This window comes from Odontesthes bonariensis, chromosome 6 (genome assembly GCF_027942865.1).
Source record: "Odontesthes bonariensis isolate fOdoBon6 chromosome 6, fOdoBon6.hap1, whole genome shotgun sequence".
NCBI classification, from domain to species: domain Eukaryota; kingdom Metazoa; phylum Chordata; class Actinopteri; order Atheriniformes; family Atherinopsidae; genus Odontesthes; species Odontesthes bonariensis.
This window is the reverse complement of record NC_134511.1, coordinates 20,268,876-20,524,179: the sequence shown is the minus strand read 5'-3', so window position 1 is coordinate 20,524,179 and position 255,304 is coordinate 20,268,876. Positions and strand designations below refer to the sequence as shown.

General features: G+C 39.4%; 9 protein-coding genes and 1 pseudogene across 23 annotated transcripts; 7 read left to right on the top strand and 3 right to left on the bottom strand.

Moving 5' to 3' along the window:
• Window positions 1–2,450: 2,450 nt before the first annotated feature.
• On the bottom strand, window positions 2,451–92,600 carry ntrk2a (neurotrophic tyrosine kinase, receptor, type 2a). 2 transcript variants are annotated; one of them, XM_075467831.1, is made up of 20 exons: window positions 91,860–92,600; window positions 89,261–89,335; window positions 87,988–88,059; window positions 87,359–87,427; window positions 86,157–86,302; window positions 77,862–77,995; window positions 76,904–77,036; window positions 76,598–76,669; window positions 76,179–76,423; window positions 75,450–75,465; window positions 75,040–75,051; window positions 72,975–73,012; window positions 72,626–72,725; window positions 31,852–32,040; window positions 23,494–23,624; window positions 15,536–15,708; window positions 15,248–15,403; window positions 14,629–14,719; window positions 6,148–6,306; window positions 2,451–3,835 (listed from the first exon to the last, which is right to left on the bottom strand). In XM_075467831.1, exons 1-20 carry the CDS (start codon window positions 92,108–92,110, stop codon window positions 3,650–3,652), a joined length of 2,448 nt encoding a protein of 815 aa, XP_075323946.1. In that variant the 5' UTR covers window positions 92,111–92,600; the 3' UTR covers window positions 2,451–3,649. The 2 variants fall into 2 exon arrangements, with proteins under 2 accessions (XP_075323946.1, XP_075323947.1); XM_075467832.1 differs by lacking the exons at window positions 75,040–75,051; window positions 75,450–75,465 and having other exon boundaries at window positions 14,635–14,719; window positions 72,975–73,037; window positions 76,188–76,423; window positions 91,860–92,599.
• Window positions 92,601–103,772: 11,172 nt separating this feature from the next.
• LOC142382740 (solute carrier family 28 member 3-like) lies at window positions 103,773–116,054 on the top strand (annotated as a pseudogene).
• A 19,791-nt stretch (window positions 116,055–135,845) lies between these two features.
• On the bottom strand, window positions 135,846–144,739 carry rmi1 (RMI1, RecQ mediated genome instability 1, homolog (S. cerevisiae)). 3 transcript variants are annotated; one of them, XM_075467828.1, is made up of 9 exons: window positions 144,446–144,739; window positions 143,825–144,323; window positions 141,938–142,048; window positions 140,838–140,987; window positions 139,809–139,879; window positions 139,406–139,529; window positions 139,184–139,268; window positions 138,816–138,996; window positions 135,846–137,899 (listed from the first exon to the last, which is right to left on the bottom strand). In XM_075467828.1, exons 2-9 carry the CDS (start codon window positions 143,984–143,986, stop codon window positions 136,684–136,686), a joined length of 2,100 nt encoding a protein of 699 aa, XP_075323943.1. In that variant the 5' UTR covers window positions 143,987–144,323; window positions 144,446–144,739; the 3' UTR covers window positions 135,846–136,683. The 3 variants fall into 3 exon arrangements, with proteins under 3 accessions (XP_075323943.1, XP_075323945.1, XP_075323944.1); XM_075467830.1 differs by having other exon boundaries at window positions 143,825–144,739; XM_075467829.1 differs by lacking the exons at window positions 141,938–142,048; window positions 143,825–144,323; window positions 144,446–144,739 and adding an exon at window positions 141,230–141,311.
• An 80-nt stretch (window positions 144,740–144,819) lies between these two features.
• hnrnpk (heterogeneous nuclear ribonucleoprotein K) lies at window positions 144,820–156,892 on the top strand. 7 transcript variants are annotated; one of them, XM_075467819.1, is made up of 17 exons: window positions 144,820–144,905; window positions 145,787–145,860; window positions 145,966–146,129; window positions 146,532–146,629; window positions 146,942–146,998; window positions 147,941–147,984; window positions 149,545–149,617; window positions 149,896–150,024; window positions 150,361–150,489; window positions 150,748–151,079; window positions 151,564–151,611; window positions 152,621–152,660; window positions 153,447–153,462; window positions 153,894–153,926; window positions 154,105–154,172; window positions 154,561–154,730; window positions 155,977–156,892. In XM_075467819.1, the coding sequence occupies exons 3-17, from the start codon at window positions 146,072–146,074 to the stop codon at window positions 156,005–156,007; spliced, it is 1,326 nt and encodes a 441-aa protein (XP_075323934.1). In that variant the 5' UTR covers window positions 144,820–144,905; window positions 145,787–145,860; window positions 145,966–146,071; the 3' UTR covers window positions 156,008–156,892. The 7 variants fall into 7 exon arrangements, with proteins under 7 accessions (XP_075323934.1, XP_075323937.1, XP_075323933.1 ...); XM_075467822.1 differs by having other exon boundaries at window positions 145,963–146,129; window positions 149,911–150,024; XM_075467818.1 differs by having other exon boundaries at window positions 145,963–146,129.
• Window positions 156,893–157,174: 282 nt separating this feature from the next.
• Window positions 157,175–162,919, top strand: qng1 (Q-nucleotide N-glycosylase 1). 2 transcript variants are annotated; one of them, XM_075467826.1, is made up of 7 exons: window positions 157,175–157,396; window positions 158,726–158,937; window positions 159,669–159,815; window positions 160,966–161,078; window positions 161,271–161,414; window positions 162,036–162,231; window positions 162,313–162,919. In XM_075467826.1, the coding sequence occupies exons 2-7, from the start codon at window positions 158,748–158,750 to the stop codon at window positions 162,540–162,542; spliced, it is 1,020 nt and encodes a 339-aa protein (XP_075323941.1). In that variant the 5' UTR covers window positions 157,175–157,396; window positions 158,726–158,747; the 3' UTR covers window positions 162,543–162,919. The 2 variants fall into 2 exon arrangements, with proteins under 2 accessions (XP_075323941.1, XP_075323942.1); XM_075467827.1 differs by lacking the exon at window positions 158,726–158,937 and having other exon boundaries at window positions 157,180–157,396; window positions 159,668–159,815.
• A 450-nt stretch (window positions 162,920–163,369) lies between these two features.
• On the top strand, window positions 163,370–172,217 carry LOC142382213 (kinesin-like protein KIF27). The gene is made up of 15 exons (XM_075467817.1): window positions 163,370–163,892; window positions 164,153–164,353; window positions 164,712–165,700; window positions 166,257–166,400; window positions 166,521–166,697; window positions 166,841–167,040; window positions 167,342–167,454; window positions 167,606–167,725; window positions 168,037–168,251; window positions 168,839–168,892; window positions 169,124–169,294; window positions 169,545–169,736; window positions 169,830–170,057; window positions 170,474–170,672; window positions 170,787–172,217. The coding sequence occupies exons 1-15, from the start codon at window positions 163,595–163,597 to the stop codon at window positions 171,395–171,397; spliced, it is 3,912 nt and encodes a 1,303-aa protein (XP_075323932.1). The 5' UTR covers window positions 163,370–163,594; the 3' UTR covers window positions 171,398–172,217.
• A 594-nt stretch (window positions 172,218–172,811) lies between these two features.
• On the top strand, window positions 172,812–179,515 carry gkap1 (G kinase anchoring protein 1). Of its 2 annotated transcripts, XM_075467815.1 has the most exons (12): window positions 172,812–172,878; window positions 173,285–173,550; window positions 174,546–174,704; window positions 174,934–175,011; window positions 175,398–175,533; window positions 175,720–175,748; window positions 176,235–176,396; window positions 176,685–176,771; window positions 178,313–178,376; window positions 178,459–178,529; window positions 178,617–178,694; window positions 179,063–179,515. In XM_075467815.1, exons 2-12 carry the CDS (start codon window positions 173,299–173,301, stop codon window positions 179,102–179,104), a joined length of 1,158 nt encoding a protein of 385 aa, XP_075323930.1. In that variant the 5' UTR covers window positions 172,812–172,878; window positions 173,285–173,298; the 3' UTR covers window positions 179,105–179,515. The 2 variants fall into 2 exon arrangements, with proteins under 2 accessions (XP_075323930.1, XP_075323931.1); XM_075467816.1 differs by lacking the exons at window positions 174,546–174,704; window positions 174,934–175,011.
• A 711-nt stretch (window positions 179,516–180,226) lies between these two features.
• On the top strand, window positions 180,227–185,855 carry LOC142382890 (ubiquilin-1-like). Of its 3 annotated transcripts, none has more exons than XM_075469021.1 (11): window positions 180,227–180,429; window positions 180,596–180,738; window positions 181,171–181,295; window positions 181,400–181,659; window positions 181,860–182,012; window positions 182,196–182,313; window positions 182,553–182,674; window positions 183,072–183,155; window positions 183,416–183,531; window positions 183,659–183,827; window positions 184,395–185,853. In XM_075469021.1, exons 1-11 carry the CDS (start codon window positions 180,298–180,300, stop codon window positions 184,536–184,538), a joined length of 1,566 nt encoding a protein of 521 aa, XP_075325136.1. In that variant the 5' UTR covers window positions 180,227–180,297; the 3' UTR covers window positions 184,539–185,853. The 3 variants fall into 3 exon arrangements, with proteins under 3 accessions (XP_075325136.1, XP_075325135.1, XP_075325134.1); XM_075469020.1 differs by having other exon boundaries at window positions 180,262–180,738; window positions 181,400–181,482; window positions 181,594–181,659; window positions 184,395–185,855; XM_075469019.1 differs by having other exon boundaries at window positions 180,262–180,738; window positions 184,395–185,855.
• A 1,186-nt stretch (window positions 185,856–187,041) lies between these two features.
• LOC142382211 (putative gluconokinase) lies at window positions 187,042–194,897 on the bottom strand. The gene is made up of 6 exons (XM_075467814.1): window positions 194,689–194,897; window positions 193,725–193,803; window positions 192,358–192,388; window positions 192,141–192,227; window positions 189,075–189,118; window positions 187,042–188,273 (listed from the first exon to the last, which is right to left on the bottom strand). The coding sequence occupies exons 2-6, from the start codon at window positions 193,760–193,762 to the stop codon at window positions 187,898–187,900; spliced, it is 576 nt and encodes a 191-aa protein (XP_075323929.1). The 5' UTR covers window positions 193,763–193,803; window positions 194,689–194,897; the 3' UTR covers window positions 187,042–187,897.
• Window positions 194,898–195,457: 560 nt separating this feature from the next.
• On the top strand, window positions 195,458–253,206 carry frmd3 (FERM domain containing 3). Of its 2 annotated transcripts, none has more exons than XM_075467813.1 (15): window positions 195,458–195,785; window positions 216,910–217,014; window positions 219,162–219,204; window positions 223,873–223,951; window positions 227,846–227,943; window positions 230,498–230,621; window positions 231,868–231,955; window positions 233,407–233,495; window positions 234,258–234,321; window positions 237,708–237,796; window positions 241,301–241,375; window positions 242,263–242,331; window positions 242,502–242,626; window positions 251,165–251,399; window positions 251,999–253,206. In XM_075467813.1, exons 1-15 carry the CDS (start codon window positions 195,681–195,683, stop codon window positions 252,477–252,479), a joined length of 1,869 nt encoding a protein of 622 aa, XP_075323928.1. In that variant the 5' UTR covers window positions 195,458–195,680; the 3' UTR covers window positions 252,480–253,206. The 2 variants fall into 2 exon arrangements, with proteins under 2 accessions (XP_075323928.1, XP_075323927.1); XM_075467812.1 differs by having other exon boundaries at window positions 223,870–223,951.
• Window positions 253,207–255,304: the final 2,098 nt, after the last annotated feature.

Here is a 255,304-nt window from a genome sequence, read left to right as displayed (position 1 = left end):
GCCTTTTTCACACACTCACACACAAAAACAGCCCCAACAGAGTGAGCAAACATTGCTCAGCATCCCGGAGGTTGGTCTATGTCATTTTGTGTATTCACTGAGTCCCACACAGCCTCCCATCTCCATGCCCTCCACTTCCAAGACAAAAGAAGAAAAAAGTACAGTCTAGATACTGACACAGTCTTGGACACAGCAGTTACCAATGCTTATTTCTTCCAGCAGCTTATTCACATTTTTACATGTATTTTTGTTCATTCCTCTTGCTGTTATAAAAGAAGGAAAAAGTAGCGCTTCTAAAGACCAGAGTTTAAGACTATCACATACAGTACAGGCAGCATAGAAGAGGAAAGTTGGTTGAGTAGTCTATAATACAGTAGGTCACTTGATTAAGAGAGAGAAAAGAGAGAAGTCTGTGATTGTCAGTCCCTCCTTGTCTGAGGTGTCATTCACACAGCAGATGTTGTTTTTCCTTTTTTCTTTCTTCCTTTTTTATGACCGGCATCTTTGATCAGAGGCACTGAAGCGCAGACAGCCGATCTGTGCTGACCAATCTTCATAAGGAACATCCCTCTTTCAGCTTCTCCCCACAACTGTCAAAACATCACCACCGTCCAACTTGACACAGTTCATCAGATAGAAAAAAGGAACACGCAGCAGGAACATACACAAACAGTGCCGCCAGCTGGGAAGCTGCTTCGACGTCGGCTACTCTTTTGACATCAGAGGTGTTCGTACGCACTGCGCATGTTTCTCACAGTTTTTTCCCGCTCACACACAGGCCCTCACACACCCTGCCCTCTGTTATTGCACAGAGATATTGTGTGGCAAGTTTTGTGAAACATGTTTGAGTGCAAGCTCTACGTAACTGTACAGCTGGGATGGATTTTGAGGAGCTTGTTAGAATGCACAGTCAATGCTGCTGCCTCATATTTATGGTCTGACGGGTGACATTAATTTTGCAATATGTCAGACTGAATCTACAGTCGTGACAGACTGGTGAGATATCCATCCTAGCTGTAGGGCACACTGTACATGAGGACAGGCTTGGTAGTTGTTAGGAGGGAGCATGACATAAAAACACATGTACGCTCAAGATTATCTTACATGTTTGCAAAAAAAAACATAATCAACAAAACCAGTGTTCAATTTCACTCAGGTTGTTGTTGCAAAAAGGCAACCTTAAATATAGAAAGAAATGTACAATATGCTTCTAAATTTATAAATAATAATTCAGTAAATAAATAAAAATCAACATTTTTCAAATTCACAAACATCAATACCATCAAGTGCTGTTGTTAGTTAACAAATAAGACCAATAATTCCAGATTGGAGTTTTACATTGAATTAAAATGGCCGTTAGTGAAACCAAAGTGACCGTGACTTTTAGATCATTCTGTAATTAGTAAAATATGCACCAGTAAAATGCAAAAACAAACTTTCAACTGTGTTTTCTTGCATGCATGTGATCTGTATATACAGTATGTCTGTAAGCAAGACATGTGCTGTAAGTGAGTGAAGTGGTTCTCAATAATGGGGATGTGTGGTACATTATTGAGTTTATTTTCAGTGTGAGCTGTTGCTGGGCTGCCAGTAAAATGGATGTTGTGTGTATGTGTGTGTACTGAATGTGGTTGAGGGTAGCCGAAGGAATGCGATGGGAACATGAAGTTGAAGTTGTGGCTTCCAAAACATCTGCTGGCCGCAGTAATGGTGTATGCTAACTCTTACTTTCTCCCACAGGACATTCCCACCTCTCTTCTTCCCTCACTCCGCTATCATCTCCCTCATCTTTCTCCTCAAGACCTAATCGTACCTTTACGCTCTCTTCCTTCCTACCTCAGTGCTTCCATTGGGAACTCTTCCTCCCCATTTCTTCTCAATATGCATTATTACTTCTGCTCGTATTCCTCCTCATCACCGCTACTCACTTTGTTTTCTTCTCCTTCACCTCTCCTATCTATCCCTCCATCCTTCCTTCTAAGCCATAAAACAATAAGTCTTGAATGTCTGTGAGGAGACTGTGCTAATGGAGCCCATTAGGCTGTAATGAAATATACATTACACCATTACAGAGGACGGGCCCTGGCTAAAGCACTGCACCGCTCAAATAATAAAACATGTACAATTCAATTTCCTTCTCGGCCTGTTTTGAGTGTCTTTCAGTGAGTGCGTGTGTGTGTTGTATGCGTGTGGAGATGGAGGGATGACGGGATAAGGTACACAGTGTGTGCGTGTGTGTCTTCTTGTGCGCATCCCCTCCAGCGCAGATGTGGTTTTCAAGGATGCCTGAGTGCTGAGAGCCTTGATGATTTAATATGGGTTGACCAAATGAACCACACCTTCTACAGCACCGATACCCACACATCTGACCATGATCTGACCACTCAAAACCCACCCTCCCTTAGCAACCTTTACAGCCCTCCCCCAAATCCTGCACACACACCCCCCCCCCCAACACCACAATCTTAGGTTTGTTGGACAGCTGTGGACAAATGAATCAATTGACCTCCGACACGAGCACTTGACATCAGAAGTGAAGCATCTGTCACTTTAGGGGGTGTGAGTCATTATATTACCCTGTGCTGTATGACAGGGCAGTTTAGGCCTGTGTGATGTAATAAGCAACAGAAAAGAGTGGTGAAATTCAGACATGGACGCACACATCCACAAGTTCACGTAGAAGATTAGCGTACTTTGCTGAATTATTTTGTCACCGTGGCATTTGAGCGTCAGTTGGTGCTGTATTGTCACTGATTATTTTTTGCATCAGCAAAATTTTCAAACAAGAAAATGATCTTTGCATCACTACTCCTAATTTTGTCTAACAGGCAGGGAAGCAGGTTGTGTTTGCTTCTGCGGCCTTTTCTGGCCATTATTGTTTCACTCAATTTAGCACGTGTGTATTAGTGTCTTAATCATCACCCGTGTTGTCTTGCTGTATGAAAGCTTACAGGAAAATTCATGTTGTTTTCTGCGAGACAGACAGAAAGACGGACAGCCAAACAGGGTGGGAAGGGAAACACAGTGTCTTCATGGCTCGACGTCTCACAGAGCCATTTCCTCCGAAATACCCCACCAGTCTCATATTTACACACAAAAGATCAGAGCTTCTGGACATCTAGCCTGCACCTCTTTAAGCTCTGCAGATGTTCAGGTGAGTACTGTAGTCCAACACGCAGCAAAGGGGAAGTTACTTAATTCAAATTCCTGTTAATCAGGTTTTTATCAATTTAGCTCCAAGGAGTTTAAAGCATTTGAAAAGAAGTAAGAAGCTTTTTTTTTCCACTCCAAAGTCAAATCTCTCCTCATAAATGTCCTTCGGTAAGGAAAAAGGGAGGGAGTTGGAACTCACAAAGGAGAGGAAATTGGCTGGGAGGAAAGAGATGATTGGAGATGAGTTGAAGAATTTTTTGATTGCCTTGAAGAGAGCTTCGCATCCTGTAGAGCGGCACCTTCAAGCACATACACCTGCATGAGAATCCCACACTTCGATCAGAGGTGTCAAAATACCCGGCTTAGTTTACGCACACATGCATGCAATTTTAAATGCACATTCACACTTAGATATATTCCCACCTTTATGCACATACACATCAAACACTCACACACACACACACGTCCAAAACTTTTCTTCGTCCTGCTCCTGTGTTCAGCCCAGTATATCTAGGTATACAGGCGAGGCTTTGGCCAGATTCAGGAGCAGACCGTGGATTTCTTTAATGTTGAGTCTCATGTGCGGCTCTCTCTGCCAGCATCCCAGCATCAGGTCATACACTTCTTTAGGGCAGGTCCTAGGGCGCTGCAGCACTCTACCTTGAGTTATACACTCTATGACCTACAGGAAAGGAAACAGAGAGTAGGAAATATAGGCATCACCTTCAATGTCAGTACTCTTTTGCCTCAGAGGCTGACATTCACCACTTTTCATGTGTGCCAAGTTCAGTGAAGATGATGGAGCATCTGCTCTGTAAAGCCGCGACACCTTGCTGCAGTGGCATAGAGTGAAAATGTCACGATGAATAAATTATTTACTTAACTCCTGAAGTAAAACAGAGTAGCACTCATCCATACCAATCTGATGCAATTGCACTGTGTCAGCGTAAGAGTATACACATTACATCTACCAGCATATTGTGTGCAATTTATTCATTGTTTCAGCACGCATAAAGTATATAATTTGTGAGATAAAGTTTTGAGTATTTAAGTAGGAGTTTATTGAGTCTATAGTAGGAGTGAGTGCATAAAACCAAAGGAGAACAAAGTGTTCCTCAGTGCAGGCAAAGCATGTCATTCTCTTTCAATAGGATGAATACCAATTATAATGGGTTTTATTAAACTTCCAGAGCCAGCTGTGTCTTACAAATTGCTACATATCAAGGATCCAATCTGTTAGAGAGATCTTATTTTGGCAAGCAATCAGCCACCTACTCTTCCTCATTCCCTGATTGCTATCAGTATGCGTAAGTAGATAAGTATTTGGTATCTAATGTTGGAACAGACCTCCTTGTCCTGTGTAAGAGATATTTGAGCATCAGATTTAGGTCAGGAGGTGAGTGACCTGTGAAGCAGCAGATAACTGATAAATGGTCACAGGAAAATAAGACTGTGGTCGGGACTAAAGGTTAATTCTTGGATGTAACCAGAGTTGAGGACATCATGAGGTTCAAGATTGTGAGGTTAGGGTTTAGGTTAAGGGTTGAAGGGCAATGGCACACAACAGCTTTCAAGAAAACAGGTCCAGATTGTTGTGCTTTGTGTTTACTTTCTTGATGCTGAAAAGTTTCTGATTATTTAATAGTCATTCTTGAAACAGTACATCAAACAGAGGTTAAGTTGACATCTTGTAGATGTAAGTAATTTGAGCTGATTGTTTAGTCGATTGTTGTTTTTTACCGTATTAGATACTGTGTATTCTCTTTTGCCCTGTTCCAGCTCACCACTGAATCAATGCGATGTTTACACTGAGAGAAAATCTTCAGAAACAAGAATCTATTGTTATTGCTTCAGCACAGATTGAATATATTCTTGATCTATTGTACATCTTTGACACCAATCATCATAATTGTTAGAATTTCCCGAAACATTCTGGGCAACTTTATAAGATTTATAAGCTAGTATGTGTGTTTAAAACTATTGTGTATAGTTGCTTTGCATCAGTCTGTATCAATGAATTGAACTAAAGGAAACTGTTACAACTTTCTCTTTACATCTGACGAACAAAACAGTTGAAAAAACAATTAAAAAAAAAAACAATCTTAATGGAAATAAATTAGGTATATGACGGTTGGTTGTATGTAGCTCTAGTAATGCATATTCATTCTAATATTAGGTCATTCATGATTAAAAAATTTAAAAACTGAATTTTTTTTTCAACAGTACCACTGGGTCAGTGTGGTCAGTCTGATCTACGACACCAACTCTGAGAAATTTGGTATGTCTGCTTGAAAAACACAGCTTTACATTCCTTGTAAAAAATAAGACAAATCTGCATCAACTCTGCATCTCTGATACCAGCACCTTACACTATGCTATTTGAATGCTTAGTGGAGTAGAACCAGCAAAACACAGTACATTTCATGCGGTTGTCCTCTTCTCACAGGTGTCATGTGAATGGCTTACTCCCCAGGACTGTGTCTCATAGACACTGATTTTATGAACAGCTTGCAGAGCTTCTAATGAGTGGATTTGGTTTTATATACAGTAAGAAGAAGACACAGGCTCGTAGATTCACTGGATGCATACCTATGAGAAACTTGCACACAAAACTGTTTAAATATTTAGATTTACTTCTACTGAGGGGTTGTTTTCTAATATCTTGTGGCTGCGACATCTTGTTTGCCATTACTTATTAAGCTGAAGGTGCCTCCAAGGTAGCATTTGCATATCTGTTGCTTTGTTCTTTATATTTCTTTTACAATTATACTAATATAATGGATCAGCTACCCTCACGCCCGTGATGCTTGGAGATTTAATGGCATGTCTAACGCAATGCAGTTTCTCAGCAGAATGTTTAATAGCTGTGCTGATTATCATTGTAAAACATAGCATTTTCATGATAAAGGTTAAGAAAATAGTAAAATTACTTCAAATTCAAGACTTCAAAATGATCACATGCCAAAGTTACATTTCTAAGATGTGACCTCATACCTCATTATTGGAGAGCTGGTACCAAGGCTGTTTTCCATAGGTGAATATCTCCCAGAGAACAACTCCTAGACTCCAAACATCACTTTCTGTTGTGAACTTCCTGTACATGATGCTTTCAGGGGGCATCCAGCGGATGGGCAACATGGTGTGACCGCCGACCTTTGAAAGCACACACACAGATAAACACATTAAAGTTATTATAGTGTACTTTGAATGAACATATGAATGATTTGTAAGGTTGTATTGCATTGTTTATTTTTTCAGTTCCACAATATCATCCATTTAATTTGTGCAGCTGAGCAACTTTTCATACTTCTCCCTCTCTGTGGAATTTTAATACATTTTAAAGCAGTGCTGCAAACATTTTGCTCTTTCATAAGTGCTGCCTGAGGCCTGAATGGGGTTTAATGGTTTGGTGCTGCAAACTGCATCATCTCTGTGGGTATAGCAGGCCTCACCCTGATAATTCTGTGTAGCTGAAGGGTATACTGTTAAGAAAGCGAAGCTTTATAGAAAACTTACTCAAACAAAGAGCATTCATACCCACTGAGGTCACACGAAATGCACAAACCAGCTGTTTCAGTATGGGCTATGCACACAGTTTATGTCTCATGTAGTAAATTTGAATTAATCAAGTAACTATACAATTTGACATTAAGTTTGCATCAAATATTGAGTCTCAGTGAGCATAAGTGATGAGCTGATCCCACACAGGACCCCACAGGCACTCTGAATGACAGTTGGTCATTTCATTAAGCTCTAATCGGAAGCAAGTGGAGCCTATAAAATGTTCTTTTCATTTGCTGTTTTTATTGTTCATAAATACTGACTGTTCATTTCACTTGAGACAGTCACAGACGATCTTGGATCACTAAGGCTTGAATCAGTTTAACATAACAACAGTGTGACCTTTTAATGCCCAGCCAAAGATAAAGGGTACGTGAACACCTTCGTCATATGGAGCACATCAACATGTTTGAATTGATCAGCTTCACTCTGCAACAAATAGAGCTAACAGCTCCTCTGTTAAAGATAATATAACACATCCAAACCATATCTTTCTATCCAATCATAAAATCTTTTGGATTCCAGAACTGGATACACATCTCTCATGTAAATCAGCACTGAGCACAAACAAGTAGCAAAAAACACTCAACCAAAAGATTAAGATGTAAGATGGGTGAGACCTGTCAACCAAAACATTGTTTTTTAAGTTGGCTGATAAGACAAAAGTGCACCGTTGTGATGCATAATGCTCCTTGACTTAGATACAATTTTTAATTTCTTTTGAAAATGATGATAATCAGCTGGCTAAAGCAGGTCCTAAGTGTGATTTTTACCACAGTTAACATTATGTGACTACAAGAAAAACCATTGAATCATGAGAACTCGGCAGTCAAATGGTCCAAAAGAAACTAAGCTTCGATTATGACACTAAAATATCCAGCCATACCAGTTATTACCCAGTAAAAGAAAAAGAAAAAAGAAAGAAGAAAACTTCAGATTGATATCAAATCAGATATTTCCTTTATTCTTACTCCTCTGAGAGAAAAAAAGTTTCAAAAACATTTGTCAACTACTCATTCAGGAAATATCTCATCTTTGTCTTTATATGTAAATGCATGTTAATGTTCTTGCTTAAAACTTAAAAGGTTTTCGCGACACTGGCTATTTTTAAGTTCATCCCTATCTTTGTTTTATGTATATACACATACTGCACCTTGTAAGGCCTTAACTACAGTGTAAATTGGTCATAAAATAATATGCATGGAAAAATTCTATCAGATAATATAATTATATATATAATTATTAGTGTACGCTAGTAAATTAATGTAAATTCTAGTATCTTTTTAGAGCTTATAAAGATCAGTCAGCTGAACATTTAATGAGCATCAATGTGCATATCCCTGTAAAGTTTAGGCTGGTGTTTCCCGTCACGTATGCGTCACTCATGACATTATGGTACTTGTCTTGCTACAAACTCACCCCATCTTAACCCTTAAATTGTTGTGATTCTTGTCATGTAAGAAATAGTTTGGATCCGGCTGTAAAGGCTAATCTACTGACTGAGGTATAAATAAACATATTAAGAATAGAAAAAAAAACAAAAAACATTGAAACCCCACTCATTCCCCAGACTTAATTGCACTAATGCTGAGTGTGCAGATGTTTTCCACCACACTGCGCCTCCCCTCTCCTCTTACTCCTCCTAAAATGAATCTACCAACTGATCTGCACTCCATTGGACTGCACAGATAGCACAATCCATTTTATGAGGTATATGCCTGTTATTAATGGCCTGGCACTCACACTTTGCCTGTTTCGATGCTAGTCAGTTGGTTATTTAATGGAGTCATAAAATGTGCATGGCCACATAGATAGCCATCAGTTTCACTTTTGCTCCCGTGGAAACATATCTGCCTCCATCTCTGCAGCTGTTACTTAACATAACCATCCCCTCGCATTTCTGCCTGTCATGCCATGTCTCCCACTTTGCTTGTCTGTTTCATCTAAATTTACATCACTATGTCAAATTTACATCAATATTTACATCACTATGTCAAATTCCTACACATTACTTTGTGGGTAAATTTGACAATATACAATGCATATGTAAAGACCTTGAAATAAGGCTGGGTAGCAAACTGTAAGAAGTTGCAAAACTTGCTAATTGTGTGCCTTGTGTTATCTGTAAAGTACTGTAAGTAAACTCTAAACTGGTGAAGAAGGTGTATCATCTCAATCGAGACAGATTTAAACTGAGAGAATTTTAAATAACATTTTCTGACAGAATAAAAATGCCTCAGACTGACCAACCAAATTGAGAACACAATCGTAGCTTTGTCAGTCAGTAAACATTAAGACGAACACTAGTGACAATGAAGCACAGATTTATTTTATTCACTATATTGCATGTTTTGTTTCGTGTAATATTCTATCCTACTCTACTGATAGATTTTGAACAGTTCACAGATGCATCTGAAGTAATGTCCATTAGTCTTTTTGTTTTATTCATCATGGCTGATCTCTTCCCCCTGTGGTCTGAAATATTAATATTGGGTCCTTGAATTGCTGGGCTACATCTTTTTGTGTGTGTGTGTGTGTTTTTGTGTGCTTTCGTGCAGTCTTTGCACAGACAATGAGAATGGAAGTGAGGGCAAGGCTTTTAACAAGGCCGAATCAAAGACAAAATAAATTAATGAAAAAAAACAAAAGAGCATGTAAATGAACCTTCAGATTAAATGTTTTGGTCATTGGTGAGGAATTTGTATCAGACATTAGGGGAGTTGTATTTACAATGAAGCAGTCTCAGGACCAAAAGCTTGCACTGATACCTGTTCTGGACACCCATCGCTATATGTCATCAGTTCATTCTCTGTTTTCTCTTTGCTGTCAGTAGCTTTGTTGTTGGTCTTTGCCTCTTTTGCTGCTCCCTTATCTCTTTTTCTCACTCGTTTTTGCCTTCTCATTGGTTCTCAGCCTGCCTGTCAGTCCCTCTACCTCACTTTCTCATAAATATGCATTATTTCGGGTAGACCACTGTGTAGTGTTCCAAGAAAGCCACAAAAAGAAAGGAGTAAAGATGTGAGCTCTTTGACCTTCTGGAGGCTATAGTATCCATAGCAACTGCACTGGTTAGAGCACTATGGGATGTACTGTAAGAGGGTCTTATGGGACTGACCCCACCTTCTCTTTGTTACATTGAAAATTGTACCTTAATAGACCTCTGTGTTGCTATGGAAACAAATGAAATTATTACCAAGAAGGCTGGCATCTGCAGTGTTGATGGAAAGTTTCCAGACGAAATGCCTTAAAGTTCAATACCGTATGCGCTCTACAAACCTGGCTTAAAAATGTATCAGCTTTTCCTGATTAATGATCACTAAAGTCGATGAGTTTTTCCCACAAATCATATAAGTACAATTTGTCAGAATTACTCCCTCTCATCGGTGTGGGGATGGTCCTCCTGTAAATAATTTCAGAACTGGATCAATTTTGAGCATCAAAAACACTTTTGTCTAAGTTAGGCTTCAAGCGTCCTTTTCCAGCCACATATACACGTCCAAATATGGTCATTTTTGACTACAAGAAAACCAACATGACAATCACCAAATGTTTAACTCCAGGCTACAAAACATTGTTGCAGCCACTTTTTATATTACCATTTTTTTAAATATATCAATAACAGATTAAATTAGTAAAAAAAAATTATTGGATCCATTACAAAACAAGTCTGACATAAATTGTGGAACACTGGAAAAATATTTGGAGACGTCATGTCACAAAATGACGTTAACATGTTTGCTAGAAGTGTGTAAATGTATCTGAGTGCTGTTGACACTAAATCTGCTCTTTCTCTGTGGAAAATGTGCACGTTCCAGTGAACCCTGTGAAAGGTCTAAAAAATTAGCCAGTCAATGACATGAACAGGCCTACACTACTGTTAATCTTTGCTAAGCATTGTGGGTAATTGTTGTGATTGGTAATTCAAATTTGATCTCCTCCCCCACGACCAGTTGGAGCTCTGCAAAGATTGTTTAGCATGCCAGTTTTTTTTCTACTGCATGTGTCGGCAGCATAAAACTGTTATTGCATATTTTGCACTTTATATTTTACATTAAATATATATATTATATTCCCTTTTTAAAATAAAAAAGAATGAAAAAGTGTGGTGTGTTGTAAGAGCATAGTTCTTTTGGTTGGGAAGTCGCAAAGTAAGATTTTCATTACCCGATAATAACCACTGTGTCTGTTATCGTGTATATGACAAATAAACATCTTGAATCTTGAATCTAAAAAAAAACAGTCTTTCACCCAACATGGGGCTTAAAATCACTTCAGGGAGAAAAGTAATGAAAGTATTGTAGTGCACTGAGTGCGTCTGTTGACCCTTCACGACTCCACCCACACACACTAAAACAGCTGCATGGTTTGATTCAAGTCATCCTGTCTGTCTTCTGAAGCGGATGCCAGGTTAAATGTGTAACAGGGGATTCAATGACGTCATTGCAGCCCCTTCAGTCCATCGCCTCTGCTTCTATTTCCATAGGCACACATATGAACACACATAAGAGGTGGGGGGTGAGCTCTGATTCCTCTATGACTCATCTTTACTCCCGTCTGACGCAAAAGCGTGACTGGGTCCCCACACTCTACACCTTCCCACGCACAAACACACACACCTCTGTCTATCCTGGATTCTGAAACATGGCCACCATCCCGTAGCTCCTTTTTGGTGTGCTGTATTTCTCCTGTCGAATTCTGTGTATTTATTTTGTCACCTCTTGCTGTTTCTGTCTGTCTCTGATATCCTGTGCTGTGGTTGTGTAAACCTGCATCTCCAGTACTGTTTCTTTCTTCCTGTAGGATGTCTTCTCCACAGGCAGCAATGCCTTCCCATTTTTTCCTCTCCCTCCTAAGCATTATGCTCTTTTATTGCTCTATTACTGCCTTTTCTCTTCTTTGGTATATCTATTTGTGTTTTCTTTTTTCCCTGCCTGGCATTCCACTTCTTTTGCTCCTCTTTTCTCTTCTCCTGCTGCTCCCCCATCTCTTTCTTCCTTTCATCTTTTCACCACCATCCTGCCTCCATCTCTTCCCTTCACCCTCTCTCTTTCTCCTCTACTGCCTCAGCATACTAAACAGAAGTTGTCTGATTACTTTTCTTCCTGAGAAACGTTGGATTCAACTCCAAGGCTCACCGCCACTGCCTTCACTCGTTGCTATGGCTACAGCCTCAGCACTTAGCTTTATTGAGGAGGGGTGAAAGGAAGGAGGAGGAGGACGAGTGGGGAGGTTGTTGTGTGTCGTCATACAGAGACTGTACAGAAGAAACCCACTGAGGGGGCACATTTATCTATTTTCTACATTTGCAAAATACAACCAGTTACTCCAAATTTAATATCAAAAGTGTGGTTGTGTGGATCATCTGCTTCTGTCTTCTTAAATACAGACAGCTTTACTCTGGGCCTATAAAGCATTTAGTGTTGGTAAACTAAGCATAATGTGATTTACACTAAAATAGCAGCAAAACATGTCTACAAGAAAAATACCTGTGGAGTTTTCTTATGTGCCAATCCACATGTATACAGGTAGTAATAGTTCTCTTACTGTTGAAACACATAGGTTTTTACAGTTTGTTCATGTAGTGACAAAATGTAATCTGATTACAAGCTATTATCAAGAAAACTACCTTTCCTAACAGACTAAGAATAGCTTTTGATATAACTACACTGAGCATATCTTTCCTAACGACCTAACGCATCCTAACGCTTTCAGCATGAGACCTGCTTTGACATCGTCGTAAAACTCATCGGTCAGTGTCATTACCAAATAATACATCCATCAAATGTCCTATAGATGATTATATTTCAGAGTGTCGTTGTTAAAGTCATTATTTATACCAAATAGAGTTTTTTCTTGTCACTGAGAGACAGCTTTTTCGCTCTTTCCCTCCCCCTCCTGCCTCTTCTGAGTTATTTGTCACTGTCAGTCATGTCAGTGTGTCACAGTGGACTGGAGAGAGGGCTTGAAAAATGGACAGCTATCGATCAGTCAAATACACTTTATTAGGATTTTGCTATTTGGTCTATTTTAGAAAGCTGGCAGATTACTGTACAGTAGTAAAAGATAAATAAAAAAAAATAAAAACCTCATTGACACATTTTAAGCTGACTCTAGCTCCCCCGAGTTATATTGACATTCATAGTAAAGCCGCTGAATCTCCCTCCAACTCATACACATATGTCCACTGATTTGGCTTTGTTTGCATGAATGCAGCCACACTCAATCGCTCTTTCCTGCAAATATGCCCAATGGGTACTGTTGTTATGTCCCTTTTGTGTTGCATTCAACTCAAATGTGGTTGCAGTGTAAAGAAGTATATCGTACCTTTTTTCAATTTTCTGGTAGATTCAATTGCTATTTTATTCATATAGTGCCAAATTACAACAAATTTCATCTCAAGGCACTTCAGAGATACAATCCAATTCAGTAGAGTCACAATCCTATCAAATCCAATGAATCAATTTCCAAATAAGCCCAATTCATAGACACAGAGCTGATTTAAAAAAAAAAGGAAACCAACAGAACCACCAAAACTTCTCTTCGATCCAATCTCACATCCTGAGGCTACTGTGGATGTTTACAATTTAGAGTTGATCACCACTTTTACTTTTGACCGTTTTGTAAATTTAGTTCTCATAGTGATTCCAGAACTGTGACCATCAAATAAAGCAAATTTTTCTTTCTCCTCATCTCTGATAAGTGTTGTACTTTGGCAAATAGTATTTTATGTGCAAATTGACTGGGGGCATTCATTTGTGGCTAAAGATGGAAGTGAAAATCAAGATAATTCACGTATTTGCAAGAGACTTTCATAATGTCTGAGATTTAGAAATTATACATAATTGTGCTTTTACCAAAATTGACCAAAAGAATGCAAATTTCTTCCTTAGCATACATCCCCAGTATTAGCTGCATACGTATATGCATCTGAGTCCTGTTGTATGCAGTATTGTATACCTCAAATGTTTGCTGCAACCTAGTAGATATACTGTACTGCCCATAAGTCTTGAGCCACACCTCTTTTCTTCGAATACAGTCAAAGAAGCATTTTTCTATACAAGGTTGTCTTTTAGATGTAGACTAAACACTGGTTCATGTCTTGAGTGGGGTGCCTTTTCCATGCTTGAAAGGTCAGATACAAGGACTGTCCAAATAAAACCCTTTTGAAAGACCTTGAGAAAGCCTGGAGAACTATCGCTCAAGACCACTTTAAAAGATTACTGGTGAGTTTGGCCCCTTTGAAGCAAAATATATGAGCGGTGGCTCAAGACTTTTGCACAGTACTGTATATATAACACAGCTTACAATGCTATAGTTTAGAGACTCAAACTGCACCAAAACAAGTTGTTGTGTTTAATTTTTAAATGACTGAATTAAATAGATTTTTCAGGAAAAAATCAACACGTGAGGCGCTTCTTTGTTGATAAAAGTTCAGCAAATTAAGAATTCTCTGACAAGATATTAAAGGTGGCCCTTTTTATTGCTTGCTGTGTTATTGTTAATATATTATTCAAAATGAATCTGATTGAACTATAGTTATATGATGTAAACATAATGTTTTTTTTAATATTGTCCTTTTGTAAAGGGTTGACTATCCAAAATTCATGACAAATTATGAAAGCCGCTTTTTGAGGGGAATTTTCCTTTTTATTTGTATAGATAACAATAACTACAGTAATGTAGCTGTTTGTCATACAGTTGTTTTTGTTCGCAAGTGTCTAGTGAATAAATAACAAATAATTACACTGTGCTGTACTCTGATTAGTGAACCTACCACAGTGATTGTCTTACTGTTGATGGACTCCGTCAGTCATGCCCATGCAGGGAGGGTAGCAGAGGGATCCATGCAGCAGGGAGGCGGGGGGGAGGGGGCTAGAAGCTAGAAATAGGGTGAGAAAAGATATCGACACATACACCTACCCTGTAGTAGTCAGTGCTGTAGACATCTCTGGACATGCCAAAGTCTCCAATCTTAACCAGCAGGTTCTCGCCCACCAGGCAGTTCCTTTTCAACAAAAAACAAAACCAAAGACAAAGTAAGCGCAGAACAATAGCAGCAGGGTGTTGTAAGATTAGACAAAAATATTTCCCATAATTTGGATGGCACAGTCAGGCGCTGAACCCCAACCTTGTGTCTTTGGTATTCTTTCAATCATTCTCTATTGTTGGACCATATGAGCCAATCAGTAACAAACCATGTGGGAGACATCTGCTCTGCTACACATTATTGATTCCTCCAATGGCTACTTTTCTGTATGACTTTTTTTGCAGGTATTATTCCCCCTTGATTGCTTGTCGTCAAACTGAACCTTCTAATGGGAGTTGATGGGATTACAGATTTTTCCATTCAGGAATTTGGTCCAATTTACTTGCATTTAAGTGCATATAGAAAAAGACAAAAAAATCATATACAGATATCTACATTTTATTTAATTATTTAATTCAGATTTATTTATCTATTATCAGAGGGGTCATACTAAATTCCCAAACACAATAGGGCTTCTTGCATGCTGTAATGGAGCGAGTAACATACCGGGTGGCCAAGTCACGATGCACAAAGTGCTGTGATGCAAGGTAGACCATGCCAGACGCTATCTGCTGGGCAATGTGCAGCATCTGAGACTGGGTCAGCTCCACAGGTCTGCTGGTTTGGCCTTCAGCCATCAGAACTGCATCTGGACCGTGAGCCCTGCGAGGGAACAGGTGGAAAGTTTTCATATTCTATCTTTGGTTTTAGCTTTGTATCAGCAACGTAAACTGCGACATCTGCTTTGATTTGATCATAATGTCTTTATGTTGTCATGACAAGGAGAAGACATGCCTGAGGAACTTGTTCAGGTCTCCGTGTTTCATGTACTCAAACACCATGATGAGAGGGTTGCTCTCCACACAGACTCCGTAGAAAGTGACGATGTGTTCGTGCTGCAGATTGGTCAGCAGCTCTGCTTCACGGTGGAAATCCTTCCTGGCATTTTCGCTGGCCTCTTTGAGTGTCTGCAAACCCACACACACAACATTTTGATAAAGTGACAAATGAAAAACTCACACATTATGCTGCGTACACTGTTGCCAATTAGTCATTTTCAAAGTGGATCCAGTCACATCCAATCTAATTGGTTGATGTAAACTGGAGAGAAATGTCTTGCCTTGTAAAAGTGACTTACAGCAGCACAGCTGTCACACACAGTGTGACATTAGTGGCACAGAAGAAAGACCGATTCAATGGGAGAGCAGACCAAAGAGGGGGATTGGGGGGGGGGGGGGTGTCTTATACTAATGTGAGCCATTACAAAGCACAGCACTGTTTACATTAATTATATTCCCCGACTCCCTTCTAAACTAATCTTTGTCTCCATTCCATGAATCAGGAAATCTGTCAGGGATGTTGCGTAACACCAACATTAGTGACAGAGAAGGAAAAAATAGTGTGTGTGAAAGAAAGATAGAGAGTTGCAGGAAATGAGAGTGATATGTGCTCAGTATTAATATCACATCTTAAGATTAAAAATATAGAACATTTCTTTTTGTCCTGCATGAATAATTGATTGTCTTCCTACAGAGAATGACATGGAGATACGTGGGCTTTCCACCTTATGTGTGTTTGTGTGTGAGTGTTTGTCTGTCTGTGTACTAACACACCAGATAAAGGCTCGTATTACAAATGCAGGTCTTCAGGACAAGGAGACGTCCCAAAGAACACTCGGGAAGAGGTAAGTGACCTGTGACCTTTAATTCGCTGAGATGCCAGAAAATGAGACTGAATGCAACTCCATCCACCCATATTCATCCAATCATGTCTCAGGAAACAGAGACTCGATCATTTACATTATAGACTGCAATATGATACTGCATGAAGAAGATAAAGAGGACTGTAACAGTACAGATATAGTATGAAAGCCTTTACTCCAACTTTGGTTTGAAATGTGATATCGAACATACAGTATATGGGAACTATGAGTTTGCTGACTGAATAAAGAGTTATTTCATTCTGGGATTGAATGTGTCTGTGAAAGACTTTTTTAGGTTCAGCTCATGAAGTTAGAGTGATTGTATTTAATGGCATTGTGAATGCTTACAAATGATCAATAATGCAGCACAGTTTAGTTAAAGACATTAAAACAGCTTTTGGGTTCACCAAGTGATTGAATGTTCCTTTTTTATGCTATTTTGTTAGTGACACTGGAGAACTTGATGAATAATGACAGTTTTTTTTACTCTCTAAGAAGCCAGCAAGAGGTTATCAGTGATGAAAAATGGGATGCTGGATGAGGTTAAGAACCAGGTACGAGGTGGTGACAAACTTTTTCACAATGGTGTAATTCTTATCTGTAGGGCATTAGTAATTGATTCCTAAACTATTAGTGAAGCATCTATGATGTATAAATCTTTACAAAGGAAGACTTTTCAAAAGCTGTACTAAATGCCACTACACAGAGCATGACTATTGTTTATTGTCATTCTTACTTGATTGAGGGTCTACTGGAGATTGCAATGAGGGTTGCACAGTGCGCCCCTGCTGGAATACAAAATTTGTTTTAAAAAAAATCTTTCTCTCCTTTTTGTCTTTGGGTTCAGTTGACAAATTACAGGAGGGAGGCATATTCATTCTGAATCCAAGACTATTACAGCAGAGACTTCTCTGTGAGCTAGAAACATTTTCAAGACAACTCCAGGCTTTGAGCTCTCAGGAACGCCGCATTAATTCCCGGGCCAAAAGCTACAATATTACATTGTTACTCATCCAGTCCGAGTGCATTCAGGTCCTTGGACAAATAAAAAGCAATCAACAGCTTCCAGCTCATAAAAGTAGTGACTCATTTCCATTCTTGGTGTTCTTGGTGTTGATGATTAAAGGGTTGCAGGAATGTGCTATGTTCATGTGGATATGTATCTTTTTCGTGGATGTGTACATGTTACAGTGTGTTTTGATTGATGGCACTTCAGAGTTTAATATACAGTAACAGCGTCTGTGTAATGGATGACTGGATGATTGATAGCTGACTCTCAAACCAAGATCATTAAGCCTTCTTATTGAGTTCTGGTTATTGTAATATGGTCTACAACCAAGAACGTGTTCCTACAATGTAGTATACATGAGAGATGTCGATGTAAATACAGTGTAATGTATCAGAATAGGGTGGCTGTAGCTCAGGCTGTAGAGCAGGTTGTCTGATAATAAACCGGCATCTTTTGTGACTGCTCTGCTGAGGCTGGTAGCTTATTGTATGAAATTGTGAATGAGAAACACTGTACAGTGCTTTGCACAACTGCCAAGGTAAAAAAGAAGCTATTTGAGTGGAGATCATTTACCATTTATATTAGAAATATATACCTGGAAATATGAATCACATGTTCTCTCAGACTGTAATGTCTTTTCATGTTAAACAATGGAGATAAAGGATTAATCTCAAAGCTTTGTTTTAATGTAAGTTATCAACGAAAGCTCTTCTAAAGGTTGTGGTGGTTTTCAGTAAAATTTCAAAAATTAGGTTATTTTTAGCAGCTTCCGTTTTATCAAGTGCAAAATACATATGGCAAAGGTGAGAAGAACACCACTGTAACAGTCATTTAAGATTTAGGTTTTTCTTCAAACTTTTGAGAAGTCTGCCAGTGAGATGTGAAAGGGAAATTTTGTGTGGGGTCTTACTCTACTTGTTTCAGAAGTAGTGTTGGAGATTCGTCTGGATTATCCAGACACCACATTGTGAACTACTTTCTATAAAAACTTTATTTTGGTAACTAGCTGTGATAGCGTCATTGTTTATTTAAAAGTTGTTTATTCCAGTCAACATACACAACATCTTCTTTTGGTTAATGCGATAAAATTTTTGAATTTCCCCCATTGGGGGATGAATAAAGTTTTTTTCTATTCTATTTCTATTCTAAAAAGAAGGCAGCCAGATATGCGTTTTATAACGCAAAGCAGGTCGTATCAACCTAAATCAAAGACAAAGTTGGGGCCATGCGAAAAGTGAAAAAATAAGGGAAACAAATCTTTAATTTAACTTTTGATTTCTTTTCACTGTAGACAGTATAAACCTGTATATTTCAAGTCTTTTTTTAATTATTTTTTTATCTCATTCCCATTTTCTTCTTCCTACGGGCTCACCACCCGTGGGAGGGGCCATGGGGGTCGGGTGCAATGTGAGCTGGGCGGCAGCCGAAGGCAGGGACCTTGGTGGTCTGATCCTCGGCTACTGAAGCTGGCTCTTGGGACGTGTAACGTCACCTCTCTGCTGGGTAAGGAGCCTGAGCTGGTGCGCGAGGCTGAGCGGTTCCGGCTAGATATAGTCGGACTCACCTCGACGCATGGCTTGGGCTCCGGAACCAGCCTCCTCGAGAGGGGTTGGACTCTCTTCCACTCTGGAGTTGCCCGCGGTGAGAGGCGTAGAGCAGGTGTGGGCATACTTATCGCCCCCCGGCTGTGCGCCTGTACATTGGGGTTCAACCCGGTAGACGAGAGGGTAGCCTCCCTCCGCCTTAGGGTGGGGGGACGGGTCCTGACTGTTGTTTGTGCTTATGCACCGAACGGCAGTTCAGAGTACCCACCCTTTTTGGAGTCCCTGGAGGAGGCACTAGAGAGTGCTCCTCCGGGAGACTCCCTCGTCCTGCTGGGGGACTTCAATGCTCACGTGGGCAATGACAGTGAGACCTGGAGGGGCGTGATTGGGAGGAACGGCCCCCCCGATCTGAATCAGAGTGGTGTTTTGTTGTTGGACTTCTGTGCTCGTCACGGATTGTCCATAACGAACACCATGTTCAGGCATAAGGGTGTCCATATATGCACTTGGCACCAGGACACCCTAGGCCGCAGCTCGATGATCGACTTTGTAGTCGTATCATCGGACTTGCGGCCGTATGTCCTGGACACTCGGGTGAAGAGAGGGGCGGAGCTGTCAACTGATTACCACCTGGTAGTGAGTTGGCTCCGCTGGTGGGGGAGGAAGCCGGTCAGACCTGGCAGGCCCAAACGTATTGTGAGGGTCTGCTGGGAACGGCTGGCGGAATCCCCTGTAAGGAGGAGTTTCAACTCCCACCTCCGGCAGAGCTTCAACCATGTCCCGGGGGAGGTGGGGGACATTGAGCCCGAATGGGCCATGTTCCGTGCCTCCATTGTTGAGGCGGCCGACCGGAGCTGTGGCCGCAAGGTGGTCGGTGCCTGTCGTGGCGGCAATCCCCGAACCCGCTGGTGGACCCCAGTGGTGAGGGAGGCCGTCAAGCTGAAGAAGGTGTCCTATCGGGCCTTTTTGGCCAATGGGACTCTGGAAGCAGCTGATGGGTACCGACAGGCCAAGCAGAACGCAGCCTCGGCGGTTGCTGAGGCAAAAACTCGGGCTTGGGAGGAGTTCGGGGAGGCCATGGAGAACGATTTCCGGACGGCCTCGAGGAGATTCTGGTCCACCATCCGGCGACTCAGGGGGGGGAAGCGGTGCACCGTCAACACCGTGTATGGTGAGGGCGGGGCTCTGCTGACTTCAACTAGGGACGTCGTGAGTCGGTGGGGGGAATACTTCGAGGGCCTCCTCAATCCTACCGACACGCCTTCCGATGAGGAAGCAGAATTGGGGAGCTCGGACGTGGGACCTCCCATTTCTGGGGCTGAGGTTGCCGAGGTGGTCAAAAACTCCTCGGTGGCAAGGCCCCGGGGATGGATGAGGTCCGTCCTGAGTTCCTCAAGGCTCTGGATGTTGTGGGGCTGTCTTGGTTGACACGCCTCTGCAGCATCGCGTGGACATCGGGGGCAGTGCCTCTGGACTGGCAGATCGGGGTGGTGGTCCCCCTCTTTAAAAAGGGGGACCGGAGGGTGTGTTCCAACTATAGGGGGATCACACTCCTCAGCCTCCCTGGTAAGGTCTTTTCGGGGGTACTGGAGAGGAGGATCCGCCGGATAGTCGAATCTCGGATTCAGGAGGTGCAGTGTGGTTTTCGTCCTGGCCGTGGAACAGTGGACCAGCTCTATACCCTCCGCAGGATCCTGGAGGGAGCATGGGAGTTCGCCCAACCGGTCTACATGTGTTTTGTGGACTTGGAGAAAGCGTTCGACCGTGTCCCTCGGGGACTCTTGTGGGGGGTGCTCCGGGAGTATGGAGTGCCGGACTCCTTGATATGGGCTGTTCGGTCCCTGTATGACCGGTGTCAGAGTTTGGTCCGCATTGCCGGCAGTAAGTCGGACATGTTTCCTGTGAGGGTTGGACTCCGTCAGGGCTGCCCTTTGTCACCGATTCTGTTCATAATTTTTATGGACAGAATTTCTAGGCGCAGCCAGGGCGTTGAGGGGGTCCGGTTTGGCGACCTCAGAATCGGGTCTCTGCTTTTTGCGGACGATATGGTTCTGTTGGCGTCGTCAGGCCGTGACCTTCAGCTCTCACTGGAGCGGTTCGCAGCCGAGTGTGAAGCGGCTGGGATGACCATCAGCACCTCCAACTCTGAGACCATGGTCTTCGGCCGGAAAAGGGTGGAATGCTCTCTTCGGGTCGGGAATGAGATCCTTCCCCAAGTGGAGGAGTTCAAGTATCTCGGGGTCTTGTTCACGAGTGAGGGACGAATGGAACAGGAGATTGACAGACGGATTGGTGCGGCGTCTGCAGTGATGCGGGCTCTGCACCGGCCCGTCGTGGTGAAGAAGGAGCTGAGCCAGAAGGCGAAGCTCTCGATTTACCGGTCAATCTATGTTCCTACCCTCACCTATGGTCACGAGCTGTGGGTAGTGACCGAAAGAACGAGATCGCGAATACAAGCGGCCGAAATGAGTTTCCTCCGCAGGGTGTCTGGGCTCTCCCTTAGAGATAGGGTGAGAAGCTCGGTCATCCGGGAGGGGCTCGGAGTAGAACCGCTGCTCCTCCGCATCGAGAGGAGTCAGATGAGGTGGCTCGGGCATCTGGTGAGAATGCCTCCTGGACGCCTCCCCGGTGAGGTGTTCCGGGCCCGTCCCACTGGGAGGAGGCCCCGGGGAAGACCCAGGACACGTTGGAGAGACTATATCTCTCGGCTGGCCTGGGAACGCCTCGGGGTCCCCCCAGAAGAGCTGGAGGAAGTGGCCGGGGACAGGGACGTCTGGGCCTCTTTGCTCAAGCTGCTGCCCCCGCGACCCGATCCCCGGACCAGCGGAAGATAATGGATGGATGGATGGATTCCCATTTTCTTTTATTTCACAACAGCAACACATTCCAAAAAGAGTTTGGACAATAAACCCACTTGAAAATACCACTTTATAATCTTGCCAAGATATTCTGGCACTAGAGACCAAGTGGTGAAGTGTTTCAAATGTTATTTTGTCCAATTCTTCCTGCAAAAAAAAACTCTTAATGTGTTGCAGCAGTACAGGGTCGTCATTGTTGCATTTTTCTTTTGAAAATTCTCCACATTTTCTCTGTTGGGGATAGGACTGCTGGCCAGAACATGTACCCCCTTCTTTCTCAGCCATGCCTTTGTAATGTATGGAGAATGTGTTTATGTGTTGTCTTGTTGAAAAGGCAGCATAATGAAACTGCACATGTTGCTGTAAAATCTGCATTAATGCAGTCATCACTTTGGCAGGAGCTATGGGATATAATCCCATACAGTCACAGAATCTGGTTTTTGGACAGAATGGAGCTGAAGGGACAAAATATGAAATATCTTGGGTTTGAAAAAAAAAAAAAGGATCAAAGAAAATGTAGTTTTAAATGAGCATTTTTCAAATCATCCCAATTTTTTCTGAGAGTGTACAGACTGAGCTGAATCTAAGCTGGCAGCGTGTATCAGCAGGAGGTTTAGAGCTAAACTAGAAGGAAACAGGAAGTCCAAGAACAGAAAAGAGGATGGAGGATTTGAGAGGAGGAACAGAGCCAGAAAGATGAGTCAGAGGAAAGAGAGAAAGGAGTGCAGGTGGGAACCGGAGGTATGGAGGACAGAGGAAGTGGGGTGCAAAGGAGAACGGGGGAAGAGAGGGGTTTTTGTCACGGGTCATCTATTGTTAATGAAGAGTTTTTAACCATTCAGATCCTGTTTCACTGCAGACTAGAAGAGAGAGAGAGCAGTCTCGATGAGCAGATAGATATGACAGGAGGATGTTCCCTGGGAAGCCTTTCAATTTGATCCCGGAAGTCAGCGGTTTTTGAATCCTCTTACAGAGAAACCCTATGATTAGAGATGACTTTCCAACCAAAAGGTTAGAAATGTTTCTAATCATAGCAGAGAAAATGGAGGTACATATAGATTGCTAATACTGTACTGACACCATGTGAATGATTATATTCCAAATGCCAAGTATCCATTTCAGCAACATAAGATTATCTGCTGTAAACTGTTCAATATTTTGAATGTATTGCAAATGTTGTGGAAAAGTCAATAATTTCACCTCCAATAACATCAATATGAGCTTTATTATAAAGCCAATAATTTAATTCTCAAGGATCATGGGTTTTTAAAAAATCATCTTTTCTATTAAACTCTTACTGACTTGACACAAATGTATTTCTATGACAGCACGATGTAGTCACAATGATGATCCATCCCTCTAAGTCTAGTCTTTTGTTTTAAAAGCTTCAAAAACAAAAGTGTGTGTGTTGTTGAGCTGTCCATTTTGCTGTCCTTACAATACCTGCAATCAATCACACAGTAATTGCCTATTTCAAGACAACAAGGGAGCAGAATAGAAAAACTTAATTAGAAAAACAACACAATGTCTGTCCCATTTTTTCAATCTAGTTGTTATCATTTCCCCCAAATTAGCAGAGATTTGGTGATTTCTCTGCCTCTGACATGTGTTTATTGGAAACTTTTAGACTTCCAAAATACCTTGACAGCCACCAGGATCTTCTCCTGGTCAGACGAGAGGTTGTAACACTCAGCCAAGAAGACTTTTCCAAAGGCTCCTTCTCCCAGCTCTCGCTTCAGCACAATGTTGTGTCTCTTGATATGCTGGACGACTGAACAAGAGAGACAGAGGAAAACACTTTAATTTTAGCCGTTTGGGTTTAGAAAACTGCAGATTACATGAGGTTACAAACATGAATATAAAAACCCAATGTTGTACATGGAGAATAAAATAAGCCCTGATGTTGTGGCATTATATCTAGCAGAATTTAGTAATCAAACATGTCTTTTCATGAACTCAGTCCAAGTGGTTTGTGCAGTTCAACATATGTTTAATGTCAAATCATGAAAACTGATTGTAGAAAAAACATCCTTATACCAAGACAACAGAACAAGTTTTTTGGAAATTATTCAAAAAACACCATGTTTTAGCCTTTGCAAATATGAAGTTTTACAAAGCTGTGATGCCCATATTGAAAAAAACGATAGCCGTTAAGAAGGTATACCTCAAACCCTCAAATATAATCCAGGAGATGAGAATTTGTTGTATTTGTGTTTTTAAACACTTTCTTTCTTCTAGCTTGTTACACATTCACTCTTGGTTGAAAGTCTCAGGATGTCAAACATGAACACAGTAGGTAAATCCTAAGTGACATTTTTTGGCACACAGGGTATTGATCCACATATACTGCACTTCTTCCCTTGTGAGGAATTTTAGTGATTGACAAAGCTTGCTTTTGTAGGTGAAGAAAAAAGTCAGGAATTCTAACCTGGAGACCTTAGTTTGAGACCTGATCTTAGGTCTCCTGAAATTTACTGTCTTGTAAATTTATTTTGTTAACATCTCTCATTTTTGGTTACTGTTTGGTTAGGTTTAGGCCCCAACACTACTTCATAAGGTTTAGAAAACATCATTCATTCGGTAAAATAGCTAGCTGAATTCAGCTACAGTTGGCCTACCTAGCTATTTATTTGGACTGCTGTCCTTGTCCCTGCAGTGTGGTTATAAATAACCTTGAAACAATGACATGGCCAATGCATGCCGTACTCAATGCTAAAGGGGCTCTAACAAAATGTCCAAGTGTGTGACTTTTTCAATCAGGCGGTGTATCTTTCATTGTTTGGACGTAAATTCAAGAAATGTGTCTCTTCTTGTTTCACGCACATAATCTCATCCTGATGTCTGCTCACCCACAGTGGGATCAGAGTTGATAACCCTGCTTACTGTTGCTAAGTAACTCGTGACTCCATGCCAGTGGGCTTTTAGGAAAATTTGGCATCTCACCATGTTTATGACAAAAGGTTTGATTCACCAGAATGATTAACACTTTAACACCCTTACATTAACCAAGTTAAGCCCTGGCTTTTGACTATGAGCCAGATGTCCAACTGCCTGCGTTTGAGGAAATACTACGGAATAAATGCACTTGGGAATATCTTAAAACACACACACACACACACACACACACACACAAAGAGGACACCAAGAGCTGAGATTTATGTGTGATGTGATTAAGAGGGGCATTTGAAGAAAAGCTGTCCACTCAGAATATCACATTAAACCCAGCTAGACTCTCAGAAGTAGCTGCATTGATCTACACTGTAAGCTGCTGAGGTCCACCATAACCTAATATTGCAGAGGCAGAGACAGAGAGGGAGAATTTGAAATAAACACAGCTGGTCTACATCAGATATTCAACTGCATCTAATGCTGGGTTCAGACAAAACAATATTTCTGTCTGATGAGATGTTTACTGTCAGATTAGGCGATTAAAGAGTCATGAGTTCTTGCTGCGACTTGACCAAGTCACACAATAGACCAAATGTTGTCATCAACCTGTGTAATGTCAGGAGGAGGGAGGTACCAGGGATAGTCAGCCAGTAACAAGCACGGTGTGAACGTTTACATGTCTTGTGTTCAAAAGCCTTACAGTTTTTGGTTGTTGTTGTTTCTTGATCTGATTAAAAGAGTTTTGCAAAGAGCCTCAAGTGAATTCAACCTTATTTGTATATTCAGTTCAGTAAACTGCGTAACTGCTGCTGTTTATAGCAAAGCCACAAAGTTTACCAGCCACTCCACTTTGTTCACTGAGATGGAGGTTGAAAATGATCTAATTTTGAGTTCTGACTTTTAAAGTACACTAAATGCAGTTTACCAAAGTTGAAGGAAAATACCTCTGTTTAAATATCAAATATGTTCTAAACTAATCATTCACTTTGTAATGTTTTGCTTAAATACAATAGATTTCTTGTGTGGTTTAAAACAAACCGAAATAAAGGGATTTACACGAGTTAACTTAAATGCGATCTTATTACAGAGGTTAGAAGACTGGGTGGGAATCTCTGGTCGTGCTTTAAACTGGTTCAAGTCCTATCTGGAGGACAGGAAATATTTTGTTGAAATTGGTAACTGTGTCTCAGACCAAATGGCTATGACCTGTGGGGTTCCCCAGGGGTCAATCCTGGGACCCGTATTGTTCAATCTGTACATGCTTCCACTAGGCCAGCTAATACGCAGCTATAATGTGTCCTACCACAATTATGCAGATGACACTCAGATCTACGTGTCACTGACGGCAGGAGAACACGGACCTGTAGATACACTGTGTCGCTGCATCGAACAGATCAGTGTGTGGATGCAAAACAATTTCCTCCAGCTAAACTCAGACAAAACTGAAATCATTGTCTGTGGCCCACAGAAACAAAGAGAAAGTGTTATTAGTCACCTTGAGACTCTCTCTCTAAAACCTAACTATCAAGTTAGAAATCTCGGGGTAATATTGGACTCAGACCTGAACTTTAACAGCCACATTAAATCTGTAACATCAGCAGCTTTTTACCATCTAAAAAACATTGCCAGAATCAAAGGAATAGTGTCTAAACCAGACTTAGAGAGACTGATCCATGCGTTTGTCTCCAGCAGGTTAGACTACTGTAACGGCCTGCTCACTGGGCTCTCTAAACGGGCTGTAAGACAGCTGCAGTACATCCAGAACACTGCTGCTCGAGTCCTGACTAGAACCAGGAAATACGACCATATTAGTCCAGTGCTCAGGTCTCTGCACTGGCTTCCTGTCGCTCAGAGAATAGACTTTAAAACAGCTCTGCTTGTGTACAAGTCTCTTCACGGTCAAGCGCCAAAGTACATCTCTGACATGTTAGAGCCATATTAACCAACTCGGGCTCTGAGAACCTCAGGGAGGGGTCTCCTGCTGGTGCCCAGAGTCAGGACTAAACAAGGTGAGGCTGTGTTTCAGTTTTATGCCCCTAAAATCTGGAACAGTCTTCCAGAAGATGTGAGACAGGCCTCAACTCTGACAATGTTTAAATCCAGGCTGAAAACAGTTCTATTTAGCTGTGCATATGACACCTGAAAGTATTTTATCTGCACTCTTCACTTTTTAATTACTTAATGATTATTTTAATGGGTTTTAAATATTCTTTCTTTTTTAATTTCTTTCTTTTCTTTTTTTTATTCCTTTTTAATGGTTTTATTGCCTTCTTGTGATTTTATGTAGCTGTAAAGCACTTTGAATTGCCCTGTGTATGAATTGTGCTCTATAAATAAAATTGCCTTGCCTTAAATGATCAAATAAATCAATAAAGTATAAGGCCTAAATTACAGGAGATTATTTTATTTTCAATTTACTCACAAAGCTATTCTAGGTTTGCTCCTATAATATCTACACGTCTACATAGTGAGAAAATACAGGAAATTCTTGAGTATTTTGGGTATTGAAGGTTAAAAAAAAGAAAACAGCATTCTTTTATTTCTCTTCCATTTAAAACTTGCACCACGCTGAAAGAAGTGTGTGTTGTATTCCCCTTGAGGAAAAACTAGATTAGTTTGCACCAAAAAACTGTGCACACAAGTTAAATATATGAACATTTGAAATCTTGGAAAATAAATTAATTAAAACATATCCTCACTATGCTGATTAAAAGATAATTGAAGCTCTTTGTGTTTATTTTTGCTGTTGGGCGACCACAAACAAGTCAACGCAATGTCTAAAGAGACAAATTGGATGACGAATGTAAAAGTGTCAGAGTGGCTAAACTGTGTATTGAACACTTTTTTTTTTGTTATTCCAGCATTCAGGCATCATCTCAAAAACAGCAGGAGCAAGTCACAAATCACCAACAATTCTCCAGGCAACAGCAGCACACAATAAACCAGCAGCCCCAAAAGACAGCTACCCGCCATTTAACCAGCTAATTACCTCACCGCACATTTCCTACTGTGGTTGTATAATAAGCATTCATCTGTGAAAACGCCTCGCACCACTTCTCCTAAATTAACCCCCTCAAATAGCAAATAAATGGATGTGTGCAGACCAATGCTTCCTCCATTGCCCCCCCCCCCCCCCCCCCCCCCTGGCAAGAAGAGTTATTGTCTCTCATTTCCTGCTTGCAACTATTTTGAATTTTTTTAAGTCAGAATACAGAATTCAACATAATTGCTGTGCGTGGCAATCTAGCTTTCGAAAGCTAATTATTTCACTCCAATGTATTATTTCGCTCGCCTTCATCGTGAAGATGCATCTCTACATGCAGTGCTACACATCATCTTACCTCCTCAGTCAGTATCCCTAATTAAGATTTTCCATTTAGCAAATTTCCCACATTTATTCTCTGATGATTTCCCTAATTAATACTTGTTTTTCCCATTTTTCAGCATCCCTCCATCCATTCTCATTACTGTACTCCCATGTTTCTTATTTATCTCTGCTCCATTACTTATTTATCCAATCTGTCACCCCCTCAGTTGATAAACCGATCAGCTTTTAATCAACATCCTCAAACGCAGGTTCTTCCACAATTCTGTTGTGTCATTATTTTTTTTGCCAACAATTGTTTATGACACCCTGACAGCAGCACAAAGGACATTTTCCATCAACCACCTCGTCCTATATCTTTTACCGTCCTTTTTACATCTCTCTACATTTCCCAGTAGAGCTACCCCCCCGCACACCTAGAGTAGCACTCCTAATCAGCATCTCATAAACAAGCAAAGAAATGTATGTCTGGGGACAGAATTGTTGCCGTTTGCCATCTGCCTCCTCTTCTGCCCCTCCCTCTTTCATCTAACTAAAATTTTTCCATTACCCTGACATAAAGCAGCCAGAGCAGCTTGGAAATGTTGCGTTTACACAATGGAAACCAAGCCAGTAGGTCAAAGACACAATCATGTTGGACAGATGTTTTGAGAAGAGGACAACCACAAACAACAGACTTCTCATGACTCTGATTTTCTCTTTTGTTTTCCACTAAAGAGCCACCACTGCCACATGTGCCCTCATGTCATAAGGTGTGACTAATTGTGACCTAAATTTCTACAAGTGTGCAAGCGTGTGTCTATGTTTGTCTAAATGGGTCTTTTTGAATACTTCATACACGTGTTGATTTATGAAGAATATTTTCCAGAACAATGTTATAAAATAAAAACCCGGGAGATCTGATTGGATACAGGTGGTGGAGGAATCGAGTGATACTGTATTACACACAAAGCAAAGAGGAAAGTCTAACAAAACAAAGTTGGGAAGAGTTAACATTTTTAAAAAGTTTTAAAAAAGGACATTAAAGTCTATATTTTTAGCATGACAAAAAACCTATACATTCTAGTATTTTGTGAGCTAATTTTATCATTTCAAGACTAAATTTATCTAGATCTGAGCCATTAAAAAGAGTTTTACGGGAACTTAAAGCCACTGTTAGAAAGATAGATCACTGGAGTCAGCAGCCAGGAAGCATAGCTTAGCACAAAGACCGGAAACAGAGAAAAAAATACCTTTGTGAAAGTTTTAATGCAAGGCCAAGAAAAACACCTGAGTCTTGTTGAATCTGGAGCATATATATATATATATATATATATATATATATATATATATATATATATATATATATATATATATATCCCACTTTAATATTACAGTATATTACTTGGTTTATGGTAGGCAGATTGTTTAATCTGGACCTAGCCGTGCTCTTTTTCTCCAGTTTTCCAAATTTATGCTGATGGAGTTGCAGATTTGTATTTACCATCAGTCTTCTCCTCATACTCTTAACAAGAATGTAAATTAGCTAGTAACTATAGAATAATATTCTAAACATTTTGTGGGTCAACAGTAGCAGCCTAAATTCTACTTTTAGATTGTTATATTGGTAAAAAAAAAAAAAAAAGAATTACAGGGTTGATTTTCTGTACCTGGTTTACCATCAAATGGAGGCACTTTCTATTGGATGGGGTCCATGCTGCCTTCAAATGGAACTTAAGCATTTATAAGCATTTTATAATGACATTGGAGGCTGTGTTAAAAACTCACGACATCTAAGGTTTCAGAGATAATGCAAAAAAAATAGTAAATTATTGGTTTTTGATTATTAACTTAGACAACTACTGGTTAAATAAATTGTTAAAGTTGAAATTTCTAGATTTTCCAGATAATTTATTGTGACATCTCCTAGCATGATTTATATTATAACGAAGAAGAATAGACACAACGCTCTGATTGAACCGAGTTTACAGTTAGATATATTTCAGATTTCCCACTTCCACAGAAGAATTGCTTAATTCAAATCCAACTTAATTGGCTTTTGCTGGAGAAAAACAAAAATCCAAATAATGACAAACATATTAAGGAGTCTTTCGTTTCATGGGCAGTTTTGGTGAAATACATAGCCTGAGTACTTTTAACATCCTGTACATGTGTTCACTAACAAATTTAGTGCATGCACATGAGGAAATGGGGAATCATAAACACAATAGTTACGACCTCTGCAAATATTTTACTATAACTGTTTAATAATGCATAGACCATGTTCTCCATTAACCTACCTCTTCTGATGTTATTACTGTTAATGAGATGTTTACTTCAGAGGAAAGTTGCATAACTGAACCTGTGCAACAGACCTAACATTTCCCGTGATTACACATGGATACATCATCTCTGCATAGTAATTGCACAGTCAGAGACCTGTGCAATCATTTAAGTCGCTACATATACCCACTACTGAAGAAACAAGCTGGTTAAAGCCATGACTTAATAGAGCAACCAAGTGCCACTTTGCCCAACTGTCTCTATCAAAGGCTATTGTGCTGGTCTGAAAAGGCAAGATTGTAAAATAAGTGGTCAGATACCTATTTATGTCGCTTGTCTGTGACTCAGAGATTCACATGAAGTAATCATTGTAATGACTGTAATATTTAAAAAAATACACATGAAGGCAAATGCACGTACACAACAGTATGTTATTGACTTTCATTGATCCTTGGCGCTTTCATTCTTGTCTTTGGGCCGTAAATCCTGGTCAGTCTTTCAGTTATATTGAAGGACTGAGGAGGTCAACCTCCAGTACCCCATTAGTATACCTCCTAAACCTAGCTATCAACTAAGAAAGACACACACACACACACACACACACATGTGGTTCCATAATTTACTGCTACACAAGGCCAAATCCTGGAGAGGCTTTTATTACTTGCCAATAATCATAATGTCATGTTGATGGAGCGGGTCAATATCCTGGTGTGTTCTCTGTCTGTTTGCCTGTCTATCTCTTGCTGTTCTCCCTGTTTTTTGTTCTTTTTAGTCCTGTCTTCTTTTTGTCCCCTTGCCCAAATTATTAATACGATTTGTGAGGTTACTTAAATTCAAAACTTAAATTCAACCTGCAGGAGCTTCGTGAAGTCTCGTATGCTTTGTCTCAGGGATTATGTAAATATGTGTATTGGTCTTATTTAGAAATCTTGAACACGCGGTTGTCAACTTGCAGCAGCACGGTGGTGTGGTGGTTAGCACCGTTGCCTCACAGCAAGAAGGTTCTAGGTTCAACACCCAGCTGGGGCCTTTCTGTGTGGAGTTTGCATGTTCTCCCCGTGTATGCGTGGGTTCTCTCCGGGTACTCCGGCTTCCTCCCACTGTCCAAAAAGTCATGCATGTTAGGTTGACCACCTGCTGGTGGTGGTCGGAGGGGCCGATGGCGCCGGTGCATGGCAGCCTCGCCTCCGTCAGTGTGCCCCAGGGCAGCTGTGGCTACAATCCAGTAGTCTGCCACCATCAGCATAGCACCGTATGAAATGAAAAGTGCTTTACAAATGTAATTGATTATTATTATTAATAAAATGGCTTTCTTTTACCCACTTTTACTTCAGAAATGACAGCTTATCATTTGAAGCTCCAAGGTCAATGACATTACAGCAAGGAAGGATGCATCTATGGTAACCTCTGTATGCCGCACATACAATTTAGTTGCTTAATCAAGACTATGGACTTCCAAATTTTATATTGTATTAAGTTTTCATGTATGTTCATGTTAAAGATAATTAAGTTTTGTACTTACATGTGTCAGTCTTGAGCAGGCTGTTGGTGCTCCTGAAATACTGAGGGTTTTCTATCACTGGGATTTTGTTCATGCCAATGAAGACTGCATCAGGGCCCATCTCTGAGGAGGAGGGAGTGTTGCTGCCATTGGAGACGTGGTGAAGAGGAGAAGCTGAGTCATCATCGTTGCTGATCACTGAAGATGGTCCTGAGTGAGAGGAAAGATTGGAATGAGCACTGTGGGATAGAAAAACATTTTTTGACATCAACGAAAGAATTATTGCTGGCAGATGGTGAAGGGATGAGGCACCTTTACAATGTCACTACTGGGTAGAGTTGGGTGTCCAACAGAGATCAACAATCCAGCTTTCACATCCAATTCACAACGGAACTGCACAGAGGCATTTAAGTGAGAAAGCAACCAGGACTTCAACTCTTCTTTCAAGATCTTTTGCTTTTTTTAATACAAAAACTCACTTCCATAATGCACAAACAGATTGACCAAAAGTGGGCCTTCAATAGATTTTCATTTCATCAGGTGTTACCTTTCTGCTGCCTTGAAAACATCAGATGTGAGTGGATTTTTCAAGCATGCCCCAATCCTTATCATTTGTTCTTCGAGCTTACTTTAGCATAAACTGACAATTAACTATTAAATCCTGATTTCTGCACCTGCCACCATGATGCAGACACAACTATGTCATAGTAGCATTGTCCTGCTATAATAAACTAACATCACCGGTTGGTAGGAGGTGGGGGGAGGTGCATTCCTTACTGTAATAAGGTAAAAGATGATTAAGATAATCTGATATGACTTGATAATGTTGTTGTGAGAAATATAAATGAGAAGCAACTGGAGATAACTTGGGTCATGTTACAAATACCTCGGTGTGGAAAATACTACCACTGTAGGTTCCTCATAAGCACTGGTTGCTTTCATGTTTTAATGCTGGTCTTTACACTCAGCTGCATTTAATTATGAAGCCAAGAAATAACAGTAATAAATGTTTATCTTTTCTAAGCCGAGGAGATTAATGTCTTTATCCGAAAAAAGACAAATAGAACTTATCGATTGGGAAAAAGAACTAAGAGGAAGAAAAAATAGATTTCGAATTCCATCACTGGATAATGAAATGAATGGATTCATATTTGTTTTGAAGGCAAAGATGTAGCACCAGCAACAACACAAAGTCACTGAGGACAGAAGAGAGGAATGATGGCATGAGTCTGACACTGAGCCCAACCCTGTTACAGAAAAATGGTTTGTTTGGCAACAGAATGGAGGTGTGATTAGCTTCTAATTAAAACAATGACAACAGTGCACAAAGTTAGTCAGCAACAGTAAATCTTCATGGTATTACTGCTAATTTCCTGCATACATAAACTGAGAACAAGAATAAATAATAGCACCCAGACTGTATCACTGATTAACAGTCATATTTGCACGTGCATGCAGACACACACATCTTAAATCCCTCACCTCCCCCTGCTCAATACTTACATCCTAAAAGAAATGGCTCATGTCTTTTTTTTCATTTTTTTGGTTGCTTGCTGTACCAGGCCTGTCATAATAATGTATTTACAGTGAAGTAGCACATCGTATTGTTACTCGAGCTTGGTTAACACAAAATAAGGACTGTGGGAACAAGGAACAAATACTTATTATCCAATAACCCATCAGGTTGAAGCCATGCAGGATTATCAATATGTTCCCAAGCCAAACTACCACAACTGTCTCATTTAGTTGCAGCGGCGAAGCAACTCTGCTAACACCCACCAGGTGCAGGGGTACAATAGGGAAACCCTCGCATTGTAAGAGCTGAAGCTGATCTGCACAAGGTTACAAAGTTTACCAAAGAGGTGAAATATTCTCTCGGATGTGTTCCAGACTTTATGTGGATTTTCGGTTACAACTCTTACGCTCTACTATCTATTCATTTATTCATTTATTTTCTTAAGCATCTACATCGAGATTTGTCCTCACTCTTTGCTGGTGAATAAACAATGCATTATAGACTCCAGCGGTAACAAAAAGTCCTAATGAAAACCAGAAATGTGTGTAAATTATCTTAATCACTCAGGTAAATAGAGGTTAGCAAATTACTGCCTTTCAGTGACTGTCGCTCAAGTACAGCAATAAAAGCTGCTGAGTGATTGTCTACTTCAGGCTTTTAACTCTATGAGGTCATCTTATTTATGCCTTTTCTCTGAATTAGGGCTGTGAGCAATAAGACATGTGTTTCCATATGCTCTTAGGGAGCATAATTGGAGGTTGCCATCCAGTCTTGGTCTTTCATCTGCACTTCAGCCTTGTGTCAGCTGAAGAAAAATAACACCGGAGACAAGTAATAGACAGGGTGAGACTGTTCACACAAAACACACACACACCTTTATGTGGAAAAAGAACACAATGCAGTAGACTCCCTCAAGATGTGAGAACAGACCCAAAAATGCTGTACTGTGAGCTATGAAATACAGTAGATGTTTTTCCTCTCATGTGATAGACTCTGCTTCATTATAATGCTGGTGGACATTGTCTCCACTGTCTCTGGCCTCATATAAAGCTGTAGTGCTGCTGACAGTGTTAGACTGAGAGGGAGAACTGAGAGATTTCGTTTGTGTATGTGAACCTAAACCAGCTGGTGTGTGTGTATGTGTGTGTCGGTGAACCATGTGAGGAGAAAAAAAGCCTTGAGAGGGAAAAAGAATGAGAGCAAGAACATAAGAGTGTGTTTGTGTGTGTGGAGACTTGCATGTTTATGTGTGCTGTGGATGTGTGTGTTGGCTGTGACGTCTGGCACCATCTCTTTGTGTCCAGAACAGAGACTGTATGAAAATGTGTCATTAAATGGACCCTGAAGAATGATGTGAGCGGAGTGAAAAGTGGATGCCGTTCATGCTTTGGGTGAATTTAAAAGTATTATTATTATTAGGTTAATGGCTTAGGATTCAAATGCCTTTTGCAGCTTTCTGACATAAATCAGAAAACATAGCTGCAGTGAAAACCATCTGAAACGTCCTCCATTGTTGTTATCTTTGCAACACTTTTAACAAAGTATTATTATTTGTAGCATTTTTTTGTAGCAGATTTTTTTAAAATCTTTTATAATTTTTGCCAGAATGTAAAAAAAAAAAAAGAAAAAGACAGGGCAACAGAATCTTTTTATGTTTTATTTGCAGTGAGTATTGGGTCAAATAATGAGAGCAAAGCTGTCCCTAAAAACATACGATGGCTGTGAAGTAGCTTTGAAAAAGTTGAACGAGATAAAAAAAAACTTGACTTAGATGGTTAGAGGATTTTTGTCCTTGTTTCATTCAAAACTCCAAGGTTACGGCAGAAAATCAAAAAGTTTGATTTCCAGCTGAGTCTCAAGGACAATGGTAACCAGTTGTGGAATAAAATATATTTAAATTCTTTATTGAGTGAAGACAAGTGGCTCTTCTTAGTATATTCCCCTTTAAATGTACCAGATTTATGAAATGTGAAGCAGACATTTTGTGTAAAGCGGCTGGCTGATCAGACATGAGACTGTTTCCGATATTCTTTTGTTCTAGAGAAACTGCATTCGGCAAAAAAAAAGAAGCTGTGAGTTTAAACCTGCTTACATTTCCAATTATCTTCAGATTTAGCGCCACATGAATCTCGACAAAACAAAGAGAAAAACAACATGATGCGCACAAAAGCGCAGGTAATTGTCTGTCAGCATGTGTGTGGGTGTGTGTGTTTGAGTTGGGAGGGGCTGCAGATCATTAACAGAGAGGTCCCAGGGTCAGATCGTTATAAATACCGTTAAGCCGAGAGCCGACAGGAGCCTGTATGCGTTTGTGTGTGGACACAGAGGTGACCGAGCCTCCGCTGGGAATGACTGCGTAAAAGGGGGATGAAAAGAAGTGGAGAACAGAGGTGGAGGGAGGCATAAAGAGATGGACAGCAGAGGTGAAGGTATAAGTGGGGTCAGGTCAAGACCCAGCAGCGTTAATAGACATGGAACTGGTGTTTAAACTGGTGGAGAGTGGTGCTCCTCACAACTGTCAATAAATTACGGTGTCTAGCTTTCAAAACGCAGGTCATGACTGAGAGGTGGGTGGTATGGAGATGAGCACTAAACCTGCCAGTAACTATATGTCATTGTTTTCAAGCCTATAATCTTATGTCGTAACAACAGATACAGTTAAATCTCTGTTGTGGGAAATAAATGTGGTGGATTCAAATGGAAGTGTGAGAGATTGTGGTCCTTATACTTTTATAGAAACAACATTTATGAGCTTTTTTACTTTTACAAAGAGCCACAAAGGCCTAATAAGGAGCCTGATGGGGCAGTAGATAGAGCAGGCTCTGGGAGGAGAAGAGGAGTCTACAGAGTTGTAACTAAATGTGGGTGTGAACTGAAGTTGTCGAAATCTTTCAGAACCACACGAGTAGTCAAAACAAAATGTTGCCAGTGAGATGTGGAGTCTGGTTGCAATGGTGGAAATGGCTGCCCCCCACCTCCTCCCTCTTTTCATCTGTTACAACTTCATTGTGTTACAAGACAACATAATCATTTTGGTATTGATTATTTTGAACCTGTAGAAGAAAGCAGGTCCTCATGAAGTTGTAATTTCATGTTTTTAATTTTTTATACAGAATTTCATAAATATGGACCAAGATAAAATGTATGTAAAGCCTCCAGGACATTGTAATGGGAGCAATTGTACACAGTGATGTAATATTAGAAGTCACCCATAATGTTGTAGTTTAGTATCACTTAATTTATGTTTTTCCCTTAATTTGGGTATTTCTCTAGTTACTTTCACAATAACTCATCTGTTTAACAGCTTAACCTGTTCAGTCACAGCTTGACAATCATTAAATCCCAGGACTAATTATCACTTAAGTCATATTTTTTCTATGGCTATTGATTACATTTGTATGCAAACGGTGAGAAGGTAAAAATCTAAGGTGGACACACCTCAATGTCTTGTGGGCGGCAGATTTCTCTCTTCGCTGAAACAGGAAACCTGTTTTGAAACCTTCTGTTTATTTTCGCCATCACTTGTTGTTTGGTTGGGATTCAGGGAAAAATCTAACTTGCCTGCCCTTTCTTAAGAAGGCTGCTTTATGTCACTTATTTTTGAAAAGCAGTGATAGCTTTTTTTTCAGCCCCTGTGGACAGAGATTTGTGTCAATTTGTTACAGGTCAAGTGAATTTGTATATGTTTGCATGGGCCTCAAATTACTTTCTTTACAGTATGAATGGATATTTAGTGTGGCTGAAATTATTAAAGCAATACTATGTAACATTTCTACCTTAAAATAACAGCTTGAAAAAAATTGTGCGGCTAGAATGAGTTTTAATATTACGATTGGCCTGTCTCCTATGCCCTTCGGGGGTCTGAGTTGGAATAACTGCGCTATGTAACTTAGCTGGACCGGCCCGGGAACTGAGCGGAAGTACTTCGACTTGCTTTCTGGCACACCCACCGCAAAAACAAATAGACCCCTCTCACGCTCCCAGGTACATTTGATTACTCTTACCTTCTCGGTCGACATAGCTTGCACCTTCTGACTCCTCGCCGGTTCGTCAACAAAAGTGAAACGTTAAAGCGAAAGGGTGTTGTATTTACGACAGTGTAACCGTACATTACCTCCAAGCCTGTAGGGGGAGCTCCTTAATGGACTTTTTGAGAAGTGACATTGTATTGCTTTAACCTAATTAGCACCAGTCTAAACCAGTCATTCATGTTTGTCACTTAGTCAGATGATTGGGTAACATACAAATAGTCCTGAATCTGGTTGAACAGCTGTTTCTATCAAGAGAAGAGCAGGCAGTGCTGTCATCCAATCAGAGTAGACCTCACGGAAAATAACACTGTTGAATTTAAGACATTGAGTGCAGACAGCCTAATTTGTGCTTGAGATCAGATGCTTGTTGAAATTGAACAGATGTAGTCCATCAACACAAAGTAGTTATACTTGTCACAGAAGTAGAAAAAAACAGCTATTTAACAAAAAGCTAAGTGCTGCTTTGTGTAAAAAGCTGGCACTGAAATTATTGGACTCACATCTCCTTGCATATGTTTTATAACATATGGAGGATAATGCTCGTTTTTCCATCCTTGTAGGAAGGATATAGCGTGGCAGGAAAAGGGTGCTGGAAATTGAATTAACTTTTCAGCCAAAAAGCAACCCCAAAGCACTCAGCAGAAATTCAGAGTTATTGCAGCCACTGCCTGGGCAATGGTGATGACAGAGCAGCAGGAGCTACTACACACAGTCACTGTGAGTTGGACATGATGTTACGACTATGTCCAGGTGGACTGTCCTTTCCTCAGCTCTTTACAGTGCATAACTGCTGTGACAGTCTTGTTGGGGGAGCCCGGGGGTTTGGGATCTTGAGTGGAGCAGGAGTTTTATGGCAGGAGATCACACTGGAGTTGAGATCAAAACGATGACGGTGACTGACTGTATTGATCTCTCTTCAGCTCTTTGAGAACATCGCAGACAAACTGAAGCCATTTACTGCTGCGTGTTGCCCTGGGCGATAGATGTAGGGAGGCTATTACAAGATTTAAGGACATCAGGGCCTGTCAGTCAGTCTGTTAAAACAACTTGGTTGTTGTCTGCCCGGAGAGGAAAAGTTGTTAGCAGATAATAGTGGATTTCATGATTTGACATGACTGGTGGCAGTTGGCAGTTTGAGATTGCAGAAATATGGTTCTCAGGTGTTCTTAAGAGGTGATGATGGAAAAACTAGATATGAGGTAATAGCTGTTTAAAGAGAACAAAATAAACAGGAGAGTATTCAGCTTTTGTTAGGTCTCTGTATGGAAGCCATTTGCTGTAGTCAATCTAGTCTCTATGACATCTGACATCATGTGCTAGCAGCTCAGTTTCTGCAATATTCTTGACAGATTCAGAGGCACAAATGCTTGATTTCTACATGATACATTGTCCTTTGATCCTAGGTAATAACACATTTAAAGGTCATCAAAGTCTCTTCGTGTCAATCCTTTGTGTTTGTCTTTAATGGTTGTTCTATCCAAGCAGAATGTAGTCGGTGCAGCTGTCACTCAGGCTCAGGGGAAAAGACAGGCCTGCCGACACTGTTGACCCAAAAGGCTCAGTGACCCCCTTAAGTCCTTCACGATTCCTGAAAACTCACCAACACACACTCGCACATGACTAGTAACATGAACCCCATGGACTCTAAACTATGGTGTCATCCTGCTGAACACAGGAAGTAATCCATCGATTGTGAAGGAAGAGGAATGGAGAGATGCAGCGGAGAGATAGACAGAAGAGGAAGGAAAGGAAGTTTAATGTATGAGGAAAGAGGAGCTGCAGATTCTCTGCAAAATCTCTTGTTATAATAAGAAATAATGCACAGGAGTAAACACACTCTGCTCAATTTATTTGTTGTCTCTGAGAAATTAGGTTGTACATTATATATGTTATTTAATTTGTAGATTTCTCTTTTTATCGTATTGCCTCAATCCTCACAGGTTTGAGTTCAGGTAGGGGTCAACTCAAAGGAGTGATATAGATTGTATTTGCTAAACAAAAAAAAATAAAAACAAAGGCCTATCCAACAACATTCATCCATCGATTTTCTAGACCCGCTTATTTGTGATCGCTGGGGAACAGAAACGTAATCCAGCTGCCACTGGGTGAGAGGTGGAGTACACCCTGTACAGAATGCCAGTCCATCACAGGGCCAACACAGAGACAAACACCCATGCACACGCACGCTCAACCCTATGGTCAATTTCAGGATTACAAACTAACCTAATATATCTTTGGTCTGTGAGAGGAAGACGGAGTACCCATACCTGGAGAGAACCCATGCCTGCATGGCAAGAAGATCCAACTCCACACAAACTGAGAAAATTCTTGCTGAGAGCAACAGTGCTAACCTCCACATCAGCTTACAGCCAACAGGAATCCCATCCATCCATTTTCTATAACGCTGAATCCGTCAGTCGGGTCGCGGGGGGGCTAGAGCCTATCCCAGCGGTCAATGGGCAAGAGGCAGGGTACACCCTGGACAGGCCACCAGTCCATCACAGGGACAAATGAGACAAACAACACACACACTCACACTCACACTCACACTCACTCCTAAGGACAATTTTAGAGACACCAATGAACCTAACATGCATGTTTTTGGACAGTGGGAGGAAGCCAGAGTACCCAGAGAGAACCCACACATACACAGGGAGAACATGCAAACTCCACACAGAAAGGCCCCAGCCAGGACTTGAACCGGGAACCTTCTTGCTGTGAGGCGACAGTGCTAACCACCACACCACCGTGCAGCCCTCACCAGGAATCCCATTTAATGTTAATTATTTGTTCCAGGAATGAAAGAAGATACTACAAAGAAGTAAGATTTGTACAAGCAAATGCAAATGTAAGTATTCAGTGATAATGCAGAAGCTAGTGATGTCGTGAATAAAAGAAAATAATTAATAAAATGTGAGAAAATGGGTCAGTTAAATGATGGGTGTTGTTGACCAGCAAGAGAGAAGACCACCTGGTGACACTTAAATGAAAGTAGGTGGAGAAAAGGTTCCCCAGTGGTTCCTACAGCTATATGACCACAATTTGCTTGTTACGTATGGAGAAGAGCAGGCATCACCTCATGTCAAACACAGCAGCATCATGCTGAGGGGATATTTCTCTGTGACAGGCACTTGTGAACAAAACATGAATGTAGAAGTATGATTTGACTAAAAACCTTTTGCATGGTGCTCAGGATCTCGGGCCGAGGCTGAGATTTACATTTCAGCATAACAACTACCCAAAGCATTCTGCCAGGAAAACACAGAAGTGGAAAAAGTCCTGGAGCAATCCAGCAAGAATCTGGACCTGAACCCAGAAGAGCATCTCTGGAGAGATGATGTGGTCCAGCTCCACTTTCAGTCTGGATGAGTTTGAATGGTTCTGCCAAGCTTGTAGAATCATACCCAAAAAAGCTAGATGCCCAGTGCTGCTTGGACGGCCTGGACACTTGTGTATATGGGATTTTTCAGCATTTTTTGTTCAATAAATGTACACATAAACACTACAGAGAAAAGATTTAGATTTGAAAATGTGTAGAATTGTGTAAAGAGTAATGATTAAAAAAAAGCCTCACTGAATCCAATTCGCTTTTGAAACATTTAGAAATGTTCGAAACTTGAAATGGTGCTGTACATAATAAACTATGGTACTTCAAAGGGAGTCAACAAACACAAAGAACTGACAGCAATGGGCAGAGAAAGAATGGTTGACAAAGTAAGGAGACATAGTGAGACGGATCCTGTCGATGGGTAAAATTTCATCTACTCTGCAGTTAGATAGATGTCCATATGAATCAGCCTGAACAAGCCAAATTCCTCCTCCTCCTTTTGTCTAATGCAGGGGCCTATCACATTCTCCTTTTCTCTCCTCCAACAACTGGTAAAAATAGACATTTCCTCTCTCTCACTTTGTGTATCCTCTTTCTCATCTCCATTATGCATCTACCACCTCAATGCTTTCGTCATCCACTTCTTTGCTTCCCACATCCTCCTCTCTTTCTCTCTATTTTCTTGGTCCTTGCCTCCATAGTCTGATCTTTTCCATTTATAATATTCAACCCACATTCACCTTCTTATAGGACACGCTGGAAGACTGGTTTCTCTTAGTCAAAGCACTCAGTGGTTGTCAGAAATGTAAAAACGGATGAAAGAGGGTGGTGGCAGAGAAAGAAATTATAGTTAGAGGACAGGCTGTTTCTAACATTTTTGGTTTGTTAACATAATCAGAACTGGAAACCCAGATCCAAGCAAATATTAAAAAAAGCAAACAAGAGTGTTGATGAATAAATTGCATCTCAACCCTAATCTCCCAACATTTTCTTTTGGTCACATTATCAAAGCTTTTACTGGCCAACACAATCTAGTTCACTGTGCTGGAAATGTGGAGTACACTGCATATTTCCATCACTTGGTACAACTGACACCAACAAAAACGATGAAGAACTTATGAACTGTGCCATTTTGTAACAGATTTAACTATCTTACTGTACTCAAACCTCTTAAAGGTGGGGTCTGAGATCTTGGAAAAACGGTTCCTGCAAGCTATATTTTTGAAAATACACAACCTTGCCTCTCCCTTCAGCCCACCCCTCGAAACCACGCCTTCAAAACACATGAAGTTTCTATTTTAGTGGGTGCAATGGGGTCGTGAGGAGGTTTTCAGACAATATGATAAAAAATGCTCCAGAAAACATCACAGACCCCACCTTTAAATTTACTACATAATAAAAAATATTGCAATTAAATGTTGGTTACATGTTAACAGAGAGTCTCTATTATGAGGAGAGGGAAAGCTGGCGGCTTTTTCCGGGTGGTACTGCACTCTAGGGGCGCCAACGAAGCAGTGCAGAGCAGGCAGAACTCTATGGTGGTACTATGAAATCCACCTTAGATGCAGCCATTGCTTTGGATATAAATTTTTATATTTTTTTATTTTAATTTTCCTAAAGGCAGGATAAATTATCCTTTCAAACGGCACTTGTTTTGATTTTTTAGACTCACTAGATTTGTTTAAAATACACATGTATTGTCAGTATTGCATCCCGAGTGACGTCACGCATGTGGCATCACTTTACGGCATGGTCAGTCCTAGCGCTGAGCTAGCAGAGAGGTGTTAGCTCAAATAGTTACAGATTTCAGCACAGCCCTTTTACATACTCTCTGACCAGCCTCTGGTTTAGCTTTGGTTGTTGTTAGCAGCACCAGGTTAGCACTCTGGCACAGTGGACGAGTGCCGTAAAGCAGCCGGTCGTAATCAGCCGTGCGTTCTTCAGATTCCGTTAGCTAGATGCTAGCGGAGACTGACTCGCAAATGCCAGACCTGTAAGAAAACAGAAAGCTATAACTCCCAGGTTATTGTACTTTCGATATAAATCCACATCCCTCTGTCAGAAATCACAGTAATATTTTCAGGTTTCAGCCGCTAGCGGGGACATTTTTTGAGTTATTAGCGCCAGCCCTATGGCCAATGGTCATTCTGCACTCGCTCGCCGGCGCCCCCAGACAAAATCAACTGAACTGCAGCCAATTTTTTTATAATGGGGCGAATAGGAAGTGGAACGGCTGTCTGTAAAAGGGCTGTGATGTTAATCTATCGCACCAAAAAGGGACATTTTGGAAAAATACATTTTTCTTGTGTGCTTTTGAGTATGCATTTGGCTGTCTGGAGCCAGTACTAACACTTAGTTTTGGCACCCCTACGTTTGAAATGATGTCACTCATTTAATTCAGATGTTCAGTGTAAACATACATCACTCCTCTTGTTTTCTCCACCATCTGTGGTAAGCCTCGACCTTTGAGCCCCGTCCGTTGGCATCCAACTTGCTACACCAATGAAGCCAGATTTGTTTGGAAAGGTATGGTTCTCAGCTGTACTGAGGAGCATGCGTCTTACATCTACCACCAGCCTAATAGGACATGAGAGCCCAGTGGATGTATATTTGAGGGTAATATTACAGCAGTAGTTAGCTAAAGACTGTGCGTGTGCAGCAACCACTTTTGATCGTACTGTTTTAACAACTTGGTCCAGCTCAACGCTGAACTAAAGAAAATGAGCCACTAAGAGGGATCAGTTCCAACTCTCAGTGCCTGAACTTCAGATGAGGGAAGTGTAAGTATTTGAGAAATAATTTGTCAGGGTTTATTTATTCATTCTTTTAACAATAAGGAAGGGTAAACCAACAGATGTTTTGACCAAAGCCTGTCTCATGCATTTCAGTAAGACCTCAGAAAATTGTGCCAACTTGTTAGAAAATGGCAGAATATGTTTCCTGTAAAGCAAAGCATTCAACGCAAAAGTAGAAGAAAGGTGCCAAACTTTAACTTTAAAGGAAATAAAAGATTCTAGGCTTAAGAATAACCGTAAACCATAAACTGGTCCATAAACCAGTAGTTGATGTAAAGGTGGCAACATCCATGTTGTATACGCAGGTTATAGTTTTAACTGTTTCAAATACCGTAAGGTTGTTTACAGAAGTGGTTCCTCAATAGGAAGTCTACAAAACAGCATGATGTGGAAGTAAGGAGTAAAATTATGTTATAAAAATTCTTAATTTATGTATTAATTTTGAAAGTTTTCCAATATTTGTCAACTTTTGCATTTATAAATAGATCCATCAGAAGTAGAGAAGATAAATACTGTATCAGTATGATGAAATAATTAATGGAGATCTTAAATGGAATAACACTACCGTTTCTATAATGTGCCACCAGCCAGTAAAATTGTGGACCACAGGTTTAAATGGTCTTGCAACTTGCTCAATTCTTTTCTTGAATATGTTCTGCTTAAAGTTTTTTTTTTATTTTCTACATCTTGATATTTCTACTTTTACTTGACTAATGGAACAGAATAATTCCTCAAACATCTAACAAAGCCGACATCATTATATCAATACTCCAAACTATAGTGAGTGCAAGACAAAGACAAATGTTTGCACTGCACACAGAGCCAGGGGAAGCTTGTCCTCAAGAGACTCTCTTGAAGACCTCACAATCAGTGAAAAAACGAAAAAACTATCATGACTTGAAACATTATTGCTGCCAACAGTTAAGAGACAAGTCAAAGAGGCAGGTGAGGAAAAGGTGACTCTCCAAAAAGAGGATGAACATAAAAAAAAGCTGATTTTAGGCCGGCGTTGATTTAAAAGGTAAAATGGCAATAGATATAGTTTTATTTATTTACCTTGTTTGACTGAACCGTTTGCACTGATAAAACTCAGTTCTGAATATTTACTGACACACAAACCAACACCTGAAAGCACTGTCGCTTTCAGATGAAAAATACACATTTACACACGAGGGACACCAATAAATGATTTATTTTATTGAAAAACAGTAACTCAGACTATCTTCTCATGAAGGATATATCATATTCAAACTAGTCTTAAAGCAATAACTTAGACTAGCTTCTTAAAGGCTGCCTGGAGCCACCATACAAGATTTATGGTCCTCGTGACTCTACATGTAGCATTTTTCTAGATTAGGTTTGTCCTTTATCTAATCATCTAAGAAAAATAGAAACATTAAACTTTATGTCCTGATGGTTGAGAGGTACAGGTCTTCATTGTTAAAGTCCTTAAATGTACTGCAACTATCAATTGAGAGTTTAACAATGAGGGAAAATACCATTGCTGAAACAAACACATGAAAGTGAGGTCTGATGATATTTGTCTTAAACACAGGAAGGTACAACAAGCTCTCGGTAACAACTCACTTATAAAACAACAACATTGTGTCTCACAGAATGTACAAAGGAGGAAAAAAAGGCAAAATGAAATGATAATAAAATCAATTAAAGTAAAGTAACATTTATTTCCAGTTGTAAGCTTATTTTGCTGTAAATGTTCTATTACCCAGTGTAATTTTGCTTTTTTTTATTTCAAATTTATGTTCAAAAGAAAAACTGAAATAAGCAATGTACAATGGTACAATACAAATATATATATATATATATATATATATGTATATACGTAGACAAAGAACAAAACAGAAAAGAAAGTCTAATTCTAAAATTAGTCTCATTATGATAATAAGAAATAATAACAAATAGCTGCTTGATTGTTTTGTGCTGTATTCTGTTTAATCAATAAGATGAAACCCCAAGAATTTAATTTACCCGGAATATTCATTATTAATTATATTGTTGAAATATACAAAATTAAACTCCTAAATTTGCTCTTGAAACTTGAGTAACTTAGCACATAAGTGCTAGCTTAGCATTACTGACTGCCCTTTATAACGTCCACCTACAAGCGCCTTTAGAGCTCCATAAAAAACCCAATTTAGAAAAAAAAAAAGTTGAAACAATTTGTAAAATATCAATAAAAACAAAAGACAATGATTTGCAAGTCTCATAAGCCAATATTTTATTCACAAAACAAAACAGAAAAGATATCTATGTTGAAAGTAAGACATTTCACTTTTTCACGAGACATATTAGCTCATCTTGAATTTGACAGCAGCAACATGTCTCAAAGATGTTGGAACTGGGAAACATAAGCCTGGACAGGTTAGTGGTACTTAAAGGAATCAACCATAAGAACATGTTGCAACTATATTGGAGTAATTAGCAACATGTCAGTAATATAACTGGGTATAAAAAGAGCACCTGAGAGAGGCAGAGTCTCTCAGAAGTAAAGATCCACAGTACATGATATCATCAAAAAAATCCAAGATTTCAAGAATCTGGAAACATCTCAGCAAACAAGGGACACCGCCGAAAATCTGAATATTGAATGACCGTGATCTTCAGGTCCTCAGGTGGTACTGCTTTTAAAAACAGGCATGAGTGCACTGCATGGGGTCAGGAACACTTCCAGAAATGATTGTCTAGGAACAAAGTTTGCCATGCCATCCACATGCAGGTTAAAGCTCAATGCGAACATTATCCCGAATTGCTGCCATCTTCTCTGGAAAAAAGCTCATTTATGGACTGAGGTCAATTGGAAGCTGTTTGTGCTCAGATGATTCCAATTCTTTAGATTATTTCTAGATCATCCTCTAGACTGAAGAGGAGAGAGACCATCCAGCGTCTTTTTTAAAATCAGCTCTCGGTTTAAAAGCCTGCATCTCTGGGGCGGTATGGGGGTGCATTAGTGCATATGGAACTGGCCACATACCTGGAAAGGCCCTATCAGTGCTTAAAGGTATATGCAGGTTTTAGAGTCACAGGTTAACATCCAGACAACATATCATTTAGGAAAGGTCTTGAATATTTCAGCAGAATAATGAGATAATAATACACACTAGTAAAGGTCCAGCAGTTGGTCTCCTCAGTTCCCAGTTGTTCACAGACTTTTGTTAAAACAAGAGGGGATACCATACAATGCTAAACTTGGCCTCTGTCCCAACTTTCTGCGACATGTTGCTGCCATTAAATTCAAGATGAGCGCATATTTTTCATGAAATAGAAGAATGTCTCTCACTTCCAACATCGTTTAACATAGTTTAAACACATGTTTTCTATGTTTTATTGTGAATTAAATACTGCTTTATGATATTTGCCCATTTTCTCTTTGTATTTGCATTTTACGGTGTCCCAACTTTTTAGAATTGAGGTTAGAGAAATGTTTACATGACATGTAAATTACTAAATATAAAAATGTGCTATAGTCTCCTTTTTTAAAGACTTGATATAAATACACACCTCAAATTAAAACTTGACAATGTAAATAATCAGGTTGGAATATATAGTTTTACTTAAGAAACAGCTTGAGTTAAACTGCAAGTTTTTCACATTTTTTATAATAACAGACTAATTTTGACTGTTAGAATTTACATTCACGCTGTGGATGAAGCTACAATATTTCAGATAAATGTGACTGATGCAAGCTCTCTTTCTTTCTTTGTTTCTTTCTTATTTTCTCTCCTATAAACACACATACTTTCCAATCATCCCCTTGATTTGCTTTCATTTTTATGCCTCGGGGGTGTTTTGAATAATTGCATTCACATTTTTCTCAAATTATTTTGAGTTCTAAAGTCTTTGCACTGATACTTTTTTTTCTAAATTCAGTTTGTGTCTCACAACTAATTAGAACTATGACAATTCAATTATTTTTGTCTCTGTTTAAGCCCCAAGGGGAGTGTAATGGTTTTTCTTCTAATTATTTAATCTAATAATTAATTGTTTTTGTGTAAATACAGAAAAACCTACAAAAAAACCCAGTTCAAACAATCAAATAGTCCTTTTTGCTGACAGCTCCCTAATCCTCATATTTAATTCAATCAATCTCACACTGTGGGGGCTTCAGGCAGCTTTGGGAGTATACCTAATAATTTATGATGTCTCTTTTTAAAAACAGCCCCAAATACAGTAATGGAAGTTGTTTTTACTTTCAAAATCAAGGTGATAGAACACGAATGAGTCCTTAAGGAAAAGTATGAGTGATGAATAAACATTATGTATTACTTTATGCAGTATTACAGCTGGCAATAATATGTTCATTCACCACCACTTGAACTGCGCATTTTTGTCCATCAGGGAGTAACCACCCTTTTTTCACATAATGGCTGCAGTAGCTACTCAAGTGCACACTCTTCAAATAATTTGATTTAAAACCATTCAGCCATCTGAAAATACAAGATGATTTATTTCATTTATTTGTTTATTTATCCTTTCTTCCCAGATTGAATTTGTTGACCAGTTTAGCTGTCTGGGATTTGGGATAAACGAGGTTTTACTCTATTAAACAGTGATTCACTTTAGAAATCTTCTCCGCATCAGCAGGAGTGTCTGTGTTTCAGCCCTGTAGCCCTCTTAATCCAATATCCCCATAACACCTGCCCGACCTCAATCTCAACCAGTATTGCCTCTGACTTCCTGTGTGTTCATGTGTGTGTGTGTTTGTGAGAGAGAGACATCCACGTACTTCACACATGCACATATGGTGGAGTAAAATGCTACATATATGTGGTACCCTTGACAAGCATCCATTAGTTATATTGTTTCACAGGAGGAAGGAGCTTCAGTTGACATGTACATCTGGTTATTAATTCATCAGTGCAGTTGTTAATACATCATCTGTTTCCATAATGTAACTGAGATGTACTGCAGTATATCTGAATATACATTTGCTATATATACTGTATGTATATATGGATACACACACACAAGTCTAATGTAGCTTTCTGTTTAAAATATAAAAGTCCCTATCTTTATCTTATTGGGAAAGTTCAGTTTTTTTAAACCTGGACCTTATTTCTGGCATAAAATACGTTCATCTACTCACCGATAACAGTTTGGTGAAAGTTGGCGTCCTTCGGAAGATATTTGGATTACTCGAGATCAGCGTATATCCATATAACAGGAGAGAACAGGGCATAAACAATACAGCCTATAAATAAGGCATTATCTTTCTATATTTCACCAATAGTTTAAGCCAAAAGAATGAATGAACACATACTATTGCACTGTTAGCTCATAGCTGCCGTGTTGTTGTTATCCGGGGCGAAATGGAGCTTTCTACACACGCGTCTACTGGGATGACGTCATCGACGCATGCCGCTGCAGCACAGCTCATTCACTCCGGTAAGGACGTCCATCGTACTCAAAGTTGTCGTCCACGTTGTCAAACGCAGCATCGCACGTCAATGACGTCATCCCAGTAGACGCGTGTGTAGACGCCCCCGATAAGCTCCCCGATAGCCCCCAATAACAACAACACGGCAGCTATGAGCTAACAGTGCAATAGTACGCGTTCATTCATTCATTCGTTTTAAAGTATTGGTGAAATGAAGACAGATAATGCCTTATTTAGAGGCTGTATTGTCTATGTCCTTTTCTCTCCCGTTATATGGATATACACGGATCTAAATAGCGTCCGAAGGACTCCGACTTTCACCAAACTGTTATCGGTGAATAGATTAACATATTTTATGGCAGAAATAAGGTGCAGGTTTAAAAAAAATGAACTTCCCCTTTAACTGTGTGACAGTGCAGACGTGTTTGAGCAATTATACAGTCTGATGTGCATGGATGACTGCTTCTGTTTTTCAGAGAGGCCAGGATAATTTAACAGCAACTTAAGATGTTGTATGTGTCAGTGTTCAGTACCGACAAGATGTAAATTCTGTAATTAGCAGCAGATTAGTCAGGTAACATGTCAAAGATCTGTAGAGAGAGAGAAAGACTACAAATTTCCACTTAACAGAGCTGTTTGCAAGGGAGAGGGAGGCAAAAAAAAAACCTCTTCGTGGCAGATGTGCATGATGTTTTGACAGGTGTGGTGAATACCTGCAAAACTAATTTGAAGGTTACATGGGAGTTTGAGGGCAGATTGTTTGTTAACAATCTCTGATTAAAAAAAAAAAAAATCTGAATCCTGAATGTCTCATCGTGTAGTTGCACCATTTCACATTTGTAGCACACAAAAGAAAGGCAATTAGAAGTTAAATCATTTCTCTCAAACTCATTCCAATATCTCTGATCACTTTTATTACTTACTCTAACTTCGGCTCGCTGCTGTGCAGGCTACATTAACAGGAAGGAGCTACCAAATTCAAATAAGATTGCTTTTGCCTTCCAAGAACAAAAATCCTCCCCGGCATCAAAACTTTTAAGTGCTCTGTGGTGTTCTGTCTGCAAAGTAGAATTTCTAAGCACCAGTAAAGTAGCTGTTTGTCTGAGGGATTGAAACTACAGCAACACACAGCAACCCTTACAATGTGCAGATTGCATTTACAGGCTTCTGTTGTGTGCATAAAGGAATATCTGCGAGAGCTCTTTCGGCAGCAAGAGGTTGAGTGGTAAATGACTCAATCAGGAGCTTGAATCTGCAGGGTGCACATCTATCCATATGTGTGTGTGTGTGTGTGTGTGCGTGTGTGTGTGTGTGTTGAGAAAGACTTACGTGTGTAAGAGGGATAGAGACGTATTTGAGGAAGATGTAGGTTAATGGCCGTCTCCGTTCCTCTGATCTAAATAATTCAACCAAAGGGAGGCTTTTATGAGTCTTGAAGGATCTCTGTGATTGGTTTATCAGGCTTCTACATTCAAGAGCTCTACCTGCTTCCTCAACCTTTCGAGATGATAAATGGATGCCATCCACCTGACAACTGTTTGCACCGGTGCGTGTTTGTACACTTACAGGGTCCTCTCCATTTATTCCACAATGTGTTTTCTTTTGTTGTGTTGTTTGGATTTGTGGATGCCCCTCCTCTTTTATCTCCCTCCCCCCTTTTAATATTTTCACTCCCCTGATTTCCTCGCCAACACTTTCACGGAAGGTTTTACACACACATACTGCACACAAATACACACATGCAAAAACAATCTTTCTTTTTATCTTTTAGTCTCTTGTGTGTCCGTGTCTGTTAGCTTGACACCACCTCCACTGGGATGTTCTGAAACAACACACAGCCTGAAGGGAAACACAAAAAACATAAATAATGACAAAAAAAATCCCCAATCCCCAACAGAACAACAACTAAACAAAACAACACAACAAATAATAGCAATAATAGTAATGATAATGATAATAATAGCTATCTTCACACTTAGCTTTTGGGTGAAAGGTTTAGTTCCTGGTAGTGTGAGTATCACAGAGAATTATTTTGCTTAGTATTTGTTATTATTAAAGTTGTTTTCCAATTTTACACTGCAGGATGGAGAAAGCACACAAGGTTTGTTTGGAAAATAATTTAGATACGTCTCATTTGGTCATTTACAGCCAACTGCAATTTGCTGTGACATTTGAGGCAATCTTTCAAATTCTGCTACATGTTGACAACCTTGTTTTGCTTGTCCACCCTTCATTTAGCTAAACTTTCTGTGAGTAAAAGTATACATATGATTAGAAAAAAACAAACAGAAAAGGGTTAAAAAAAATATCCAGTGTTAGAGCAGAGAGGTTTAGTAAATTTGTCTGGCTGTACAAAACAAAGTAGTGACATACTTTGTGTAGTCGTTATGTTTGACAGTTATATGGTAAAACATATGGTGAACCATCAGAAGCAGCAGTGTTCAGACAATAAATACACAAAAATACTGCCTGTCCATGTCAGGAGCAGGCTCAACCTGTGCTGCTCCCCTTCTATTATAAAAAATAAGCAACTAAACCTCGACTTCCCAGTCTAATCAGAACACATGTGATACATACATTTGGTAACATAGCCGTGTTGTAAATCAACATATCCTCAGGCTGTTATTTTATCCATAACCATGGAGATCTTTGTAAGTATCTAACCTTGTATTTTTAAACACCGGGACCTAAACATGGATATTAATTCTAACCTTAACCCTAGGTTAACATGAACCATTCGTGTGTGAGAGCCCATTTTAAAAGTTAGAAAATGTGAGTGGGAAGGAGGAAGAAAAGCACAATGACAGTTAAAAACATTGTGCAGGACAATTCTTGAGGCAGGAATCACTTGCATGTGTTCAGGATCACAAAGGTCTATGGATTATATACTCAGAGTGCCTCCATCCTCCCCTTTCTCCTCATCAGTATTTGTGGCCAAGTAAACATTAGCACTATTTTGAAGGTGTTCGTAATCATGCAGAAACAGATATGAGGATGTAGGATGAATCAAAACTTTTGTTGTATGTGAAGGGAAAGCATGTTATGTCTGAGTATAGAAAATGCAGAAATTGCTTTTTTTTTCAAATTTTTTCCCACAATCTCTGAGCCTCTACTGTGAAACTGAAACATTTTACAAAGTGGAGCCATGTAGCTATTTTACGATGAGTCATGAGATCAGGTTGGGGTAGACTAGCACCAGGAAGTGTGTAAACACTCCTATGCATCAAGATAGTTTAATTTAGAAAAATAGTTTAATGTATATTTTGGACCTGGTATACTTCTCATTACACTGCAACTCAAAAATCATTCACTTGAAATGTTTGGAGGACCTCAGAGCAAACAAGCACAGGTGTATCTTAAAAATAAATATTTTACCAAATGGCATAAAGTATATACCCTGTGTCTCCAAGTGTCGATGGATTTTGATGTCATTTTAGATGGAAAAAGAAACAAGATTTCTCATATGACTGTTTTTGCTCCTGGAGCTAAGATGGGATGAGGCAAAGTAGTGGGATAAGCAAGGAGACTTGTAAGTGTAATGAAAACCAGGCCTGGTCTATCACTTCCACTTCACTCATCGATGCCTTCCTCACATACAAAGAGTTTAAGTTCAAGACTTGACATCTGCTGGAGCACAACATTCCAGTAAACTTTTTGCCAGCCATGATCCTTCCTGAATCCTCGACTGATTGCCGTTCTTTATCTGCCTGGCAGAGATTTGTTCCTTGTAAGAAACTCTTTGATCTAAGTAAACTTGGAGCGCACTTCTACTTGCCTGTTTTTGAGTTCTGCTATGCAGCTCATTTCAGAGCACTGGCATTTAACAAAATGTCAGAAAATGGTGCAAGATAATGAATCTCCTTACTAAATTCCATCCATCCAAAAGGTGAATCATCTATAATACATAGAAAAGTTTAAGTTTGTTCTTAAGCAGCGAAAAAACTCATCAAGCCACATTTGAAGCCCAGGATATCTAAATAAAATGACAAACTAGTATCCAGATTCCAAAGATTGGTAATTTTGCACAAAGGTAACTCAGGTAGTTAAACTGACATCCACTCCACAGTATGTGTTTGATAATGACGAATGTTTTATTAATCAATAATGCAGCAAAGGTCACATTCACTCTGATATTTCACAAAGAATCACAACAGAACAGCCGTCAAGTAATCTGTTTAAAAAATAACAATTTACTCACAGTGGGAGGAAGTGACCTTTTACCAAACACAAACCACAAACTCATTGATCTTACATGCGCCTTAACTTTGCTTTACAGTCCTTAACCTTCCTATCACTATCAAAACAAAAAGCACAATCAAGTCTCAGCTTCGTGTCACATCACTGCATGTAAAAACACACACACAAAAAATATATATATACATTGATTATAGGTAATCTCTTGAATGTTTCATCTGACTGATACCAACATCGGGCATGTCAGAGGGGAAGTCTGCGCCAGCCAAATGATAACAGCCTTATCTGTTTTTGAGGATTAGGTGTACATTGAAACCTGTCGGAGGCTGAGCCAGCAAAAAATAAATTAAATTCTCCTTCTGGATGTGGTATTAAAGTTCTAATGCATGCCAAATATCTCAGAGAAAATGAAAAATGTCACAAAGGACTAAGAATAAAAGAATACCGAGGCCAAGCTGTCAAGAGAAAGCCGCTGGATGAACATGTCTAGCAAAATATCAAACAGATGAGCAATAAGATAGAGATGAGACAAAGTGGTAAGAAAGTCCAATTCTTGGTCTGTCACAGCAGAGGTTTGAATTTGAGACAAATGTTTTCCCAGTACAACATACGTTTCTGCTTCTAATAGAATGGAATGAGCTCAACATTTGGCTGTTTATTTCTACACTCATACTTTAAGAGCCAAGTTTTGCCAACCCTGAATGGTTGCATTGGTATTGGTTGCGGTCCAAACCGAGAGTTCATTCCATTTGGTCAAAAACGTTTGCAGTGGAAGTCAGTCTCAATATGATTTACTTTAAAATGTAATCATAGCATTTACACTTTTTTACTATTTCATTAAATAGTTAAGTCAGATAATAACATTTTCGTTCACAATTGTTCAAATTTTTCAGAAAAAGCTCCTTAAATGTGAGGATTTGAGACTCATTTCCTTTTGATAAGATTGCAAACTAATTATCTTAGAGGAGTTTATTTTGATTGGAAAATAATAAGCCATTTGGAGACATCGCCCACAGGGAAACGCTGCAAGTCATTATTTTCACTGTTAATTTTCAATCCAAAGTCCAAACAAATAACCGATTAATTGAAAAAAAAAGAAAAATGTCAATGAGAACGACAGTATTTGCCTTTCAAACCACAATTAAGGTTGCCTATGTTTTAAATTCCAGCTTCACAGTATCTGTGCATGGAAACAACTTTATGATTAAGGCTAAGAAAACATGGTTACAGATAATTGGAAAATGCAGCATATACTGCAGATATAAGGAGGATTGCGAAGTCTTGTCATGTGTAAGAAATTCAAACGTTCCTCATGCATACAGTATAACCACCCCCACAACATCCTTTCCCTGCTGCACTACATAAAGCACATACTTTCTTGTTCCCTCTCTGTGCACAGAACAAGTTAATTGTGTGGTATGGATTCATCCAGTATTGCTTCAATTCTGCATAGGCTGAGAAAAAAAACTGTTAGCTGGAATGACATAATTAGCCTGACTGCAGTTGCTCTTATGGTTTGGTACCCTGTTAGTTTTCTGAATTTCAAAATAAGGCACTAATGAGTAAACTTGTATTAGAGAGGGTCACATCCAGATTGTGCTTAATCATATAGTGATGGTAAATAGGCAAGGCAAGGCAATTTTATTTATAGAGCACAATTCATACACAGGGCAATTCAAAGTGCTTTACAGCTACATAAAATCACAAGAAGGCAATAAAATCATTAAAAAGAAATAAAAAAATAAAATAAAGAAATTACAAACCCATTAAAATAATCATTAATTAATTAAAAAGCAAAGAGTGCAGATAAAATACTTTCAGGTGTCATATGCACAGCTAAATATAACTGTTTCCAGCCTGGATTTAAACAATGTCAGAGTTGAGGCCTGTCTCACATCTTCTGGAAGACTGTTCCAGATTTTAGGAGCATAAAACTGAAACGCAGCCTCACCTTGTTTAGTCCTGACTCTGGGCACCAGCAGGAGACCCCTCCCTGAGGTTCTCAGAGCCCGAGTTGGTTCATATGGGTTTAACATGTCAGAGATGTACTTTGGCGCTTGACCATGAAGAGACTTGTACACAAGCAGAGCTGTTTTAAAGTCTATTCTCTGAGCGACAGGAAGCCAGTGCAGAGACCTGAGCACTGGACTAATATGGTCGTATTTCCTGGTTCTAGTCTAGTCTGCTTGTTGAGTGCAGTACCCAAACAGTACTACCAAAAAGGAGGGCTTTTTAGTTAAGAAATGTGAGCAGTGGAAATAAGGTCAGACCAGGCAACAACAAGGTGATGGCTGAGGCATGTCAGAGCAGAAATGTAAAGGAGAAAACCATTCCAGGCGGCTGACACTATGACAGGGTCAGCCAAGCCAAAAACAACAACCTGCTCTCCCCCTTAAGCTGCCTTTATCATTTTTGTTTTTCAGCTAAAACTGAAAGAACTTCACAGAGTGGTATCGGACTGCAAGTAAGCAACACAAGCTCCCTTCACCGCCAGTAGGCAGTGACCATAAAGACGGTGAGCACGCAGTGATTCCCAGTGGAGATTCTTGAACTGCGCTGCTGTCATACACCAACAGAATAAAATCCACCAGGGATGCCATCGAGGCACTAATGTGCAACTAAGCTCTAAGAGACAATGGTCCAGCGACATTGTTGTGCATGTGCTCAGTGGAAGTGTAGTGGATTAACAATCCCAGGACCCAGCAGAGGAATGTAAGATCAGGCGGTGTGGGGTTTATTGGTATCACAGAAGGTTCCCATGTGATGGTTAATGCATTTAGCAAAGCCAGAACTGGGTCAGGGTTCCCTTTCGCAACACTTATCACATGTTCAGCTTGGTATAAATGTATAGTCATTAAAAATGTCAAAAATTAACAATAAATCTAGAAAAGTGTCAACAAACAAAGATGGTGAGAGAACTGGCTTTATGGAGCATTACCACTCAAGCTTAAACAGTGCCACCTGATACTCACTTTAACCAGGAACCGGCCTCAGCAGATTTCACACATATGCTTTTGTTCGTTAACTTTTCCAATGATCTGAGTTTCTCAGTAAAATCAGATGGGTTTATTGCATATATATTTGACTCTTAAAAATAGGAACATCATGAAATGAAACCTTTAAATCTGTTATTTCACTACACAGTAATAGTTTTGTTTATTTCAGCAGAAACAGTAAGTTCTAATGCATGATCAAGGTTTCTCAAGTATTAAGATCAAATCAAATGTTTGTATGTAGGCTTTTTTTTTTTTCTTATTTTCTGTTTCTCAAGAGCTTTATTATACCAGTGGCTGCTTATTTGACTTGCTGTTGAATATTCAAGCAAAACACATTTCAACACTTGATGTGTCAGATTTATGGCATGTCCCAATGTCTGAAAACAGCACAACACCCACCTACAATGTCACAATTTCAACCTCAACAATTCAAGTCATTGTCATATCTGGCTGCCAGTCATTCTCGGTCCTTTTAGGAGGAGGGAAAAATATATATATTTTTTCATGCTGTGACTCACTTCACAAACAAAGCCAGCAAGTGGAGCAAAAGATTACTCAGCTTGAGGCAGAAAAGAACTCTGGGTTCACGATTTGATGTCTTTTGTCAGCTCCCAATTCAGTCTCGACTGCTGACTTTAGTCGGTTCCAGGTGTCGCTTCATCTCTCTGTCTGTGTGTGTGTGTGTGTGTGTGTGTGTGTGTGTGTGTATGTGTGTGTGTGTGTGTGTGTGTGTGTGTGTGTGTGTGTGTGTGTGTGTGTAAAGGTAGTGATTCACTCCTCTCCCAGACACAGCTAGTAATAATGATTTAGTTTTGGAGCAGCAGCTCAGGTTGGCAATGACGCAGGTTGCCATGGTAACAGCATGCAATGGGCAACGGAAGTTGACCATGTTACGCTGGAGACCTTCTGACAACTACAGACACTCAGACTGTAGACAATTTCTGTCTGTATCTCACACTGTTTTTGTTCGTCACCCTCCCTCTGACACAAACGTGAACGTGTGACACAGAACATTTCTCATTTCTTTATTTCCTGAGAGAATTAAGAGAAATCTCTGCCCTCTACAGTGACGTAACCTCCATTCAACACGTTGTTGCTGGGTAATCTGTTCTCTTTGCTCTTATACTGTCATTTATACTTGAGTCATCAAGTCACAGTCAGATTTTGACAAAACACGTTTAACCACTGTCATTGTATCAGATGTTGCCTGTTTGCATTATGCCCAAAATCATTTCTTTGAATAACAATCCTTCAAGTTTGTTATCATAATTTACATTCAAGGAGATGTGTATGGTGTCAGAAACTTATTTAGAAACTAATATTATTTTTAGCGATGCATCATTTTTTGATTGTGAACATATTCCAACTTTTACATCAGATACCTTCTGGTTTTGGAGGTTTTTATTGTTTGTTTGTTTGTTTGTTTTACTATTTTGAGACTTTCGTGAACATAAAAAGATTTACTGCTAAATAAAAAGAATATAGGACAAATTTGGAAAACAATCAATAGCTGCAGACCCAATGTTTACATGCCTATACTCCATAGCCTACCTATACTGATGCGAGCAAGAAATAACACTGACACATACATATGTGCACAAACTAACTTATTCTTATCATTATTTGAACTGTAGTCTGAGAATTATTGCATCCAATCAGCATTTTCTCAGGCAGTCCGTTTCCTTTTCTGTGCATGTCAGCTTCAAACGGTTCTTGCTGGGTTGTAAGAATTTTTTGTCAGTTGTCTTATGTCAGCTAAGAAAGACATGGACAGCTCAGCAAAAACATAGGCCTTGGCACAGGACAATGGACTTGACATTTGGGAGAAGAGTCATAAATCAAGCCGGCTGCTGGCTGCGAACACACAGTGCGTGCTGTGGAATGAGGTTGTTAAGCTCACACAAACAGATACAATCTAAAGCTTTCTTTCAAGTTTTCACTCCCTTTTCTCAGTCTGCCACATTCATTTTTTTAATTTTTTTTTGCTCTTTTTCTTCATCCCTCGCCTACCAAGATTCACCGTCCTGCTCACACACAATCCCGTCCCTGGTGCCATGCCAACAAACCGACACGTTAATCTTACTTCTTACCGTTTTATTAACGTACAAGCTTGTCGTGAGCTTACTGAAATGTAACATGAAATTCTTATGAAAACATAAAACATTAAATTAATCAACTGCCTATGATGTTCTACAGAATTAGTATCAACCTGTCAGCTGTGATGGACTTGAAACCTGCTAGATCCTGAAAAACTATAGAAAAAACAATACACAAATAGGCAACATTATGCCTCCTACTTATAGAATAGTATGTCATTATAAATATAGTTCATCATCCACATGCTTGATAAAGCTATCAGCGTGACCCATCCTGGACAAGCAGCAGGCCAGCTCTTGTCTTTAGATCCAGCCAACTCTCATCATGTATTAAGTACTTTTGTCACACGTCCAGAATGTAGATTTGGGGTTAGAATAATTAGATGGCTACAAAAGTGCATGTCTAAACCTAAAAATGTACTTCTAACGCTTAACCCTAACCATTTGCAAGTGAGACAGAAAGAGACGTTGGGTCAGATGGGTCTTGACTCTGTGGTCTGTTGTATGAGAGTCAGTCAACTAACATAATCCTTCATCTCTCCTTCTCCTCATAAGTGACAAGGTCCCGTCCAATTTTGTTTAGGAATTTTCCTAACAGAGTGAAAGTAAGTGTTTGAGTTGTATATTCAGAGCTGTCATCTTAATTTTAAGGAATGGGACTTAAGCGTTTTCTTTGCTATCGCTTTAAGTATAGGACCGACTGGACCATTCTTTATGAAAATAAAGGAGAAAATTCTGTTGACAACACCACTACCACGATCTTTATGTGCAGCGAGAGATGAATGTCAACGATTCAGAAATTAAGAGAATTGTTGCACTGGCAAAGTCTGTTCACGGTTGCTGTTATAGATTGTAGTTCTACGATGCCAAAGCAATGCTTTATGGAAAATGCTGAGGACCATGGTATTCCTAATTATAATTGTAATGAGTCCATTTAAGATGAGGTGCAATCACAAGTGAGGGGACGCATGCTGAGGGTGGTAGAAGCTGAGCGTGAGAGTGTGGGAGAGAGTTACCATACAACAAAGCCAAGAACAGTGGGATCATGAGAAAGATGGTGTGCAATAGAAGCTTGCCTAAATTTCACACTTTGTAAATGGATTGTGGATCTTGTCTTTACAGCATGTATAGAATATGAATTCATTGGCATCTGATTATTTTTGTGTGCAATTATTGTTACATAAAATTATTTTTATTGTAAAAATAAACAATAATATTCAGAGTGAAGTAAGATACAATAATATTTAATTTCAACAAAAACACCACTTTTATCATAATTTGGACTGCATTTCTTGGGTTATTTTACTTTCAGAATTACATTGGTTGTCTTGTTTTTTTAATAAATGTTGGTTGTTTATGGTTACATTATTTAAGTACGGACACGAGCTCATGCATTAGAATGACAGAAAAAAAAAGAGCTTTTGATTGGCAGCTTGCGCCAATACACTCAGAAACACACACACATACCGATACCCATCTTTCTATTCCCTCCACACAAAGCTGCAGAGCTGCTGACCTTAGCACTAGCCAGTAACGAGAAAGCAGGGCCAAGAAGACAGCAGCAGCATCCTGGCTCAGACGGGACAGGCAAACGATCAATTGATCCATCAATAAACTACTATCTGCTATAGTGCTGTCCAAACTTGCTCAGAGCTACATCTGCTGCTCATTTTGCCCCTGTTCTTTGTCTCCGACCTCTGCTGTGCAGCAAATTCTACAAAAATATACAGCACAAAAGCAGACAGATATGTAAATTATATTGAGCTATACATCTTTGCCAATCCCCATCCATATTCAAAACAACTTAGTGCTTTATCTATTGGCTACTTAAGTATCTGCCTTACAGCAGCATGACTAAGTGTTGATTGATAGCTGAAACCTCATTAACATAGACCCTGCCGTACAGAAATTCATTCCACTGCCAAGAAAAAGCCACACTGATGTAACATGCACTCACTCCATGGCAGCAAAAGACCTTTCCTAAGCAAGCAGAGCGGCCTTGAAAGGCAACCCAATTTCTGAGTAAAAATATCACACTGACATGTTGTACATGTTTACGCAGTAAATGTGAGCAAATCCTAGAGGTGTAACCTCTCAAGGCTTAGTTTCAAGTATGATGACTCAAATCCCATGATGTTAAGTTGAAAAATAAAGAATGAGAGAAAACTTGACTTCGATTTCAACATCAGTGAATTAGCCTCTTAAAGGGGATATTTCTGTTTTTTCTTTAAATAGGTTTGTGTAAAGTACCCACGAGGAGTCACTCAGCACAATTACATGGAGAGCTGAGTCAAGCTACGGTTACAGCTCAACTGGGCCATTTACCTGGACCACCTTCCTTGTCCCAGAGTACATCGACGGGAGCAGAAGAGAGTTATTGACAACTTCATAGTCATTTCACTGCTTCTCTTTGGCAGACCATCATACATGTATAGCCAAATTTACTGCACAGACATTGCTTTTAGGTCACATGAATGGAAATTTTTGTCAGCTGACGCTGCAGTTATAAAATCTGGATTTTATTAGAGCAGAGCAACCGTCTGGAAAAAACAACAGTGAGGTGACACATAGTCTCAATGGGCTGATTTTCAGTCTCAGTTTCTGACTTGCTTTAGCCTGGCTGACGCGTCCACAATCTCGATGAGATGGTGGTCTGGGAACTAGGTGTGCATTTTCTCGTATTTGAGGCGTGGTTTACGAATGCCTAGAGCCGTTTATTGGGCGCTACGAATGTCTATCAAATGGCGTCTGGTTCTTCCCATGCTGCTTTGCGCACGATTCATAGCCAATTGTATCACTTATACCAGATGACGACAGAAATTCGACTAGGAAGAAGAAGAAAAAAAGTACAATAAAAGTAAACTTGCGTTCTAAGCTACTTAAAACACTTTCTAAGGCTGCATCGAATGGTAACGTTGTGTCCGCTGCCATGTTGGATTAACACTCTACAAGCTTCGGTGTAGCGCATAGACGTCGTCATCGTCTTGCTGCCAGTCCCCCCCCGTTCTGTGATTGGTTCCCAAACTCTGGCAAAAATAAGGGCGGTGGTTTCCAGGCTGACTGCAGTGAGAATGAAATCGCGCGCAAAGCAGCATGGGAATTCCCAGGCTAGACTTGCTTAGCCATCTGATAAGATGAAAATATGTGAATGAGGGCAGATGTATTGGGACTTTGGCTGTATTAACAGGTGCTTACGTTTTCCAATTTTTACAAAAAGATGCAAAACAATGGAACTTTTGAGCATGCACAGAGCAGTTAGACTTATTTGAATCTAGTAGAGCTTTTACATGCAGAGTGATTCAACTGCCAACTAAATTGTCTGTTTGTGTTAGACAAGCTTTAGACATACTAACTAACACATTTACATATATTCTAAAAGTCCAGTTTTTGTCAGAGATACAATGATTTCTTTCTTTCTACTTGTCATGTAAATTTGCTTATTGTTTTACCTTCATTAGACAGCAGTCACAGCATTCCCTGTTTGGAGAATCAAGGAGGAATTGTGACAGGGAAGCTAAGCTGGCAGATACTAAGAAAGATCTCTATTGAGGAAAAGCAATCTTGTTCCATGCCATTGCAAGCACGGTGGAAGATCAACATATCCTGCTATGATTTATTGTATAAACCTGGACACTTACAATAACCGCATAATCTGATAACAAATTCTAACTTTACTCTGTTTAATTACTCAATATCATGATATTGCAGATTATTAATCATGGTATTCTTGATCTTGAAGATTTTTGCTTATCAATAATTAACACAGAAAATATTGAGGATCATTGTGCCAAGGTTGAATTTTCCTTTAAGATAATATTGAAATGTCCAACATGGTTGTTGTAAATACTTTCAGTTGGTTTGAAAGGTTGTAAAAGCCTTGTTAATGTTTTCTACAATATGATTTTCCACATGAAAAAAAGTGTGAACAATAAATAGAACTTAGCAAATGGGCTTGTGGTACAGCCACTGTTACTCCTTCACAGAGAAATTCTGGATTTGGAACACATCCGACACCACTGCACCTCAGGCTCAGGCATGTATCACATGCATTTCAGCTCATTCTCATCTAGAAACTCTCCACACTGACGTGGAAACCATGAACTGAGTTGTAAGAAGCATTCTCAAGGTAGAGTCGTACATGTTTCAGACCCAAATACACAGTAAAATACTCTCGTCCTTCAAATTCTGGCACCAGAAGGTGAATGATGTCTGTAGTTACCATCTTTAATTTGTTAGCTTTCAACTGAAAGTGACTGCCAGTACTGCTTTAATTGATTTGCTTTCACAACTTTAATATTAATATGCAAATGGTTTATCTCTGCAGTGACAGGTCCCTTCTATGCTGATTGTTTCAGATTTCTTTGAAAAGTCATCATTCAAGTTCAAAAGTCATCAATAACAAGTGATTGGCTTGTGGTTGAGGACACTGAATTTGAATCTTAAATCTTAGGGAAGTTCACAGACATCTCTGTCTTTTAGAGGAGAAACGTGACAGCCTGGTGTAATAAGAAGATGTGGTAGTGTAACAATAAAGGTGGAGAAATAGTGAGGTGATTCTGACTCAACTTCTGACTTGAGTCCTGACATACAGACAAGAAATGAGGCCTACTTTTGATTGAAAACTAACACGTTCATGATCAGCTAACTATAAGTTGCTTAACATTTTGCCTTACCCCTGATCAATATGAATCAAATGCCTTAACATACAGTGTGACTCCACTACAAGTCAAATTGCATATAATGATTAATTTGGGAGTATGTTTTTTCTCCCAGTGCTCCTTTTTATGTTTGAAAGTGATGCAAAACGAAAAGTATAGCAGAAGGGCTTGTGAGTAATTAAGCAGCAGGAAAAGAATGATAGCTTTGTACATGCTGTATACAAAAGCTCTTTCAATCTTTTGTTAGACAGGAAGCTTTCTATGGTAAAACCACTGGACTTCACATAAACTATGACAGAATGTTTCTGTGATTCGGAGAAAACCGAATTACAAGAATTTTACTTCTCAATTGTTTTCTTTACTCACAGACAAAAACATTTTCTCGCTGGTTCAGGGGATCTCTTAGTGGCACCAGTTATATTTGTTGTCTAGCCAAGAAAATATCAGGACCCACTGCACTAATATTTCCTCTTTTTGGCCCAAATTAGGGTAATCCTTATGTAGTGATCCCATAACTGTGTCTATTCTTTCAAGTTTGATCTACCTTTCATGGCAAACAGCTTTCTGAAAATAACATTAAAGGAAACATTGTTTGCAATAATGAAATGCAGCTGCCGCCAGAAAACCTAATGCCCCAGAATTTGGTACCTTTAATGTTTTAAATATGCACAGCAGATAAATATGACATGTGTAAGCTTCATGACCTCCCTGGTTTCCTTGTAGGGTCTTTTAAAGTCCATTTATGTTTCAGACAATTTAAAATGAGCTCACACTAAAGATTTCAAAGTGCTCGCTTTTTGAAGTGGCGTGTAATCGAATTGACCCTCCCCCCCCCGCCCTTTTTTTTTTTCAAAATGGAAACAAATTCTAAAGACTCAGCTGTTCTCTAATAATTTTATCTGTGCCATGCTCTAATTGTATGTATACCCAATGTCCCGTTCCCACACTGCACTTCCAGTTTGAGCCATCTCATTTTTCACAGTTTTGACTGTTAGCAAAGGTCAGACTGACCAACATAAGACAGGAAATGATGTACGGCTGCACAAAGGACTCCCTAACAGGAATGGGAAGAAAGACATCAGCTCATAGTGATTATCTTCAAGTTCTTTGTCTATCGACCAACAGCACTCCCCCTTTTGAAAACGGACCTTAAAGGCTTCTGACTGTTCTTTCCGTATGATTTCACACATGGATGCTTTCACATCCTTAATATGAAATCATGGGAAGTGGTTTACATGATAATTACATTATCAACTGTTAATACTTTCCTGTAATCAGTTTATTCAGCCAACCCTATTATGCCGAAATTGGCTGTTTATTTCTTTTTTTTTCTCTCCATTTTACAGCCTGAAATAAAATGTTTCGGCAAAGTGATTTCTGCCTGGTCAAATCAGATGTAAGAGAGTGTGAACAATGAATAACACCTTTCCAAGATTATCATTTTGTGTTACACAGTTATTTCCTTGCTTCAGAAGATGGTGACATTTCAGATTTTGTACACCAGTTATATTAATTTATCACAATTGACTTTGGGGAACTAACAGCAACACTTTATTTTATATTTCCTGAGGAGATCACACAAGAATTAATCATGACATAACCAAAAAAACAGTTATCACGCCAGCCCTAATGTCTGTCCATGTTTTGGCCAATGAGGCCCACACCCATCTTTGAACTTTGGCCTTAATTTTAATCTCAGCTTCTCATCTGTAGAGTTTTGTAACTGCAACCTGCACAACCGAGGCACTATCGTCTTCACCAGATCTGTCCTTACACAGAGAGAAACGCAGGTAAAAACACATGCCAAAGTACTCAAACCTTTCTTTGTGGTAATTGCTGCGAGATGTGTCCCCAGGAGCACATTGTTCTTTATTTGTAAAGAGCAGCAGGAGAAAAAAAAAAAAAAAAAGGAAAGCAGCAGTCAGGCAAGTGCAAAGACAGTGTCTTCAGGCAACATTTCACTTCAAAAAAGAGCAGCTTCCATTTGTAAAGCACTTCAAACAATCACTGCCCTAAGGATTTGCCAAAGGCATGCAATTTCTTTTCCTCCAGCTAAAGACATTCAAATCTGCAAACAATTCAACTGTTCTTTAAAAACTTGACCAGAGAAACATAATGAAACAATAAACAGCTGCAAACCTGGGGCCTTCCCTTCCATCCATTAATGCTCAATACTGGGGTCACATGGGACTGAGGTCAGTGTGTGTGTGAGGCACAACAGAAAAGGCTCAGTCTGTATTAAAAATTAGATTTATAACTTCAGTGAATATTAGCATACAGAATAGATTATAAGTACCATTACAGTGAGGATTTTTTTAAGTCTGTGGTTTGCCAAGAAAATAATCAGCTTGTGAGACAAGTTATTCAGTCAGTCGTCAGTTTAGACTCAACAAAGTAAAAACAAACTAAAATGGGCAGTTGTTGTATTTATGGATATAGTAGGTACTATTAAAACTTTCCCCAAGAAAATGTATTCATACAAGTCTTTATGTTGTGTTATAATTGAAGTGTATGAGCTGTACCAAATGTGTTTATTTGATTGAAATAAACACAATTAAGCTCATTTTTAATGTTTGCATCCTTGTTATCAACCAATTCATATGCAGATCTTCTGTGAAGAACGATTCAAAGTGTGCTATTTTTTCAGGTAACAACATAATAAACTGTTGTTTCTTTTAGTCAGTCTGAAGGCTTTTTGTTTTCACTATTTCTTTTGCATCTTTTGCTTGTCAGATGCATAATATTTGTGCATGAAATTGCGTGGCATTTCAAGAATCAGTTTCAAGGCAGTGCTTCAACTGAGGTCACTTATTCAAAGAGCCAACAGACCACTGAAGGTGTCCATAATTGTGAGTGCTGGTGAAGAAATAATGGATGTTGTTACCTGCTGTTCAGGCTTACTTTCACGGCATGAGGAGGTAATACAAGCAATGCTGTAGACTTCCCTATTTGTTCAGCGAGTAAGTGAGTAAATCTTGGATCAGCAGTTATACATGAACTTGAATAAAATATTTCTATAACAGGAAATATTTGATCGAGACATACAAAAATAAAATCTGAGCAGGCTTCTGATTCCAAATTTTGATACCATCTTGGAACTGACGCACAGCGGTCAATACTTTCAAAGCACTGAGGGTTGATAATCCTCCCTTTTTGGCTCTCTTATTTGGGTTGTCTCTTCCTTTGCACAGGTTTTGTTTTTGGGTAAGCAGTGCTCATCGACAGTCTCAAGAGCTCGAGGCAAAAGCTGCTTTTCAGCAGGGAGTGAAAGAAGAAGTGGAAGAGGAGTTGGTAGTGGTGGTGGTGGATATGAGCATGCTCTGTTATGCCCGTGGCCCAGGATGAAGCTCAGCTGACCTTGAGGGTGTCATTTCGATCGATCAACAGCGAGGAGCTATGTGTGCATGTGAGGGAGACGGAGAAAAAGATGGAGGCGTACAAGTCCACCGAACAAGGAGAAAACTGAAACCCGATGAATCACTAATGATGAATCATTGATAAGTGGACAGGAGAGGACTTTTTCCTTTCCCCCCTTTACCTGGTTTCATCTTAGCTTTAATGCAATACTAGATAAGTTTGTGAGTCTTAAAGCTGCAGTCTGCAAGATTTGTTGTTGTCATACGTAAAGTCCTACTTTTTGGCATTTTAAGAGTTTACATGATCTATCAGAACGCTTGAAGTTGAAAACGGTGACCTCCGTAGTCGCAAAATGCAAGAAATGCTTATTTTTTAACCGAAAAATAAAAAGTTATTCAACTTCCTGTCCCGCCCCTTCAAAACACATGAGAACTCGTGCACGTCTACGTGCACGCCAGATGCGCGTACATGACTCCTCATTCATCAACTCACCTGTCATTTGCGATCATGGAAGACACAGTAAGTAGACTAGCCCGTAATGAAGTTCAATAGTCCAGATAAATAAGCGTGGGGACGAGCCTACCTTGTATCGCGCGTGCACAATCGGTGATTGACAGGCAGCAGAGCCCAGCTCGTAAACCTGATTGGTTACCTTTTAGCGGTCCGGTCTGCAATTTTGTAAACAAACCTGCTGGCTTTGGAGGGACCTAGCGGGACATATAGGGGACCTAGAGAACTCATTTTTTTTTGTATTGGGGTATTTAATGTACTACTTTCAGAATCCCCGGACAGTTCCAGGCATTATGCTTGAAAAAGAGTTGCAGACTGCAGCTTTAAAAGTATGTGGCTCTGACTGATTTTGAAGTTCACCAATCTTTGTAATGCACATTCTCGGGGTTCAGCCAACCCAGGAGAACCTGGGGGCTGAGATATCGCACTTCATACCACACTGCACAATGCCATTTTGGATTTGTGGTACCACCAGCAACTAGATAACAGCACACTTTTGTCATAACACATTATGTAAAAAAAAAATGAGAATGAAAAATACCCTGTCATTTAAAAGTAAAAAAAACGAAGTGACAGACGCGGCATGGAGGCTCAATACAACGTTATGGGAGGAAGGGAAGAAGAGGAGATTAAGTGTATGAGCAAGGCAACGGACACTTTATCTCTCTTGAAAAAGACAGGAGGAGAAACAGATGCAGAGTTAGCTTCATTGTGGCTATTGGTAAGTAACAACTGATTAGCTCTCATGTTCTGCCACATTTGATTTGCTTGGCTCTGTCGGTGAAGTTGCCGACATGCAGATTTAAATTCATGAAAAGAATATAATCAGGATCATTTCTCCTTCTGCTCAGTGTGGGCTGTAAATCAGAGGGAACTGAAGCTTTGGTTGATTCCTAGAATAAAACTAATGAAACATGTTTATACATTCTGTATCACGACAAATGAGAAATACACAACATAAGAACAGCAGTGTGTTCATCCTGTCTTCACTAAGATGGTAATTAGGTCTTCTCAAGAATGAATTTCTTATATGTTTTGCAGTTTGCAACCTTTCAAAAGGTTATCTGTTTTTTCTTGCAATGCATAGTGCTATAATTTAAAGCAGCAAAGCTCATTGCGTTGCACATGTACTGATATCAGAAAAAGTTAACTGTGTTACAGATAAACTATATAATTTCATTTATTTGGTTTTGTCTTTCTGTGAGCATCTTTTTATCAATCACTTATATCATAGTATACACGAATAAACCGTCTTATTCTTGTTAGGTCCTGTAACATTACCCTACCTTGTCTCTTGACACTTTTGGTGGCTTCTGTGGGTGTCTTTTGTCTGCCTCTAATGCATGATATCAAATAAATGTGTTTTGCTGCGTGTGTGTGGGGTTTAGATGGAGCTTTGTTTTTCACAGTAGGGGGGAGTTCAAAAAAGAAAAACTTGCCAAATTCTCTTCTGATGCTTTAATACTCACTGTGGCATCTTCTTTTTTCCATGTTTCTCATCTTTCTTATCATCTTTCTTCTAAGTTCAATCCCACTTCACTTTCAATACATTTTTGTCTTGTTGCTGCATCAAGATTAGAATTACTGGTGACACTTTTCTTTCTACAGGTGATTAGAGATATGAAAAGAGGAGCAGCTATATGTCTTTCCATTTTGTGAACCAGAAGTCTGGCTTTAGAAGTCTGGCTTTGGTTTGGATGGGTTGTTATGTGTAATTTTGTGGAAGCTGTGTTTTCTAACTGGTGCTCCTGCTACAATTTTTTTCCTCTGTCTCCAAGGGTCTAAATCTTTTGCCTTGATTCTTTTATCATCGTGTGTGTGTCAGTCTTCTCAGACTGTTATTATGCACGTGCAATCGTGTTGTCTTATAAAATGGATCCTGATTTCATTTAGACATAATTTTTTATTAACAACTGACACCAAAATCCTACAACAAAATTTTTTAAATTTTTTTTGGAAATGTTTTAAAACAAACAGCTCAAAATTTGCAATAGGAAATGCAGATATTAGTATTGTATTATAGTTCCACTCTGATGACGTGGCAGACCACATAATTAGTCACACCAAACCTGATTTGCACTCTCTCTTTGGTATCTCTTGCATTGATCAGGTAAGTTTAGTCCTATTTGGAAGCAGGCTGGACCTTAAACAATGCTGAAAAGTACCACAAAAACTAAAAGGGTAAGAGAAATTTCTCTGTCCAGGGTCTCAATCTTAAATCCAGATACAAGAATGATCCTATTATCTTTAAACTACAGGCTTTACTTTGTGCCTGACAGCACTGCATTTACCCAGAAACAATTATAACCGATTGGTGTCCATTTGTGAGGCTCTCCGCCTACGATGAGAAGATTATGGGAATTTAACCAACAGGGAGCCAACATGGAGGCACATTAGCATACAGTCCATTCATATGAGAATTTCCACATCGGAGCAATCAAGAACCAGTTCTTTATGTTAGACAGATTAAAAAACCAACAGCTTCAAATTGGCTGCAGACCAGCACCACCTCTTTACTGCTCTAGAACCAAAATGTGCTCATATCAAGGGTCTGAAGTATTAAGAGTAATTGTCGTTGGAAAATAAAAAAAGATTAATAGAACTAGTGTTGTGTCTAATATGCATAATCCAAATAAGAAGAAATAACAGGTGAGCTTCTGTTTGGCAACAAATCAAAGCAGCAATGCTAAACCAATGAGGTCTTTGATTTGATGAATAGTTTCCCCACTATTTAATGAGTCAATAATTAGATCATGTGGTGCAAAAATAAAATCCTGATTTTACAAGCACAGCATCATTTGACAAACATACAAACAAACAACCTTTAAGTTTAAGAATATGTATTCCTGATTGTTTCAGTTACAGTTACATGTATAATGATCCCTCACAGAGAAAGTTGGAAATGATAGAATACCTCCAACATCTTCTCTACGTTATAGACATTTGTCAGCTGTCGTGCAGCAGCTGCTGCTTCATTTATTCGGCTCATCTGCAGCGAGTGCAAGCGGGTCTGTCTGCTATCACTCACTTGACCCAATGGCTTACACACAGCAGACAACTATATCCTGTCCTCACAGAGCAGTACTGAGGACTCTCTTCTCAATGGAGCAGCTAAAGTTTGTCCTAAAGGGGTTCTGAAAAGTGCCTGAATCTGGCAACAAATCTGCTTGGTTCACAGCAGTTTGCATCTGTAGAATTGGATGGGACCAAAATAATGCTCAGAGTTCGGTGTGTTTTGGACTTTCACTGACCTCACTGACTTCAAAATAAACTTACGGCGTCACTCTCACTCTTCTGGATTTATTGACACGGGATCATCGTTACTCAGATATTCATTGTGATGTGTGCAACAGCCGGTTAAGCTGGACTGAAGAGGTAAAGAAATGTTTTAATATATCAGGGGCAAAGACAACATGGAAGCACAGCCCTAATCCAAGCCAACAGTCATCCTCTCAGCACTGTTGCTATCTTCATTATTAAACTTAAATATAACTTTGTTTTCCTGCTCCAACTTTTCAAATAAAGGACACACGCAAAAACAGTGTGCACTATAAAATCATTCCTGTATTAGGAAAGAGGCAGCAAGCAGGCTCTGTTGGGAGACCTGTACCAAAAGTTGGAGTCAGTATAAATGATGTAAACTAGATTTTTATTCGAGTAGCAGATAGAGTCAGTCAGCAATTCAAGCAGGGTCAGTGAGGCAGGTTGTGCTTTTTCACCGCAAACCTGTTCAACAAGGCTCAGAGCCTGATGTGCTCTCTTCACACCTTCTGATCACAAGTTTACCATCTTCGTCAGCACTGACAGTGTTCCTGTGGGAGTGTGTGTGCATATGAGTGGACATGCTTATGATTTTGAAAACTATGCTGCCATGACAAAGTGCTGTTTGCTTTAGATTAGCGCTGGTGGTGTTCTGCCATCTGTGGTTTTTATTTCTGTTGTTCAGAGGAACTTTGGTCATTGGTCTGGTGTGCAAACAGCAGAAATGGTCAACAAACAGCAGTTTTGTGGGCACAACTGCTGCTGTGGAACACTCACAGCTGTCGAAGGCCATGTAATACTCGTGCTGACACCACAATCCTTCAGTTACCTCCTCAACAAAGTCACCCCGATGTCAACATGCTGCAGGGCAAAGGCATCTGGATGTACTGTATGTTGAGGATAAAGATGGAATTGCATCAAGACAGGAAGGTGGAAAGTGCAAATAGAGGAGGATGAAGACTCGAGGGGAGCATTCAGAAGGGAGGAAGAACTGTAATGTGACCTAACATCCTACACGAGTGGAACAGCAGACACACACACACTTATATATTTATAAATGATGCTAAGAGGCATTACAGAGATCATTTCCTTCAGAGCAACCTCACCTATGTCTCCATGAGAAAGAAGACACCACACCATAAATACACACACACAATGTATATACTCCATCTTCCATCCCTCTGCACTGGAAGCCAAAATATTTGACTACAACGGGAAAATATATAACACATTTATTGAGTTTCTCTTAACATTTGCATTCACCTTTAGGTTTGCTGATTTAAATGTCAAATATAGACCTCCACTGCACCAAATGTTAACAGATCGACTGGTGCCAAAAAAAGACAACTGTACTGCAACACAACTGTATCTTTAAACCACACAAAGTGAATTTCTTGGGACATTAAACTCTCAGGTTGCTTGTTGTGAATGTATTAAGGTTTTTTTTTTTAACCAAACTGAATTAACCAAAACTCAACAGCTGAATGGAAGACACACAAAACAGGCTCTATGGTGAGTTTATGAATTCTAAGATTTTCACAGTGAAATGTACTCAACATGAATTACTTCTTATACCACAAATGAGCCAAGAATGAACATCTGTCTGCTTATGGTTCCTACTTGTACCTGCAAACTGAATGTGAATATACATATTTGAAGAAAATATCTAAATATTGTTATATGTCCATCATGGATTGTGTTGAGATGTTTTTGTTAGTGAACAAAGAGTCAGAAAACATCAGCCAAGTATCCGAGACAAATCTGTTCTCAGTAGTATTTAAGTCAGTATGACAAAAAGAAAATAGATTAGTCTCACTTGTAGCCATTGAAGAAGTCAATTTTGTTCTAAAGATACATTTGGAAAAAAGTAATACTGAATGTCTGTATATATGTGTATGTGTGTGTGCTTCAACAATGGCTACCACAGCAGGTTTGTATCAACATGACAAAGACTTCATGAGTTTAGCTTGGTCTACATGCGTGTTATTCACAAGTATGAAACGCTATCAGTTAGCAGCTTCCACCCTAACAGGAGGGATTCATGGATACTTGGTGTTTTGCGTATCAAATGAGATCATGACAGTCAATTATTCCATTAATTTGTGTTTTTCGATATGTGGATATCACATCTTGAACGCAGAATTTAGTCCCAGATTGGTGCCTCTCATGGTGAGGTAACCACTGCAAGAAAAAATGTAATATATCCCCAGTGATGTGAGGTAAACTGAGTTTCAGACCATCAAACTTTAGCTCCTAAATATGTAATCATAGATCACAGCGGCGCCCTGTTAAGATATCAAATGGTTTCTGATTGGCTAGTTGTATTTTCAACTGTATCTGATGCTAGTAAAGCATGTAGGCTGTTCTCAGTAAAAAAAAGTTTAACAGCATCAGAAAATTTGGACAACTTATGTGAATTTCTAAAATAAGTTCCAGTATTATACATCAGTTTTGAAGTGATATCAAATTTCAGTTAGGTTCTGATCTCATGTTTTGGAGCAAGTCTTTAGATTGTATTTTGTATGTATCAGTGAATCCAACCATGCTTGATCTAGACACCCCAACCCAGCAACTGCCACCATTATACACATTTATCCTGAACTGTTCATTATTTCACAAAGTGCTGGTCTGCTCTGGGATAAAAGTAAGTAGTCTTACCTTTGATGCCAAACTTGGAATTTCCACCAAACTTGAGAATAACCAGCATTAGAAGGAAGCCAGTGAAGGCTACAGCAGCAATGCCCACCACTACATACACCTGTACAATGACAAAGCAGAATTATGAATCAACTGGAGAGGCGAGTAAAGACATTGACAATCAAACACAATTTTCAACAATGATGTGCTGATATTGTTGAAAAAAAAGCTGTTAGAAAAGATATGGTTCCCGTGTTTTTAGAAAGGCAGTACAACGCTATCAAAGAAAACCAAGGACGAGCAGTGAACAACATACGGTTTCTCCAAGCAGAGAAACAGATCTGCCGGAAAACATTAAGAGGTAACTTACAGCAACTCTGTCTTCTGGTGGGTTCACAGGGGGAGCCTCTGTTGATGCAGGAATAAAAAGAGAAGAGCCATTCAAGAGGTGATTTGTGGACGATTGCAGTTTTATTCTATGATACATTTTTTAATGTTTGAGTAAGACGACATAATATATGACTAATCTGAACAATTGAATTGCTTGTTAAATCGGAAATTTCATGGTAGGTTGAAGTTTGCTTTTTGTTGATTGACAGAAATTGTCCAATAGTAGCTTTGCAACCATCATGCATGACAGACTTGTCAGGCTGTGGATTTCTTAACATAAAGGAGTCGTCTATATTGGGGTGCTCTTTGCATCTTAATACTATGGATGTCTTTTCATGACCACATGACAAAATTTTTTTATCTGCTGCAACATCATCTGCTATCATTGGCATTTCCAATCAAATAGCTTACAAGTAACAGTGATGACCTAATTCAAGTGCCACTTCCAAAACCTGACAGCATAACTACAGTACAGAATTAATTATTTGGGAGCTGCTCCTGCATCCAGCCAGTCTAAATTAGTCTCTTTATTTCATTTAGCTTTTTGGGGCCTGATCCACACAGTCTTACATGTCATTTTTTCATGTCTGAAATACACGTCATGTGGTGTCCTTTAAACCAGGGCCTCCACAGGTGGCAGAAGGTATTGTACATCTCAGAAATAACCCTGCAGAACATTTGTTACTCCCTCAAATAGGACTGATATGAGTGTTTCCATATCAGAGCGCACATTTAACTCAAGTGTTTCCTATAACAGGCAACAAACACCTGTTAAAGAGGAAAATGGAGGAGGGGGCTTTATGACAATAACCTGTGATTTTTTTTGAGAATTCTATCTTTGCCAGTTTCCCTGATTTGATCATCACTCATTTTGTTTTGTAATGTTTGAAATAAATATCAAATTGTGATAGAAAGAGAGCGCTTTTCTCACGGTAAACTGTCGAATAGACAAACAATGAAAATCATTTTACTGGAGCGGATCGACACCTTTTTGTTTCTCTGTGATGTGCTGATGAGAAGCCAGTGTTTACCTGTAGTAGACAGTGGTCAGGTAGCTCTTAGCTCAGTATTCCTCCCTGATTCTTCAAACTGAGATCACTCTGACCACTGGCTAAAGCAAGCAAGACACTGTCTTCTCGTAAAAGCTTCACACAACCCAACTTAAGAAAAACAAACAAATTATCCCTTTAATAAAAGTTGTTCAACATATACCGTCAAAGTACTTTAAGATGAACTCAGGTCTCTTGGATGATAGTTACTTAGTTTGTGTCTTATACAGTCCTCTTCTACCTTGTACTGCCAACTTTTGGTGTCCATTTAAATTAAATAAATGCAGAAATGCGTCCAACAACACAAATTAATAGATTGCTTTATTACAGTTTGAAACTGCTGTGTGATAGTGTTGGCAGAAACAGTCCGTAAAGTAGTGACTTGTTACAAGGTAGCTTCGCCCCAAAGAGTACCCTACTTTAATGGCTTTTCTTCCCTAAAATGAACCCTAATTTACTAAATGAACATCATCTGGTACAATATTACACTTGTAACTAGGGATTTTAGACAATAAAATAACTCAGCACATGTTTACTGTGGTGACAAATTCTGCGAGAAGACAACAATCTTCTCATAAACCTAAACAATTCTTACAACAATGCACACTTGGATACACTATCCTTACATATATTACAATGCAAGAAGATGCTGTGCCTTTATTTCCTTTATTTCAAAGGATCATCGGGACTTTTTATCTGAGAGAAGTTTAAGCATTAATGTTTTTGCTTTTACAGAGGTCCCATCAAAAAAATGTGTCAGCTGAAATATATCAGCCAAAATAATAATAAAAATCTCACAGCTGACAAAAGTTATAGTTACTGCCGTGACAGTGCTGTTTTGTCAACCTCTTCCTCAAGCAAAGGAAATCTCATTTTTTAATTCTATTATTATGGTGTGCTAGATATAAAAAAAAAAAATTGAACAACTGTTAAAAACCAGAGTTAAGTTTAAGGGGTTTGTGAATAGGAGGGAGAAAATAAAAGATGTAGCAGTACCTGTTATGAGATCTGCAGAGGGGGGGGGGCGTGTTGGAGAAAGATAGACAGAGACCAGTTAGATCTAACATAAAAACCTATTTCAGTTGTAAAATATTTGATAGTACACAGACCAACAAACAACACATATTCAACATGCACAACATCTGAAGTGAAATAATAAATACATCAGGGACACAGTGTGGAAAAAACCTGAAATGTTATGTAGGTATGTAACGCACCCTCAGCAACTTCAGAGAAAAAAAAGAGGGAGAAAGATTCCTAAAATGTAATTTGCTTTAACTGATGAGGATGAAGTTAAACATAAAACATATCTTGAAAACAACGACAGTGTGTATAGACTATAACTTGCAACTGAATGCATCTCAATTAGCAGTTTCACAAGAGATAAAAAGAAAAAAATCACTCACCATAATAGTAAGGTTCCTTCTCAGTTCCTGCACAGTGAGAAAGCAGCAATGTATGGTTTAGTAAATTTATTCATTTGATCAAATACTTCATGAGTACCTCCACACGTAATCAGATCTTCATACGGGCTGCAAAGGTAGATTGAATCTGATCCAAATACATACAGTGAATTATTTTTGTTAGCCTTTTGTCTGATAACTTATGATGATTTATACTGTTATTCCTCCTAATAGCACTTGGCATCTTTTTAAGAACATTTCATATCTTACATGTCATCTGTGTATGCTCTGTGTTTCATATAGACACATGCACTGTAGTGATAAATTGTCAAAAAGAGTGATAACTTTGAAAAAGGGCCATTGTAGTTACTGTAAAAGGGATTCCTTCAGTTTCATTACTGTTATTTACTGCTCACTGTGGCTACAGGACAAAAAGTGGAAACACAACAATCTAAGTAGCAGTACATCAATGTGCAATACAAAAAATAGCAACCGATCATTGATAAAAGATAATACAAATTGTTATAGGAATCTTGTATTCAAATTGATTATACCATGAACTGATTTTGTTGTAGTAATAGTCACTGGCTTGTTTTATAACTAACAAATTAGTTTTCTGCTCTGAATATCAGCTCTGTCTCCTTAAATGACCGTTACATTTGTTTTGTAGCTCCACATTAGGATAATAGAAACCAGAACATGACAGTGCGAAGAGAGAGAATGAAACATTGCGCTGTTGCATTCCTCACCATCCCAGGGCTTGTGCATGAAGTGAGCCTCCACCTCCTTTTGATCTTGCCCGTATTCGTTTGTAACCACAAGCATGTACCGCCCATTGTTCAGGTGTGTGGGACTGTCCAGTTGCAGACAGCCATGGAATTCTCTCTCTGTGATGTCATGGATCATGGTCATGATGTAGTCCCCCTCTGTCACCTCTTCACCTTCCAGATACCACTGAATCCGTGGCTCTGGATTTCCTAAGAACATTACAACACTCAGTGATGTTGGTTGGGTTCACATTGTCTCATTAGTCTTCACTATTTATGGAGTCATTGCTGTAAAGTTTAAAAAGCATTTTACAGTGACAAATCATTACAAATCATTTAAAAATATCACTGAAAGAGATTACTATCTGCAATTGTCTCTCATACCTGCTATGCTGAAGGGGATGCACCAGTGATGGTCTGGGACTGCGTCACTCAACTTTGTGATTTTAGGTGGAACTGAGTGTAGAGCAGAGTTTAGATTTTTATAGAAACTCTATGAAACTCAAATGGAAAAGATAGAATAAAGACAAGGCCAAAAGTACTCGCAAAGCATGCAAAAACACTGATTAAAAGATAAGAGAAACTGCTGTCTTCTAAAGCTTTTAATTCTCTGTCTTATAGACTGCCACTGCTTAGATGGACACTTTAATCTGCACTGAATTAGAGCTGGTTGCCAGAGGGTAAACGTACAAAGTATATCCAGCACCACTGAGGACTCCTTCTCTCCCACAATGTTGTCAGCTGTGCAGCTAATCTTGGTATTGTGATCCAGTGATGACAGGTTGGACAGCCGCAGCACTGAAACCTGGCCTGATGTCACGGTCTGTGTACAAAAACAGATTATATGAAAATATGACCATGGATTAAGGCAATGTACCAGAACCACAGAAACATTGTCAATTTTTTCGTTGTTGTTTTTTCAACAAAATGAACACATTAATTACCTGATTAATTTGTAACAGTATAAAGATCGATGACATACACATGTGGAGGTTGCTGGGCACAGTGGTGGCAGTGCGGTTGCGGTTTGTGCCACATATGCGACTTTAATTGTAGGAGAAGGTGCCTTATTCTTTTTTTTTCATATGTATACTATCATTGTTTTTATTTGTAATTCATTGTTTTGATTGGCATCAAATCTAGATTAAGTTACTTAAGATCATGAAATGATTACAGTTTTGGCAGCGCAGCCTTTCCAGAAAAATAACAATAACAGTAATATACTGTAGTAGAAGATGATTTCATGATGTACAAATGTACAAATCACCACCAGTAAACACCATCCTTTGGAGCAGGATGTATGACCTGCTTGCTCTCTATGGTGAAGACAAATAAGGTGTTGAAATTACATGTTGGCACCATGGACAGCAATGTGGAGGTAAGCTTAAATTTCAGTGAGAACAGTCTTATCTGAAGATCATTTATATGGCCTGGTAATTCCCAAGTGAGTCAGTGATCAAAATATGAATATTTTTATCAATTTATCTGGTTAATTCTATTCAACTAATTCTCTTATTTATTATTTGCAGGGTGGTTACTTATTTTAGATCTTTAGTTTTACAAGTGTAAAAAGTTCAGCTTTAAAATTGCATCATAAAATGTATATATTCCTAACTCATACTGCGCATGTGTGACAAAGAAACCGAACCTCGTAATTGGTGGCCAGTGTCATGTTCCAGATCAGCGAAGGCGAAGGCACACCAGAGGTTGTACAGGACAGCTGAACGTTCTCGCCTTCCTTTCTGGTCACTTTGGATGAATTCAACGTTGCCGTGGGAACCTCTACATACAACCAGGGAGTGGGAAGAAAGAGAGCAGGGTATAGAGGTGGAGAGAGAGGCGGAAGGAGGTGCAGAAAGGAAGCAATCAAACTTAGGATTCATGGCCAAGTGTTGTCTTTCTAGTTGAAACACAGAGCACGTAACAACCTAAACAATAAGAGTAGAAAAGCAGGCAAACGCACACCCACCACGGTGAAAAAATAAAGGCACACAAAGACAGACCTCAAATTCAATCTCCCTGTCTCCCTCTCTCTTTCTCTCACTTTCATTAAAGCACACTCACTCCAATCAAACAGTAATACAAAGAGACAGAGTTCAAACATAGTGATGGTTACACTGATTACTAGTGCATGTCTTCAGCAGCCCAAGCACTAAAGTGATTGGACACAGTCTAAAGCCGCTGTCAAAGCAAAGACACTGGTGACTCTGTGTGCGTCTGTGTTTGTGTCAACGTGTGTCTACAGAGCTGACCAGGAGGTGACCTGAGCATGACCAATCAAACTCACTGAGAATCCTGCCACCATTGTCCTCTATTTCATAACAATGTTGGTGAAGAAGAGAGGAGAAGAGAAGAAATAACTGTTGACAGCTTGTGCAGATAAAACTGGAGAGATTTCTTATCTAACCCTCTCTTCTTTACCCCCACTCCCCCTTCCAACCTCTTCTGTCCATCGGCAGAATGCTTATCTCCAGGGAAACCCACTTATCACTACGGCAACCCACTCAATCACTGTGAGACGCAGTAAAAAAACAGTCATTTCAGTGGTGGCAAGCTAGCTACCATATCAGAATCACATATCTTAACAGCCCCTTGGTTAATGAACTTTCCACAGCCCCTGCAACCTGCAGATCACAGTACACACACCCATGCAAACACACACAATCTTGTTTTTTATCTTTGCAGTAATTCACCAAAATTATTCATCCCTTGGCTTGTTAGCTCCTTGTCCTAATCCTAACAATTACAGCTGCAAGACTGACCCTACACTTTGCCCTAAACCTAACCATAACCTAATTTAACCTTAACTATGAAACCAAGTTATGATAGCCAAAAATCGTTTTGAACAAATAAATCAAACCAATTGGTCCCCACAAAACATGTTTAGACCCCATATACCCTTGGTTTTGAATCTTGTGAAAATATAAAACACACACAGAAACACATGCACACTGCAACAAACAAAGAAAAAATGAAAAAAGTATTTTGTGCACAAAATCAACTCTTGGAGCTAAAGAGGACTTTCTTGTAATTATCAGAACAGCCTGTGTCTATGACAACACATAAGCCATCACATTCAGTTTCAGTATCAAGTCCTTCAGTTTTTGTCCGGTGTGTAAAGTTTTTGCTCAGTGGTAACTGCAGTGGGACTGCTATAATTCAGCCATAGTGGCTGTAAAGTTATCATCAAAACCAATCAGCTGCTAAAGCAAAATACTTCTACCTAATTTGTTGTAACATCAACCAGATAGTTACTGCTACTATATCCATAGTTATTTATGATATTATCATAAATAGTGTTAACATGATATCAAACATTATACTTTAAATAGTTCTCTTGCTGTTGAGCCCATTTAGATTGGATTGGACAACGATAATCTCATTTCTGTCAGAACCACTCTTGTCAAAACGAGACGAGAAACAAGGATGAATTTCAGAAGCTTATTCTGAACGCATACAATTGTGTTTGGCGGTATGGCTCTGTTCAGAGGAAGTTCCCGACTTTTCCATGAGCTCCATGGAAGCCAAGACAGGGAACAGCAGCATCTTCAGGTGGAGTGCCTTCCATTTGCTGTAAAGGCAACAAACCCCCTAGAACAGAGCAAGCAACAATGAACAACAGTATGACATTGTTTGGCAATGAGAAGTCGGTGGAGCAGGGGAGGTTGTGGGTGCAAGCAGAAAGCAAAAAAAAAGCAGTGTCAGCAAACCAAGTTTAAATGAAGTGCCCCAAATGCCAGCATCCAATTGCGAGCAGCAGCTGATTACCCATTGAGCGCAGCTGGCCATAAGGGTTGGGTCGGCGTCAGCCAATAGGCAAAGGGCGCGTTGACTACGTGGTCTGCCAGAACTAACGCGATGCTCCATTTCACAACATCATGACACCCACTGGCTCTGGCCATAATTTGCATTATTTTACATGTACAAGATATGAAGCTTGTAAAAGCACCCATACTCACTCTTCATGGAAGGTTCTGAAACTGTAAGGATTTTTACACTATTGTATTCATGTTTTTATATGTGTCTGTGCTAGAAGTTAGCACTCTGTGACATAATATTATAAGAGAAATTAAGGAGTAAATAAAAAATCATTTATGAGGCAATTCATTTGGAAATCAAAGAGAAAAAATCAATAATTTTGTATAATTTTCATTGTTGTAATCATTTTCTTTCACATTTATTTTGCTTTCCTTTTTTCTCAGTTGCTTTTGCTTTTACCTTTGTTAGTTGTTAGTTTGTCAATTTGTTATGTATCGTTTTTGCTATTTTTCAATTGTTTTTGGTTTCACTAATCCATATTGGTTTTGTTATTTGTCTACTACTTCCTCCATTGCTTTTGCTTTTCACATCTCCAGATTGCTTCTTCTATCCCCCCGCAGGCTGTGCTGTTCTTAAAGCTTAAAGAGTAGCTAACAGCTTCTGGTCTTGAGCCAGCAAATTCCAGGTTTGACATCAGTTAAGTTAATCACAGTCTGAGTGAAACGCATTTGCTCTTGATTTGTTTGCTTTAGTACCATTACTTTATGGGAGTTCAACACACGATTTGAGACTTTTTTCTTTTCCCCTTTCTTATTTCTGGAGGATTTTTCTAAAATTGTCACTTTAAGAGAAGGAGCGTCTTGTCTGTGAAATATGTCCTACTGGGAGAAAAATGTGCAAAATGGCAACCTTGAAAACTTCACCTTTCAAACTTTGAAGAATGAATGTGAGCAGCATTGGCTATGCCAGTCCTAGTCACTCCTTTGCTCTTTGAAATAAAATTGCCTTCATTCACCTGAAGCATCTACTGTGAATCGGCAGTGAATTACGAGCACAGCATCAAGGATATGTCTGGCTATTATGACTCTGAATAACTGCTCGCAACTCACGTTTGAAAGGAAAGCATCTTCTGCTCTGTGGATTGAAAGCGCCATATAATCTCCCACTGCAAACTTCAGCATCATTGTTGGAAGTGTCATTGTTGTCAGATCTTGTTATATGTCACAATGGTCACAACCTCCTTGATTTAGAGAATTCTTCCTGCATTTGTTACGTACATTCTCTTCCTTTCCAACACAGAAATGTTGGGACTTCCGAGGACAGGTAGATGCAGGCAGCAGAGGGAGAGCAGGAGATTTCTGACAAAATATGTACCGGAGAGTCACACAACCCTAAATCTGTCCATTAGATCGCAACTATAATGCTTTATGGCAAAAAATGCTTGGACAGAATTTGCAAGCTTCCATTGGGCATTCTTTATCTGTTATACATCATAGTGACAGTTCAGTTTTAGCGGCTGGCATGGGCCAAACCTCGCAGAATGCAGGTTGTCCTAGTAGCATTTATGTCAACCTTTGGAAATATCATTCTCATGTTTAGGTTTAGAGAAATGTTGTTATTATGGCAAATAATCTGAAGTGAAGGCAAATTCATGGTAATGGTTGACTGACTAAAAACAATGGGGAAGGTCAGTCAAAGATCTTCAGGAGGGAGGACATTTTTTTAGAAAGCCTAACTGTACACCTCTATACTGCAACTACAATTTTCTGCATTGGCACCGGATGTAAATTATGAAGCGCTGATGGACATAATTCTTCTTGACACTCAGCTGCTTCAGCTATGTAAAAAATAGCATTCTGGGTGTGCACACTCAGTTTCCACCTGATTGAGAATCTTAGCATTCACTTTCTTCCTTTTCCCATAAAGGTGATTTACTGGGTTGTTTTGACCAGCTAAATTCTTCTATTCCCCAAGCTCCCTTTCAATCTCTTTTGAGTTCTCCTTTTAGAAAAAACTTTACTCCTAAATGACGACAAAAATGGGAGTTTAAGGAAGCCAAGAGACCCAAATGTAGATAGGACAGCATTAAACACCATGCCTATCATTATCAATAGATCGACAACCTCAAAAAAAAAACATGGTTGCAAGATATGAATCCTAATCTGCTTCAGTCAGTCTACACATTCCTGGTGTTTCTTTTTGCTCAGTGCCTCTTTAAGTACTGTGTTTCTGTAGTTTTGTATTACATAAACGAATAGAAGAGGTTTAACGTTAAGGAGATGTAAGTGGGGGAAAAGAACAACAGGGACAGGAAAAAGGGCTTGATTAAGAGTAAAAAATAAATAGATGAAGCGACAGAGGGGCAGACAAACATAGATGGAGACAGATTAAGACCACGTGCACCTGTGCCCTAATGAGGTCTGGTAATAAATCTGCTTTCATTTCCACAACACATGGGAAAAAGACTTTGCCTCAGACAGCTGGCTTCAATCATTTCAGCGGAATAAGTATTCAGCTGAAGCTTTAGGTGTCATGAGAGTTATAACAAGATAAAAAGCTTAAACTTCCTGATTTTTACATTCGCAATCAAGGCAATATAGAACCTTTCATTTCTTTTTCTAAACCTTTTAAAGGTAAACTATTCAGGCGTGAGGAGTTTGTAAGTGTTTGTGTACCTCCTTAATAGTCTAATTCAGGATTTTAACACCTGCAGCTGTTTGAACCCAACATTTTTGCTGAATGACACAGTTGTCTCATTTTTATATTACACCACCAGGACTGCAGTAACAGCACAGCAGCACTTCTTGGTAAAGTATTGTATTGGTCAGCAGTAGGAACAGGCTGTTCATCAAGCTTTTACGGATGGTGTACCAGCAGTATACAGTCTGTGGACACTAAGAAATAGAGAGATCAGTGTCAGCCCCGGGGCTTCACTGGGCATTTCCTCTGCTTTGTGCCTCCCTCATAATGTCACTCAGAAATGTTCAGACACACAGACAACAGAACACACATGAATCAGACAGACCGATGAAAATTGAGAAATACTGATGAGGCTCGATGACCAGCAGCTTTGCCAGACTGAGAGGTCTTTTGGTGTATCACTGTTAGCCCTGGGGCATCATTTGGCACCCCTGCACTGCCCCACCATGTCCTCGTGCTCATATGTCACTCTTTCAGGGGGTCCCCGGCCCCACTCTCCAGGGACTCTGCTGTTGCTGTGCTAATGCCAAAAATAACCTCTGCTAATGGAAGGGAGGCAGAGGGGACAGATCAATAGGAGTTATCAATGACATTGTTAGCTTCCTGCAACCTAACTTATTGCTTGCGTCCTGAGTGCCCTGATTGCCCCAAGCTATTTCTGAACAGATCATTTGCTCTGTCAACAACAGAGATGACAAAATCCTTTTTGATTTATGTTTTTGTTTATTATGGTAATAAGTAGATTAGATTTCAGTTCAAGCCTTGTAAAGCTGTTTTGACCTCAACCTCAAAAAGGTCGAACAAGTTTCTTTTGTGCACTTGGATCAAACTCAAACTCGAAATTATTATAGAACGTCAATCTCAGCCAGACACACATGGGCTGCTGAAAGCCAGCAAATCCAGAGAATGAGAGCTGGCCCGCCTCAGACTTTCAGAGACGGGTCAAGCTGTAATTTGATCCCGTTTATGAATAGAAAAGAGTCCAAAATAGAAGATTCATGAAAAATTCATGCAGTGAATATAAAGAAGAGAGGAATAAAGAGTCAATTAGCTGCTGACATTTATACATTTAAGCTTGATAAACACTCCCACACACAAGTACATAAAAGGCATTTGGTCTGTGGAAATCTGCCCTAGAGTGGCAGCTAGCTTGAGGATAAACTTGAGAATATGCTTCTCAAGTTTACCCACAAGTAGACCTATTCAAGTAGTTGAATAGTTCTACCATGAAACAACTCAAAACAGGAAAAGTTTGGAGTATTTTTAACTTAAACATGTTTGTCATAAATGTGTGTAAAAAGTCATTTTTGCTCAGACTATTACTATTGCTGTTGAGTATTTCAGGGCTGCTTTCCATACATCCAAGAGAACTTCCGTCTGTGATTAACAATAAATGATGATTCAGAGAAAAAAGGAAATTAAGCCTGCTGCATGACAGCAGGTCACAGGTGCTGTAGGACATAGTGCAGATGGCCTTTGCTACACTTAATTTTCCACATCTTTGGGGCTCAGTGATGGCATTCATTTGTTGAATTATAAAGCCATCGCCTCTATATAACTTTCTGCCGCGATAGTATCTTGTACAGTGACCTTTCTACGCTGACAAACAAATATCTCAGATGACTGTGACTAGTCTATAAGATGACACAATCATTACAAATCCACACACACATACACACTATAGTGTCTATGTTAAAAATTTCTCTCTCCTCTTTCTGACAGCTAATCTATGCATCACGTGAGAAAAATCCCTACAGCACAAAGACACATCAGCCTGATTGTTGATGGCAGTTCAGTGACATGGAGCAGAATCCAAACTCCTTTATTTGGCCTTGCTACGAAAGCAGAGCTCTCTGAGTGCATGTATGCTTTCATTTGGTAATTTGCTTGCATGCTCCCACTGGCACAGATTATAAAAAACAACAAAATAAACTACCATAGCTATGCAGATGACACGCAGATATACATTACAATGTCACCAAGAGACCGAGGCCCTGTACAGGCTCTTGGTAAATGCATTGAGGAGATTAATGACTGGATCTGCTTTGTAAACAAAAACAAAACTGAGGTAATTGTCTTTGGAGCAAAAGAGAAACGATTACAGGTCTTCAATCTATACACCAAGAAAATGGCAACCAGGCCAGAAATCTGGGTGTAGTGATGGACTCAGACCTAAATTTGGAAAAACACATTAAGGCAATAACAAAGTCAGCCTACTATCACCTTAAGAATATATCAAGGTTAAAGGATCTGATGTGTCAGCAGGACCTGGAAAAACTAGTCCATGCATTCATCTTTAGTAGGCTTGATTACTGTAACAGCATCTTTACAGCTCTACCTAAAAAGTCAGTTAGACAACTGCAGCTTATTCAGAACTCTGCTGCTCGAGTCCTCATTAAGACCAAAAAGGTGGACCACATCAGTCCAGCTCTGAGGTCTTTGCACTGGCTGCCTGTCCATCAGAGGATAGACTTTAAAGTTCTGATGCAGGTCTATAAAGCTCTGAATGGTATTGGACCAAAATACATCAGTGACCTCCTGACTCAGTATGAACCTTCCAGACCCCTCAGGTCATCTGGATCCGGTCTTCTATCAGTTCCGTGAGTCAGAACCAGACATGGAGAAGCTGCATTCAGCTTCTATGCTCCACATGTCTAGAACAAACTCCCAGATCAGCTGAAACACTCAGTGTATTTAAGTCCAGGTTGAAGACACACCTATTTTCAGCTGCATTTGAATAAAGATCCAAATCTGAAGCTTGAAACTTAATCATATTTTAACTGCTGCTTTTATCTGATTGTATCTATTGTTCTTCTTTCTTTCTTTTTTTGTATAAAATTTAAATCTTGCTTTTTATTTCTACTGTTTTAATGTATCTGTAAAGCACTTTGAATCACCTTGCCTTGCCTTGTTAATGTGTAGGAAATTGCTGCACAGTGTGTAGGGAAGTTAGAATACACTGGATAAACACTGTTTTGTGTAACTGAAATACAGTGCATGCAGCATTCTCCTTGCAGCCGTTGGAAACTCATGTACCGGCAGGTATGAATAACTGATTACTGCAGTGGCTCCTGCCAGTGCATGAATTGTATTCTTTGTGCAGTTATTCTCTTAGGTGTTAACAGCAAAGCTTCCTTCTCTGTGCATTTATCCCTCACATCCCATGGGAACTGACAGAACACTTAGCACATTTGTTTTACAGCAACAAGTCTCATACTGCATGTCCTGCACTTAAACACGAACACTTTAGTCCAAACACACGATCGTGCACTTGATAACACATCTGTCAAATGCATGCTAAAAAATCTTTCAAAAAAAAAACAAGAAGAAAAACCTACAATCAAAAAAAAGATTTGGGAATGTTTATATTGAGGAAACCATTAAGATGCTTTAATGCTTTGCACTTTGCACACCTTGTGTTTTCCATCTCCTTACTCTGCGTGTGTGTGCGTGCGTGTGTGGGTGTGTGCGTGCGTGCCCTTACCACAGTTAGGCAGTGTCAGACTTGACAGCTTACGCGGTCTTCCATCCTCAATGCAGCGCAGCTCCTGATTGTCTGCTTCCTCTCCTAACCACAGCTTGATCCACATGTTCTCACAGGAGCAATGCAGAGGGTTCCCTGTCAGGATCCTAGACGTACAAACACACACCGACGACAACCGTGACGAATAGTGAGGGGAGGAGCAAGAAAACATAACAGAAAATTGGAAAAAAAAAAGAGCCTTAAATGAATAGTTCAACATTTTACTTTTGAGGGTCACATCAAGATGATACAAACCAGTCTCTGGGTAAAACGTCACATAGCTACATAAATGTACTCTATTGATCTGTATCCACAGACATGATTTTTGCTGTTTGCATTATAGATTACCTTGAAAAAAACATCTCACATGAAAATATCGTATTCATGGATTACTGGCTGCTGAGCCCTGTCCCATTGGCTAAAAACACAAAATGTACTGAATATACGAAACAGAGATCCTATACAGATTTCATCTTCATCAGTACAAATGCATAGCTCCCTTAACATGACTATTTAATGTTTTCCCACAAGACCAGGCTGGGTGATACCACTATCATGTATTTTAAATAAACATATGGCTCCAGCCAAATGTTTCATTGACATTATGAATCTACAATAGAAACAGCTAGCCTGGTTCTACTAAATGGTGAAAACATCCATCTACTATCACTGTCTACTATCTTCCCTGTTCAGTTAACCTATCGACTGAAGACTAAATAAACATTACTGTCCATTCTAAACATTTACAGCTAGGAAACTTTTTGGACTTACGTTGGTCACCAGTGGAATCCCTCACTACTCACTATTTAGTGGACTATTCATTAAGTTCATCGTCTTGTAGTGATGTCTCAATGTATTACGAGAGTTTATATAGCATGTATAGCAGACTAAAGTACCACAATGCACTATGAAAAGCTTGGTGGAAAAGCTGTTAGCCATGTCTTAGCCAACTCTAGACAGACAGTTATGAAAGTGGTATCAGTTTTCTCATCTAACTCCATTGCACTCACAGGGAACTTAGTAACATGTATGATAGGGAGAAATTTCAAACTTCAGGTGATATTATAGATACTTTAGGTGTCTGTTTGTCTAAATCTTAACACTAAGACAAAGAGGAAATCTGGACAGACAGACAGACACAAGGATTATTTGGTGAGACTCACATATATGAGATGTTGAGGTGTCTGAATATCCTCCAGGATAAAGATGACAGGTTGTTATCTTTCAGATTCCTAAAAAAGAAATTGTACATCAGGGAATGAGATTGGATTTATGACACAACATCAAAACCATAGATTATTGTTGCAACAAATAACTGAGCATTATTTTTTTCACATACAATAACCTGGATTTGTTTTCCTTTTTTAAAGTTTTTTTTCACCAAAAACTATGTAAAATAACCATAAGCAGAACACTGGTTTAAGTATGAAAATATCAAATTATAATTATGCAGACAATACTCCAAGATTTTGAAAACAATTATGAACTTAGCTGACCCAAAGCAGATCTATTCACCGTCAGCCTCTCTGCCATCACAGGATTTTTTCTGTTTTTTTCTTTTAGGCTGTTTTCACAATGTTCCAAATAAGTCTTCTTCTATTTCAGTTTTAATAATCACAACAAACACATGAAAATGTATAGCTATACAATTAATGTAGCAACAATACATGAATCAAAGAACCAACAGAAAGTGAAAAATAAATACAGTCTCTGATATGTAAGTAAGAAAGAAAGAAAGAAAGAAAGAAAGAAAGAAAGAAAGAAAGAAAGATAGAAAGATAGTTTTACTCACAGATACTGTAGCTTGGTGTTGCTCTGAAAAGCCAGCTTTGATACATATGTTAGCCTGCTGTTGGTCACCGTTCTGACAGAACAACACAACAGCATCATCAGTATCTTCATGAACCTTACAGCATCAACAACTTCAAGACCAAAATCACCGCTTACGGCAAAAACCAGACATCATGTTACAGTGTGGCCAATGGTATAATAAACTATAGTAATTCATCCTGATACCATCACAGCCCTAATTCTGTTATCATTAATGCCTTATTACTGACCTGAAAAGCATAATTAAAAATAACTTGATACATGCTTTAGAAAGCATTCAGAAAGTTTAGTGATCACTGTTTCATTGTCCTAAATGTAAAATGAGAAGATATTTTCAATGTCATGTAATTACATAAGTCTATATGTACTGACAAGGACACACACCCTTTCTTGCAAAAGAACACAATCATTAGTTATATTGGCTTGTCATTAAGTTAATGTTTAAACAAATTATGTCCACAAGATATGAAGCAATAGCAATTGTACTCCACCCTCGGGGTATGAAATATTACAAGTATGTGGCTTTGTTTTAGGAATCAGGTCTGGTTATTAATCTTAAAAACTATACATTTCTCTGCACAATTTGAACCACATGCTCAGGGAAAGTCTTTCCCTAGTCAGCTGAAACGTGGCTGTCAGGAAATTTTCTGACAGAAAGCTGGTTAGCCGATCTGTTACTGATCGTGCGTTGGTGCAGGACTAAGCAAACAAATGTTCAAAATGTGAAGCAGTACTATCACATCAGCCCAGAGTGTAACTGTCTGTGCAGTGTTTTTCTGACACACAGAAAAAAATGGTTCTTGATAGTTGTACAAACATAGCGCTCAACCTTTCTTGGATTTAGGGTTTTACTCCCACTGGTGCAACCACAATTAAAAGCACATACTTGCAACACATAATGGACTTGGTAGTAATATATCAACCAAATGGAATATTTGCTTGGAAGGCAGGTATTGTCCACCTAATAGGTTTTTAATATTGCAAGAGAGGAAAAGCATTTTATTAGATTTGAAAATATAATTAGAAATAGAAGCATTTTTTAAGAAGCAATGTAATGCGAAATTAGATTTATGTAAAAATCTGATTTTGAATTATAAAGAGATAAATTAGTAGAGCAATACTGCTGTAATATAAAAACTCACTAATTGACAGGAGATGGACGTTGTGCAGATTTTTTGGAAATATAGTGTGTGTCCTCAGCTAAAGTCTTGTTGTATAAGCCATAAAAGACTTACAGGTTCCTGAGGTTCTTGTAGTCCTGCAAGTCTTTGTCACTGATGGAGGAGAAGCTGCTCTGGTTTGCAATGTAACTGTCAGAAGATACAGGGTGTGTCAGAGGGCTTGTTGGTTTAAAGAAGGAGGCATAAATATAAAAACACCAACAAAACACAGAACCAATGCAAGCGCATAAGCAGAGATGCATATATTTAACGACTTCAGAAGAAGAACAGCTGCTATTGTAATACACATTGTTATAGTTTTTCCAAAAGAGGGAAACGGGAACATTTCTCGTCTCTTTTCCTCAGCACCACTTGAGCAAAGCACTTGACCTGTTTGTGTTTGAGGGCCAGCAGGAGATGATTGTGAGCAACTCCCTTGTGTGAATGAAAAGAACTGTGTAAGCACATGTTGAAAAGCAGTATATGTACTTCTCAAATATTTCAGCTTGGAGAGCGGATGTCTGAGGACATCTAAAGCTTAGAGAACAATCTCTTCTGCTGAGGAAACATGCTGTTAAAATCCCAGTGGAGCTCTTTGAGTGGTACAAATCTTCAGTCTTGTTGCACAAACTGTTTGCATCTCTAATCAGATTCATTGTTTGTTTGTTTTTTACTCAACTATAATAGTGAACAACCTTATCCTGTTGCTTTTTATTCAAAATTCTCAACTCACTGATTTTATTCCACAAAAATCCTATCTTCTACAAATACGACAGAAAATTAGTTAATCAGCAAGGATTGGGCAGACAATAATTGACTGTTAAAGTTCATTTTTAATGGGTATTCTATTGGCCAAGTAGTCTTACAATGCACTGCATCAAAGACCATGCAGCATCACGGGTTAGTGCAGCTGAAAACTTTTGTCTTTCCACCGTAATTTCCCATCAGCCCTACGCCAGCATTATGAAAAAGGGTCCTTTTTAAATATGTTTGCAGTACAAATGTAACTGTGCCTTTAAGATAATAATTTAAGAAGTTGATCCTGATTTTTTTTCTCGAAAGGCAGCATCCTTTTTAATATTTTCGAAAAAAATAATGCAAAACGGATTTTCAGATAGGACTAAATGTTTAAATGATGAAAAAGAAAAAACTACAATAAATTCTCTGAAGACTTCACTCTCTTGGATCCTTTATTATCATATGTTTTAACGCCCCCCAAACTACAAAACTAACAGCCGATCAGCATCTTTGTATCATCCAGTCATTACTACAGCCACAACTGAATTAAATTAGGCTACATTTACAGATGGTGAAACAGTTTGACTTAACACACACTTTACTTAACACACACTCACTGTGTAAACCTATAAGGCAGATTTTTCTTTTTTTTTTTACAACAACCCAAACTGTATTTGAGTTTAACCGCCCCCCTATGATAAATCACACGGACGGGCAACTAAACTCTGACCAACTGTTGATATTTCAGTGCAGATGCCATAAGAATGTGCAGGTCTAAGAATTAACTCAGGCAGGAGGAACGATAACCAAGCTCCACGGTTTTTTGGCAAGGTCGTTTGGAGTTAAGACTCCGCGCGGTCATCAGTAATTTGTCTGTTTACATTAGCCAAGCACTAGATGAATGCATTTCAGCGGATTGCTGGCTCATTTAAAACAGCGTCCAAGGCTTCTCCAAGGCCGGCGATAAAGGTTGTTTATCTCAGACAAAAGTCGTTATCAAGGACCTTTTTATCTTTTCCAGGAAAGATGTCACAATAATCCTTTTTCTTCACCCCTCCAAAATTTTTTTCAGCTGAAACGTGTCTCTTTCATTTTTTGAGGCCGAATGACGTATCATATAAACGTCAACAAGAAGGGTCGCACGGTGTATTAAAGTTAAGATTTGAGTAATCTCGATTTATCATCGGCAGCCCGAGGAGGAAGGCTCCATTCTTCAAACATGACCAAAATGTTGACAATGAAAAAAAAAAAAAACGTGGCTTGATTTTTCTTCATCGTGGCATCGATTTTTTCCCCCCACTTGGTTCATTCAAACTAACTCATAGCCATCTTGGGAAGTGTCTGTGCTAATATTTGGACTGCATGGTGTCTGATGAGAGCGTAAAGGCAACACATGCACATTCACACACATGAATTATGCACGTGCGTGCACACTCGCCAGCACACACCAGCCCGGGCTTTGTCTGGGCGATTTTTCAGAATAAAGTCTATCAGCTTTCTGGTGCTTTAAGCTTTAAACAGGCTGTTTCTACGCTGATGTCGAAAGACTGATGTGCCCCATGATGTCAAAGAGTGTGTTATGCAACGTAGGTTACACACGATGCAAGTCTATAGGGCTAGTAGATTGTGAGGAAACCTGAAATTAGGCACATTGAATCCATGCATGAGGTTAACATTGATTGCAAAAAAACAGAAATAAATCAATATAATAGGCTATTAATAAAATGTGGAACCCTTCTGGATCTTTCTCCTCCGTTCGTCAGCTCTTGACACCAGCGGAAAATGAGGGGCGCAGAGTGTCCTTTATTATTAAGAAAGTGTCGGAAACATTGCTATAAATCAAATGACAAAAGCGGATCGGATGGACATTTAATGCTATCGTTTGAGTTTGAGACCTCTCTTCTGTAAGAAAGAGACAGTCACGAGTGACACTCACATGTCGGTGATGTTCTCCATCTCCGCCTCGCTCAGGACGGGGAAAGTAATGACACTCTTCGCCGGGTCCACGCAGGAGATCCTGGTGCTGCTGCAGGAGCAAGACGAGGGACATGCCTCTGCTGACATCCACGGATCTCCTGAGCCCACTGTCACCCCAATTGCCACAACCCACCACCAGAAGCACCGCCACGACCCGGACCCTGTCCTCAGAGAGGAGAGAGCCCAGCTCCCGGGTGTCAAGGCGCTCATCTCGGGTGCCAACTTCAGCTATAAGGCTCGCGGAACAGCCCCACGGCCCGTCCCAGGTTGGCTGAGATCAGCCCCGGTATAGCCAGTCAAGGAGAGGACAGATTAAGCAAAATCCTATGCTGAGATGGATAGAGGCGGTGCAGCAAAGCTAGAAAACCATCGACCGTCTCCGCGATGAAAGACAAGACAGCGAGAAAGGTGTGAAAAAAGATAACAGAGACGTGCGTCGCTGTCCCAGCCGTGCGTTTCCTCCAGATTCCCCGCGTTAGACAGCCAGTCAGTCAAAATCTCACTGCCTTGGAGGCGTGTGTGCCAAGGAGGATCGCTCCCTCTCTCTCCGTCTCCCTCCCAAATGTCACTGACTGGAGCCTCCTCAACACAATGTTCTCTGTGTGTGGATAATTGTCGGATGCTGGTGCTCGGTGGGTGGGTGGACAAAATGCGCGACTCGCTGAGATAAAGGCTGCGATGAGGAGAGAGTAGTAGAGGAGAGGAAGAGGAAGGATACCCGCATCAAAGCAGATCGTGTATAACGTGATACATCATTGATCTCCATTGGGGAGATGTTTGGGGGAAGGGGCAGGTGCACAGCAGAGGTCTTTCTTGCTCAAGGGCACATAAGCAAGAGGTATACTTTCGACAGGGCAGGGTGAATCGTGCTTTCTGGTAGACAAAGCATTCTCAACTGCTGTAATTTGTGTGCCATCAAGTGTTGAAATTCCTCCGTTTGACAGGCTGTACTGGCCTTGCCTTGAGTTCTTAACAAGGTGTGAGTGTCCTTATCTGACAGAGGTGGAAAATTCTGCCTTGAAGAGGTTACCTCATTTATCTGGCTGCTGCCTTCAGATTATTGCTTAAATGAGATATAAGGGGCTATCAGTTTAGAGGCTCTAATTGTCATTATCATTCTCATCAACACCATGGTTGTTACTGTAATTATCTGGCTCTCATGCAGGGCGTTTCTAAACCTGTATACAGTTAATCAATAAAAATCAAAGCCGTCTGAAAGAGGCTCTTTTTTTAATCATTCAACTGCCATCTCATAAGTCTTATTGTGGGAATAGATTAAAGTCACATAGGGAATATATAAATGTCTCCAATTTCCAGTTAAAAATAGTAAAACACATGGTCACATTGGTAACTGAGTTTATAAGCTTAAATTCCCTGGCCAAGAGATGGATGTCATGTCTGCAGCGGGCAAGAGAGAGTATAAGAGACAGAGAAAGAGGAAGCAATCACCAATCAGTGTTTAGCTGGCATGTACTAGACCAAGTGTCAGCTTATTAAATCATTAGGCCATATTTCATAATCATATGGGGCTTCCAGCCAAACTAAACCTGAATCAATAATATGTCATCCAGAGGTATAGCTATACTGCTGGATGCCAGGCGCTCCGCAGCTATACACTTCTTTCTGCTGGCTGCATTTCTAACAAGAGTGGATCCCTCTTTAACACTAGTCAGCCACTTTTGGTAAACATACCTCTCCTCAATATTTCACCTTTCAATTGAGAGACAGAGGATGACAGCACATCTGCCTGTGTGCAGTAAAAACCCCAACACACCACTCTGTGAAGAGTGCTCTACGCCCCCAATCTCCTGTCCCCATGTGTAGCTCAAATATGACGTTTGTGCTGACGCACAGGCAGTGCTGCTGAATAGAGGAACGTAATTATGGAGCCCTTTCTGTCAGCCAATCTAGTGGAAGAAACTGGGTGTACGTTTTCTGCACAAAAAAGTGTGGGTGTACCGATTAAGTCACTGTGTCACGAGAAGTATACTCCAATTACTCTGTGGTCCTTTTGAGATTTGACACATTGTTACCTTTTTTAAATATCACCCTATTTAGGAGTGTCTTCTTGATGAGAAAATATGTATCAACCTGTGTTTTATCCAGCATTTTGTTACAGATACAATACCTTGAAAATAATGTTCTGTTTTATTTAGCAGCTGAATCCTCTCTTATTGTATCTGGGATAAACAAGGGTTTAATAAGTGCCAAATGAGTATCAAAAAACAAATGAACAAATAAGCACAGGCTGTCAGATGTCAATGTATAAGTCATCATATCAGTCAAATTTAAATCTCAAAAGGAGTAATACTTACACTCCCGTTCAAAAGTTTGGGGTCACTTAGAAATTTCACTATTTTTCAAAGAAAAGCACTGTTTTTTTCAATGAAGATAACATTAAATTATCCATCCATCCATCCATCCATCCATCCATTATCTTCCGCTGGTCCGGGGATCGGGTCGCGGGGGCAGCAGCTTAAGCAAAGAGACCCAGACGTCCCTGTCCCCGGCCACTTCCTCCAGCTCTTCTTGGGGGACCCCGAGGCGTTCCCAGGCCAGCCGAGAAACATAGTCTCTCCAACGTGTCCTGGGTCTTCCCCGGGGCCTCCTCCCAGTGGGACGGGCCCGGAACACCTCACCGGGGAGGCGTCCAGGAGGCATTCTCACCAGATGCCCGAGCCACCTCATCTGAGCAGCGGTTCTACTCCGAGCCCCTCCCGGATGACCGAGCTTCTCACCCTATCTCTAAGGGAGAGCCCAGACACCCTGCGGAGGAAACTCATTTCGGCCGCTTGTATTCGCGATCTCGTTCTTTCGGTCACTACCCACAGCTCGTGACCATAGGTGAGGGTAGGAACATAGATTGACCGGTAAATCGAGAGCTTCGCCTTCTGGCTCAGCTCCTTCTTCACCACGACGGGCCGGTGCAGAGCCCGCATCACTGCAGACGCCGCACCGATCCGTCTGTCAATCTCCTGTTCCATTCGTCCCTCACTCGTGAACAAGACCCCGAGATACTTGAACTCTTCCACTTGGGGAAGGATCTCATTCCTGACCCGGAGAGAGCATTCCACCCTTTTCCGGCCGAAGACCATGGTCTCAGATTTGGAGGTGCTGATTCTCATCCCAGCTGCTTCACACTCGGCTGCGAACCGCTCCAGTGATAGCTGGAGGTCACGGCCTGACGACGCCAACAGAACCACATCGTCCGCAAAAAGCAGAGACCCGATTCTGAGTTCGCCAAACCGGACCCCCTCAACGCCCTGGCTGCGCCTAGAAATTCTGTCCATAAAAATTATGAACAGAATCGGTGACAAAGGGCAGCCCTGACGGAGTCCAACCCTCACAGGAAACATGTCCGACTTACTGCCGGCAATGCGGACCAAACTCTGACACCGGTCATACAGAGACCGGACAGCCCATATCAAGGAGTCCGGCACCCCCCACAAGAGTCCCCGAGGGACACGGTCGAACGCCTTCTCCAAGTCCACAAAACACATGTAGACCGGTTGGGCGAACTCCCATGCTCCCTCCAGGATCCTGCGGAGGGTATAGAGCTGGTCCACTGTTCCACGGCCAGGACGAAAACCACACTGCACCTCCTGAATCCGAGATTCGACTATCCGGCGGATCCTCCTCTCCAGTACCCCCGAAAAGACCTTACCAGGGAGGCTGAGGAGTGTGATCCCCCTATAGTTGGAACACACCCTCCGGTGTGTTTAATGTTTAACATTAAATTAATCAGAAATAAATTATACATTGTTAATGTGGTAAATGACTACTCTAGGTGGAAACGTCTGCTTTTTAAAGAAATATCTACATAGGTGTATAGAGGCCCAGCAACTATCACTCCAGTCTTCTACATTGTGTTTGCTAATCGCCTGAGAATACTAATGGATGATTAGAAAACCATGGAAAACCCTTGAAAACCCTTGTGCAATTATGTTAGCACAGCTGAAAACTGTTTTGCTGGTGAGAGACGCTATAAAACTGGCCTACCTTTGAGCTAGTTGAATATCTGGGGCATCACATTTGTGGGTTTGATTACACTCTCAAAATGGCCAGAAAAAGAGAACTTTCATGTGATATTCGCCAGTCTATTCTTGTTCTTAGAAATGAAGGCTATTCCATGCGAGAAATTGCAAAGAAACCGAAAATTTCCTCCAACGTTGTGTACTACTTCCTTCAGAGAACAGCACAAACGGGCTCTAACCAGAGTAGAAAGAGAAGTGGGAGGCACAAGTCAGCAAGAAGACAAGTATATTAGAGTCTCTAATTTGAGAAATAGACGCCTCACCAGTCCTCAACTGGCAGCTTCTTTACTCCCAAAACGCAGTGTCAACGTCTACAGTGAAGAGGCGACTCCAGGATGCTGGCCTTCTAGGCGGAGAGGCAAAGAAAAAGCCATATCTGAGACTGGCCAATAAAAAGAAAATATTGATATGGGCAAAAGAGCACAGACATAGGACAAAGGAAGACTGGAAAAAAGCGTTATGGACAGACGAATCAAAGTTTGAGGTGTTTCGATCACAAAGAAGAACATTTGTAAGACGCAGAACAGGTGAAAAGATGCTGGAACAGAGCCTTGTGCCATTTGTCAAGCACGGTGGAGGTAACATGATGGTCTGGGACTGCTTTGGTGCTGGTAAAGTGGGAGATTTGTACAAGGTAAAAGGGATTTTAAAAAAGGAAGGCTATCACTCCGAATTGAATTTTGCAATGCCATGTCATACCCTGTGGACAGCGCTTGATTGGAGTCAATTTCCTCTTACAACATGACAATGACCCAAAGCACACCTCCAAATTATGCAAGAACTATTTAGGGAAGAAGCAGGAAGCTGGTATGCTTTCTGTAACGGATTGGCAAGTGCATCCATCACATCTCAATATCATTGAGCTGTTGTGGGAGCAGCTTGAGCGTATGGTATGCAAGAAGTGCCCATCAAGCCAATCCAACATGTGGGAGGTGCTTCATGAAGCGTGGGGTGAAATTTCTACAGATTACCTCAACAAATTAAAGGTGGGGTCTGAGATCTTGGAAAAACAGTTCCTGCAAGCTATATTTTTGAAAATACACAACCTTGCCTCTCCCTTCAGCCCACCCCTCGAAACCACGCCTTCAAAACACATGAACGAGTCACGAGTCTTTGAACGCGCAGGGTGGAGGGGTGAGGGGGGCTGACGGTTGATTGGCGTGTCAGAATCCAATAGAAGTAACTCTCATCATTACTTCTATTGGTCAGACATTTCCTCTTGCTACACCCTCTACAATGGACTAAAATATTTAGTTTTTTTCCAAACATTCTATTTTAGTGGGTGCAATGGGGTCGTGAGGAGGTTTTCAGACAATATGATAAAAAATGCTCCAGAACACCTCACAGACCCCACCTTTAAAAGCTAGAATGGCAAAGGTCTGCAATGCTGTAATTGCTGCACATGGAGCATCCTTTGACAAAAGCAGCAAAAGTTTGAAGAACAAAATGAATATTTAAAATAAAAATCATTATTTCTAACCTTGTCAATGTCTTGACTATATTTTCTATTCATTTTGCAACTCATTTGATAAATAAAAGTGTGAGTTTTCATGGAAAACACAAAATTGTCTGGGTGACCCCAACCTTTTGAACGGTAGTGTATATCCTCAGTTGTTGTTGTGTCCCACTGACCTCATTTCATAACAATAACTTGTTTTACTGCATGACAACCACCCGTCTTTCTTACATCATGGTGATCTTTTCTTGTTACATCACAATCACAATTTGCGTTGTTCAGCATAAAATCTGATTGTCTTATTGCATCACAATCAACCAGTTGTATCACTGCAATACCATATTTTTCTTTAAGAAACCAGTATAAGACATGAGAGATGTAGGTAAGGAGAATTAGTCAAAAGATATCAAAGCAAACAAGTTTGTCATGAGAGGTCAAAGCACAATGAGTAATTAAGAAGCAAAAAAAGTGAGTCAAGAGAGATTATCTCTATTATCGAACAGAATTGATAAGACATCAAGGCTAATAAATCGAGTTATGAGAGATGTAAACAAATAAAATTAGCAATTTTCATGCAGCAAGAGAGATCATTAAAATGTAAAAAGGTCATTGTGATGCAGTAAAATCAGGTCATTGGGATGGAACATCAGGTGACGGGGATGCACCTGACAGGTCATTGTGATGCAAAAACATGCAATTGTGCCAGGTCACTAGGATTTAACAAGGTACATAAAGGTAACTATGAGGCAACAACATATTAAGTAGAGAGAAGACAATGTGATGTTAAAAAAAAACGCAGATGGATTGTTAGGCAACAAAGTCGAGTGTGATGCACTAACACAGGTCATTGTGATGGTATAATTGCTTTTTTCCCCAGATTGTTGACCTGACTGTTTGCTTTGATTTCTCAAGATTCAGTCGGATAGCTTTAATATCTCATGACTCACACATTTTATTTAGGTCAGATCTCCCATCACTCACTGTTCTCTAATGAGTCAATCTGTTTGCTTTGATCTCTCATGACTCACTCTGTAATGGATATCTTCCAAGTGAAACTATCTGTGTGGATCGCTCAAATCTGGTATGACTTGGCCTTTTCACCTAGATCTCTCATGACTCATGCTTGCTTTGATCTCTTATAACAAACCCTTTTTCCTTAGATCTCTCAGATCTCCCAAGACTCACTCTTCTGTTTGCATAAATCTCTCACGACTTACTGTTTGTTTGCATAGATTTGTAATGAAACATCGTTTGTTCAGAGATCTTCCAGGACTCACACTATTCCGTAGATCTCTCATGACAGACTCCATTTTCTTAGATTTTTTCTTTACTCAATCTGTTTGGTTTGAGACCTTATGACTGATTCTGTTTTCTTATATTTCTCATGAGTAACTCTGTTTGTTTAGATCTCTCATATCCGGCTCACTCTGTTTTCTTAAAACTCTCAGGTCTAACTCTTTTTGCTTATATCTCTCATGAATTACTGACTTGCTGTGTTTGCTCAGTGATGTGTTTTATGACAAACCCTTTTTGCTGTGATCTTTCATAACACGATCAAGGTTTGAGATGTAACCAAAATGGTTGTGATTCAATAGTTCACTGTGTGATGAGATAACAGATGACTATCATGCTACAGCATAATGACCTCTTAGGTCATTATGCTGTAAAAAGATGGGCATGCAGCAAGAAAAGTAATACATACAATATAATTTAACAGATGCCTGCAAAATGCTGCAAGATGCTGCAAAAACAGGTAATTGTGATATAACAACACAGGTAGATTGTGAAGCAGCAGGAAAAAACATTGTGATGTATTAAAATGTCAATTAGATGCAACAGCAAAGGTGGCTCTAATGTAAAATACAAGTCAATGTCATGCCTCAAAGTAGATCATTGTTCTACAACAAAATATCTTCTTTCAGATCTTTAATCAGACACTCAAGTTGCTTCGATACGCTATGACTGACTTTGTTTGTCTTGGTCTATAATGACTGAGACCTATCAGGACTGACAACGTCTGCTTACGTCTCCCATGACTTGGCGTAACGCAACAACAAGTTGTCATGCAAAAAAATCTGTGTGCCTAGATCTCTAAAGACTTATTTTGTTCACTGAATTCCCGCACAACTCACTCATTCTTTTTTCTTAAATCTGTCATGACTCACTTCAATTGCTTGGATCTCTATTGAGTCCCATCTTTCATTTGGCTCTGTCACGACCCAACTTGATTGCTTTTATTTGTCATGACTAACTCGGCTTGCTTTGTACTCTTAGATCCCTCATCGCTTACCCTGTTTGCTTAGCTCTTTCATTGCTCAGCTGATTTACTTTGACCTCTCATGACTAACTCTCTTTGCTTTGCTCTCTTATGATTGACTGTGTTGGATAAGATCTCTCAGATTTATCATGAGTCAGTCTGTTTGCTCTGATCTTTTATGCCTTGATCGTTTTAATTCAACAAAGTGTCAGTGTGATGCAACGACAGTTCATTGTTTTGGAAAAATGTTTTTTTTTTAGATTTCTAAAGCATGAAATCATTCATGAATCTCTCAATGGTTTTTTTTCTGGATCCCTCATGACTCACTTCATTTGCTTGCATTTCTATTGACTCACTGCTGTCTCTTGGATTTGTCGGGACTCAGTCTGATTGATGTTATTTGTCGTGACTAACTCTATTTGCTCAGTTCTCTCAGATCCCTCATGACTCATTTTATTTGCTTAGATCTCTCATGACTCAATCTTTTTGCTTTGATCTCTCATGACTAACTCGATTTCCATTGATCTGTAATGACTGTCTGATTAGGTCTTCTAACTCTTTTTTTTATTATCTATCACAACACACTGCAGTTATTTTAATCTTATAACTAACTGTTTGCTTTGACCTCTCATATCTTTCAAGTTTATCAGTTTTCATATACCTCACATGGCTTATCTTTTCATTTAGATCTCTCATAATTCATATTGTTTGCTTATATCTCTTGTGACTGTATTTATCCTTTGATATACAATGACTTGGTCATTTTGATCAAACTACGGGTGATTGTGATACAACAAAGCAGGTCATTGTTGTTTTGAAAAACATGTTTCCTTAGATCTCTAATAACTCATTAATTTTGCTTAGGCCCAGAAATAAATCTGTTTCGTTTCAATCTTTCGTAGATCACTCAGTTCTTTGCTGCAGCAAATGATGGCACAGATAAGGGGAGGAAAGACCAACGAGGGTTTTGTAAATGAACATGAACCAATTGATATTATGATGAGGGTCCGAGGACGGCCAGTTAACAGAAGAATAGAGGTTGCAATGATGTGGGTTTTGAATAAAGCATTTATCGCATGTTGGACAACACAATGATAAAGGACATCGAGTTTCTGGAGAGTTATTTGGCTCCCTAATCAATACATAACATTCATTGGAAAGATGGTCATTCAAACAAGAGCTGGCAGAGCAAGTAAAGGTAGAGCACATTCTGTTGGGGACATATCCCTTCCTACCAAAGCACATGATCTTAGACTTAGCGTATATCCCTTAGGACTCAGAATGTCTGCATACTCCCATAAAACTCCCATGACTTGATCATTGTGATCAACAAGAGGTTATTTTGATGCAACAGATTAGCCTGGGAATTCCCATGCTGCTTTGCGTGCGATTTCATTCACACTGCAAAGGCAGCCTGGAAACCACCGCCCTTATTTTTGCCTGAGTTAGGGAACCAATCACAGAACAGGGGGGCAGCAAGACGATGACGACGTCTATGCGCGACACCGAAGCTTGTAGAGTGTTAATCCAACATGGCAGCGGACACAACGTTACCGTTCGATGCAGCCTTAGAAAGTGTTTTAAGTAGCTTAGAACGCAAGTTTACTTTTAAAAAAGAGCCATCGTCTTCTCATACACAGTAAAGCGTCTTCTTCTTCCACGTCGAATTTCTGTCGCTCTACATACGTCATCTGGTATAAGTGATACAATTGGCTATGAATCGCGCGCAAAGCAGCATGGGAAGAACCAGACGCCATTCGATAGACATTCGTAGCGCCCAATAAACGGCTCTAGGCATTCGTAAACCACGCCTAAAATACGAGAAAACGCACACCAAGTTCCCAGACCACCATCTCATCGAGATGTGGACGCGTCAGCCAGGCTAGCAACAGATGGTATATTTGATACAAAAACAGAGTTCATTGTATTGCAAAAAATCTTTTAGCTTAAGTTTCTGAAGACTTCCTTTTCCTAGATCTCTCATGACTCACTTTATTTGTTTGGATCTCCATTTAGCCACTGATTTATTAGGCATAAAATTTGGTCTTTTGGGGTGGTCCGTGCTGTAGTGGGTTGAGCAGGCGCCCCATGTACAAGAGGCTATAGACCTCGCTGCAGCTAGCCCCGGTTCGAGGCCCGCATCGGACGGCCCTTTGCTGCATGTTGTTCCCCCTCTTTCTGCCCCCTGCTTCCTGTCTCTCTCCACTGTCCTATCCAATAAAGGCATAAAAAGCCCAAAATAATACTTTAAAAAAAAGATTTGGTCTTTTTTGATATAGCTTATATTTAAGGACGGCTCAGGTGACTGAAAAATCCCTTTGTTAATCTGCTATAGGCCTAGACTGCTGTCGGGGCTTGGTCATGTAGAAATGTACATCATGGTCGGTCCCCAAGCAGTCTAGGCCTATAGCAATATAACTAAGAGATGTTTCAGGGTCCATTGAGCAATCCCTAACCCCCAGTTTTATCAAAAAGAAAAGTTTTAAGTCTAATCTTAATAGTAGAGTGGCTTCCTGAACCCATACTGGCATCTGGTTCAACAAGAGAGGAGCCTGATAACTGAAGAATCTGCCTCCCATTCTACTTTTAGAAACTGTAGGAACCATAAGTAAACCTGCAGTGTAAGAAATGTTTGGAACATAGCGAACTATGTGATCTTTAAGAAATGATGGAGCTCAATCATTAAGAGCTTTATATGTGAGGAGGAGGCAAAGAATTTTCTATTCTGAATTTGACAGGGAGCCAATGAAGAGAAGCTAAAATCTCTCATCAGCATTTTGAATCAGCTGGAGGCTTTTCAGAGAATTTGTGGGACAGCCCAGTAATAAAAAATTAAAGTTGTCCATTCTTGAAGTAACAAGTGCATGGACCAGTTTTTCTGCATCTCTCTGAGACAGGATGTTCCTAATTTTGGCGATATTACAAAGGCAGTCCTAGAAACCTGTTTTATATGTGCGTCAAAGAAGATATTCTGGTAAAAAAAATAACTCCAAGGTCCTCACTGTGGTACTAGAAGCCAAGGTAATGATATCTAGAGCAAATATATGACTAGACAGTCTCCCTTAAGTGCTCAGGTCCAAATAAAAGACAGCAGATTCAGATTCATTTGAATTTATAAGCAGAAAATTCAAAGACATCCAGGTTTTTATGTCTGGAAGGCTTGCTTGTAGTCAAACCAACTGATTGGTTTAATTTGGCTTCGTGAATAAGTACAGCTGGGTATCATCTACACTGTAATGGAAATGAATGCCATGCTGTCTAATAAATTACCTAATGGAAGCATGTATAGAGTGAAAAGAACTGGTCCAATCACAGAACCCTGCGAAACTCCATGACTTACTCTGCTTTGTAAGGAAGATTGTTCGTTCACCTGAACAAACCGGTAACTGTCAGATAAATATGACCTAAACCAACCTAATGTGGTTAATCTAATCCCAATAATATGTTCAAGCCTCTGCAATAGAATGTTGTGATTGATATCATATCAAATACCAAAAAACACTTCTGTTGCCTCACCATGACTTGTATTTGTTGCATCAGAATTATGTTATTCATCACAATTACCTGACTTTTAGCATTACAAAAAACAATCTTTTTCAAATAACAATTACCTCTCTTTTTGCACCACAATCATCTTTTGTCAATTCTAATTCACCTGGTGCTGCATGACAGTAATCTGTTGTATCAACACAATGGCCTTAATTGTGTTGCAACAGAGGTTTGTGATGAAGCAAAGAACATAGTTGCAATGCAATATCACATGATTTTGATGAACATATGGTCCTACTACTTGCATGATTGGGATGCTAGGACACTTGAATATGATGAACACATGTCCCCTTAGACTTAAGTAGCTGTGATGGGACAACACAAGTGATCTTTGAAAATGTAGAGATGATTGGGACACAGCAGGAATACAAGGTTGATGCATCAAAAGTGTTGCTGTCACGGAAGAAGGTCTTTGTCATGCAGAGATATTTGTCCTGTGCTGTTTCCTCGCAATTACCTGTTTTCATCACCATCATCATCGCTTTTATTTTGGCATCAAAATCACATGTTGTTGAATCACAATCAGCTATTTTGTTGCATTATAGTACCACATGATTGACAACAAGACAGGTCACCATGGACCACCGACAAGTGACCGACAACAGAGATGTTCGCATAATACCAGCGATTGTGATGCAGCAACACTTGATTCTGAATGCACACGTGTTTCTGTATCACAATCCCCTACAGTGTGTCACTGCATCACAATTACCTTTAGAATTTAACTCATGTACCCATGCAACTCATTATTGCAGCATACAGAGTATCAGAGAGTTCTGTAGTCGTGAATGGGATGGCGAAAGTAGCGTGTAGATGCTAATACTTTTAGAAATCATCAAACTGTGTATTGAATGTTGTTCTTCCTGTACTACCTGTGAGGGTTTTGGCCACACGATCCATGGATAAACAAACCTTAGTCTGTCAGAGCTATTTCCCAGCTATGACCTTGCTTCACTGAACCCTTGGCCTAGCTTGATTAATGGTTTCAACATGTGAAAAGACTCCAGTAGGAAGCATCTTTTTTTTCAATTAGAAAATGATTGAATCACCCTTTCTGAACTGAACAGTGACCAATATAACACAACAGAGAAAATCACAGAAACAGATCAGAAGATGAGCTAATGTTAAAAGGGAATAATATTTGAAATTTTCAAGCATTTATTTTTGCACGCAAAAATTACCATTAAATTCGACTTCAATTATTTGTGATGTGATACTTATAAGAACAGAGTAGAATTTGAATAAGTACTCTCTCTCTGTCATCCATATTGTCGCCTGGACTCATCTGAACCTCCTCCAACTCAATGGGTCCAGTCCAACAGTTTTTCTTTTTCTTTTTGCTTAGGAACCTTCTTAACTGAATGAAATGACCTAGATGTGTCTAAGTGGCAGCCATGCCATTGGAACTGTTCAAATTCTCCAAATGCTAAGCAAAGGCTCTCCATGCTTCTTTTGATATCTCCTTTAGCAGAGGATATGCAGGACTATCCTTTATGAAAGGCGGGAGATGATCATCTGCTACTTTCATACCATCATCATCATGCTATCATGCTCAATTATTTTCATCCAGTCGTTTTTACTGTGATTTATGTGGATAAATATGAGGACAGAAGGATGAGTGTGAGCAGTCTGTGACAACAGACTGAACTTTTTTCATATGTCTTTCTTTTTTTTAAATTACAAACTGCATAAAATGAATTAATATTCCATACCATCTTTAATATTATATATTAGAGATAACCTTTGTGTAACAATGTGACAAAATTGCATTAGGCACAGTTTCTAAAGCACCATTTGTATAATATTCATTGAACAGCTGTAGTTTCAGTGCTGCAACACCCACATTGCAGTTTAGTGTATGTGTGGATATATTTTCATTGCAGCATGATTGTGTTTTCCCAAGTCCTCAAGAATTTTACAAACCATCTTTTATTAACCTAATGACATTTTCCCAAAAGTTCAAGAAAGAAAGCTTTAGTAAAGACAATATGAGGTCTGTTTTTATGGCTATTTTACTGGATCTTGTGTATCATTGTGCCAACAAATTATACACTAGTGCTCTCTAGTGGCTGAAATATTTTAGCAGATTCATTTATTTATATGCAATACAAAATGATTCAGTGAGTCTATGAATGTAGCAAATGCACTGTCTCCCATTGCAAACAATGTTCATCGCGCATGTTTTCAAAATGATCGTGTCAACACTATATTTGTGTTTGCAACAGAACAACTCCCAAAAGGAAAGCGTGAAAAAAACATAGTCATAAGGGAGGGCTAATAAAACAGGAAAGGTCGAATGGAACATTTTATTTAGCCTCATGCTTGTGTGTCATCATGTTCAAATCACTTGTATCTTGATCTGCAGGCACTAGAGGCAAAATATTTTTTCCAATCAAACATTTCTGTATTTCATTGTTCATTCAGTTTTGTGCACTCCACAAGGCCGCCCGGCTCATCAAGAGATAAGAAGAAGTTAGCTTGCATAGTCTGATACGTAGACATTTTTTTCTTCTCCTGTGTTCGGGGACAATATGACATGCACTGAAACTTTAAGTCAGAACTGACACAGGTGCTCTGTGTTGAAGTCTTGCTCTCTCTTGTGCAAGAACTGTTCAACTTTTCACCTTAACAGTGCTTGGATAATCATTATTATTTTTGCCACCACACAGGGATGCCTGATGTTTCCAGCAAATGTTTGACCAATGTTTTAACATTAATCAACAGAGAGAGAATGGAGCTGAATGCAACAGTGCGACAGACAACAGGACTTTTGAATTAGAGGTAAGCTTAATTTTTTCTTGAATGAGATTGTTAAAAAAAAAATTAAAAACTGGACACATTCAATAACTTATACAGGCAGTTTTACACAGCAGGCAATCTCATGGAAGTGATCTGTGTGTGTATCTAACTGTTAAAGTGGCAACTCTGCTCATTTCTAGCGATGCTATGCAGTAATTTGGCAAGAGTAAGTTCTGAAAAGTACTACCAAAGTACTGAAATAATTTTGGGCATTTAAGTACAACACACTTGTTTTGTGATGGAAACCTGATATCATGGATTTATTGCCTTCTTTGAAGTTTGAATGCTGCTTCAGACCTTCAGTCAAGCATATACCTGTACAAGCAAAGACACATGTGCCCAGAGTGCAAAAAAAAGGTAAATTCAGGCTCTCAGAAAATAAGTGTCATTGTGCAGAACCATTGTGTAAATTAGCATTCGAAAGATGAATTAACCTCAGCGTGCCTGTGTGTGTTACATGAACAGGATCAGATAATCGCTGATGTGGAATGTTCTTTTGAGGTTGGAGACAATGCATAAAAAAAGACAGACGACCATGACAAAAGGTTTGTGATTTTATTTTGTTGTTGCTGTGTTCACCAAATATGTAATGTCTTTTCCTGTGTCCTAAATTGCCAGCCTTTCTATTGTCTATTTCATAAAAATGTATGTCCTTTCTCCTTGTCTAACCCGCTGTTTTTCTTCCTTTTGTGATCCCAGTGTGCTGGAAATGAAAATGGAGGCTTTCTGGGGCCTTTTTGCTGATCTTAAAAACCAGATACGCCTGATTATATACCTGGTTTAAGCAGCAGGAAAATTGTCTCTATTAGCATCTGTTAAAGTATAACTCAGGGTTCTAAGAAGGTTGTTTATCTCTCTGGCCTTCTGCATGCTAACTGTGTTTGCATGTGGCTGTGTATCAGGAACTTTTTCATTAAGTTGCTGCACAGATTTTCTTCTATTTCTTTATTTCTCTATGTACTTGTAGTCAGACTGGATTAATTTGCTAAATCTGAAAACATTAGAAACTGTAACGTAGAGTGCAGAGGATAGGCGGAGAAAAAAAGGACTTTGTTAGAGGTGCCAACTCTACTTGGATATGCACCATGACTTCAGAGTAGAAGGGTGCTCTGCTGTTCTGACTCTGAGTATCTATTCTCATTTTCTGCACATAAAAAACTATAATCAGTGCAACAAACATCAGAAAAAAGTGCAAACACATTTGTTAAAATGAGCAAACAAAATGTGTGAAATGAGAAAAGGAATTGTGACTTGTCTTATTAAATCATGGCCTTGGAATAATTTTTTCCTTTCCTGGCCAGCTTGGGGCTTCATAGTCAAAAGTCACTGATAAGTCAGACTTGCTTTTTGTGGCTCTTCATGTAATTTTCATAATACACTCCTACGTTTCTATTTATCTTGCAGATAAGTTAATTTGATTAGAATGATCTAACAACATGTTTACAATGTTCTAAGAACAATAGGATATGATTATTATTAGTTATTATGTATTTCTTCCTGGCTTTGTTGCCACGGTGATAGCAGCATGTGTTCTGAACTTCCACCGGGCTGTGGGGCTGCTGGTCATCTCCTTGGTAACCATTTTCTTCCTGGTTTGGGATTGGATGATGGAATGCTATGGTGACTGGTTATGGAAGGCTGTCATTCCTATCAGAGACATTTTCAGCAGAAACTGGTTTGGGATCAGATGGTGAGAAATGACACTTATCTTTTTTTTATCAGAGGTCTGTCCACCACAATGACCCAAAAATAATCCGATGCCTCGTAAAACCCCTTTTTGCTGATGTGATGTAAATGTTGGTTAATACAGTTCAGATAAGTTGAGTGATTCTCTGTCTCCTAGCAACAACAATGTCATCTGATGGAGGAAATCCATTGTTTGTGACACTGGCATGAGCTCAGAGCTCAAACGGCGCAGGATAGAGGAAATAAGAGCAGCTGATGGAGAAGTTTGAGAAGAACTGCTGTGAGCTGCCGTTCTGCACAGAAAGTGCAGTAATTAGGCCATAGCTCATGAGCACTTTATTGGCAGTTACATTGAGGTGAAGCAAAGACACAATACAGGCTATAACAATATATCAAGAATATAACAAAGGTGTGTTAAACAAAAAACTGGCAGTCAGTCAGATTCTCAACTTTTCTGATAACTGAAAGAGTCTGATCTCGTTCTTTACCTCAGCAACTGTTGCTTCGAACAAAATTGTTCATAGCCATTAAAAGAGGGCACATGGACAACTGTTTCTCATGTTTTATGGCTTTTATCTTTATCTAATAGTCTGAAATTATATGTGACATACTTGTTTGCCTTGATGTATAGGCTTAAAATATATTAATAATCATCTGACCTTCATATATTATTTGAATTGTCTTATTGGTACTGCATAAGCAAGAACAAAAAAATTATTAAACTTGAAATATATTCTTATATCAGCAATTAACCACTACATGAAACAAAGTCTTGCCAGTGATAATCTACAGGTAAAGTTAGTCACTGGTGGATTAACTCATCGGCCATATGGATGTGATCATAAGTAGGAACTGTTTGGTGCCTTGTATCCACTAAAACAGTTTACGTCTGTTTAAGTGTAGAGAACACAAATACAAATGTTGAAAAGGGTTCAGACCAGATCAGAGCTTGTAGCTCGAAGTGAAATAGAAGCTCTTATTTTTTTTCCTGCACAAATTGCTTCCTTGGATTTACATTGAATCCAGTTGACAAACCTTTTCCACTAATTACGCTTATTTAGACACCGTTTAATTCTTATCAATGCCCCAATCTCCTTTGTTAGCACAGAAAATCACAGATAAAGGCTGCATCCATCTACTAATTGGTACTATCTGAACTGAATGTGTAATTAATTACACAGTGTAATTCTGTTATAAGCAATACTCTGGCTGAAAAATCTTAGGAGCAAGACTGGGCAGTTTTTCATAGATAATGTAACGTCATTACATAAACTTGTTGTTAAAAATACACACTGTGTATCTGAATTTCTCTGCCTGCTACCTCTCCCTCTGTTAAGGATAATGTATGTGCTGGTTCTGGTGGCTGTGGTCTGCTGGATTGCTCTGGACACAACCCAGTGGGGGACCAGACAGCTTGTGTCTTGGTTTGCTGCTGCTAATCTTTTTAATGCTGCTGTTCTCCAAACACACATTCAGGGTAAGAGATGCACATGTGTACTTCTACATGAACACAAATCAGTTTTTTTTACACAAACCGTGCATGTTTGTAGCAGTGGTCTGGCCAAACATTGCTTTGTGGGACTGGACTGCAGTTTATATTTGGTCTAATATTATATTTGGTTATATTTGGTTAACAAAAAACAAAAACCATGACAATTTCCCAGTCACTCTCACTCTGACAACTCTGACAATCATTCTTGCTTAAACTTTAAATGATTTTCAACATGCTAGCATATTACTACAAATGAAAAAGATACTGCTGGTTTAATGTGTTTTTTTTAGTTTCAACAATGTTTATTGATTTTTCACAATGAATTATCGAACAGACACACAGACAGCAATAACAATAATGAAATAAAATAAGTAATAAATAAGTACATTCAGATATCTTAAGAAATATACATATACAGTATATATTTAAAAAGGATCAATAGAATAAATAAATGTGTAATAACAATAGTAATAATGATGATAATAAGGGTAAAATAGAATAAAGTAAGATTAATTAAAAGATAAAATAAATAAAGAAAATAAATAAAGAAATGAATAAGTAAATAAGTAAATAAGTAAAATAAAGTAAATAATAATAAGAATAGTTTGAAGAGGAAAAGGAGGGGGGGGGGGATTTCGTTCTCACTTCTGTGTTGGGGTCTTAATCCTCATTTAACAGAGTTTGTAAGGTTTTGTAATATTCTAGAAAGGGGGTCCAAATCCTCTCAAATTTTTGCAAGGAGCCTTTAAGGGTATATCTGATTTTCTCAAGTGTAAGAAAGTGCATTATATATTTTATCCATTTTGGAAAGGTGGGAGGAGTGGCTTTCTTTAACGTGTTTTTTTGCATCTGTTGATAACAATTTAAAATCTCAATGCAGATGTTTCTGTCATTTTCGGACGCTGGATCTAAGTTTGTGTTTGGTGACACTTACACAGACCGCTTCTTTGTCTTTAGGGTACGTTGCACCACTATAATCCAACAGACACACACATAAATGGGCAATAGGATTCACTATGTTTTTAAGGCACATCACTGAGCAATCAATGAAGTGCATCATTCATAATTCATACTGTGCAAAATTATTTTCCCTCCTCAGGTCAAAGGATGATTATTTATGCAGTAAAACAATATATGATTGCATGAAATTTTATTATTATTAGAAAGTGAAAATGTGACAAACAATGCAAATGTGCTGAACATGAACAATGAAACCCCATACAATCAAAAGACTGGAAAATTTAAGACTGAGGTACTCAGATGTGTGAATAAGTTTTGTGACATTGGCATTTAAGATTAAAACTGGGATGAAATAGATAAATAAGAATGTTTCAATCGATGTAAACGTAATCAGTCACACTAAGACAGCTGCTGACTGTGGACTCTGTGCAGGTGATGCCCATATTGTTTTTTTTTAGCTCCGTCATCTCCGTCCTTTACTACATTGGCTTCATGCCTTGGCTCATTTGCAAGGTGAGAAAGGCAGAGTATGAAGTGCGTGAAAAGCTAGAAATATTTCAAAACATTTATCAAGAAATAAGAATACAACTAAACAAAAAAGTTGAAGTAAAAAGAACTGGGCTATTTTCCCCACATCACTTTCAACAGTTTTTTTCTCATTGATTTACTGTTCTAGTCTTATTTTCTTTTTTTCTTTTTTTTTTTCATTATTCCCAAATTGGATTCATAATTCAGGTTACCATGGGAACATCTCCAGCAGAGTCAATGGCCACTGCTGGAGATATATTCCTGGGAAACGTAAGGATCTGTCATTTTGAACAACAGTTGCTAATATTGCTGCAATTTTTATTCCACTATCAACCCAAACCTTGTTCTTGACTGTTTTTCAGACAGAATCACCTCTCCTGATTTGTCCATACATCAGTGAACTAATCATCTCAGAGATCCATGCTGTGATGACTGGGGGCTTTGCCAGCGTACCATTTTGGGAGCCTTTACCCCCCCTCCTTTGGAGTAAAGACTTAATGTTGAAGGATGAGGTCGGGTAATTGAAAAAGAAGAATTTTCACTAGAATCAATGGATGATAAACACTGGCTCTCTTGTCTCGTCATTTTTTTTTTGCTGCATGGAAATACCTGTGAAATCAGATTTATAGAATTATTTCATCATTTATCTCAATCTTATTTCTACCTCCACTATATCAGTAGACTATGTGAGCTAAACTGTGAATCATTTTGCAATGCTTTTTACCCAGAATGCATTCAGTCACCACTTCCTCTGGATTACCTCTCTCAGTCAATGTAAACCATTATTCTACACAACTATTATATTTTGTTACTATTTATGCATATGAGGTCACATCTATTTGCACACCCACCCTGTTAAGTGGACATTGTCCTGAAAAGAGTAATTGGTATTATTAAAGACTGTCACATGGTGTGCTATCAAATGCAGACTTGAGCACATCAATTAAACTTTGGGACAAAATGCACCGCAGCCACCAAAACGCTTCATAATTCAAACTTAGGAGATTCGTGCTGTCAGAGCAATGACAGATAATGTCACCAAGCAATACTTCTGGGGCACTGAATGTTCACGTAGCTAAAAAAAAAATACTCTAACAACTTTGATCACTGTAAACTGCATGTACAAAACGTGCCTGTATCATCCACTTTGAGAAACATGTCTCTTGTTACACTATATGAAGGAAAGAGTAATTTCATGCCAAAGCACAAATCATAATTATTTGTGTCAGCTCAAGTGTGAAGTTCCACTTTTTGCAACCTGCGACACACTTGTGCAATTTCTCTAGATTCTGACCTAAAAGGTTGCTGTTTTTAACTTTTAACTTTAGGTTCTATCGGTCAACCTACAGTTGACCGATAGAAGTTTTGACTAATTTTGGATGAAGTGCAGGCTGAATACATTTTGTGTCAAATCAGTGCAGAAGTTAACACGGTTTAGTCTTCAGATATGGTGAACTTTAACTTTGAATATGTGGTCTTAAACTAATCAGAATGATAAAACAAACACCTTGGTAATTACTGAGGAATGAGCAATGAGGAAAAGAACTGATTACCATGAGACTGAATTTTAACCCAACTTGATAGTTTATAAGTTATCTTAAAAGCTCCTTTAAAAGATAAATTATTAACCACTAAATTGATGTTTTTCTGTTCTTTTTTTTTGAGGTTGATACAACACACTTGCTGACAGCATCATTAAAGGGGAACTCCGGGGCATTTGAAGCGCAATCCCATTGCTAGAGGTTGTCAAATACTGACAGTAGTGTGTTCAAGTATTTAAAACATTACAACAATATTACTGGGCATGTATTGTTGTAATGTTTTAAATACTTGAACGCAGTTTTTCTTTCACATGCGCGAGCATACCGACAAGAGGTAAGTGACATGCTGTTTATAAAGTTGTTTTGTAACGTCCCCATGCCAGTAATGTGAGAACCATGCATATGGTTTTGATGGTAAGGCTTGTGACTTTATTGTCGGATGGTTTATAAAGTGGTGTGACGTTTCTGCAGTGTGCAAGTTGTTGTTTTACGTGGAAGGTTTAGCACTTGCCCCTTAGCCACCACGTAGTTGGCTAGCATGACAGGCTGCGCAAACAGTGCAATCGCCGCACAGGGAGCGCCGATTTGCACCAGTCTGTGTCCTCCCGTCAGTATTTGACAACCTCTAGCAATGGGATTGCGCTTCAAATGCCCCGGAGTTCCCCTTTAATGTCCGCTTCATCGCCAAGATGTTTTGGCCCGAAAATGAGGGCTCTGTCTTAATTTCTAGTCATGACTTCAAACTGATCAAAGGGTAGAAGAGATTTATACGTTGCACTAATTTTCACAGGTTAACTATAGTCTGAACTATTAGATCTTTTTGCTTTCTCATTGTATCCTGTGTACATTTATAACCGAAGTTAGGTCAGGTCGCTTCTGTTTAGCTCACCCATTATGCATCTTAAAGCAACACCAGAGAATTAGGCAGAGATTTTGCTCTGTGGCTCCCCCTACAGTTATGAGATGTAACACCAACGTGAGCAAAACAAATCTCCCTGTGAGCTCTGCGAATGTACAGCCATACATGGGATTATTTTCAGTCCTGCTGAAGAGGTAAAGAAGACGCCATCAAAAGCCCACAAAAAGCGACTTGAAAGCTAAACGCTGTTGTGCAGGGCTGGCAACAAAAGTCGGGAACTTTTGTTGGATGATAAACGGATAAACGGAACTGCGGTAGGCCTATTTAGTCTGTTTTGTTCATTTCCAATCTGCTTAAAATACCGGGAACTTTCCCTATTAATCCTCAACCATAGTGAACGTCAGCAAATTTCAGACACCTAATGAGTGAACTCACAATAACATGTTGACATTTGTGTCAAGTGACAAAGGGCACGTTAATGTGTGTGTGCCATTGCAGATGCCAATAGTGGGAAGGAACCGAAAAAGAACTTCATGCTCATTAAAAATGCAACAAAATTTAGAAAGAACTGCAAAATGTCCCTGATGTGAAGAAACAACGTATCAGATTAAAGTTTTTAGTTACGAGTTGAAGCCTCATAAACTCCCAAGGACATGGTGCCCATGATAAATGCAATTTGAATTTAAATTTTCACATAACACTCAGAAAATCTTTGAGTATTGTATGTTATCATAAAATCATGGGAAAGCATTCACTAAAGAGATGCAAATGCTAACAAAAAGTTGTCATTTGTAACAGAAGAGCGTAATTTACAGTTTTTCTCTATTGGTTTGGCTCATTTCTTGAAACAGAAATTACATTATCAAAATAACATGGACAAATCTCCAAACCACCTCGCAATTGTTCACAACAGAATGGCATTTCTCATTGCTTTCATCAAATTGCAATTGTCTTAATACATGTGTCAATTGTTTCAGTGCATCTCTGCAAAAGATTAAGTACAAGTAGCCTACAGTTTGCACAGTTTGCCTACATTTAGCACAACTTTTTTCCTTCAGTTTTATACATTATTGTATTCTGTTAGGTAGTCCTATGCCATAGTGACAAAACATCTAAACATTTTGACTTGTAGTGCTCACACAATGCCAAAAGGACAATGCATTTTGGGGGCACTGACTATTTGAATGAGAAAGAAAATTCATTTTGACACATGGGTGAACTGTTTAGGGGGAGATATGAGCTTTTGCTGGTAAACCATGGTGTTTTGCTGAACCATTCAGTTTAGTTTTGCAAAAAGTACTAAAGAGTGTTGAAAACATCTGGTCTGTTTCAAGAAATGAGCCTAGGCAATTGAGAAAGATCTTTGCAATTTGGGTGGCTCTGACTCTTTACATGGGAAAGAAATCAGGTCTGAAGCATGGGTGAACAGTTTTGGGAGAGATATGTGCTTTTGCAGGTTAGCTATGGTGTTGTGCTGAACTATAAGAGTGTTATGCCAAATGATCTCAGAGTTTTGAGAATGTAATTCTGTTTCAAGAAATGAGCCAAACCAATAGAGAAAAACTGTAATATATAACCATACATGTTATCTGGCATATGAATGGATTTTTCTTTTTTGTTATATACTTGGTGTTGGAAAGGTTTTGTATCAATTCTCTGTGTGACTGTTTCTTAATGTGTAATTGTTGTGCTTCCAGCTGCCATGGCTTCAAATAGGCAATCTGACATCTCTAGCTGTTGCCTCAGAGCTCTGATTGCAGGCTGCGTTGCCTGTTTCGTGACAGCCTGTGTGTCACGGTGAATGTTTTGGGTTTTTAAGCTCTTTTTGATTTTCATTCACATACTGTAAACTGTTCAGGTCTGGCATACCTGAGAGTGCAGTGCAGATGAATGATTTTGTGATACAAATGTATTACTCTTTTGAACGCATATTGTTTTGAGAAGCAAAACACTTTATTTTTTAAGCCCCAGCCAACTAGCCGGAATACCTTCATCAACGGCAAAACGAGGCCGGAACTCGGCTCACAGGACACAGCAGGGGGTAAGTCAAATTTAATAAATGATATTGCTAATATGGGATGTCATAGAGCTTCATGTCAAAAGAGGCGAACTATCCCTTTAATACACAGAATTAATCAGGAGACGAACTACTTCAATAACAACTTGTCTTTACTGACTGCAAACATATTCCGCCATGAAGAGCTGATCAGCATCTATGTGTACGTATATTTGGTCCTGATTTGCTTCCTTGTTCATTCATTTGTTGATCATTTTTCAAAGGTGTGGGAACTGATTGTTGAGTATCATATGAAAATAGTTCAAAACTCTTCACCTATTTCATAAAGCACACAATATATTGTTATTTCATTTTTTATTAGTACAAGTTTAAACATTTACTGACGATGCACAGACATGACCAACAATGTTTTCTTCTGATTAAAGATGCAAATACAAACTAAATAGAAAGCAGATGTTTTTTAAACACAATATCTTAACTGTCACTTAATTTTCATGTGTTTTTTTCCTAGGTGTATTGTACGTTCCCGATTGCCCACATTTCCTGAGCACAGAGTTCAACAACACCAACATAACCAGCAGTACGCAACTGCTCACCTGCTGCACGCAACTATATAACAAGTCTGCGTATGAGTCCACTATGTTTGTCTTTTATATTTCAAATAACTTTTCCAAGATATCATTCACTTTATTTGTCTAGATTTCTATTTCCATTCTATCATTCATTCATCTGTGCAGATATTTTCTGACATCTTGCTGCAGATATAAATACTTAATTCTTTGTAGGATGAGAGAAGCCGACGGAAAAAAAATACTGTGATTCTGTGTGTGTGTGTGAATGTGTGCCTTTTAATTGCAGTGTGACGATGTATGAGCCATGGAACGTGACGTCCGGGGGAGGATTCACTCAGAGCAGTTTGCGAGGCTGCTGCACTCTCGCAACCCCTAAACATTTCAACTGCAGCCTGCTGTTGTGAATCACTGCCAATTAAGACACACACATCAGTGTGTGCAGCTTCCTCACAAGCAATGTGCATTTTCAAATGTATTTCTTTGAATGAAGATTTTCCATTGAAAAGTTTGAATGACGCATCTACCAGGTGTTTGGAGTAAGTTTGCATATTCGTTGAATTAACCAGGCGCAACATTAAAGTTGCATCAGTGGTCAAAATTGGATAATCTAAAATGTAGATTAAAATAAAAATTAAAAATGGAATATCATGTAATGAGAAGACACAAAGGGGCTTAGAACGCTCAGGAGACTGTGCAAACAATTTTACTCAGGTGCTCATCTGTACCGGGTGAAGTACAAGTCCAAAAAAAGGGGGAAAGAGCAGAGGCACTCTGAGATTTTTGTAATATAAAAAAGCCTTTAATATAGCATGGCAAGTTGGTTAAAAACACAAGGGCCTACGCGTCGCGGCCATATTGGCCTTCATCAGAGCATAGACAAAGAAAGTAAATCAAAGCTTAAAATGGCACCCATAGGTGTCAAAGTGGGTGGAGTCTTCCTATCTCATCACACCATGTGACAAGTGAACACTTGCAGTAATTGGCTGTATAAATAATAACAATTACTGATGAGAGAGAGTGAGAAGACAAAACATTTCAAAAAGGGGAAAGGGGAAAAAAACAAACAAAAAAACAATAAACTAGAAAGAGACCACAAAACACAAGTCAAATGCTTACAGTATTTCAAAGGAAAGGGGAAAAGTCACATTCCTCATTTAGGCCTGGTAAAGAGGTTGCCTTCAGCTAACTGATCCAAAAGGTTTCTCTCTGGAGGAGGCTTCTCAGATGGTCTCCACCTCTAATGTGCATTTTCAAATGTATTTCTTTGAATGAAGATTTTCCATTGAAAAGTTTGAATGTCGCATCTACCAGGTGTTTGGAGTAAGTTTGCATATTCGTTGAATTAACCAGGCGCAACATTAAAGTTGCATCAGTGGTCAAAATTGGATAATCTAAAATGTAGATTAAAATAAAAATTAAAAATGGAATACCATGTAATGGGTGCTGATTTTGATTAGCATACTTTGATAATGAAGGTTTTGTACTTTAGAAGCAGAATCTTTAATGGATGTGATAGTAAACATGTCCAGTGTCCTTAAATGTAGGCCTTTATTTATCTAAAGGCATAAAATTACCATGCAAAACAATCATTAGGGTGTGTTGTGTGTAGTATAAATCTACAGTATTCGTTCATGTCTAATTTTCCTGTTGTTTAAATAAGAAGTGATGGTTCAGAATAAGTTATTTTAGATGTATTTCTGGAAAGAAAAATATAAAACCTGTCAGACATGCTTGTTTAACACGAGTATTACAGTACATCATTTGGACACTAGATGTCACTGTTGACTTTTTGTGCCCACTCAACAACAAACGTGCAGGTTTCTTCATGCCATCAGAGACCAGTCGGGTTCACTGGTTTAACTGGCAGTGTTTTCCAAGTATCTGGCTCATTACTACTGACCAAGGTGGCAAACTCTGCTCACAGGACAAAAAGGAGGGTATCAGGTCTGCGAACTTCCAGCAGTTTCAATGTGTGACAAGCATGCAGTCATAGAAACTGCAAATGACAGTCTGTTCATTAAAAAACGCACAAGCAAAAGGTCAGATGGCTCCCTTCTTGGTGGGCAGGAGGTGTGTTCACATGTGTGAATTTCACACACCCACAGAAAGGGAACATTAAAATCAGCCATCACAGAATGACACATGGGGCATTTTTAGGCTCTGTGTGCCCCCTATATAGAAAACTAATGTTCTTTCATGTTTAGAAAGAAAGAAAGAAAAACTGTGTACATTAACATTTTATCTCCGGCGATATTATTTTGGTGGTTTTGAGTGAATCCATGGACGGATAAGAGATAAAAATATTGGAAAGCTGAAACAAAGTGCAGGAGATAATATTCGCAACATTTATTTGGTCACAGTTTCACACCGTGTTCTTCATTATGGTGATAATCAAGAAACAGTTTGTTTTCCATTCTCTTCAGCCATCGTATAGAAATATTTATAGTCACAACATTATCACATATAAAGAAAATGTGTGCGAGAGGCTGCATGTAATGTGACAATATGCAACCTGTCCACATTATGCTTAACGAACCTGGGTTGTTTACTGTAAAAATAAACACCGGAGCAAATGTTCCATTAGTTATTTGTGTCGAGATGATGAGTGAAAATCAGATGTGTTTCAAACAAAAGACATATCTACAGTCAGGTTTTGTTTATCGTGCCCCTTATTAATTTGAATGTCCAGTCAAACGTGAATAATGCATCAAAGAGTTTGGCTATTGATGGCGATTAAGTTGAACTGAATGTGCCCTTCTGTTTAAAGTAAAGGGCCACGTTGCCAAATATCTATGGTGAAGCCATTACAAAAGCCTATCAAAGTGGACGATCCAAATGTACCAAATCTATCAAAACTGAAAGAAATATTCACATTGATCTTTGTCTTTGTAAAAATGTCTTGTGCATTTTTCACCTGAGGTTATTTTTTTCAAATTTTTCAAAAGTCAAACTGAATTTCTGCAGAAAAGGCAAGGCAAGACAAACTGATTTGTATCACACAGTTCAACAGTTAGGGAATTAAAAGTGCTTTACATTGAATATAAACGCATTAGAACAAAATGTAAAATAAAAGGGAAAGTAAAACAGGGTGAGAGGTACAGTGCAGTGAAAGTTATTCTTCAAAGTCCTTTAATTCAGTTAAAACAGTTAATGAGATGCAGAACGGTAAATGATTTGAAGGAATTGATTTAAAGGAAGCTAGAGTTGACAAGGACCTGCAGTTATCTGGGAGTTCCACATAAATGGAGCATAAAAGCTGAAAGCAGCTTCTCCATGTTCACTTCTAACTCTGGGGAAAGAAAACAAACCTCCATCTGACTACCTGAGATGTCTTGAAGGTTTATAAGGATACCAGATGATCTAAAATGTATATTTTGATCCTAAATCCCTTAAAGCTAGATAAACCAACAGCAGTCAAAATATACTCTTATGCAGGCGAGAAGCCAGTGTAGAGACCTGTAGAGATTGATATGATCTCTACAGGGAGATATGATCCACTTCTCTGGTGTTAGTAAGAACTCGAGCAGCAGCGTTCTGAATCAGCTGCAGGCAGATCAGGGAATTTTACCATAAAAGTGTTCAAGAATAAATCAAAATTAATCTTGTATAAGATCTGTAAAGCACCTATGCTCACTGAATGTACCTTCATGGACACACACATGCCCAAGGTCAGACTTTCAACAGATTTTCTTAGATGGAGAGATCTTAAAAGCAAGGCAGAACACTACACACTGTCAAACAATTGTTATCTAATCTGCAGAATGACAGCTGTAAACCTGTCAAGGTTTTTGGTAAACTCTTCTCTGTGAATGTACCATTTCACCACACTGACTTTAAGGATCTTTTTTGTTTTAGTTACTAATAATCCTGTTATTGGACTCAATGAAGACTAAAATCACCATGAAAGTTCAAAATATATCAGTACATGATTAGTGAAAGTGCAGTGATGCTTGCATAGTTTTTACTGGAAAAGTATAGTTGATCAAAAGGCACTGATATCACTTAACAAAAATAGTATTTTAATCTTGAAACAATCCCATTCTGTACTCTTGTAAGACATACAATATTTATTGTGTATTTGAATTAAAGTAATGTGTAATAACTTTATATAAGAAGTTTATCTCATTATTCTTTTGAATTTAGGCATATATCTGAGGCATAATCAAACACATATTCATTGTACATTTTTTCAGGGTATAAAATTTTTCTGATACACATCTCCCGTCACAAATATAAAATAATGGGGATTTATTTAAAACCAATTGCATAATTTAGCAAAGGCATACTTCCCAGAAGTTAAATTATGTAAATGAATATTTTATAGATTAATATTTTGAGGGAAAATATTCAAAAATGTTGTCCAAAAATGCCTTTGTTTTGTCCCAGTTCTTCAAAACAAAACATATTTCCTATTATTCCGACATTCAAGATGTATATTCAAACAGAATGGTTGGGCACACACAAGTGTGTCTCTTTCTAAACTGCAATCTATACGGTTGTCTTTTACAGTTGCATAGAGGAGATTCAAGAATAAATGGAAAGAGGGGAGTGGGTCGGTGCAACAACAGTGAAAAAACATAGAGGAAGTGGGTGAGTGTAAAGAAGACTGAGACTGTATATTGGATTGTCATATAGCACCACTCCAGCAGAAGGATGAAGAGGACAGAGAAGCCAAATAATGGAGATGAAGTCATCACCCACCAGCACTCCAATGAGCACACAAAGGAAGAGAAATAGAGGGTGGGAGGAAGGGAGGAAGGGAGGAAGGGAGGAAGGAGGACGCTGAGATGGAGAAATGATACTGAGTAATGGTAGAAAACAAATTGATTGAAACTTGAATTTGGGAGGGCAGAGACATTGATTTTTCTTTTTATTCTTAGTGAAGACATAGATAGATAGATAGATAGATTGATAGATAGATAGATAGATAGATAGATAGATAGATAGATAGATAGATAGATAGATAGATAGATAGATAGATAGATAGATAGATAGATAGATAGATAGATAGATAGATAGATAGATAGATAGATAGAACACAATTTTGACTATTGTGCCTAATCACAGTTTTCCATAATAGCCTCTCTGCTTAACAAACCTTAACTGATGTTTTAATTGCTCGTTGACACATAATTACGTGGACGTGTCTTTGTGCAGAGTGAAAAATTAAACAGGAGAATCCCTGAAAAATGTGTGCAGACAAACAGACGATCTGATATCTTAATTGTGTTGAGTAGTGGCGAGGCATGTTTCACATCAGAGTATCATTAACAAAACCAGTGATTATGTTAGTCGGATTTGCATAATTTCCACAGAAACACACTCATAAGTTTTATGAGTTAAAGCTTAATCAATAAAACTGAGTTTTATTGATTAGCCCCTGCTGGCTTAGTGTATGAGTGTATTCTTATGTAAATATAGATATATCTTTATATAAATCTATATATTTATATATATAGATATATATAAACTGACTGATTTTCAGCAAAATAGCAATGGTTTAAACATGATTCTATTTGATGATATATCAAAATCTGTTCTACGTTGTTCCCACATCTCAACACCAGCATTCAAGAATTTATCCATCAAAGGTCAGATAAACAACAAACTGAATCGAATTCCAGATGAAAAAAATTAAATCACTTTATAACAGAATTTTTCGAAGGGTTTTCCTGACTGAACTGGAATATGATAAGTTCTGTGGTGTATCTGGATCATTTCCTTCACATTGACATACTGATAGAACGATGTAAAGTAAGTCCAGCTTTGAAGATTTTGTCACGAGAACCAAATGTGCTTGATGAGGATACATTTTTCTTACAATCAGGTATTCAGTTAGACTTGTGAATGTGAGGGCAGCACTTTACTGTTGTAGCTATTTTGAATAAGGCAACATTGATTGTGATTGTGGATTAATTTGCTAATTGTGAACTGATTTGGTCAGAAATGAACAAGAACTGTATTCAGAGAAACCAAAGACGAACCATTAACGATACTTGTTTTGTTCAAACAGTGATTCATACAAATGATAAGGGTCATTAGGGCTCTATTTTAGATATATGAAAAGATCATTAGTCATCTGTAAAAATGCTGTCAGGTGCTTTTGTTACATTTCAAACAATCATCAGAAGCTTTCAGCAGCAACCACTTTTCATAATGGACGCTTTCATTTAGTTTAATTTCATTACCATTGTTTAAAGCTGCAGGTTTGTTGCTCTCTACTCCTACTCTTTAGTCTTAAATTAACAGGCTGGTTAACTGACGTCAAGCTTCTTTCAAATCCCAAAAAGAGTTTCTCTAAAATTAATTCATTCCTTTTTGGCAATGCAAAATAAGTGGATGATGTGAGTGAGAGTATTTGTCTATACCACACAGGGTAAATTCATATGATCATCATTCCTCTTTTTGAAGAGCAATTTGAGTGGCAATAAGTTGTATCTGTACCGTATTCTTTGTTAGATTGAAACCAAGATTCTTTCATTAATGTGTAATCAGTGTGGATTTTCTTGGAATACAGGAGGTCTTTTTAAGTAGTTTCACATTGAAAATGAAATGGTGACCCTTAAATCGTTTAGATCATGTTGCATTGAGATCTTCAGAGTGCTTCTTGTTTGCTGTTTGTTCTAAGAAATAATGCAACCTCGCACATATCGGAAACAGGTTCTGGGAAAAACCTCTGCTGTGAGTCGGTTTTGTGACTAAATGTGTGTTTAGCTGCATGTGCCCTTCATCCCATGTGCTTTCCCTCCTGCTGGGAGAGCTCGCACAGACACACAGGAGTGCACTGAAACACACGAGCGTGGGCTTTCTGACCAAAGCATGCGCTTGTCAGTCACACACATAGACACATACACACTCCCTGGAGGCCAGGCGGGTGGTCCGGCTGGGATAGAGATGGACACATGCTGGGATCATAGCAGCCGTGTGTGATTCAAATTTCTTCTCTCTTTCTTTCCGTCTTTCTTTCAATCTCTTGCTTCCGCCTTTCTCTTATCACTGACACCCCACTCCCATCTCTCCCCGCTCTGTTTACCCCCCTGCGTCTTTGAAAACCTGACTGTGTCAAATGTATTCTGCACACAAACTCATCAGTCAACTGTTCCTGAACCTATAGAGGCAATTAGATACTTGTGATTTAAATCTGGGGATTTTTGCCCTCTCTTGCTCTCTACCCCTCAAAGAATCATGTGTTTCTTTTCTTGATCCCAAACTCCTCTCCTTCCTTCTGTCCTTTTTTATGTAGCTGGGTACCAAACTCCTCATTACTCTAATTTGGAGAGAACACTGCTCCCCTAATGGGCTCAGGGACCCGAAGAATATCAAGTGCTGCTTAATTCTTTAATTCCATTCAGCCTTTACATTCATGCAATCCCTCCACCAGCTCCTCTGTCCCTTTTCCATTAATTCATATCCTATTTGTGTTCCTCCACAAATAGCTAATAGAAGATGGCTCCCACCTCATATTTTAAGTGGAGTAGGGGAGACATGTGAGTTTTAAAAGCATATCAAAGCACCACACTGAGTCCCTCTTCATGCCAGCTGTTGTTCCAGGCAGCCAACAAGTGTTTACATGTTGTTGCTGCTGCTCATGCGCTGCTGAATGTGTACTTATTTAACCCTATCGTTTGCTGGATTAGACAGATCTCCATGGTGACCGCAGCAATGGAGGACCCTTGAGGATACATTAAGATTTTCTTGCAACGGGGAGATACATCTTTGCGGTAAGCTGAGCTGTGCATCAGGCCTGTTTCAAGGGTCTAAACGGGGTTCATTGTGTCCGCCTGGAATTGTTGTTAGCTCACTGTGCAGCTAAGACGTAACTAAGAGCAATCTCGGTAAAACTTTGAAATTAAGATGGACATCCTGGAGAGCTACTCTGAAAACTGAGGTTTTATTCTTGGTGAAATAATGGAAAAAAGAAACATTCAGTTTATTCATTTCAATTTAAGTATTTTTGAAAAACCAAATTAAAGAACACAGTGAATGCTTAATGTACATTGTGATGAGCTACCAGAGAAAAAGAGGAGGATTTCAGAAAACATGGTAACATAAAGAAATGATCAAAGGCTGGGTAGAAACACAAACCAGAATTTTTCGGTTTTCCCATTTAAAAATTACATTTTGCCCTAAAGTTTTGTACAACTTTGATATATTTTTTGTTTTGACCCCACAGTTAGAGACCTACTTTTGATTAAATGTTCATTGTTCTCTGGACAGTTGAAGTTAACTCCACCTATAATCACGCCTGTCAGCCTTTCAGGATATACGATAGCTGCATAATGGATTAGTCTTAATAACACAGTTTCCCTCTCAAAATAAGATTGACTTTTTTTATGTTTAAAAAGTAAACCTTTTCCATATTTCCATGGCAGCACTCAGTTTTACCTGCTGGACAATGGCACCACATCACTTAATGACAGGCTTATTTTTGTGGTTCATGATGATGCAGCTGAGTTGGTGTTGAGTATGTGTTGTGTATGTGTATGTGTTGAAGGGGAAACATTTTATGAGCTCATTGTCAGTCATTTAACTTTAATCAAGGAAACAGTTTCGAGCCTGACTGACCAGAAAACAGAAGTACTGAAAGCTGCCACATTGAGGCCCGTCCACCCATACAAACCTCGTTTTAAAGCTCCACTGTGCTATTAACAGAAACAAAATATGTTTTGTTTCAGCAGCAGAATCATATGACACAAAGTGTGTTTTTGTCACCTTAGAATAGGCTGTTTATATGAATAGATGATGCATGCTCCCTCACTCTTGCAAGCAATTTTGCAGCATACAGAACAAACCATGTGGCTACAGAAAGTAATCTGTCATGACGATGCTGGTATCTTTTTTTTTTTTTCAATATTTTTTGGAGCTTTTTGTGCCTTTATTATAGGACAGTGAAGAGAGACAGGAAGCAAGGGGCAAAGAGAGGGAAATAATACGCAGCAAAGGGCTGTCCGATGCGGGATTTGAACCGGGGCCAGCTGCACGAGGACTATAACCTCTGTACATGGAGCATCTGCTGTACCCACTACGCCACAGACCGCCCCAATGCTGGTATCTTTAACTGCTTCTCTTCTTTTTATTTAGAAAGAGTTTGAGTCTCTTGTGTGGAATGTGTCAGGCATTGCTCGCTGAATACATCTGTTTTGTTGTATAAGGTAGATACACTTCCTTCAACGGACGAACACACACCTCTCCAGTGTCTCCACTGAAGTGTGGTACAACTTAAACTTCCTCTCTTTGCCCTCCTTTTTCTTCCCCACAAACCCCTCACTCTGTCGGCATCCACTCTCATGTCAACAAACACCACTCCACTCTCCTTTAGTTTCTTCACAACTTCGCCCCCTTCCTCTGACCATCCTCATTAAGGCTTCTCGAATTGTTTCCCCTCGGCTCCTCATTCTCCTCTACAGTCCCTCTTGGCTCAGCAAGTTGGAATTAAGACTGGGAAGCATCTCCGTTTTCCTCAGTAACAGATTAGTGCAAAAGCAGAAGGTTTGAACATGAAAATGAGAACAGAAAGTGAATCGGGGGCTGCAACAGAATAACAGAACTGCAGACATAGAACTATGGCTTAATTTTTTAATTGTAGGTTTTCAAAAGGGGCTGATGCGTGCTTCTTTTTTTTTTTAAGTAGACCACCAAGCAGGAACTGTCAAGCAAAAATATTTGCATCCACCTTGACGTCTGTTGTTTTAAAGGACACAGACGCAGAAAATAACAGGTTATGATTACCACTAATGTCAAAATTGAATTCATTATTCGGTAGATGCGAGAAAACTCAGAGGTGAGCTCAGTGAAATACAATTAGGTATTACTGGTGTCAATAGAAAAACAAACATGGTTAGGAAGCAAGAAATTTGCAAGAGTGTAATAATGCATTCTAATAGATGAGCATAGGTTAACAGCCAGCTGGACCATTTCTGATTGAGTCCGTTAAAAAGACTTGATAATGTCCCTATTGACATCCAAGACTTAGGTGCGTGTTATATGTGTAAATGTGCGTAAATTAATTATTGTTTTGGACTGTTTATGTAATTTTACTTGTTCAGACAATCCTGCTCTAGTCCACATGCAATTGTTGATTTAGTTTTGCACGTGTGTTTACAGTTTTTCTCGATTGGTTTGGCTCATTTCTTGAAACTGCGATGACATTCTCAAAATGACATGGACAAATCCCCAAACTAACAGGCGGTGTCTCAGAACAGAACGGCATTTCTCATTGCTTTCATCACATTTCAAATGCTTTGTACATGTCTCAAGCACTTAGTACATCTTTGCAAATGGTTATGTACAAGTGGCCTACATTTAACACAATCAGCCTACATTTAGAACATTTCCCAAAAAAGTGCATCTTGCTGATCTATCCCAATTGGTTGGTTCTCTCCAAAACATGTCAGCACAATTTCATTGTATAAGTCATCATCTGCAGAATAGTCTGCTCAATTGTCAAAATTCTTTAAGAAATTGGAATACAATACAGTACACATATTTTGGAACATTTCATACGTTCATGACAATCAGGTGAGTAGGTAACAGGTGAAAGCAGGTTCTGACAAGGAGTGTAGAGGATGACTAAGGCATTCAAGGTGCTTCTTCCCAAGGTGCATTGCTAGAGAAGACATCAGATGCGATGTTGACGAGAATTTATGGCTAAACAGACTGCAGCGGATGGATGGCCCGGAAGATGAGGAGGGTGACCAGGAGCAAGAGGGAAGTGACACAGAGTAGTCAGAATATTACTGTATTTCATTTGTGATGCTTGACTGTTTTTTGTTTTTTTTTACTGTAACATAGGCTACTGTAATGTATTTTGTTTTTGTTTTTGGTTCTTGCAGGTTTTTGTATTTTGTATACATAGGCCTATATTGTATACCTTTTCCTTTGTAGTTTTTTTCTTTCCTACCTACAGTAATGTGTAAAAATGTACTTGTGAATAAAAATAGTTACAATTTCCTCAGCAGAATGAGTGCAGTGTGTGTGGTGTGAAAATTGTATTCCTTTAGCTAGACCTTTTCCATAAAGACAAAACATCTAATCATTTTGACTTGCAGTGCTTCCACAATGCCAAAGGGACAATGCATTTTGGAAGCACTGATGATTTGTGTGAGAAAGGAATTTAGTTTTGACACATGGGTAAACTATTTTTGGAGCGATATGAGCATGTGATGAGGATCCATGTAGTTGTGCTGCACCGTCCAGTTTATTTTGACAGGAGGACAAAATGAATGAAAATGTGCCAAAGCAATTGAGAAGGATCTATGCCATTTTTATGGTACTGACTATTTATATGGGACAGGGACTTCATTTTGAAGCAAGAATGAACGTTTTGGGAGACATATGACATTTTGCTGGTTATCTCAAGTGTTGCGAAGAACTGCAAGTCTGTTTGGCCAAGTGACCCTATAGTTATAGGAATGTCATCTCAGTTTCAAGAAATGAGCCAAACCAATCGAGAAAAACTGTAAATGTCTGTGGATGTTAAAACCTGAACAGAAGCTTCACAACCCATTTGTAATCTCTTTTTACATCCGTGGCAGCTGTCACAAATGTATATATATAAAAAGAGAGACTTCAGGCAAGATAATGGCTGTTGGTATCTCAAACTGAAACTGAATTACTGAAAACTTGGTCCATGATCACAACTTGCTCATGGTGATCACAGGCATGAACACAAGATGAATTCATCAAAAGTGAATTTCCAAAGTTAAAAGTAAATAAATGAGATAGAAGTCAGAACTTTCAGTTAAGTTATTATAACATGTGCGTTACTGTAGATATCCTCACCTCTCTGTTACTGATAAGGCATCAAAGTCTGTTTACCTTTCCAGCAACTGGCTTTGTTGAAACTGTGATAAAATATGTGAGAAGAAGCTTAATGGAAATACAAGAAAAGAAATCAGAAAATGATCTTGATTCATTTATTATGTGTTAAGGAACATCAGAAATGAATCAGTGAATACAGATAGATAGATAGATAGATAGATAGATAGATAGATAGATAGATAGATAGATAGATAGATAGATAGATAGATAGATAGATAGATAGATAGATAGATAGATAGATAGATAGATTGTTCTATAATTACTGTGGCTCATTAATCTGGGAAGGAGTCCATCATTATACAGTAATATAAAGTGACTCTACAGGCCTCAGTTACCATGTTAGATGATAATGAGGTTAGATGAGACTTTAAGACAGCTGTGCATAAACAAAAGCCCTTAAAACCTCAGTGAGCTGAATTAACACTGTAAAAAAAGAGGATGCTAAAATTCCTCCAAAACAATGAGCTAGACTGGTAATAGCATACAGAAAGCCATGACATCAAGTTAATGCTGCTAAATGTGTGTTGAATAATGGTTTAATGTGTCATGTATTGTTGTTGTTCATTTAAGGTTGTGTTTATCTAATTTCAAGACATGTTTGCAACTGGATGATGTTTTCTGAGAACTTCCTGATGTCTATTAAAATGAAAGGATGTACTTTCCTTTTCACAAGGCATAATATGCTTTCTGTGTGGGTTCTCATGGGGCGTTCTTTGTGAGGACCAGTTAGTGTTTGAGACGTGGAGCGAGGCTGATCTTCATTTCTTAAATATATTCAGAGATCTGTTTTGACTTAAACATCCCTTTATTAAAGGATAAGACCGGTTTTTTGACATTGGGCCCTTGATTTCACATTATAACATGATGTTCTACTCACCCCTGCTTGTTGTTGGTCATTTGGAGCTGTTCCGAAGATATTCGCGAGGCGTCTGGCTGCTCTCTTGAGATATTCGGCCATGAAACGGTTTCCTATGGGCAAGCTCATACAGGCACAAACTATGCTGTTTATAATTTATTAATTACTCTACACCAGCACTGATAACGTGGAGGTGCGTCGCTTACTTAAAAAAATCCGGGTTACTAATTTTGAATTTTAGCCGAATGAATAAATAGGCAGCAGGTCTGTGGGCTGCCTGTGGCAGTAGCACGACGATGACGTCAGTAACACCCACTTTACGACAAAAAAATCAAAATTACAACAACCCGGATTTTTTTAAGTAAGCGACGCACCTCCACGTTATCAGTTCTAGTGTAGAGTAATTAATAAATTATAAACAGCATAGTTTGTGCCTGTATGAGCTTGCCCATAGGAAACCGTTTCATGGCCGAATATCTCAAGAGAGCAGCCAGACGCCTCGCGAATATCTTCGGAACAGCTCCAAATGTTCAACAACAAGCAGGGGTGAGTAGAACATCATGCTATAATGTGAAATCAAGGGCCCAATGTCAAAAAACCGGTCTTATCCTTTAAGCCCAAAACTGAAATTGTGGTGTTGCTGAATAAATCATTATTTCATTATTCATTCATTTTTCATTAATAATGAATAAAATATGGATTATTTGACAAACTGCAAGATAGTTTGATGTGTAGCAGCGAGAGGAGTGGTGTAATTGTCCAGAGACTTCCATGAATGCACTGGTGTGTTGTGATTGTAGCAACGGCAACAACGATGCTGATGACATCACACACTGTGTCATCGGTGGCAGTGGGTGATGTCTATGTAGCTACCAAAATGTTTTTGTTTAGTTTCAGGGTTAAGTCGTGGTTTTAGGTATTTGGTTAAAGTAAGTCATAGGGTGATGTAAGTGAATGTAATTATAATTATGATGATAATTTAAACAAGACAACTTTGGGTGTGTTTGTATTTTGGATTCACATTGATGGGAATTTTGTGGCTTCTACCATTGCTTCTGTCCGATTTTGAATAAAACATGTTGAGATATCCTCTCAGACACAAACCACCACATTAACTTGTTGTGTACAGAAGCTCTTTGTTAAGTATTCAATATTTTCTCTCTTTGTTTCTGCTCGTCACATCCCCTTATTTCCATCTGGTCCGAGCAGTTTCCTGACTGTGACCTTTCATTTCATATCCTGCCTCGTGAATTAAAGCCATTTACTCTGCCAATAAACATTCACATAAATTAACATCCTAATAACAAATATGACTGCAAAGCCTTCACCTTAAAATCTGAGTGATAAAGAAAAAAAGAAAAAAAAGGAGAAAAACAGAAGCAATCTCCTGAGTGAATAAATCATAAGAGGAATTCGATGACAATGTACAAACCCTGAACAGCTGGCGACTGACTGACCACTAAGATGTTGTCTTTTCAAGGCTGTGTATTTTCCTGATATGAACAGGCCAAAGAACAAGGCTTCATGATGCTCAAGAGGTGTAAGGGCACAGCAAAAGCACTCAGCAGAGCTTGTCAAATTGCTCCCCTAATGGCAAGCTTGTCAGGCCGCCTCCTCTCTGTGGATGAAGAAAGGACAAGTGGGGGGAGCGAACAATTCTCCTTCTTGTCACAGCAAAATCATTCATTCATCTCTTTATATAGTACCTTTGCTTCTTTTCTTTTAAGCCCTGTATCTCAAGTACATCCTGCTCATATTCAAATGGTAGTAATGACTTGGAGATATGAGAGCAGGGGGTAGAGAAAGAAGGCAGCTGTATTGTGAGCCTGTCAATCGTTTGTCTGCACTCTTTCAGGGCTGCCTTGTTAATGGGCTTTCCCATTAAGTCTAGTTAACCATCTTTCACCTGACTCATCAGGAAGAGGTCAAATACGGGATTAATTGTTTCTCTGTGATGGCAAGATGACATCCTCAAAATTCACTGTTATATTTTCCATATCTTTTTATAAATTCACTGTAAGACAATGTGTAAAGTTGGTGGAATCAACCAATCTTTCCTCACCGGCTCAAAGAAATATCTGTATGTCTATTCCTTAATATCAAGTTCAAATGTCAAGCTTTTAATCAAAGATCAACACAAAATCCTACAAACCTCTTCCTGGACTTTTTAGGGCAATTAATAATTATCATAGTATCACTAAGCCATTTAATTTGACCTTTTTTTGTACATTTTCCGCAGCAACAGCAACATGTCCCTTACTCGGCATCATAAACTTGCTTCAACAGTATCCTTCCACACAATAAAAGAAACTCATAATAGTGCCTGACAAAAGTGTAACGATAATGACTGCCACTAAAGTGCAGACATCAAAATGTTGGTTTGATGCATGTTCAAAGAAAAACTAGAGAGAAGGAAGCCAAATGCTACAGATAATAAAACAATGTCTCTAAAGGCAAATTATTTGGGAATTTAAAATGACAAAGCTAGTGAACAGCAATAAGATGAGATAATTGCTATTACTCTGAAATAAAAAAAACAGCTAAGAGTAGTGAAGAGGCCACCCTCAGATGAGCAGGTCGTATAACTGATGACCGTTAAATCCTGTGTTTGGATCAGAATGTCAAAGGCACCTCAGGCATCTTTTATATGTTAAGTTAAAACTTGTTTGATGTCTCCTAATAAGGAAAACGATTCTCAATAAGAAATAATCTGCTCCACTTCATTTGAGGGAATCAAACTTATTATGTGCAGGTAAGATAACTTTTACAAATGTAATTTGAACCAAATATCAACCTGAGCTCACGTTCCTCTCATTTTCACGGCAGCAAGGAAACATCTACTTGAAATTAATGTTTTGTATCTCAGAGAAAGTATAAATCATTCAACAAAAGGCTAAAGTTTATCCAACAGTAAGTCTCACCGATGTGTTTGCTTTATGTGTGATTAATTTGCTGACTTGGACCATGTGGAATTTGACACTCTGCAAAAGCATACAGCATCTATTTGACACACTTCATGCAGTTCCTCGCCAATTTGCATCATATGGCTGCAGAAGATCGGAGTATTTCAAAGGTTCCATCTGGTCAGCAGGAAATTTGCAAAAATTGCTGGTTTCTTCTTACATTTGTCGGGGGAATCAAGTCTGTTGACAATAATTTTCGATTAAATATATTTTCACAAGGAATTCTGTATCCAAAAGTCTGCAGCCCCATCTCATGTCATTTCAGTTTGTTTGTTTGGGTTTTTTGAGTTTTTTTTAATTTTTCTTTCTCTCACCACTTGCATTGAAAACACCTCAGGAAAGAATAATAATTCAATTAACAATATGAACGGGAGGAAATGATTAAAGTTAAAAAAGTTCGGAAAAGAAAAAAAAATCTTTAGTGTGTGAAGACTGAGAACTTTAACATGCAGAACTCGCAGCTCCATACATTTTGGTCGTATCCGCAGCCCTCACTGACTGACCGGAGGATAATCAGACAAATAAAGCAGCTCCTGTTCTACAGGATATGGGTGGAAAGAAGGAAAGTATTTTTCGAGAGAGGAGTACTAAAGTACAAATTTAAAAAATTTCTATATAATGCTACTTTGTCGTTCCACTCCATTCCACCCATTCATCCACTTCCTGAACCCACTTAATCCAGTTCAGGGTTGCAGGGGGGCTGGAAGCTTTTTCCGGCTGCAGGGTACACAGTGAACAACTCGTCAGTCTCCACTCCTCCAGTAAATAAAGAGGTTACATCATTCACATGAAAATGCTGCTTACACACTGAAGCCTAATGTGCATGCTTGGGTCAGGTGTTTTTCCTGCCTTACAAAATTTTCATCTCTTTCTGATGTGTTTGCAAAACTGCATCAAAACTGCACACATTCAGAATTTATATCTGCATAATTACAATGAAATGCAATTCAATCTCTTATTTATATGTAACACATATACATTTTGACAACTTCCTTTACTGAACTCTATGTTCTGTTACATACTACTAAAAGTATTATTCTATGCAGTACCTACACTTCCTGTGTATTCAGAAACTTTTTATACATGAAGCTAAAACTAAGGTATTGGCACAAATTAGATTAGATTAGATATTCTGTTAACTCCTTTTCAAACTGTAATAATTAAGCCCTCCATCCTTCCATCCATCCAGCAAAACAAAGTGGAAAGGTACTTCATGATGTTTCCTAAGTCCAATTTCCTCTTAATTTTCAATTCCTTTAATGATTCACATACTCAAAGTAAAGGTAGCACACACACACTAACACACATATACACACAAAAGCACACATAAAGAGGCATGTTTTTGCCATGTCGTGGAACCATTTGCTCATTTTGATGGAGGCCTAAAAGAGAAGTTGAGCTGTCTAAGTGGATTTTTCATTACTGAATGTAATAGGGCAAAGAAAATTACAGCTGCAAAAGCAAGAGGGGCATTAGGATTGCTCATGTACTTTTTCCATGGATATTTGTAATGACCAGCGAGGTTCAGCGCAGATGAACATTAAAAAGATTATTACGGTGCTTTGTATTTCATGCAAGTGCTCTGTCCATCCTGTCTCAGTCTGGTCAACTTGCCTGCTTACAGGAATTGGGAAACTCACAGGCGAGTGAAAAAAGCTTATTTTATCTCTGGCTACTGTTCCAAACAGAGACAGAAGTGGGAAACTAACATAATATGGGAACTAATGTTGAAAAAGGGCTATTAGGGCAGGAAAGCGCTTTCTCGTCCAGTCTCTGAAATATATCATTTCTATGCATGAAGAAGGCTTAAAAATGGTAAATTCCTTGTAAGGCTATGCTGTCCTGCTGTCCCCAGTAAACGCTCCCACCCACCATGCGCCTGCTTTACATTTATAAATTCCAGCAATGAATTTCAGGGTTGCGCCTTGTTCCTTAATTATACATTTAGATATGTATATTTGTTCATATATAATGAGATTCTACAGACCAAATATAAGAATTTGAATAAATAAATGGATAAAACAGATGACTGCAAAAAGGATTTGAATGTGGAAATATTGCCTCTGTATGTGTCCTCCGTCAGAGGAGAAGAAAGAAGGCATCCATAACACACATTTAGATGTTTATTTCACAGCTTTTTCTGTCGGACATTTATCCAAGTAAGCGCATGTTTCATTTGACGGTGGCAAATTTGCTTATTCAAACACGGCATTCCGGCAACTTGTATGACAAAAAAAAAAAGAAAAAAAAGAAATCAATTACTTATTAACCCTCTGAGGTCTATGATCACACCGGCGTGATCAGATCGCATGACCTCATTACGTCTCAGACCCCAGAGGGTTGATAATGCTGTCCTCATGTGCACAACTAACTAGGAAAGTTTCATATGATATATATTAGCTGTTGTCATCTTAACTGTGCGTAGAAGTTTCCAATAGAAAAACAAAATCTGTGGAATATTTCAATCCATTTAAGTAAAAGTCTTCCTGTCAAATTAAGTTTGGCCAGAAGTACTTACAAACACACACACACACACACACACACATATTCCGGTATTCTGAAGGTTTTCAGAAATAGTTTTGCTCTGCTCTGTTTCATCAGGTTTTTCAGCATCCCGTTGTCTGTCAGGTCCTCTCAGTCTTTAGGACAGTTCAAATCCAGACTGAAAACATATCTCTTTTCCCTGGCCTTCCACTAGCTGAAATGGAGTTTACCTTGGCTTGCTACTTTTATTGTTACTGTTATTGTTATTTTATTGCTAATTTTATCTCAAATTTTATTTTTATCTGTGATGAAGTCATTCTTATTGCTTTTATTGAAATTACTTTATTTTTATTAAATTTGATAAAATTACTATTAAATTTTTATTGAAATAAAATATTATGCTTTTATTGAAATTACATCACATTACTCTTGTGATGCAGTTGGTATTGGTAAGCACTTTGGTCAGCTGAGGTTGTTTTAATGTGCTATATAAATAAATTTTGAATTGAATTGAATTGAACATAACAGCTTTAAAGCATATATATTTTATATTCCCCAAAACACTGCAGATTGTCCTGTTCACGGTGTTTTTCTAATTGATGGAGTGATAGAAAATAAAGTGAGAAATCCTAAATTTTCCTGCAGCAAACCTTTGACTCTAACATCCAGACAAAATGAAACAAGGTTTCTGAATAGGACTTCATCTGTTAAATTCACGAAAACTTCTACTGGAAAAAGTATTTGCTTTAACATATATATCACTAAGGAGTTTTTATGCCTCGTATGCTTTAACATGTATATTTTCAATCTAAAATCTCAATCTATAACCACCAATGTTGCCAGTCCAGTCCAGTGAAAAACCTCCAAGCTAACAAAGAGACAGCCGCAGATTTCCTTATGTGACATCCAGTCTTTGATCACTGTTGGTACAGTTCATTTCAAATCATGTACACACTGAAAAATATCATTCTGAATCACATATACTCAATAATCTTTCTTTTCACAGGAGGTCATGCAGAGAGCAAGGTTGCTATCAACATCTGCATTGAGAGACATAATGAAACGTGTTGATGCAGGAGTGACTGTGTTCCTTTCAGATATTTCACATTGTGGTCAAACTGTTCCTGTTTGATTTCAACATATATGTTTGAGGATAAACAGGTTTGAATTGAGCTATTTCATAGGAGTTTCTTACAGCTGCTTTTTCTTGGGGTCCTCGGGTGAGTCACTGAGAAATGATACGATGCACAGATCGATAACTAGAAAACAAATTTGGACCTTTGTGTTCGCATCCTTGTTCCTCCTTTCTCCTCTGCAGCCTGATTGCATATGGACATGAAATTAAGAGAAACAACAAAGTAGGACCGTGTTGAGGCGATGTATTGCATCATGTCATTTGTTGTGTTTTCCATCTGAGATTCTGAGAAACTGTACTGTACGCCTGACTACAGCGTCTCTTCCACTGAGACAAAACTCTGTTTAATTTACTCTATCATCCAGTATTTATTCCACTTGTATCTCCATATGGGTTGCTTCTTTTCCACCTTCTCGCCCACCCATCCACCGTACCCAGCTTCATTAGCACATAACAGGCTATCAACATGCATAGCAGGGTCCTGATTTAGATGTTCAACCTGATTAGCTCTTAATGAATTGAGAGCAGCTACCTGAATGGAAGTGCACACTGTGCCACAAGGCGATGGCATACATGTATAGACACAAAGATACATGAATGTAAACACTAAGACAGTATGTTCTAACGTACACTCCCATTAATTTAAGTAGACAGTTTTCACTCATTATCACACCTTAGCAGCCACGTCAATTCTTTTTTTGGTGTGTGTGAACCTTTGAGATTTTTCAACTCAACAGCCCAAAAAGCTAAAAGATTGTTTACCACATGAAACACCAGGACAGATGTCGGTTACCTCAGGTTTTTTGCATGGTCATGAGGTATACAATGCCCAGTTGACGTTGAAGAATAAAGATGAGTTGCGGGCGGCAGATTTAGAAACAAGCTCAGGGATGCTTCTTTAGTCGAACAGCATGAACGACAATTATGAAACCTTCAGAGGAATTTTATTTCAATTTACAGAAAATACAAACAAAGAATTAGATTCAAAGACAAAAGCATGCGTGAGGCTCTGTAATATAGAGAAATAATCAAGCCCATGGCCTCTCCTTTATCTTCCTTTCCTCTGATTCTCCTCTGGGGAAGTTTATTAAAGACCCATGCTGCCCTTGGCTATTCAATCACTTTTCAGTCAGAAGTAATGGTTGCGCTGAATGAATGCAAAGGCTGGCAATTCATTACTGCAATCAGAATATGAAGACCCCCATTTCCCCATGTCTCATATCCACTCTTCCCTTCAAGCAGTTTTCAATGTTGGACAGAATTTGTTATACTCAACCCTGGGTTGTATGAACACATGTGCTGATAGCCAATAAAAAATTTACATTTATATTTAAAATTGTAGCCTTTTTGTTTCTTGAGTCTGTTTACAGAAAGTAAGATGGTGGATTTAAAGCCTTAAATAGCACAATGAATAGATGAATGAAATCCTCTGATGACAAATGGCAGAATATCACATTCACATATAGCAGATGGGATGCATTGCAACACCGGGTTTACTGATCAGCAGACATCCAGTTCACACCTTCTGCTCTCTAAATCTGAAGCAGAAGGGCAGGTTGATCAACAATCCAAAAAACATTTTTTTTTTATTTTTTTTTATTTTTTTTTTTTTTTTAAATACCGATGTTTTATTACACCAAAGAAACAGTTTTCTTTCTGAACCATTTGCCTCCGTTTTACTGGCAATTTTTCATCTCAGCTTATGGGCAATATACTTTTCCGTCGCAGGTCATTTTCTCATCATTGCCTACTTCCACTCAAACACTCCACTGCGTTTATCTTTTCCTCTCCCTCACCCTCCGCTCCAGCTCCTGGAGCACTCTCTCATTGACAGGTTCGGCCTTTGCCACCACAGATTTCCTGCCCTCTGGTTCAATCACAATTTTCATGATACAGCACATGTCCACCAGCTCTTCTTGACATCTCCTCATCCCAGCATCCAGCTCACTTCTCCTGGATGGGTCACGCTTCAGAGCCCCCTTTTCAGAAACTGAGAAGCCCAGGAGGCTCGTCAAAACCTCATTGGATAGCTCCACGTCCAGGTAACCGCTTCCGTCGGATATTGTAGCGCAGACGCTCCAAACGCCGTTAGTGCTGCTCAATTTCCCCGAAAGAGTCACAATAAAAGCTTTGACATAGATCTCAATGGTGTGGGGGTGCGGTTTGGACAACAATTCTTCTAGCAAGCATAAGTAGGTAAAAGGCGGAGAGGTCAGAGTGACATCAGGGACTGTTCTGTCACTCTGAGCATCTCGGTCTGAAAATACTCTGTTCAGTTCTGCAGTGCGAGGGTTGTACTTTTTAGCTTGAGATGTGACAGTTTCTGTTTTTGTTAATTTGCTGACAAGTTCACAACCGGAGCCTGTGGCATCTGTTTTGCTCTCCCTGACCCTATTAGGTCCCTCTTCGACGTGGAGCTGAGCCTTTCCACCAGTCCTCTCAGTTTGTACCCCACTGGCATCAACCTCTTGAAAAAGACAGTCCATGTCCTCATCCATAAAATTGCTCTCATCATTGGTAACAAATTCTAATTCACGTGACGGCCCTAAAGCTGTTGAGGAAAGAAAGGGCTTGGAAGATGCTGTGGTTAACGACCCTGAAGCTTCTCTCGTGCATCCTTGGTGGTCTCTTTTCTGTGAGGTGGATCTGGAGTTGGAAGCTCCGAAGTGTTCAAACTGAGGGGTGTTGGGTCTTGTCGCTCTGTTCATACTGCTAGGATTTCTAATAGTTATGCTGTCATTCTGAGGTGGGCTTCTGTGAGAGTGTGCAGTAACATTCTCGCTGCCCAGAAGAATCACACTGTCTAACTCATCCAGGGGGAGATCGTCAAAGTCTTCATCGGGAAAGTCTTCGTCTGCCAAGTTGTCCGGTTGGGTGTGTTGATGAATCTCATAGTCTTGTTGTTCACCAGTGTTGTGATGGGCTCGGACCAAACCACCTCTGTTGCTCTGGGTCAACCCTCTTCCCTGAGAGCGGCTGGAGGTTTCACTTCTGAAAGACAAAACCAACAGGATTAATGGGATCAATGTTCCAAGGGGAATCATAGATAAGGAGATTCAAATGCAGATTTAAAGCTCGTTGCAATCCAGAGAATCCTTTACAACAGATTTATCAGGAAAAGAAGATGAATAACTCCAGAAACAAGGAGATGTAGCAAGTTTTATCCATGATTACAGATTTAGTATCTCTACATTTGCAATAATCTGACTCCACTCCACTTACTTTGCCTTGTAGATAATTATTTGGAAACAGTCTTACTCTTCCAAATCAGAATGATCAGTTAATGCTTTACTTTATTTCTCTGCCATTTGTCTCTGTGAGCAGATCTAACTGAACTTGGTCAGGGCTCCAAAATGCAACCAATTTGGTTGTACATGCGACAACCAAAAACTATTTGGAGTGATACTAATTTTATTTTTCTTGATCATACTGGTGAACCTGACATGTGGCGGACCTACTATGCCCCTGAACTGAAAACATTTTTGTAATTCAAAGTGAAGGATATAAACAAACATTAAGCTTATTGCCAACTTGTCAGTGATTTTGGTCAGTCGCCAGTCACTAGCAAATAAACTCTTTGGATCCACAGATTTTCCGATTGGAGGACAACAATTCCGACAACTACACGTTTTACTTGGAAAAAGTTTGTTGAGGCCTTCCTCTGTCATAACAGAGTGTTGACAGGTCTGTAGGCAATAGACGAACAGAAACACCAAGAACCACAAAAGCAGTTTATTAGGCACGTTTGTCAACATGCTGTGGAATGAAAATGGTTCGTGGTTCCTTTAAAACTTTCTGAAGAAAGACATGCTAAAACTCCAATGTCAAGGTACTATTTGTTTGCCTGATAACGTGAAGAGGAATCCCAGCATCAAGTCATGAAGATAACACGATGTTACCCGCCCACCTGGATGAGACATGGCTTCTGAAAGAGGAGCTTGTTGAAGACATAGAGACGGTCTCCTGCAGCGTCCTGTAGCCACTGTCCTGGGAAGATCCAGCATGAAGTATGTCAGCCTCCCCTTGCCCCTCTAGACTGGCCAACAGCTCTGCATCATCCACCTCCAGGTCCTCCATTTCCTGGTTATCTTAAGAGGATAACAGCATCGGAATTTTAACTAATCATATAATGGGTGCGTTTGTTAATGTGAAGTCAACGTTTCCAGTCATACTTGCCAAGGTCTTGTGGTGTCATACTGTACAAATTTTATTTACTCTGTGAATTTTACAGGACACAATCTAACTACAAAGATCCACAAACTCTGGTCAATGTACCTTGTTGTGGTGCTTGTGGGGCCTCCTGCTCTTCCTGCTGCCGCTGCTCCTCAGGCAGACCCAGTGTCCGACACAACACCCTTCCCTGTTAGGGCAGCATGGGAAACAACCACTTAATCTGTAAACAATCTTATTCACTACCGTGTATCACTTTTGCCACTGTTTAAAATACTGAGTGAACCACATTTATTCTGATACACAAGAAAACATGAATTTCTATACCTGATTATTCCTGTTCACCAAGTCCTCCACCTCGCCACCCAGAATCTTGACATTGGATGGTCCCAGCAGCACCACACCAAGTCTGCAAACCATCCGTCCTTGCAACTGTAGCTTTGCACCAGGCCTGGAAAGTCGACATCATTTCAGAATATCATTATGCTTTACAAAAAACCCCAAAAAACAGTGTTTTTTATTGATCTATTTATTCTGTTAGAGAGAAATAAGAGCAACCCATCTGTTTGTCAAAAATAAGTTTGGATGCATGAGTCACTACAAAGCTTGAACTGTTTCACAGATGACCATTTTTGTAATATTTTAGGAAGGTGTGGAGCTTTTTATTAGCAAAAACAGCAGCCAAAACACATAAAATTGCTTTCAAATGTTGTACAGATCAATCCTTCACCTGATCGCTCCACTTAGTGCAGGGACAGACTGATACTCCATGGCTTCCAAGCTCTGGACACCATCTGTTACCTGTACAATAAAGGGAACGTGTTTGACCAGGGAACAATGCAACGATCAAATGAGGATGACACAATTATTAAGATTGACGTTCTTGGAATATTGCAATAAAAATATAAATTGCTACCCTATGTATTTTTCTATTAACTGTGCAAGGTATTCTGAAACTTGAAAATGATATATGGACTTAATAAGCAAGACAAAAAAATAAACATTTTACAGTTTTTCATCATTTCATGCGTCGTGACTCTTAATGTATCTGGCTTAGTTCTTTTAGTAGCCTTTTTCAGTGTTATTGCAACAGAGATTTCGACCCCAAGAATAGTGGGACTTGCTCAAGATGGTCGGAAAAACTAAAAAGTTTGAAAAGCCACAGCTACGTTTCTAAGCAACACCAGCCATATGAGGAGTGCATTATTCTAGGTGAAAATTACAGTGTGTAATGTATTGCTGCAATTTATTCCATCATGTGCTCTCACTAATTGTCTCCTTTCACTCGGATTCAATTGAGAAGAGCAGCAGATGTCTTCACAACTCTACTGAACAAAGTTACACAAAGATAAAGCCTGATCATAAGTGATTAGCGTTTAACAAGAAGAACATATACAGCTTTCTGCTTGTAGCACAGAGGTGCTAAAAACTACTTGATTGTTCGTAGTGATTCTTGAATTTGTGTGAAAACACACATAATGGCTGTTGATGCTGAAGCCACCACTTCAAAACGCAAAAACATACTAATTAAATATAATTTCTTTTGATCTCTTAATCTTTACCTGACTTTGTGTTCAAAGGGTGAACTATCCTTTGGCACAACAGTTAGGCTGTCTCAGTTGAGAGGCAGAGAACTTATTCATCACCAACTCGGCAGTTGCCTTCAAAGGTTAATGAAACTCTTAGTTCCGTGAACACGCTCGTTTCTACAGACCAACACTGAAATTCAGAAATCCTACAGTTCACAAATTCCTCTGACCTGCAGCAGCAACATACGGGTTGATTTGGCTTCCCAGGGCCTCTGAGTGGCCTGTGTGACAGCAGACACTTCGTCATTGGTGCAGTCTGTACCCCTCCAGTTCTGCAGCTGACCATATGCAGGCTGACTGATGTCCAACAATGAGTCAACCTAAAACAGAGAGAGACTTCAGTTATGTTTCCTTTAGATTGCAAAGTAATTTCTTAAACATCTTGTGAGATGTTTGACAGTGTACAGCCCCATCATGGTGATACTTATACATCGTGAATTGCTGTGCTTAACTAACAATTTGTCACAAAGGTTTCCAGCTGGATTTCCAATTAGCATCTAGGAGAACTGGAACCCAGTGGTGCTTCATTATAACAGAGGACTTCAGAGTCTGCACCAATCACCTCTTTTTCTTGAATTCCCCATCAGCCAGATTTTTTTGCTTCACCAGCTGGAAGTGTGACTTTCTGCACTGCACAAAGGAGCGAAATTATCATGAAAAATTAATGGGAAGAATCTAACAGCCATGACATGAATTAAAAATTGACTCAACGTTTAAATGCTCTAAAAATTTGAAATTTTAAAAAAATGTAAAAACTGACGTTAGATTAATCAGCACGAACAGTTTCTTTGTTCAAAGTGTTAATGCTACGCAATTTATCTTTACATGATTTTGCGCGTGTGTTGTGGTTGATAATACATGCACGAATGTCTTTCTCCTCCTACTTTTTCTACATTCTGCTGCAAGTCCCAGCATACTGTTTGCTGTTGAGAGCACAGACCGTATACAAAAGATGGAAGTAGCAACCCCTAAGTCAACCTTTGGTGTGCCTTTTGTGTCTGCCAGTTCAACACTTAGCTGCTGGGTGGATTAGAGCCAGAACCTCACATCTGGTGACTTGTGTCTCGGCCACTTAAAGCAGCCCAGCCCATAATAATGTATAATACATTATAAAATGTAAATAATGACTTTGCTGACATGAAGGGTCAAATTAAGTAAAGGGGATGAAACCACTTTTTTATTTTTATTCCAGGCTTTAAACATGTTATATGTATACTTTTTAATGAATGTGTCTTTTAATATCTGGCCAAAGTGTTAAACAAGCCAGCACCTGAACACAGAAGGTGCCCCTCAGTTCGGTCTTCTGGGCCTGAGCGAGCCCTTCAGGGAGAACGGGGTAGTCCAGGTCTCTCAGGTCCGTCAACAGCCACTGATCCAGCACCTACAATTTCACATCATACAGAGAGATGTAGGAGTTTTTAGGCTGTTGGTGATTTTGTCTCTCGGGGCAACTCTTACTGTGAGTCCATGCCATTTTATGTTGCTTTGATTTCACTGATACGAATGTCCATCTCATTATAATGCACCTCATCAGATTAAAAGTAGCACACTCAACCCCGACACAGGTCCAATGACGCTATTATCAAAGTCTGAATCAGTCAAAGAAATGATTCAACAAAAAGAGAGAAACATCACAGGGCATACCGACTCATTAGTGCCAGCAAGTCCCTGCAGATTCAGTGACATGTACATGCTTATTCACATCATTGAAAAAGTGCTCTGCATGACTGAGATCTGGGGACCATGTGGCCCACTGTAATAAACTCGTATCACGGTCATCTTGAAATCACCAGGAGATGATATGTCCACTGAAAAATTAAGCAATATCTCCCTCGAGTATCTGTTCGAAGAAACAGACAGACTTTGGCCACGAAAGGACACAGCTGTTCAGCAGCAATATTTCGGTACACTGTGGCGTACAAAAGATGCGTCAGCGCAGGAAAACATACCCCACATGACGCCGCCACCAGCTGGTACAGATGACACCAAGCATGATGGATACATGCTGTTTACTCTAGGGTCCTTCCATGCTATAAACATATTGGAACAGAAACCAGGGTTTTTCAGACCAGGAGGTGTTCTTTCACTCTTCAACCGCCCACTTTTACCGATCACTAGCTACTACGGCACGATCGTGTCGATCTCAGCACTACAGAGATGCACATTGTCTTGGCCATTTGTTGTTGGTCTAGATAGAGGTTCAATGAGTTTTGCTTTCAGTGTGCTGCAAATGTGTGAAGAACTCAACAAAGAGATTGAAATCCCCTTCCATACATAGAGAAAAATACACAAACCACCTGCTGTATAGCAGAGATCATTCAGTTATTTCTAAGTATTTAAAATTCTTATATTTTGGTGGAAAGGAAAAAGTCTCAACCGTCGATCTCAAAATGATTAAACATCTTGGAGTTTCTGCAGAGGGTGGATATACCTTAGATTGGATAACAAGGTAGCTCTGCCCTTAAGCATACTCTGATTTACTGTCTGTATCACTATGAATGAGAATATAATCTGTTTAATGAACATTGCGCTTGATTGAAAAATGTTTGTGACTAAAGGGTCAGACCAAAAAAAAAACTCATGAGAGAAATGTTTGTCAAATGATGGCCATTTTCTCAGGCTTCTATACATCCAGACTGATGTTTGAAACAGAGTTGCCACCTGCATTAGAAAGAATGTACATAAACGTCACTTCCACACTGGCTTCCTTTATCAGACCCAAAGACCACAATGACTTTTATTTTATGTAGTCCTCGTTAAAAACTGAGATCTTTTTATTCATTTTTTTTTGACTGATCAACTCTAGATTTTCAACAGCTGATTGTAGCTCTACACAAGTGTGGACAATACAATCATGTATACTGTAGGTCATAATGGCAAAAAGCTTAGACAAGAGGCTGACACAACACTGGATTCTGATGCTCACATCCAAAGCCAGACACGTGTCTGGCCTTGTTTCTTTACAGAAACAAGGCTAACCGTAAATACCCAATGTATACGACCACCTTTGATCACAGCACCCAGTCATGAGAAAGAATGAAACAACTCTAAATAGCCGCAGAAAGTCCATCCATTATCAAAAACCATGACCCATGTTAACAATGTTGTCAATGCAGTGTGGTCGACTCACACTCAGCAAGACACACAGTGTGCCTACCTGTTGATTGATGTGCTGCTGGGCCAGACGAGCTGCTCCCCCTGCCTCTCCTTGAAGCCACTCCACACACGCTTCCAGCCAGGCATAAGGCACCTGGACATGCCAGGTCGACAGCAGCCAGGCTTGGGTTGCACGTACCACTGACTGAGTCTCTGGGGCCATCCCTGTCTTTTTCTATGTATTAGAACCTGTCTATCACTTTGAGCTACTGTACTTACTGTTATCAGCTGATGTGTACATATATAGGAAAACAACTCTTATTAGCTACGTAACGAAAACTCCCATGATACCTCTGCAAGCTACGACTATTTCTGAAAACTTTCAACGTTTCACTGAGTTGTAAATGTCACATTTAAGTTATAATGCTAAGTTTTACTGTAATTCGGTGGCCTTAAATGGGGTCTCCGCTTTAAGCTGCTACTAACCAACTGAAGAGAGATTTTTTTTCTTTTTAATATCAACATGGATAATTATAGGAGTACATGATCACGCATGGATACTGTCGAAAAGTGAGAAAAGGGATAGTGAGTGAGAAATCCAAGCAGTGATAGCATACAGTTTGTGCACATTTGAGAATAAAAAATGTCTTTATGATTTAGTAAATGTTGTGGTAAACGTTACCGGAGCCGCACGAGCAGCCGCTTGGATCAGGATGTAGTCTGGAAAGCAGCAAAGGCGCCAAAGTTGACAGACCCAACCTACCCAATTAGCAACAGAGATGCTATGTCTTATGTTCAAACAGTAAGACCACAGAAGGTCCTGAATACAGCCGAAGATCTTAAACTTAACAATCTGCGTCTCATACTGTCTTCTAAAAACATTTACATTTATCGTGCAGCTCACACTTTGTTAAAACGAATTACTCAAACTGCCACTGAAGAACGGATCCGCATCCGGAAACAGGGCGTGTAGTGTCACCTTGGAAACGCCTCATTTCTTTGATTGACATTCACTTTAGCCAATTGTGAGTGAGATCAATTTGATTTGCCTTCAATTCAACCAATGAGTACTCAATCATTGGGCTTGTACATTGCTAGGTTCGGTAGAGAAGGAAAGGGACAAGCGAAGTGTTGCACTGCAGGTTTGTGTTTTGACGATATTTTCCCTTTTTCATTGCCACAATTGAGCTAAGGTAGTTAAAGTGAACCAGTGTAATCGAAATAATAATGAATGCCTCTTTTATTGAAGTTAATGATTCACTTAACTGTTTTCTTTGTCCGCTGGCACGTTACCAATGTGGCTGGCCTGGCTAGCACCATTTGTGTTCAGCCACAATTATGGCAACATGGCGAAAGGAGCTAGCAGCTAGCTTAAATAGCTCGATCTGGTCTGTATTGATCGAATTATTATGCTTTCTCAAGCAGAGCGCACGATATTAACAACCTGACATCAAACATCATATTTTATGCCGCTAGTAAAGTGTTTCGGGAAAGTATGACCGATCACTGACTACATGTTTGACTCAAATTATCGAAGAAACTCGAAGCTAATGCATCGCCCTCCAGGCTAATTAGCTGCGCCGGTTGCTAACGTTAACCAGGATGGTGGTTAGCGTCATCTGAACAATTCTGCTTTCCATTTGATCGTTATAATAATTTAACAACTTCATCAGTGGTGTTGTTTGAATTGTGTTTTGGTCGTTAGAAATTGGCCTTGCTCTTTGACTAATACGTAATATTAATGGCATCTCACGGCAGTATTATTAATCACTGACTGATTAATCTCTTGATTTCCGGACTATGGCAGTCGCACTTTGACCTAACAGCCCCACAGATATTCCGTTGTGGAAGCCCATTACAATAGTCTTCGCCTGTTGTTCATAAAACTCATTGTTCTGCACTGTTAAAGAAAGGTTATATCAGCACTATGAGCGTACCAGTGTTTGTTTCAAGCATTAGTGCCACCGAGCCTTTTCCTATGGCTGTGTTTCAGCATTCAAAGTAGCCTCTCCCTCCCCGACAGGTCGTTTGAGTTGTTTGGTCCTTCTTCTTTTGGATCCGCCTATCAACACGCCCTCATCCCTGTAATAAATATCGGTGAGTCCAGGGTGCTTGTCAGTTTCTTCAATTTCGTCGCTTTTTCCCTCAAAAACAGCTTGAATTTTCTTCTTTATTTTTTTGTTAATCTTGATATGGCAGTAGAAGACAACACGTCGAAGGGACAGCTTCTCTGTTTCGTTCCCCCTGCTCCTGCCACCTGTATCTCCGATCAAGGTGCTCACATCTTCTCTTCCTCTGTCAGAAGACCATGGAGACAGAAATCGATCAGCAGGAAGATACTTCTTTCAGCAACACAGAGACTAACGGTATAAATGTTACCTCCTTTATAACATGTACTGAGAAAATGCAGATTTATTTTATTTTTTTTTAAATGCTGAGTGTTTTATATGGTAAAGATGAAAGCAACAGCAAATACTATTACAGATCAAATTTAAATTCTTTAACTTGGTGCTTTATTTTTTTTAAACATCCTCCGAAAAAATATTTTTGTAAATGTGTAAGCATAAAAAATGAATCTGTCTTTGCTAGTTTTGGAAAGGGAGAGCGATTTGCATGTAGTATTATATTTAAAAAGAGTTCTGAAATATGAGACTACTTGTGACTCTGCGATTCACCCCCCTCTCTTTCTTTTTTTTTAAATTCAGTCTGTCTTCTTAAAGGCTCTTTGCACTGAGTTGTCAGTGTGTGTTTTTATCTCCTCTTGCCAGGTAAGCGCCCTGCTGAGGATGCAGATGAGCAGAAATCATTCAAGCGCTCCAGGAATTCGGATGAGATGGTTGAGCTTCGCATTCTCCTGCAGAGCAAAGTAAATCGGCTTCCTTTTCATGTTAAACCCTGATGTCATTAGTTGTATTTTTGTCTCACTCTCTTTGGCTCTCTCACAGTAAGACTGCCAAATTCTTGTCTCATTTATTTGATAAATGGTTTTTCTTTTTGTTACCCTGATCACGTTCCTGCCTTCTGAATAGTTATCATCCTGACATAGTTACAGCCATTGTGCTTTGCTTTTCTTCACATTACTCATATTGTTATCATGAAGCTTGTATATTGTCTGTTTACTGTCAGCGCTCAGATGTTCTCATGTGTTCAGTTTTTATAAGTGTTCTTTCTATCCCAGAATGCAGGAGCTGTAATTGGGAAGGGTGGCAAAAACATCAAAGCCCTTCGTACAGACGTGAGTAGATCCATTCTTATTCATCCTGAATTGTTACTTTGTTCAGAGTTTTCTTTATTCTTCTCTTCGCTGACCTCTCAGACTCAGCTTCTTTCATAGGGCAGCAGCAGTTTTTTCATTTACCCTCTAGCTGAATAAAACTTACTATAGCATTTGCCGTTCTTAATTCCATTAGTGTTAACAAAGGGTGTGGTCATGGGCTCTTCTTACGAACCCCCTGGGTTTGGTTTTATTTATTTATTTGTTTTTTCGCATGAAAATTATGTTTTTGTATCAGCTCGGCTGGCCTGAGGCACAAAAGCCCAATAACGAGTCAATTTTTTTTTTTTCCATAATGATTATTTATTGTAACACTGCTGTTGTGGCGACACTGATGCTCTTGTAAGTTAAGATTTATTGGCTCAGTTCAGAGTTCATGAGGTCACCTGCAGCCCAAGCTAACTTTTTTATTTTTATAAATGTTCTGGCAAAGTGGCCAATTATTAATCCTTTCAATATCATTGCCTTTTTTTTTTTTTTTTTTTTTTTCTAGTCCTCCAGTTTGTTCTCCCCCTCTTTTTCACTTTCTCTGGTTTGTTCCTCAACATTGAACTCTTCATGTTCTTGATATGCCATTACCCATTTTTCCAGTGTCACGTTTCTCCTCTTCTCTCTTTGACAAGCCAATCTCTGAGAGAATCAAAGTAAAGTCACATTTCAACAGTGTAGAGCCTGTATATTAAAAATGTATTCCTCTTCCCTCTCCCTTGTTTATTATTTTACTCTTTACTTTTTTGCCCACTTCCTCCTCTGTTGCCCATGTTCTGGATGGCCCCTCCTGCGCCCGCCCACCTGACACCCTGGTTGGCCCTGCCCATAATCGTGCCCTGTCCCTAAATGGGCGCCTTACTTGATTGACATCTGTGCTCGAATGGCCCTGGCCCCTGCCCATGCCGTGCCCAGTACAATGCCAGTGTGTCAGTCCCAGACAGCAGTGGGCCTGAGCGGTATGTCCCTAAGCTCCTCCCTCTCACTGCCTGACTACAGGTCAAACAAACAAGAAGAAATGAATATTAAATAGTAATCCTGCCTCTGTCAAGTCACTGTATTTAAACTACCTGTTGAAAAAGTAAATTAACTTGAGTCAAAATGCCTAAATGCGGTTATATCCAAATCTGCCTGTTGATCCTGTAAAAGCCATGTGAACATCCTTTCCATGCCATTTTGAAGTAACATCAGCGTTTAAACTTAAGGTGGTGTTATCAGGTTTTTCCGCAATCTGCTACTGTCTTTTAAAGTCTTGCTATAATATTTGCAATATGTCCATGTGTTGTTTTTTTTATTCATTTATTTTTTTTGTTTAATTGATGATCATCTGTCCTCCTATCTTCCACATTTTCACCCCACCCCTACCCCTCAGAGTGGATATACTGGTTTTTCTTGTTTGATTATTATTTTTTTTTTTAGTTAGTTTCATAATCCCCTTTGCTTCTCACTTCATCCCATTCTTTTCTTGTGATGCCTTTCTTATGCTTTTAGTCAGTTAATCCATCCATTCTCAAACATAACAGGAAAGCTAAGATTCAAATGTGTGTGTGTGTGTGTGTGTGTGTGTGTCCTTGTTTGTCTAGTGCTTCACGTGAACCTGATTGACTGCTAGAGTATTTAAAGTAAATGATACCTCTTTCTGTCCCAATCATCTCTGCATTCTTTTTTTTTTATTTTTTTATTTTTTTTTTTTATGTTTATCGATTTTTGTCCCCATCCCCTAAAAACAAGCATCAACTTAGATGGTGGCAGACTTGATTTGTCTTGATAGAATCTGCTTTGTGACTTTTCCTCAGCCTGCCTACCACGCTGCTTCCATGTACAAACTGCCTAAATTCTTCTTATCAGTATGTTCATTGTGTTCTCTTAATAGGTGGGTGCAGACAACAATATTTGAATTATTATTATTTTAAGCTTTAAAATCACTGTCCAACGTAACATTTTAAGGCAGAACAACTTGGAGGTGATTGGGGAAAAATAAAAGAGTGATTCTATTACTTTTTCCAACTTTCCTCGTGTTTTTTGCCCCCTATTTTTGGGGTTGCAGTCAGTCTTTGTGGTATGCATCCACCGATCTACGCTTTAGGATCTTAAGACTCTGGCACTGCTGGTGCTGATTTCTGCTAGATTCTCCTCAAACTTTACCCTCCCCGTCTTGCCCCCTCAGCAGTTTCTTTTCTCTTGGGTCTTTTTTTTTTTTTTTGTCTCTTACTTCCTTTTTCTGAATCGAGTGTTTTCTTTTAATTGTACTGTTTCGGTGCCTGCTTTTTTTTTTTTTCCAATTTCCATGTAAAATTATCACCAACTTAGCAGGTCCAGTTTACAAAACAATGTTACCATTTAATTTAGCTCAAGACTGTTACAGGGTTAATTGTTTTCTGTTTTTAAAAAGGGGCTGTAATGAATTCTTTAATCTGAAATGTTGTTCCCTTCCCTTTGGGATGCCTTCTTGGCGCCCCAACCCCGCCCCTCTCTGTGTCGCTGTGCTCCGTTTCGTCATTGGTGGTTAAAATATGAAGAATCCTGAGCATCAGTGCAGACATTGAGACTGTTGGAGAAATCCTGCTCAAGATCATCCCAACATTAGAGGAGGTGAGGCTTTGCTGGGTACTCTCATTATGGGTGCTTGCTGTTTTCCTCATTACATATGTTGTCTGTTTAGAGGCTGAGGGCAAAATCAGTTGATACATTTTCTCTAACCATATGGATGCATAGCAATCGTTATTTGTGTGAAAGAATTACTGCTTCCTTTTGGCATCCTTCTTCTGCTTTAATTCTGATACTTGCAAGAATTTGAGGGATTGTAATGCTTAGGCAGTTTTGAATCTCTTTGTGTGTGAATAATATAGTTCGTATCATGGTATGAATAGTTATGTGCCCAACAGTACCAGCAATACAATGGTATGGATTTTGACTGTGAGCTGCGGCTGCTGATCCACCAGAGCTTGGCTGGCTCAATCATTGGGGTGAAGGGAGCAAAGATCAAAGAGCTCCGTGAGGTGTGTCATTTTGTAGTTTTTCTTTCTGCAGTTGAATAAATTTTACTGCATCCTCTGTTGCTGTAAGTTTGTCAGTTGTCTACATAGGATGTAACATTTTTTTGTTTTAGTTGTTGCTGTTTTTATATTTGGCTTAGATTTTTAAAATGAATGTTATTTGCGCTCTTCTGTGTGATGCGTGTGGTGTCATTTCTTGTGAAATTCCTATAAATGAACATAAATGTGATTTGATGAGTTAGTTTTTCTACGAGTTAGCCCCCGTGTCCTGTAGAATTGATTTATTTGTTCTTCTTTTTCACTGCTCACCCATGTGTGCCTTCATCTGTGTGTCTCCAGAACACAAAGACCAGCATCAAGCTGTTTCAGGAGTGTTGTCCCCAGTCGACAGACCGTGTAGTGCTGGTTGGTGGTAAAACTGAGAGGGTGGTGGAGTGTATCAAGACTATGCTGGAGCTCATTGCTGAAGTAAGGTTTTATAGTATTTCTAAGGCCTTTTTATGTTTCGCCAGGTTTTGTAGCTTGAGGATTTGCCACGTTTAAAAGGCTTTGCCTGAATCTGGGTGCATTAACTTTTGTGTTTTGCAATTTTTCATTTGTCTCTTGAGTTTTTAAAGTCATATATAGCAGTAGGAATGTACATGTCCTGCATTCTTTTAGTAGAATGCTTTACATCTTTTCCTGAGCAGGTAAAAAAAAACATCTTTCGCTGCCCTCATTTTTCAGGCACCCATAAAAGGCCGTACACAGCCATATGACCCCAACTTCTATGATGAAACGTATGAATATGGTGGTTTTACCATGATGTTTGAGGAGAGGGGTAGTGGCCGAAGACTCGTGGGAGGCTTCCCTATGCGAGGAGGCAGGTCCAGCGGCGGTGATCGTGGGTATGACCGAATGCCCTCCAGCAGAGGGGGGCGAGGTCCGCCGCCTCCATCCCGCCGTGACTATGATGAAATGAGCCCCCGCCGAGGTCCTCCTCCACCGCATCCGAGTAGGGTTGGAAGGGGCAGTGCCCGACCTCGCAACATGCCCATGGGACACCCACACAGAGGAGGGTAAGGGAAGAGCATACATGATTTACAGTCCTTGCCTCTTATTCCATTTTTAATGTTGAAAATATGAGTTTATGCCTGTTACAGATGACATATTGTAAATGGATGTGGTGTAACACCACAGAACCAGATTAGCTGCATGAAACTATTTATCAGATTTAAGTTGAGCTCCTTTTATTCCTGTTGAACTTGACTTTTAAGAGTTTTGATATTTCAGACCTCTCATTTGAAGCACTTGTTTTTTGTTTTTTTTACTTTGCTCATCAGTTTATACAAAACTTAAGCTTCTTCATTTGCTTTCTTTCCATTCAGATATTATTATTTTTTTTGCATTCTTTTGCATTGGCTAGACTGATATCAGTATTCTGCTCATAGGCCAGAAAAAGTAGTATTCATGGTTATCACATCATTAAGTTTATGTGCTCATCGGTATATGTCTGGTTGTATTTGTGTGTGTGTCTTCTTCCCATCTCCACCTCGCCCACAGAGACGATCGTTACTATGACTCGTACCGTGGCTCAGATGACAGGTCAAAGTAAGTTTCTGTTCCAAAACCTCAACTAAACCTCTAAATTAATCCTAACAGGGATACTTTGACATTAGGATTTCCTTTGGTTTTATATTATATGCACTTGCTGCAGCATTGAAAGATGGGCTGTAGCAACAACTGCTTGTTATTACCACTGGGATGGACGGTGCCTGCCGTCAGCTGGCACTTATCCTTTGGTCCTCGTAAGGAGTAGTTTACTTTTGCTGACAGATGTTCAGCATAATTTCTGGTCATGAGTGTGACAAAATATTTAGCCATTGTATAGAATTTTGAAGTGTTGAGGTATCCCTGCACATTCCTGACTTTCTTTCCTCACTACCCCCTTGTTGAAATGTCTGGCATCTTTTTTTTTTTTTTTTTTTTTTTTTAAAATTCATATCACACTATTAAAACTTTTGCCTCTTGTCTCATCTGTAACTGTCCAGACTTTGATCTTTCGTGGTGCATTTTCCTTTTTTTTTAATTATTGTTTTGGTTTTTAGAAAATATTGTTAAACATTGTATAAAGATGTTCAGACGCCCGTCTGTTGGCAATAATGTAGTAAGTCATACTGAGTTAAGCTGAGACTTTAGTTTGACATGACATTAACACCTGTGCATGATGTTCCCCAGAAACAAAAAGATAAAAAGTAAATCCATATGCATTTCTCTAGCTAATTCCATGATTTGAGCTCATTCGTTTGGGGGTGAGCCAGCAGCCCTTGGCTCTGATCAGCATCACCACCACCTGTCACTCCTCTCACCATAACACTGTCAGAGCTGTTCCTGTTACTGTGTGGGAAGATGGTTGAGAGGAAATGTGTTTATACAGTAATCTTGCTCAGCGTGTGTGCAGTTTGACCTAGACCATAAATTTTCTGTGGAATGTTGTCAAGCATTTTTTTTTTTTTTTTCTTCTAAACATTTTCTATTTCTTTCCACTCCAACCCACATCTCTCTCTCTCTGTCTCTCTTTCTTTTTCTGCACGTCTGTGTTTCCCCTCCCCATCAACAGTGACAGAAGAGGCAGACCGGATCGCTACAGCGATAACATGGTTAGTGACCCTTTGCTAAATGCATGCAGCTCTGGTAGTAGCATTTAATTTGGTGCAAGCGTCCTCAGGCTAGCACACTGGTTGGTCGTAGCACTACACAATATGCACTAATTGTCCTGTGGTGACAATAGTGGTTTACTGACAGTGCAACCATGGCTGGTCACTTGAGCCCATCCTGTACATACACTCATCTGAGACCTGGCCATGGATGCCTGCCAGATTTTGCATGGTGTAAGCCATCTCACCAAATGACCGTAATCACCACAGCCAGAGACACCCCATAATAATCGGCTATAATTGCCCTCTTACTGTGTACTTTTCATGGCCAGCCTGTTTTTCCTGCAAAGAGAGAGGATGGTGGGGGTGGCCATGGTTGGTTGCTAAGCACTAATAACGCTTTGTTGACAGACTGGAAGGTCTCTTTCTGCCTCTTTTTCTCTCTCTCTCTCTCTCTGAGACCTGGCAGGCAGGATACTGCCTGCTGTTGCTCAGCAACAGCTTTTTTGAATCGCTTGTTGCCCTGGTGACAGCAGCAGCTGAAAATGGAGGCTGATGGAGATGCAAGGAGAGATGGAAAAGGGGGGATGGAGGGAGGAGAGAAGGAGGAGTCTGTTTTATGGATGAAAACTGGGTGGCTTTTAGTTGAGTCTACTCCATGGACAAGGCTGCTGCATTACTTATACGTTTATGCTTCCAGTCCTGTATCCATATTGGTGGGATCTTTAAAATGAAAGGAATGGGTTGCTCTGCTTTTAACACTGCTGTATTTTTATTTGTTTTTTGCAGAGTGGCGGTGGATATGGTAAGTGCTTTTCCCTGTTTTCCTCTGACATTGTAAGGATGTGGTCATAAGGTTCCTAAGAGAGCAGGCCTTTTTTCTAGCATAGAGGCAGATTTAAAAAAAAAAAAAAAAAAAAAAAACAGAAAAACTGGGTGAACAGACATGTTTGGGCAGTTTTTTTTTTTTTTTTTTTTTTTTTTTTCCATTCAAACTGCCAGGGTTGTGTTTTACTTGACTTATTGATGATTATAACAAATGTTGCGTGTAGCCTGCAGAGTTAATTATAGTTATATATTAAATATAATTTTAACATGTATAACAAGTAATACGTCTGAGTTTAGTGTTGAGGTGGGTGATTTGAATGCTTTTTGTTTACGAATGTGTAGTAAGTAAGTTGTCTTGGTATTTACCATTGAGTCAGTGTTTTCCGTGTCTTCCCCCCCCCTGCTTAGACAACAGTTCTTCATGGGATAGCTACCCGTCAGGTGAGTCTCCACACTCGGCCTCCAATCAATACAATTATAAGTTATTTGCTGAATCGTGTGAAATGTTGTTTGACAGCAATTTATTGATCCTGAGTGCTGTTTTTATTTTCCCACCATTTCTACACATCATGTTCCTGGTATGTCTACTTTGATTTTGACCCGTTCCTTCCTCCATCAGGTGGACGTGGCTCCTATAATGACATGGGTGGCCCCGTTATCACCACACAAGTAACAATTCCTAAAGATGTGAGTAAATGACAGTAAGATATTTTTTATAGATGGAAAGCTTGGTTTTCTTCAGCCACTATAAGCTCATAACCAGTCTAAAACCTACTTACTTTCTCATATGTGATGATGGTATCTGCAATTTTGTCCTTCTACGTCATTTGACATTTATGTTTTATTCTATTATGTGTGCAGTTGCTAATTAAATGGCATATATTCCATATATATAGTAAAATAGGTTGTTAAGGCCATTTTTGCCATTGAGTATGAATGGAAAAAAATCATTTGAATACTTGTTCATTTGAATACATCTGAAACCTGTATTTTCTTGAGCCTGTCATGGTGCATTTCAAGTCCCTAAAATCTCCTCTTTTTATATTTTTCTCTTCAATCTCCTCCCCTCCAACAGCTGGCTGGCTCTATCATTGGTAAGGGAGGCCAGAGAATTAAACAGATCCGCCATGAGTCTGGGGCCTCCATCAAGATCGATGAGCCCCTGGAAGGCTCTGAAGACCGAATCATTACCATTACTGGCACCCAGGATCAGATCCAGAACGCCCAGTACCTTCTACAGAATAGGCAAGTCCTTGCATCATGTTTTCCTGTTAATACTGATTTCCATCTCATGGGATATAAAGTTTCTCAAATCGGCATCCTAGTTGCATTTGAACCTCCCATGTTTGCCAGTCAAGCTCATTACATAGTAGCCTTAGTTTTTAACTCTATGCAGACCTTCATTAGAGTGTTCTGGAGGCTCCGAATTTGGTCTGAGCTTGCATGATTATTGCTTCATTAAAAGTACTCTCATTGATGAAAGACTCCTCCAGATTGTAGCCTTAAAGTGGATCCAAATGAAACAGAACTCAAAATGCTTAAAGATTGTTATCATTGTTCAGTCTGTTGAAACAAATGATAAATTTGGTTGAGTTTGTAAATCTTTGATTCTTTTCTGAAATTGCCTCCTTGTTCTGAGAAGCCCACTTTTTGTTGGGTTCAGTTCCATTGCCTGCTGTCTCTTCTTCACTAACCCCCTTCCTTTCCCATGCAACCTGCAACTAATTCAAACCTTCCTCTTACATGAAATGGCTGTGAAGGAGTAGGCAAACATAAATTGGATTTCTTTTTCTTTTCTTTCTTTCTTTATTTTTGAGGGTTAATGTCAATGACATGACACTCCCTTTCGTCTAGTGAATATAATTTTCAAAAAGAAAAGAATGTCTATTTGCCATCAAAGCCGTTTCACTGTGAAGCAGGGAGTGGATTGATTCTTCCCCTGGCTGCTGCTGTGTGGAAGACTAGTGATTTTGTTGTTTTTAGTTAGATTAACCGACAACAAATCACAGTCTGCCAAATAGCACAGGCTCCTCCTCTTCTGTCTCCCTTGGCAACCAGTAGGCACGTATGATACACACTACTTCCTTGTTGATGCCATCTAAGCTTTGCCCGAATGCTAATACAGCTGTAGACCTGTTGCCCTGTCTCATGAGTAGTGTAGTGTTGCCATGGTAACTAACCCTGCCTCCCTCTTTCTTCCTCTCCTCCTCCAGTGAACTGCACCTGCTTGGACACAAGGACTAACCACACCTCTCTTTTCATTCTCTTTCATGCTCTTCCTCAGCCACTTGTCAGATCCTCACCTCCCTCCTCTCTGCCCGTCTTTCTTACTCGCCCTTTCTCTCTCCTCCTCCCGCTATGCATCCTTTTCTTCTCAAGTCCTCATCCTCCCACAGTTGCATAGCTATATATTTACACTGTCATTTGCTTGTGAATTGTATTTTTTTTTGTCCTGTGCGTGTTATTCATTTTTCCACTCTTTGTATTTCAGTGTGAAGCAGTACTCGGGTCATTTGCTGTAGATCCAGGAGGCGCAGATTGAAGCAGTGTCAGATTGACCCCCTCCCACCCCCCCCACCTCCTTTTCCTCATCTCAACCTTTTTGCCCCTTCCCAAAACGTCCCCTTCAGACAATTACTCTGGATAGTGGGTGTTTCTTTTTTTCTTTATTTTGAATTTTATTTTTGTATTTTTTAATGAAATAAATGTCCAACATTCCTGCGCATCAAACAAAATGTAGATGATCTGCATTTTAAAGTTTAGTCCAATAGTTTATCAGATTTTGCTTTTTCTAACACTCATATATCAAAATATCTCAGACTCCTACAGAATAAACAGAACAAGTATAAACATAACCTTTATTTTTTTGAGGGTTTTGGGTTTTTTTTATAACTAAAACGTGTGTGTTTGTGTCTCTGTGAATCTGTCCTGTATGCGCATGTCAGTGTGCGTGGGTTGGCATGTTTTTTTTTTTTTTTTTTTTTTGTCAGTCCTTTCACACACTTGTACCCAGCTACCACTCTGTGCAACATGTAGAATGTAATTTTTTTTTATTGTTATTATTTTAAAGAGCTCTGGGGGAACTTTATCTTGTAAAATGGATTTTGCTATGTTTATGTCGGGACTTGTGTACACACCATATACAGGACAGTCTAATTTGTATGAATGTTGTAGTTGTGTGATTTAAATAAACCAAAATAATTTGAGTAACACCAGAAATCTAAACATTTGTGTTTGTAGCTAGCAGTTGGTTAAGGCATTTTGTTGGAGATTTGACGAATTATACACAAAATTTTTCTATTTTGTCCTTGCATATCCCTGTGCTCTACACCTGTTTGCTCTCCATGCTATAGATTTCACATTGTCAAGTTGTAAGACAAATAAAGATAATGCCACTTTTTACTGAACTTGGATTTTTTTTGTTGCTCTTTCTAGTTGAATTTTTAGGTTTGCAAATGGATGTGCTTTCTGTCCACCTACTGGATTAGGATTAAAAGTAATAAATTCGTCTACTCTCCAAAGTTTACTTTCAAAGTTTATAGTCAGAACCAATCAGTTTGACTACAAAAATGTGTAAAGCTCAAGGACATATCAATAAAACATAGAAGTTGGACTTTTAACGATATGCAAGTTGGGGCAACTTGGACAATTTACAATGTTATTGATTGAATTTTAGTCTTTATTTGTTCACTCGTTCATTTTTCGTTCACGATTGGTGACGGACATTCTTCCTGTTTCCTCTCCGGAGTTACAACGATTGGTTCATCAGGTGGCGGTGAACCCACGAGCGAGGATCTGATTGGCCAATAGCTGAAAACGGGTAGTGGATAGCACGAGCATGTCCTAGTTATCGCCGTTGAGGGAAGCACAACGTTAATTTGTGTGGGAATAAGCTACGTTGCAGCTGAAAAGTAAGTTTATATCCAGAAAGTCGAACTCATGATTTATCTTTGTGTGCAAGCTCAGAAATGTCCACACAGGAGTAACGTTAACGACAACAAAAAAAGGCATGACGCCAACGTGATTGTTCATCCAGTTGATGTACTTTGTCCGTCATTTCAGTCCAACGTTATGACGTGACAACTGACGTGCTGACTTGGTAGAATAACTACGTTTCAAAAATACGAAAACAAGTGCACGTATTAGAAAATGAATTTTCACTCGAAAGGCCACTGTGTTAGTGCATCACGGCTCACATTAACGCACTACAAGGATGCAGTTATGTTGGTCTGAAATGCTCCTGTGTACAAATCCTTTCTTGTTCTGTATACGCAGATTTAAACCCTATAGAGGGAGTTTGGAAACCAGCCCATAACCTACGTTGTACTGCGTCTTAAAGCTTCAATGCTATTGTTGAAATGTATGTAAGCTCTGAGAGGTTCGTTGTTAACTTACACGAGCTTTTCAACTTGAACATAGATACATCTACTCATATTGTCTGTGTCTTTACCAAGAATCTGCAGGCACCTGGAGACATTGTGTCCACAAAAAAAAAAAGAAAAAAAAGCCCCTTATCTCCAAATCATTCTTAAGAGGACTGAAACACACAGACTGTGCACAACAATCGTAAATCACATGCATTCAGATGCAACATTGTGTCCTGCTGGGGATCTTGCAGTTTATTTTGAATCAATATTCTCTCTTCATGGTTATTTTTAGGTATGCGCTGATCATGATATTCTTGGCCGACATCAGTGTTAAGATAAAAATTTGGCCAACAGACAATGTCAATATTTTGAGATTTATTTCCTCTATGATCTCAGGAAAAAAATTAAGTATGCAACATGAAAAATAAACTGAGCAGTTTTAAACTATTTAATCGTTGTATGAGTGCACACATTGGGGCCCTTTGAAGGAAAGACCTGGTCAGTAATCGGCCTGTGGCTTTTAATAAAGCAGGCAGATGATCTTTAAAACGGTGCTTCATCAGAGACCGTAGGTTATAGCAGGTTATTGGTGTTTCCCTATGAAAAGGGCCCAGCCAATCATATCAGTGAGCACCCACCCAGGCGTGATCATACTCGCTGCTCCGGATGTGCAAATGTTTTTGACTAGCAGTGCTCCGATGCTTATTTTAAACCAACAGTAATCACTTTGTGAATGCCAGAGGACATATTTATTTTCACACTAAATCACTTGGACTTACCTACACTTTAGATATTGCTGGAGAATGTATTCATATTAATAAGTGCTTGTTACCCACATGTGTTTTCTTTCTTTTTATTTACTTTTTTATTTAGTTGTTTCTTTTCTTCACCCATCATGGAAAAAGCCCTGTTACCCAGAGAGTCTGGGCAGTTCATTGCAACGCGTAGTCAAGATGTCTTTGTGGAGGAGGCAGGAGTGCAGAAGGTGGCAGAGATGCTCTTCAGTCTCCGACACAGCGACGCCTTGACAGCCAGTGGCTGGAAGAAGGCAAATCCATTAGCCCCAGAACCCACCTCTGACCAGGGGAGTTTCTCAACATCAAGAGTCCCACAGAGTGCTAAAATATTATTTTATTATTAAACAGTGAACCGTGTGCTACATAGTTGTTTCTGTTCATTGCAGTTCAACAAGGCAATGGGAGTAGTGCATTAATAAGTAGAAGCAAGGTGACTGGTGATAATCTATGAGAGGTGATAACAACGAAATTTAAGAGGATTTGAAATTTGTCTTTCAGTGTAGACTATATCTTTTTTTATACATTTTGCACAGATGATTATTTTGTGGCTTCAGATACTTAAAAACAGAGATTTTTTTTATCTTTATTTTGCAGAAATAATTGTGTAGCAGATGATTTGATGTGAGAATTGTCTGCTTTTCTCTGGTTTCTGATGTTATAAGCTGGAAATCTTTGGTTTTAACTACCCTGTAGGCTGGGCAGAATTGGAATATTTGAAGGGATTGTTTTAGTAATCTGTAATCTTTCTCTTAATGAGCATTTTAGCTTCTTATCTGACATTCAGATCAGTTTCCAGAAATAAATCCTCTGATGAGTTATTCCTGAGGAGTTATCTGGAATATATAGTGAAAGATGATGAAAATAATTTGTTGTAGCTTTAGTTTTATTCTCATTCTCAGTATTCGGTAAGTGTTTGCCACTCGGGTTTACTATTACTGACCCAAAATGATTTAAAGACAAGCACCAGGTAGGAAAAATAACATTTGATCAAGTTTATTTGTGTATTGTAACACTGCAGGCATTGAACTGGGTGTTTGTGGTAGACACCATGAACTTCTCCTTTTGGCCAGAGAAAGAAAATCAACAGTGTGAGGTGACCTATAAAGGCACAACCTACACGGGCTACATGACCCTATGTGCCTCCATCACCCGGGCCATGGAAGAAGGTGAGAGCATGTACAGTATGTCACTGAAAAAAAATGAGGTGTGCACACCATAATTCAGTTTTCCGCTGTATCAAACGGGCATAAGAGCAACATTTTATATTACTGCACTGTGCTCTGATGTAGCCTGAGCATACGTGACATCATTTTCCCAGGTGCATAGTTGCATGGATAAATCTGGTATTTTTACATGATTCATCAAAGTTACACACAAAATAAAAAAGATAGTAAGTTGACGGAAAAAAAATCTCCATATGATTTTGATTTTGACTGTAGGAGAACAGTTTGATAGCTTTTTCTTCATTCTCCTGTTAGCATGCGTAATTTAAAGGTGTCTATTGATGTTATACCCTTTGAGCATTGCGATGATCTCCCATATCAAACATTCTGCCTTTTCGTCGACACTTGTGACAAAATATTAAGGTGCCTTGCTCTTGATTGAAAATGGAACATTTGGAATCAACATCACAGCTGGTGACCTTTCTAACCTGTGGATTGTGGACCTGCCAATAGTATAAACGGCAGTTTTGTTAGAATCAAGTGAAATGGTGGTATAGTCTGTTTTCACCCCTAAGTTTCATCAAAGTACTGGCTTTTATTTATTTATTTATTAATAATATTTTTTCATTTAAGAACATTGCAGGCCAGATTCAGATGTCAAAAGGTTGCTTCAGGCCATCAGGATGTATCTTACCCATGTGTGCTCCGTTCTGTGTGGTTTCATAATAGTCAGTTATTGTGTGTGTGCCCTTTACTTGAGCTTAGGCTTCTGGAAAATTGCCTGTAGCTCTGCATGAGCCGGAGCATAATTTATAATTAGCGCGAATGACTCCGGATATTAATCAATTATGTCTCATATGGAATAGTGCTCTCAATATGTGGTCGCTCTGGCCTTTATAATTACAAGAGATTCTCTCTGAAAGGCACAGGTAGCCTTGTTCCAGAGTGTGAATCTCAAGGATTGACAGCATGACATCAGAAAGAAAATTATATCTTTTTCATCTCTTGTGAAAATGGCTACTGTGGAGATATAGTCTTATCATTACAGCACAGTATAACTCTAACTTTGCATTGCTGAGATTTTTTCTCCTCTATATTAGTTCCTTACTAAAGATAAATCCCTCCAGCTGCTTCCCTTCTCCACTCTCCACAGGTATACCAATTACTGACCCCAAGTACTTCTCTCAGATGAGTGTGGAGGAGTTGGGACATGTCCTTCGATCAGACAATGAAACACCCATGCCGATGCTTCAGGAGCGCCACCAGGTTCTAAGATTATCATGATAATATGCAGTCAGTGTGTGTTTGTGTGTAAGAAAACTTAACATTGCTCAAAAAGGAATTGTTCTGTTCATCAGTCCTACATATGACATCGTCTTTTCGAGTATAAATTTAAAGTGTACAGCTATTCACCTCTTCTATTTATAAACGCGTCACTATCTGAATATATCTAACAAGGTGCTGACTGAAGGTGGCCGTGTGCTGCTGGAACAGGGTGGAAGTTTCAGAAGTTTTATCAGCCAAGCCGGAAGCGACGCCCAAAAGATGGTGGAGCTCATTGTGGAGAAGATCCCATCCTACAGAGATGAAGCTACGTATGAGGTAAGGATTCAGCGGGCCCACTCTAAAAATAGTTGAATAAATTGTCTGGAAATATGCAAAGACATTGTCTTACAGATGTGCACTGTAATTAGTGCACTTGTTCATGCTGTCAGAAATGCTGTCTGGCTGTTGAGCTGCAACTGTCACGACACAGGCGAGAGTTATGTGTTCATTTATTATCAAGTACTTTGTACCCGTGTACAAACATGAAATTGCAATGGGCAAATATTTAAATTCCAAAAGTGGGGATGAGTTTTATATTTTCTTCCAGAGTGACTGCATGCACCATGAATGCACTGCACAAGTGTGTAGACATTTTGAAACATTGCCAAGTGAAAATACATCAAACATCTTGAAGGCGCGTAAGAAGTGTTTTGGGATCTGAAATAAGTGTTTGCATTTGGAGAATTTTAGGTGAATTATAACATGAGAGTTCCACCTCCTGGCCAAAGTCAGTGTGGCAAATTTTCACTGCTGTTTTCATTGTGTTTAATAAGTGATGGCGTAAATTATACTCTTTGCACTTATGTTGTCACTATTCTTATCTCAAGTTATAAATAGACGACTCAAGAACAAATAAACATCCTTCTAAATTTGGCTTGCTCTCTTAATTTGTCTCAGGGCAAAAGGATCTCATTCTACAAGCGAGCCCAGATCCTAGTGGCAGATTTCTGGGGTGTCATGGAGGACAGAGGACAGGGAGACACCATTAACATAGACTGGCTCACCATGTTTGCAGACTACAGGGTTCCTCAGGCGCTTGTCTACTTAGGAGCGCTGCGATACTCTGACACACTGATGCAAGCATTGAGGAACGGTGAGACAGGAGTGTGTGCATGTGTTTGTCTGGTCTTGACAAATAAACTGCTTAAAAATCATTGTATATGATCACTCTCAGGGGAGCTGTTCTGTTCAGGCGACCAGAGGGAGGTTGAGATCCGAGGTTGTTCGATTTGGTCTGTGGAGCTGATCAAAGAACATCTTTGCAAGCTGGTGAAGGAGAGAGATGGGCAGGCCTGCAACGTCAACTCCGCAATCATTGACTTCTACCTGTGGCCATTTGCCAAGCAGCATCACAGAGAGATGGCCCACATTCCCATACACCACACACGCTGCATTTACTACTGATGAGATGGCTGGCAGCCATACATTCTGTGGAGTGCACTTCGCAGCTTGCTGCCTTGGCACTAGTGTCTTCCTGGGATGAAGCCAAGCAAATCTGTGCCATATATACTGTCTGTTCAGACAGGCTTCTTTCTGTTTGTAATGGAAACAGGAGGGAGGATATAGCACTGTTGTCAGATTACAGTCAGTTAAAATGTTTACAGTGTCTGGTGGAACATAATCTTATAAACCTCTTAACTGTTTACAACGTACACCATGTGAATATATAATTCAGCAGGCAGCGAATTCACACTCATAAACAGCAGCAACAATGTTATATTTTTGTTAGATGCATTTTGACTTTTAAGTGAATCCTTCAGTTGGATAATAAAGATGTTTCCTCACCATTTACACTTTAAGTCAGGATGTTTCCAGGGCAGTTCATGAAAGAGGTCCTCTGTGTAATTCAGGTATAACACATTTGAGTCCAGTCATTTTTTGATTAGTACTCAAATTGTCAGCAATGGGTTGCATTTGGTGTTCAGCAATATCTACATGAAACACCTTTCAAATCCTATCACACTGTAATTTATAATTAATTTGACTTATCTTGAAATGGAGACCCACATTGTTTTGTTGGGTCAAGATGTGTGCTAGTACAGTGATCAAATGACAAGTGGTGACATGAATACAAGGTTCCACTGCTGGTATAGTAGTTGCAGAAACATGGCTAATATACCAGAATACGTTCGCATTATAGTCGGAGGGTGGCGCTGTTGCCTTCAGGACTCCGCTCCGGGGCCCGCCTGAACGCGTCTTCCTGCTTTCTTCGACTGCTGCGTCACAGCCGGCAGCAGTTTCCCGGGAAACCGAAAAGCCAAAACAAACGTAATCTGGAGAACTTCACAAACATGACAAAGGCCGCAGATGAACGCACACTGCCGGTGTTTAACGGTTTGCCTTCATAAGTTGTAGATTGTTGGCTTTTCGGCACTTTTAAAAACTCAACCACAGTCGTAAGGTGTTTGGAACGAAGTCCTTTTCCATTAAAATTACGTCGGTATATTTCACCCCTCATGAGCGAGGAGTGTGTCCGGGTGGCGGTCCGCATCCGTCCCCTTCTTCCCAAAGAAGTCCTCCACCACCACCAGGTATGTGTGCGAGTGGTGCCGGACTCCGCGCAGCTGATGCTTGGCTCGGACCGTCTCTTCTCCTTTGACCACGCGTTTGGACCGACAGCAACCCAGGACGAGGTGTACCTGTCCTGCGTCCAGCCCCTGGTGGAGTCTCTGGTGAACGGCTACCATGCAACCGTTTTTTGTTACGGACAGACGGGGTCAGGCAAGACGTACACACTGGGAGGGAAGAACCAAGGTAAGTTGACATCTGACAGTTAACTGTAACAGAAATAAGACTGGGAAGATCCTAAACGAGGAGATTTAGGAGAACGGATTGAATGATGGGGAAATTACATATTGGAGGATTGTTTTGTCCCTTATGTGTGGAGGCTCAGGGGATTGCATGTGTCCATATGAATAAATCCTAGTGAAAAGGGGTATCTTCACCAGTATATGTGTTTAATATTTCTGCTCTTTGGAGCATGTATGGTACTTAATAACTGCGTCCTTTCTCAGATGAAGAGGGAGGAATAATTGACCGTGTTGCCCAGGATTTGTTCTTGTTGCTTGAGGAGAAGAGGAAGAAAAGTGATGGTGTGGAGGCAATGGTGCGCGCCTCATATATGGAGCTGTACAGGGAGGAACTTCGAGACCTGCTGGAGATGCACACCACCCACAAAGAGCTTCATATCAGAGAGGATGAGAGGGGAAACACAGGTAAGGGAGTATGTTTATTTTTTTCATTTAGAGTTCAAATGATGCAACAAGCTCTGTCCTTATTTTTTTAACCCTCAACCTAGTTCTACTTAAGAAAAAAGCTTACATTTATTATGTCAAAGCTGTCCTTTCATTCCTCTCTCATGTGTCAGTTGTGTTGTGAGTTTTAAAAATGAACTGCACTTCCATTAACAGCAAAATCTTTTTATTGGACCCTTCCTTATATTATTAATTCCCCTGTCTTCCAAGCCGTATTTTATACCACAGGCTGTCTCTGAAGGAAAGGCAACAACACATAGAACATTCTTGATTTTTTTTTTTTAGCATTATTGTGTGTGTGTTTTGTGTGTGTTTTCAGTGGTGGTGGGAGTCAAAGAGATGGTTGTCACTTCAGCAGAGGAGCTGCTCAGTGTTGTAGAGATGGGAAATGCCCTGCGCCACACTGGTGCTACAGGGATGAACGAGCATTCCAGTCGTTCTCACGCCATCCTCACCATTCATGTCAATATCTGTCGCCACAGAGACAACAACTCCTCTTTAAAGTCTTCTAAACTATGTCTGGTTGACCTAGCCGGTTCGGAACGTGCTGGAAAGACTGCAAACCCGGGAACACAGCTCAAAGAGGCTGCTCATATCAACACAGGCCTACTTGCGCTTGGTAACGTTATCCGTGCCCTCTCTGAACACGGTCGAAATCGTCGTGGTAACAGCAGCAACAGTGCACATATACCATACCGAGATGCCAAGATCACCCGTCTCCTTCGAGATTCCCTAGGAGGCACCGCCCATACGCTGATGGTAGCATGTGTAAGCCCCTCTCACCACTTTGTTGCTGAAACACTGAATGTGCTACAGTTTGCATCCAAGGCTCGTCATATCCGCAACTGTCCAGGAGCAGCATCCACTCAAACGGAGGTTAAATCATGCCCTACAACCTGGCACCCCAGTGAGGCTCGATTAGAGGAGCTGGAATATGAAGTGCAGACACTCAGAGAGCTTCTGAAAGAGAAGGAGAAAGACATGGAGATGGAAAGGCAGATGACAGCAGCAGGAGGAGGTGGAGAGGGGGACGGCTTCAAACAGTCCAGTCAGATCAGGATATCTGAACCAGAGAAGAAAGTGAGCAAAGAGGAAGCAAGGCACTACTGCCTCTTGGCACAGGAAGCTGCAGCTCTGCTTTCAGATGTCTCTGGTCCAGCTACAAGTCTTTCTTTCAGGCGGCGACTGCAAGATTGGCAGGAGAGACTGACAGCTGTCTGTCAGTCACACCAAACTTCAGGAGGTCATAAAAACCAAACTCACCATGTAAACATTTTGAAACTTGAAGAGGAACTCTGCACATGCCAGGTAATTATTAAAATTTGGGGGGGGGGCAATATTTCTCTTACAGGTTTGCAATAATTGGAGATTGGTTATACATAAAGAAGATTCCTTTCAAATATTTTCATCCAAACTATAGAAAATAATTAAAACAATCAAAATGTGGTCGGTTTCACAGGCAGTAACGTATGACTGTCACAGTGCTCAAACCTTTTAAAGAACTGTGTCAAAGTTGTGTATGATGTACATGCTCTACACCACAGAGAAAAGAGAAGAGTCCAGGCTTAAGTGACATTAAAATTGGTTGCAACCCCTTCAGACCTTAATCAGGATTATGCTTCCTTTCGTACTGGTTTACTTCCATACCTAATTGGAATTATGCCAGTCTTAAGGTTACAAAATAGTCCTTATGTCTCCAATAGGAAATGTCAAAAAAATTCTATTATTACATTTTCTAACCCCTCCCTCGACGCTATTATTAAATTAATGAAAGCAATAAATTCACTGGATCAAATAAGTTACATTACAAAAAATGCTATTCTGGCCAGTTCATATACTTCCTGTCTGCTTATTCTAACATTAGGAGACTCTCCACATAAAAGAACAATTACTGCAGCAGAAAGATGCAGAACTGAGACAGGCCCAAGAAGAAGTTGAGAAACTCCTTCAAGAGAGAAGGACCCACCTTGTAGCTTTAGAGGAAGAGAAGGAGCGCACTCAAATACAGGTGAGAAGGAGATCGTTCCAAACGCTAAATCTATAAAACTGTCCTTAAATCTGATGCAGTCTGAGCGCTGTATTCATTTGTTGTTTACTTCTGTTTGCATCTTTGTGTGTGACTGGTCAGACGGAACAGCTGGTGAATCAGCAGATTCTGATTGACCGCCTTCGCAGCAACTTTGTGGCCTTTCATGAGACAACCTCAGGGGCAACTGAGGAAGCAAGTGCCTCTGGGTACTTGGGTAAAAGACCCAACAGTGTCCCCCTGATCAGATACAGCTCCGTGCACAGGCCTCCTAGGACGGTAGGCAGCAGCACTGTTTCGCTCTGTGCGTCTAATTGTTTCTGTGTGGATCTGTTCTACCACCCATGCTTGAGCTTTGCTTCTAACTATGATTGTCTTAATTATGAGCAAAATTTTGTCCAAATGCGTGTGTTTTTTTTTAGATCCATTCCAGTCCACCAGCATATTCACTGGAGAGGGTGATGGCAGCTTTTAAGATGCGTGGCCACCTCCTGTTGGCTGAGATTGAGGAAAAGGATGACGTTTACTGCCCATTTATTAAACAACAGGCTGAGAGCAAAGACAGGGGTCAAGAGAAGAAAGAGGAGGAGGAGGACAGTTTTATGGACAGAAAGGGATTTAGGTGAGAGTGTGTCTAAAACAACTCCTGGTTGCTTCTTTGACCATGCGCCAACAGTTAGCTACTGCAAGACCTCAGGCACTAGATTTTGGGGCTTTTGTTAACAAGACATAACAAATACAAAATGAAGTCACCGATTTATTATATAATAAGATTGTAAATGTAAACCTCTATCAAAATTTTCCATGCAAGAACTAAATTGCAATGGCAATCCAGTTCTTTCCAGTAGTGAAAACCCTTGCTTAGAGTTAATCGAGTGAATCTGATAATATCTTCCTAATTAAACATGGTAATCTGACCTCAGGCGTTCTTTAAACCGAACATGGACCTGCCGGCAGAAGAAATTGGAGAAGAGCAGTGGACAAGATAAAAAATATAATGGAGGCCCATTAGTACAGCAGCCTCTGCAGACCACAGGTATGCTTTTCATGCACTTTAGCTCCCATTCTGTAATTTTCTTCCCCTTTCATGTTGATAGGGCATCCTTTTATGTCTTAGATTTCTTTTGTGGTGTAATGTATCCAGCAGCTGTTTGCTTTTCAAGTTGTCAGTGGCTATTTCTTCTTAGACACCGTGGACAACTGCACAAGGAAGGCAAGAAAAGTCAGTGCTACTGTGAGAAAGATCTATGATCTGTCCGTCAACATGCGCATGAAGGAGGACCTCATCAAAGAACTGGACAAAACTGGTATGTCTACATGGTTGTGTGTTCCTGCAGAGCATTAGAAATCTTTGGCTGACTTCATTTTTTCAAGATATTTCTACTGACATGGAGTTACTGCAGCTTCCAAAAGCCTCATTAGGAAATTCAAGAATTACACTGACAAGATATGTTAGCAATATACTCTTGTGATGAACTTGTAGCGATAATCTTATAGTCATGTTGTTATACGTTTTTACACAGATGAGCTGCTTTTGAACAGTTTCAGTTGATACATTTTCATGATATCTCTTACACTGAGGAATATTTGCATGTCTGAATGTGTTTTTATCTGACAGAAAAAGAATCTCAAGCAGTGGACAGACATGTCAGGCACAGCAGTGATGGCGGAGAGGCGGGTGTGCTCGCAAGACTTTCCACGCAGAGCCAGCAGGTTCGAGTAGAAGTGTACCACAGCCTGCAGCACATGAAGCAGCAGACAGCACAGCTTCAGAGCAGCCTGAGGCAGCTGAGAGGGACCGGCGAGGGCAGCAAAGAGCTTCACCACTGCGGGGTCAGTTGTACTCATTTTTGACAATAAACTGCATCAAACACAACTGATCATGTTAAATTAGTTTCAGTCTTGCTCAGATTTGTCAACAATAAACTGCATTAAACACAACTGATCATGTTAAATTAGTTTCAGTCTTGCTCAGATTTGTCAACAATAAACTGCATTAAACACAACTGATCATGTTAAATTAGTTTCAGTCTTGCTTAGATTTGTCAACCCCGCTGATGTAAATATTTAAAAAGTTTTTTTAAGAGTTGATGGAGGAAATTCTCCAAGAAAATAGGGGTGAGAGTTTGTTTGTTGATAGCATGACTTGGTTGCTATCTTTAGCCAGTGATGTATTTAGGCCTGCCATTTAGTGTGGATCGACATTTTATTTGTTATAAAGCTTAAGTTAGAACATAAACCTGGTTTTATCATTTGTTTGACTATCACAAACAAATCCTCAAATCTGGAAGAGCCACGAAACATGTAATTTTTTATACATGTTTCATTTGAGACTCACTTGGAAGTGCAAATCTTATTCTCAGTATGGGTAGATTATCAACTGCTTTCTGAGTGAACACGAGTTATATTTGTGTTTACAGGAACAAAGTGCAGGGAATTCAACTATGCATCCCCAGGAAGAGTCACACAGAATGGTAACATATTAAATACACCATCAGTTCTTCATAGGTTCGATTTTCATTTCCACTTCTCCAAAATAGCAATTTTGACAGTGTTCCCATTGTATACGGCATTTTCTTTTTCTTCTACCGCATTTTAATTTGTCTTCCTTTCTCTCTGTTATCTCTACTCTACTTTATCCCCCCTCGTGTCTTTACTCCCTTTTCCCCCTTTCACACGTTTTCTCCTGCTTGTCCTCACTGTAGATGCAAGAATGTAGTTGGCTGGAGGACGAGGAGGAGCAGGTTCTTAAGAAGAGAGCAGAGCTGCAGGAGCTAGAGGAGGAGCTGAAGAGGAGAGAAGAGGTGCTCCTGCGCAGAGAGGCCTGTCTGCAACAGAAAAATAAACTAGAGACCAAGATGCTACGTTACAGTCAGGTCGGCCTATTTTCAGTTTAATTCAAATGTTCTCATGGACACTTCTGTAGTCAACTAATGAGTTGGAATTTGGAGTCTGCAGGATGAGTCTGCAGAGTGAGAGACATTTATACACAGGAGCTGTGGGGCAAAAAAGAAAAAAAGTGTTTGATGTTAACCAGAAATAACAACTGAAGGTCACAAATAAGAGAAAAAACAACTTTCATTAGATGCATATTAAACATTCCCATCACAATTACTAACTTTCCAGGCCAGGAGTCGGGACCTGCTGCATGTGTCGATGCAGTTGGATTCTGTGGAAGAGCAGCTTGAGAGAAGTAGAACTGTAAGAGAGACTGGAGGAGCTACCATAGTGGAGCTGGAAAAAGAGAGAGATATTCTTCTGCTGAAAAGAGACACTCTGGACGCCCAGCTCAGGGACAAAAGAGTCCTCACTGTGGAGGTCAGAAAAAACACAACATTGTGTGTTCTGTGTACTTATCATCGTCAGTTGGATTTCTATATGTATATTTATTTACACCAAACCCTTCTCTAGGAGGAGCATTTCCTTCTTCAGATTCAGGAAGCTATAGAAGCTCTAGATGCAGCTCTAGAATTTAAAAACCACGCCATCCAGGACAAGCAGGAGCAGCTGTTAGTCACAGGCTCATCTTTGCATCAGTCACAAAGCTCTGAGCCTGCTCAGCTCTGTGATGTCATCAGGAAGCTGAAGGAGCTCTCACCACCCGAGACTGTAGAGCTGCTTGTCAAATATTTCAACAAGGTAGATGAAATCAATTCACACGTATTGATATCCAAATAATTAAGCTTTACATGTAGGAAGCAGAGCTTCTGTTGTAATTTCTTTAGCAATGACTGCATGCAGGCTTCGATTCTAAACTACCTTTGTGTTGATTTAATTACACCTTCTGTTTCTGGGAGGCTGAGAAATGTATTGTTTAAGCGGACAGTTTTAAGTTCAATTTCTAAAACAAAAACTTAGGTTATAATATGGTAAAAGTCCCTTCTGTGCCTGTTTGCTCCACGTTATTCTCTTACATGACTCTAAACGTCCACACTTGTTTTTTTTCTTGTCTTGAACAGCAAAAAAATAATCAGACAATGTATTTTTGTAATGATATGTAATAGTGTTTTTTGTGTTTAGTCACGCTCTTGTCACGCCTTTTTCATCGTCTGCAGGTTGTTTGTCTCCGAGAGTCAGAGCGCCATTTACGTTTGCGTTGTGAAGAGCTGGAGCTTCATGCCAGCGAGCAAGAGGCGGTACTAAGGGAGATGGAGGCCGCCATGCAGCGCCTGGCCCTGGATGTAGACCGCAGACTCACACAGCAACACAGAGATCACCAGAATAACATTCAGCTTCTATTAAAGAAACTTAAAGGTGAGAACCCTGGACAAGACGATCTAGTCCGAGGCTTATTAGTTATATTTTAAGTAAATATTACTGTTTGACTTACGTTTGTTCACCCTGTGTGCTTGTTTATGTGTGTGTTAGAGGGTGTTTCAGGAGAGACACAACAGGCAATACAAGAAAGACTTCAGCATCTGGAGAAAGAGCTGTTTTTCTACAAAAGCACCAGCCGGCAGCTCAAAAAAAAAGTCAGAGAGCTTCTCAGCGATGCACTACACCCTGACAATCAGCCCGCTCACACACATGAGCACAGACAAAAGCTATGCAACAATATGGAGACACATTCCCAAACTAATTCTGAGGAAGTACCCACAGGGACTCACATTACAACAACATACACAAAGATATACACGGAGCAAACGGACACAAAGACACACAGAGATTCTTCTACAAACAGACTTTCCCACCAAATGCAATGTCCTCCTTCTCCTGACTGCCAAACACTGAAAAAGACAAGGCTGTCTGAATGCAATCAGACACTCAGACAGACCCACGGAAGGAGTGCGAGAGGTCAGTCTGGGGAGACTTTAGAGATGTCACCTGTCCGACTGTGTCGCCAAGAGCTGGTACAGATTTCTGCAGCTGACCTTCAGGTCTCTGGTTCTGCCACAAGGAGGCAACAGTCTATTGTTGATACCAGCACAGAGTCAACGTTAGAAGACTCCATAGAAGTTTCCAGAAAAAAGGACACATGATTTTGTATCATTTGTAGACTGATTTATTGGCTTTACACAGATCTCGCACTTATGTGTCACTTGGTAGCGTCAGCAGGTGATTCCAGCGAGGTGACAGTAAACAAAGGAAATTGAGAGTAAATGACTGCTGGAGAAAAAAAAAGCACTGAATATGTTTCTTCTTATTTTAAATGTGGTGTGAAAATGCCCACGTTTTTTTTTTTTCATGTGACATCATCACTTAAGAATGTGTTGCTTAACAATTTACCGCTGTCATTTGTTGAACAGCCAAGGTTTATTTAATTTATTCTGACATTTCTCAGATTTTGCCATTCATTAAGATAAAAATCACACTCAGGAAATCCACTGCTGGCTGGACCTGAAAAAACATGGACAAATTTCATATCCTGACTTTATTTTTATGTTTATAATAGAAAAGAGAGTGAAACTTTCTATTTTGTGATGATTGATCAGCACTACATATTTCTTCTATTTTGTTACCCGACATTGTTATCCTTGAAAAAGACTTTTAAACTGTTTTTATAATGTCTTAAATCATTCGGATGTAAATGTTATATGCAAAACTTACAATCTTATGTATATTTTGGGTGAATGATGCAAAATTTGCACTTTTCTGTTATTTTTGGCTTTTTTTTTGTTGTTGTTGTCTCGATACACTTCCTCATCGTACAGTTAGCACAATCTGCATTACCTGAGTTTATTATTCCCCTTTTTACAGCACTATTCGCTAAGATCAATTCTGTGTGAAGGTATACTGTGAACTATTAGTTGTTTGACTTGGTTTGAGTGTAATTTAGATATTGTTTAATATATAATGTGTGAAGCTCTTTTTAGTGTCTAATATATTAAAATTCCTTATAAGTATGTCCAAATGTTTTGTCCTCATTATGCGGCCTCATTACCTTTCCTTGTGCCACTAACCTATAGGCATCATAATCTCAGATTTTGGGTGCTTTCAGTGTTTTCTGAGCTATGAAAAAGTGTGCTCAAACTGCATGACATGCTATCTATTTTCAAACTAGGAAATGACTTAACATTTTGGAGAAATTTTGAAATGATAGAATAATTGTAGGGCCACTATCGTTTTCATTATTGTTTAACGGGAAACTACCTGTCTCATCGGATGGAGTTTGCCCGGTTGTCATGGTGATGAGACAGGCGATAGCATGTCAAGAGAAAAAGATAGATGTTACCATGACAACTGAACAAACGCTAAACTTCGTGAATAATGTTAACTACTGTGTTTTAAATCGGGGGAAAAAAACATAATACAGACTATATGACATGTCTACAACGGATGGGATAACCTGTGAACAAAGACGCAAATTCTTCACATAAAAACGGGCATTTCAAAATACTAAAAGGACAAACACCATCTGGAATCGCACTTTCATACTATTTTTGTACCACTGAGCTTCCGTATTCAGTTAGACAATCGCTGGTAGCAAACCGACGTCAACCCACAGTTCCTTTACGAACAGGTGAAAGTATTCTTTATTACATTTTCTTCATGATAATGTCTCTCTAACACAAGTCAGTGAGTGCATTAAAGACAAGAGAACATCCTGAACCCATGAAGGTGTTTTCGACCTGCACGCATCGCAACTTTTGCACTTGTTAAAAAGCTAACAAAACCGACTAGCTAGGTTACCTCGCTGCTATGCAATGCTAACACGTAGCCGCGTCCACCAGCAGTTTTGGCAATGGCACAGTTCAAATAACTTGACAATAAATTGTTTTACTATCTGTGTTTGTTAAAATAAACGAACTGGACACACTGTTGCTGTAAATGAATCGGCTGACTGAAAAATGTTGCAAAAAGGATTGAGACTGTGAGCTAACTTGTTGAAGTTATTCTAATGATACTGTCTGTTTTTTGTTTCTTAGTTTTCCGTTTCGCTATGGCATCGTCTGCAATGATCACCGTCCCTACTACTGCATCCCGTTTTGCCCTGCTCCAGATAGACTCGGACACGGATTCCGACGTCTCTGAGCCGGGGAAGCCTGGGAACACCAAAAGTGGACGTGACTCCTCAGGGAAACCACGACAAGGAAAAGCAGGAGCCGCCGGGGGGAAAGCTGTTCAAGGCAATGACAAGAAGAAAGACAAGAAAAAGAAGAAGAAGGAGCAGCAGCAGAGTGAGGCAAATGAGGTGAGCGATTGAGGACATTTGCAACCAGTGACCACCCCACCTTTTCCCTGCATGTCTGTGTATGATTGAGCTGTGCACCTGACTGTCTTTCTGTGACATCAGCGGTGATGGTGCTCTTTGTTTTTCATTTCACTGGAACTGAAACTGCAGACTGTGCTGCCAGGTGTTCGCTTAGCTTTTCCTGAAGCCGAAACAGAAATAAAGTTTTCAATGCTGTTGTCAAATATAGGAAAAGTTCCGCTTATTGTTATTGAGATTTCTGTCAAATTATTATCGCATAAGCAAAAGACACAACAATGGAAAGACACACCGTCCCAAAGAAAGTTCAAGCTTTACAGTCTCGCAGGGCAATGGGTCTCTAATTTTAAACTGTAACTCCTTCCAGAAGTAAAGGTATTCGTAAAAATGAATTGGTCTTATTCATTTCAGACTTGATATGACAAACATTTTATATGTTTATCATACCGATAAAGACACAAGGTATGGTCAATTCCTTTGAGATGGGGAAGGATGTGATAGCTGTCTGCTGTAATGAATCACTGGCATTGTCAAAAACGATATCTTAAGGGCCGTCATTTGGCAGATAAAGGACTTCTGTCTTTGAATTGTACACTTGGGAAATATAGAAAAGGCACCACTCTAAAAAAAGAGTAAAGAGGAAAAAGCAACCGCTGAGTACAAGGCTGATGTTGTCAAACGTTGAGTAGTCTATCCAAAGGGCTCCTTAAAGCTTTTCTAGTCTCAGGACACCAAATTGTGTTTCTGAATGAAATGTTATTAGTCTCGTGTGGTTTATCTGGTCATGGCTGATCTGCAGGGGTCTCAGCGAGGTTATACCTTTTCTGCTGGTGCCTGTTGTGATTGACTTTCATATATTTGGCTATGTTTCTTCTGCCTAGCTTCAAACAGACCGATATCTTTGTTACCAGGTGGTCTGTTTGAAGTAGCTTAATCCAAAGATTTTATCTCTTTTTTTTTTTTTTTTTTTCTATCAGTTGCGTAATTTGGCCTTTAAGAAGATTCCTCAAAAGTCTAGTGGCCCGCCGCCTTGTATGACCCTGTCAGGAATAGCCAGTGAACTTCTTAATCCCGAATCAGGGGACCACAACATACCCTCAGAGGGGTGGCAACAGTGGAAGCAAAGAGATGAACAGGTAAGAGAACAACATGCCCACAGGATAGATGTGTTTAATAATCGTGGTATGATTTGTGTGCCATTTTAGAAGCCAGGTTACTTCCTGCGGTCTTGAGTCGAGCTGTTCAGATGTCGGCAGTATAGAGGAGTGTTTCTTACAGGATATTCCTACAAGGCTTGACAAAAGAGTGGCAGCAGTGTTTCTTAAGTGATGATCTTCCTTGTATATTTCCATCCCCTCTTCTTAGATAACCACTGAACTGTATGAAGCAGATTTGGAAAAGGCCTTGATTCTTAGTAAACTGGAGTATGAACAACATAAACAGGTACATCAAGCACACCCACACACCCACCCACACACAAAAAAGAAAGAGAATACCCCACTCTGTCCTGTCACTGCTGCCATGTTCTGTCACACTCTTGTGACACATTTACATGTGTAGGTGTTGTTAACATCTTTTCTGTTTCACAACAAATAGGCATGTGCTTCCATTGATTCAAAACAGGCTTTGGATGCATGGTGCTGACAGTATTTTTTTTTTCCCTCCTTTTTCTGACCTTCCCCCAATTCCCCCATTAACAGTTTCTGTGAATTGAAATAAAACAGAGCGATTAAATGAATTTCTTGCATGAGATTGGAAATTTAAATCCAATCAAAAGTTCACGACCTTAATTATAAGTTTCAGTGAAATGATCTGCTCTCCTCCAACAGAGCCACACAAACACATCTTCGCCAAAGTCACGAGGAGGAAAAGAGGGTGGAGGGAAGAAGGAAAAAAAGAAGAATCAGCAAGCAAAAGACAAAAAGACAGTTTCTCTGCAGGACTTCCAAGCTGAAGGCAGCGCAGGCGAGGAGAAACTTGCTTGCATGTCACTTGTAAAATCTGTTAGATTTCTGTGCTGAGGTCCACACAGGTGTCCCTTCAAAGCACAACCTGTAACTGGATTCCTTTGACAAAAGATTTTTTTTTTAAAGAGTTTTTCTTTTAAAAACTTGTTTCAGCGGTTTTAATGATGTCTTCTTCTCTTTGTAGAGCATTTAAGTAGGAAGCAAGACAAAGAGGTGAGCAAGAAGTTACAGTGCGAGTAGTAGAACTATTTCATACTGTAACACTTGATGCTTATATAATCTTCACTTTTTCTGCTTAGTTAAGGCATCATCCCGCAAAACTTATCAGTTGATACAGTTTGTAAGAAATTAAAATGAGTTCTTTTATAAGAATATGATTAAATAATGATAAAGCTGTTAATCAGACACAACTTAAGAAAGTAGCGTGCTGTCAATTTCACAGATTTTAAGAAGTAATCATTATGTAATACCTAATTAATACTGTCTTTGTCCATTACTCATCATAATCGGCTGTACAGTCCTTGACTCGGCTCGATTGTTTCTGATTTGTTATTCTCTCATTCTGTCAGTATCTGCTGTTTTTGGTGTGTTGTAAAATGAATGCTATTTAACTGCAGACAAATTTTGTATAATCTATCACTGATTAGCACATTTGATAACGCACGCCTCGGCTTCAATTCAGACCATTTTCCCCATTAGGACACCAGAGTGGCAAACCTAGCATTAGGAATCGGGCAAGAGGAACGTTTTTTTAATAAATTGGAAGATGACGTTAGTCGCATTGTCCAAAGGGAGAAAAGACGTGAACAATATACTAACAGCCAGGGACAAGAAGTCAACACCTCCACAGAGCATGAACCGGTGAGTGGACGCACACGCGTGCAAACAAAATACTCGTCCTGCTGTCTGTATTCGGCCTCGAGTTATGATATGATGTAAACTTGCACCGAGTTCTCTTTTCTTTTTTTTTTCTTGACATTTCACACCTGCTGCTTTCATGTCTCGATCTTAAAGTAGTCCGTCTGCACATTTTTAAGCGATTAGACCAAACTTCACAAGAGTGAGGCTTGATTTTCTTCTTTTAGCGCAATCAGGAGGAACCTTGAAGGTGTCCTAACTGGCTTTTTTTCTACCCATTACTGCTGCTAGGACCCCCGAGCAGAACAGCTGAAGTACGATCTGGAGAAGAAGGACCAGGAGATCGATAAGCTAAAGAAGACCATCTCACAGTGGGAGGTTAGCAGTTAGAGGAACTGACCCGATCTTTCTGTAATTAAATTTCATGCATTTTGCCTGTTGTGGAATGGCTACAGACCAGCACACATATCCATTTATAGCTAATTTTACGCCAATCAACCACATATGGAGGACTGAAACCTCCATTATCAGAAATAAATACAAAAATGAATAAATGGCTCAGTAAATGAATTAATATGCCAATAAATGCGATTCAGATATATATATATATTAAATCAGCAATAATGTGAAATATTGATTCATATGTCTGCTTTAATTTCCCCCTCTATTGATTTTATGTTATTGAGTTTACGATAATAATCCCAATTATTTGCTCTGCCTTTTTAATTTTCAATTTTATTTCTTTTTCTCAGTCGGTTATGTTTTATTTCTCTTTGTTTATTTTTTATCCCTTTATGTATATATTATTTTCTTTTCACCTTTCTTCTCTTCCCACAAAGGATTTATTATTGCGTTTAATTTTAGTTTAATTTTTGTCTTTTTTCCCCCTAATTTCTAGATGTATTTATCTCACTTTCACGCCTCTTAGGATTTTCTCCCTTTCTTTATTCTCCCATTCGCATTCATGTCCTTGTATCCTTTTGACATTTCTCTGTCTCCATTTTGACATCCCCGTGTGCGTTTTGTCATAAAAATCAGAGGTACCGTCCTCCTGAGTGTGTCATGGACTCAGTGTCTCGCCCGTCCAACAGGAAGTGGTGATAACGGGACTTTTTGTCAGACGACTACGATACAAATAGCTTGCTAATTCAGTGGACTGTGACAGTCTGTGTTCTTTCTGTCAGCAGCTGATCTGCTTAAAATATAGTGGTTTTTAAAAGAGTTGGAAGAAAGAGCTAGGCTACAAGGCTGATTGCTTTCAGGTCATTATTCTTACTGCAAAGGAAGCCAGCTGCTGGGGCTGTTAGCCTTCCCAGACTTCCAGTTTCTGACTGTGCTGTGAGGCGAGCCTCCCATGACACACAAGGGCCGCTCCTCGTCCCTTCACTGAACCTGGTGTGAGTGCATGCGGCAGGTAGAAGTGATGCCAAGTAGCGAGGGTGGAGGCCATCTTAAGTGGAGGGTTATACAGGTGCAAGGAGGGTTAGACGTTGTTAGATTTGGTTCTTTTAGTTGGGAGCTCAAGAACGGACCGGAGTAATTCAAGTGAAAATGAAGTCTTTAATTGATGGCAACAAGTGAAGCATCTCAGCGCTGGTCTCGGTATGACCAGCGCTGAGATGGACCTTATGTATATTATTGTGTCATTACAATACAGTGTGCTGCTGGGAAGCCTTGGATCACGCATTCATGTGACCTTTACCACTCACCTGAGCCTTTGTGTAGACCATTCAAACCCCACATTTCTAATACTGCAGAGGCTGTGATTGAACGTGTAACAGTTGGTTATGGTGGACTCCATGTCATGCAGTTCCCAGCGTGTGAAACCACTCATGTAGCACGATATGCTTCCCTATGCTTCTAATGTGGGAAATGCGCTGTACTCCACAAATAATCCCTCTCACTTGTTAACTCTGCAGGTGAAATACAAAGAGGTGAAAGCAAGAAATGCCCAGCTGCTTAAAATGCTCCAACAGGGAGAGAGTGAGTTGAGCACTAAATACATTTTCCTTCTGATGCTTTCACATGTTCTATTCTGATGTTTTTTTTTGTCTCTTTCTTTCAGTGAAGGACAAAGCAGAAATCCTTCTACAGGTGGAAGAATTACTGCATATTAAGGAAGAACTGTCATCACAGGTGTGTAGCACTGAAAGAGGAGTGTGGAGCTGTTGGATAGCACAACACGCTTGTGCATATGAGTAATGTATTTATACTTTTATTCAGGTAACATTATTACACGCTGCCCTTGAACAAGAAAGATCTAAAGTTAAAGGACTGCAGTCGGAACAACCAAAACATCAGGTGAGAGTACAAATAATCACTCGTTTTCATGCACTTCTGCGTTGTATCTTGTCACCTTAAAAAGGCTGATCAAGGGTCAGATTGTATTGGTGTATTAACTAATACTTGTATATTGGTTGTTTTTTTTTGTGTGTACTTGCATTCATGCTGCTTTTTTTTCCAATAATGACACATGTGGGCTGCACGTTGATGGGCTGGTTTGCACCTCAGGACAAGAGGGTTGTTGTTGCAAATGACTGTCACCTTGTGTGGCTAAATTAAGACATATAATCCCTAAAAACGTAAATTCGGTGGTTAACTTGAGTCTCAGTAAAATGCTTCCACTTATTTAAATGCCTGTGTTATCTGTGTACTTTTCTCTTATGCAGGGAAACAAGAAAGGGAAGAAAGGCTCCGAGATGGATTTATGAAGGTTTCGGGGGGAGGGGGGCCAGGGCACTTGTCTGAAAAGAAAAATTGAATAAACAAATTATCAAGCTGTAAAACACTACTGACCATAATCAGGGTTCTCTTTTTTTCTTTCAACCTGCATGCACCCCTTAACACAGACACACACATACAGCACACTCCAGACATGGCATGCAGTGTTACACAATGAAGATTTGCAAAGCCTTTAAAATGTAATTGAGTTTAAAGTCTGTAAAATGGTTGCTTGTCGCACTGTGCTGCCCTCTGCAGGCATCAAAGTGCAACTGCATCATAAGTATTGTCAAAGACTGTCTTTTCATGGGTTTTGATGCCAAAATGACTGATTTAAAAACGTATGTTTGTTCGTTTTTTCTTTTTCTCTCTCTCACTGTTAAGTAAATAAAACACTTTTTCAGTGAAAAGAACTAATTGCATCGTTTTTTATTTTATGTCAACAATTTACAGAATGGTTTGTTTCTGAAATGCAGAGTGCTGCAGTGCGGGCTGAAGTATAGATAATGCCCAACAGATATATTCTTAATGAGGATATTTCAAAACCAAACAATGTGCTTTACACAAACAACACATTAAAATCTGCCACTTACAGAGTCACAAGATTTTGTTCAGAAACAACAGTTACGATTATTAAAACTTACAAAATAAAAAATTTAACTCAAATGAAAACTGTTGGCTATATGTGTGTCAAAGATTAGCGGTGAACATTTTAATTTCGATCCATTGTGCTTAACTATCTAATAAATGTTTACTTTTAACGTGGAAAGGATTTAAAGTGGTAAAACTTCCAGATGAAGTCTTTGAGATGCTGATGAAAATGAGTGGTGTAGTACATCTTTAAGTAGTCTCCCGTTGCACGAGTGATCGATAAGTTAAGAAAATATAGCCCAGTGATTACAAAGTCATTTTGTGCTGCATCGGGCTGCAATGTTCATTCATGAAGATGCGGGTTCTGGGTGTGCGCGTCACTGCGCAGTTGGGTTACAGCCGGCCCACATTTACACAACTTTCTGCAGAGTCATCCGGACACACACACACACACACACACACACACACACACACACACACACACACACACACACACACACACACACACACACACACACACACACACTCCTCCGCCCAAGGACTGCGCGCTCCAGGTCTGCTCATCCTCAACATCACTCCGGACAGGACGGAGATGTCGGCCACGGTAAAAGGTGAACCCAAAGCAGCTGATGGCCGTCACAGGTCAGGAAAGATCCAGGTTGCCATCAGATCCGTCACGGGAAGCAGACACCTCACTGTCAGAGGAGACTGCACCGTCAGACAGGTCAGGGGGTCCGAACTCGTCGTCGGACGCTTTGAGCGTACTAAGGCTTGATTTGATGTTCCCACATCGTATGATGTTATGGTTAAAATACCCAGACGACAATCAGTGCCGTTGCTGCTGTGTTTTCGGTTTGCAAAGTGCTTGTTATTTGTGCCTTTGTGTACAGCTGAAATGGGTTCTGTCAGAGCGACTGGGAGCCTCAGCAGAGCAGCTGGTGCTGATCCACTCAGGCCGGGTCCTCAGAGAGTCAGAACTCATTAGTCACATTAAACGACAAAATGGGTCAGTCAAGCTCTGTATGATCCAAAGGTACGCAAACACACACTGAGGATGGACAGGATGTGGTCAGATACGCTTTTACTGACTTGCAAATATGAATATTTTGTTTGTTGCTAAATGTAAGAACTGTAAATTTGAAGGGGTAAACTGCCTTTTACAGGAGGGGCCGGGGGTAGGCCTACTGAAATTTCAGCCGGAGAAAGATTAAATTAGATCGACACCTTTGTTCATAAATCAGTTCTGTGATATGGAGTTACTGTGTCTTTCTTAAAGTGTTTTGTTCAAAGCTTTGACTCATAAAGTCAACATCTGCTGAAGGTCTTACTGATATTCTGTCCTGTTACATGTTGGTGGCAAAAACTATGTAGGCTACATATAAATGGGGTTTGTACCATAAAACTCCACATGTATAAAGAGCTTTGAATAGAGATCTGAAACCTTGACTCAGTCTCTCTTGCCCAGGCCTCAGCCTATATCTGCTCAGCCCCTTGATGATTCAACATCAGAAAGAGTCAAATCAGAAGTCACAGCTCCTCTCAACCCTGATCCCACCCTAACAACGACTCCAACTTCACCACTATGCCTGGGTAAGAACACCAATGATCCCGCACCTCCAGCTGATATCTGCCACTCGGCTCTCCATTGCATTTCCTGTACAAGCACCCGTTCTTTTGAACCCATCTCGTTTCAGTCGAGGGTTTAGAAAGTCTTGGCTTGGAAAACAGTGAGTCGGGTTTCTTCCCTGCAATCCAGCGGCAGATGGAGAGCCAACTGGTGGGTGACCCCGAGATGATGCGTCTTATCCTGGGCAGCCCCTTTGTGCAGAGCACCCTCTCCACCTCCGGCCCTCAACTAACGAGACAGCTCATTCTGTCTAATCCCCAGATTCAGCAGGTCCTGCAAACAAACCCTGATGCAGAAAGCATACTGAACACAGATGTCATCAATCAGGTGTGTGAGTGTATTTTTGAAGGATGGGTCATGCACATGTAGAAATGTGGCACATATTGGCACATTGTGCAAGTTCATCATTGTTAGGATGCATGGTTTATATGGGAATTTAGTTGTTTGTGGTGAATTGTTGTGTTCTCCTTGACTGATTTTGCCCACCAGTTCATTGGACATCTTATCCCGCCTGCTTACCTCCCCAGGTGCTGGAGCTCATCAGAAACCCTGAAATGATAGAGGGAGTGATGCAGAATGAAGACGGAGCATTAGACGACCCTGAAGCCATCCCAGGTTCTTCTGACATCTTTCAGAAGATGGAGGCAAAAACACACCAGCCTAGTGGCAAACTATCACAGGTATGGCTCTGAAGGGGACATTCCTCTTAGTTATGTTTTCAGATTGGGTCAAATTTATCCTGTGTGTTACACCTGTCATTTGAGATGTCTGTATCTGTTGTGTATTCTCGAGAAAGATAAGTCCAGTTGTCATTTAAACGTGCTGTAGAAATCAAATTGACATTGACATTTGGAAATGCTCAGTCACCGGAGGTACACAGCAAGTCAACACCACCCCCCTCCAGTGACTCCACAGATCCTCTCAGAGAGCTGACTGCCACTCCCACAGCTGATCCAAGAACTCAGAACACTATTACTGCAGGCAAGATGATACAGTCCACACAATTCAACTCTACAAGTTTCTAATGCCCTCATTACGCAGCAAAACTTATCTGTCACCAAATAAACACAGCCAGTTTATAGAAGAAGCACATTTATGTCCTTATACATCTAAAGCAGTCCTGACTTAATGTGAGAGGCTTTAATTGTTTTAGAAATAACGAGGCGTAGCTTTTTTTTTTTTGTCATTTTGTACCTGTGGCCTGCTTCCTCTTGCTCCAGGTATGCAGTCACTGCTGGAGGAGATCACAGCGAGTCCAGGTCTGATGGAGAGTCTGCTGTGTGGGCCATATGTCAGCAGTCTTCTGAACTGCCTCAGCCACAACCCTGACCTGGCTGCACAGGTGTCACACACACACACACACACACACACACACACACACACAATGTATGCTAGCTTACAAACATGATGAATTTTTGTGTTTTTACAGTCTTAATTTGATCCTTTTGGTAGCGGTGGAGTCTGACATGTTTGTAAGTCCAGAAAGGAAAGAGGAAAAATTGCCATTAGAGACAGTCTTCTACATGTTTAGGCTTAAATGAGGTTTCCCCCACAAAGTTAAAGAGGTATTCAGCTGATTGCAATTAGCTGCCTCACCACTAGATGTTAGTAAAACCACAGGCCTCTAATTTAAGCGTGATAGCCGACAAGGCCACATATTTTCACCAGGTGGATGCAGAATCTTTCCTTCCACTAAAGAAACAAAGAGGTTTATTGCTTTAATTCTCATATTGTTACAGATGCTGCTGAGCCATCCATTGTTCTCAGGAAACCCTCAGCTTCAACAACAAATGAGACAGGAAATTCCTCTTTTTTTGCAACAGGTCTGTTTATTCGTTTCAGTGTTACTCTGCAGTCTCGATAGAATATTTCTATGTTTCTCTTTAATAGATACCAGTGTTGACCTTTCAAATAGATGTATTTTCAGTAGATTGAGAGTTGTTGGGATGATCATATATGGCATCAATTTTCTCTTACTAAAATCCTTACATGATACAGCTGCCACAAATGTCATTTGCTGTAATGACAGCACCCTTGTGCTTTTATCATTAAAATCTGATTATTAATTCTCAATAATGTGTAGATGCAGAGTCCGGAGCTGCTGTCGGTCATGTTGAACCCCAGAGCAACGGAGGCTCTGCTACAGATCCAACAGGGCCTGCAGACTCTGGCTGCAGAGGCTCCCTCCCTCCTGCCAACGTGAGAACAAGCAGACATTACACTTTGACTTTAATCTATTCTCGCTTAGTTAATTTTATTCTCGCCTTGTGAAAATAATTGCATTTTAAAGATGTCATAAAAATACCACCACCTATCTATCCTGCAGAGCTGGACCTGGAACCAGTGGTGCCAGTGTTAATGAAGCTCCTGGGCTCGCATCTGACTGTGCTCTGAACAGTCAGTCAGAAAGCGGGATTCAGGTTGCCACAGTAACAGAGCAGCAGCAGAAGTTTGTACAACAGATGCTACAGGCTCTGGCTAACACCAACAATGAGGTATGTCGGTGTTTCTTTATTACCCTGCTAATGATGATCTGAAATGTTGGTGAATTTAAACTATTAGCATAGGAAATACTTTTTCGAAAACAGATCCTTTGCAGTACTGTTGTATTATTATTATCATGATTGTTATAATTATTAGTAGTAGTTGTATTATTTCTAAATGTACATAAGTAAGTTTTCTATCCTCTGATGTTGAGTTACTTGCCACAGAAGAAGTCAGTGCTCCTGTTTACGCTTTTTATCCCGCAGTTCTCCATTTGTCCAGTTTGATCGAAAAAGAAAACTCAGCAGGGATGATGTTGAGTAGTGCACATTTCTTGTTATGATTCAGTCTGGCAGCGCAGACTATACGGAAGGTCTCTCTACAGATGGTCTCTGAAAATGTATCCATCTGTTCGATTTTGTTTTTGTATTTGTTTTCAGGGATTGAAGGACAACAGCTGAAGGCTGACTTATGGGTTGTGTTTTCACTCCTAAAGGCACAAGACCTCTTTGCAAATGATTTGTGGTGTTATTGGGATAAGAAAGACTTCAAATAACTCTTGCGTCATGTCGCTTCAGGTCCGTCATGAGGAGGACGAATTCCAAAAGGAGCTGGAGCAGCTGAGCTCAATTGGGTTCAGAGACAGACAGGCAAACCTTCAGGCACTCATCAGCTCAGGAGGAGACCTCTCCACTGCTATCCAACACCTACTCAGTCTCTAAAGCACACACATATACGGTGTTGTCTGTCCACTAATGACTGTATGTGTACAGACATCGACACGTGAGAATCTGCACTCATACGTACATTGCACACAGTAATAAATTAATTATTATCAATGATTTATGTGCTTCAGGAAAAACAAAAACTAAACATAATGGAGTTGCAAGCCATATTGATATTGCTGTACTTTCAGTCACATAACTCATACTCAATCCATAACTTCTTATATTCATTTCTGTCTGTAGTGGTATATTAGCATAGTCATCCTTGGTTTGCTTTACAACCAAACTATACAAACAGCCTGAAACGCAGACATAAAAAATGCAGCTATGAATAAAAGTGTAATGAAGCCAACGCAATTAACATCAGGAAGACACCATCTATGTACACCGCACGTAACACCGTACATGTTCAAAAGTTGACTGCTTACTAACATCCTGAGTCGCTCTATAGAACAGAGGGAGGGTGTTCAATAAAGTGACAAATTTTAATGACACAAAAGCAGAGAAAACAATAAAATAGTAGTGGAAAAAATAAAAACAGAATTCACTGTGTTTGCTCCGCTCAGACATGAATAAGAAATAAATCCACCCTATATACTGTAGACTTGTAGTAGTTGCATACATTTTCAAAAGCAGCACATGTATTATTAATTTCTACGCTGCTACACTTTACGCTCAGGCCTCATTTCATGTTGCCACCTGGACAGATTTTAACACCCAGAGAGAGTCGGATGCCCTGAAAACACTCACAGGGCTCACGCTCTTCCGCTCAGACGACAGACTGAAACCAGGTGCACAATATGTTGTAAGATGTTCCCACACTCTCATGCTGCTTGCGTGTCATCCACTTCAAGCTGTAAAGAAGGCAGACACACCAAACGCTGATCAGGTATCTCTGCATCAGTTCCAAATGGAGAGGTTGTGCTTTGTTAAGTAAAAACGGGCTTGAATGTTGTCATTTGCCTTGATGCTACAGGGATTAGAAACTCATCATCACACTCTCACAGGAGAATATTCTGTCTATCTTGGGGAAAATGCACTGCGACACAAACCGTGATGATAAAGACATTTACTTTGCCTAGGTGATGCCCCGTGTGCCTGACTGTACTGACCAGTAATGCCAGAAATTTGACGTTCTTCCCAAAATGTATATGCTACAAAGTCTTTGTGTCACAATGTTTGAATGGATTTTACATCCTCCTGGAAGTGACAGCCAACTCACTTTCATTTCTGACTGACCTCTGGATCTAATTAAAAACAATTATGTTTGTTCTGTTATTTGTGTATTTTCTTTCTTTGACTTTGTACACCATGTTTAAGTATTCACTTTTTTCTGCATAAGAGTTGACATTAATCTAACGGGCTCTTAGGGCCGCTTTTTCATTAACAATGACTGTTGATTGTGGTCTCTTTTTTTTCTATATTGTAAGTATGCAAGTTGGTATTAGTATTAGAGAGACAAGCTTTATATATATATATATATATATATATATATCCATCCTTTTTCTATACCCACTTGATCCAGTACAGGGACGTGGGGGGCTGGAACCCAAATTCAAACTGTCATTGGTTGAGAGGCAGGTTACACCCTGGATGGGTCACCAGTCCATCACAGGGCCACACAAAGACAAATGAGACACACAACCATACACATTCACTCCTAGTGACAATTTAGTCACCAAATAACCTAACATGCATGGTTTGGACAGTGGGAGGACTTTATAAATATGTATATATTCATTCCGTTTGTTCCTGTTCTGTCATTTTTTAGACCAACTCTCAGTGTTTTAAAGAATATGGGGCAGTTACTTTGAACTTTTTTGGTGCTGTCATTTAGTTTGCCTTGTTATATTCATAATATTTGCATTCAGTCTAAAATATCAGTCAGTATCTTCAAATGAATCTTTTCTGTGTCACTGAGCGTCATTAACATGGCAAACTGGAAAAAGCGACGTGTCACTTTTTTAAACACAGACATGAATACAAATAGCTTGATTTTCATTAACTGAAGGGTAGTATGTGTATAAGATGGTGTCCTGCATACCTGCTTTCAGGTCCTCACTCAGATCTACAACTACCTGCCAAACAAGACACAACCTCAGTCATAAAATGTATGCATATGAACTGTTTGACAACTGGTGTACATCTGTCTGTTGGTGCCAGACTGAAGGGGTTGTAATCCCCAGCAGTGTGTGTGCGTGCGACTGGATGTGTGAGATATGGGAGTAGCTGAGGGGGTTTTCTGGATTAGAGGCTCCAAAAATATTCAGGTTGAGGTTTGAAGATGAGTCACACCATTGAAACAGATCCGCAATATGGAGTGGATGCGCATGTGTCCCCTGAAGAGGCCAAAGGATCAGGGGACACGGATCGCAAAGCTTTGACTTGACGAAATTTCTAATCATTCTACTTTATCATATTTAGTGTGAGGACCACAGCTTTTATGTCACCGCATGAAAGATGGTTAACAGACTGTATACACACATAAATTTTCAGCTGCTTGATATTTATTGCACATATTTTCCAATGCAGTTTGATCCAGTTTGTTAATTAAGATTATTTATTGCTTGTCTAATGCAAATGCTATCTAGAGAGGAAGCTCCAATGCATTTATTCAGACTATTAAAGATCAAAGCTTGATGATCAGTTATCAGACCAGTGAAAACCATTATTTCTTCACAGTGCAAACTTTTACAAGACAATTAACAAGTTCACGAAGAGCAAGAATTATATCTATATTTGCTTTTTGCTGCATACAGCTTCCCGTTAATATTGCTTTCACAGCAATCCTTATCAGGGCATGAGCTTGAGATCTAATCTAAACCCCTAAACCTACCGCCAACCACTACCGGCTCATGTATTCTATTCTATTCTATGTATCCTATATTCTGCCTCATTATGACCAGACTTTGGTCCCTATAAGGATAACTGGACCCAGTAAGGTCAGCGATTATAATAACTACAATTTATTCTCTAGCAAGTCTCAAAAGTCTATATCAAAACTCAGCAATCCAGCAACAGTTATCAACTTTTTTTTTGTTGTTGAACAAAATAATGTTTTGTGTTCCTGCAACAAGTATGTTTTTAGCAGCTGGTTTAAAAATGTAAAATACAGGGAATGACAGAAAATCATTAGAATTTACTCTCTGTAAGGCCTTTAATATCTGTGGAGAATCTTATGGCCATCACTGACTTAATATACAGCAGTTGTTAATGACACTTTGCTCTGGAGCAAGATATCGATCTCTTTAAGGCATTACAGCAAAAACCAGGGGCTGTTTGGACATCTGACAACTGGCATGACTAAAAATCAAGCTTAAAAACTGGGGAATGTTAGTCTCTGTGCTTCACTTTGATTACGACTTCACGACTGATGAGGATTTCACGCTGTTGATGTGCTTTTCGACCTCCCCGACCATGTCAGCGATGCTCCTGCTGATGTCCAGGGGCAGCACGTTCTCCTCATCTGATGGAGGTTCTAAAACATCAAACTGGGACCGTAGCAAGTCTGCTGTCATGTAATGTCCCTTTCGGGCCACCATCCTCTGGTAAATGATATTGTAGTCACCATGCAGGTAGAGGAAAAAGACATCAGGAGCAGCTGAAGGCAAGATCTCTTGGTGGGGACCAGTAGAAGAAGAAAGGGCTGTGGAGCCATAGAGGAGGATCTGCCTATACTGGCGCTTCAGGGCAGAGCAAACCACGAGAGCATCAAAGCCTGAACTCCTCTCTCTGTGACGGGAAGACACAAACATTTGCACATAGATAGGGATGCCATGAAAGAACAAGACTGACTGCTCAACTGCACCCAGACATGTTGTGTGGATATCAAGAAAATTTTCAAAAGAACGAGGAAGAAACTAAAACTCGAAGCTAACTTTGGTCTCAAGCAGCTAAAGATATAAGAAAGGTGAAGAGAATGAAGAGAAAAAGAGTAATGCAAAAATGAGCAGACAGTAAAAAAATTACATATATATATATATATATATATATATATATATATATATATATGTGTGTGTGTGTATGTGATTGTGGAGGAGTTTAGGACAAGCAGCCTTTGATGTTGCCACAGACGTCTTAAGAAAAAGATGACCCACTTTTTCACATCCCCACCTCGTCTCCACATTCTCACTCACTAAATCTGCCGTTCCTCTGTACACCTCCTTTTCCCGTCTTTCCGGTTTTCGTCTCAATTTTCAAAAACTTCTTTGATACATATTTCTTTAACATCTTCCAACAATTTTACGCCTGCAAATTCTTCTGTCACAGCTCTGCTCCTCTGCTCCATTTAACTCTCAACTTTCTACCATTAAAAACACTTTGTTTTTTATTTCCTGATGGTGTCTACATGCATGTGTAGTATGTAAGTAGAGGGGACATGAAACTGTGCAGGCTATAAATCAGTATCGAGACTTGGTTTAAAGTCAGGGTGACAGATTACGTCTGCAGGACATTAATCTCTCTGGTGTCCTCTGAGGTGACAGAAACATAACAGCATGTGTGCGGTTATGTATGATGTTAGTTGATTCTCACCTCTCAATGACTTCGTGTAGTTTGAGAAGCCATGGCCATCTGTCCTGAAAAGGCAAAGACATGTTATGGCTTTGCTTGATATTTGAACAAACTGTTCAGCGTATTTGCACCGAAATGACGGCAATATATTTACAAACCCCATATACAGTTGGGAAATTTTCTAAAAGAAAAACTTATATCTGTCATAAGACAAGAGGACAGATAGGACTGTCAATAAGACAGAAACCACTGTTGGATGCGCGAGACCTTCAAGCGAGCGAAACTGCCAAGACGCCATCATCTATTAAGCCACGTGGACTCAGGGGTGAACTGGAAAAGCTTTCTCACTCGGATGGCTCTCATATATGTAAGGGTAAAATTGATGATGAAGAAGTGTATACTGGAATCACCAGACACTTTTTACTGGGGAACGTGCCCCTGTAAACATGCGCTGTGCCCCTGTAAAAATTCCCATATACATCCTTCAGACTACGCTACGACTGATGTGCAAAGGAAGAATAACATAGGCACGACTTTCCCTTTCACACAGCATCATTGTTACACATGGATTGACAACCACAGAGTCCAGACCCTAACCCCATTAAGAATCTTTGGGATGTGCTGGAGAGGGCTCTGCACAGTGGTCCGACTCTCCCATCATCAACACAAGATCTTGGAGAAAAATTAATGCAACACTGGACGGACATAAATCTTGTGACATTGCAAAAGCTTATCGAAACAATGCCACACCGATTGAGTGCCGTAATCAAAGCTAAAGGCGGTCCAGGCCAGGCAGTGTACATCCAGTACAGGCTAATTTCTGTATACAGTAAGGCAGTGTTGGTGGTGGTGTTCTGGCTGGGGGCCTGTGCCCCTGTATAGCTGTATGCCAAGCAACGTCCTTGCTGGAGAGACATATTCTACCATCAAGGTAACATCTTTACCCAGGAAGTCTGTTTTTTTTTTGTCAACAGGACAATGAAAAGACCTCAAGTGTGAAGTACAGATTAAAGTTTTCGGTGCATTTTAGAAACTTTCCCAACTTGGGATTGTACTTTCAAAGACGTATCAGGTGACATTTTAAGCAGTGATTTGTTAAACTGCCCATTGGACTATTGTACTTTCCAACTACTAAGTTACTCTTTTCAACTTGAACTTGCTCTCGTCTAAATAATCAGCTCTTAACCTTTTTTGAAAATGTGCAGCGCGTGCCCTGGTAGCCTCAGGCTCAAAGAGCTGACTGAACAGTCTGCATCAACCGCTGACCTTCGCTGCACGTCATTCCCCATCCCTTTTTTTCCTTTAACGTACCACAGTTTCTCCACGTTGTGGAGAAAAAAAGAGCAAAAAAGAGCAATATTTGTCAATTTGACTGAGATATACTTAAGACTATTTAAAGATTTAAGGTTAATCAAAGCCGAAGGAAAATAAACCACATTTACTTTGTTTGAATGGTGACAACTTTTTAAAAAAATTTTTTTGTACAAATCAATGACAGACGAAGAGTGACCCCCGCCCTAAAAAAAACAAGACTACTTAACATTTTAAGATGTGTTTATCAGTAGAAAATGTTGTTAAGAGTACAACAATAAACTGAAAAGTCCAATGTCAAGCAAATAAAACCACGGTGGCAGAGGAGTGACGTGGGACCCGGCAGACTGAGACGGTGGCTAATAAAAGGTGCTTTCATGACATTAACATGCCTCTGCATTTCCTTCCCTAGTTTGTCTTTCACGCATCTTTAGCTACTTGCTATGAGGATGGAAGGATGAGGAAAGATGAGCGGAAAGATAATCATGTGTGTCCTCAATCTGAACTCATCCAGAAGCCCCCTCTCTTCGAAGTCCTCATCTCTTTGAGGTGCATTTAAGGTTCAGTCCTCCTCGAATGTTTAGTGGGGACCAATTTTGGGGTACAGGAAGAGAGAGAATGCATGGAAGCATGTTTTATAGATATTGTATATCAGATATCATATCATATCTATATATTTTTGATCCAATTGTTTTTAACACTTCTATTATTCTTTGGTGCTGTTATTTTTTTTAGTTACTATTTTCCCAGTACTGTGTGCCATCTTTGTACACAGTGTACTCTCTTGCTGCTGTAATATTAGGAATTTCCCCTTGTGGGACTAATAATGGTGACCCTGACCCTACACTAACAATGAAAGTGAGCGTAAAGCATGTGTACGTGGGTTCATATTGCCAGAATTCTCTCTTTAATGTTCTACACTCTACACTTTTTTAAAGGAACAACTCAGGATATCAAATAGATCCTTCCTGAACTTTAACTATTGTAGTCAGAGACATAATCTGTTTCAGTTCACACATTTTTGGAGAGGAGTCACCCTCTAGCATCCAGTCTGAGCACGCTCCTGTCCTCTTTGGTCACACCAACCCCAACTTGCCCACTAATGCCAGCACGACAGACAGATTTTAGCCACAGTATAACAGTAACTCTCCATCTATATTTCTCAAACTGCCAGCTGTTGACTGTTTTTGAAATATGCCACAATGTTGGAGAAAGCCGGTTCCCTATTTATCCTGCTCATCATGAGGAGTAGACTTCTGAGTGGGAGGTTTATCATCAGCTACCAAACACAGCTACCAGCAGACTGCTGCCAAATGTTGGCAGGCGCTCCTCTGCCTGCAGGCTTGTACACTCGACTTTGGCAGGTAGCCATGCAAATGTTTGGAGGTCTCACTTCATTGAGAAAAGTCACTTAGGACAGGAAAAAAAGATCAATATTGAACAACCAGAAAAATATTCCGATGAACTGAAGAACTGTGGGCTGAGATCAAAAGCTAAGTATCCAGCCTTCGTGGGCTCTGGTGAAGTCTCCTCCAGCTACATGTTGAGTGTTGTGCAGCTGCAAGTCTGAGAGAATAATTTACTCATGACAGAGGAGAAATTGTGAACTTTGTAAATGACTGACATGCGGCTGGAGCTGACAAGACAACTCTGGGAGAGCATGCACACATCTTCACATTATGATCTTTGACATAATGTTTTGTCTGGTCCCCCATCCTCATCCTCGGGTTTGACCTTAAAAATGCAATAAAACATGACACACACTCCTGGGCTGACCTGGTCTGTGAGCGGTTCACCACGAGTCATCTTCTCAATGTTCTCCAGAGGGTGGAAGTTATCGCCTTCATGCAAAGGCCAGTCCAGCTGAGGGATTACAGGCACAGACAGGTGAGTATCAAGTGTAACAGTGCGCAGAGACTTAGTGGTGAGTGTGTGTGTGTGTGTGTGTGTGTGTGTGTGTGTGTGTAGTGAGGTTTTGGCTGAGTCTTTTTACCTTTTCAGATAGGAACACCCCTAAACTGCTTCTGGATTTCAGAAAAGGAGCAAGACAAACCAACTGGATTAACAGATTAAAATCCTTGTTTAAAAACACACAAAAATCCATGCAAATGATTAGACTCCACATGAAATAATTGTTTTGAAAATAGATGCAAAATTAAAACAATATATGCAAAAACCTTTCAGTTACCTTTCAAGACAAAGATGCCAAACATCAAAGCTTCCATCTCTTAGATGTGAGAATTCACAGCTTATTTAGTTGTATGTACAAACAAATGGACGAATAAACATGCCGGCCAGAGTATTCTATTTGATTTTTTCCCCCCACTCTATTCCAGTTAAATGACTTCAGGACCCTGCAGGACTGTGCACTGCTGTCTTCCTCAGTAAACTTGAAACAGATACCAGACGTATGCAACTATTTATGCAACAGCTCATTAATAGTTGATCAACCACCACCTAATGGTTCTTAAAGTAAACAAATAATTGATATATATCGCCAATTCAGAAGCTTAAAGCCTTGAAAATGAATCAAGGTTTCTCGAATTTGAAATGATGTTTAAATGCAGAGGAATGCATATGTTTAAAACTTGGAAAGAAGAGTAGTGAACGAAAGGATCATTTGAACTCATCATGTTAAAGTTTCCCTTGGTTGTAAAAGTCTTAATCTTTGTAGCATGTGGTATATAATTCCTTGTATTTGATCCAAAAAAAACTTAAAAGCTCGACAGCATTGGATGCACGGTCAAGTTTATGAATAAAGCACAGTTAAGACAGTTTGGAAAAAACAGCAGTAGAAGCAGCACACATACCAAATAAAAGTGTGGCTAAAGTAAAAACAAAACATTACAAAAATAAAACAGTAAAGATAAAAAAAAAATGGACTCTCCTTCTGGAAACAAAAACGTGTTTTAAGACGAGATTTCAAAATAGGAAAAGTTGGAACCAACATGCACGGGCGGTTGGTTCCATAATTTGGGGCTATAACAGTAAAGGCCCAGCCTCCTCTGTGCACCAGCCTTGACCTAAGGACAATTAAAAGCAAATGATCAATAGATCTCAGGGATCAAGTGTAAGAGAAATAACAGAAATAAAATTAAAAAAAACAGGAGAAAGCCTCATAAGTCAACAATATGACCTTACAAATGAATCCTAACATTCAGGGAGCCAGCGAACAGAACCAAGCACTACTTCCTAGCTCGTGTTAAAAGACCTGCTGAAGCCTTCTGGACCAGCTGTAGCTGTGAGAGGGAGACCAGGCTAATACCAATATACAAAGCCATCACAATAGTCCAGTTGGAGCGTGATGAAAGCATGTATTACCAAAAGTCAATGAGTCTCATAAACAGAGAGTGTACATACTTTCCAGTACCCGATACTCCCATTATGATGTAGATCATCCTGTCTGTGGGTATTCACACACCTTGAGGCTGATCCCCGGCTGAAATAAATCAAAAAAGGCAAATTAAATCTGCTGTAACAGAGACGAAGGAAGTTTTCAGTAAAAATAGTAACTAATACCACACTATGAAAGTACTCCATCACAAGCAGAAGGGCCTTAAAAATGTTCCACAAGTCAATGCATATGGTTGCAGTATGAACAAAAACCCTATTTTCTGATTGTAACGGGATGTACACTTGACCTGTCTAAGGTATAAGTTTCAAAATCAAACACCAGCAAGTCAAATTTGACCTGGTTGAGTCTACAGTCAGGACAGTCTCAATGGAATCCGAATCTATGTCTGTCAAGTTTACGGAGTGGTTTGGAAATGTTAAAGCAAAAAATATTTGATTTTTTCACATGTAGATTTTCATGTAGTATTCCTCTTTCTTTTTTTCTTTTTTTTTGTCGGCCACCACAATGCAAATAGGTATGACAATACTATACTTGCTGTAAAAGCAGGTGAGTGAAGAAAATACACATATAAACTGTTTGTAATGACTGCAAGTACCAATGATTTGACCCAGAATTTCTTTACTCAATTGTCCAAATTCCAGATATATGATTAAAACATTTCTGTCTTCAAGCAGCCAATCCAGATAATTTGTCAAGAAAATAAACAATTTCTAAATTATTTTAACCTAAAGAGTTAGTCCTTTCAGTTAGTTTTTCTCTGCTTCTGTTTGATTTCGAGTTATTTACAGCAAACATTAATAAGCTCTTCAAAAGCTCTTGTGTGCCACTAAATAAGGTGCTATTTACTAAGAGTGTCAAAGTGGTGGAACTACAGTGCGGTGGTATTAAAAAGTGAAATTATTTTATCCATTTAGCCAAACTTATATGTGCACAGACGTTGAATACTTTTCTCCGTTGGATGCAACCTACCGTTACACTGAACAGGTGGTGCTTCCGTGTCAGCTGTCACACTACAGCAGCAGTCCATTAAAGGAAAAACCTGTTGCCAACAAGCATATTTTATCAGTTACAACATAAACCTCTCGGAACACGCAAAGAGTCCGTGTGGTCTGACAGCGACGCTCAAGAAAAGCAAAACACCCTGCTTCCAAGACTTGGACCATGGCCGCGGGTTGTTTTTGCTACGTGATGACGCACGCCGCACGCTCACAATTAAAGGGCCAGCGTTGGGTTTGTGTGCGTTGCATCAGAGCGGTCTCTGGTCGCGTCTAAAGTCTCTTTGACGTCATATTGATGAAAATTGAACAATCCCAGTCGAAATTAGTCTATTAGCAGAACTGTTTGGTGGGTTTTCGACCACTCTGACAAAAATGGTTTATTTTATTTGACAAGTTAATCAGAATCTAAATTTCTTTCCAAACACTAGATATGATGAACATGCAAAGGCATGTTTCCAAGGCTGGTTTTCTTTATCATTTCATTAAGACCCCATTATAATAAGGTAATTAAACGTTTTTAAATAAAAGTTGGATGAACATTGCTGAATTAAAAAAACGGGAACTTGTTGTCAAAGGGAAGAGCACTCCACATGTCAAGTAATTCACTTTCACCCGAATCATCAAACCCTAGAAACACTCTGAAGGGGCTGAATTTTGAGGTGGAGTGGTTGAGACAAACAGAGAGAGAGAGGGGGAAAAGCCATCCTCCCTCCCGTAGATCCATCAGTGGGGAGGCAGAACACCGATACAAGCCCTCCTCCCTCTGTCGCATCCATCCTTTCTCTCATCCTTCCATCCACCTCTCAATCCACTCATTCATTTCCAAGGGCGTCTCAAGGGGTGAAAAGACCCGACGGACACCTGCTGTGCGTGCGTATGCGTGACTCTTCGGTGTTTTTACGTCAACGACTTGCTGTGTTTGGTGCCGCTGACATGAGGAGCTGAAACAGAAACGACACAAGGATGAAAATGCTCCGGTTTCGCAGCCCCAGCATCCGCTCCTTGGACCAGGAGATCCTCTGCACGATCCGGTTACTGGACGACTCCGAGATCTCCTGCAGCATTCAGGTAGAAGAAAGCCTCATGAAATGTGCTCTGAGATTATTCCTCACGTGGATGAACGAGGTGGATTCCCTTCATTTTCCATAGAGGCACCGAGGATGAATTAAAACTGTTTTCGATTTAAGGCTGTTACAACCCCGCGTTGTTTATTGTTATTCTGACCACATCGTCATGTCTGCAGATAACAGACCATTTCAATGTATTGTTCTTCCAGTTTCCCTGCTGTTGTTATTTACTACATGCCTCTGCTTTCCCCCATTCATGCAATTATGTAGTGCAGGGGGGGGAACGCATTTGTGCTGGCTGATCTAAATGTGACTGACACTGAGAGAAGTTAGGATGAACTTTGATTTATCATAACAAAGAAAATGATGAAGCTCCATGGGCGTGGTGGTGATGATAGTGATAACGAGAGGGACAGAGATACTGCTGTTTGGATTATTGATTGCAATCACTTATATGAAGCTGGTTGAGTGGAGCAGCAAGAGGTTGGTCTTACTTGTGTGATTTCACTGCAGTTGCCTGCCCATAAATGTAATGATGCATTTTGTTTCCACTCAGCCAGCTGCAAGTCGCCCTTACACAGCCAAGTGACAGTTCAGATTTTAGGAGACTGCACTATTGAACATGTTCTGGGTGTTTGGAAATGCATGAATTGAACTGGAAGAGAATGATTTTTATCTTGATGCTCTCCACTAAAACACAATAGCCTCACAAGCCTCCACTTGTCAGGTTCAGATCTATCATCTTTTGAGACTTAGACAATACAGGTGTTGAAAGGATGTAGTTGATTTATAATAGGCTCAGTCTATGTTTTGTCAGTCACACATCCACACCTCCATCAGTTTATTAGGTACACCTCAGACATCACTTCTGACCACTACTGTTTACATCGAAATCTTGATTGTGAGTAATGAAAGCAGCATGATGTAACTTGCATATTAAAATACTATCAATAAGAGGATAATTTTTTTTTTCCAGTATAAAAGCAGACTGATGTAGATGTGGCCAATGGCAGAGTTCAGTTTTAAGGGGATCATGTATTACACTGCAAAAACTGCTGCTTTGAGCTTCTCTGATCATGAAGCCCGATCGGTAGCCTAAACTCTAGACCAATATTAAGAACAAACATAAAACCTTGCATTTTCATTTAGGCATTAACTTAATTTAAGCAGATTAGCGACTGATGCACAAACTGCAACACTAAAACTGAACTGCAGTTGAAAGAAAAACAAAATAGATCAGTCCTCATTTTGAGAGCTGACCTGAAAATGAAATATATTTTCTTTTTATAAGCAAATCAAACGCTGTGGCTTTTCAAACCCTCCAGAGACACAGTATAAGTGAAATCCTGTTAATCTGCTTACATATGACTCATAATTGTAGAGCACATGTCTCAAAAATAATGTCAGTGTTTGACTGCTAAACAGCATTTGAACTCCAGGTCACAACATTGCTAATCTCAATTCTCTTTAATTCTGCTGTGTTAACTCAGCATTAAATCAAAACCAGTGAGCTTGAACAGAGTTGAGAGCGCAGTGACTGAACGCTGCTCTGAGCAGCACCCCATCTCATCCCAACCCACCTCCAGAAGAAGTTGTCGGCTGCCTCGGCTTTATGTTTAACCCTGAAGGACTGACAACACTCACTGCATGTCAAACTAACTGTCTCAGTGGTATTCTTCATGTACCCGATCAATGATTTACAAAATGCCATTATGTCCACAGAGAGAGAAGGACGGGGTACAGACAGATGAAGAGGTTGTGTCTGTTTCGTGGTGTTCAGTGTTCACATGAGTGCTTGTGTATTTGAAAGTACAAAAGTGTGTTAAACTGTGTGCGCACACCAGAAAACATTAAAGTGTGACTTTTCAGCCGAAGTTGCCTGAATGCAAGAGTACATGAGAGTGAAAGTGTGTTGGTGCTTTTAGCTGTGTGTCCACGCTTCTCTGTTTGATAAGGAAAATGGACATTTATGTTTCTAGCTGACTGCGTTTTTACCGGGCTTTCTTTAATGGCTTTGTGTTCCGGTGCTGAGATGCTCCTTCCTACATATTTCATGACATCCTGTGCTCCTCGTGCTACACTTCTGCTGCTCGACCACAGCTCATCTGCTCTTTCCAGCTTTCTCCAACTCTTCCTCTACAGTATCTGCTCATTTTTCCTGTCTGGATTTCTAGCTTCTGTCTTATTGTGTTTGTTCTGCTCTCCATTGGGCTGAATATGAAGGTCAGGATACATAAGAACTGCAAAATTTGCCTATGAGTACAAGTCACGATTGAGTAGTTTGCCAAATGTGAGTCTATGGCACCCTTTTTTCCTTTAACTTCCCTCTGAGGCACCAGATCCTGTCATGTCCCCTTGGGGTACAGTGTTTGGCATTACTCAGATAATTCTGAAGACTAAAAAATTGTGAAACGCTACAGAAGGATAGATAGAGTATGAATAGCAATAGACAGTGCAATTCAGCCTCAAACATGACGATGCATTTGACTGTGAAAGTCACTAAAACGCAAATCTTGAAAAATAATGGATAGTGTGTTTGTCAAGCACCTTTCAGTGCCATTTAAAATGCATCAGAGGAGACATAGCCCATCCAGATGTATAGAAATATTGCATTCACTGAGAAACGGTAGTCACATCTCATCAAGTTATGTGAACAAAAATTTGAACCTTTTGAATGAGAGCCTGCTAACAATCATGTTGCAACAAAACTGGTCAGTTGCATGGAAAAAGTAAGCACCCTTGTGTATTTATCAAACTTTATGTGATTAGAATTACAATCAGGTTTTTCCATATTAGGTGTAGAGTCATCGTTTTATCGTCTTAATAGCCCGCTTAGTGTTTCAGAAAACAAATCTGTGGATGTGTATGGGTCTTGTAAGGGATTTAAGAAGATATCATAGTTATTTTAACTAATAACACTGTAATCAACAAAATCAGCAAGTGGTGTAGATTTCAAACAATTTCCAGATTAATCCCCAAAGGCAAGCGCTGCCAGTTAAAACACCAACTGTTCTAAAATTGCTTTAGGTCTTTAAGGGGGCAAATATTCGGGGCTGACGTCTTCGCAGACTGATGAGAAATTAACTCTCAGAAAACTTCAAAATTACATCACAGGATCTGCGGGTTATCCTTACAACTGTCGGTGTCAAAGTTTACAGTATCATACAATATGTAAGAGATCGCACATTTGTGACCTCCACAGGAGGCTACCAGGCAAAAACCCTTTCTCTGCTAAAGAACATCAGAGTAAAACCATGTTACCATCGAACATACAGGCAAAGACAACGCCTTTTGGAATAATGGTATGGGCAAATGATTAAGAGATAGATTTAAAGCCACAGCAACGGCATTTTTGTGGAGCCGAATGTAAAGCACAGTGGTAATTTTATGATTTGGGGTTGTGTTTATGGACCAGATTGATTAAACCCTGAACCCTGCATCATATGAAAAAATGCTTGAAGATAATATGGGATCATCTGCCTAAAAGTTTAAATTCAAACTTGTAAATGTGCCCTTTCACAAGATAATGATGCTCATGACACAAGCAAACTGTCTAAGGGAACGGCTTAAAAAAAAGACAAAATGAAGTCAAAGACCAGATTTAAATCTCACTGAAATGATTTGAGGTGTCTGAAATAGGCAGTGCATGCAAAAAACAACTGTGTATAGAAGAGTATATCAAAGACCTTGAGAGAGACTGATGCAAAATAACCTTGAGAAGTTATTTCTAAGGGGCTTATTAGCTTCTGAATCCACTGAGACAACCTTCTTAAAAAAAAAAATCTATCTTTTGTATTTTTGTTTTTTTCAGTAAAAGGTTGAAAAGCCTTATTTTTCATGTGGTTGAGCTCAAGCGTATTAACCACATAGACAGGCACTTTATAGAGGACTATCAAATGTTTGTTTCTTAATGTGATAAACTCAGTTTTTCACAACTGAAAACACATCTCAAACAAAGTCTGTTCTCTGTTTTCCTTATTTTTTTAGTATATTTCTTCCAAAGGCTTGATAGGTGATAAGGAGTTGAATGAAGTTTTACGTGGGAACAGATTTTCTTTGCATTGTCAGAAGGAAGTAGGGAAGAAATTCTGCTCTCATCAGATTGCACACATTTACACGGAGATCGCCTATCTTTGAAAATATTTAGATTCTGGTTCATGAGGCACGACGGCAGCCTTCAGCAATTATTTCCACTTTTTTTTTTTTTTTTTTTTTAACTCTGACACTAATAATAGCTCAACAGCAGGGTATAAGGCAGGTAGAAGAGAGGGTGCAGTGTGTGTTTTTGTTTGTGCACAGCCCTTCGGCGCTAGCCTGGGCGAAAGCCGACTGTTGACTCCGTCAAACAGTCTGGAAAAACCCAAGAGGAATCCGTTTCCATGGAGGGTGGGACCTTACTCAGCAACTTAAATTCATTGGCGTTCCCTTAACCAATCAGTAATGTTTAGAAAGGACGTAGGTTATGCGCCGAGGTTCATGCTTACTCTCGCGAGGCTCTAGCTCGCGAATCACGCTTCCCACATCCGCTTTCATTATACCGGTACCATTTGATAAATCAAACTTTTCCCAAAGCCAGTTGGAAGGAGAGCTACGACATCCTTGCCACTAACAAAATTGACGAGGCATTCCTCTTGCTCTTGTTTTAATTGTGTAATGCTCTCCAGAGTTGAGACAACTTCATGGATAGCTTCTGGCGTTCTTCCGTCGCCATGTTTATTTCCGCTGTGGTTGAACTACAATTATATGGACTACAATGGACTCCGCGCGTGAGTTCTGCGTCACCACTCGCAACTGTTTGCTGATTGGCAAAACACTGAGCGAACCGAGGTAGGGGGATTTGGCCAGACTATGTGCGGAGCCAAAATCTTTGGGCGGAAGTACGTAGGATGGCGTCGCCAGGCTACTTCGGCGCTGAACGTGTCCAGCCTGCTTCTCCTATGTTCAGTGGTTGTGTTAAGTTAGATCCACTGGAAGAAACTCGTGTCAGGATCAATATGCTTTGACCTCCTCTGCTTTCAGATCTTCTCCAGTCATCACTTCCTCTTTCTCTTCTCATCATCCCGTCTGTCCCTCTCTATATCGCTGTCAACTCCTTTAGCATCTTCCTCTCCTCACTCCTCCATATTCACCCCACTTGTCCGTTGCCCCATTTTCAGCACATTTAAGCCTCTGACCACCTTTTCCCACTCTATTTTAACATCACTTATCACTCATCTTCCTCTTCCTGCGCTCCCTCCCTCTTCTCTGTGACACATCATGTATAATTAAAGGAGATCACTGTTCTTCATGAGGCCAACATCAGTCAGCTGTCAGCGATGCGCAGTGTGTGAGAGCCCATGTAGATGTGTGTTTGGAGGGTGCATGAAAGATTTAAAAGCAGCCACTGAGCCAGACTTCTGCAATTACAGTCATTACCGTACCACACTTTGCAAGAAAGTTGTTGAATTGCTCTGTTTCTATTCTGGAGTGAGTCATCTTATCAATACATCACAAATGCCTTCTGTTTAAAGTTGCATACTGATGAGGGCATTGATTTGCACTGTATGTCCCTGCTGTTTGATCAAGGAGAGGTGTGTGTGGCTGAGGCGGTAGTCTATACAAGATTTTCCTCTGTGTGCCTGGTGTTTGTGTGTGTGTGTATTTTGTTTCAGCTAGTAGGCATTCATTGATGCAAGTTATAAATAGCACCAGTTTTCTATTCTTATCCCGCTTGCTGGCGCCTCTTTGATGCTCTGCCGAAGATGACTAAAGAGAAATAATCCTTTATTTGACTTGTGCTCGGAACTGAGAGGAAACAACTCGAGATGAGACAGCAAGGAAGGAAGGATACATCAACAGAAATGCGACGGGTACAAAAGTTTGATAGTTGATAAGAGAAGATATGGGACGTCATGGTCGGTTGACAGCAAAGATCAACAGGGTGCAGGAGGGAATCTGAGAGGAAATGAGATGAGTGGCTGTGGAAAAAAGATTAAGCAGATTAAAACATGAAACAGATTTTAAATGAGACTGGCAGAGCAAGCAGATTTTTCATTAGGAAAACAGGGTGGAGAAAAGAGCGAATGATAAACAAGGAAAGGGGGAATTAGGCAAATGATGAAAAGAAAAAATTACACAGGATGAAATGTGGATAAATTTACAAGAGGAAAGAAAAGCAGGAGGGAGGAATATTTAGGTAAAGGTTAGAGGTTATTCAAAGAGCTGGTCAATACGTTTCTGTTCAGATCTACATTTTGTCAACTTGCTTATTCAGAACAATTGCAGGCACATTCAAACATTTTCAAGTTTTCAGAAATAGTCGGTCATGACAAAATTTGACTTTAAGAGCATATTCTATGAAACCAGGTACTTTTATTATTGAAGAATTAAGGGGTGTGAATGCAAACCTCTGATGTTTAAATGATTACAGAAAACCGATGGTTATCTTTTTAGAACTGAATTTGAAACTGTCAATTGAAAGGTTTTACAATTAAACCTCTTCATCATTTCAGAGATTTCAGAGAGTAATTCAACAATGTGTGCTTGAATCCATGACCTTTGAGGTCAGTTTAGAGTGTGCGTGCAAAAGACATGTTGTGAACTTCACATTCCCTATCGTGGCTACATATCTGATCCATATTTTATACACAGTCCATGGTTCAAAACAGCTGAACTAGTTATTTATTGTAAAATGTTTGACAAAATTCCATTTATTTTATATTAATGAAGATAATCCACTGAATATTGATACCTCTGTTCATGTAGCCGTGGTGGATGAATAACAACAACAACAAAAACAGTTAAAACCCACAATGCACCAATAAACTACACAGTCAGAATTGTATTTAGGGTTTAACAAAAATAATAAGGGTCTAGATTAATTACACTTTGTTTGTAGGCACACACTCATATTTGCAAAAGCTGATTGAAACAAACAGCAGGCTTCCGCATTTATAACATCCTCACAAGCATCAGTGCAACATCATTTGAATTAACATAGTTAATCATGCCTTTAGAATATAAACTTTTAGAAAGAAAAAGGTAAGTATGTAACACTTTCTGTGAACTGAGCATCTATTCTTAGTGTTTATGTGTTTACATCAGCATCCTTATAATGTGAGTGTGCATTATCTGTAGTGTATTAACCCTTTTCCCTGAGGGAAGCACACACACTTACTTATTACATCAGGAATACAGATGCAGGTTTTCACCAATTTGTGCTTAAAAAAAGAAATAATAATAAAAAAAATAATGAACAACAACAAACCAGTCATGTAAACATGCATAATTAAAAATTTTGTCTTTTTCTATGCACACAGTTTCTCCCTCCTTTTCCTTGGGGTTCTTAAGTTAGCCAGTTGTGTGCAAAAGCTGCCTCACGCATCCACTCGTAACAGCAGTGCTGCCCCTGCAGTCACGCTGTTATCGTTTCTCTTCTTTTAATCTCCTGCCATCCTGAGTTAGTGTCCAGCTATACAGAGAGGTGAGAATGATTTTGATCTATTATCACAGAAACTGCTCCTGCTCCATACATCATCATTTATAGCTCTACCACAAAGCGAGTTAGGCTGTTTGCCCAGCCGTGAAACTCAATGAGTGCAGGTGCACAAAACATGCTTTATATCAAGTGTGCTCATGTGGTGTGTTTATGTGAGCATCTCTGGAGCCTGACAGGTAATGGTAAGGTAATTGACTTCTCTCCCCCCACAAGGACAAGGTCAGAGTCACCATTTTTCCACTCACACGTATGTGGAGGATTATCAAACCTCTCAGTGTTTTAGTACTAAAAGCAGAGACAATAGACATTAACTGAGAAAATCAGCAGTGATCACTTGTCATTCAAGCAACGTTCAATTGTCCCCCAAAAATCGGGAGTTGAAAATGCATTTGAATGTGCCTGAAAATGTTTGAGAACCACTGATTCATGTCAAGCATTCAATTACAGATTCACCAAAATGAAGCTTTTTTCTGTGAGGAAAAAAAAACGGAAAACAGGATCGAACAGTATTTTTCCACAAATCAATATAAAAGTGCCGGAACACAAAAACATGAAAATATATGATAAAAACCTTTTAATTAAAAAACTTTTGAAGAATGCAGCACAGAAGTCAGTGCATCATCAAAGTCAACAGGAAATACAAATACATGACATCATACATCTTATAATACATATATGTTTCATATTACAGTATTTCAAAAAGTGAGAGAGGAATTTTATACTCTGATGCTTCTTTAGAAAAGTCAGAGGCTCAAAGACAACTCTGCACTAATGATAAGACATGCAAGTCTTTCCATTGCCAAGTTAGTAACTGCATTCAAGAGTCCATAACAGCTGTGGGTCAGATGTTGAAGATGTTAAACCTCCCCCACTTTGCAATGCAACTCACGAGGTAGAGTACATTTCATCCTGACATGTGACAGACCACCTTTTTTCTTCAAAGTACCTTTGTCAGTGTATTCTTTTTTTGAAAAAAAAATTGCAGACAGTTATAGAAATGGATGATGGTGGTGAAGTCTGGATGTGGCCTTTAATTGAGCAACCTGTAAGTTGCTTAAACTTAAAACTGTAAGTTGAAGCTGATCCTCTGCTGCTCTGAAAATGACCATCCCAGTTCTTCTTTTTTCTTGCCCTCCAAACTCACAAATTTTAACTTTGCAGTCAATTTTAATGGAGATGTCAGAGTTTCCAAATATACCAAATACCTCAGGGGTGCAATATGTGGAATTGTGTATACACAAAAGATGCCTGGTGTACCATTTCTCAATATGTTGCAGCCATAGATTAGCATAATGTAACAATCCAACAAACAATACAGAATACAAGTTTAGCTGGTAAATGAGAAGTGTGTTTCTGCATTATTAAAACTGAACTAAGGTTTTGTCTCGGTCCTCATCTGCTGAACCATCTGCATCGCTCTCCCCCACATCCAACATATTGATTTGTCTCCGTTATATCCTCATCAGGGCTCTGAATCGATTCATTTACTGGCTCAGGCCCTGGAGTTTTGGGTGGCTTTAGACAAACTGATACTCAAAATAAATAGGACGAGAATGTTGCTACACATGCACAAACGCTTGTTTATTCACTTTATTACTGAATAGGCAGTTAGAAAATGGAAAATTGGTTCACTTACAACGTAAATTTCCATTTTCCCCAAAGAGCGGCAGTAGGGACAACAGTCAGAGAAAAGCCATGATTCAGTGTTGCATTTGTCCATTAAAGCCACTCAGCTGTAAATTGGTTTGTGTGGAGGTAGATGGGGCATATCATTGTCTTTAAATCCACACTTCTGTCCTTCTTTTTGTCTCCTGTGGTTTGCTTCCTTCCAGAGTGTGCAGATAGGGTTGGTTTCTCCACAAGGGGGAATCGCAGAAATTTAGCACTTCTTCTCCTACAGCGTGTCAGTTCAGTTCAGTCAATTAGGTACGGTGTGTCATGAAATAAACTGTGTAGCAGTTGATAAGGGATTCTCATAATTGAGCTGGCATGCATAATGATTAAATAACAAGTGGTGTTTAACTGGGCCAGGGCATCCAGGGTCCTAATGCATGAATCACTGTGGCAAAAAATAAATAAATAAATAAAAATTCACCTGTGTTAGATCCAAGGACTCAGGTCAGCTGGTCCAGTCCAGAGTCCAGACTAAACACGGAGAAGCAGCATTTAGCTGTTATGCTGCAAACAAGTGGAACAAACTGCCAGTGGAGATTAAACTTTCACCAAATGGAGACATTTTTAAATCCAGGTTAAAAACATTGTGTCTTTTCATGAAATCTGCACAGTATCTTTTTAACTTATGTAGCGTTACCGGGTATTTATATACGTATTAAATATAAGGATTTATGAGATGTTCTTACAGTCTCAAATAAACCTTACCTCGAATTCAGGGCACCACCTACCTAGGTTTTAACTTAATTTAAGTCACAGTCAGGTAGGAAAACTGTTCGAAATCTTACGATCCTGGTGTTAAATTAATCTTTCAATTAATAATCAATTAATATTCAGTCTCATATCTCGCTACTTTCGTGAAGTTCTCGTTTGGTTGGACAGACATTACGTAAAGAAAGCATACGACACAATCTGTGATTATAACATATATATAGATATATGAGCTGTTTATTACAATGATATGATCTTAGACATGAACCTTTAAACAAACAGGAGATGCATGGAATATGGGTGATTATATAAAACACTTAGTGAATATAAAATAAAATATGGGAATGGAGAGTTACTGGATTTATTCAAATAGTTTGGGTTGGCTGACTATTTGAAGCTAAATACTGACATTTCGGATTAATTTATCATTCTGTGAAAGCCTCGAGACATCCATCAAACCCACTTTAAGGTGAAAACGGGTTGGTCTTACTGTGCTGAAGTTCTGCTTAGTCAGCTCGGAACACGGCAGCGGCCACGCGGGGTCCGAGGGGATTTCTCTTCCGCTCTCTGGGCCTTCCTGGCTGTGGTGGCTGACTTTAGCGGACTTCTCAGTTGCTTCTTTCACCGGGAAACCGAAACGATGGTGCCGAGGACTGTGGTTAGATGATCGAATCTTCTGGCTGTCAGTGGGTCCGTTGCTTCTCTGATGAAGTGAACTTAAGTTCACAGAAGATTAATAAAAGGTTGCTTGGAGTTGGCTTTCTTGGTAGGAAAAGGTGATGATGGCGTGAAACAGCGGAGGTTAGGACGTGCGACGTAGAAGGACATGGATGGCGAGGGACGAACAAAAACACGTAAAACGTGCATCTTCAGAGTATTTCAATCTGTTTCTTTGTTCGGGTCTTTCTTTCTCGTCTCCGGGGTCTCACTGGGTTCTGGAGGGTCTCCTCCGGTCGTCCGCTGCATCGTTATCCACACGTCCTTCCGTTCTCTCCTGAGATTATGGGAAAACTCCCAAACTCTGGTGAGCTCTTCTCTTCTGCTTAAACCATCTCCAAAACTCTCTGAGCAACTGTTCTCTGCTCAAATCTCCTTCTGAAACTCTGGGTTGGAACCCTTCTGGAACAAGAGGCAAGAAGCAAGAGAGCAGACGCCTGAAGCGAGCCAGCAAACGAGAGAACTAGAGAGAGAGTGTTTTTCGCGGGTTCCGGGTTTTGACTCTCGGAGGCAGGGCCCACACCACTTTCTCAGCCAATGACATGCCCGAACTGTGTGCATGTCTGCCCGGGTTTCTGTGTAAGGTGATCTGTGCTATATGGGGATTTCTGGATAGAACAAAGAAAACTCTTATTTCTCCATTACTCCGTCTCGTAGAACATTTGTCTCGGTGATTCTGAAAACACCACATCTTGTTAAGATATGCAGATTAAAGATATAACATAGACTTGTGATATAAAGACATCAAAATAACACACATGATAAAGACAATTATGACTTTCAAAATTCAGATGAATATCTATGAAATCGTGACATATGAATAGTGAACCACACAATGTTAATTTTCTGTGTTAACAATGGGGACACCAAACAAATACCAAATAGATACCGAAGGGACATCGTTAGAAGTTAATAGTTGCATATATCTTGTCCATTTTACTGAGTCCTCTGGGATTTAAATGTTCAACTAATCAACACTGCAGACCACTAGGGGGCAATGTGGTTCCATCAGGCAGGTTGGGCATTTTCCACCAAAATCAGTTCTTTGTCAATATTTAAGCCAGAATCGTACAAATTGTCTCTATATGCGTCTTGTGATCAAGCTGGAAACCTGAAAGAAATTGTATACGGTTATCAAACACATTTAATATAGTTTTAAGATTCGACTAAAAGTGAGTCTAATGAAGTCTTCTCAGTTCGTATGTAGCCATCTGGTCGGTTTGCTGGTGAAAAGGGGTGTTAAAGTGTCAACTTTCGAGTTATGGTCCAGATAAGATAGTAAGTGTCCCACTTTCCCAAGAGTGAGTTCTTTGTTCGTTAGAGTCTATCCCAATTTTTATTGCAAGCGTCTGTTGCGAGTTCGACTCCCCAAAAGCTCTTAAGAGGGTAGAAGGTGAAGGTAAATTAGGCAGTTTCTGTCTCTTTTTCCTTTGTGGAAAGAAAATGAAGATCTGGTTTATATCCACATACGTAAACATCCCCCACAGGAATGTTGGTTTTGTCAAAGTTTGAAAAACTCTTAATCCACACGGCACTGTGACTGCTACACTTATCTTGACTGTTGCTTGTTTTTAATCATTTTAATTCATTTTAGCTATTTTATTTGTTTCTCTTGATATTCTTTTATGTATTTTTGAATGCTTCTTTCACTCCCTGCTGTAATGCTTTTATTTTATGTAAAGCACATGAAATGTTTTGTACATGAAATGTGCTATACAAATAAATTTGACTTGACTAGATTGCAACTAAAGTGTATTAAAGAAATATTAATTAATGATGTAATCTATCTAAAATCTCCACAAGATAAATCTTCAAAAATCTTCAAATCTTTTTTTGAAGATTTTTTCCTTGATTTCCTCTAGCTCACCATGAAAAATACGAGCCCCAGGAGTGCTGAGCACACCCTGGAGCTAGCCCCGTATAAAGCCTTGTGCTCCCAGAGCTAGTGGCTTATATCTTATAGTTAACTTACTTAAGCGCCCATTCAGCCAGAAGAAAGCAAGCAAGTCTTTTGTTTGGTTCTATGGCTTGCCGCGTGCTTTGGCTCATGGTCTGCCTTGGGTCTGTTGTGTTCTCCAACTATCCTGTTCTTACTTCTCCTCAGCTTTCTAGCTGATATGTCTTGTGACACCTAAAAACATCTCATGGACACGTTAAAAAGGTTAAAAACCTTAAAAACCTTAGTTTCACTCCATTATAAAGCCGATCCTTGTCCACTTTGACTTCTGTTTTTTCCACAGCAGAGCGGTCCTCTCTAAAAGACCAACAACAGCACCAACATGCCCAAGAGCAGTGCACAGCTCAGATTGCTCCACATATTTCTGCAGCAGCCCTGAAGTGGCAGCAAAACGCTATAACATGTAGACATGTGTTTACACAGCGAGCCTGCAGAAATATGTTCAGACCCTAAGCTGCTTGGATTTCTGAGAGGAGCTTCCATGTTGTGGAGAGGCAGGTTATTGGCATGATCAGCCTCTTCTTAACCAGTCTGGGTGAATACCTTTTATCCGCCGCTCACTCATTTGTGCAGCCATATAATCTTTGAGGACTGGATCATGCTATGTGTTTGTTGCTTTTCATGTTCAGACATGTTAATGGATATCTGCTTTGAAGATGGTGATTGTTTCTTGTTCTGGGAGGTTGCTGTGGTCTGTTCCCAGGTCCACCAGACACTTGGAATTGGCATAGTATGATGCTTCCAGTATTGTTCAGTCTCAGGTTTTAATTGATCTCCTCTTTTATTCAGTTGCTCACAAGAAAAACACTTCATTACAGGTGCAAATTGATTTTGTCCACAGTAATTTTAAGCCAAACAGCCATGGAGTTCAAAGCTTACTTCATTTGCAGATGTTTTTTTTTTTTTTTGTGAATTCCCCATAGATGTAGAAATAAATGTTTCATTGCATGTGGCTTTTTATACTCAGCAGGATGATGGTATTCTATTTTTCCATCTTCAGTTTTGATGCTTGGCCAGCATCTGGACTGAGCCAGCTGTAAGGATGTTGCTTTCCAGAGAAAGAAATGGTAGCGAATGGATATACACATGCTCAAGCACACATGTCCAAGTGCACTTTGCCTCTGATAAACTGAAAACATTCCTTGTTGCAGTTCTATTTAAAGTGTGTGTACGCTTCTGTGTGTTCAAGCGAGGCTGAGAGAGGAGCACTTTGCTGTCATTAGGTGAGATCATGTAGAGACATGATGACTGGGTTAATTTTTAATGCCCAGCCTTTGGAAATATGAAATATGTATTCAGTCCTTGTTGGACAAGACATAGACTCTTCATATCTGTCTTCCTTACTGTGCCTCTTCCTCTTTCCTGTGCTAGTCAGTCTTCCAGTTTCTCATTTATTCACTCTGTTGTTTCTTTGCTTGGTCTTTGCCTGTTCTCTCTTCCAGCCTCTCAGCATGTCTAGCCCTGTTTCTCTCTCTGTCTGCTTTTTCTTCTTGCTTGGCATCAGTCCACCTCTCTTCTCTCCATCAGAGTCTGCCCTGAGAACCAGACAAAGGGAAGGTGTCCTTTGATGATCTGGATAGAAACAGCTCAGCGTAACTTTTTTTACTCAGTTTCTTCTATTTTTTTTCTTCTCATCGATGTCTGTTTGTTCTCAGATTTAACGGCTTAGTAACACTGTTGTCGTGGATCAGCTGAAAATCCCATAGAGATAGAGACAGACACACCAACACACAAATACTGGAGATTTGCAGCTTTCACAGGCATAAGGCTGCCTTTTTATTGGATTTATACAAACACACACCTGATTTCTTCTCAATTTGTGAGAACACATCATTGACATGCATGCTGAGGTCTAACCTTGTCAAACCAAAACAATAAAACCAAGTTTTAACACTCAAACAGTTCCACTCAAGTATAATGGGGATCACAGATTTTGGACCAGAGGAATACAAAAGATAAAAGTACACACACAAAGACACTCACACCCCAAAGGCAGGTCAACATTGAGATACATGCAATCAAAGCTGCATCCTGACTGACACACACTTGATTTAGTTAGTTATGTCACTCGGATATAAGGATCAATTTGAATCAGCCGATGGGGACATGTTGTCTCTGATATCACTGGCAGCTGATTGTTGCTGCAGTGATATAACAAAGATCACAGGGAACGTCAGCCCAACTACACTGTGAACGTTTTTGAATCCAAGGTTCAGGAGGTTGTTTAAAAAAAAAAATGAACGAGTCATTTCATTATTTTACATATAACAGCAATGCTTTATTCAAGTTCAATTACGAACTTCAGTTATGAACTTGAATAATGCTGAAATAATGCATCAATCATGATGATTTAGGCTAATACATAAATTAATGTTAGAATGTCAGCACTGATAAATGATCAAGTCACTATGATGTTTGTGAATAGACCAAATATGCTGCACTTCAGTTACGTAAAGCTTTCTATCAACATCCCTGAAGATAGAAAAATATTTTTAAAACTATTTATTGATATGTTTATCTTATATCTACATCTTGTGCAAATGCCTGCATCGGAAACTTGTTTGATTTCAAATAATGCTTTCATGTGTCTGTAAGAACAAGTGCAGTAAAAAGGTATAAACAGAAGCACGGCTGTGAAATGTAGTTTTAATTCGATTGCAAATCAGGGGTTGCTAAAGGCCCAAATCAGTGAATAAACTTAACAAGCCAGTTGTGTTGGGCCAGATGCACACATTCGTCCCGGTATGAGGTGGAAATGGAAAAAGGGCCAACAAAATTAACTATAAAACACACACAAATATTGCTCAGTACGATAGTGATTGTGGGTGCTGTACATAACTGCAGTCGTGTGCCGTGCGTCATGGCTGTTGAAGACCTCTCAAATGAGACTTTAAAAAGATAACAAAAAACAGGCGATTGTTCTGAGTTTGTGGCACAAGAATTGTATCAGAGGCTTCCAGGGAGCTTTTTCTAAGTAAACAACAGACATACCATGATACATCTGCACATCTATGTCTCCCTCCTGATCATCTCCACAGAGATGTATACTATACAGGCTGTGCGTTCATCCGCTGCAGATAAAACAGGAGTTATCGGTCCTCTGCTGTAGCCCCAATGTGCCCTGCGAGCTGATGCAATGTGCCTTGCGAGCTGATGCAGGTTTTGGCTGCTGGTATAATATCTGACCATTTCTTTATTCCTCAGCATGGTCTTTTGCTTTCAACTTACAGAGGTGATTGCTTGTAACCGTTTTAATTCAGCAGTTTTTGCTCTGTTCATGTTTACAGAATGGAGATCACCAAGTAAAACTGATTTCCTTTTTCAGAAACTGGGCTTCTTTTCTACGATTGCTTTCATTATGCTTATGGAGTTGTGACGCAAAGACAATCTTGATATGCAAATAGCAAACTAGGGGAGAAATTGCATCCATTCGTGGCTAAAAATGGGAGTGGAAATTAGTGTTGTACCCATGCGAATAGTTTCTCAATGATTGAGATTTATAAAAGAGAGCCATAAAGCTTTATAAATTCGGCAAAAAGAATGTATATGCACATATTTATCTTTACGCTTACTCACAGCTTTAGTCAGAAATCTACACTTTTATGCATCTCGGCCCTGGTGTCCAGAAATACAGACAAATCCAAGTGATTAACAATGTTGCTCTGCTGTCTGTTTCTTAAGAGGTGATGACAAAATGTCAGTGATGTGTTCAAAGCTTGAACAAAGGTGGGTACATTCTGGCTGGTCCATCTCAGAGCTACAGAGCTGCAGTGACAGGCTTGTATGTGTGCCCACACTCATGGACAATTTACAAACTCTAAATAACTTCAAATGTGTGTCTTTGGACTGTTGGAGGAAACTCTACAGCTGTTTTGCCGGTTCAAACCCAGGTTCTGGCTGTTGAAACAGCTGTGGTGACCACTCCAGTGTCAATTGTCTCCAACACCTCCAGCTCCAATGCCAAGCATGCTTCAACCTCAGTGTTTGCACCGATCACAGATCAAACTGAGGGATTTTAACTAAAATGTAATTACTTACATTTTGATTAATCATTTTTTAAATTAATTATTTATTAATTATTTATTAATTTATTATTACTTGTTGAAAATCACTTCCCAGCACTAAAAGGTCCCATAAATACATCTTGCTGTTGCGGTATATGTAAATGGTTTGTGCCTGACAGTAACTGGGAGTGGTGGTCAATTAAATATTGAAGTTGAATGTGCTCCGTGCAGTGTGTTTGTAGGATTAGTCTACACTGTGTGAACTCTTCCGAGTGCAACACATGTTTCATTTTGAATTTTTCCTTATTGTTGGAGGCAATGACCTCCAACAATAAGGCAACCTTACAGCTGTGTGTGTCTTTTATGAATATCCCAAACCTGTGTTTTGTTTTGTTTTTCCACTTCAATTAACTTGAGTTAATCAGGTGTGGTAAATTAACACATACAGTCATTATTACCCACTGGACGGCTTCTGTTTCTACTGGTTTTGAGTTATTGCTTTGATTTGAAGAGTAAATATGCTCCTTTTTTTTGTTGACAGTTGGAGCCTAACTCAACAGCAAATTTATAAGGGTGCCTTATTCATCATATCACAGGAATCTATGTACATTTAAAATGATAATAAAATAAAGATTACCATGAACTGTTCCACTGTGTATGCTAATTGCACAACAAGATTGTGTGACTGTTCTGCCTGGAAATGAGAGCCAGTTGGGGTTAAGAGTTGAAGGAGATTAGAAAGACAGGCCCAACCTCAGATCATGTTTCAATGAGGATAAGTCTACAGAGAGCAAATTATATTTATTGAGAAGGTCAACTAAGAAAGGTGCTGCTGCTGGTGGTTTAATTGGTAGCCTTGTGGGAAATGGTTAATTGAATCTTTACAGACATCAGGAACATCCTAAATGTCACCAGGAGAAGGGTTGAAAAACTAACAGATCTAACAGCAGAAGTATTGCCAGCCATCACTGCTCATCACACCACAACAACCATCTTTTTTTTCCCCACAACCACAAGCTACCCCAGCCTCTCACCAACTGCACACCAGTCACAGCGGGGCTGAGATACAAACCCTGGTTCAGGTAGGGGGTAGAAATAAAAGAGGTAAAGATAAGTAGGAATGGGATTCAAACCCTGGTTCGGGTAGGGGGTAATGAAAGTATAGAGGGTGCCAGAGGTGGAGGCAGGACAAGACACACTAGCAGATTCAGCAGACAAACTCACCTAAACAGTCCTACAATCACTAAAAATGCCAGCAAAAACAAAGCCATACAAGCCAACTCACCTAAAATGGCCACCTGGTTTCAAAAGGCTCACATGGGCCACACCCTCCACTTAAATACATCCTGGATTTCTTCCTCGTCTCTTCTAAGAGTCTGTTTTCCCTAAGGGCTCCCCCTGCTGGGCCCCCAGCTACTATTGCTTCTTCTTATCCAAATCCACTGACTGGACTTTACTGCCTCATCTGACACTTCCTTCACTATTTTCCTCACACTCTGTCCACTTACACCCAGCTCCCTCAACAATGAGACAACAGACTTTGCAAAAAATCCTCTACATCCTACTTCCACTGGACATATCCTAACTTTCCATCCTCGCTGCTCTGCTTCTGCCCCCAACTCCACATACCTAAGCTTTTTCCTTTCACCAAATGTAGACATTTTTAAATCCAGGTTAAAAACATTTCTCTTTTCATGTGTCTATGCATGAAATCTGTGCGGTATTTTTGAACTTATCTAGACTGTTGCTCGTTTTTAAATTCACTTTAATTGTTTTATTTGTTTCTCTTTATATTCTTTTATGTATTTTTAATGCTTCTTACACTCCCTGCTGCAATGCTTTTATTTTATGTAAAGCACTTTGAATTGTTTTGTACATGAAATGTGCTATATAAATAAATTTGACTTTGACTTTTCATATGCTTCTGCTATTAACTCCTCCCATGGAACAGTCAGCTCTATGAAATAGACTCTCATTCTACTCCTAGACCACAAGACTATATCAAGCCTTAAATTTGTAGAGGCTATTTCCTGGGGAACAACAAGCTTATTTCCTAAATCTATCTGCATCTCCCAATCAGAAGCATCCTCTAAGCTGCCTTGCCTCATTATTGTCTTTTTAACTTGCTCCCCCTCTTGAACAAACTGAAATGCCACTTACACATATTGTTTATAGGCATTTTTCCTTCTAACTAAGGGAATTGTTCTTTTAAATGCTTAAATGCTTTCTTGTGGCCGAGCACACTGGACCTTTGACTTTTTAACAAAGTCAGCTGATGTCAGTGAATTACAATGTGATGCATTTTAGATACAAATGTCTGACTTTAGAGATAGGATGTAACGCCAATGACTCATGCTAATGTCATTAGCTTGTTTGCTGACAAGGAACATAATTTATCAAGTGCTGCTGTTGTGGCAGGCACCAGATAGAAAGGAAAATAGTGGGTGCTTTTATGGTTGAATCACATCGTTCTCAATGATCTTCAACTCAGAGTAAATTAGAAGAAAGAGAAGTGCTGTTGGCAGAAAACATTAAGTACCTTTAGCACAAGAGCAATGTGTGAAATGTTTTTTTAATGCTGCTGAATACATAAGAGAAACAGTTAGCAATCAGTTACAGCCCACTTGCAAAAAAATGTGTTGTAGGTATATTCAGTTTGATTAAATTAAATAATACTTTATCAAACACCAAAGGGAAATGATATAGCTACAGTATATAGTGTTATTATATAATGCTATTGTTATAGATGGATAACAAAATGAAAAAAAAAAACAAGTTGAATGTGTGGTTGAAATCTTCAGAGATTGCCTTGAATGGATTGGGGCGTTGTTTTTGCAGCTTGGCAACAACTTGCTGATGATGTCACACACTGCGTCATTTGGTAACACAGGGGAACAGAAACTCACAGCCAACATTGTTCAACATCGGGGTGTAGAAACGTTCAATCTTAGTGACTTATCCAGGATTACATCATCTGGATAGATGATAGACCTAGCACCTCTACATCTGCAATCTCTGTCTGTCCATGTAGTCTGAACGCTGAGTAGAGAGGTATTAGAGTTGCTCCTGCAGCCATGTCTCAATGAAGAAAGATAATACTGCCTTCCTGTGCTCAGCCATTTTATCTGCCAGTGATCTTACACTTTCCATGATGATCAAAGGAAGAAATTCTTTAAATTTTCTTTCTCTCCATTTTGAAAAGTGCAAAAATGTCAAACCCAGAGATCTGTTGCATGAAGGTCTGTGAATTAGCATCTTCAGCCATTGCTGGGCCAGATGAACAGTATCAAAACATGAAAAGTGGGCATCTTCAGCCTATGCGGAGATGTATAACGCTGACTTGTTGAAGAGTGAAAAACTTAAACTGCATCTGTGTTGAGAGCAGAGCAGAGCAGTAAAACCAGTAACAGTACAATTATTGAGACTTTATAGAAAAACTGCAAAGTGTTTCTCGTTGCACCAACACAGCTGTTTCACATTCTGTCATACGACCAAGTGGTCAGTTGCTAAGGAGACATCTTCCAGTTTCATGGTATGTTGATGTTGCTATTGGCGTTTTTACTCCTTTTAATGACATCCGGAGGCTGGAGCCTATCCCAGCTGCCATTAAGCGAGAAGTGGGTTACATCCTGGAAGGGTCGCTAGTCCATCACAGGGCCCTTTTACTGACATTATGTGGCCAAAGAGATATCTGTGACTGTTTGTTTGTGTATGAATTTGATGATGTTTATATGAGTGGTGAGAGAATCACCCATGATCAGCCCCTTCTTAACCAGTCTGGGTGAATACCTTTTATGCTCACTCATTTGTGCAGCCATATCATCTTTCAAGACTGGATCATGCTATGTTTGTTGCTTTTCATGTTCAGACATGTTATCAACTGGATCAGTCAGCCCTGCTTAAATGACGACAGAATCTACCTCCATCAGCAGGTTATAGAGCTGTTATAGGACAAAAGGGAGAGACTAACTATGATGCATGTGATATGACAGAATGTCTTTTGAATATTGACAGCTGTGGTCGACAGGCTGAAGTTAAGAACGGGTCGTATAGTTATGCGTTAATGGGATGGACGCATACACGAATGTGCATCCTGACATCAGCTTAACAGCTCCCATAAATATGTTTACCTTATATGAGTTTGTGAGAATGAAAGTGTGTACACACAACTTACATACACAAGATATGTGAATGAGCATCTCTACATGATGAGTAGATATTGACTGTGGAGCAGGTGATGAATGCAGAGTGATTATTGATTGTTTTGTTTCTGCCCTGTGTTTAGGAACTGTAGAGATTTACTGGCATTATTGGAGGCTGAGTCAACGATATGACCACAGTAGCTATGTCATCACCAAGAGCCAAAAAGAGCTGCAGATGTAGTTCTTTCAATTAAGAATATTTACCCTGATGGAATGGTGTGTGCATCACAGGATTATTACCCAATACTGTATGAAAATGGGGCTGTGCTGTATAGCGTCTATGGGACACAGCTGGTTATGGGTTGTATCAAAGCTTAGATCAATGTGATGAATGCGGACAGATCCTGAAACAACTTACTCAGCTCATATGTTTCGTTGCTTTGCAGAGAGACACCAAAGGCCAGTTTCTGTTGGACCATGTGTGTAATCACTACAACCTGCTGGAGAAAGACTACTTTGGCATCCGATATGTAGATCCTGAGAAACAAAGGGTAACCATGACAAACACACACAAACACAGTCAAAGCTATGTTTTACTTTTTCACTATTCATATTAAGATTGCTACATCAGTTTTAATTATCCTTCTTAATCTTTAGCCATTTTCAGTAAAACGTAAGGCAAAAAAAAAGAAAAACATTTCCATCACAGTTTCTCAGTGACCAAATCAAGTCTTATTCATTTAAAAGTTACTGAAATGAATAGTTCAGATAACTTTTTGCAAATTTTAATTTGATCAACTAACCACTGGAATATGAGGACTAGAAATCCTGATTGAGCTTGACAGCAAGAATCAGATTTAATATTTTGTTTTGTAACTTTTTCTTTTCAATAATTTTCCTAAAATATTTCCGGTAATATGAATGAATCTACACTCTTACTGACTGCATGGACATCATGCCATCACAAAACAGGATGTTGAAGAATTCACAGTCCTTTCGCATTATTAGTGAGAACAGGCTTCTCCCAAAGTTGACAAAGGAAAGCATGAGGGAGTGCAGCTGCTCTCAGCTCTTCACTGGAAGTAGAAAGAAAAAATATAATCTGGATGTGCATTTTTATACTATTGATTCGTTACTTTTCCTTTAGAGACAAAGACAGGCTAATTTCTATTCTTACCTTTGGTCAGACTGAAAACCACATGTTTAAATGATCCATGAAGAAATCTGCTTTTTGTAGAGAGCTGTAGGAAACACGTTACGAAATTACGTTACGAGGCAGTTTCTTATGAGTTCACAATGACGAGAAAATCCATCTTGCCAGGCTTATCCGACATGACCTGGAGCAACATATGTGTTATTTTATTCTTAAAGCCTGAAGTGATGCATCAAAATTTTCATAGCACACTCAAGATACAATTCACAGCACACTTTTTTTTATACACGTTGATAAGCATGAGGACAAACTAAATATTTACAGAAAACACTGAAAGTTTAACTTCTCAATAGTTTTTTTTAATATATATATATATAGTTTAATCAGAGGCTGAGTAATGCAGACGGTTTATCCAATCGCCTGACAGGTATTCCTTGAAAGAGCCGTCCCTTTTGCAACTAAACTTTTGGAACAGCTTCCTTGGCAAACCATTATTTCTGTTCACACTCTGTATGACTAATCATAAAGGGGGTACAGAGTGCACACACACACATATGGTATAAGTATGCAAGACTAAGACAGCAATCAATCCTCATTAAAGGTGTAGTGAATGATCACGTCCCTGTGCTTGTCAATAGGACCCTCCAGGTTTATCTCCTTGGGCAGCTTGAAACGAGTCTGCTAAAGAAATTTGCATGAAAGCGGATGAATAAACACAGAGATAGAATCACACCTACAAAAAAGAAACAGTTTCTCTGAGTTAGCTCTGTCAAAATAGCCACTTTTAGCCAGGAAGCTGACATTTCAAGTTCAAGTGACAAATGATAACAAGACCAGTCTCCATATTTCAAACAGCCCACACACACAGAAGACCAAATGCTTCATCTTAGCTAGACTGCATTTAAATTCAGAGCAATATATTTTTCAGAAGGATGTAGGTACTGTATTCAAAGGTGAGACTATTTAGATTTCCCAAAGTACAGCAAAGTAGTAAAAGAGACTACAGTTTCATCAGTGAAACGTCTATTCAGTTTGTGTTGTGATACATTAGGATAATTGCACATATGTAACAGAGAAAGAGGGCAAAACTCTTGCTTACTCACTAATTCTTACTAAGAATACTACCTTAGTTAGATGAATCTGTTAGACATTTCAGATGATCCTCAGGCCTATAACCCTTAACCGCTTTAAAGCAGCTGCTCTGTGGCATCCTTCATCAGATGTGTTTCATGTACGAATTACACTATACAACAAATGCCAAAATGATCTCTTTGTTTCAAACCTTTAAATATTTATGACATTTTCTAATAAAGTAAGTCTTGATATGAATTCAAATTAGTTTCTAATAAAAGTGTAGCTGTTTTGCTCAAATATTTGAGTTTAAACAATTTGTCTTTTAACTACTCATCAAAAAACAAAGATAGTTTTCATTAAATTCACCCTCTTCTTATTTGCCCTGCTATTGCAACTCATCTGCCTTATTTTACATAACACTTTGTGGGTTTTTTTCGGTTTCAGCTCACTCTCTTTTTCCCTCTGTTTTAGCATTGGCTGGAGCCCAATAAGCCCGTAGTGAGGCAGATGAAGTGTAAGTGTCCCTTCTGCTTCTTTTATTACATCGGTGTGTGAGTGTTACACAGCATGCACATTCACTTGTGTATATTTGTGTATCAGTGTGTACTTTGAGCGTTTGCTTTCCAAGGGTTGTTTGGTATGAAAGGGTCAAGCTCTGAAAACACCACAGGGACTGTAATGCTGCCACAGCATCATCCAGACAACAAATGTTAAAGTCAATTGGCAAACACAAAATTCAAATTCACATATCTGTTTTTATGAAAAACTCATCAATGATTGAAATAGCTCTCAAGGGATGTGTAATACCGACCAATTGCATGAGGTTTTGGTGCCTTATCAGCCACTATTAAAGCTGGAACTGGTGACAAAGCCAGACAATGTGACACCTTTCCTCAGAAATGCCCCAGGGCGACAAACACAGACACAATAGATACAGACAAAGTGACAAAAGGAGGCTCTCTTAGAAGCACAAAAATGGCCTGTAGCGGAAATAAACTCACACATAAAGTGAAATACACAAACAAGGCACACAAGCTCAGAGACTGTATCTGTGGATATTTAGATATCTCAAGCTGTGTGGACAAAGTGAAGGACAGATATTTTTGCACATGTGGAAATTGGCCACATTAACAGCTGCACACAGCATCGTAGCAGACTTCATCTGACAGTCTTTGTTCTGAGCGTTCCTGAAACTTCCCAACAGGCCGGCATTTGTGTTTGTGTTTATGGGGGTTGATATGTGCATTCTAACAAAAACTAACCAAAAAAATATTTGATAGATGAGGGCCTACTCAGTACTGACTTATCACACCTCTGCTACCTCATATACTGCAACTTGTTGATATGAGAAAAAGTCTTATTATGATCATTTTCATTTAAAACAATAAGATTATGTAACTGAAAGCAATTTTAATTTCAAATAAGCAATTTAAAAACAAAAAAAATCCAAGAAATTTGTTGTAGAATATATATAACTAAAAACATCAGGAATCAAAGCTACTGATGCTGCCTCAAAGCTACCTTTTTGATACTGATCCTTACTTTTACCGTTTTACTATACATTTATAGCCTGGGAATTCCCATGCTGCTTTGCGCGCAATTTCATTCACACTGCAAAGTCAGCCTGGAAACCAAACAGAACGGGGGGGGGGGGGGTCAGCAAGACGATGACGACGTCTATGCGCGATACCGAAGCTTGTAGAAGTGTTAATCCAACATGGCAGCGGACACAACGTTACCGTTCGATGCAGAATTAGAAAGTGTTTTAAGTAGCTTAGAACGCAAGTTTACTTTTATTTTACTTTTTTTTCTTCTTTGTCCTCGTCGAATTTCTGTCGCTCTAACATACGTCATCTGGTATGAGTGATACAATTGGCTATGAATCGCGTGCAAAGCAGCATGGGAAGAACCAGACGCCATTTGCTAGACATTTGTAGCGCCCAATAAACGGCTCTAGGCATTCGTAAACCACGCCTAAAATACGAGAAAATGCACACCTAGTTCCCAGACCACCATCTCATCGAGATGTGGACGCGTCAGCCAGGCTAATACATTTAAGCATTTTTGTTTTACGTTTAGCATTATTTTAATGCAATATTTTTCATACAAACTGAACTTTTCGTGCTTTCCTGAGTTCAGTTACAAAACTTTTTAAAACACATGAACACAAAAAATGATAAATTAGTTAGCTTAGCTTAGTTTAAAGAAATAACAGTGCCTGTAATAGGAATGTAGAGGGGAGGTGGAGGAACTCACACCTGCATTTGTTTCCCATCTGGGACCATCACTTCTGATTCTTCATGTTATATTCGCATTTAATTTTCACCTTGATTTCATGTTGGATTTAGGCTTAGTTTAGATTTGGGCTTAAGAATAAAATAGACTTTATTGTAATTGCACACCAGGGTACAACAAAACTGTGGGCGCTCCACATAAGCTTGTGCATTGTACAAAAAATTGGTCAGGGTTAGGACAACTTTGTTGCATGTTTTGAATTCGACCATGTCACATAATCTACCACATGTTAGAAAGCCTATTTTCCTTGGTTACCACGGAGATGAGTCCCAACCCATCCGCTGATGACAAAAAATGAAATGAAACAAATCACCTTGTTGTCTTCGTGCTGGGTGTCACAGCAGAATTGGACAGTTTGTATCCATCTACGGGAAAATATTTCTCTGGGAGGTCTGAGAACACGTCTGCAGGAAGTCAATTCAACATTATTTCTGAGATGGAAGAATGTGGTAAATGTAGCAAAGAATTGTACTTCCAGTAATGTTTCTAACTTGAGAAAAAATAGATATGTAGCACTTTTTTTTTGCTTGAATGATGAGCATCTCACTTTTGTTTGTACAGGGAATTGTTGGCTATACTTTCTTTGTAAGCTACTAAAGGAAAATAGGGTTATAAATCTGGCTTTTCTTTCATGAAAATTGATTCACTTGGGGGGGTTTTGAGATTTTCTTCAAGGAAGACTAAACCAGGCTTCTAACAACTGAAAAAAAGAGAGATTTTGTGGGATGTCAGCTTTTGTTGTCCACTTTTTTTCCATGTTCTCTCACATCTCTTCATTTCTGTCCAGTCTCAGATGATTGCTTTGGTTTTTAATTTTTCTCTCTCCCTCCCTTTTAATGACTGTCCTGCTCTCTCTGTCCTGTTATAAATTAATAAAAGACCTATTAGCAGTGCATTTTGCCTCTGTGAGAAGACAGCAGAGGGAGGCTGCGGATATCATTGAAAACTGGAATGAGAGATGAAGGAATCAAGAAAAAGGGAGAAAGAGTAATAAAGGGGAAATATTCAGGGGGCTAATTCAGAATTATAATGAGACAGTGATGGATAATGTAGCTAAGGAGAGAAGTCAGATTAGTGAGCAGAAGAGAAAAGGGCAGAAAGAGGAGATTGAAGACGGTTTGATTTGAGAGAAGCTGACAGAGTGAAACAGGGAAAAGGGATGAAACGGGTCTGGAGTTGAATAGATCTGAGTTGCACTGACACATCACTTCTCCCTGTGGCAGGATTTACGCTCAAATTAGGTTTAAGTGTATTTGCATGGCTTCAGTTTTATGTTGTCTTTGTGCATCTCAGCTTACGTCCATTGGCGTGCATCGTATTTTTTTTGACTGTTTGTCTCGACACTATTGTGCCAATTCACTTCATCTCAAATGTTTTCAAAAACTGCGTCCTTGTTCCTTATGCCTGAGCAAATAAGCAGCTCAAGTTCTTTGGGAGTGGGTAGGAGGATTGCGACTTTCATATTGCTCAGCATGTATTATGTAGATGTGGGCTGTTTTTCATGGCTAGATAATACCAGAGAGGATCCTGCCATTAAAGGCAGAGTGCTGAGGGCACTCTGTGAAAATCTCTGGTTAAGGAATAGTCACTTTCTTCCTTAAAGATGTTAACTTTAGAATACTTATCAGAGATTTTTGGCATTTGTTCTATCATTTAATTTGAAACCATTCACGATAAAGCTACTGTGGATTAATCAGCTGTAGGCTTAAATTAGGAACACATTGAGTGAAAAAAACTCTAATTATTCAGTTTGTACCTTTTTTCTTCAAGCTTCCTGCCCTAAAATTAGGCAGCTGTCCCAGCATTGGGAAGTCCCTTTGGCGTAATTTTGTGATTGAAGCTAAAAAACAAATAAAAAACTTGCACCCAGTTTATTAACTTTCCATTTCATTTGGTTAGAGTACACTCACAGTTCTTTATAACTTACAACTTATAAATGCACAAAGTAACTTTTTAAATTTATTTCTCCTTGCTTGTTAAATACCCAGATGTTATTCCTGTGATCTCTTGTTTGTTTTTTACGTCTTTGAAACTACAAAATTTACACTGTAAATGACACACTATATTTTTGTGATATCAAAATGATAATTAATAATAATTTTATCTATGTATGGATCAAATCAGAATCCATAATGGAGCATTTGTACTGTGTGCACATGTCTTTTTTAAAGGAAAATACAATATTTACTATCTGATTGGCTGAAACATATTGTAAGCTTTAATCTACTCATAACTCTCTTATAAGTAAAGAGAAATGTCATTTTAGACACACGACAGGGAATAAGGGGGCGGTGTTAAGCCACTGCTGCAACCCTGCAGCCTGTTATTGACTGTGTGTTCTTCTGTGTGTTTAAGCACTTACGTAAGCCTGTGTATGTATGCTACTGTGCATATTTTAACACCATTCGAAGCTAAAATCCTCCCTGGCACAATCACACACACACACAGACACACACACACAGACACACACACACACAGAAATGAAATACTTCAAGACGCAGATCAAAGAAAAAGAAACAGACCCCAGCTCAAGTGAAGCGTGTGTCTGCAGGTCTGTGTATAAGTAATTACTGTAATTATCAAATGACTAATCAGTATCTGAAGCATATTGTTCTTCTTTTTTTTTGTTCCCAGCTCCTTTTTCTGTTCAGTTTTATATAATCCTCATTCCGTCTCTCCTTCTTCACTCTTGCCCTCATTCATTTATCTATCCACCTCTTCTCCCATCTCCCCTCTTTCTTAAAATCCCTTCATTTCTCTCTCATTTAAACTTCCTTTCATGTTCCACTTTTTTTCAAATAAGACCTATTTTTTTTCTCTTTTCACTTTCATGACTGCCTTCTCTTACCTCATCTACTCACTGTTGTGTTTATCTTGTCTTCAGCAGCTCAGCAGCCATACACCATGTGTTTCCGGGTCAAGTTTTATCCCCACGAGCCAATGAAAATCAAGGAGGAGCTGACCAGGTAAAAACCACCCCAGACAGGGATTTGTTCTTTTTTTTTTGTGAGTGATAAGAAGGGATGAATGAGAGAATGTCAAGAGAGAGAGCAAAAAACACTTTTGCCTTTGAGCCACCAAATTTTTTGTTAAAGCACTAAACTAATATGTTTTATTAAACGTGAGTTTTTATTTCAAGAGGAGACAACTGAGCACGGCTGGATGAAACTGAGTGAGTGAATTGGAGATGAATGAATACAAATAACTGCAAAAGAAAATGATAAAGACCCAATTTGAGGATCATTTTACTTCAGTTGATCACATGAAAGGTTTCTCTTCAGCTCTCTCTGGCACTGATGTTAGTCAAGCCAGTCATGAGTCATGGTTGGAGGCAAAAGTGGGAAAGGACCCAAACGGAGGCTGAGGAAACATGCAGGGGAAGAAAACACTGACTTTATAGTATTTGATTTGAAAAAAGGCCCTGCCAAGGCAGGAAAAAAAAAGAGCTAAACTGACAACTAACATGAAACAAAACTCAGGAGAAACAGCCACAGTTCTGACTGACTAAAGTGAGGTCAAAAGGAAAACCAAGAAAACCAAAAGACAAAGTCAAAACCACAACACTGAAACTCATAAACCATGACAAAACCAGGCTAATGTAATTTATTCAACAATAATTGATTATTCATTAATTTTCCATACCTGCTATTTCCTCTTCAGGGTTGCTGGGTGTTGAAGCTTATCCCAGCTACCATCAGGAGAGAGGCAGGGGACACCCTGGACAGGCCGCCAGTCCATCACAGGACTTATGAATTAGTATCAGCAATAAATTTTTCGAATCTGATCATACAGGAGCTCATTAGGAATGGTTGCACAGAATGCTTGATTGATCTGGTCTTTTTAATCAAGATAGTGGTTTTGATTTAATGGAATTGTTGAATGATTTAACTTTCACTGAATTTTCTTTTTTCAGAGATAAGTTTGTTTGTCTTTCTGGCTCGTTTTTTCGGCCCATGAAACTCAGTCAAAGTTAAATTATTACATTATTTGTAGATATATCAAGAAATTGAATATCTTTTGTTTGTTTGTGCAACAGCATGCATTTTTTCCACGTCAGTGCAACAACCAAAATTCTCAATGTCTCGTGTCGCATATCATGAATTCATGAAGTTTTCATGAACAAACTTACTAAAAATATATCCAGCCTGAATAAACCCCAAGATATTTTACATCATTATTACTGGGTTTTATAAATGTGAGTGTTAAAGTGTGGGGGGGAAATGATTGTGCACGTTACTTTTTTAGTGCTTAATCTTCCTCTTGCAAACCATAGCGCAAAATTTATCAACACAAGTCCTTTTGCAACTTTGAGTTTCCTCAGCCCTCATCCATGCACCTGTCTGATTAAATGGTTGTGTCTTTCTCCTCCAAAATCAGGGATTATCAAACTTTATATAGCACGTTCACAAGCAAAATACAGCTCAGAGTGCTTTACTAATCAATATAAAACATAAGCAAGGAATAAAACACAACATAAAACAGATTTAAGGTATGACCACAGTGACAAAAGCAAATAACAGCAGATAAGTGAAATGTGATAAAAAGAGAAATAAAACAATACAAAAGGGTTTTAAAAAAATATGTAAAAGACCCAAAAATAATAATAAAAGTTAAGGGAATTAAACAAAAGCTTTTTCAAAAAGGTAAGATTAGGGAGGTAAAAGTGTGAAAATTACAGATGGTAACAGGTTGACATGGTAAAACTCATACACACACACAAACACACATTAACACGCTCACTCTTTGCCGTCGTGATAATTAGGGATGCTCACTCAGCAGGAACTCTATTACATGTTCTCCGTCCCAAATGAGCTGTTAGGTCTTACAGAGTCAGCTTCTCTCTATCAGTCACAGTTTATCTCCTCCATTCCACCTTCACTGCATCTCACAGTAATCACCAGATTTTAGGATTTATGAGTATTTCTATATAGAAGAATAGAATAGAATAGAAAAATATGCGTTCCTGTATAAAACTTCACAGAGTTCTATTTTCTTAGCTTCATCTTCTGCCCTTAAATTCAGCAGCTCGATATGCCGGTGTTCTTTATGTGGGGCTTGAGTCCATTTCGGTTTAGTAGAGTGTGTCATGTCCCAATAAGTACTGTCACAGTGGCTTCTGGTGAGTTTGGAGAGGAAGATAAAATTGAACTGAGTTTGGAGCATCAGTCAGTGATGAAGGTTCCTAGAGTGAGGAATCTTTTTTCATCATGAAAATCCCAAAGCATTTTATCTAATTTGTTCCAGCTTCATGCACTCCAGTATGCAGGGTGTTATTTGAAGTTTGCCAGTCTCCTTCTAAACTTCAATTTCCCCCCAAATATCTAAACTAGATGAGAAAACATTAGTTTTGTGGATCGTATCCGTGCTACATGATTCTGCACCTCAAGTTTTACCACCGGTGCCAACATAGGCATCAGTACAGAGCATGTGTGTATTTCATGATGTATAGAAAGTAAGCCGGGGGAAGTCAGGATGGAACGAAGCATAGCACGATAGATTTTCGGGAAACTGCAATTCAAGTGTCTGACTTGCTAAATGACGTGTGTGTTTGTGTTTTTTTTTTTCCTTTTTCTAACATGAAGCATAGAGGATCTTTCATGAGCATATTTTACAAAAAGCATGAAACAATACAACCTTCGTTTTATCACATGTTTTTTAACCTTTTGGGTGATACCATCATCTAGAGGAATGGGAATTATTTTTAAGACAAAATTGGAGCACAGACAGGACGAAATAAGATAAAAGAAAAGGAAGAAGGGATTTGAAAAAAGGATTGGGGACAGGAAATGGTTTAAAGATCTTATTTAACGTTGTTTATTTTTATTACAGCTCTCTCTATATATACTGAATTAGAAAAGTTAGTCTGTACTCCACAGACGTACAGACTGAGGCTGATCCTCATGTCACAAAGATTCATTTAAATTATTTTATTTGTTTCTCTTTATATTCTTTTATGTATTTTCAATGCTTCTTACACTCCCTGCTGCAATGCTTTTATTTTATGTAAAGCACTTTGAATTGTTTGTACATGAAATGTGCAATATAAATAAATTTGATTTGATTTGATTTGATAAATTAAGAAAATTGTCAAAGATATTGTAACTATAAGATCGAGGTATGAGCTCAGGAAAGGAAATGAGAAAAAACACGAGAAGGATCAAGCTCTGTACACAACAAAGAAGGAAAACAAAGAGGAACGAAATCAAACACAGCAGAGAAAGTCGTGCACACATAGATAGTTTTGTTTTTAGGCTATTTGAAAAACCTTCATAAAGCTGCCGCCTGACTCTATAAATAAAACTATTTAGCGACAGCAGGCTTTTCACTTCATTCAATCTTTCATGCTTTCCCTCCGCTGCTTCTCTCTCTTCTGTTCAAAAGCAAGTTGAATGAGTCAGTTGACACAGTGGAGTGAGGTGCTGATAGCGTCTCATCTGGAAACTCATCTGTATCCAGAGCAACACATGTTCCAAGTTTCAGCATCACTGTCATTTTCTGTCTCCATGGTAATGCCAGACAATTTAGCACGGCAGGCGCATGCATTGAAGCTGTTTCCATAGTAACCGCGGTACCACTCTCTGCTGTATGCTGTCTCCATAGCAGTGCCCTTGTTTCAGTAATTGCCATAGCAGCACAGTCAGATTATTATTACTTTTTTTATTAGTGTGGTAATTAAGCTATTTTTGCCGAAACAAAAATTAAATGCACACTTAGCCGCAGTGAGAATAACTGTGCTGAAGTTTTGCTGCCATTAAAAGCCTCTCAATACACCAACTGAACCTTCAATTTGAATATCAGATGTAAAACAGACGTAAGGTGGCATTGTTTGTGTTCATAGAGCTCTGTGTGTGTTCATCCAGGTATCTGCTGTACCTCCAGCTGAAGAGAGACATCTACCACGGTCGTCTCCTCTGTCCTTTTGCCGAGGCTGCATATCTGGGAGCCTGCATTGTACAGGGTGAGGCCTGCTGTCGTCCTCTTAATTTTGGGATCAACTCAGTGACAGGGAATGTGTTGATGTTTCACAGTTAAATCCCTGTTAAAATTTCACAGTTAAAACGAGTAAAATGTTGTTGTTTGTTAGTACCACACTTTGTTTTTCCTGTGTCGTTTAACCCCACATCTTGATAAGCGACACTTCTCACTTCTCCGATCCTCTCCAAAACCTAACAACTTTTTGTTTCATTTGATTCTTTAATATTATACTGAAAAGTTTGAAATGTGTATGCATGACTTGCAAAATTAGCTTTAAAAAGGTTTGCTTTCTACCAGAAGAATATATACTTTAGAACAACAGCACTACACATTATCTGACCATTGTCACACCATTATTTTGGGCCCCGTCTCCTTAACCTCCTCCATTTCAAGTCATCGGAGTGGTGCTGTGATCATACATCTTAAAACACCAAGAGACGTATGTGGACTACTGGGAAAATGGATAAAAAGACGTTTGTTTGTTTTCTTCACTCAATTAGCAGCAACAGATACATGTCAAATCAAATTGCAGAGCCACTTGCTTCGGTATGGATTAAGAAAAGAATTAGCTGAGCTGTATCATATAAATGAAGCCTTCTGGCTGATGAACAAACCACTCTGTGCAAACATCCTCTCATTGGCTCATATCCCCCGAGTGTGACTGGCGGAGTCATCTTAACCCAGAGCGTATCTGCAGAGTATCATGGGCTGCTCTGATTAACGAGGAGAGGTCCCTGCTCCACTTTGTCAGGGTGTTTATAATAGAGCTGGGGAATACTTTGAGGATTATTGTTTAATTAAACTTCAGGCAGTTTTTTTTATTTGACCTTTATTATCATTGTTCATTAAGAATGGATTCAAAAGACAAATTAGTCAGACAAGAGTTGGTACTGGACTAAAAAAAGCAGGGTTCCATAAGGGCTATCTGAATTAACTCCTGTGAGTACTTTCTTCTTACAGTAGATATCGAAAAAGATGCACCTTCAAGCCTTTTGATCTGAGCAATGTGCCAATTTGCCGATGACACAAATCTGTTTAATCACATCTTAAAGCATTTTATTTTGGGAACTGACTTTCTTTCTATCTAATACGTAGAAGACGTGTTCTATGTACATACATATTATATTTCCCTGTTAATATAACAATTGTATAAATTCATGTAAAAGTAGTTGACCTAAGATGAAGCCACTTGAATCATGATTTTCATACACATATACATACTTACTTATACATGTACATACTTATATTTGTGTTTTGGTAACTAAAAGACTGCTGCCAGCACCACCCTTCATGATGATCTGATTATGTGCTAAATAAGCTTCACAGTATCAGTCAGCAGTCAGGACACATGCCTCTGGTGTGGGAAACGTAATGAGAAGTTCAACAAGGCTGGGTGGATTTTTTTCATTCATTGGCCTTTTTCCTTCGATATGATTGAGAAGAGAAGGAATTATATACTGCTCTGGGCAGTACTACTTAGATCACAGTGGTTGCTGCACTGACTTACTATTATTTATGACCACAAACCCTTTTACACCAGATTACATCATGGTGGCACTTAATCTTGAAGCTACATTCTAAACCTATAAAACAAGGCCATATAGCAGATTTTTCATGGTCCGTTGTTGAATTTCCCATGTGGAGACAGGTGAGCATGTTGTTGGAGTTTCATACAGCAGAAGAAACAAAACTCATTGAGTGCTGTCTATTCTTTCTGCTGTCGGCTCCTGATCGTGCTAATGGACCTTTTCACACAGTGTTCGCCCTCTTCGAGGGCAAAAAAAACGTCCTCTCATCAACTTAAACTCCACATCCCACCCCACACAATGTACAACGAAGGCACATCAGTATCATCTCAAAACGGACTGTATGAAGATTTTCTATGGTCTAAGCAACAAAAACAACACCCAAATCCAATCACAATTATAACTCTCTGCTACACTTCAGTTTTCCAAAGTTTGACAACTGATTTTCAATCTATTTCTATTTATTTTGTTATATGTTTACTTAGTTATTTTTTTAAAAATTTTCAATTATTCATACTGCAGTAATGTTGATTCCCTTCAGGGGGTCAATCAAGTGTTATTGAATTAAACTGAATTGAATTAACTTGAATTAAATAAATTAGAAAATTAGAGGATGGTATCGGGAAACGCTTTGCATTATCCCTACCACATAGCATGAGAACCTGTTTTTGGATAACAATTACTAGCATTTTTCATGCTAGGCCTGGCAGCAAAGACATCTTAATTATATTGTGTTTGTTTTGGCTAGCAGAGGAGCATTTGCTCACAGTAGCAACTTCACATCCATCCCTCTGGGGCCATTTTGCCGTTTGCTGAATAGAATTAGGCAACCCTTCTGATTTTCTGCTAAGCAAATCCACCTCACTGCAAGCTGTACTTACATATTGTGAAGCCAACAGGCAAACTTACTAAACTATTGAGTTATTCATTCCAAACAGGTATGCACATTTCCAGAATATGCACCTTTTCTTGAGCGCTTCTTGCTTTTCAATGTCCCTGGCTTCTTTACAGCTGAGCTCGGCGACTATGATCCGGACGAGCATCCATCAGACTATATCAGAGACTTCAAGCTGTTCCCAAAACAATCCCTCAAATTGGAGAGGAAGATTATGGAAATACACAAGAATGAGCTCAGGTAATAAAAAAAACAATGTTTTTTCTTTCCTCTAAAGTCTGGTGTGGTTATTTGTTGTCTGGAACAGGGTCTTTGTTATCAGTTTGATGCCGATGACAGGTGTGGATATTCATTCCTCTGATCTGTGTTTTCTGAACAGGACGCACACTCTGCTCTGCAGACAATAAAAGGCTGTTTGTCATTCTGAGTGGAAAGAAAACTCTGTGATGTACCTAGATATTTATGTTTAATTGGTTTAAACTGTAGATGGGCTGCATTGCGCAGTGTTGGTTTGAAATGTTGCCTCACATCCAGAGGGTCCCTGCCTTGAATTTCGGCTGGGGTCTTTCTGTGGATGTTTTCCCTGTCCGTGGGTGGGTTCACTCCAGATACTCCAACTTCCTGCCACAGTCCAAAAACATTTATGTTAGGTTAGTTGGTGATTCTAAATTCACCCTTGGACTGAGTGTAAGAGTGAGGTCCTGGCAACCCATCCAGGGTGTACCCTGCCTCTAGCCAGATGTCAGCTGGGATAGGTTCCAGACCCAGTTTGTAGATGGTATTTCAATATAGTGAACTAAAGCTAAAAACTCATTTGCTGTAGATTGAACAGGAATTATTTTTACGTTGAGCTTGGTTTGAACACCTTTCCTAATATTACACTTTTCTTAGACTGTAGGTGTACAGATGACCCTTGTTATTAAAGGGTTGCTATCAGCTTGTCTAAATAACAACAGTAGAAAAATGTCCTAGTCATATCAAGTATTCTGTTTGGACAAGGTAAGCCCCTGAATTAAAAGATCACATTTATACATCCCTGGGGATGTTTGTGTGTCGCCACTGACCGTCACACTTACAAAGATTATAGAACATCAAAGCCAAATCCTTCGTTTCCCACAACACAGAGCAAAACTATGCCAAGTGCCCTCCGTCTACTCTGATGGGTCTGACTGACAAGATTAGCAGCATGTGGATTAATGCTGAACTCTAGAGACTTTAGGCAATTTCTGTCAAGACATTTTATAATGGAATATACACACGACTCTATGTATGTAGACAGAAGTATGTTGTCAGTTTTGTGTAGAGTCTTGATGAGAAGCATTTCAACTTGCTAAATTTCTTGACTTTTGGCCAAACAGTTGGATTCAGTAAATCTAAATGTTTCCGAAGAATAACCAAAATCTTTAAAAAAAAGAGTTTGATAAGTGGATAAGCAGCAAAAAATCTTTTCAGTGTCACCTAAATGTTCATCTGTACTTCCTTTTAGGGATCAGTGTGCTGCATTTGCAGAGTTGAACATGCTCCAAAGGGCTCACAGTCTTGAAACGTACGGAGTCGACCCTCACCCATGCAAGGTAAACTTAGAGAAAGATATATCCCGTCTGGCTGGGAAAAGTTTCTCTGATCACAGTGAAGCAAATCTCCTTCTTAAGGCTTAGATTTTTCTTCATACCCCTATAATTTGCCCAATATTGTTGTATTTTGTTTATATTTTTGTGCTTATATATCATGGACCCTCTTTTTGCTTACTGTCTCTTACTCTCTGTGTACATTCACTACGAACTGTTTATGTGTATGAAATATAAAAAAGGACCTTGATATATCTTTTAACCATTTACCAGATGAGTAATCTAAATCATGCCTCTCACTGTTGTGAAACTTCTGCTCACAAATGCAATTGATAAGTAACTGTTTATAATAGTAAATGTTCATGATGAGCACATTTCTCTGTCATCTCTGTGAAGAAAAAGGTTAAACTTATTGTTGACACACGAAAACATAACTTTGCCATCATTATCAATTAAAGAAATATCCTCTTCTGACTCTTTTACCCTTTTCTAATTTACCCCTTAATTTGCATATCGGTTGATTACCCCAATAACTTATGGTAATTTATTTAATTTGATGGTTAAAGGTCTACAAAAAGTCGTGATATGTGTTTGTCTCAAACTTCAGCAAGCATTAGGAAGAGATTAGATGAATGAGGGAAGGTCGCTCCCTGCAGTTCGATCGAATTCACCCCCTGGTTTATGTTTGTCCTTCTGGGAACATTATCACAGTAAACTAAAGAAACCTGATCTGCAGAGATAGCTCTTTCAGGATTTTTTAACCTTATTGACTGAACTGGATGTAGCTTTAATTTAGATAAATCAATATAATTTGGTCCGTCTGTATAGTCTTAAAACTACTTCATTTTACATTCTGTTAAAGCCGTGGTTCATCTGATAGTAAGTTCTTCTTGGTGTAACTTTAGATCACCAGAACTGATGGAGTAGACTGAAAATGATGAAGAAATAATTTACAGCTTGCTCTCACCCTTATTGATCATCCTCAGCCCAAGTAGTGTGAAATGGGGAAACTCTTTCATAAGCAGGCGTATCAGAACTGGCTGACAATACATTTAAAATGTTTGTTTGCTCCACTCATACCAAGCTGCCAGGTTTTCATTTGTTTTGCTGTTTTTTACTGAATTTGCAGGATCATTCATAAACAGATCTGTCCACTTAAGCAAAAGAATCAGAGAAGTAACAACAAGGAAACAGGGCAATGTACGCTGAAATACAAGTGTGCCAAGAAAAGAAAGATTCATGGATGATGCAGATGTGGGAGAGTAACAGGAGCACGCTGCAGTATCCACCTTTTCTGTATTTTCTGTGCTTGTTCTTTAATTTGGTTAATTGAAGGGTTGAAGTTTGACACAAACACGTGATTTTTGTGTAGGCGTCATTACCATGGAGATTGATGCCCCAGTTGCCTCCCTGCTGTTAGACCACCTGTATCTCATAAAGTGTATGTGTGTTTTCAGGACTTTACAGGCTCTACCGCCTTTCTCGGGTTCACGGCCACCGGCTTTGTGGTGTTCCAGGGAAACAAGAGGATTCACCTCCTTAAATGGTACAACTCTAAATCTTAAATATCATCCTTTAAATATGGAAATTACACATAAGATAAGATAAGACTCTCTCAAGGCTAATAGTCATGCTCTATATCATTTAAAAGAAGCTATTAAACGACAAAAATTTTGTTCAAGAGATTTATAAAATGATTAGCTGCAACCAGATGATTTGCTAAACTTGATTTTGTTGCGACACAAGACATAAATTAGTGATGTTTTTATTAGCTGTACATTGAACACACACTCATACACTATATAGAAAAAAGTGAGATAAACCTTTCTACTTATATCTTTCCCACTATCAATCCTTTGTTTAGAAAACAGAGACATACATCTGTTTTTATTGCTCTACTTGAGCTTAATCTGCTTTATCTACTTTGTATCATTATCACTGATCAGTCAGACTGGTGCTGTTTGAGACTTTATCTAATGTTGGTTAGTTTGTAACACTGGGTGGTATTTTAATATCGAGATGAAACTGAAATATCAGCTTCAGCTATCAAAAAATGATGGAACTGTTGGACGGTAAGAACTGAAGAGAGGGACATATTTACTTAACTGAAGAAGGAAAAGAGTAAATATGCTTAAAACTGGTCACAATAATGTATGTCATAACTTTAGGAACCCTCAAAGTTTTGAAACTAAAATAATATAGTGCCATTTGGATTTAATCCTGGGTTGTTCTTGGTTGTTTCGATCCCAGAATACTTTTTCTTCCTCATTCAAGATCATCAACGAGTGTTTTTGTGTGGTTTTTACAGGGCAGACGTTAGCAAGCTGAAGTTCGAGGGCAAAACCTTTTATGTCATCGGGATCCAGAAAGAGGTGAGTGTTTTGTCTCCGAAAGGTTGAGAACGATGAGTAAAATGTCATGTGTACTTTCCTCCATCATGATGATGACTTTTGTATTCTTGCACTTCAGTCATCATGCTGACTTGACAATCCCTACATCAAACATTTGTAATCCTGTAAAGACAGACAGTGACTTTGATGTAGATGCACAGTTACACTTGTGCTCATATGAAATCTGTTTTGTGTTTGTGAACTTCAATATGAACTCCACATCCTTCATTCTCTCTCCTCCTTATTTCCTCCCTTCTTCCTCTCCCTTTTTCCTTCCGCCATCTGTGTAATGCTTATGTCAGATAAATTGTACTGTTTGTAATCCTGTCCACCATCACACACACTGTATATGTGTGCCGCTGTTTCAGATCTCCTTAACAGGCAGGATTCACTGTAACAGGATGGTGGGTGTGTTACGACTAATCTCCTCGTACATTACGTGTTGACTGTGGCCCAAATAGAGACTCATGGAGGATATTTAATCCGAAACGGATTTCAATTGATAAACTGCATTCGATCAGTTGACTTTACTTCAAAGATGTCTCGCATTTGGGACACGTGCTTCATCTGTGTGCTTGATGTTTATCATCCAACAGAGCTGTGGTAGATACTGAGCAGCAGTTTTGGAGCTTCACATATCTGTAGACTTAATAAATGAAAGTTGTTATGTCTGTGACTAAACCCTGTTTGCTCTTTAATCTACCAACCAGCCAACTGGTCTCAATCAGTCTCATAATAACTCTTCATTACAGCTTTTTCATCCCTGCTAATCTCGTCTGTCTGTATGCCTGTTTGTCTGTTTGGCAACTCACGAAGGGCTTGAGATGCAGTTTTATCTTTGTCTTTCTGTCTCTTCTCTTTGTGTATAAACATAGTCATCACTGGTGAGTAAATATAAGTAATAATGGTAGCACAAAGCATTCTTTAATCCTCAATATGACACCTTACTATGCAGTCCTGCTCTCACCTCAGTTAATGATTGGAGGAAGGTTGTTTGTCATTATGTTTCTGTTCATTGTTGCTTGTGTCACTTTGTTATTTAGTTTACTGATCTTAAGTTTTTTTCAATCATCTCGTGTATTCTTCGTAGTCGTGTCATCTTATTACTCAGAGCTCCATCATCATTAAACTGTAAATTATGTAGTGTTACGACTCATAATCCATCACTTGTCTGTGTGTTACATCTCGTGTCAAACCCTGTGCAGAGAATGTATTTATTCATATATTTGATTGTCTTCTTACATGTTTAGGTGTGTCTGCACTTTTTCATCGTAATATATCAACATTTGTTGTTGTGTTACCCACCTGATCACATCATGACTTCCCTCTATGCCCTCACCTGTGTTTAACTTTCCCACCTTGAGCTGATGGCAACCTTTCATGGCTTTATAAACGTGACACTTTCTTTTAATAGAAATGTCTCTATTTAACGCTGTTTCCAATTGAATATCCATAATTATAGTTTTTAGTGCCCTGACTCAGAAGTAAATTTCAGATGTTGAATTTTCCAAAAATATAGAGATGGCATTTAAAATGTTCTAAAAGCAAAATGCAACAATTTGCAAATAACCAAACCCTTTATCTAATTGATAGTGTTGAGCCTGATGCAACATTTGAATTGGATGCCAGCAACACACTTGGAACAGGTGTGAACAACTGTAAAAATTGATGTAATGCTGAAAAAAGCTGGTGAAACATATCCTTACTAGATTCCACCATTTATTAAATGCTATATATATATATATACATATAAAAAAGTGTGAAAAGTTCAAAAACAAGGTTTTCACTGTAAAACTTTGTGACTTTATCGGTGCAGATAATCCTTCAAAGATTCAGATGATTTGGAGAAATCTCTGCAGACAAAAGAGACAGGTGAAATGTCTACGATCTGGCAGCATCGTTTGAAGAGCAAAAGCAGAAGAACACTCCTGAAAACCAGGGTCACTGAAATCAGTTTGCTACTGCATCTACAAAATCAAGTTAAACTCCTCTAGGCAAAGAAAAAATATGCATTTAAAGGGGATCCAGAAACCGTAGCCAAAAGCTACTATCCATGATGGTACAGAGATGCATTAGTGCTCATGACATGGGTAACCTACTGGCAGCTGGCCAGACATCATCATGGAATACCTTGCTTATTACAGCAAGGCAATGCCAAACTTTATTCACAACATCATAGCTCTGCAGGAAGATACTCTGGATGCTAAAGTGGCTGGACTGCAGTCCAACCCTGTCCCCTGTGGAAAATATTTGGCTTATTATGAAATGAAAAACATGACAAAGGTGGCCCCTGGACTGTTCAGCTGCTGATATTCTATATCAGGCAAGAATTGGAAAACTTTTCACTGAGAAATTATTGCAGTTAGTCTTCTCTGTTCTTTATAGTGTTTTATATTGTGAAAGAAGTAGTGATGAAGATGTTAACACAATGGTTAATACGCTCCCTTCCAAGCTGTTTTGCAAGATGTTGCTGGCATCAAATTTGATTTCAGCATTTTCTTAAAAAATCTAAACCTCTTTGTGCTATTTTCAATCAGATGTAGGGAATCAATTATTACTAAATCACTTCATTTTTAAACATCACCTCCTGTAATAAAACTGACGTAACTCCTTCTTGTGTTATTAGAAAGATGTATTTACTTGTTTAATTGCTGTTAATACTCCTAAATGCTCTGTGTAATAATGTTTGTTAATGTCCGTTTTCAGAGCTCAGGACGTTTTAAATCAGCATCATAAAATATGGAGTCATGCTATCAAAGCACCTCTGCATGTCAGCCAAAGTGGGACCAAAGAAAAACTGTCAATAATATTTCAACATGCCGTCCTGGCACTTTCGTACAAATGTATCCCCACACACACACACATGGCCACTGCATCACATGTGTGTAAATCACAACCACAAACCTAATATAACTGATGCATGACAAAGAGGGAGCTGTGCAATAGTGAGCGAAGGGAACAAAATGGCCAAAGTGCACAGCTTTGAATTGTATATCAAAGTGGATGCACCACTTCAGAAATTTATGGCTATGACGTATGCCTGATACCATGTTACAGTAACTCACTCCCATATCATTGATTTCACTGTTTCCTCTGCCTCTTGCTCACCCTCTAACTTCGCCTTTCAGCAGTATTGATCTGATATCTCATGTTACCAGACACGGAGGGGCTGAAAACTAGACAAACCCTTTTATTGCTGAACACTGAGGCCAAATCACCATATATATCTTGCTAAGCTTACAGCTTTGGATCTGTGGGTCAGCATTTTGCGCAGCTCCCTTACATGTTCAGCACTTCTCATTATTCACACATTCTTTGGTAATCATCCTCACTGTCTTCTCTCTCTCTGTTTGTCCTTTTCTTTGCAGAAGAAACTGGTGTTGACATTTCACACCTCGACCCCTGCAGCATGTAAGCACCTATGGAAGTGCGGGGTGGAGAATCAGGCCTTTTACAAGTGCGTCTGCACACACACACAAACACACACAATATTATATTGATTTAGCTTGTCTAAAGCTATATGACTTTAAGGATTAGATTCCTCTAAAATGACACTTTAGATCGCTCTCAGGGCAACTCTTGCAGCAGTTCTTCTATTTAAATGTATATTTTGAATTAGTTTTATATCTGCAAGATTCCTCACTTTGTTAATTGTTCAGCACCAACATGTGGTTATACTTTTCACTTTTATTTTTAGCAAATTTTCTATCTTTCTTCTTATTTTACTGCCCCTTCTTTGTCCTTCATCAATATGCTACTAACCTTCACTGAGGAGCAACTGATTGCTGATTGCTTTGAGGCTGTTGGTCGGATCTGCAAAGACTTGTGACCCTGCTGGCATGGCAGAAATGGAAACAAGTGCAGGGAGAAGGCTTCAGTGTGAAAACAAAGACTTGTAGCAAAATTTTTTTTGTCTGTGGAAAAGCTGAAAACAAAACAGTGAACAAACAACATGAATAAGGGTTTTGCTTTCCTGACGGTTTCAGTGAAAATATCAGCGAAGTAGAACTCGAGGAGACGCCACAGTACAGGATATGTGATAACATTACTGGCATTGTTGCCCAAAACAAGAATCCATAAGCTTCTTTCTATCTGTAAATGATTCTGCAATGTGACCTTAGACTTTCTGCAACCAAAGAGAGATCAGGCAAACATCACAATATGTCCCATTTTGGAAGTAGATTTCATGAAGTTTATTTTTGCTTTGACAACAGCAGCTGAAATGAAACATTTAACAGCTATTTGATTGACGGAAAAAACAATCAGGAGAGAAAAGCGTGGATTTCAGCAGCAAACAACAAAGGAAGAAGAAGTGGAGAGGCATGATAGAGCCAGGTTACAGGTGAAAAGATTTTCTTGAGGTTTGATTTAAAAGGAAGCTGTTCATGACTGATTTCTTCATGGCGCCCCTCCTCCTCCGCAGTATCAGTCATCATAAAGGTCTACCTTCCTTTGTACCGCAGACATTGTTTGTTCATACTTGTTCATAATTTCATAAGATTGTTCTTGCTTTTTTATATCATTGCTACAAATAGACAAAAAAAAATGTTCTATACATACAAAAAAATCCTAGGATAGAGAAAGTGGTTTTGTCGTCGCAGAAACTTCCGGTATAACCCTGGATATCAACTTCTTAATGCCAGAAAACAGCATGGATGTCATATCAGATGTCAGACAAGCATCAGAGCTGCTAAATCTAATCAGAGTAAATTGAGTTTGTAAATGGCAGACAAGCTGAGCTTTCGTGAGGAAGAGCAGAGATGTGAGTTTGTGCTCTGCCTCCATTTCTGCTGCTCTGGAGTCTGGTTTTGAAAAATCAACCTGAACTAAACTTGAGGGTTTTACCTACATGTTTAACTTTGAAAATGATTAGTTCTGACCCTGCTTGAACAGCAGCATAGGACAAAAGCTTCAGGTGAAGGGGAAACTAACATGGATGGGGATTTTACCTCAATCAGGAGAGGAACAACACAGTGGAATATTTGTGACGATATTGATGGTGTTGTTTCATGAAAATGATCCTGTTAGCTTTTCCTGAAATGTTCAAAGGGATATTAGTCGCTTTTGTCACATGGGGTTGTGTGACATGTTTATGAGTTGAGTATTTATAGTTAAAGGTGGGGTATGAGATCTTGGAAAAATGGTTCCTGCAAGCTATATTTTTGAAAATACACAACCTTGCCTCTCCCTTCAGCCCACCCCTCGAAACCACGCCTTCAAAACACATGAACGAGTCACAAGTCTGTGAACGCGCAGGGTGGAGGGGTGAGGGGGGCTGACGGTTGATTGGCATGTCAGAATCCAATAGAAGTAACTCTCATCATTACTTCTATTGGTCAGACATTTCCTCTTGCTACACCCTCTACAATGGACTAAAAGATTTCGTTTTTTTTTTCCAAACATTTTATTTTAGTGGGTGCAATGGGGTCGTGAGGAGGTTTTCAGACAATATGATAAAAAATGCTCCAGAAAACATCTCATACCCCACCTTTAAGATAGACAGAGAGAGATCAGCTTGCTTTCAGTTTGGAAAATCAGAGGGGTGAGTGTAGCTACTGTGGAAAGTGGACCAAGTCGAAAAACTGACATTGTTTAGTTGAAAAAAATTAATGAAACACAACCCTAATTCTAGAAAAAAATTGGGGCTTTGTGTCGAATGTAAATAAAAACAGAATACCTTGATTTGCAAATGTTTTCATGAAAAATGTTACTTCTTAATGTTGAACCCTCTTATTGTTAAAAATCTTCACTGGCAGCAACACATCTCTAAAAAAACATTGGGACAGAGTGAAAAAAAGGCTGAAAAAGTAAGTGGTACTAAACAGAAACAGCTGGACGAACATGTAACTAATTAGGTTAATTGTCAACACTTCAGTAAAATAACTGTATAAAAAGAGCACCTCAAAAAGTCATGATTTAATCATGGAAATCACTGCATGGGCTCAGCAACACCAGAAATCATTGTAAGTTAAAGCTCTATAATATAAAAAAAAGGCGATATGTGAACATGATCCGGAAAAGCCGGCTTCCTCTCTGGTCCAAAGCTCATTTAAAACAGACTGAGGCAAAGTGGAAAAGTGTTCTGTGGTCGGATGACTCAAAATTTAAAATCATATTTGTAAATCCCCCGGACTAAAGAGGAAAGGAGTCATTCTGTTTGTTACCAGTGCTCAGTTTAATAGCTTTTATCTTTGATGATATGTGGTTGCATTAGTGCCCAACCACCAACTTGCACACCTGGAAAGGCACCATCAGTGCTGAAAGGTATAAACAGGTTTTAGAGAAACTCTCATCCAGACCATTTTGTTTTCTGGGAAAGCCTTGCATATTTCAGCAAGACAATACTAAACCAGACGCAGTGTCTTTTACAACAGTATGGCTTTGTGGTACAAGATTCCATGTGCTGGACTGGCCTGCCTGCAGTCCAGAGCTTTAAAACATTTGGAGCATCATGAAACGCAAAATCTGACAAAGAAGACCCAGGACTGTTGTGCAGCTAGAATCCTACATTCTACAAAAATGGGACAACATTTCTCTACCAGAGGCCCAACAGCATGTTTCCTCAGTCCACAGATGTATAAATACTGTTGTTAAAAGAAGTGGCTGTTTGACCCTGTCCAAACAGTTTTGAGATGTGTTGCTGCCATCAAGTTCAACATGAGCTTATATTTTTAATCAAATAGTAAAATGTCTCAACTTCAACAGTTGATACATTTTCTAAGTTTGATTGTGATTAAGATATTGTTTGATGAGATATGTAAATCTTCTGGTTTTATTTGCATTTTACACAGCATCCCAACTTTTGTGGTCTTTTTGACTGTCCCTTTAACATTTACAGAGAGGTTGGTCTGTGAAAGCTAAAAACCTGTAAAATTGTGATATTCAGTGTGTCTCATAAGTTATGTAACAATGAAGTTCTTCACATGTTCCTTTTTCTTTCTTCCTCCCTCCTGTCTGACAGATGTGCAAAGTCAAGTCAGATAAAGACGGTTTCCAGCAGTAACATCTTCTTCAAAGGTAGCAGGTTCAGATACAGGTGAGACAGAAGTTGACGTTCATATGCGTGGGAGTAGTATGGGGCACAAACGACAGGATAAGATGTCCAATATGTGATGAGAAAGCAAGACGAATGCCTGCGAAGAAAGTTAAAGAACAGCAACAAACAAGAAAGAAGGAATGCTGAAATTTACAGAAGTAGCAAAGACCCATTTTAACTCAAGCAAACCAACACAGTCTTTCTGTCCTTTGCAGTTACACCTCACATTTAGCTGTTTTAACATTGGCCCAACCTCACAAAGTTTTGCATTTTACGTTTAAGGGCTAATGAAGATGATGCAGAAGTAAATGCTGCTTCTCGCTGAGCATCAGCACCTACAGCCCTCAGTGCTTTATTAATCTGAATATCACATGAAAGCCTGTTTCTGCAGCCATGTTAGCCTTGATTTTCCTCTTAGACTAAGCTCTCTAACAGGCTTACATTTCACTCTGCCTCATTTCATCAGCTAGCTAAAGCAGTTTGGCTTAAGGGCTCAACAATGAGTAATAGAATATGGTGGAGCTTTTTTCTGAAGTATGGAAGTTGGACATTTGTGCAAATACAAAAAAGAAAATAAATTCATTTTTCACAAATGAAGGCAGTTTGTATTTACCAGGTCAGATCTGTCTCTAACTTGTTTTATCCAGCAGATTCCAGCATTTTTCAGCACACAGATGTGATTTGAAGTACATGAAGTGCAAAGTGCTCTAGTTCACTCTCTTTTTTTACAACCTAATTGTTAGTCTCAAAAAGGATGTAAGACTTTACCTGTAACGTGTCTATCACAAAACCTTGATATAGTATGAACCTGTTTGTTTCTATGTCAAACTGGCAGTGCAATTTGCTCCTAGTCCTTAATGCCACAATTATGTCTTTCAACTTGTTAGTGGGAGAGTAGCAAAGGAGGTGATAGAAGCCAGCTCTAAGATTCAGAGAGACCCACCAGAAGTGTACAGGTAAGAGCAAGAAACCAGTCTGAAAAAAATCATTTGACATTCCACTACAGATATAATTGATTTTTTTGGTTATAGACATAACAAGAAAGCAACAAACCACGAAGATGCAAGTTTTTTTTTTTATAAAAAGAAAAAACAATAACTCAACAGACTTTTGTTACTTTTGGCAGAGCCCAGTTTGGTCAGAGTCGAAGTTTTAACTCTCTGAGCCATAAAAATCTCATCATGAACATGGAGCCTCTGGTACCTGCACTGCCCTCCACCAATGAATACGAAGAGACGGCAGCAGACAATGGTAGGAAGATACTACTTTGTCTGCACATATACAGTTCACAAAACAGATGTACACTCATGCCATCCTATCACTAGCCTCTGGAAAGTCACATGGGGTCTCACTTATGAAGGAAAAGGCTCATGTGCAACACTCAGACAGATAGAGTTAATTGAGCAGCTGACTACATCTCTCCATCAGCTTTGTCTCCCTGGAGACACCGATTGCAACACGCTAAAAATACCCCTCCCATGATCCTCCTTGAGGATCCCTCCATGCCTCCGAGCATATGTGTGCCTGACAAAGAGTGTGTTTTACAGAGTCAGATGTACTTTTTGGCATCGCTGAAAGAGAAACACAGTCACATATCCAACATGTGTCACTGTATCATCGAGGAAATCTCAATTAGAGGTTTTCTGTTTAGCTCCAAAGTGGTCCAAAATTTCTGGTTCCATCATACAGGGCCAGTGAAATAAACACAATTTCAAGACAGTCTTTCAAGTATTAAACAGTAAGGTTTTATATTTATCTTTATTCATTAGAGAGCCTGATTAATAATACTAGAAACACATGGGTTTATAGGGTATTTCTGTAAATAACATGTTCAGAATTTCACATTTTGGGGCGGGTGGGGAATTACCCATTGATCATTAATCATTGTCAACTTATATGCTTGTATAAGGACAAGTTACACATTTTTGCACACTCAGCTGACTTACTGTGCTAAAACTAAAAGATTTAATTAGAACATAATTATCCCTTTATTACATATTTTTTCACTGCTTTCATTGCTTTTCCAAGAAATGTTTAGCTCGCAAAATATATTATTAGCTGCAGAATTTTGTCGACTCCCTCAAAATGATCGGCTCAAAGGGTAGGATATGTTTTCTCATGTAGTCATGAGGAAAAGCAAAGAAAAACCAGTGGAGCTGGCTTTTTTCCCCAGACATAGTCTTCCCACTGTAGATTTATGCGGTCCATAAAAGGTACTCACAACACTGTAGGTTTTGGAGATTCCCCCTTGACGTTGTAGCATGTTGCCATTATTCTCTGTCACTTTTTCTCCCTGTTATTATTCCTGACATTCTCCACGGTGACCTATTATCTGATTGAAGCATAAATCTTGTTGATAGGGAGAAAAAAGCAGGCAAAAAAGAGCAGACTATAAGATTACACGTGTGGGGATGGAGAACGTAAAGGGGAAAGAAAGACAGACAGAGAGCATAAGAGAGGAGAAAAGAGAAAATTAAAAAGATCAACAAGCATGTATGCCACAAGCTTTGTGTGGAGGTAATGGATGCTAAATGAAAGGTAAACAGAAGGTCAAATTAAAGAAAATGGATATGAGAGAGGTGGAAGTAGAGGCAAAAATGATGTTAAGGGTTTTAGAAAGAAAGGGGAAATCAGAAGTAATTGAACAAAAACAACAGGAAAAAGAATGAATAAGCTAAATATGAATCATAATCACACACTGGCACAGAACAGGCCACAAAAGTCAACATTAGGCCCTGAGAAAAGTTTCAATTTTAAAACCTGAATTCTAAAGTCAAGCCAAAGTCCTCTGGTCCGCAAAATAAAAACAGAAAATCTTAACATAAAACCGCCCAAATTTAAAGTCACTTTGAATGTAGTTTCAATTCAATTCAAGTCAAGTCAGTGATACATTATTAATCTCCAAAGAGAAATCATATTGTTGCAGTATGAATGATAAATTAATAGTAATAAGGACAATGAGTAGTTCTTAAATAGAGTTATTGACTAAGGCTATTTTTTTATCAACGGAAATGAGCTCCTGTAAATCTTTATTACAGCAGATTTACGGGATTCATGATATTGTTCATTGTGTTTAGCAACTTTTGCAACATTTTCTTTTCACAATCAGCTTCAGGGTCTGCAGGGCTGCAGATCCAGCTTTACTTTACAATACATTTTCAAAAGTAAACCTATAATCATTTTTTTTACATTCAGTACATTTACACGATTTTTGAAAAGATCTGATATTGTCTCAGTCCAACTTAAACCAGATTTTTAGAATACATTTTTTTTATTATTATTTATTTATGTAAAATTGGGACAATGCACAAAAGCATTAAGAGAAGAGATGCCTTGTGCCAGGTTTTAGCAACATTTGCTAATTTCCACCTGTAGTCCCAAATGTAAACATGTTCATCTCATTGAAAATGGAACAAAATCAAAATATTCTAAATTAGACAAACACACACAGATAATGCGATAGGGAGTCAAATTGGTCCTGCAGGCACAGTATACGTCCATTTAGACTGCCCAACGCCCCCTGTCCCTGCTCCTTCTGTTCTGCACTTTGACCTCGAAGTGACCAAAGACGCCATTATACCGAAAAAGGAGAAGAGGAACTTCAGTAAGGGGTAACATGTTATTCATTAGCAAAATAAAAACTTAGAGCGTACAGCACTGAATAAATGCACACAGCTGTAAAGCTGTCTTACTTACCTCACTTGAAACTAATTCACCATCAGTTAAACTGTTTTGTCAGCTGTTTTTGTCTGGGACAGGATCATTTAACTGGAAAACACTGCATACTACAAAGAAGCTGAAAGTAGGCATATAGCCACCTATCGTAGCAGAGTCTGATATTCTTCAACAGGCAAATGAATTCCCCTTGTATGTTTGTATACTGGGATGAGGAGAGTAGTCCAATTAAATTACCAAGTCAAGTTAGAGCTGTAGCTGCAGCCCCAGCTTGGCTTAAATGTGGATGTAAACGTACTGATTGAAGCCCCTAAAAAAAACAAAATCATGTGTTTCCTGTTTCAAGCCAACAGATGCACCATTATTGGAACTGACTTGGTATCATATTATATTTGTTTCAACATTATTTTCAGTGGATATCACATCACCAGTTTTTAAACTGTATAATTCTGATCGCTCTGAACTGTATTCATCTTGCTCGCTCATCAGGGTCATGACGTCATTACTTTTTTTGTAGCCCAAGCTCATAGAATGGTTATTCAATTTAATTTAATGTTTTGATATAATGTTAAAGCCCTCAAGCTACTGTATGTATCGTCTCTTTAACAACCAATGTGACCACACAGGCAGCAGTGTTGTACCATCCCTCTTCTCACACTGTTGACTTCTTACCTCCCCCTCTCATGCCTTTAGTGACAGAATTTACGGCCTTCCTTCAGTTTTACTCTTTCTCCTTCTCTCTTGCTCCCTGTCTTTCTTGCATCTCCCCAGTCTTTCTATTTTCAGGAAAATCAATTTTATCTTGGCCCAGGGTCAAAGATCCATCTTGTCTGGCTCAGTCCGTTAGTTTGGGTGGGGCAGGATAGTAGTCATTAAATCAAGGGCCCCGTGCATCACTAACAGGATTCAGGCTGAGTAATAACATAACATTCTATTTGAAAATGTTTCATTTCCCTTTGCACTTCCATTTATGTAACTATATGAAATATTGAATGTTTTAGTTGTTGAATTATTTAAAGTATTTTAAGTAAAACTAGCATTCCAGAGGATGCCGAGATCTGATAAATATTTTAAATTGAGACAGCTTTGTTCATATTTATCAAGCTTTCTTTTGAATGGATTTAATTTGTTTAACTCAGTCATAGCAGCATGGAGAATGTGCTTGTCAATTTGTATTGTAACTTTGTAAGATTATACACACTCAACAACTTTTCTATTGTTGGATGTGGGAGTGGCCACATTTAATGAAAAATGAACTAAAAATGTATATTGCTGCACTCATTTGAAAGATGTCTCGTTTATCTAACATGATCCCTCTGCAGTAATCATACTGTACAAAGAACCTCATTTTAAGCAGACTCACATCTATTTAGTGTCATATGCTTACTGTTTAAAGAAGCTCTTATAAGGACTTTGGAATAAAATGTCCTTGAGATGGTCTCGGATCACCGTCTATATTCAGAGCACTAATCTGAGCCATTAGAGAGAAACAGGAAGCTGACCCAAGGTCAGCGCTGACCTTGTACTGTTTGCACAACATGTTCCCTTCTTATCTACCTAAATCCATACACAAACACACACAGACTTGTTGTGTTTTGGGTAGGTCAATGGGTGATTCGTTTGGATTAGACTTAATATTTGTGCCTCACTTCCAAGCCCTCATCCACTCCTCTGCATCACTTCACACAGAATGGGACTGCGAGAGTGATGCAACAAGTCTTCTTGTCTCATCTGTAATAATTGTGTCGGGGGTTTTTGAGTGGATGACTTTTGTCTTTGTCTTGGTCAGTAACTGATGTGATGAATTAAAAAGCCATAAATGTATCTTAGGAGGAAAGAGTAAGAAATAAAGACAGACCTGCAGAAAGGAAAAGAAAGTGATGCCCATTCCGTCATGGGTCAGGCCTGCCCCTCTGTAATCAGAGTTAGATTAGCTGCCCCTCTGCAGCTAGGACCACCGGGTTATATATAGAAACTGCAGCTTTGGGCCTGATCCTCTTCTAATGCCTCCTTCACTCTATGTTAATATCATTGACATTCACAAGAGGGCCCACCAAATCTGTGTATGAGACAAGGCATGTGCCTGGTGTACATCTCGCGGCGTCTGACTCTGTGTGTATGTATAGGTGTGTGTTTGAGCCCAGCTGGCAGCCCAGTCAGTCAGGGTGTGGGGGTCTCACTGTCGACAGCTGGCCCGGAAGTTTGTCGCCACGCTGAATGATGGAGCTTCTTGAGCACAGAAACAGCAATGATGCTGGAGGGTGCCTTATGCAGATTAATTTCGAAATGGGAGTAAGCGCCCATCCAAATGAGGGGGGCACCCGGAGCTGTGGAGGCCAGGGCAATACAGGAGGAAGCAGTCTGGATGTGACACCAGAGGACGTCCAGAGAGAGGAGATGGAGGAAGGACAGGTCGGGCCTCTGGAAGTATTCCACCCAGGCGAGGCTGCAGATGAGCAAGCATCATCAGTAGTGGTGGCTGAGGCCTTGAGGTGCCAGGTGAAGATTACAACACGCCGGAGCCTCCATCTACGCATAGCCAATCACACGGCACGGGACGTTTATGTGCGACTGGTGGGGCATGGGGGACGCATTGATGGAACCAGCGCTGGAAACCAGAGAAACACACTGGAGCAGAGTAAGACGAGTGGAAGAACAAATAGTCTGACATATAATATAAGCACAGTCACTGCAGTCTAACTTTTTATAGTTCACTAAACTGAAATTATTTTTTGCTGTCTGTTGTGAAAGTGTTCTTAACAGCTCAGTAGTCGAGTTGTCAGGTCTGTTGTAGCAACCATGTGATGCAAACTGGGAATGTAATCTCCCAAACATCCTGAGACTCTCAAGAGACTTCTTTTCTGTCTGTGTATGCGTGTTGATGTGTGTGTGTGTATGTGTGTGAATGCAGCCATGTGATTAGATACTAAGCCAAAAATGTACTATGTAATGATGTAGCTACAATATACACTGTATTGCTGACCGGCAGCCATAATATCTTTAGTACAGCACAGTGTTTTATGTGTGTTTGGCAATCAGTACTGTACGTGGTGTAGAAGTGTGATGAATGATTCAGGAAAGTAGATTTAATTCTTTGGATATGTAAATCTGTGAGTTGTAGGTCTGAATGGAGTATCTCAGAAAAAAAAATGCTGAATTTGAATCGAAATGTAATTTTTCTAAAGGAAAAGGTTAAAATATGAATCCAGCTACAGTAAAAGTTGGCATTAAATTCTGAAATGAATAGCATTAACTCTAGAACATGAACGTACATTTCTGCAGCAGCATCACTAACGTTGGGTGTATTTTACCTGATATAATATACCCCAACAAAAAGTACTTCTCATCAAAATAAATCAAAACACGACAATACATGGAAAACTGAAGAACTCCTCTTTCATTTTATTTTATATATAAAACAAAAAAGGGTACCCATATAAAAAGGCTCTAAAATAAGTGAAAAATTAGGGAATCGTTAACGAGATTCATCATGGAATAATAATAATAATAATAATAATAATAATAATAATAATATTAATGGATCAGAGAACTTGTCATATATCATTATCATATATTTTCAGGTCTCCTGTTGACATTTTCCCCCTCTGAAAGTGTCCTTGAGCCTGACACTGAATCTTCATCAGGTGTAGGAGTGATAACACATTTGAGCAGCAGAAAGAGGCTCCCTCTGCAGTTAAGCTTATTTGTTCCTGAACGGTTAAGGTATATTAGCATTTTTAAACAAATTACATAAAACAGAGGATGTCATTTGACTTTTCAAAGCCTTGCAATAAAATTATTTGAAGGAAGTTAAGATTTTATAGTCTACAGCAGTTATCCTTTACATGGAGATGAGTAGTCGTGTGTTTGAAAGAAAATTAAAATAGACCAGAGTAAACATTTAGTGCAACAAATGGCATTTTGATTTATCTACATGGGAGTGGAAAAAATACATTTTGGGTGTGTTTGGGTGCTGAAAATGAAGTATCATGACAAAGATGAACAGTCATGTCGACAGGTGCATAACAGGGGGAAACACTTCTGTTTTTATACGTGTGTGTGTGCGTATGGTGGACACAGGAATTCAGCACCTTGTTGTGTTAATCCCCTCATCTAAGGAGAAACTTGTATGTGAGCATACAGGACAGGTCATAATGTGAACTGAGCACTGCTTCTCACATAATTTTAACAAAATCTTTTTGTTGCCATTTTTAGACAAAGATATTTGCATCAGTCTCCTAAGCAGCGAGTTAAACCAAACTTAATGTACATGAGAGATTTCTGTATGACTGAGCAGCACAGACTATGTGAACAATGTATTCAAAGCAATACACCATACAGAGACATTATTTATCAGACGTCATTATTTTCCATAATAATGGGGGGCAAGTATAAAAGCTTCATTAGTTAGTATGTTACTCACTAATTAAACCTTATTAACGTGAATTAATGTGAATCATATTAATCATGGGTCGGTTGCACAGCACTACAGTACTTCCAGCAGGTTACTTCAAGTCTTCTTTATCTTTTTATTGTCACATATTGTAGTATTATTGTCTATTTTCATCACTGCTCATCCAGCTTCCTCCACTCATTTTTTTCTCTCTGCTGCTGATTCCGTGTTTTCAAAATATCAAATGCTTCCTGATTATTTTCTTAACCCGAGTTCACACACTTGTTAGCTTTTTCTGACTCTGTTTCCATGGTAGCTGTCACCACTTGCTCCTCAAGCCCACCCCTCCCTCGCTCTGCTTCTTTCCTCTGTTATTTAATTCCTCTCTATTATTATTTGAATATGTGTACAAATCGAACCAATGTGGTGTGAACATGAGTTCATGTGCCTGATTTAAGCTTTATTTTGATGAATGCAGGAACCGGGAATATGCGGCTTGTGGCAAACAAACATTTTGTCTCTCAGACATGACGATGCCACTCGTTCCCACAAACCTTAAAAAGTAACGTATGATTGCTGTCAACTGGGGTTAAGATTTTCCACATGGCTGAGTGTATGATCACAAGATAGCAAGATAGATTCTGGATTAGTGGTGTTGACTTGCTGAATAATAAATCACAGGACATTTAGCCCCCCAGCTTCCACTGAGGAAGACAGCTGGTGTTATTTTTAAGAACACTCACATTTCCACACATATTCATCAGATATGGCTCAACACTTATCATCAAGTCAACACCTCAGATGTAAGTGAATCCAGACACAGCTGACCAGTTGTCAGTCTATGTTACATCATAAAGAATGAACTGTTTTGTGTTTACTCTGATGGAGCTATAAACTTGACCTCATGAACTGGCATCATAAAGTTCACTACAGCCTCATCTCATTCACACTTATTGTCCCCTGGCATCTGTTGGCCAAATGCAGTGACATACAGCTGTGACATACGCTTGGAGCCAAACAGAAGAGAACTCTTACATATTCACCCTTTCTGGTGTCAACAAATCACATATGTGTCCTCACATTTCCAGGTTTGATGCAAGATCAGGTCCTTATTATAATACAATTCATTCTTCGTATTATTAGGTAGTTAATTTTTCAATTTATGCAACACATGTATTATCTACCAGTGAGACGGTAACGCCATCGTGTGGCTATTGTATTGAATAAACCAAGAAAGAACAGCTTAGAGGGCCCCTTGACCCAGTTGCATACAAAATCAGCGTGTTTTGTAGATGTGAACAAATTCAAGCAGTGAATGCAGTTCCTGCTGACTCACACTGGAACACATAACAGATGTTAAGAAAATGCCTATATTTGTGGCAGTATGGGCAACAGCTCAGTAAGATACACACGTCAGATAAAGCCATGTTACATCCAGAATAGCGTTTCCATTTTGTAAAACAAATAATAAAATTGTGGAACATCGACATGCTAAAGTAGTCGTAAACTAAAGTGTGGAATATGGAATTGGGACAGTGAAGGAATAACTAAAACAAAACTGTAGGATTTTACTAGTAATATGTCATGTTCTTAGTTTGATTCTAGGTCGTTCTTTTTTTCTCTGTATTTTGCTTTGTGAGAACCCTGTTTGATGATGAGTCAATACACCTATGCTAAGAGAGGTTAACCTTAAACCATGTTCTGTCATTTTCTTTCACCAGCTGTTGTATCTGTGAGGGACCCTGTGCACTTGTCTCCTCTTGAACCTTCAGCTGCACCTGCAGACACCGAGCAACAAAGTACTGAAAATGGAAACTCTTTGAGCAATGACTTGCAGCCTCCCTATGTTTCCACGGAAACCTCAAATGTCCGACCTCAAGCGCCCAAAACTGAAGATGTATTGGATGAAGATGACGAGGCTGGTGGAGCTCTCACCATTTCTGAACTTGCATACAGGTCTATAAATAAAATCTAAATCAGCATTATTAAGTACTGTGTTAAAAAGCTACCGTTTTGGTTCTCTAAACATTCTCATAGCATTGTTTTAAGCCATGGCAGTCAGCTTCACTAAGTTAAACCCACTGTGTCAACAAAGAAGACGATAAAGACATAAGTTACCAACTAACTGGTGAAAAAAAATGTTAAAATCGGCATTCAGTAGTTTTGGGTCAACTACTGACCAAAAGCATCACAAAAACGAGACTTATGTGTTGAACTTATGTAATGATATGCATTTACTGGATCTGCAAACAAACCTCTGTTTTCCTAATAAGAAATATAGCACGTTTTGAAAGCAAAAGTGGGTATATTTCTAAAATGACTTCTAGAAAAAAATCCTGTATTATCGTGCATCTGGTACATACTGTACTTTTGAGACATGCTTTAGATTTAACACTTTTTATACGAATTAGAGCTGTTATTTTTGCCAGATTCACACTCTGGTTCCAGATGAGGCAAATCTCAGATGATTTCCGTGACAAAGCACCTGTGTAATTGCATTATATTTCAAGACAGGTTTTGGGAATATGTTTGAACATCTCCTTTCCTCTCTCCAGCCCTTGTGCCAGCATGGTTCCCACCCCAGTGGACGACAGTCAGGGAGGCGTCGATGTGCTCTTCTCCTCTCCAGTCCAGAGTCCTGCCAGGCTGCTGAGGGAGCTCCATGCAGACCCAGACATCCAGGCCCAGCTGGAGGCTGAGAGGGAGCGAGATCGCGCCTATGAACGCACCCGCCTGGCAGCGAGAAGCCGAATGAGTGGGGTCCTGACAAACAGCCTGCGCCTGCTGTCCTCCAATGAGAGACTAAATGCATGTGTGCTGAGTGTGGCCCGACTCGTTGCTGTGGTAATGGGCATCCTGTTCGTCACTGTGCCCACCCTGCTGCTGCTGCTGGAGTCAGACATCGATGTGTCATTCCTTCATGAGATCCGGCAGACGCCAGAGTTTGAGCAGTTCCACTACGAGTATTACTGCCCACTCCGGCGCTGGATCCTTTGCAAGATCAGCATGGCTATGGAAAACCTCTGGTCAGACTGAAGAGGAAAGGATGCAGAGGGAAAATGAGAGTGAGGAGTCCCAACAATGCAAACGAATATGCCTACACGTCTCTCTTAACATGTGATTTAATCTTATAAGCAGTCTTAATAAACGGTGTCTCTTGAGGCAAAATAATCACTCTGCCAATGGAGTGGAAACATTTCACTTGTTTCTGAGCAATTCTGTGTTATTTTATGCAAAGCTGAAATGCATTTCCTACAGTATGATAGCTCGCAGAATTGTTGCATGATGTTTTATGAAGAAGGTGCATCAAGGAGAAAATTCTGACTGAATTGTACTGAATTAAGTAGATTATTTTTTTCACCTCCTTGGCAGCAAGATTTACTCTCATGAATAAAAGAGAGACTGGGAAAAAAAAAAAAACATTTTTATCATGAGACTCAATCACCTGTTAAGAAAGACACTTTTGGCTGGTGGTTACTGAAAAGAATAAGGAAAGGAAATCCTGTAAGTGTTCCATGAATGAGTGAACATGGACAGAAGGAGACACAAAAAGAACAAAAAATAGCTGGTTAAATTTTCACCAGACCTTTTTAGTTGCCTGCCCACTCCTGATGCTGACAAGTTGATGCAGATATTCTTCAGTAAGTATCACAAGCAGTTCTTGATTGGTCATCAAGCCTGTCAGTGATGACGGAGTGTGTGGGAAAAGAAAGAGAAACAAATGATTTACCACTATACGCAACAATACCCACAGTCAGTTACACTATACATATATATATATATATATATATATATATATATATATATATATATATATATATATATATATATATATATATATATATATATATATATATATATATATACATACATATACATACATATATATATATATACATATATATACATATATATATATATATGTATATATATATATATATATATATATGTATATATATGTATGTATATATAAATGTATGTATGAAAAACAAAACAGAGATATTTAAAATTGCTGCCAATATTAAGTTGTTTTTAATATTTTGTACATTTGTATGTGATTGAGATCTTTCAGGAATTTTTCAGAGGATCTACTTTGAGCTTCTTTTAAAGATTAAGAGTTTACAAAAGATTATTTAAAAAAAAAAAAAGCTAATTTATTGCAGTTTATCAGGGTGATGGGTGTTGAGAAACTTAAACTATTTTTTGAGACTACCATCAACTTTTGTTGACTAGGTAGTACCCTGGGTTTTTCCTACAGAGGTTATAGCACAAACATTCAAATTACAGCTGTTTCAGATTATGTGATGTCATTTTGAAAGCAGAAGAGAGGAAAGAGATAGGCTGAAGCCTGTTCGGGATGATTAATTGTGTCTGTTGTTGAACTTCTGAATGCCCCCTGAACTAAATGTTATCTCATCGGTTAGGGCTACAAGTGCATCTTGAAACATGCGGGAGAGCTCTGAAAAGAAATCTGTTAAAGAAAGAATTTTAAAAAGTGGCAGTACGGAAAATATTAACTAAAATTTTGGGCTTGAAGTTTGCCATTTGTTCATTAATGGTGCGTTAGTTCTGGAAAAGCTATGTGTATGTGTCAGTGGAAATTGAGCAGGACGCATCAAAGTGCTCAGAGGAACAGGTGGTATTATTCTAACTAGACTGCTGGGAAATTACACATGATGGAAAAAGTGAGCCTTTTAATAGTCTAATCCACTCATACAGAAGATGTTGATCAGGCTGTTCAAAGTCAGATCAGTATTTTAGTCACAGACCAAAATTAGAAATGATTTGTAGCCATTTCTAAGAGGATCTGTGAAAATGTCTCGCTGCATGTTTAAGCTACCACTGTTCTGGCTGAGGTTTCTAGAGGGTTTTCAGACAAAGAATAAGCGACAATAATTTCATGATTTAAAGCTAGAAGCCAAGTTGTATCAGAGTGTGTTGGTCTGTATTTTGATGAGGAAGCGCTGATCCTTTAAAATTTCATAGATGACTTTTGGGAACATGCAGCCATCAGCACAGTGGGTCAGCTTATAGAGTGCCTGTCAGTTATAGTGTAGTGGCTCTGAAAGAAAGAAAGAACAAGAAGGACAGACATGTGAAATGACTTCAGATGAAATGAAAACAGATGTCTAAAACAAAATGTGTATTCAAAACGTAGTTCACTTTGGATGAATTCTCAGGAAGGGCATTAGCAATTTATGTTCAAACTGAAAATGTGTGTGTAACAAAACATATTCTAAAACATGCATCTAATAACAGCATACACCACATAGTTTATCCATTGCAATCATAACAATCACATTGTGCTTTTATGTAAATCTTCATACTTGTACGTGAAGCCAGAAGTAGATATCATTACAGACTGTCTGCCTAATTTAACAACTACCTTGTATGTATGCATCCATGTCATCCTAAAAACAATATTACTTAAAAAGTCATCACTGTTGCATGTAAAGAAATTGCTGTTTGGTCATCATAGCTCAACATCCGATGCTACTTCTTTATACCAATATTGGTATGATCGATCCTGTTGGCCAGCTCTCAAACATGCTCCTATATAGAATTTGAATTCTGCTTTAAAGTCTATGTTTAGATGTCACTCTCCATATCTGTTACGACAACAGAGGCCATTGTTGTGCACGTCGCCATCAATGCTCTCTTCTCTACTGTCTCATATGATCAGCTGTGTTGTCATGTAACTTTTTCGACTCTATGTATAAGCTTTATACATATAGATATACAGTAACATCAGAAACATACTTATTTGAAACAAAGCATTTATTTTCCTACTACAGTACATGCACTGAGTTTCAATGGGGAAACCAAGCAAAGGGCCAAACCACTACGAACGCAATGTTTGC

What these genes read in the sequence shown, in the direction of transcription:
- ntrk2a (XM_075467831.1), bottom strand. Translation starts at nt 92,110, where the DNA reads ATGAGCGCCTTGACACCCGGGAGCTGGGCTCTCTCCTCTCTGAGGACA. An exon ending in ATGGAGAACATCACCGACAT is followed by an intron (nt 89,336 to 91,859) that starts GTGAGTGTCACT and finishes ATCTTCTGACAG; the next exon opens with TTACATTGCAAACCAGAGCA. An exon ending in TCTGACACTGCCTAACTGTG is followed by an intron (nt 77,996 to 86,156) that starts GTAAGGGCACGC and finishes GGTTGTATGTAG; the next exon opens with AGGTTCCCACGGCAACGTTG.
- rmi1 (XM_075467830.1), bottom strand. Translation starts at nt 143,986, where the DNA reads ATGGCCCCAGAGACTCAGTCAGTGGTACGTGCAACCCAAGCCTGGCTG. An exon ending in CCCGTATGTTGCTGCTGCAG is followed by an intron (nt 139,880 to 140,837) that starts GTCAGAGGAATT and finishes TTTATTGTACAG; the next exon opens with GTAACAGATGGTGTCCAGAG. An exon ending in TGGTGAACAGGAATAATCAG is followed by an intron (nt 139,269 to 139,405) that starts GTATAGAAATTC and finishes CTGCCCTAACAG; the next exon opens with GGAAGGGTGTTGTGTCGGAC.
- hnrnpk (XM_075467819.1), top strand. Translation starts at nt 146,072, where the DNA reads ATGGAGACAGAAATCGATCAGCAGGAAGATACTTCTTTCAGCAACACA. An exon ending in AGATCAAAGAGCTCCGTGAG is followed by an intron (nt 150,025 to 150,360) that starts GTGTGTCATTTT and finishes GTGTGTCTCCAG; the next exon opens with AACACAAAGACCAGCATCAA. An exon ending in GGACACCCACACAGAGGAGG is followed by an intron (nt 151,080 to 151,563) that starts GTAAGGGAAGAG and finishes CCTCGCCCACAG; the next exon opens with AGACGATCGTTACTATGACT.
- qng1 (XM_075467826.1), top strand. Translation starts at nt 158,748, where the DNA reads ATGGAAAAAGCCCTGTTACCCAGAGAGTCTGGGCAGTTCATTGCAACG. An exon ending in TGCTTCAGGAGCGCCACCAG is followed by an intron (nt 161,079 to 161,270) that starts GTTCTAAGATTA and finishes ATATCTAACAAG; the next exon opens with GTGCTGACTGAAGGTGGCCG. An exon ending in GATGCAAGCATTGAGGAACG is followed by an intron (nt 162,232 to 162,312) that starts GTGAGACAGGAG and finishes GATCACTCTCAG; the next exon opens with GGGAGCTGTTCTGTTCAGGC.
- LOC142382213 (XM_075467817.1), top strand. Translation starts at nt 163,595, where the DNA reads ATGAGCGAGGAGTGTGTCCGGGTGGCGGTCCGCATCCGTCCCCTTCTT. An exon ending in CAAAGAACTGGACAAAACTG is followed by an intron (nt 167,726 to 168,036) that starts GTATGTCTACAT and finishes TTTATCTGACAG; the next exon opens with AAAAAGAATCTCAAGCAGTG. An exon ending in AAAGAGTCCTCACTGTGGAG is followed by an intron (nt 169,737 to 169,829) that starts GTCAGAAAAAAC and finishes ACCCTTCTCTAG; the next exon opens with GAGGAGCATTTCCTTCTTCA.
- gkap1 (XM_075467815.1), top strand. Translation starts at nt 173,299, where the DNA reads ATGGCATCGTCTGCAATGATCACCGTCCCTACTACTGCATCCCGTTTT. An exon ending in AGTATGAACAACATAAACAG is followed by an intron (nt 175,012 to 175,397) that starts GTACATCAAGCA and finishes CTCCTCCAACAG; the next exon opens with AGCCACACAAACACATCTTC. An exon ending in AATGCTCCAACAGGGAGAGA is followed by an intron (nt 178,377 to 178,458) that starts GTGAGTTGAGCA and finishes TCTTTCTTTCAG; the next exon opens with TGAAGGACAAAGCAGAAATC.
- LOC142382890 (XM_075469019.1), top strand. Translation starts at nt 180,335, where the DNA reads ATGGCCGTCACAGGTCAGGAAAGATCCAGGTTGCCATCAGATCCGTCA. An exon ending in TTCCTCTTTTTTTGCAACAG is followed by an intron (nt 183,156 to 183,415) that starts GTCTGTTTATTC and finishes AATAATGTGTAG; the next exon opens with ATGCAGAGTCCGGAGCTGCT. An exon ending in TGGCTAACACCAACAATGAG is followed by an intron (nt 183,828 to 184,394) that starts GTATGTCGGTGT and finishes ATGTCGCTTCAG; the next exon opens with GTCCGTCATGAGGAGGACGA.
- LOC142382211 (XM_075467814.1), bottom strand. Translation starts at nt 193,762, where the DNA reads ATGATCTACATCATAATGGGAGTATCGGGTACTGGAAA. An exon ending in GGGTGTTCCTATCTGAAAAG is followed by an intron (nt 192,228 to 192,357) that starts GTAAAAAGACTC and finishes GTAATCCCTCAG; the next exon opens with CTGGACTGGCCTTTGCATGA. An exon ending in CTACACGAAGTCATTGAGAG is followed by an intron (nt 188,274 to 189,074) that starts GTGAGAATCAAC and finishes TTCCCGTCACAG; the next exon opens with AGAGAGGAGTTCAGGCTTTG.
- frmd3 (XM_075467812.1), top strand. Translation starts at nt 195,681, where the DNA reads ATGAAAATGCTCCGGTTTCGCAGCCCCAGCATCCGCTCCTTGGACCAG. An exon ending in GGTAGCAGGTTCAGATACAG is followed by an intron (nt 241,376 to 242,262) that starts GTGAGACAGAAG and finishes TCAACTTGTTAG; the next exon opens with TGGGAGAGTAGCAAAGGAGG. An exon ending in AGAGACGGCAGCAGACAATG is followed by an intron (nt 242,627 to 251,164) that starts GTAGGAAGATAC and finishes TTCTTTCACCAG; the next exon opens with CTGTTGTATCTGTGAGGGAC.